The 243,793-nt window shown below is 39.0% G+C and overlaps 2 protein-coding genes and 5 long non-coding RNA genes across 11 annotated transcripts; 2 read left to right on the top strand and 5 right to left on the bottom strand.

The window, feature by feature from the left end:
- Window positions 1–523: 523 nt before the first annotated feature.
- Window positions 524–121,258, bottom strand: cfh (complement factor H). The gene is made up of 29 exons (XM_031282290.2): window positions 121,014–121,258; window positions 120,732–120,914; window positions 120,333–120,438; window positions 120,109–120,185; window positions 117,883–118,071; window positions 117,270–117,455; window positions 116,982–117,170; window positions 116,678–116,860; window positions 115,683–115,850; window positions 114,902–115,069; window positions 113,909–114,076; window positions 113,125–113,295; window positions 110,388–110,543; window positions 109,825–110,013; window positions 109,535–109,720; window positions 108,521–108,685; window positions 68,594–68,761; window positions 60,918–61,100; window positions 43,718–43,903; window positions 43,430–43,618; window positions 43,126–43,308; window positions 28,636–28,803; window positions 26,247–26,414; window positions 7,193–7,375; window positions 4,655–4,843; window positions 4,367–4,555; window positions 4,063–4,245; window positions 2,016–2,195; window positions 524–860 (listed from the first exon to the last, which is right to left on the bottom strand). The coding sequence occupies exons 1-29, from the start codon at window positions 121,081–121,083 to the stop codon at window positions 670–672; spliced, it is 4,914 nt and encodes a 1,637-aa protein (XP_031138150.1). The 5' UTR covers window positions 121,084–121,258; the 3' UTR covers window positions 524–669.
- LOC116038096 lies at window positions 20,537–70,725 on the top strand. Its single transcript, XR_004102016.1, has 4 exons — window positions 20,537–20,617; window positions 38,356–38,369; window positions 58,719–58,724; window positions 70,641–70,725. It is a non-coding gene; the product is annotated as an uncharacterized LOC116038096 (long non-coding RNA).
- LOC116038094 (complement factor H-like) lies at window positions 39,607–104,811 on the bottom strand. Of its 4 annotated transcripts, none has more exons than XM_031282294.2 (12): window positions 104,604–104,811; window positions 104,164–104,343; window positions 103,329–103,434; window positions 103,067–103,143; window positions 102,301–102,492; window positions 102,062–102,106; window positions 99,242–99,427; window positions 98,804–98,983; window positions 92,199–92,396; window positions 86,921–87,106; window positions 86,186–86,365; window positions 39,607–39,943 (listed from the first exon to the last, which is right to left on the bottom strand). In XM_031282294.2, the coding sequence occupies exons 1-12, from the start codon at window positions 104,671–104,673 to the stop codon at window positions 39,753–39,755; spliced, it is 1,791 nt and encodes a 596-aa protein (XP_031138154.1). In that variant the 5' UTR covers window positions 104,674–104,811; the 3' UTR covers window positions 39,607–39,752. The 4 variants fall into 4 exon arrangements, with proteins under 4 accessions (XP_031138154.1, XP_031138152.1, XP_031138155.1 ...); XM_031282292.2 differs by lacking the exon at window positions 39,607–39,943 and adding an exon at window positions 76,920–77,175; XM_031282293.2 differs by lacking the exon at window positions 39,607–39,943 and adding an exon at window positions 84,741–85,073.
- LOC116038097 lies at window positions 46,596–52,321 on the top strand. Its single transcript, XR_004102017.2, has 6 exons — window positions 46,596–46,729; window positions 46,827–47,064; window positions 47,224–47,320; window positions 49,548–49,729; window positions 50,819–50,852; window positions 51,593–52,321. It is a non-coding gene; the product is annotated as an uncharacterized LOC116038097 (long non-coding RNA).
- On the bottom strand, window positions 52,440–58,712 carry LOC116038098. Of its 2 annotated transcripts, XR_004102018.2 has the most exons (7): window positions 57,664–58,712; window positions 57,460–57,555; window positions 57,270–57,380; window positions 56,934–57,172; window positions 56,678–56,774; window positions 54,268–54,449; window positions 52,440–53,178 (listed from the first exon to the last, which is right to left on the bottom strand). It is a non-coding gene; the product is annotated as an uncharacterized LOC116038098 (long non-coding RNA). The 2 variants fall into 2 exon arrangements; XR_004898788.1 differs by having other exon boundaries at window positions 52,440–54,449.
- LOC116038099 lies at window positions 92,494–92,968 on the bottom strand. Its single transcript, XR_004102019.1, has 2 exons — window positions 92,883–92,968; window positions 92,494–92,840 (listed from the first exon to the last, which is right to left on the bottom strand). It is a non-coding gene; the product is annotated as an uncharacterized LOC116038099 (long non-coding RNA).
- A 33,039-nt stretch (window positions 121,259–154,297) lies between the features above and the next one.
- On the bottom strand, window positions 154,298–177,903 carry LOC118496353. Its single transcript, XR_004898904.1, has 3 exons — window positions 177,893–177,903; window positions 167,265–167,273; window positions 154,298–154,350 (listed from the first exon to the last, which is right to left on the bottom strand). It is a non-coding gene; the product is annotated as an uncharacterized LOC118496353 (long non-coding RNA).
- Between the last annotated feature and the right edge of the window lie 65,890 nt (window positions 177,904–243,793).

The raw sequence follows: 243,793 nt of genomic DNA, 5'->3' as shown, positions 1-243,793 counted from the left end.
CTGAAATGAGACAAGGAGTCCTCAGCTAGACTGCATTTTTTTATACGCTGCCACAAAAGAAAAAAAAGGTCAGGAACCAGTGGTTCAATCTTTAACAATATGTTGTTTTACATAAGGTTATCATTCCTTTTTTTTAAATGTAAAATTATCATCTGAAAAGTAACTAGCTCTCATCTGTCAACTGTCGTGGAGTAAAAAATATTTTTCTCTGAAATGTAGTAGGAGTAAAGGTGTAAAGTAGCATAAAATGGAAATACTCAAGTAAAGTACAAGTACCTTCAAACAGTAAATGTCCTTGGTTACTTTTCAACCCTGTTACAGTTGTGTGTATCGGGGAGAATACTATTTATTTAGTACCTGCTATACTGCATACCTCATCCCTTATTTATTCAAATGTTTTATTAAGAGTATGAAAAATAAATTTGCTAAATGCAAATGTGCTGAAGAGCATTGCAGGCCTGACTAATACATACAAAGTAGTGTCTGATCTACTTAACTAAATGCTTTAATAAAACAATACATATGAAGAAAAAAACATGAGAACATGTATGTTTTATTTAAACTGTTGCAGTAGGCCCAGAAGATCAGTTAACAACTGTACTTCTTGTTAATCATTTACATGTTTGTCCAGTCAGATCATGTTTATCACATCCAGTTAACTAAAAACCTTTACTGGCAAGTGGGCAGGTTCATCACACCATCAATACACTTCGGACGCATGGACAATGTGCCGGTATGTCTTCCTTTAGTACAAGTGAACTCGATAGTATCATCATGGGGTGAATACAGCTTATCGTCATGATGATATTTGAAGGCAATATTATATCTGTTCATGAGCTCTCTATCCACAGTACAGGGTTCTGCAAGAGATAACAGATAAACATAACTTTAATTACTTCACATCAAACTCCATGTATAATTAATACTATTCTTGAATGCAAAATATATTTAGAGCTTAAAAACTGAATAGGTCTTCCTAAATGTAATCAGTAACATGCTCTTCTACTGCTGTTAGCAAAGTCTGAGGCTGCTTGGCTTCTGTCAAGTCACCTCCTGATCTGTCTTTTTATTCCCTATGCTGCTTTTTAAGCTATTGCTGATTTAATTCACTCTCCTAACTTCCTTGTTATTTGACGTTGGTTTTATCACACACATTGTTCTGTATAACATTTTGTGTTGTTGTGTTTGTTATGTACTTTTTATTTATGTAACCTGATGTTGTTTATCTTTGTCAGGGTTTTTCCTGGCTCAGAATGTGCCTTTGGGGAGAGACTACACACAACAGTGTACATGATCGGTCGGCGTACAGTAAAGGCAATGAGTCTGTGCTATCTTATTTGACAGAAATGTATGCATTTACCTTTTATTTCTGATCTGTGACCTAAAAGAAATGCAGATACTGCACTCTGCCTCTAAACAATCTTCAGAGGAAGACACAGTATCTACAAAACAAATGTGTTCTTTCACCTCTCTTGTCCTATTTTAAAGGAAAATTATTATTTAGATCATTTACAGTCCATAGTTTTAGGGATCAGATGTATTTGTGTTTCATTTAAATTGTATTGAAATCAATAATCTACAATTTAAATATGTGATTTAAAGGTTGTTTACTCATATCACGTCACATGAATTTCACTAGAGTCAGAAGCTGAGATGTTAGTCTACTGTTCCTGCTACTTTGCTAAGATAATGGACTTTACCTGTTTTTGTCTGCATCGTGATTACACTTAAAATGTTCCTTCAAAAAGGCTATTTTTCGATATATATATATATATATATATATATATATATATATATATAAGCTTTGTAGGGCTGTGTTCAGTTCTACGGTCAGCATAATTTAAGACCCACTGTTGCCTGTTAATTATTATTTAGTTCTTGTCTATCTTTATTATGTAATGTTTAAATCAAGTGGCTACATGCAAACCCTAGAAACCAAATACATTGTTTTACATACTGTATGCAAAATGCTCAACAAATGCAACATGAAAAATGTGAAAGAAGTTGTAACTTACTGAGGCATTTGATCTGTCCAATCCATTCACCATTGATGCAGGTTCTGTGAGGCCCACCCTCCATGGTGTAGTAATTTTGACACATGAATTCAACCCTTTCTTGATGGCTGTAATTACTTTTCACGGTGTACTTGATGTCTCCATCTGTGAGAGGTGGTGGACTCCCACAGCCTACAAGCTCTAAAAAATATATATTGGTACAAATAAGGTAGAGGTTGAGGTATTAGATTGTAGCACAGTTTAAAAGGTTTCACATATATTGGCACACCTTTGTGGGTGAGGGCTGCGGAAAATGCTTACATCACACAATATTTAGCAATCAAAAATGTCAACCTAAAAAATAAATACAAATCAGTAAATCAGTCAGAAAATAAATATAAATATATATTTATGAATATAATATTATGTTCTGTAGGCCTATATTTGTATCCACTGAAGAAGGATGTGATTCTAGAACGGAAGACATGGTAAAGATACATTTACATGAGATATACCTTTTAAATTTGAAAACATACTTACTTATACGTCTTTGGACTTAATTTAGTACGTTTTTTTCGCTGTTCAATGATTTCTAATACTTTTTATTAGATATTAGATATTTATTGATCTCCTAGACAGTATATCACAATCTAATGAGCACATAGGAATGGGAACATACATGGGGTCTGACCAGGAAACCTGGCCATTTAAAATTGTGAATATGTAATTAAATGCAGGTCATTAAAACTAACAACAGTAAATCACACTAAAAAGCATCGATAAGGACCAATGGTAAAATATAATTTGAACGTCTGACAACAGCAATATCATATTATGCCAATTCACCTTAATAATTAATGGAAAATGGCCATCTGAAAAATGGTGAAAATATTAAAGAAAAATTAATTTTCAAGCAAAGTTGTTTTAACAGGGTCGTCCCCTTAGCCCCTCTTCTCTTTGAGCTTTTAAACTCTTTGCCATTGTTTGGAGAGTGGACAGTAGGAATTACCAGAAATGTTATGATCTACGGGTTTCCTTTTATTTTTTGCCACTTGATCACAGGAAAGGCTGTGGAGTCTTCAAATTCTATTTCCATTTTCTAAGCTTTTTCCCTACTTTTAAAATACAGACACAAAAGTAACTCCTTATGACAGTAACTTAAGACATAAAGTTAACTTCAAAACCTTGACAGAGTGGATTTGGTGTCCATCCATCTCTGTTGCATGAGGCCCAGGTAGCACCATCTGTGCTCTCGTAGCCTGTCTTACACCAATATATTGTAGTCTCACCCATTTCTAGTAATTATGTACAGCTTGAAATAGATTTTTTGGTTTACTTTATGCCCTGTTACAACTTAGTAACTTACAATAAAGAGAAATTACCAACGCATTGCTGAAGTCCAGACAACACGTCGTCATTACATTTGGCCTCTGCCCACCAGCCTTTGTTTGTGAAAAGCTTAAAACCTTTTATGAAACTTGGTGGAAGGGTGTAACACGGGGCAAAGAAGAATACTATATACTATATACTATATATACAATAGGGGGCGACATATTATTAAATTTGAAAGTTTACAAAATATATATGTGTATACATTAACATGAATACAACAAATCAGCCTATTCGTATAAAAAACATAGAACTTACACAACATTGAGAATTTATTTTACTAATCAAGGTAAGGTAGCCACTATGGGAGCCATTCACAGAAAGGATTCGCTGTACCTTCCACATTTATAAATTATATATGAATATCCATTCATTTTCATCCATCTGACCCAGTATAATAAGTATAACTCAATTTTGTACAATATAGTAGGGGGTCCCTGCTCTGTCTCTCTTTCAGCTAAGGGGCCCTTGGCCTAAAAAACATTAAAGACCCCCTAGTTGAAAAAGGGACTTTTATTTCCTGATTTAGTTAGAGTTTAGTTCCTAGGACTTTTTTGGTGAAAAATAGCCATTAGAGTAAGAAAGATCGATCCTAACTGGACCAACAGCTTCTTCCTCACTTTCAAATATATGGATATCAACATTGATAGCTATATATACGAGAATAACTTCATAATACCTTGACAGAGTGGATTTGGTGTCCATCCATTTCTGGTGCATGTGGCCTGGGTAGCACCATCTTTGCTCATGTAGCCTGTCTCACACCTATATCTTTTAGTCTCACCCATTTTTGGTTGATTTCTCCAGTAACTGACATCCCAGGAATACACATGTTGCGGTCTTTCATTGCTGCATACGACCTCTAGAATAAGAGACAGACTTGTGTATCTTCAGTATTAAAGATTGATAATCATCATCACAGGTTAATGAACCATACACACACAGTAGAGAACAACAATCTCACAGTCTGTCTATGGTTGTACCTGTGCATACTGGTCTGATAGTCCACTCTCCGTCCTCTTTGCACATAGTTACTACTTCCTGATTGTTAGAAATCCCGTACTTCTCTCCACAAATGACTCTCAGTGTCTCACCAGGTAAAAACCGATTTCTGGAAACAGATTCATACCTGGTTCCCTCGAGTGGCGGCAGTGGCAGTTTACATTTTATTGCTGCATTTGTTGGGAAATGAAGCACATTATCTGTTAGCACCAATTTCCACTAGTCAGTGTGATATAATCAATACATTGCATTAATCAGTTTATACTTACGTTCACACGCAGGTGTGGGGGTCCACTCGGCTCTTATTCCTACTTTTGTGCATTTTGAGGGTCTGTCTTCAGTTGGTTTATGTAGATGATTACACATAAAGTGCAGGACATCATGTTCTCTGTACTCGTACTCTCTGTAGCGATCAGGCACATGACCATTTTCAATCGGAGGTACTGTACATTTAATCTCTGTTGAATAATACACACAAGCATTAATATTATTACCAATTTTCACAAAAAGGCAAATGATCAGTAGTGATGAACTTCATTCGAGAATAAAAATACGTGCCTAATTTAAACATTCAGAAGTCATTTTTCAAGCTTTTGCCAAATCCTGATGGAAGAACGGGCAAAGACATATTTCTTTTCCAATAATAGCTTTAAATGCATTGGTTTGTTTTTCTTCAACTGAAAATATACCGTCCAGTTCGTCAACTACTGACGCTATAGTGGTGTCAACAGAAACTTCTGCATCAGCTGCAGCCATTAACTGAACACAGCCCTACAAAGCATATATATATATATATATATATATATATATATATATATATATATATATATATATATATATATATATATATATATATATATATATAAGCTTTGTAGGGCTGTGTTCAGTTCTACGGTCAGCATAATTTAAGACCCACTGTTGCCTGTTAATTATTATTTAGTTCTTGTCTATCTTTATTATGTAATGTTTAAATCAAGTGGCTACATGCAAACCCCAGAAACCAAATACATTGTTTTACATACTGCACACCTTTGTGGGTGAGGGCTGCGGAAAATGCTTACATCACACAATATTTAGCAATCAAAAATGTCAACCTAAAAAATAAATACAAATCAGTAAATCAGTCAGAAAATAAATATAAATATATATTTATGAATATAATATTATCTTGAAGAAGGATGTGATTCTAGAACGGAAGACATGGTAAAGATACATTTACATGAGATATACCTTTTAAATTTGAAAACATACTTACTTATTCGTCTTTGGACTTAATTTAGTACGTTTTTTTCGCTGTTCAATGATTTCTAATACTTTGTAGAAACAAATCCTAAAACTGTATGATGAATAAATATATTGATCTCCTAGACAGTATATCACAATCTAATGAGCACATAGGAATGGGAACATACATGGGGTCTGACCAGGAAACCTGGCCATTTAAAATTATGAATATGTAATTAAATGCAGGTCATTAAAACTAACAACAGTAAATCACACTAAAAAGCATCGATAAGGACCAATGGTAAAATATAATTTGAACGTCTGACAACAGCAATATCATATTATGCCAATTCACCTTAATAATTAATGGAAAATGGCCATCTGAAAAATGGTGAAAATATTAAAGAAAAATTAATTTTCAAGCAAAGTTGTTTTAACAGGGTCGTCCCCTTAGCCCCTCTTCTCTTTGAGCTTTTAAACTCTTTGCCATTGTTTGGAGAGTGGACAGTAGGAATTACCAGAAATGTTATGATCTACGGGTTTCCTTTTCCTTTTATTTTTTGCCACTTGATCACAGGAAAGGCTGTGGAGTCTTCAAATTCTATTTCCATTTTCTAAGCTTTTTCCCTACTTTTAAAATACAGACACAAAAGTAACTCCTTATGACAGTAACTTAAGACATAAAGTTAACTTCAAAACCTTGACAGAGTGGATTTGGTGTCCATCCATCTCTGTTGCATGAGGCCCAGGTAGCACCATCTGTGCTCTCGTAGCCTGTCTTACACCAATATATTGTAGTCTCACCCATTTCTAGTAATTATGTACAGCTTGAAATAGATTTTTTGGTTTACTTTATGCCCTGTTACAACTTAGTAACTTACAATAAAGAGAAATTAGCAACGCATTGCTGAAGTCCAGACAACACGTCGTCATTACATTTGGCCTCTGCCCACCAGCCTTTGTTTGTGAAAAGCTTAAAACCTTTTATGAAACTTGGTGGAAGGGTGTAACACAGGGCAAAGAAGAATACTATATACTATATACTATATATACAATAGGGGGCGACATATTATTAAATTTGAAAGTTTACAAAATATATATGTGTATACATTAACATGAATACAACAAATCAGCCTATTCGTATAAAAAACATAGAACTTACACAACATTGAGAATTTATTTTACTAATCAAGGTAAGGTAGCCACTATGGGAGCCATTCACAGAAAGGATTCGCTGTACCTTCCACATTTATAAATTATATATGAATATCCATTCATTTTCATCCATCTGACCCAGTATAATAAGTATAACTCAATTTTGTACAATATAGTAGGGGGTCCCTGCTCTGTCTCTCTTTCAGCTAAGGGGCCCTTGGCCTAAAAAACATTAAAGACCCCCTAGTTGAAAAAGGGACTTTTATTTCCTGATTTAGTTAGAGTTTAGTTCCTAGGACTTTTTTGGTGAAAAATAGCCATTAGAGTAAGAAAGATCGATCCTAACTGGACCAACAGCTTCTTCCTCACTTTCAAATATATGGATATCAACATTGATAGCTATATATACGAGAATAACTTCATAATACCTTGACAGAGTGGATTTGGTGTCCATCCATTTCTGGTGCATGTGGCCTGGGTAGCACCATCTTTGCTCATGTAGCCTCTCTCACACCTATATCTTTTAGTCTCACCCATTTTTGGTTGATTTCTCCAGTAACTGACATCCCAGGAATACACATGTTGCGGTCTTTCATTGCTGCATACGACCTCTAGAATAAGAGACAGACTTGTGTATCTTCAGTATTAAAGATTGATAATCATCATCACAGGTTAATGAACCATACACACACAGTAGAGAACAACAATCTCACAGTCTGTCTATGGTTGTACCTGTGCATACTGGTCTGATAGTCCACTCTCCGTCCTCTTTGCACATAGTTACTACTTCCTGATTGTTAGAAATCCCGTACTTCTCTCCACAAATGACTCTCAGTGTCTCACCAGGTAAAAACCGATTTCTGGAAACAGATTCATACCTGGTTCCCTCGAGTGGCGGCAGTGGCAGTTTACATTTTATTGCTGCATTTGTTGGGAAATGAAGCACATTATCTGTTAGCACCAATTTCCACTAGTCAGTGTGATATAATCAATACATTGCATTAATCAGTTTATACTTACGTTCACACGCAGGTGTGGGGGTCCACTCGGCTCTTATTCCTACTTTTGTGCATTTTGAGGGTCTGTCTTCAGTTGGTCTATGTAGATAATTACACATAAAGTGCAGGACATCATGTTCTTTGTACTCTTGGATATAGCGATGAGGCACATGACCATTTTCAATCGGAGGTACTGTACATTTAATCTCTGTTGAATAATACACACAAGCATTAATATTATTACCAATTTTCACGAAAAGGCAAATGATCAGTACTGATGAACTTCATTCGAGAATAAAAATACGTGCCTAATTTAAACATTCAGAAGTCATTTTTCAAGCTTTTGCCAAATCCTGATGGAAGAACGGGCAAAGACATATTTCTTTTCCAATAATAGCTTTAAATGCATTGGTTTGTTTTTCTTCAACTGAAAATATACCGTCCAGTTCGACAACTACTGACGCTATAGTGGTGTCAACAGAAACTTCTGCATCAGCTGCAGCCATTAACTCTGTTGGTTGGTATGATGTTAGACTACATGGTGGTCATGACGTGGTTAGTGCTTGTGTTTGGTGTTACTAATGAGTTGCCAGGTGATTGGTTGCTATGGTGTTTTATACATGTATGCATGCACCTATGCATTTTGGAGGTTGGCCACTCCACTCTCCATTTTCATCACAATACAACTCTGCTCTTCAGCCTCTCCAACCGCTCAGCCTCTCCAACCGCTTCAATGCCTTGTCGGAGTCGGAGCCGGTGGCGGCCAATGCGGCTCACCGGGCTCGCCCCGCTTCAAAGCAGACTGACCAGTCGTCGTCACGGAAGACGATTGCTACCGCGCGGCGAAAGCTTCTGAGGGATGCGGTAGTCAGACGGTCCGGTGGCCTACACTGCCTGGATCGGCCAAATGACAACGTTCCTCAAAAACAATCTCCACAACCGAACGGTAAGCAATCTTCCGACACTGACTGTTTTGCTCCCGTCACCGGCTATCCACACCCCCCCACTCCTCGTCCGCTCTTCCCCCTAACCACAGTAATTATTGGGGACTCCATCACTAGATAGGTTTCATAATGCTGTCACACACTGTTTTCCCGGAGCCAAAGTTGCAGACATCCTGGCTAAAGTTATGGACCTGATACCCTCATTTCCGACCTCTATCAAACGCATCGTGGTCCATTGTGGACATAACGACATGTCCACTCGGATTCAGGAGTGTGAGCGCACAAGGCGAGACTTTACCACTCTCATTGAGGCTTTAAAAAGCACTGGGAAGTCGGTTTTTATTTCGGGCCCACTTCCATCTCTAGGTCGCGGATCATGCCTCTTTAGTAGACTACTCTCCCTTAACACCTGGCTCCAGCTCACATGCAGCATTCACAAGATAGGTTTTATTGACAACTTCAATCTGTTTTGGGAACATGGCTCCCTGTTCAGCAGGGATGGGATTCATCCCAATACACACGGAAGCCAGATGCTACGTGGAAATTTGCACCACACCCTGCATACCCAGACCTCTGATTGACTGTTTACATCCCGTAAACACTCCCACAAGCACACTGACCAGACACACTCTCCCAAAGTCAATAATCAGAGATACAGCGCTACACGCCCCTCTGTGCTCCCTTCAGAGCAATCACCCATTCATAATCCCATAACCACCGTGTCTGTCCCCCGACTGAGACCGTTTAAACCAAACGCTAACAAAAGAGGTGCTATACTAAACAACCTAATTGGAATTAAAACAACCACTGCAACGATAGAACAGAATAGGAAAATCAAATGTGGACTATTAAATATTAGATCTCTGTCATCGAAAGCATTATTGGTAAACGAATTGATATCAGATAACCACATTGATTTATTCTGCCTCACCGAAACCTGGCTGGGCCATGACGAATATGTTAGTTTAAACGAAGCCACTCCTCCCAGTCATAATAATACCCAAATTCCACGAGGCTCAGGCCGAGGAGGGGGAGTTGCAGCCATATTTGACTCGAGCCTGTTAATTAATCCTAAACCTAAACTAAATTATAATTCGTTTGAAAGCCATGTTCTTAATCTTCAACACCCAACATGGAAAAAAGTACAGCCAATTATATTCGTTGTTGTTTACCGAGCACCAGGTCCATATTCTGAGTTTTTATCTGAATTCTCAGAGTTTTTATCAGGCGTAGTCCTTCAATCAGACAAAGTACTTATTGTAGGTGATTTTAATATCCATGTGGACGTTGACAGCAATAGCCTTAGTACTGCTTTCAATTCACTGCTAGATTCTATTGGTTTCAGTCAGAGGGTGCATAAGGCCACGCACTGTTTTAACCACACCCTCGACCTTGTGCTAGAATATGGCATCAAAATTGACGATTTAATAGTATTTCCGCAGAATCCTTTATTATCAGACCATTTTTTAATAACTTTCGAATTCCTACTACCAGACTATACGAAATTAAATAAAAGTTTCTACACTAGATGCTTATCTGACAGTGCTATAGCTAAATTTAAGGAAGATCAGGAACAGCACTTAACTCAATGTCATGCCTTAATATAACAGAGGACCGTTATGTTAACTTTAGTCCCTCCCAACTTGATAACTTTGTAGACGCTGCTACGGCCTGCCTACGGACTACTTTAGACTCTGTTGCTCCTCTCAAAAAGAAGATGATGAAGGAAAGGAAATTAGCACCTTGGTATAACTCCCAAACTCGTAAATTAAAGCAAATCTCATGAAAACTTGAAAGTAAATGGCGTTCCAGCAAACTGGAAGAATCTCGTGTGGATTGGCAAGATAGTCTAAAACATTATAGGAGGGCCCTCAGAAATGCCAGATCAGACTATTACTCAATACTAATAGAAGAAAATAAGAACAACCCAAGGTTTCTTTTCAGCACTGTAGCCAGGCTGACAAAGAGTCATAGCTCTGTTGAGCCATCTATTCCTATAGCTCTGAGCAGTGATGACTTCATGACCTTTTTTAATGATAAAATTATAACAATTAGAGAAAAAATTCATCACCTTCTGCCCACAGCTTCTAACGGCTCACCATTGGGCGCAGGAGGGCTAGAGAGAACGATAAGACCTGATACTTATTTAGACGGCTTTTATCCTTTAGACCTCCAACAATTAATGTTAAGGGTCTCTTCAGCTAAGCCAACTACCTGTCTCTTAGACCCCATTCCAACGAGGCTACTTAAAGAAGCACTACCCGTGGTCAATACCACATTACTAGATACGATCAATATGTCCTTATTAACGGGTCACGTACCGCAGTCTTTTAAAGTAGCTGTGATAAAACCTATTCTGAAAAAACCCACCCTCGACCCTGAGGTCTTAGCCAACTATAGACCTATATCTAACCTCCCGTTTCTCTCCAAAATCCTTGAGAAGGTAGTCGCTAATCAATTGTGTGACTTTCTGCATAGAAATAGTCTATTTGAAGACTTTCAGTCAGGATTTAGAAAGCATCATAGCACAGAGACGGCACTGGTGAAAATCACTAACGACCTTCTAACTGCTGCTGACAAAGGACTTGTCTCCATACTTGTCTTATTAGATCTTAGTGCTGCATTCGACACTATTGACCATACCATCCTCTTACAGAGACTGGAACATTTAGTTGGCATTAAAGGAATCGCACTAAACTGGTTTAAGTCCTACTTCTCTGAGCGATCCCAATTTGTTAATATTAACAATAAACCATCCAAATACGCTAAAGTTAGCCATGGCGTTCCTCAAGGCTCAGTGCTTGGACCAATTCTATTCTCTTTATATATGCTTCCTCTAGGCAATATTATTAGGAAACACTCAATTAACTTTCACTGTTACGCAGACGACACCCAATTATATCTGTCAATTAAGCCCGACGAAAGCGGTCAGTTAGCTAAACTTCAAGCGTGCATTAAAGATATAAAATCCTGGATGACCCACAATTTTCTGATGTTAAACTCAAACAAAACGGAAGTTATTGTGCTGGGACCCAAGCACCACCGAACTTCATTATCTAAAGATATAGCTACCCTAGATGGTATTGCCCTGGCCTCCAGCACTACTGTCAGAAATCTAGGAATCATTTTTGACCAGGATCTATCCTTTAACACCCACTTAAAACAAACCTCTAGAACAGCCTTTTTCCATCTTCGTAACATTGCCAAAATCAGGAACATCCTCTCGCAAAACGATGCTGAAAAACTAGTCCATGCATTCGTTACTTCCCGGCTGGACTACTGTAATTCTTTACTATCAGGCTGCTCAAATAAGTCCCTCAAGACCCTCCAGCTGATCCAGAATGCTGCAGCACGTGTTCTGACAAGAACTAACAAAAGAGATCACATTTCTCCTGTACTAGCTTCTCTACATTGGCTTCCTGTAAAATCCAGGATTGAATTTAAAATCCTTCTCCTGACCTACAAAGCACTAAATGGTCAAGCACCATCATACATAGAAGAGCTCTTAGTACCTTATTGTCCCACTAGAGCACTGCGCTCCCAGAACTCAGAGCTACTTGTGGTTCCTAGAGTCTCTAAAAGTAGAATGGGAGCCAGAGCCTTCAGCTATCAGGCTCCTCTCCTGTGGAACCAGCTCCCAACTTGGGTTCGGGGGGCTGACACCGTCGCCACATTTAAGAATAAACTGAAAACCATCATCTTTGATAAAGCTTATAGTTAGGGAGTGAGGAGTTGCAGCATAGTAGAGTAGAGGGAGGCAGGAAGTACAAGCCCGTTCCGGCAGGGGAGAGTACGAGCCCGGTCCAGGGCCCCTCTCTTTAGCCTGCCTCTCTTAGTTATGCTATTATAACTCTAGACTGCTGTGGGAAGCTCCTTCCAAGGACACAATGAGCTGCTCCCTCTTCTCTCTTTTCACTTGTCTCCTTTTGTGTGCATCTTAGTCCCAGAAATGCCTGTTACTAACCTAGCTCTGGGGAGTTTTCTCCCCGGAGTCCCTTTGCTTCTTCTTCACCCAGAACATCGCCTTGGAATTGGGTGGCACCTACACCGGGGTCCTGGGTGCAGCTGACGCTATGGACTTACTACACCCTGCTACGCTCTGCGATTCCCCGCAGTGTCCGACTGCGTCCTGCCGCGTCCAACCGCGTCCACCCTGGCTGCTGTGCCACACTACACCCCGTAACGCCCTGCTGTGCCCTACTATGACATGAACTACTACGACTACCATTGTGATCACTGCTTCACTATCTTTATTATGACTATTATTGCCACCATTCACCACTCCCCCAACTGGTGCCGTCAGACACCGCCTACCAAGAGCCTGGGTCTGTCCGAGGTTTCTTCCTAACAAAAAAGGGAGTTTTTCCTTGCCACTGTCGCAATAGCTACTGCTAATGCTTGCTCTTGAGGCAACCACTGTAATAGTTGGGGCTTCGTAAACTACAGAGTTTGGTCTAGACCTACTCTATCTGTAAAGTGTCTCGAGATAACTCTTGTTATGATTTGATACTATAAATAAAATTGAATTGAATTGAATTGCTGACTCAGGATCTGACAGGACGTCACTGTTGGACTTGCAGCTGAACCGAACTACATTGCCATAGGTCGCTTCCTCTGGGTCCCCATTCACCTGGACATTACTGTCCACATGAAGCACTGGGCACTGTTGGGCTGGAAGCAAAAATATGATAAAAAATAAATAAAGTGGATAACAAAAAAACTTTCAAATGTATCAACCTATAAAGCAGGACATCATGTTCTTTGTACTCTTGGATATCGCGATCAGGCACATTAACACCTGTCCTGGGAGATTAACCAATGCTCTATACTAGCCCAGTCTTGTGCCATTAGCCACTGTGTTTGGTGTGATGGGGCCATTGCCTGTTTAAATTAAAATGAGAAGTTGTCTGCTTTGGGAAATAAAGACTTGACATGGCTTTGATAATCATTTGGAATCAATTTTTGTCCTAACTTGCAGCCAGCAAATACTGCTCATTAAGTCCTCATCATTATTTCAATATTGTTATTATTTCTAGGTATATATATTCTTTTTTATGTATTTATTTTTTGCTGTGTTTGTATTCGATGACGGTGTTGCTGATAGAGTATTGTACATTGTCTCCTGTGGGCGTTAGCTTCATGTGACGTATAATGGTAATGTGTAAATTGACACCATATCATGTTTTATTCATCTTTTAAATTCAACACTGTAAACCCCATAAAAATATAAAAAATAAGTCCTCATTAATATGTTGTATTATACAATAACAATAACCTTATACAGTGATGTCACTTTGCTTAAAGCTCCCATTCATGCTATAGTGTATTATTGGTTTATAAGACATTCCATTTCAGAAAACTAAGTATTTATAATCAGTTATGATACATCAGAACAGTTCTCTATAACTGGCTAAAGTTATGGTAGTCATTATGATGTGTTCTGTAACCCAGGACTCAGACTCTTCTTTTAAACACTGTTGTCACTTTGGCATGGAGGTATAAAGCATTAACTTATAATACATAATGTCCACCACTTACAATACTTTATAAACCTTGTTAGAAGTTGTCATGATTCTACAAATTAAAAAACATTTTTTACAAAGCCTTATGAAATAATTATGTCTTATAAATGTGTTTATGATGCATTATAGACATGGCGTTCATAGAAATTGGTAACATAGATTTTCTTTTTAAGCTGGTGTCTTAGGCCCCTAGCATCAACTGACAAAAAAGTATGTATGTAATGTATGCATGAGTGTTGTTTTCTAACTGCAGTAAAACAACAGAGAAAATGGACCTAAAATCTGACATGCTTACCATTCTGTTGTAAAGATGAATCACTGTTCAGTAACAGGATAAAAAGCCAAAGAAGGTGAAAGAGTCTCATTGTGAAGATCCAGGAACCGCTGTATTTAGGAACTACACTCTTTGAGGCTGAGGTAATGTTTTTCCTCTTAGAGTTAGTCAGATTGAAGTCTGTCTGTGCAGTAGAAATGACGTTTACAGTGAAACAGTCTCACACCCCCACCAACACACACACACACTCACACACACACACACACACACACACACACACACACACACACACACACACGCAAGCATGAACACACGCACAGCTGCCAACCCACACGCACGCATGCACGCTCGCACGCATGCACACACACACACACACACACACACACACACACACACACACACACACACACACACACACACACACACAGATACATATAGAAAATAATAGAACATTTGACCACCAGGCTATCATTAAAAACCACAAACAATGCTGTAAATCTTGGTGTAGTCATGGACTCAGACCTTCATTTTAACATCCACATTAAGATGAGATACAAAATCAGCCTAGTATCACCTTACAGTAAGACTGTATCAAGCATTAAAGGACTTATGTCTTAGCTAGATTTAGAAAAACTTGTCCATGCCATCTTTAACAGGCTTGACTACTGTAGTCTTGTTTTTAAATGTCTCTTAGAAGTCCTCTAAAGACCAGGAGAGATCACATCACTCCAGTTCTCAGATATTTTAACTGGCTTCCCGTTTGTGAAATAAGTTATTTTAAAATACTACTGTTGATTTATAAAGCACTGAGTGCTTTAGGGCCAAAATACATTTCTTTTTTATTAGAATTGTTACAGATAACATCACTACAATACACAACAATACAATATATTTTCCCTCTGGTTAATCATTCACGTTTGTCCAACCAGCTCATGTCACTTCCAGTCAACTGAAGCTTTTACTGGCAAGAGGACAGGGTCATCACACCATCAGAACACCCACACAATCAATGGGTGGCTCAGTGGGTCTTCCTTTGGTACACCTGATCTCAGGTTCATTACTATGGACTTAATATGGGCTTTTGGTCATGGCTCAATTTGAATGCACTATTATGTTTCCTCATGATATCAGTATTTATCGTGCAGGATATAATGGACACATTTTGTTAATGGGAGGAATGACTTTAAAAGCACACTGCATACATACTAGTGGGGGATAATGTACACATATCCTTACCAATGCAACATGTCCATTACATTTAAATCCTGCATCTGAAATCATCGAGGTGGAGCAATTTTGATCTACTTTATGTTGGTAGTTTACTTCAGTGTTTCCAAACCTTGGGGTGGGGCCCCTCTACAGTATCACAAGATAAATCTGAGGGGCTTTAAACAGTGATTGAGAGGTAACCATCTAAGAAGTTTAGAAGAGAAATTTCTCTGAAATGAGGCAAGTAGTCCTCAGCTAGACTGCATTTTTTTATACGCTGCCACAAGAGAAAAAAAAAGGTCAGGAACCAGTGGTTCAATCTTTAACAATATGTTGTTTTACATAAGGTTATCATTCCTTTTTTTAAATGTAAAATTATCATCTGAAAAGTAACTAGCTCTCATCTGTCAACTGTAGTGGAGTAAAAAATATTTTGCTCTGAAATGTAGTAGGAGTAAAGGTGTAAAGTAGCATAAAATGGAAATACTCAAGTAAAGTACAAGTACCTTCAAACAGTAAATGTCCTTGGTTACTTTTCAACCCTGTTACAGTTGTGTGTATCGGGGAGAATACTATTTATTTAGTACCTGCTATACTGCATACCTCATCCCTTATTTATTCAAATGTTTTATTAAGAGTATGAAAAATAAATTCGCTAAATGCAAATGTGCTTAACAGCATTGCAGGCCTGACTAATACATACAAAGTAGTGTCTGATCTACTTAACTAAATGCTTTAATAAAACAATACATATGAAGAAAAAAACATGAGAACATGTATGTTTTATTTAAACTGTTGCAGTAGGCCCAGAAGATCAGTTAACAACTGTACTTCTTGTTAATCATTTACATGTTTGTCCAGTCAGAACATGTTTATCACATCCAGTTAACTAAAAACCTTTACTGGCAAGTGGGCAGGTTCACCACACCATCAATACACTTCGTACGCATGGACAATGTGCCGGTATGTCTTCCTTTAGTACAAGTGAACTCGATAGTATCATCATGGGCAATATACAGCTTATCAGAATGACCATATCTGAAGGCAATATTATATCTGTTCATGAGCTCTCTATCCACAGTACAGGGTTCTGCAAGAGATAACACATAAACAGAACTGTAATAATGGGAAATTACTTCACATCAAACTCCATGTATAATTAATACTATTCTTGAATGCAAAATATATTTAGAGCTTAAAAACTGAATAGGTCTTCCTAAATGTAATCAGTAACATGCTCTTCTACTGCTGTTAGCGAAGTCTGAGGCTGCTTGGCTTCTGTCAAGTCACCTCCTGATCTGTCTTTTTATTCCCTATGCTGCTTTTTAAGCTATTGCTGATTTAATTCACTCTCCTAACTTCCTTGTTATTTGACGTTGGTTTTATCACACACGTTGTTCTGTATTACATTTTGTGTTGTTGTGTTTGTTATGTACTTTTTATTTATGTAACCTGATGTTGTTTATCTTTGTCAGGGTTTTTCCTGGCTCAGAATGTGCCTTTGGGGGGGGGGGACTACACACAACAGTGTGCATGATTGACCTTATTTGACAGAAATGTATGCATTTACCTTTTATTTCTGATCTGTGACCTAAAAGAAATGCAGATACTGCACTCTGCCTCTAAACAATCTTCAGAGGAAGACACAGTATCTACAAAACAAATGTGTTCTTTCACCTCTCTTGTCCTATTTTAAAGGAAAATTATTATTTAGATCATTTACAGTCCATAGTTTTAGGGATCAGATGTATTTGTGTTTTATTTAAATTGTATTGAAATCAATAATCTACAATTTAAATATGTGATTTAAAGGTTGTTTACTCATATCACATCACATGAATTTCACTAGAGTCAGAAGCTGAGATGTTAGTCTACTGTTCCTGCTACTTTGCTAAGATAATGGACTTTACCTGTTTTTATCTGCATCGTGATTACACTTAAAATTTTCCTTCAAAAAGGCTATTTTTCGATATATATATATATATTATATAAGCTTTGTAGGGCTGTGTTCAGTTCTACGGTCAGCATAATTTAAGACCCACTGTTGCCTGTTAATTATTATTTAGTTCTTGTCTATCTTTATTATGTAATGTTTAAATCAAGTGGCTACATGCAAACACCAGAAACCAAATACATTGTTTTACATACTGTATGCAAAATGCTCAACAAATGCAACATGAAAAATGTGAAAGAAGTTGTAACTTACTGAGGCATTTAATCTGTCCAATCCATTCACCATTGATGCAGGTTCTGTGAGGCCCACCCTCCATGGTGTAGTAATTTTGACACATGAATTCAACCCTTTCTTGATGGCTGTAATTACTTTTCACGGTGTACTTGATGTCTCCATCTGTGAGAGGTGGTGGACTCCCACAGCCTACACTCTCTAAAACTATATATATTGGTACAAATAAGGTAGAGGTTGAGGTATTAGATTGTAGCACAGTTTAAAAGGTTTCACATATATTGGCACACCTTTGTGGGTGAGGGCTGCGGAAAATGCTTACATCACACAATATTTAGCAATCAAAAATGTCAACCTAAAAAATAAATACAAATCAGTAAATCAGTCAGAAAATAAATATAAATATATATTTATGAATATAATATTATCTTCTGTAGGCCTATATTTGTATCCACTGAAGAAGGATGTGATTCTAGAACGGAAGACATGGTAAAGATACATTTACATGAGATATACCTTTTAAATTTGAAAACATACTTACTTATACATCTTTGGTCTTAATTTAGTACGTTTTTTTTCGCTGTTCAATGATTTCTAATTCTTTGTAGAAACAAATCCTAAAACTGTATGATGAATAAATATATTGATCTCCTAGACAGTATATCACAATCTAATGAGCACATAGGAATGGGAACATACATGGGGTCTGACCAGGAAACCTGGCCATTTAAAATTGTGAATATGTAATTAAATGCAGGTCATTAAAACTAACAACAGTAAATCACACTAAAAAGCATCGATGAGGACCAATGGTAAAATATAATTTGAACGTCTGACAACAGCAATATCATATTATGCCAATTCACCTTAATAATTAATGGAAAATGGCCATCTGAAAAATGGTGAAAATATTAAAGAAAAATTCATTTTCAAGCAAAGTTGTTTTAACAGGGTCGTCCCCTTAGCCCCTCTTCTCTTTGAGCTTTTAAACTCTTTGCCATTGTTTGGAGAGTGGACAGTAGGAATTACCAGAAATGTTATGATCTACGGGTTTCCTTTTCCTTTTATTTTTTGCCACTTGATCACAGGAAAGGCTGTGGAGTCTTCAAATTCTATTTCCATTTTCTAAGCTTTTTCCCTACTTTTAAAATACAGACACAAAAGTAACTCCTTATGACAGTAACTTAAGACATAAAGTTAACTTCAAAACCTTGACAGAGTGGATTTGGTGTCCATCCATCTCTGTTGCATGAGGCCCAGGTAGCACCATCTGTGCTCTCGTAGCCTGTCTTACACCAATATATTGTAGTCTCACCCATTTCTAGTAATTATGTACAGCTTGAAATAGATTTTTTGGTTTACTTTATGCCCTGTTACAACTTAGTAACTTACAATAAAGAGAAATTACCAACGCATTGCTGAAGTCCAGACAACACGTCGTCATTACATTTGGCCTCTGCCCACCAGCCTTTGTTTGTGAAAAGCTTAAAACCTTTTATGAAACTTGGTGGAAGGGTGTAACACGGGGCAAAGAAGAATACTATATATATAAATAAATATATATGTGTATACATTAACATGAATACAACAAATCAGCCTATTCGTATAAAAAACATAGAACTTACACAACATTGAGAATTTATTTTACTAATCAAGGTAAGGTAGCCACTATGGGAGCCAGTCACAGAAAGGATTCACTGTACCTTCCACATTTATAAATTATATATGAATATCCATTCATTTTCATCCATCTGACCCAGTATAATAAGTATAACTCAATTTTGTACAATATAGTAGGGGGTCCCTGCTCTGTCTCTCTTTCAGCTAAGGGGCCCTTGGCCTAAAAAACATTAAAGACTCCCTAGTTGAAAAAGGGACTTTTATTTCCTGATTTAGTTAGTGTTTAGTTCCTAGGACTTTTTTGGTGAAAAATAGCCATTAGAGTAAGAAAGATCGATCCTAACTGGACCAACAGCTTCTTCCTCACTTTCAAATATATGGATATCAACATTGATAGCTATATATACGAGAATAACTTCATAATACCTTGACAGAGTGGATTTGGTGTCCATCCATTTCTGGTGCATGTGGCCTGGGTAGCACCATCTTTGCTCTTGTAGCCTGTCTCACAGCTATATCTTTTAGTCTCACCCATTTTTGGTTGATTTCTCCAGTAACTGACATCCCAGGAATACACATGTTGCGGTCTTTCATTGCTGCACACAACCTGTAGAATAAGAGACAGACTTGTGTATCTTCAGTATTAAAGATTGATAATCATCATCACAGGTTAATGAACCACACACACACACAGTAGAGAACAACAATCTCACAGTCTGTCTATGGTTGTACCTGTGCATACTGGTCTGATAGTCCACTCTCCGTCCTCTTTGCACATAGTTACTACTTCCTGATTGTTAGAAATCCCGTACTTCTCTCCACAAATGACTCTCAGTGTCTCACCAGGTAAAAAACGATTTCTGGAAACAGATTCATACCTGGTTCCCTCGAGTGGCGGCAGTGTCAGTTTACATGGTATTGCTGCATTTGTTGGGAAATGAAGCACATTATCTGTTAGCACCAATTTCCACTAGTCAGTGTGATATAACCAATACATTGCATTAATCAGTTTATAATTACGTTCACACGCAGGTGTGGGGGTCCACTCGGCTCTTATTCCTACTTTTGTGCATTTTGAGGGTCTGTCTTCAGTTGGTTTATGTAGATAATTACACATAAAGTGCAGGACATCATGTTCTCTACAGTATCACAAGATAAATCTGAGGGGTTGTGAAATGAAGAAAAAACTAAAGAATTTGTATATATAATTTCAACTCTATACGCTTTAAACAGTGATTGGAAACCATCTAAGAAGTTTAGAAGAGATATTTCTCTGAAATGAGGCAAGGAGTCCTCAGCTAGACTGCATTTTTTATACGGTGCCATAAGAAACCGTTCTGTGTGTTCTGTATTAAATGTTGTGTTGTTGTGTTTGTTATGTACGTGTTATGTTATGTTATGTTATGTGTCTTTTTATTTATGTAGCCTGATGTTGTTTATCTATGTCAGGGTTTTTCCTGGCTCAGAATGGGCATTTTTTTTTGGGGGGGGAGACGAACGAACGAACGAACAGTAAAGGCAATGAGTCTGTGCTACCTTATTTGACAGAAATCTATGCATTTACCTTTTATTTCTGACGCTTTTACAATTTTTAAATGCACTTGTTTGCTCCCAAGTTGCAGCTCTTTAGAAACACCTCTAAATGTAACAGAAGCATGACAACATACAGTACATTCTGCTTATTAAGCAGGTAAAAGTTACCATATTCCCCATCTTTATTAAATGTTAGTATTACAATTTCTATTTGGCACTAAACATAAACAATTTACTTCAGGTCATGACTTTTTAAAAAGAAAATGATAATAATGATATAGCTTTATACTTGAAAAAGAAATGTTGAGGGGTCGCTCACCTGGTTAAGCATGTGCCCCATGTACCTAGGCTCAGTCCTCACTGCAGCGGCCCAGGTTCGAGTCCGCCCCCGAGTTGGCCCCTTTGCTGCATGTCATCCCCCCCCTCTTTCTACCACCTTTCCTGTCTTCATCTGTCCTATCAAATAAAGGCCCAGAAGCCCCAAAAATAATCTTCAAACAAAGAAATGTGGAGTTTTACTCATAACATGGAAGGCTACATATGTGGAGACAGAACAGAGACAGAGATCAAGTATGTTTTATTATAATGTTCACAGTTAAAGTGGAGGATAACTCTGCATGCTCTGTAGATTACTTTCAGATGACTCTCACTGGCAGGTAGGCAGGAGAATCACACCACCATTACACCTCTGACGCATTGCCACTGCACCAACTGGTACTCCTCTGGCACACCTGAACTCAACTATTTCATCATGAGTGAAAAATGTACTGTCACTAGATTTTAAAGTAATGTTATGTTGTCTATAGACGTCTTCATTCACATTCATACAGGGTTCTGCAAGAGACAAAGGACAAATAGCATTTTGTTAATAGCAGGAATGACTGTAAAGCACTGCAAACGTGTTGGGTGATACAGTCTAGGGCGTAATTTCCACTCGGGACAGGGGGGACATGTCCCCTCCACTTTTCAAACTATAGTTTGGGACCCCCCCCCACTTTCAAATTTGTTTGACATTATTTTATTTAGAAGTCTCGGTGAACAGCACCTATAATGAACAAAGAAAGTAAGACGTTTTTTTCTTAGTTTAGTACTATTGTTTCTGGAAGAATTTATCATTATGAACTGAATTACTTCCTGAATTTTCTATCACCACAGTCCGTAAACTTATGTAGAAATGCAGGAAATGGGATTCAAATAGAAAACGTTTTTTTGGCGGAGGACCGCCACACCCCTTGTTTTGTGTCCCTCCCACTTCTCAAACTAAAGGTACACCCTTGGATACAGTTGAGACTTTATTTCAGCATTGAACTAAAACCTTAATCATGACACTGACTACTTAGAGGGCTGGTGGTTGAACTACAGTAACTGGCTAGCTAATTGTTAACAGGCCAGTCAGTCATAATAGCTCTCCAAGCTTCTTTATTTATTTATTTTTTCAACAAGTGTGTTTATTAATTTTCAGAAAATAATCACACTACAACAAATAATACAGGTGCAAATCAGAACTGTCACAGTAAGGCTCATCTTCAATAAAACAAACATAAACATGACAGGGCTGTAACATGCGATATTTGACACAGTAAGTCAGCATAATTCATCCTTCAAAAAATCACCGGTGGTCCAAATGTTAACTTATCCCGATGTTGTCCCGAAGAGAAAAGCACATCAAATAAAACTAAGCAAAGACAAACAGACGCATACTAGATACATAGCAATACTCATTTGTTGATGGTTGACACACACGGAGAGCATGCCTCCAATGCTTTCCTCCCCTCTAAGAACACCATAAAGGATCTCCACATATTGTCAAAGACGAGACGTTTACCCTTTAACGTAAAAGTGAGTTTTTCCAGTGCAAGACAGTCTGACAGTCCTGCAAGCCAGACATTAACACTTGGTTTGTTAGTGGATTTCCAATATTTGGCTATGGTTCTCATTATCCACTTATATTGAAGTAATTTAAAATGGGTATTTATTGTTTGTGTTTGAGATTTTAAGCAAATCTTCTGCCAATCCTCAGTTGAGATTGCAGAGTTTAAATCCTCACCCCATGCCAGTCTCTTACTCTCTGAGGAAACCTTTGATCCATCCATGATTATTGCATAAAAACTTGACGTCAATCCCCTCTTAGGGTGTTGATTTGTCGCTATTTCTTCTATACAGCTAAGAGTAGGTAGAGATAAAGATTTCTGTATCTTAAATATATAACTTCTTATCTGCAGGAATTTAAAAAAAAATTTGTGGTTGGATATCATACTTTTGCCTGACATGAGAATGTTATTGTTAAATAAATCAGCAATTTTACTTAGGCCTTTGTTTGCCCAAATTTTGAAGCTGATATCATGTTTGCCAGGTGTAAAAGCGCTGTTACCCCAGATTGGTGTAAATTGAGATAACACAGGTAACTCACCAGTATGTTTATGAACCTCATACCATACCATAATCGAGTTTTTAACAAAGGGATTCTGTGTTAATGTCTTTAATCCTTTTAAGTTAGCTGAATATAAATACGAATTGAGTGGTAGAGGGGATGTCATGCTTCTTTCCAAACTCATCCAGGAACGTGGCGTTTCTTGCAAGAACCAACAAGAGGCAGTAGTAAGTTGGGCAGCCCAATAATACCATTGGAGGTTTGGGAGTTTCAAGCCTCCTCTATCATAGGGGAGATAAAGCAAAGATAAGCGAAGTCTAGCCCGTCTGTTGTTCCAAATACAATTACAAAACATGCCTTTCTTCTTTGAGAAAAAATGAGTAGGAGGACCAAGAGGAATGGAATGAAAGAGGTAGAGAAATTTCGGAAGAACATTCATTTTAAGTATATTGATACGCCCTATCATGGAAATTGGTAGCATGGACCATCTATTAATAGATTCAGAAACCGACTCTATTACTGGAGTATAATTTGCCTCTACTAAATCGTCAATTTTTGGGGTAATTCTAATACCAAGAAAAGTGAAGCTATCTCTAACTATTTTGAATGGTGTTTGAACTGGGGGATTTACTCTTTCAGAATGCTTAAGGAAAAGAATAGCAGATTTGCCTTCATTAATTTTGTAACCGGAAAGCTTACTAAAAGAAGTAATGGTACTAAACAAGTGATGTAGTGACTGTTCTAAGTGGGATAAAAAAATCACAATATCATCCGCAAATAATTAATAAATAATTTAATGCCGGTAATATTCTGATTACTCCTAATGGCAATAGCCAAGGGCTCAATTGCCAACACAAACAAAAGAGGTGAAAGGGGACAACCTTGACGTGTACCTCTCGAAAGTTCGAAAGGTTCGGATATAATATTGTTAGTTAATACTGATGCGACCGAGTTATTATACAAAACTTTAATCCACTTAGAAAAATAATTACCAAAGCCAAAACGTGCAAGTACTTCGTGGAGATATCGATGCTCAAGCTTCTTTATTCACTCCCTTATCCACCACCCACCTACCTAGGATTTACATTGTTTAAGATTACTGATAATTTCATTTAATAAAGATTTCCAGAAATAAAGCTCTCTGTAAGTTTGTCCCATAACTGTCTGTCTCATTGTCTCCATTTTTATAATTTGAAGCACTTTGTGTTGCATGACTTTTTAAATAAAAGGTGCTATACACAAATATAGTTTGATTGATGAGAAGAACTGTAACTTACTGAGGCATCTCATCTGTCCGGTCCATTTGTCGTGTAGTATCTTTGACACATGAATTCAACCCTTTCTTGATGGCTGTAATTACTTTTCACGGTGTACTTGATGTCTCCATCTGTGAGAGGTGGTGGACTCCCACAGCCTACACTCTCTAAAAAATATATGGGTACAAGTTGAGGTATTAGATTGTGGCACAGTAAACAGTAAATTACACTGAAAGGCACAGAAACGTTGCCTGGCTCCGCCCTCCTACGTACTCCCGCTCAATTTTCATTTTCTTTCAGTACGTCGTCTGGGTTTGCGGTATATTCGCGGGTTTTCTCCATGGATGTATTAAGAGAACGGTTTTCTCCGGCCAATCTTTACCGGTCCAATCAGCGAACAGAGGGAATGGCTGAGAACGATGACGTTGAGGTCATGCGCTAGTTTGAGTTGTAGTTCCGTAATGGCAGAAAGACTGAGCGAAGCCATTCGGTCCGCTGTGGCAACGATGTCAAATATCCAGAAGTTAAAGCCCGAGAAGAACAATCTTTGCTGAGTTTTGTTGGTGGCCATGATGTTGTGGCCCTGCTCCCCACGGGGTTCGGGAAAAGTTTGATTTTTCAGCTCGCTCCGTTAGTGGTGAAGGAGTTGGCTAAGGCGAACACTAGCGATGCTAAGCCGACGTCACGACCAAACGTTAGCGATTGGTTATGGCAGATCCAGAGTGGCTCTGGGCAGATCCAATAGTTTTAAACTTCAACAGAGTACCTGCCTTCAAGGAAGTTAACACTTGTCAATGGAGAGTGGCCAGACTCTCTGTACAAATGAAATGTACGAGAGTCTGGTAGGAGCAGGCTAACAGAAAGGGCCAATTGTGAAATCAATTTTAAAGTCTGGCCACAGCAATATCAGATGCAAATTCAGCATGGAAAATGGCAATCTGATAAAATGGTTAAAAAGACACTAAAAAGATATTTCCTGTAAAATCTGGTTTCCTTTTCCTTTTATTTTTTTGCCACTTGATCACAAGGAAGGCTGTGGAGTCTTCAAATTCTATTTCCATTTTCTAAGCTTTTCCTTAAAATCAATACATTGCATGCATTTAAAAAACAGAAAAGCAATAACAAAATGTGCCAACACTGAATGTGTTGTCCTGAATGTCCTTACCTGTACACGTTGACCTCCCGATCCAACCATCTCCTCCTCTACAGGTTAGAGTGAATTCTTCTTGATAACAATCCTTGCAGCGATAACCGAAAAACAGAAGCTTGCAAACCACAAACCTTTTTTTTTTTTTTTTTTTTTACTGTTACTGCTGTTTAGAAAACTCAAAATTACAGATGATGTGTGACTATTACTCAGTGATTCATTTCCCAATAATCTGTTTAACAAAATACATTATATTGTGGTGTAAGCATGAAAAACGGCATTTGGGATTGACTGGGAGAATAAGTTTGACAGGTTTAGCTGAGATAGTAATTCCTCAAAATCAATAAATTGAATGCATTTAAAAAACATTAAAGCAATAACAAAATGTGCCAACACTGAATTTGTTGTCCTGAACGTCCTTACCTGTACACGTTGGCCTCCCGATCCAACCATCTCCTCCACAGGTTAGAGTGAATTCTTCTTGATTATCATCCTTGCAGCGATAACTGACCTGTTCATTGTCGCGGTATCTCGGCTTGTTATTGAGAACAATATCTGCCTCTTGAAAATCCTTTCTGTCACATGTTATTTCTAAAAAACCAAACAAACAAACATGTACAAATCAAATGTGTTCTTACTGGCAGCAGTATGAAAGCTGTTTTATATTACATTTATTTTTACACTTGTTAGTACACATAAAAACATAGTTATAGAAATAGCGATGTGGGGAGTATGGACTTGTAAGCAAAGACATCAAGAGATTGACAGCGTGTGACAGAGTGCAAGTAGTAGAAAGGCCAGAATAGTAATGATCTGCTGACTATTCTGGGCTATATTCCCAATAATGTTATGGGCATCTGATTCTTTTTGAATGTGAGTGAAAGTAACTGTATTAGTCTTGTTTGATTCTTACACTGTTTAAAACAAATATTCATATTGTTTTACAATTGTTTTTTCTATTCAAAAAAAGGTTTGTTCTGTGCGAACAGGTTTTAGATTGTGGGTTATTTATAATGTGATAGTTTGTGTTGTTAGAGTGTGACTGTTAGTTTGATCTCTTGTTTAAGGGAAATATACGTGTGTGTGTATGTTCGCGGGTGTACACCTGCATGTGCACATTGATGTGATTTTACATCTGTTCTTGTGATGGAATGTCTGTGATGTAATGTGTGTAGTGTGGACCCCAGGAAGAGTAGCTGACTGCTACGGCATAAACTAATGGGGGTCCTTTTAGTGAACAATAAACAAACGTGAAGTAACCTTGTAGTGAAGCTGTGTGGAGTACTACGCAACATTATACACTCTTTTCAGATTGTTTTCCTCTGCATTGAGCACCATGGTATCAGGATAGATTAATAGTATAATGAAGTGACTGTATATAGGCTAGTGCAGAGATCTTCAACAAGGGGTCCGCGACCCATAGTGGGTCCTTAGAGTTACTGCAGAGGGGGCGCCATATTATTGAATTTTAAATTAAAAAAAATACATATATATATACATTAATAACATGATTGTAACAAATCAGCCTATTCGTATAAAAAAACATTACACAAACTTACACAACATTGAGAATTTATTTTACTAATCAAGGTAAGGTAGCCACTATGGGAGCCATTTACAGAAAGGATTTGCTGTACCTTCCACATTTATAAATTATATATGAATATCCATTCATTTTCATCCATCTGACCCAGTATAATAAGTATAACTCAATTTTATACAATATATGTAGTAGGGGGTCCCTGCTCTGTCTCTCTTTCAGCTAAGGGGCCCTTGGCCTAAAAAACATTGAAGACCCCTGAACTATTGGATCTGCCCAGAGCCACTCTGGATCTTGCATAACCAATCGCTAACATTTGGTCGTGACGTCGGCTTAGCATCGCTAGTGTTAGCCTTAGCTAACTCCTTCACCACTAACGGAGCTAGCTGGAAAATCAAACTTTTCCCGAACCCCGTGGGGAGGAGGGCCACAACATCATGGCCACCAACAAAACTCAGCAAAGATTGTTCTTCTCGGGCTTTAACTTCTGGATATTCGGCAGCGTTGCCACAGCGGACCGAATGGCTTCGCTCGCATCTTTCTCCACCGCCATTACGGAACTACAACTCAAACTAGCACACGACCTCAACGTCATCGTTCTCAGCCACTCCCTCTGTTCGCTAATTGGACCTGAGAAAATCCGAGAATATACCGCAAACCCAGACGTAGTACTGAAGGAAAATGAAAATTGAGCGGAAGTACGTAGGAGGGCGGAGCCAGGCTAACAGAAAGGGCCAATTTTGAAATCTTTTTTAAAGTCTGGCCACAACAATATCAGATGCAAATTCAGCATGGATAATGGCAATCTGATAAAATGGTTAAAAAGATAAAAGAAAAAGTAACTCTGCTAACATTCAAGAAATGCAAGCAAACTTGTTTTAGGGACCTGAACAGGGTTATCCCCTTAGCCCCTCTTCTCTTTGAGCTTTTAAACCCTTTGCCATTGTTTGGAGAGTGGACAGTAGGAATTACCTGCAATGTTATGATATGCAGTTTTAACCAGACCACGGTAAATCTTAAAACTTTTAGTTATACTACAAACATTTTTAAGTTTTAGGATTATAAATTGCATATACATATTTCCTGTCAAATCTGGTTTCCTTTTCCTTTTATTTTTTTGCCACTTGATCACAAGGAAGGCTGTGGAGTCTTCAAATTCTATTTCCATTTTCTAAGCTTTTCCTTAAAATCAATACATTGCATGCATTTAAAAAACAGAAAAGCAATAACAAAATGTGCCAACACTGAATTTGTTGTCCTGAACGTCCTTACCTGTACACGTTGACCTCCCAATCCAACCATCTCCTCTACAGGTTAGAGTGAATTCTCCTTGATAACCATCCTTGCAGCGATAACTGACCTGTTCATTGTAGCGGTATCTCGGCTTGTTATTGAGAACAATATCTGCCTCTCGAAAATCCTTTCTGTCACATGTTATTTCTAAAAACAAAACAAAACAAACATGTACAAATCAAGTGTGTTCTTATTGGCAGCAGTATGAAAGCTGCTTTTATATTACATTTATTTTTACACTTGTTAGTACACATAAAAACATAGTTATAGAAATAGCGATGTGGGGAGTATGGACTTGTAAGCAAAGACATCAAGAGATTGACAGCGTGTGACAGAGTGCAAGTAGCAGAAAGGCCAGAATAGTAATGATCTGCTGACTATTCTGGGCTATATTCCCAATAATGTTATGGGCATCTGATTCTTTTTGAATGTGAGTGAAAGTAACTGTATTAGTCTTGTTTGATTCTTACACTGTTTAAAACAAATATTCATATTGTTTTACAAATTGTTTTTCTATTCAAAAAAAAGTTTGTAGTTAGTTTGCAAAACTAACTAAAATAAAATAAAATTATCGAGTAAATGTCCTTAGTTTTCCTCTTTGTTGATCTTTCATAGAGTAAATAACGTTATATCTCTCCGACCATGACATTTCCCGTAGACATGTATAGTTTCCGACTGGGAATCCAGAAATTCCGACATTCCATGTCAAATTGAACACAACATGTGCGTGGCTCCGTACCTCTCGCCTGGCATCATAGCGGTACCGAAAGTCGGAAGAAAGCGGCAGTCCTATTTGGTTATGACTGTGTCAGATAAAAGCGCCTTGCAATGGAAGGTGGTAAAATATGTGGTCAATTTATTACAGGGGAAAATCCCACAAATTTAAAAGTACATTTGAGAAGCGCACACAAGTTAGGAGGCTAACCTAGCTTACCTTAAGGAGAACGCAAAGCCCCCTTTCCCCGAAACAGAAGTTAAGCCCGGTAACGTTACGAGCTTGGATGTATGGATACAGGGCCAGGCAGCATGACAGAGACAGCAGCAGGACAGAGAACACTACAGGAAGGCTTTCACCGGCGACCAGATAGCTGCTGGTTAGTAAATATGCAGGAACACTAAAAGCGGGAGGAAGCGTGGGTTAATATGTGGATTGATACTGGGATGTCTACACAACTGTGTAACTCGATTGACTTCAGTGTGTATACATGTAGGATTACACCTAAAGTGCAGGACTATAGATATAGCATGACATTAAGAAATTTGCTGTTCGTAATTGTTGAAAAGCTAAGTACATATTTGCGACCATTCCTCACTGGTGGATAAAAACGTTAAACTAGGATTGCATTGATTTTGGTTTTATTTACCTAGTGTAGATTGGCTCAGCTCACTTACAGCAACTCTCTGTTGCACATTAACACCTGTCCTTGTATAGCACATTTCAGCAACAGGGCAATTCAAAGTGCTTTACATGAAAACAGATAAAAAAAATTTAAAACAGATAAAATACAAGAATAAAAGTTACAGTGCAGTATCCATTTTTACCAATAAGACAAACATCTCAAGCAGTCCGGTCCATATTTTTCCAACCATCTCGCCCACAATGGGCCCTGATACCTGGCACGGCTTTGAGCTTTCATTACTCATAATAACAGAAGCTAGTATACTATTTCCTTACAATGTGATCGTCACCACAAGGCTCGGTTCTTTTTTCGGCAAACCTTGTAAAAACCCGGTACAGCCCTGCAGACAAAAACCTTTCAGTAGTCAAGAACTTTTTCTTAAACTATCTTATTTCCTTCTGCAGTCTGTCTCTAAATAGACAGGGACTCCCTTGGAGTATGTTAGTCTATTTGTATTTAGGCCTTCTGCCTAATTTTAGTTATTTTTCTTCTTCTAACTCTTGATCAGCCCGACGTCTGACTCTTCTGTTATTCCCTTGCCATGCTGTATCAGAGAACTAATCAGATATATGCCCGTTTCTGCAAGAGAATGTCACTTGTAAGAAATGAAACATTGAAGAGCAATTAAAACAGTTAAATATATAAAAGCAGAAAAATAGGAATTTCTCTCTATATGCTTATATAGATTGTCATACAGTGTCAACAATGCAACTTCAGTATAAGAAATGAAGTTCAAATTCTTTAGACCAATATAACAGACATCTCATGCAGTCAGGTCCATATTTTCCAACCATCTCGCCCTCAATGGGCCCTGATACCTGGCACGGCTTTGAGCTTTCATTACCCATTATAACAGAAGTTAGTATACTATTTACTTACAATGTGATCGTCACCACAAGGCTCGGTTCTTTTTTCGGCAAACCTTGTAAAAACCCGGTACAGCCCTGCAGACAAAAATCTTTCAGTAGTCAAGAACTTTTTCTTAAACTATCTTATTTCCTTCTGCAGTCCGTCTCTAAATAGACAGGGACTCCCTTGGAGTATGTTAGTCTATTTGTATTTAGGCCTTCTGCCTAATTTTAGTTAGTTTACTTCTTCTAACTCTTGATCAGCCCGACGTCTGACTCTTCTGTTATTCCCTTGCCACGCTGTATCAGAGAACTAATCAGATTTAAAGAAAGGCAACATCAAATAGATAGGTCTTCAGCCTTGATTTAAAAGAACTGAGAGTTGCAGCAGACCTGCAGTTTTCTGGGAGTTTGTTCCAGATATGTGGAGCATAAAAACTAAATGCTGCTTCCCCCTGTTTAGTTCTGACTCTGGGGACAACAAGCAGACCTGTCCCAGACGACCTGAGAGGTCTGGGTGGGTCATAGTGTACTAGCAGATCAGAAATGTATTTTGGACCTAAACCGTTTAGTGATTTATAAACCAGCAAAAGTATTTTGAAATCAATTCTTTGATGCACTGGAAGCCAGTGTAGAGACTTCAGTACTGGAGTGATGTGATCCACTTTCTTGGTCTTAGTAAGGACTCGAGCAGCAGCGTTCTGAATCAGCTGCAGCTGTCTGATTGATTTTTTAGGGAGACCTGTAAAGACTCCGTTACAGTAGTCTAGTCTACTGAAGATGAAAGCATGGACAAGTTTTTCCAAGTCTTGCTGAGACATAAGTCCTTTAACCCTTGAGATATTTTTAAGGTGGTAATAGGCTGACTTTGTAATTGTCTTAATGTGGCTGTTAAAATTCAGGTCTGAGTCCATGACTACACCAAGATTTCTGGCTTTGTCTGTTGTTGTTAACATTATCGTTTGAAGCTGAGTGCTGACTTTTAATCGTTCCTCTTTTGCTCCAAAAACAACCACCTCAGTTTTTTCTTCATTTAATTTAAGAAAGTTCTGGCACATCCAGTCGTTAATTTGTTCAATGCACTTAGTCAGTTGTTGTATTGGACTGTAGTCCCCTGGCGATAAGGTTATATAAATTTGTGTGTCATCCGCATAACTATGGTAACTTATTTTGTTGTTTTCCATAATTTGAGCCAGTGGAAGCATGTAGATGTTAAACAGGAGAGGCCCCAGAACTGAGCCTTGGGGAACTCCGCACGTCTTATTTGTATGCTCAGATGTATAATTCCCTATAGACACAAAGTAGTCCCTATTCTTTAAATAAGACTCAAACCACTTTAGTACTGAGCCAGAAATGCCAACCCAGTTTTCCAATCGGTCTAGTAATATGTCATGGTCGACCGTATCAAATGCAGCACTGAGATCAAGTAATACCAAGACTGAAATTTTGCCACTATCTGTGTTTAAGTGGATGTCATTAAAGACTTTAATAAGAGCTGTCTCAGTGCTGTGGTGTGGTCGAAAACCCGACTGGAATGCATCAAAACTGTTGTTTAGTGACAAGAAAAGGTTCAGTTGTTGAGAAACCGTTTTTTCAATGATTTTACTTAAAAATGGAAGGTTTGATATCGGCCTATAGTTGCTCATTAGTGACGTGTCGAGATTGTTCTTTTTTAAGAGTGGCTTAATGACTGCAGTTTTCAGGGCCTGTGGGAAGATACCTGAGAGAAGAGACGTGTTTACAATCTGTAGAAGATCTGTAGCCAAACAATTTGCAACATTTTTGAAAAGGCCCGTTGGTAGAATATCAAGGCAGCAGGAGGAGGTTTTCAGATGTTGTATAATGTCCTCTAGGTTTTTACGGTTAATCATATGAAATTGGGTCATATTGGAATCTGTTTTGCCTGGACACTGTGACAACACATACCCTGTACTCGATATGGAAGCACTGACTGTTTGTTTAATTTTCTGAATTTTGTCATTGAAGAAGGTGGCAAAATCATTGCAGGCCTTTGTGGATAAAAGTTCAGATGCTACTGGTACTGGAGGGTTTGTTAACCTATCGACAGTAGCAAACAAAGCACGTGAATTATTATTGTTTTTGGCAATAATGTCCGAGAAGAAGGACCGCCTTGCATTCCTCAGTTCCAAATTATAAATGCGAAGTCTCTCTTTATAGGTGTTGTAGTGGACCTGGAGATTAGTTTTTCGCCACCTGCGTTCTGCTTTTCGACACTCTCTTTTTTCTGTTCTTACCAGTATGGCATTTCTCCATGGAGATCTTTTCTTATCAGAGACAGTTTTTACCTTAATGGGAGCAATGGCATCAATAACATTTGTAATTTTACAATTGAAATTGTCTACAAGCTCAGTGACTGAGACCCCTGAGAGGGTGGGTGTGGGTGTTTTCTTATTAACTTTGTTTGGACACTTTTGTGCACAGAGATAGTGCCATTAAAGAAAACACAGGAATGATCAGAGAGAGCAGCATCAGTCACCACAACCTTGGAAATGTTCAAACCCTTCGAGATAATCAAGTCCAGAGTGTGCCCCTTGTTGTGTGTGGGCTCCGTCACATGCTGAGTCAGTCCATAGTTCTCAAAAATACAACACAGTTCTTTTGTCCCTCTATCCTGGGGGTTGTCAACATGAATGTTGAAATCACCAGCAATAACTACACAGTCAAAGTTAATACAGATTAAAGACAGCAGTCCACTAAAGTCGTCAAAGAAGGATGCACAGTATTTAGGTGGCCTGTAGATAATTAGAAATATAGGTCGAGAGGGGGACCTTAGCTGAAGAGCCACATATTCAAAAGAAGCAAAGTTTCCATAAGCTATTTGAGTACATTGGAACGAGTCGTTAAACAAAGATTAACCAATGCTCTATACTAGCCCAGTCTTGTGCCATTAGCCACTGTGTTTGGTGTGATGGGGCCATTGTCTGTTTAAATTAAAATGAGAAGTTGTGTGCTTTGGGAAATAAAGACTTGACATGGCTTTGATAATCATTTGGAATCAATTTTTGTCCTAACTTGCAGCCAGCAAATACTGCTCAAAAGTCCTCATCATTATTTCAATATCGTTATTATTTCTAGGTATATATATTCTTTTTTATGTATTTATTTTTTGCTGTGTTTGTATTCGATGACGGCGTTGCTGATAGAGTATTGTTAATTGTCTCCTGTGGGCGTTAGCTTCATGTGACGTATAATGGTAATGTGTAAATTGACACCATATCATGTTTTATTCATCATTTAAATTCAACACTGTAAACCCCATAAAAATATAAAAAATAAGTCCTCATTAATATGTTGTATTATACAATAACAATAACCTTATACAGTGATGTCACTTTGCTTAAAGCTCCCATTCATGCTATAGTGTATTATTGGTTTATAAGACATTCCATTTCAGAAAACTAAGTATTTATAATCAGTTATGATACATCAGAACAGTTCTCTATAACTGGCTAAAGTTATGGTAGTCATTATGATGTGTTCTGTAACCCAGGACTCAGACTCTTCTTTTAAACACTGTTGTCACTTTGGCATGGAGGTATAAAGCATTAACTTATAATACATAATGTCCACCACTTACAATACTTTATAAACCTTGTTATAAGTTGTCATGATTCTACAAATTAAAAAACAATTTTTACAAGGCCTTATGAAAGAATTATGTCTTATAAATATGCTTATGATGCATTATAGACATGGCGTTCATAGAAATTGGTAACATTCTTTCTTTTTAAGCTGGTGTCTTAGGCCCCTAGCATCAACTGACAAAAATATATGTATGTAATGTATGCATGCATGTTGTTTTCTAAGTGCAGTAAAACAACAGAGAAAATGGACCTAAAATCTGACATGCTTACCATTCTGTTGTAAAGATGAATCACTGTTCAGTAACAGGATAAAAAGCCAAAGAAGGTGAAAGAGTCTCATTGTGAAGATCCAGGAACCGCTGTATTTAGGAACTACACTCTTTGAGGCTCCTCTCCTGGAACCATCACCTTATCGTGGTGGAGAGGTTTGTGTGTCCCTATGAACCTGAGGGCTGTGTTGTCTGGAGCTTTGTGCTCCTGGTAGGGTCTCCCAAGGCAAAGTGGTCTCAGGGGAGGGGCCAGACAAAGAATGGTTCAAAAACCCTATGAAAAAACGAGGTAGAGATGGAGTGACCATGCCCGGAGGAAGCCCGGGGCCCCCATCTGGAGCCAGGCCCAGATGGAGGGCCCGTCAGCGAGCGCCTGGTGGCCGGGTTTGCCACGGAGCCCGGCCGGGCACAGCCCGAAAAAGCTACGTGGCACCTCTCTCTCCAACCCATGGGCCCACCACCTGTGGGAGGAACCGCTGGGGTCGGGTGCGCTGCCACATGGGTGGCAGTGAAGGTCAGGGGCCTCGACGGACCAGACCCTTGACGCAGCAGACGCTGGCTCTGGGGACGTGGAACGTCACCTCTCTGTGGGGGAAGGAGCCTGAACTTGTGCGGGAGGTGGAGCGCTACCAGTTGGATCTGGTGGGGCTTACCTCTACGCACAGTCTCGGTTCTGGAACCATACTCCTGGATAGGGGTTGGACTCTTTTCTTCTCCGGAGTTGCCCAGGGTGTGAGGCGCCGGGCGGGTGTGGGGATACTCACAAGCCCCCGGCTGAGCGCCGCTACGTTGGAGTTTACCCCGGTGGACGAGAGGGTCGCCTCCCTACGCCTGTTGTTTGTGCGTATGCACCAAACAAGAGCTCGGAGTATTCGGCCTTCTTGGAGACCTTGAATGGAGTCCTGTATGGGGCTCCAGTGGGGGACTCCATAGTTCTGCTGGGGGACTTCAACGCGCACGTGGGAAATGATGGAGACACATGGAGAGGCGTGATTGGGAGGAACGGCCTCCCTGATCTAAACCAGAGTGGTTGTTTGTTGTTGGACTTCTGTGCTAGTCATGGATTGTCTATAACGAACACCATGTTCGAACATAGGGATGCTCATAAGTGTACTTGGTACCAGAGCACCCTAGGCCAAAGGTCAATGATCGATTTTATAATCGTTTCATCTGATCTGAGGCCGTATGTTTTGGACACTCGGGTGAAGAGAGGGGCAGAGCTGTCAACTGATCACCATCTGGTGGTGAGTTGGGTCAGAGGGTGTGGGAAGACTCTGGACAGACCTGGTAAGCCCAAACGGGTAGTGCGGGTAAATTGGGAACATCTGGAGGAGGCCCCTGTCCGACAGACTTTCAACTCACACCTCCGGCGGAGCTTTTCGTGCATCCCTGTGGAGGCTGGGGGCATTGAACCCGAGTGGACAATGTTCAAAGTTTCCATTGCTGAAGCTGCGGCGGGGAGCTGTGGTCTTAGGGTCTTAGGTGCTTCAAGGGGCGGTAACCCACGAACACCGTGGTGGACACCGGTGGTCAGGGAAGCCGTCCGACTGAAGAAGGAGTCTTTCCGGGATATGTTATCCCAGAGGACTCCGGAGGCAGTTGCAAGGTACCGAAGGGCCCGAAGGGCTGCAGCCTCTGCCGTGAAAGAGGCAAAGCAGCGGGTGTGGGAGTAGTTCGGAGAAGACATGGAGAAGGACTTTCGGTCGGCACCAAGGTGCTTCTGGAAAACCGTTCGCCACCTCAGGAGGGGGAAGCGGGGAACCATCCAAGCTGTGTACAGTAAGGATGGGACGCTGTTGACCTCAACTGAGGAGGTAATAGGGCGGTGGAAGGAGCACTTTGAGGAACTCCTAAATCCGACTAATACGCCCTCTATGGTAGAGGCAGAGCTGGAGGATGATGGGGGATTGTCGTCAATTTCCCTGGTGGAAGTTGCTGAGGTAGTTAAACAACTCCACAGTGGCAAAGCCCCAGGGATTGATGAGCTCCGTCCAGAAATGCTTAAAGCTCTGGGTGTGGAGGGGTTGTCTTGGTTGACACGCCTCTTCAACATTGTGTGGAAGTCGGGGACGGTGCCTAAGGAGTGGCAGACTGGGGTGGTGGTTCCCCTTTTCAAAAAGGGGGACCAGAGGGTGTGTGCCAATTACAGGGGTATCACACTTCTCAGCCTCCCCGGTAAAGTCTACTCCAAGGTGCTGGAAAGGAGGGTTCGGTCGATAGTCGAACCTCAGGTTGAAGAGGAACAATGCGGATTCCGTCCTGGTCGTGGAACAACGGACCAGATCTTTACTCTCGCAAGGATCCTGGAGGGAGCCTGGGAGTATGCCCAACCGGTCTACATGTGCTTTGTGGATCTGGAGAAGGCGTATGACCGGGTCCCCCGGGAGATACTGTGGGAGGTGCTGCGGGAGTATGGGGTGAGGGGGTCCCTTCTCAGGGCCATCCAATCTCTGTACGACCAAAGCGAGAGCTGTGTCCGGGTTCTCGGCAGTAAGTCGGACTCGTTTCAGGTGAGAGTTGGCCTCCGCCAGGGCTGCACTTTGTCACCAATCCTGTTTGTAGTATTTATGGACAGGATATCGAGGCGTAGTCGGGGTGGAGAGGGGTTGCAGTTTGGTGAGCTGGGGATCTCATCGCTGCTTTTTGCGGATGATGTGGTCCTGATGGCATCGTCGGCCTGTGACCTACAGCACTCACTGGATCGGTTCGCAGCCGAGTGTGAAGCGGCTGGGATGAGGATCAGCACCTCTAAAACTGAGGCCATGGTTCTCAGCAGGAAACCGATGGAGTGCCTTCTCCAGGTAGGGAATGAGTCTTTACCCCAAGTGAAGGAGTTCAAGTACCTTGGGGTATTGTTCGCGAGTGAGGGGACAATGGAGCGGGAGATTGGTCGGAGAATCGGCGCAGCGGGTGCGGTATTACACTCAATTTATCGCACCGTTGTGACGAAACGAGAGCTGAGCCAGAAGGCAAAGCTCTCAATCTACCGGTCAGTTTTCGTTCCTACCCTCACCTATGGTCATGAAGGCTGGGTCATGACCGAAAGAACGAGATCTAGGGTACAAGCGGCCGAAATGGGTTTCCTCAGGAGGGTGGCTGGCGTCTCCCTTAGAGATAGGGTGAGAAGCTCAGTCATCCGTGAGGAGCTCGGAGTAGAGCCGCTGCTCCTTCGCGTCGAAAGGAGCCAGTTGAGGTGGTTCGGGCATCTGGTAAGGATGCCCCCTGGGCGCCTCCCTAGGGAGGTGTTCCAGGCACGTCCAGCTGGGAGGAGATACATACACACACACAGATACATATAGAAAATAATAGAACATTTGACCACCAGGCTATCATTAAAGACCACAAACAACGCTGTAAATCTTGGTGTAGTCATGGACTCAGACCTTCATTTTAACATCCACATTAAGATGAGATACAAAATCAGCCTAGTATCACCTTACAGTAAGACTGTATCAAGCATTAAAGGACTTATGTCTCAGCTAGATTTAGAAAAACTTGTCCATGCCATCTTTAACAGGCTTGACTACTGTAGTCTTGTTTTAAATGTCTCTTAGAAGTCCTCTAAAGACCAGGAGAGATCACATCACTCCAGTTCTCAGATTTTTTAACTGGCTTCCCGTTTGTGAAATAAGTTATTTTAAAATACTACTGTTGATTTATAAAGCACTGAGTGCTTTAGGGCCAAAATACATTTCTTTTTTATTAGAATTGTTACAGATAACATCACTAGAATATACAACAATACAATATATTTTCTCTCTGGTTAATCATTCACACGTTTGTCCAGCCAGCTCATGTAACTTCCAGTCAACTGAAGCTTTTACTGGCAAGAGGACAGGGTCATCACACCATCAGAACACCCACACAATCAATGGGTGGCTCAGTGGGTCTTCCTTTGGTACACCTGATCTCAGGTTCATTACTATGGGCTTAATATGGGCTTCTGGTCATGGCTCAATTTGAATGCACTATTATGTTTCTTCATGATATCAGTATTTATTGTGCAGGATATAATGGACACATTTTGTTAATGGGAGGAATGACTTTAAAAGCACACTGCATACATACTAGTGGGGGAAAACATACACATATCCTTACCAATGCAACATGTCCATTACATTTAAATCCTGCATCTGAAATCATCGAGGTGGAGCAATTTTGATCTACTTTATGTTGGTAGTTTACTTCAGTGTTTTCAAACCTTGGGGTGGGGCCCCTCTACAGTCCCACAAGATAAATCTGAGAGGCTTTAAACAGTGATTGGAAGGAAACCATCTAAGAAGTTTAGAAGAGGAATTTCTCTGAAATGAGACAAGGAGTCCTCAGCTAGACTGCATTTTTTTATACGCTGCCACAAGAGAAAAAAAAAAGGTCAGGAACCAGTGGTTCAATCTTTAACAATATGTTGTTTTACATAAGGTTATCATTCCTTTTTTTTTTAAATGTAAAATTATCATCTGAAAAGTAACTAGCTCTCATCTGTCTACTGTAGTGGAGTAAAAAATATTTTGCTCTGAAATGTAGTAGGAGTAAAGGTGTAAAGTAGCATAAAATGGAAATACTCAAGTAAAGTACAAGTACCTTCAAACAGTAAATGTCCTTGGTTACTTTTCAACCCTGTTACAGTTGTGTGTATCGGGGAGAATACTATTTATTTAGTACCTGCTATACTGCATACCTCATCCCTTATTTATTCAAATGTTTTATTAAGAGTATGAAAAATAAATTTGCTAAATGCAAATGTGCTTAACAGCATTGCAGGCCTGACTAATACATACAAAGTAGTGTCTGATCTACTTAACTAAATGCTTTAATAAAACAATACATATGAAGAAAAAAACATGAGAACATGTATGTTTTATTTAAACTGTTGCAGTAGGCCCAGAAGATCAGTTAACAACTGTACTTCTTGTTAATCATTTACATGTTTGTCCAGTCAGAACATGTTTATCACATCCAGTTAACTAAAAACCTTTACTGGCAAGTGGGCAGGTTCATCACACCATCAATACACTTCGGACGCATGGACAATGTGCCTGTACGTCTTCCTTTAGTACAAGTGAACTCGATAGTATCATCATGGGGTGAATACAGCTTATCGTCATGATGATATTTGAAGGCAATATTATATCTGTTCATGAGCTCTCTATCCACAGTACAGGGTTCTGCAAGAGATAACAGATAAACATAACTTTAATAATGGGAAATTACTTCACATCAAACTCCATGTATAATTAATACTATTCTTGAATGCAAAATATATTTAGAGCTTAAAAACTGAATAGGTCTTCCTAAATGTAATCAGTAACATGCTCTTCTACTTCTGTTAGCGAAGTCTGAGGCTGCTTGGCTTCTGTCAAGTCACCTCCTGATCTGTCTTTTTATTCCCTATGCTGCTTTTTAAGCTATTGCTGATTTAATTCACTCTCCTAACTTCCTTGTTTTTTGACGTTGGTTTTATCACACACATTGTTCTGTATAACATTTTGTGTTGTTGTGTTTGTTATGTACTTTTTATTTATGTAACCTGATGTTGTTTATCTTTGTCAGGGTTTTTCCTGGCTCAGAATGTGCCTTTGGGGGGGGGGGACTACACACAACAGTGTGCATGATTGACCTTATTTGACAGAAATGTATGCATTTACCTTTTATTTCTGATCTGTGACCTAAAAGAAATGCAGATACTGCACTCTGCCTCTAAACAATCTTCAGAGGAAGACACAGTATCTACAAAACAAATGTGTTCTTTCACCTCTCTTGTCCTATTTTAAAGGAAAATTATTATTTAGATCATTTACAGTCCATAGTTTTAGGGATCAGATGTATTTGTGTTTTATTTAAATTGTATTGAAATCAATAATCTACAATTTAAATATGTGATTTAAAGGTTGTTTACTCATATCACGTCACATGAATTTCACTAGAGTCAGAAGCTGAGATGTTAGTCTACTGTTCCTGCTACTTTGCTAAGATAATGGACTTTACCTGTTTTTATCTGCATCGTGATTACACTTAAAATTTTCCTTCAAAAAGGCTATTTTTCGATATATATATATATATATATTATATAAGCTTTGTAGGGCTGTGTTCAGTTCTACGGTCAGCATAATTTAAGACCCACTGTTGCCTGTTAATTATTATTTAGTTCTTGTCTATCTTTATTATGTAATGTTTAAATCAAGTGGCTACATGCAAACACCAGAAACCAAATACATTGTTTTACATACTGTATGCAAAATGCTCAACAAATGCAACATGAAAAATGTGAAAGAAGTTGTAACTTACTGAGGCATTTGATCTGTCCAATCCATTCACCATTGATGCAGGTTCTGTGAGGCCCACCCTCCATGGTGTAGTAATTTTGACACATGAATTCAACCCTTTCTTGATGGCTGTAATTACTTTTCACGGTGTACTTGATGTCTCCATCTGTGAGAGGTGGTGGACTCCCACAGCCTACAATCTCTAAAAAATATATATTGGTACAAATAAGGTAGAGGTTGAGGTATTAGATTGTGGCACAGTTTAAAAGGTTTCACATATATTGGCACACCTTTGTGGGTGAGGGCTGCGGAAAATGCTTACATCACACAATATTTAGCAATCAAAAATGTCAACCTAAAAAATAAATACAAATCAGTAAATCAGTCAGAAAATAAATATAAATATATATTTATGAATATAATATTATCTTCTGTAGGCCTATATTTGTATCCACTGAAGAAGGATGTGATTCTAGAACTGAAGACATGGTAAAGATACATTTACATGAGATATACCTTTTAAATTTGAAAACATACTTACTTATACGTCTTTGGTCTTAATTTAGTACGTTTTTTTTTTCGCTGTTCAATGATTTCTAATACTTTGTAGAAACAAATCCTAAAACTGTATGATGAATAAATATATTGATCTCCTAGACAGTATATCACAATCTAATGAGCACATAGGAATGGGAACATACATGGGGTCTGACCAGGAAATCTGGCCATTTAAAATTGTGAATATGTAATTAAATGCAGGTCATTAAAACTAACAACAGTAAATCACACTAAAAAGCATCGATAAGGACCAATGGTAAAATATAATTTGAACGTCTGACAACAGCAATATCATATTATGCCAATTCACCTTAATAATTAATGGAAAATGGCCATCTGAAAAATGGTGAAAATATTAAAGAAAAATTCATTTTCAAGCAAAGTTGTTTTAACAGGGTCGTCCCCTTAGCCCCTCTTCTCTTTGAGCTTTTAAACTCTTTGCCATTGTTTGGAGAGTGGACAGTAGGAATTACCAGAAATGTTATGATCTACGGGTTTCCTTTTATTTTTTGCCACTTGATCACAGGAAAGGCTGTGGAGTCTTCAAATTCTATTTCCATTTTCTAAGCTTTTTCCCTACTTTTAAAATACAGACACAAAAGTAACTCCTTATGACGGTAACTTAAGACATAAAGTTAACTTCAAAACCTTGACAGAGTGGATTTGGTGTCCATCCATCTCTGTTGCATGAGGCCCAGGTAGCACCATCTGTGCTCTCGTAGCCTGTCTTACACCAATATATTGTAGTCTCACCCATTTCTAGTAATTATATACAGCTTGAAATAGATTTTTTTGGTTTACTTCATGCCCTGTTACAACTTAGTAACTTACAATAAAGAGAAATTACCAACGCATTGCTGAAGTCCAGACAACACGTCATCATTACATTTGGCCTCTGCCCACCAGCCTTTGTTTGTGAAAAGCTTAAAACCTTTTATGAAACTTGGTGGAAGGGTGTAACACGGGGCAAAGAAGAATACTATATACTATATATACAATAGGGGGCGACATATTATTAAATTTGAAAGTTTACAAAATATATATGTGTATACATTAACATGAATACAACAAATCAGCCTATTCGTATAAAAAACATTGAACTTACACAACATTGAGAATTTATTTTACTAATCAAGGTAAGGTAGCCACTATGGGAGCCATTCACAGAAAGGATTCGCTGTACCTTCCACATTTATAAATTATATATGAATATCCATTCATTTTCATCCATCTGACCCAGTATAATAAGTATAACTCAATTTTGTACAATATAGTAGGGGGTCCCTGCTCTGTCTCTCTTTCAGCTAAGGGGCCCTTGGCCTAAAAAACATTAAAGACCCCCTAGTTGAAAAAGGGACTTTTATTTCCTGATTTAGTTAGTGTTTAGTTCCTAGGACTTTTTTGGTGAAAAATAGCCATTAGAGTAAGAAAGATCGATCCTAACTGGACCAACAGCTTCTTCCTCACTTTCAAATATATGGATATCAACATTGATAGCTATATATACGAGAATAACTTCATAATACCTTGACAGAGTGGATTTGGTGTCCATCCATTTCTGGTGCATGTGGCCTGGGTAGCACCATCTTTGCTCATGTAGCCTGTCTCACAGCTATATCTTTTAGTCTCACCCATTTTTGGTTGATTTCTCCAGTAACTGACATCCCAGGAATACACATGTTGCGGTCTTTCATTGCTGCACACGACCTCTAGAATAAGAGACAGACTTGTGTATCTTCAGTATTAAAGATTGATAATCATCATCACAGGTTAATGAACCATACACACACAGTAGAGAACAACAATCTCACAGTCTGTCTATGGATGTACCTGTGCATACTGGTCTGATAGTCCACTCTCCATCCTCTTTGCACATAGTTACTACTTCCTGATTGTTAGAAATCCCGTACTTCTCTCCACAAATGACTCTCAGTGTCTCACCAGGTAAAAACCGATTTCTGGAAACAGATTCATACCTGGTTCCCTCGAGTGGCGGCAGTGGCAGTTTACATGGTATTGCTGCATTTGTTGGGAAATGAAGCACATTATCTGTTAGCACCAATTTCCACTAGTCAGTGTGATATAACCAATACATTGCATTAATCAGTTTATACTTACGTTCACACGCAGGTGTGGGGGTCCACTCGGCTCTTATTCCTACTTTTGTGCATTTTGAGGGTCTGTCTTCAGTTGGTCTATGTAGATAATTACACATAAAGTGCAGGACATCATGTTCTTTGTACTCTTGGATATAGCGATCAGGCACATGACCATTTTCAATCGGAGGTACTGTACATTTAATCTCTGTTGAATAATACACACAAGCATTAATATTATTACCAATTTTCACAAAAAGGCAAATGATCAGTACTGATGAACTTCATTCGAGAATAAAAATATGTGCCTAGTTTAAACATTCAGAAGTAATTTTTCAAGCTTTTGCCAAATCCTGATGGAAGAACGGGCAAAGACATATTTCTTTTCCAATAATAGCTTTAAATACATTGGTTTGTTTTTCTTCAACTGAAAATATACCGTCCAGTTCGTCAACTACTGACGCTATAGTGGTGTCAACAGAAACTTCTGCATCAGCTGCAGCCATTAACTGAACACAGCCCTACAAAGCTTATATATATATATATATATATATATATATATATGTATATATATATATATATATATATATATATATATATATATATATATGTATATATATATATATATATATATATATATATATATATATATATATATATATGTATATATATATATATATATATATATATAAGCTTTGTAGGGCTGTGTTCAGTTCTACGGTCAGCATAATTTAAGACCCACTGTTGCCTGTTAATTATTATTTAGTTCTTGTCTATCTTTATTATGTAATGTTTAAATCAAGTGGCTACATGCAAACCCCAGAAACCAAATACATTGTTTTACATACTGCACACCTTTGTGGGTGAGGGCTGCGGAAAATGCTTACATCACACAATATTTAGCAATCAAAAATGTCAACCTAAAAAATAAATACAAATCAGTAAATCAGTCAGAAAATAAATATAAATATATATTTATGAATATAATATTATCTTCTGTAGGCCTATATTTGTATCCACTGAAGAAGAGTAGTATATAGTGTACAAGAATGCGCGTGCACGTGAATACCTGGCAGCAATGCGCGTGCACGTGTGTTTTAGTGGCACGCGCGTGTCTTTCTAGCGTTCTGATTGGTCGAACCTCCGTGCACGTCTTCCGTGCATGTCTCTAGCGGCCAATTCTGGGTATTGCATCTTGTGGGCGTAATAACGTCATCGCATCATTACGTTCGCGGAGCGTGTGTGTCTCTAGCGGTCGATTCTGGGTAGCGCATCCTTACGTTACCGGCTCGGCCGTGTCTCTAGTGGCCGATGCAGGGAGGGCAGCTCGCAGCCGTAATAACGTCATCGTATCATTACGTTCGTGGAGCGTGTGTGTCTCTAGCGGTCGATTCTGGGTAGCGCATCCTTACGTTACCGGCTCGTCCATGGCTCTAGCGTCCGATTCAGGGAGCACATCTCGCGGTCGTAATGACGTTGCTTCAGTCTTAAGTTCGCGCTGTGGGGGGTGTCTCTAGGTGCCGTTTCTGTGGGCGAGTCTCGAGAGTCTCGCGGTCAAACCTTGGACGGCCGTTGACCAATTTCTTTTCGGTCGAGACTGGGCACACAGCTCGTGGTCTGCTAGCTAGCTTGTTACCTCGTTTTTTTCCCTCCTAACAAAGGTTTCTGGAGATTTTGCTTTTTAATTCTTTCTGTTTGAAAGAAAAAGAGACGGCATTTTTCAAGCAATGCGCATTACAACGTTTTAATAGCAGCCTTTTACCTGCTATCTTATTCACTTTTCTATCCTCCGTTTTTTAGCTAGGCTGCTATCTAGCTTTGTTACCACGTTTTTTTTCCCTAACAAAGCCCTTTGGAGATTTTGCTTTTTAATTCTTTCTGTTTGAAAGAAAAAGAGACGGCATTTTTCCAGCAATGCGCATTACAACGTTTTAATAGCAGCCTTTTACCTGCTATCTTATTCACTTTTCTATCCTGCATTTTGTAGTTAGTCTGTTGGCTAGCTGTGCTACCACGTTTTTTCCCTAACAAAGCCCTTTGGAGATTTTGCTTTTTAATTCTTTCTGTTTGAAAGAAAAAAGAGACGGCATTTTTTCAGCAACATCTACATCTACAAGGGGTAAGTCTTTTTTTTTTTTTTTTAAAACCATAGCTTCTGTTTAAGCATATTGTAAGGTATTTAATGCGTTTGTAAGATATTTAATGCATTCAGTCATTTATGAATTTAAAAAAGGCTGTTGGAGGTTGTCCCTTATGACGCTAGTAAAAAGGTGTTAAAATAAAAAACGGTCGTTAGATCTTTTAAAAAATGGGGTTTTGCTATTGGTGACTTGTAAAAACGCCCTGCAGGGGTGTGTCTTGTAGGGGTTAAACCTCGTGTTTCAAGGTGCACGGCTCACTTTTTAACAAAGCATTTTAGCTAGTCTACTAGCTAGCTTTGTTACCACGTTTTTTCCGTGTTCCACGGTACCTGGCTAGCTTTTTAACAAGCATTTTAGCTAGTCTACTGACTAACTTTTTACCTCGTTTTTCACAGCCTTCCTCAACAAAGCCCTTTGGAGATTTTGCTTTTTAATTATTTTTGTTTGAAAGAAAGAAAGAGAGAGAGACTTCGTTTTTTTGCAGCTATGCATACATGTGGTAAGTACCTTTTAAAAAGCATATCTTCTGTTTAAGCATATTGTAAGATATTTAAAGCATTCAGCCATTCATGAATTAAAACGATTTTGGGACATATATTTTATCTAGCTTGCGTCATTAGGTACTGTGTCTAGACAATCCCCCGGAGAACAAAGGATCCGGTCGAAGGATAGCCGTCTTAAGCATAAGAAGAGAGCTGTTGAGGTGAGTTGAAAAGAAAAACAGTAAAATAGTGTGTTGTATTTTTAAAAAGGCTTTTCTGATAATGTAATGTAATGTTTAGGTTGAAAAGACAACCCAAGAAGGCTTCCCGCCCAAAAGGCCCCGCCATACCTCTGTTCAACCCTCGCCTTCCCTGAACGCGGTATCTAATGGTTCTGCCGCTGACGCCGAGGTAAGAAAACCCTTGTATCCAACCGACTATATTTACTATTTTAAAATATTTTGATATAATGTATACATTGTTAAAACGGATTGTCCTTTTGTTTCAGCAACTAAAGGCGGTCTCAGACCTAGTGACTTTGCATTTGGCATCTGAGGAGGGGGATTTCACGCAGTTTCCACCGTGGATCCTCAACATCACTTATTTTATCCTCCGTTTTTTAGCTAGTCTGCTAGCTAGCTTGTTACCACGTTTTTTCCCTAACAAAGTCAGCCTGTGTTGTTTTTTTTTTAATTCTTTTTTTTGTGAAAGCAAAGAGGATTCTTTTCCAGCAACATCTACAAGGGGTAAGTAAATTTTAAAAGCATATCTTCTGTTTAAGCATATTGTAAGATATTTAATGCATTTGTAAGATATTTAATGCATTCAGTCATTTATGAATTAAAAAAGGCTGTTGGAGCATTTTAGCTAGTCTGCTAGCTAACTTTTTACCTCGTTTTTCACAGCCTTCCTCAACAAAGACCTCTGGAGTTTTTTGCTTTTTAATTATTTTTGTTTGAAAGAAAGAAAGAGACTGCGTTTTTGCAACTATGCATACATGTGGTAAGTAAATTTAAAAAGCTATCTTCTGTTTAAGCATATTGTAAGATATTTAATGCATTCAGTCATTCATGAATTAAATCGATTTTGGGACATATATTTTATCTAGTTTGCATCATTAGGTCCTTATCCATGTGTTTTTAGCTAACTTAATATATAGACTGATGTGTGTGTGTGTGTGTGTGTGTGTGTAACAATAAGTTACGGGAGTGAGAGATGCAAGGCATTGTGGCTGTTTAACTAATTTATATCAGTTTTAAGACTAAAAGATCATGTTGTAGGGGCATTTATTGGTTTCAATAGGTAATGTCCAGTAGATTTAAGACGAAGCTACAGCTATAACATTATCTAAATGGTTGGTTTGTGACTAAACCTTTATCACAAGCTGCTTTAACACATAAGCTCTCGCCATATGACCCATTTCTATCATGATCAGGTTTAACAAAATCTTAATGTAAAATGTTCACTTTCTTTAGTGTTAACCTTATAAACTAATATAGGAGATAGTTTTACTGTTAGCTGACATAGTCTGTCCATGTTATAGCATCGACTGCCTATATTACCTTTCAACAGATGTATTCTCAGTAATCTGGCAATCTACTAGAAACAGGGTGCTTTTAAATCACCAAAATACTGGGGACAACCCCGTTTGGTGTGCTCCTCAATGCTTTTAGCATTGGGGGGCTAACACTAATGTTACTTTTACTTTATGACAAGTGTGTTCTGACTGACCTGTCACCTAACGTTCTCTGTCAGTCATTTTTAACTAGCATGTTAGAGCGCTAACTAACTAGCTTGTTAGCTGTCCATTGTCCTTCTATTTACTTCACTAAAACAATAAGATTGACATCCACTGAACCAGAGTGCTTATGTTATCAGTAGTTAGCTTGTACTGGTTTCCTATCTGCGTCGCAAGTTATAGCAGCATAGCTGGGAGCTTCACCCACCTACATGTTAGTGCCCATAAGGTGGTCCTTTTTATAGTGTCAACTTCCTATATTACCATCTAACAGAGGTATTCACAGTAACGGGCCAATATGCTAGAAACAGTGTGCTTTTAAATCACTAAATTAGTCGTGACAGCCCCGTTTGGCCTACTTCTCAATTCTGTTAGCATCATTGCCGTTAACTGTAAACATCTTAGGTTAGCTAATGTTGTATTTTGGTTTCTCCCTTGTAACTAGGGCTGAACGATTTTTGAAAATAATCTAATTGCGATTTTTTCAAAAATATTGCGATTCAATATGCGATTATTTTTTAAGCTCTTTGTCTTCTGTATTATTCAACAAAGACGAGCAATAAATCATTGTATAGTATGAACAATACAATATTCTTGTTCTTTCCTGGAGGCCTGTATGTGATGATGAAATTAGGTGATGCAGGAATTTATATGAATGACATCTTTTATTTAACTACTTCAGTCACAGTAGTATACTGAGCACTGACCAAGCCTGGTGGAAACATTCATTTGAAAGTCAGAAACAAATCACACAAACTAAAGGGCAGATTGCAGAAATATAAAAACAAATATGCGGCTTTACCACACTTAGTAGTATTCACATTCAATTATCATTTACTGTAATAAACATATGTAAATATGTGGATTGCACTTTTTAAACACTGTCTTTGAACTCTACTAGACAGTTAAATAAGTAAAAATATAGTATATACAGTATATACAATGGTGTATTTTTTACAGAGCACACAGAGGAGCTGCCTCCAGCCCCTCCCTCCCCTCATGAAGTTGCGTGCCGCGTGCATGACAGTGGCAACATTGCACTCACACTCAGAGACAGAGAGGCTATCGTTACGTTAGCAGTAGCATGCTTCTGCTGGTCTTGCCGTGGGATTAACTGTACTAATAAAACCGTTGAAACAACGCAGCCACGCTGCTGTGAAAGCTCACCGAACGCATTTATCAGAGTCTGGTTGTTACCCCTCCCCGTGGTAGTCTCAACCACTCCATATCTTTATAACGGAGCTAGCTAACTGGATCTAACCGCTAATCGGAGCTAATCATTGCTAACCGAGCTAACATATGTTTTCTGATAATTGGGTGTGTGTTTGTGCTAATGATATGTAGCATTTTGAAAGAACTGGTCCTTGTTTTTAAAATAGTACTTAAGCAATCGAAAAAAAGAAGAAGAAAAAAAAAAAACTGCAATTGTAACATACTGCTGTTTATACTGTTTAAACCTCTTGATTAAACAGATTCTCTTCTTAAAAACAGAAAATGTAAAGTCCCAAGGCTATCAGACGGCTTACAACTTGCCAGACCTGAACCAGGTGATCAACTTACAAGAGGAGAAAAGTTGACATTTAATTGCCCCCCGGCCTGCAGACTAAGCGTGAAAGCAGTGGATGACTGTTTAGCAGGCGGTCAATGGAGTGACTCCTTTCCAACATGTGGAGGTAAATCAAGGCTCTTCTTTTCCCCTTGCTCTTTATCTAGATGTTTCTCACAGAGCACCGTAATCTCACAATGCATGATTTGCACTATTTATCCTGTGTTCTACATTTTACAAATCATGTTTGTGATGTGCTATTTTTTCTTCTTCTAGTACACATTAATAATACTTACTGTTTCTGGTATCAACATTAATCCAACTTAAAGTTAAATAAAGTTTGAATTAACACATCTTTTAAAGGGGTTTGAACAAGACCTGAACATTGAAACCTTCATGTATAGTGTGTATTGCAGAGCGACTGTATACGACTATTGGTTTTAGCTTTTTCTATGAAATAACTTATTTTTTTATTTTTTTTGTGGGGGTGACTGAGTATGGGTGATCACAAGCACAAGGGTGTGTGAACAGTAAAGTAGCATTCAATCCTGTGTGACCTAATCTAAGTCTGGTATAGACCAGTTCTTCCCTTATGTTTAAACTCAGAGCAGTCCCCCTTTTCCAGGGCACATTCTTCAGTATTTTATGATAGCACATGATTACTTTCTTTTGTACTAACCTTATAAACCAATAGGGGGATAGTTTTTATTGTTAGCTGCCATCGTCTGTCATTGCTACAGTGTTGACTTCCTATATTACCTTCTAACAGCTGTATTCTCAGTAATGGACATGTTTTGATGTGATTCTCCATGTTGACATGTTGACTGATTTGGGTATATGGAGAGAAATTAATTATATTTTCTTTTTATTCTAGCCTTATAAACCAATATGGTAGATAGTTACGTGTAAACATCCTAGGTTAACCAATATTGTATTAGTTCTCTACCCGTGTAACATATGCCAAAAACAGTAACAGATGAAGTCAAGTACATGTACATTTTAGTGCTTGTAAGGAATTGATACCTGTATGGTATATTAGCACTTCACAGAGGAAAATCCCAACCATTACATGTGTAAAGGGTTGTAGGACTGTTTATAAAATAAGAAGACATTTGGGTTTTCGGTTTTGTTGTGTGAGGATGTTGTATTTTAGACGGTGACGTTCATGGGTTTTTTTTTGTTTGTTTTTTTAAACTGTACCCATTTATGTTTTTAGGTCACCTGCAAAGTTTGTCATTCCTTCACCTCAGGTATGTTTATACAAGCACTGTCGCTGTTTAAACAAGGCATTAGCTGATGAGTTGCTAATGGCATGAATAGTTTGAAAGTTACCAACGCATAAAAATAAAAGTGGTTGTACGCTGAGGTAACCAATACCTTGAGGGGGGGGGTTCAATTTTAATTTATTATTGTTGTTATTATTATTATTATTATTATTATTATTATTATTATTATTATTATTATTATTGATTGTGTTAAGATAGTTTAACTAGTTTGTTTTTGACAAATAGATTACTTCTGATCGTAAGCAAATGCTATTTCGCAAAATCACTACTTGGTTTGTTTACTTCTTGCTAGTTAAAAGTAATATTGGAACTGAATCCTTACTAAAACAGATCACTGTTCTAACATGTGTTTAACTATCTAGAGGTGACTGCTATGTTTATAGTAGTTCTTGAAATTACACCTACCAGGGACTTTTATTGTAAGATATTGATAACTCGTGTGAAAACATCAACACGGTCTATTTAGTAATGTATCACGACTGCAGATAATCAGCTCTTTACCTTGATTACTGATTTGCTAGGTGTATGGGGCAATAGTAAAACCTAAAACTGTAATATAACTGAAAGAACACAAGAAACTGGATTGTTTGTGTCAGTTTAGGCGTCACGTTATGTGTTGTTCATCAGAATTTAGTCTTCATTCCTCCATATAACATAAGTCTAAAAATGATGGAATCACAAAAACGTATTTTCTTTTCTTTCAGTTGCGGCTGAAGGGCTCAACCAATCATACAACATAGTAGCACAGTGTCTTATCACCAACCCATGAAAGCTAGAAGTCACTCATGGCTATTGATTATACATCACTTTAGCTTTGCTACTACCTCATTTAATTCAATTATTCTTAACTTGTGTTGCAATACCTGAATTATCCCTATTGTGAAACCTAAACTTATCTTTTATTTTAGTTCATATCATAACCCTGCTCACAAACTCACATGTACATGGGTCAGCTGGTTGCCAATATCAATGTTCCTGCTACAGTAAATCCTACAGGCAAAGTGTACTGCTTCACAGGAGTATGAACCATACGCTTTTTAGGTTTTGTCTCAAATATTGTGCAGTTTGTTATGAATTACTCATTGGTTTTGACAAGGTAAATTAAATCTGTTAAACAACATGTTTGTTGTGTCCACTCTGGTAAATTTAATTGGACTGTTTTTTAGAAAGATTACAGAACATGAAAAACCTAACTGCCTTGATAAGGGTTTTTAATTTGTTGCAAATATGACCAAATATGACTCTAATAATCTCTTATTGCTCTGAAAAACTACAATGATTTAAGAAATATCAGTGATGCTTATAAACATTTATTGAATTGATTGTATATGTGGGCAGACATTACAGGCACCTATTCATGCAAGCAGAGAACACAATAGTTTGTTCTCTCTTTTATCAAACGATCAAAATAACGAAAACTAGGTGGGAAAAAACATTGTCGTTATATCATGGACAAGTCAAGGGGAAATAGTAGTTGAAAATAAGAGTGTGTCAGGCAGCCACCTTTATGATCTACTGAAAAGTGTCACAACCTCTATTTTTTATTATTTTTTCTATTGAGGGTTTTTTTCTTTTGAGGGGTATTTTCTTTATTCAAGGATGTGAAAAGTCAGTGTTGAATGTAACCTGTAACATTAAAGGAATGTGTTTACATTTTAATTTTATATTTTCCTTTTTTAACCTATTTTTTTTATTATTTTTTCTATTGAGGGGTATTTTCTTTATTCAAGGATGTGAAAAGACAGTGTTGAATGTAACCTGTAGCATTAAATGAATGTGTTTTAATTTTATCTGATGAATGCATTTTCTTTTTATGTCATATTCAGAAAAAAATTCCTTATACAAAAGTATTGAACATGTATGGCACTAATCTTGTATGCAACGACACGATGGTTAGTCATTTTGTTAGCAGAATACATCCCAATGTGTGTCACGATCAGAAATTTAAATGTGTACAATGTTCATGCGCTACCTATAGGTAAAAAGTATTGTGTAATGATGTTTTCCAATAAAGAATGCAGAATATATTAATCTTACAATGTCATTTGTTTTATTTTTTATTTTTTTAAAGAGCCATACAGAAAAATGCATGCAACAATAATAAATTAAAATTGAACCCCCCCCTCAAGGTATTGGTTACCTCAGCGTACAACCACTTTTATTTTTATGCGTTGGTAACTTTCAAACTATTCATGCCATTAGCAACTCATCAGCTAATGCCTTGTTTAAACAGCGACAGTGCTTGTATAAACATACCTGAGGTGAAGGAATGACAAACTTTGCAGGTGACCTAAAAACATAAATGGGTACAGTTTAAAAAAACAAACAAAAAAAAACCCATGAACGTCACCGTCTAAAATACAACATCCTCACACAACAAAACCGAAAACCCAAATGTCTTCTTATTTTATAAACAGTCCTACAACCCTTTACACATGTAATGGTTGGGATTTTCCTCTGTGAAGTGCTAATATACCATACAGGTATCAATTCCTTACAAGCACTAAAATGTACATGTACTTGACTTCATCTGTTACTGTTTTTGGCATATGTTACACGGGTAGAGAACTAATACAATATTGGTTAACCTAGGATGTTTACACGTAACTATCTACCATATTGGTTTATAAGGCTAGAATAAAAAGAAAATATAATTAATTTCTCTCCATATACCCAAATCAGTCAACATGTCAACATGGAGAATCACATCAAAACATGTCCATTACTGAGAATACAGCTGTTAGAAGGTAATATAGGAAGTCAACACTGTAGCAATGACAGACGATGGCAGCTAACAATAAAAACTATCCCCCTATTGGTTTATAAGGTTAGTACAAAAGAAAGTAATCATGTGCTATCATAAAATACTGAAGAATGTGCCCTGGAAAAGGGGGACTGCTCTGAGTTTAAACATAAGGGAAGAACTGGTCTATACCAGACTTAGATTAGGTCACACAGGATTGAATGCTACTTTACTGTTCACACACCCTTGTGCTTGTGATCACCCATACTCAGTCACCCCCACAAAAAAAATAAAAAAATAAGTTATTTCATAGAAAAAGCTAAAACCAATAGTCGTATACAGTCGCTCTGCAATACACACTATACATGAAGGTTTCAATGTTCAGGTCTTGTTCAAACCCCTTTAAAAGATGTGTTAATTCAAACTTTATTTAACTTTAAGTTGGATTAATGTTGATACCAGAAACAGTAAGTATTATTAATGTGTACTAGAAGAAGAAAAAATAGCACATCACAAACATGATTTGTAAAATGTAGAACACAGGATAAATAGTGCAAATCATGCATTGTGAGATTACGGTGCTCTGTGAGAAACATCTAGATAAAGAGCAAGGGGAAAAGAAGAGCCTTGATTTACCTCCACATGTTGGAAAGGAGTCACTCCATTGACCGCCTGCTAAACAGTCATCCACTGCTTTCACGCTTAGTCTGCAGGCCGGGGGGCAATTAAATGTCAACTTTTCTCCTCTTGTAAGTTGATCACCTGGTTCAGGTCTGGCAAGTTGTAAGCCGTCTGATAGCCTTGGGACTTTACATTTTCTGTTTTTAAGAAGAGAATCTGTTTAATCAAGAGGTTTAAACAGTATAAACAGCAGTATGTTACAATTGCAGTTTTTTTTTCTTCTTCTTTTTTTCGATTGCTTAAGTACTATTTTAAAAACAAGGACCAGTTCTTTCAAAATGCTACATATCATTAGCACAAACACACACCCAATTATCAGAAAACATATGTTAGCTCGGTTAGCAATGATTAGCTCCGATTAGCGGTTAGATCCAGTTAGCTAGCTCCGTTATAAAGATATGGAGTGGTTGAGACTACCACGGGGAGGGGTAACAACCAGACTCTGATAAATGCGTTCGGTGAGCTTTCACAGCAGCGTGGCTGCGTTGTTTCAACGGTTTTATTAGTACAGTTAATCCCACGGCAAGACCAGCAGAAGCATGCTACTGCTAACGTAACGATAGCCTCTCTGTCTCTGAGTGTGAGTGCAATGTTGCCACTGTCATGCACGCGGCACGCAACTTCATGAGGGGAGGGAGGGGCTGGAGGCAGCTCCTCTGTGTGCTCTGTAAAAAATACACCATTGTATATACTGTATATACTATATTTTTACTTATTTAACTGTCTAGTAGAGTTCAAAGACAGTGTTTAAAAAGTGCAATCCACATATTTACATATGTGTATTACAGTAAATGATAATTGAATGTGAATACTACTAAGTGTGGTAAAGCTGCATATTTGTTTTTATATTTCTGCAATCTGCCCTTTAGTTTGTGTGATTTGTTTCTGACTTTCAAATGAATGTTTCCACCAGGTTTGGTCAGTGCTCAGTATACTACTGTGACTGAAGTAGTTAAATAAAAGATGTCATTCATATAAATTCCTGCATCACCTAATTTCATCATCACATACAGGCCTCCAGGAAAGAACAAGAATATTGTATTGTTCATACTATACAATGATTTATTGCTCGTCTTTGTTGAATAATACAGAAGACAAAGAGCTTAAAAAATAATCGCATATTGAATCGCAATATTTTTGAAAAAATCGCAATTAGATTATTTTCAAAAATCGTTCAGCCCTAGTTACAAGGGAGAAACCAAAATACAACATTAGCTAACCTAAGATGTTTACAGTTAACGGCAATGATGCTAACAGAATTGAGAAGTAGGCCAAACGGGGCTGTCACGACTAATTTAGTGATTTAAAAGCACACTGTTTCTAGCATATTGGCCCGTTACTGTGAATACCTCTGTTAGATGGTAATATAGGAAGTTGACACTATAAAAAGGACCACCTTATGGGCACTAACATGTAGGTGGGTGAAGCTCCCAGCTATGCTGCTATAACTTGCGACGCAGATAGGAAACCAGTACAAGCTAACTACTGATAACATAAGCACTCTGGTTCAGTGGATGTCAATCTTATTGTTTTAGTGAAGTAAATAGAAGGACAATGGACAGCTAACAAGCTAGTTAGTTAGCGCTCTAACATGCTAGTTAAAAATGACTGACAGAGAACGTTAGGTGACAGGTCAGTCAGAACACACTTGTCATAAAGTAAAAGTAACATTAGTGTTAGCCCCCCAATGCTAAAAGCATTGAGGAGCACACCAAACGGGGTTGTCCCCAGTATTTTGGTGATTTAAAAGCACCCTGTTTCTAGTAGATTGCCAGATTACTGAGAATACATCTGTTGAAAGGTAATATAGGCAGTCGATGCTATAACATGGACAGACTATGTCAGCTAACAGTAAAACTATCTCCTATATTAGTTTATAAGGTTAACACTAAAGAAAGTGAACATTTTACATTAAGATTTTGTTAAACCTGATCATGATAGAAATGGGTCATATGGCGAGAGCTTATGTGTTAAAGCAGCTTGTGATAAAGGTTTAGTCACAAACCAACCATTTAGATAATGTTATAGCTGTAGCTTCGTCTTAAATCTACTGGACATTACCTATTGAAACCAATAAATTCCCCTACAACATGATCTTTTAGTCTTAAAACTGATATAAATTAGTTAAACAGCCACAATGCCTTGCATCTCTCACTCCCGTAACTTATTGTTACACACACACACACACACACACACACACACATCAGTCTATATATTAAGTTAGCTAAAAACACATGGATAAGGACCTAATGATGCAAACTAGATAAAATATATGTCCCAAAATCGATTTAATTCATGAATGACTGAATGCATTAAATATCTTACAATATGCTTAAACAGAAGATAGCTTTTTAAATTTACTTACCACATGTATGCATAGTTGCAAAAACGCAGTCTCTTTCTTTCTTTCAAACAAAAATAATTAAAAAGCAAAAAACTCCAGAGGTCTTTGTTGAGGAAGGCTGTGAAAAACGAGGTAAAAAGTTAGCTAGCAGACTAGCTAAAATGCTCCAACAGCCTTTTTTAATTCATAAATGACTGAATGCATTAAATATCTTACAAATGCATTAAATATCTTACAATATGCTTAAACAGAAGATATGCTTTTAAAATTTACTTACCCCTTGTAGATGTTGCTGGAAAAGAATCCTCTTTGCTTTCACAAAAAAAAGAATTAAAAAAAAAAACAACACAGGCTGACTTTGTTAGGGAAAAAACGTGGTAACAAGCTAGCTAGCAGACTAGCTAAAAAACGGAGGATAAAATAAGTGATGTTGAGGATCCACGGTGGAAACTGCGTGAAATCCCCCTCCTCAGATGCCAAATGCAAAGTCACTAGGTCTGAGACCGCCTTTAGTTGCTGAAACAAAAGGACAATCCGTTTTAACAATGTATACATTATATCAAAATATTTTAAAATAGTAAATATAGTCGGTTGGATACAAGGGTTTTCTTACCTCGGCGTCAGCGGCAGAACCATTAGATACCGCGTTCAGGGAAGGCGAGGGTTGAACAGAGGTATGGCGGGGCCTTTTGGGCGGGAAGCCTTCTTGGGTTGTCTTTTCAACCTAAACATTACATTACATTATCAGAAAAGCCTTTTTAAAAATACAACACACTATTTTACTGTTTTTCTTTTCAACTCACCTCAACAGCTCTCTTCTTATGCTTAAGACGTCTATCCTTCGACCGGATCCTTTGTTCTCCGGGGGATTGTCTAGACACAGTACCTAATGACGCAAGCTAGATAAAATATATGTCCCAAAATCGTTTTAATTCATGAATGGCTGAATGCTTTAAATATCTTACAATATGCTTAAACAGAAGATATGCTTTTTAAAAGGTACTTACCACATGTATGCATAGCTGCAAAAAAACGAAGTCTCTCTCTTTCTTTCTTTCAAACAAAAATAATTAAAAAGCAAAATCTCCAAAGGGCTTTGTTGAGGAAGGCTGTGAAAAACGAGGTAAAAAGTTAGTCAGTAGACTAGCTAAAATGCTTGTTAAAAAGCTAGCCAGGTACCGTGGAACACGGAAAAAACGTGGTAACAAAGCTAGCTAGTAGACTAGCTAAAATGCTTTGTTAAAAAGTGAGCCGTGCACCTTGAAACACGAGGTTTAACCCCTACAAGACACACCCCTGCAGGGCGTTTTTACAAGTCACCAATAGCAAAACCCCATTTTTTAAAAGATCTAACGACCGTTTTTTATTTTAACACCTTTTTACTAGCGTCATAAGGGACAACCTCCAACAGCCTTTTTTAAATTCATAAATGACTGAATGCATTAAATATCTTACAAACGCATTAAATACCTTACAATATGCTTAAACAGAAGCTATGGTTTTTAAAAAAAAAAAAAAAGACTTACCCCTTGTAGATGTAGATGTTGCTGAAAAAATGCCGTCTCTTTTTTCTTTCAAACAGAAAGAATTAAAAAGCAAAATCTCCAAAGGGCTTTGTTAGGGAAAAAACGTGGTAGCACAGCTAGCCAACAGACTAACTACAAAATGCAGGATAGAAAAGTGAATAAGATAGCAGGTAAAAGGCTGCTATTAAAACGTTGTAATGCGCATTGCTGGAAAAATGCCGTCTCTTTTTCTTTCAAACAGAAAGAATTAAAAAGCAAAATCTCCAAAGGGCTTTGTTAGGGAAAAAAAACGTGGTAACAAAGCTAGATAGCAGCCTAGCTAAAAAACGGAGGATAGAAAAGTGAATAAGATAGCAGGTAAAAGGCTGCTATTAAAACGTTGTAATGCGCATTGCTTGAAAAATGCCGTCTCTTTTTCTTTCAAACAGAAAGAATTAAAAAGCAAAATCTCCAGAAACCTTTGTTAGGAGGGAAAAAAACGAGGTAACAAGCTAGCTAGCAGACCACGAGCTGTGTGCCCAGTCTCGACCGAAAAGAAATTGGTCAACGGCCGTCCAAGGTTTGACCGCGAGACTCTCGAGACTCGCCCACAGAAACGGCACCTAGAGACACCCCCCACAGCGCGAACTTAAGACTGAAGCAACGTCATTACGACCGCGAGATGTGCTCCCTGAATCGGACGCTAGAGCCATGGACGAGCCGGTAACGTAAGGATGCGCTACCCAGAATCGACCGCTAGAGACACACACGCTCCACGAACGTAATGATACGATGACGTTATTACGGCTGCGAGCTGCCCTCCCTGCATCGGCCACTAGAGACACGGCCGAGCCGGTAACGTAAGGATGCGCTACCCAGCATCGACCGCTAGAGACACACATGCTCCACGAACGTAATGATGCGATGACGTTATTACGCCCACAAGATGCAATACCCAGAATTGGCCGCTAGAGACATGCACGGAAGACGTGCACGGAGGTTCGACCAATCAGAACGCTAGAAAGACACGCGCGTGCCACTAAAACACACGTGCACGCGCATTGCTGCCAGGTATTCACGTGCACGCGCATTCTTGTACACTATATACTACTAAGAAGGATGTGATTCTAGAACGGAAGACATGGTAAAGATACATTTACATGAGATATACCTTTTAAATTTGAAAACATACTTACTTATACGTCTTTGGTCTTAATTTAGTACGTTTTTTTTTTTCGCTGTTCAATGATTTCTAATACTTTGTAGAAATATATCCTAAAACTGTATGATGAATAAATATATTGATCTCCTAGACAGTATATCACAATCTAATGAGCACATAGGAATGGGAACATACATGGGGTCTGACCAGGAAACCTGGCCATTTAAAATTGTGAATATGTAATTAAATGCAGGTCATTAAAACTAACAACAGTAAATCACACTAAAAAGCATCGATAAGGACCAATGGTAAAATATAATTTGAACGTCTGACAACAGCAATATCATATTATGCCAATTCACCTTAATAATTAATGGAAAATGGCCATCTGAAAAATGGTGAAAATATTAAAGAAAAATTCATTTTCAAGCAAAGTTGTTTTAACAGGGTCGTCCCCTTAGCCCCTCTTCTCTTTGAGCTTTTAAACTCTTTGCCATTGTTTGGAGAGTGGACAGTAGGAATTACCAGAAATGTTATGATCTACGGGTTTCCTTTTCCTTTTATTTTTTGCCACTTGATCACAGGAAAGGCTGTGGAGTCTTCAAATTCTATTTCCATTTTCTAAGCTTTTTCCCTACTTTTAAAATACAGACACAAAAGTAACTCCTTATGACAGTAACTTAAGACATAAAGTTAACTTCAAAACCTTGACAGAGTGGATTTGGTGTCCATCCATCTCTGTTGCATGAGGCCCAGGTAGCACCATCTGTGCTCTCGTAGCCTGTCTTACACCAATATATTGTAGTCTCACCCATTTCTAGTAATTATATACAGCTTGAAATAGATTTTTTGGTTTACTTCATGCCCTGTTACAACTTAGTAACTTACAATAAAGAGAAATTACCAACGCATTGCTGAAGTCCAGACAACACGTCATCATTACATTTGGCCTCTGCCCACCAGCCTTTGTTTGTGAAAAGCTTAAAACCTTTTATGAAACTTGGTGGAAGGGTGTAACACGGGGCAAAGAAGAATACTATATACTATATACTATATATACAATAGGGGGCGACATATTATTAAATTTGAAAGTTTACAAAATATATATGTGTATACATTAACATGAATACAACAAATCAGCCTATTCGTATAAAAAACATTGAACTTACACAACATTGAGAATTTATTTTACTAATCAAGGTAAGGTAGCCACTATGGGAGCCATTCACAGAAAGGATTCGCTGTACCTTCCACATTTATAAATTATATATGAATATCCATTCATTTTCATCCATCTGACCCAGTATAATAAGTATAACTCAATTTTGTACAATATATGTAGTAGGGGGTCCCTGCTCTGTCTCTCTTTCAGCTAAGGGGCCCTTGGCCTAAAAAACATTAAAGACCCCCTAGTTGAAAAAGGGACTTTTATTTCCTGATTTAGTTAGTGTTTAGTTCCTAGGACTTTTTTGGTGAAAAATAGCCATTAGAGTAAGAAAGATCGATCCTAACTGGACCAACAGCTTCTTCCTCACTTTCAAATATATGGATATCAACATTGATAGCTATATATACGAGAATAACTTCATAATACCTTGACAGAGTGGATTTGGTGTCCATCCATTTCTGGTGCATGTGGCCTGGGTAGCACCATCTTTTCTCATGTAGCCTGTCTCACACCTATATCTTTTAGTCTCACCCATTTTTGGTTGATTTCTCCAGTAACTGACATCCCAGGAATACACATGTTGCGGTCTTTCATTGCTGCACACGACCTCTAGAATAAGAGACAGACTTGTGTATCTTCAGTATTAAAGATTGATAATCATCATCACAGGTTAATGAACCATACACACACAGTAGAGAACAACAATCTCACAGTCTGTCTGTGGTTGTACCTGTGCATACTGGTCTGATAGTCCACTCTCCGTCCTCTTTGCACATAGTTACTACTTCCTGATTGTTAGAAATCCCGTACTTCTCTCCACAAATGACTCTCAGTGTCTCACCAGGTAAAAACCGATTTCTGGAAACAGATTCATACCTGGTTCCCTCGAGTGGCGGCAGTATCAGTCTACATGGTATTGCTGCATTTGTTGGGAAATGAAGCACATTATCTGTTAGCACCAATTTCCACTAGTCAGTGTGATATAACCAATACATTGCATTAATCAGTTTATACTTACGTTCACACGCAGGTGTGGGGGTCCACTCGGCTCTTATTCCTACTTTTGTGCATTTTGAGGGTCTGTCTTCAGTTGGTCTATGTAGATAATTACACATAAAGTGCAGGACATCATGTTCTTTGTACTCTTGGATATAGCGATCAGGCACATGACCATTTTCAATCGGAGGTACTGTACATTTAATCCCTGTTGAATAATACACACAAGCATTAATATTATTACCAATTTTCACGAAAAGGCAAATGATCAGTACTGATGAACTTCATTCGAGAATAAAAATATGTGCCTAGTTTAAACATTCAGAAGTAATTTTTCAAGCTTTTGCCAAATCCTGATGGAAGAACGGGCAAAGACATATTTCTTTTCCAATAATAGCTTTAAATACATTGGTTTGTTTTTCTTCAACTGAAAATATACCGTCCAGTTCGTCAACTACTGACGCTATAGTGGTGTCAACAGAAACTTCTGCATCAGCTGCAGCCATTAACTCTGTTGGTTGGTATGATGTTAGACTACATGGTGGTCATGACGTGGTTAGTGCTTGTGTTTGGTGTTACTAATGAGTTGCCAGGTGATTGGTTGCTATGGTGTTTTATACATGTATGCATGCACCTATGCATTTTGGAGGTTGGCCACTCCACTCTCCATTTTCATCACAATACAACTCTGCTGACTCAGGATCTGACAGGACTTCACTGTTGGACTTGCAGCTGAACCGAACTACATTGCCATAGGTCGCTTCCTCTGGGTCCCCATTCACCTGGACATTACTGTCCACATGAAGCACTGGGCACTGTTGGGCTGGAAGCAAAAATATGATAAAAAATAAATAAAGTGGATAACAAAAAAACTTTCAAATGTATCAACCTATAAAGCAGGACATCGTGTTCTTTGTACTCTTGGATATCGCGATCAGGCACATAACCATTTTCTATCGGAGGTACTGTACATTTAATCTCTGTTGAAGAATACATACAAGCATTAATATTACTACAAGTTTACATTAAAAATGTAAATGAACAGAACTGATGAACCTGATTCAAGAAGAGTAAAATAATGTACCTTTTTTAAACATTCAGAGGTAATAATCATCGATAACAGCTTGAATTCTATGAATTCCTAGTTTTGTCTATTTTGAAGGTCTGGCTTCAGTGTGTATACATGTAGGATTACACTTAAAGTGCAGGACTATAGGTATAGCATGACATTAAGAAATTTGCTTTTCGTAATTGTTGAAAAGCTAAGTACATATTTGCGACCTTTCCTCACTGGTGGATAAAAACGTTAAACTGGGATTGCATTGATTTTGGTTTTATTTACCCAGTGTGGATTGGCTCAGCTCACTTACAGCAACTCTCTGTTGCACATTAACACCTGTCCTGGGAGATTAACCAATGCTCTATACTAGCCCAGTCTTGTGCCATTAGCCACTGTGTTTGGTGTGATGCGGCCATTGTCTGTTTAAATTAAAATGAGAAGTTGTGTGCTTTGGGAAATAAAGACTTGACATGGCTTTGATAATCATTTGGAATCAATTTTTGTCCTAACTTGCAGCCAGCAAATACTGCTCAAAAGTCCTCATCATTATTTCAATATCGTTATTATTTCTAGGTGTATATATTCTTTTTTATGTATTTATTTTTTGCTGTGTTTGTATTCGATGACGGTGTTGCTGATAGAGTATTGTACATTGTCTCCTGTGGGCGTTAGCTTCATGTGACGTATAATGGTAATATGTAAATTGACACCATATCATGTTTTATTCATCATTTAAGTTCAACACTGTAAACCCCATAAAAATATAAAAAATAAGTCCTCATTAATATGTTGTATTATACAATAACAATAACCTTATACAGTGATGTCACTTTGCTTAAAGCTCCCATTCATGCTATAGTGTATTATTGGTTTATAAGACATTCCATTTCAGAAAACTAAGTATTTATAATCAGTTATGATACATCAGAACAGTTCTCTATAACTGGCTAAAGTTATGGTAGTCATTATGATGTGTTCTGTAACCCAGGACTCAGACTCTTCTTTTAAACACTGTTGTCACTTTGGCATGGAGGTATAAAGCATTAACTTATAATACATAATGTCCACCACTTACAATACTTTATAAACCTTGTTAGAAGTTGTCATGATTCTACAAATTAAAAAACATTTTTTACACAGCCTTATGAAATAATTATGTCTTCTAAATGTGTTTATGATGCATTATAGACATGGCATTCATAGAAATTGGTAACATAGATTTTCTTTTTAAGCTGGTGTCTTAGGCCCCTAGCATCAACTGACAAAAAAGTATGTATGTAATGTATGCATGAGTGTTGTTTTCTAACGGCAGTAAAACAACAGAGAAAATGGACCTAAAATCTGACATGCTTACCATTCTGTTGTAAAGATGAATCACTGTTCAGTAACAGGATAAAAAGCCAAAGAAGGTGAAAGAGTCTCATTGTGAAGATCCAGGAACCGCTGTATTTAGGAACTACACTCTTTGAGGCTGAGGTAATGTTTTTCCTCTTAGAGTTAGTCAGATTGCAGTCTGTCTGTGCAGTAGAAATGACGTTTGCAGTGAAACAGTCTCACACCCCCACCAACACACACACACACTCACACACACACACACACACACACACACGCAAGCATGAACACACGCACGGCTGTCAACCCACACGCACGCACGCACGCACGCACGCACACGCACGCACGCACACACACACACACACACACACACACACACACACGTATTTACACAGTTTCCCAAAACAAGGAATGAGATTATAAATGTAAATAAATCCAAAAAGCATTTTCCAATATTGGTTTAATTTAGTATTTATTAATTTCAGCTTTCAGACATGGATTTACTTGGGTCAAGGAATCAGGGTCAGGAATGCTTATAAAATAGAAAATAATAGAACATTTGACCACCAGGCTATCATTAAAGACCACAAACAACGCTGTAAATCTTGGTGTAGTCATGGACTCAGACCTTCATTTTAACATCCACATTAAGATGAGATACAAAATCAGCCTAGTATCACCTTACAGTAAGACTGTATCAAGCATTAAAGGACTTATGTCTCAGCTAGATTTAGAAAAACTTGTCCATGCCATCTTTAACAGGCTTGACTACTGTAGTCTTGTTTTTAAATGTCTCTTAGAAGAGATCACATCACTCCAGTTCTCAGATATTTTAACTGGCTTCCCGTTTGTGAAATAAGTTATTTTAAAATACTACTGTTGATTTATAAAGCACTGAGTGCTTTAGGGCCAAAATACATTTCTTTTTTATTAGAATTGTTACAGATAACATCACTAGAATATACAACAATACAATATATTTTCTCTCTGGTTAATCATTCACACGTTTGTCCAACCAGCTCATGTAACTTCCAGTCCACTGAAGCTTTTACTGGCAAGAGGACAGGGTCATCACACCATCAGAACACCCACACAATCAATGGGTGGCTCAGTGGGTCTTCCTTTGGTACACCTGATCTCAGGTTCATTACTATGGGCTTAATATGGGCTTCTGGTCATGGCTCAATTTGAATGCACTATTATGTTTCCTCATGATATCAGTATTTATCGTGCAGGATATAATGGACACATTTTGTTAATGGGAGGAATGACTTTAAAAGCACACTGCATACATACTAGTGGGGGAAAACATACACATATCCTTACCAATGCAACATGTCCATTACATTTAAATCCTGCATCTGAAATCAACGAGGTGGAGCTATTTTGATCTACTTTATGTTGGTAGTTTACTTCAGTGTTTCCAAACCTAGGGGTGGGGCCCCTCTACAGTATCACAAGATAAATCTGAGGGGTCGTGAAATGAAGAAAAAACTAAAGAATTTATATAGCTAATTTCAACTCTATACGCTTTAAACAGTGATTGGAAACCATCTAAGAATTTAGAAGAGAAATTTCTCTGAAATGAGGCAAGGAGTCCTCAGCTAGACTGCATTTTTTATACGGTGCCATAAGAAACCGTTCTGTGTGTTCTGTATTAAATGTTGTGTTGTTGTGTTTGTTATGTACGTGTTATGTTATGTTATGTGTCTTTTTATTTATGTAGCCTGATGTTGTTTACCTATGTCAGGGTTTTTCCTGGCTCAGAATGGGCCTTTTTTTGGGGGGGGGAACGACGACGACGAACGAACGAACAAACAGTAAAGGCAATGAGTCTGTGCTACCTTATTTGACAGAAATCTATGCATTTACCTTTTATTTCTGACGCTTTTACAATTTTTAAATGCACTTGTTTGCTCCCAAGTTGCAGCTCTTTAGAAACACCTCTAAATGTAACAGAAGCATGACAACATACAGTACATTCTGCTTATTAAGCAGGTAAAAGTTACCATATTCCCCATCTTTATTAAATGTTAGTATTACAATTTCTATTTGGCACTAAACATAAACAATTTACTTCAGGTCATGACTTTTTAAAAAGAAAATGATAATAATGATATAGCTTTATACTTGAAAAAGAAATGTTGAGGGGTCGCTCACCTGGTTAAGCATGTGCCCCATGTACCTAGGCTCAGTCCTCACTGCAGCGGCCCAGGTTCGAGTCCGCCCCCGAGTTGGCCCCTTTGCTGCATGTCGTCCCCCCCCTCTTTCTACCACCTTTCCTGTCTTCATCTGTCCTATCAAATAAAGGCCCAGAAGCCCCAAAAATAATCTTCAAACAAAGAAATGTGGAGTTTTACTCATAACATGGAAGGCTACATATGTGGAGGCAGAACAGAGACAGAGATCAAGTATGTTTTATTATAATGTTCACAGTTAAAGTGGAGGATAACTCTGCATGCTCTGTAGATTACTTTCAGATGACTCTCACTGGCAGGTAGGCAGGAGAATCACACCACCATTACACCTCTGACGCATTGCCACTGCACCAACTAGTACTCCTCTGGCACAACTGAACTCAACTATTTCATCATGAGTGAAAAATGTACTGTCACTAGATTTTAAAGTAATGTTATGTTGTCTATAGACGTCTTCATTCACAATACAGGGTTCTGCAAGAGACAAAGGACAAATAGCATTTTGTTAATAGCAGGAATGACTGTAAAGCATGCAAACGTGTTGGGTGATACAGTCTAGGGCGTAATTTCCACTCGGGACAGGGGGGACATGTCCCCTCCACTTTTCAAACTATAGTTTGGGACCCCTCTATGGGATTCAAATAGAAAACGTTTTTTTGGTGGTGGACCGCCACACCCCTTGTTTTGTGTCCCTCCCACTTCTCAAACTAAAGGTACACCCTTGGATACAGTTGAGACTTTATTTCAGCATTGAACTAAAACCTTAATCATGACACTGACTACTTAGAGGGCTGGTGGTTGAACTACAGTAACTGGCTAGCTAATCGCTAACAGGCCAGTCAGTCATAATAGCTCTCCAAGCTTCTTTATTTACTCCCTTATCCACCCCCCACCTACCTAGAATTTACAGTGTTTAAGATTACTGATAATTTAATTTAATAAAGATCTCCAGAAATAAAGCTTTCTGTAAGTTTGTCCCATAACTGTCTGTCTCATTGTCTCCATTTTTATAATTTGAAGCACTTTGTGTTGCATGACTTTTTTAATAAAAGGTGCTATACACAAATATAGTTTGATTGATTGATGAGAAGAACTGTAACTTACTGAGGCATCTCATCTGTCCGGTCCATTCACCGTTGATGCAGGTTCTGTGAGGCCCACCCTCCATGGTGTAGTATCTTTGACACATGAATTCAACCCTTTCTTGATGGCTGTAATTACTTTTCACGGTGTACTTGATGTCTCCATCTGTGAGAGGTGGTGGACTCCCACAGCCTACACTCTCTAAAAAAGATATGGGTACAAGTTAGAGGTATTAGATTGTGGCACAGTAAACAGTAAATTACACTGAAAGGCACAGAAACGTTGCCTGGCTCCGCCCTCCTACGTACTCCCGCTCAATTTTCATTTTCTTTCAGTACGTCGTCTGGGTTTGCGGTATATTCGCGGGTTTTCTCCATGGATGTATTAAGAGAACGGTTTTCTCCGGCCAATCTTTACCGGTCCAATCAGCGAACAGAGGGAATGGCTGAGAACGATGACGTTGAGGTCGTACGCTAGTTTGAGTTGTAGTTCCGTAATGGCGGAAAGACTGAGCGAAGCCATTCGGTCCGCTGTGGCAACGATGTCAAATATCCAGAAGTTAAAGCCCGAGAAGAACAATCTTTGCTGAGTTTTGTTGGTGGCCATGATGTTGTGGCCCTGCTCCCCATGGGGTTCGGGAAAAGTTTGATTTTCCAGCTCGCTCCGTTAGTGGTGAAGGAGTTGGCTAAGGCGAACACTAGAGATGCTAAGCCGACGTCACGACCAAACGTTAGCGATTGGTTATGGCAGATCCAGAGTGGCTCTGGGCAGATCCAATAGTTTTAAACTTCAACAGAGTACCTGCCTTCAAGGAAGTTAACACTTGTTAATGGAGAGTGGCCAGACTCTCTGTACAAATGAAATGTACGAGAGTCTGGTAGGAGCAGGCTAACAGAAAGGGCCAATTGTGAAATCAATTTTAAAGTCTGGCCACAACAATATCAGATGCAAATTCAGCATGGATAATGGCAATCTGATAAAATGGTTAAAAAGATAAAAGTAACTCTGCTAGCATTCAAGAAATGCAAGCAAACTTGTTTTAGGGACCTGAACAGGGTCATCACCTTAGCCCATCTTCTCTTTGAGCTTTTAAACCCTTTGCCATTGTTTGGAGAGTGGACAGTAGGAATTACCTGCAATGTTATGATATGCAGTTTTAACCAGACCACGGTAAATCTTAAAACTTTTAGTTATACTACAAACATTTTTAAGTTTTAGGATTATAAATTGCATATACATATTTCCTGTAAAATCTGGTTTCCTTTTCCTTTTATTTTTTTGCCACTTGATCACAAGGAAGGCTGTGGAGTCTTCAAATTCTATTTCCATTTTCTAAGCTTTTCCTTAAAATCAATACATTGCATGCATTTAAAAAACAGAAAAGCAATAACAAAATGTGCCAACACTGAATTTGTTGTCCTGTAGGTCCTTACCTGTACACGTTGACCTCCCAATCCAACCATCTCCTCCACAGGTTAGAGTGAATTCTCCTTGATAACCATCCTTGCAGCGATAACCGACCTGTTCATTGTAGCTGTATGTCTGCTTGTTATTGAGAACAATGTCTGCCTCTTGCAAATTCTTTCTGTCGCATGTTATTTCTAAAAACAAAACAAAGCAGACATGTACACATCAAGTGTGTTCTTACATCAGCAGTATGAAAGACTGCTTTCAAATAGTTGGAAACAAAAGATTTGTCATATAAAAAGGCTGGTCTCCAAGAGAAAGAGAAGCCTTTATTGATCCCCAGAGGAGACATTCAGTTGTTGCAGCAGCACAAAGACAGAAATAAATACAGATAACTAGGGATAGTAAGATAAATAAGGAGTTATGGTACCTCCCCTTGTCTCATCTCAGATCTTGTAGTGCTCCAGAATGAGCACATTAATATGGAACATTAAAATGAATGAGAGCTAACAAGCTGTGCAAAACCTCAAAACTTTTATATATTTTTTTATTTTTATTTTACCGTTACTGCTGTTGTTTAGAAAACTCAAAATTACAGATGATGTGTGACTATTACTCAGTGATTCATTTCCAAATAATCCGTTTAACAAAATACATTATATTGTGGTGTAAGCATGACTACTGGATTTGAGATTGACTGGGAGAATTTGTTGTCCTGAACCGCCTTACCTGTACACCTTGGATACCCAATCCAACCATTTTCTCTACAGGTTAGAGTGAATTGTCCTCGATAACCATCCCTGCAGACATAACCGACCTGTTCATTGTAGCGGTATGTCTGCTTCTATCCTCTGATAATATCTGTGTTCGGGATATCCTTTCTGTCGCACGTTATTTCTTAACCCTTGTCTTCCCTTCAACCTTGAAAAAAACTTTTGACACTTTGACGCCTTTTTTTTCACAATTGTTCTTGCTTTTTCCAACGTTTTAAATTTTTCAATTTTTCTTCTACACATTTTCAGCGCTTATTTCTACGTCCCATATTTTCTGATATAAAACAAAAATTTGAAACGGGTCAATGTCAGTTTACATTTTATTGCTGCATTTGTTGGGAAATGATCACATTATCTGTTAGCACCAATTTCCACTAATCAGTGTGATATAATCAATACATTGCATTAATCAGTTTATACTTACGTTCACACGCAGGTGTGGGGGTCCACTCGGCTCTTATTCCTACTTTTGTGCATTTTGAGGGTCTGTCTTCAGTTGGTTTATGTAGATAATTACACATAAAGTGCAGGACATCATGTTCTTCGTACTCATGGATATAGCGATCAGGCACATGACCATTTTCAATCGGAGGTACTGTACATTTAATCTCTGTTGAATAATACACACAAGCATTAATATTATTACCAGTTTTCACAAAAAGGCAAATGATCAGTAGTGATGAACTTCATTCAAGAGTAAAATGATGTGCCTATTTTGAACATTCAGAAGTCATTCTTTCAAGCTTTTGCCAAATCCTGATGGAAGAATGGGCAAAGACATATTTCTTTTCCAATAATAGCTTTAAATACATTGGTTTGTTTTTCTTCAACTGAAAATATACCGTCCAGTTCGTCAACTACTGACGCTATAGTGGTGTCAACAGAAACTTCTGCATCAGCTGCAGCCATTAACTCTGTTGGTTGGTATGATGTTAGACTACATGGTGGTCATGACGTGGTTAGTGCTTGTGTTTGGTGTTACTAATGAGTTGCCAGGTGATTGGTTGCTATGGTGTTTTATACATGTATGCACGCACCTCTGCATTTTGGAGGTGGGCCACTCCACTCTCCATTTTCATCACAATACAACTCTGCTGACTCAGGATCTGACAGGACGTCACTGTTGGACTTGCAGCTGAACCGAACTACATTGCCATAGGTCGCTTCCTCTGGGTCCCCATTCACCTGGACATTACTGTCCACATGAAGCACTGGGCACTGTTGGGCTGGAAGCAAAAATATGATAAAAAATAAATAAAGTGGATAACAAAAAAACTTTCAAATGTATAAACCTATAAAGCAGGACATCATGTTCTTTGTACTCTTGGATATCGCGATCAGGCACATAACCATTTTCTATCGGAGGTACTGTACATTTAATCTCTGTTGAAGAATACATACAAGCATTAATATTACTACAAGTTTACATTAAAAATGTAAATGAACAGAACTGATGAACCTGATTCAAGAAGAGTAAAATAATGTACCTTTTTTAAACATTCAGAGGTAATAATCATCGATAACAGCTTGAATTCTATGAATTCCTAGTTTTGTCTATTTTGAAGGTCTGGCTTCAGTGTGTATACATGTAGGATTACACTTAAAGTGCAGGACTATAGGTATAGCATGACATTAAGAAATTTGCTGTTCGTAATTGTTGAAAAGCTAAGTACATATTTGCGACCTTTCCTCACTGGTGGATAAAAACGTTAAACTGGGATTGCATTGATTTTGGTTTTATTTACCCAGTGTGGATTGGCTCAGCTCACTTACAGCAACTCTCTGTTGCACATTAACACCTGTCCTGGGAGATTAACCAATGCTCTATACTAGCCCAGTCTTGTGCCATTAGCCACTGTGTTTGGTGTGATGGGGCCATTGTCTGTTTAAATTAAAATGAGAAGTTGTCTGCTTTGGGAAATAAAGACTTGACATGGCTTTGATAATCATTTGGAATCAATTTTTGTCCTAACTTGCAGCCAGCAAATACTGCTCAAAAGTCCTCATCATTATTTCAATATTGTTATTATTTCTAGGTATATATATTCTTTTACATGAATTAATTTTTTGCTGTGTTTGTATTTGATGATGGCGTAGCTGATAGAGTATTGTACATTGTCTCCTGTGGGCGTTAGCTTCATGTGACGTATAATGGTAATATGTAAATTGACACCATATCATGTTTTATTCATCATTTAAGTTCAACACTGTAAACCCCATAAAAATATAAAAAATAAGTCCTCATTAATATGTTGTATTATACAATAACAATAACCTTATACAGTGATGTCACTTTGCTTAAAGCTCCCATTCATGCTATAGTGTATTATTGGTTTATAAGACATTCCATTTCAGAAAACTAAGTATTTATAATCAGTTATGATACATCAGAACAGTTCTCTATAACTGGCTAAAGTTATGGTAGTCATTATGATGTGTTCTGTAACCCAGGACTCAGACTCTTCTTTTAAACACTGTTGTCACTTTGGCATGGAGGTATAAAGCATTAACTTATAATACATAATGTCCACCACATAAACCTTGTTAGAAGTTGTCATTTGTTGGGAAATGAAGCACATTATCTGTTAGCACCAATTTCCACTAGTCAGTGTGATATAATCAATACATTGCATTAATCAGTTTATACTTACGTTCACACGCAGGTGTGGGGGTCCACTCTGCTTTTATTCCTACTTTTGTGCATTTTGAGGGTCTGTCTTCAGTTGGTCTATGTAGATAATTACACATAAAGTGCAGGACATCATGTTCTTTGTACTCATGGATATAGCGATCAGGCACATGACCATTTTCAATCGGAGGTACTGTACATTTAATCCCTGTTGAATAATACACACAAGCATTAATATTATTACCAGTTTTCACAAAAAGGCAAATGATCAGTAGTGATGAACTTCATTCAAGAGTAAAATGATGTGCCTATTTTGAACATTCAGAAGTCATTCTTTCAAGCTTTTGCCAAATCCTGATGGAAGAACGGGCAAAGACATATTTCTTTTCCAATAATAACTTTAAATGCATTGGTTTGTTTTTCTTCAACTGAAAATATACCGTCCAGTTCGTCAACTACTGACGCTATAGTGGTGTCAACAGAAACTTCTGCATCAGCTGCAGCCATTAACTCTGTTGGTTGGTATGATGTTAGACTACATGGTGGTCATGACGTGGTTAGTGCTTATGTTTGGTGTTACTAATGAGTTGCCAGATGATTGGTTGCTATGGTGTTTTATACATGTATGCACGCACCTATGCATTTTGGAGGTGGGCCACTCCACTCTCCATTTTCATCACAATACAACTCTGCTGACTCAGGATCTGACAGGACGTCACTGTTGGACTTGCAGCTGAACCGAACTACATTGCCATTGGTCGCTTCCTCTGGGTCCCCATTCACCTGGACATTACTGTCCACATGAAGCACTGGGCACTGTTGGGCTGGAAGCAAAAATATGATAAACAATAAATAAAGTGGATAACAAAAAAACTTTCAAATGTATCAACCTATAAAGCAGGACATCATGTTCTTTGTACTCTTGGATATCGCGATCAGGCACATAACCATTTTCTATCGGAGGTACTGTACATTTAATCTCTTTTGAAGAATACATACAAGCATTAATATTACTACAAGTTTACATTAAAAATGTAAATGAACAGAACTGATGAACCTGATTCAAGAAGAGTAAAATAATGTACCTTTTTTAAACATTCAGAGGTAATAATCATTGATAACAGCTTGAATTCTATGAATTCCTAGTTTTGTCTATTTTGAAGGTCTGGCTTCAGTGTGTATACATGTAGGATTACACTTAAAGTGCAGGACTATAGATATAGCATGACATTAAGAAATTTGCTGTTCGTAATTGTTGAAAAGCTAAGTACATATTTGCGACCATTCCTCACTGGTGGATAAAAACGTTAAACTGGGATTGCCTTGATTTTGGTTTTATTTACCCAGTGTGGATTGGCTCAACTCACTTACAGCAACTCTCTGTTGCACATTAACACCTGTCCTGGGAGATTAACCAATGCTCTATACTAGCCCAGTCTTGTGCCATTAGCCACTGTGTTTGGTGTGATGGGGCCATTGTCTGTTTAAATTAAAATGAGAAGTTGTCTGCTTTGGGAAATAAAGACTTGACATGGCTTTGATAATCATTTGGAATCAATTTTTGTCCTAACTTGCAGCCAGCAAATACTGCTCATTAAGTCCTCATCATTATTTCAATATTGTTATTATTTCTAGGTGTATATATTCTTTTTTATGTATTTATTTTTTGCTGTGTTTGTATTCGATGACGGTGTTGCTGATAGAGTATTGTTCATTGTCTCCTGTGGGTGTGAGCTTCATGTGACGTATAATGGTAATATGTAAATTGACACCATATCATGTTTTATTCATCATTTAAGTTCAACACTGTAAACCCCATAAAAATATAAAAAATAAGTCCTCATTAATGTGTTGTATTATACAATAACAATAACCTTATACAGTGATGTCACTTTGCTTAAAGCTCCCATTCATGCTATAGTGTATTATTGGTTTATAAGACATTCCATTTCAGAAAACTAAGTATTTATAATCAGTTATGATACATCAGAACAGTTCTCTATAACTGGCTAAAGTTATGGTAGTCATTATGATGTGTTCTGTAACCCAGGACTCAGACTCTTCTTTTAAACACTGTTGTCACTTTGGCATGGAGGTATAAAGCATTAACTTATAATACATAATGTCCACCACTTACAATACTTTATAAACCTTGTTAGAAGTTGTCATGATTCTACAAATTAAAAAACATTTTTTACAAAGCCTTATGAAATAATTATGTCTTCTAAATGTGTTTATGATGCATTATAGACATGGCATTCATAGAAATTGGTAACATAGATTTTCTTTTTAAGCTGGTGTCTTAGGCCCCTAGCATCAACTGACAAAAAAGTATGTATGTATGTGTGTTGTTTTTTAACTGCAGTAAAACAACAGAGAAAATGGACCTAAAATCTGACATGCTTACCATTCTGTTGTAAAGATGAATCACTGTTCAGTAACAAGATAAAAAGCCAAAGAAGGTGAAAGAGTCTCATTGTGAAGATCCAGGAACCGCTGTATTTAGGAACTACACTCTTTGAGGCTGAGGTAATGTTGTAATGCAAGCATGAACACACACACGGCTGTCAACCCACACGCACGCACACACACACACACACACACACACACACACACACACACACACACACACACGTATTTACACAGTTTCCCAAAACAAGGAATGAGATTAGAAATGTAAATAAATCCAAACAGCATTTTCCAATATTGGTTTAATTTAGTATTTATTAATTTCAGCTTTCAGACATGGATTTACTTGGGTCAAGGAATCAGGGTCAGGAATGTTTATAAAATAGAAAATAATAGAACATTTGACCACCAGGCTATCATTAAAGACCACAAACAATGCTGTAAATCTTGGTGTAGTCATGGACTCAGACCTTCATTTTAACATCCACATTAAGATGAGATACAAAATTGTGGTGTCTTAAATAGTAATGCTGTGATGCTGTATGAAGAGGAATCCGCCGACACTGTTCTTGATTATAAAAAGGTTTATTACAAGCAAAGATTCAGCATCAATTTTACAAACTCCTGCAGAGAGCTTGGAGAACGACCAACCCAAATTCTTCCAAAAAGTCGTTCTCTCTTTTCTTTGTATGAACAACGTATATATCCTATGCATTGTATCAACATAGGATGTAATTTTGTAAGTATATCATTGGATCAGGTAACTAGCTAATCAATGCCTTTTATCTGGCACAACTCCAAAAAAGGTCTCTTCTGTCTTGGGGGGACCTCTACTCATGTTAACAATTTCCAGATGTTCTCAGTAAATGTAGAGTAAAGTTCATGCATCCTCCTTATACCAACTCTTAAGTCAAAGTGTATAGAATGTTATCGAATGTCAATATACCACAAAATCAGCCTAGTATCACCTTACAGTAAGACTGTATCAAGCATTAAAGGACTTATGTCTCAGCTAGATTTAGAAAAACTTGTCCATGCCATCTTTAACAGGCTTGACTACTGTAGTCTTGTTTTTAAATGTCTCTTAGAAGTCCTCTAAAGACCAGGAGAGATCACATCACTCCAGTTCTCAGATATTTTAACTGGCTTCCCGTTTGTGAAATAAGTTATTTTAAAATACTACTGTTGATTTATAAAGCACTGAGTGCTTTAGGGCCAAAAATATATTTCTGTTTAATTACAATTGTTACAGATAACATCACTACAATACACAACAATACAATATATTTTCCCTCTGGTTAATCATTCACATGTTTGTCCAACCAGCTCATGTCACTTCCAGTCAACTGAAGCTTTTACTGGCAAGAGGACAGGGTCATCACACCATCAGAACACCCACACAATCAATGGGTGGCTCAGTGGGTCTTCCATTGGTACACCTGATCTCAGGTTCATTACTATGGGCTTAATATGGGCTTCTGGTCATGGCTCAATTTGAATGCACTATTATGTTTCCTCATGATATCAGTATATCATGTATCGTATCAGTGTATCAGTATCGTGCAGGATATAATGGACACATTTTGTTAATGGGAGGAATGACTTTAAAAGCACACTGCATACATACTAGTGGGGGAAAATGTACACACATCCTTACCAATGCAACATGTCCATTACATTTAAATCCTGCATCTGAAATCATCGAGATGGAGCTATTTTGATCTACTTTATGTTGGTAGTTTACTTCAGTGTTTCCAAACCTTGGGGTGGGGCCCCTCTACAGTCCCACAAGATAAATCTAAGGGGTCGTGAAATGAAGAAAAAACTAAATAATTTGTATAGATAATTTGACCTCTATACGCTTTAAACAGTGATTGGAAGGAAACCATCTAAGAAGTTTAGAAGAGAAATTTCTCTGAAATGAGACAAGGAGTCCTCAGCTAGACTGCATTTTTTTATACGCTGCCACAAGAGAAAAAAAAGGTCAGGAACCAGTGGTTCAATCTTTAACAATATGTTGTATTGTATGAGGTTATGTAATTTCCTAAGTAAAATTTTCATCTGAAGAGTAACTTATAGACTTATGGAAATAAGGTATGGAGCTGATGATATTACAGCAATATTTCCCTCTGAAATGTGGTAGTAGTAGTAGTGAAACTGTAAAGTAGCATCAAATGGAAATAGTTAAGTAAAGTAAAAGTACCTTCAAACAGAAAATGTCCTTAGTTACTTTTCAACCAGTTACAGTTGACAACGTGTGTCCAGCATCGGGGAGAATACTATTTATTTAGTACCTGCTATACTGCATACCTCAACTCTTATTTATTCAAATGTTTTATTAAAAGTATGAAAAATAAATCCTTAAAATGCAAATGGGCTTAAGAGCATTGCAGGCCTGACTAATACATACAAAGTAGTGTCTGATCTACTTAACTAAATGCTTTAATAAAACAATACATATGAAAAAAAAAACATGAGAACATGTATGTTTTATTTAAACTGTTGCAGTAGGCCCAGAAGATCAGTTAACAACTGTACTTCTTGTTAATCATTTACATGTTTGTCCAGTCAGAACATGTTTATCACATCCAGTTAACTAAAAACGTTTACTGGCAAGTGGGCAGGTTCACCACACCATCAATACACTTCGGACGCATGGACAATGTGCCGGTATGTCTTCCTTTAGTACAAGTGAACTCGATAAAATCATTATGGACCATATACAGCTTATCGAAATGACCATATCTGGAGGCAATATTATATCTGTTCATGAGCTCTCTATCCACAGTACAGGGTTCTGCAAGAGATAACAGATAAACAGAACTTTATTAATAGGGAATTACTTCACATCATACCCCATGTATAAGTATTACTTATCTTGGATAAAAAAATATATTTAGAGTTGACATCTGAATATCAGTAATAATAATAGTAAAAATAGTAATAATCAGTTTGCTTTGTTACAATACTCAACATACAGCGCATTACTGGCCAGCAAACTGTGAAACAGATAAGAATTTTGTATACCTTTTTTAGATAGGTTAGGAACCTCATATTACGTAAAAGAAATGCAGATACTGCACTTTTCCTCTAAACAATCTTCAAAGGAAGACACAATATCTACAAAACAAATGTGTTCTTTCACCTCTCTTGTCCTGTTTTAAAGGAAAATTATTATTTTGATCATATACAGTCCGTAGTTATAGGGATCAGATGTATTTCTGTATTATTTAAAGTATATTGAAATCAATATTCTACAATTTAAATAGGTGATTTAAAGGTTGTTTACTCATATCACGTCACATGAATTTCACTAGAGTCAGAAGCTGAGATGTTAGTCTACTGTTCCTGCTACTTTGCTAAGATAATGGACTTTTCCTGTTTTTGTCTGCATCATGATTACCTTCATCAGCTGCCATATTTATTTATTGACGTGGAATAACAAACTTAAAATGTTTCTTCAAAATTGCTATTTTTCAACTAGGCTTAACATCCAAGGGGAAATTTGTGAGTACATTTAGCTTTAGCTTAGGCTAGTCATGGATATCTCATCAACTAGTTTTGACTTGATATATATATATATATATATATATATATATATACATAGCTGACTAGTTATATATATATATATATATATATATATATATATATATATATATATATATATATATATATATATATATATATATATACATAGCTGACTAGTTCTTCTTTCATAAGGTAAACAGATAATAATATTTTTTTACCAAACATGTAATAACTGCATATTGGCTTTGTAGGGCTGTGTTCAGCTCTACTGTCAGTATAATTTATGACCCATTGTTGCCTGTTAATTATTTTTATTTTTTTTCTATCTGTATTATGTAATGTTTAAATCAAGTGGCTACATGCAAACACCAGAAACCAAATACATTGTTTTACATACTGTATGCAAAATGCTCAACAAATGCAACATGAAAAATGTGAAAGAAGTTGTAACTTACTGAGGCATTTGATCTGTCCAATCCATTCACCATTGATGCAGGTTCTGTGAGGCCCACCCTCCATGGTGTAGTAATTTTGACACATGAATTCAACCCTTTCTTGATGGCTGTAATTACTTTTCACGGTGTACTTGATGTCTCCATCTGTGAGAGGTGGTGGACTCCCACAGCCTACAAGCTCTAAAAAATATATATTGGTACAAATAAGGTAGAGGTTGAGGTAATAGATTGTGGCACAGTTTAAAAGGTTTCACATATATTGGCACACCTTTGTGGGTGAGGGCTGCGGAAAATGCTTACATCACACAATATTTTGCATTCAAAAATGTCAACCTAAAAAATAAATACAAATCAGTAAATCAGTCAGAAAAACAGTTTTTACCCGTAAATATAATATTATCTTCTGTAGGCCTATATTTGCATCCACTGAAGAAGGATGTGATTATAGAACTGAAGACATGGTAAAGATACATTTACATGAGATATACCTTTTAAATTTGAAAATATATTTACTTATAAGTTTTTGGTCTTAATTTAGTACGTTTTTTTCACTGTTCAATGATTTCTAATACTTTGTAGAAATATATCCTAAAACTGTATGATGAATAAATATATTGATCTCCTAGACGGTATATCACAATCTAATGAGCACATAGGAATGGGAACATACATGGGGTCTGACCAGGAAACCTGGCCATTTAAAATTGTGAATATGTAATTAAATGCAGGTCATTAAAATTAACAACAATAAATCACACTAAAAAGCATCGATAAGGACCAATTGTAAAATATAATTTGAAAGTCTGGCCACAGCAATATCATATTATGCAAATTCACCTTCATATTTGAAGGACAAATCCGGCGCAAAATGAACCTAGGGTTAATAACACGTGTACCGAGTTTGACGTTCTCTGGGATATGTTTTCATGCTAATCGAATGTGACCAGTTTGATCACAAACCGCTAATTAGCTTATAACGCTAGTCGTTGGGACACGGCTAAAGTAAAAAGAAATCACTATTTCTATACCACTAACAAGGCTCAAAATTGCACCACACTTCCACGGTAGCATAATGAGGGTCCCTACATGTAAACCGAAGCATTAAGAACTTTGTAAGTGTACAGACAGTTTATTAAAAAGATAGTTTAGAAAAACAGTACCTTTCACATATACAGGCAGGCGCAATCTTGGCAAAACAGTCCGACCAGTCGAATGACAAACGGCGTACATATATTTTAATAAACAGATATAATTAATGCATTTCCATGTAATTACATTTCACAAACGTAATTCCATTGACCCATTGGGAAACCACAGACCATGGGAGATTCCAAGTGACAGTTCAGCTCACGTTGCACGGCGTTCGTCTGTATACGTGAATGGTACTGTCTTTCTAAACTATCTTTTTAATAAACTGTCTGTACACTTACAAAGTTCTTAATGCTTCGGTTTACATGTAGGGACCCTCATTATGCTACCATGGAAGTGTGGTGCAATTTTGAGTCTTGTTAGTGGTATAGAAATAGCAATTTATTTTTACATTAGCCGTGCCCTGACGACTAGCGTTATAAGCTAATTAACGGTTTGCGATAAAACTGGTCACATTCGATTAGCATGAAAACAAATCCCAGAGAACATCGAACTCGGTACACATGTTATTAACCCCTATGTTCATTTTGCGCCGGATTTGTCCTTTAATGGAAAATGGCCATCTGAAAAACAGTGAAAATATTAAAGAAAAATTAATTTTCTTAGGAAATGCAAGCAAAGTTGTTTTAACAGTGTCGTCCCCTTAGCCCCTCTTCTCTGTGAGCTTTTAATCCCTTTGCCATTGTTTGGAGAGTGGACAGTAGAAATGACCTATAATATTATGATATGCAGTTTTAATGCAGTATGGTGAATGTTTAAACTTTTAGTTATACTACAAACATTATAATATAAATATTTCCTATTAAATCAATTTTCCACTTTGTGCCACTTGATCACAGCGAATCAAATCTTACCATTTTCAAAGCTCTTTCCCCACTTTTAAAATACGGACACAAAAGTAACTCCATAAAACAGTAATGGAAGAAATATAAAGTTCACAATACCTCGACAGAGTGGATTTGGTATCCATCCATCTCTGGTGCATGTGGCCTGGGTAGCACCATCTGTGCTTATGTAGCCTATCTTACACCAATATCTTGTAGTCTCACCCATTTTTTTTTGTTGCCACCAATTGTATTCCAAGGAATACACATGTTGCGGTCTTTGATTGCTGCATACAACCTCTAGAATAAGAGAAAACTTGTGTATCTTCAGTAAAGATTGATAATCATCATCACAGGTTAATGAACCATACACACACAGTTAGAGAACAACAATCTCACAGTCGATGGTTGTACCTGTGCATACTGGTCTGATAGTCCACTCTCCGTCCTCATTGCATGTAGTTACTGCTGATTCCTGATTGTTAGAAATCCCGTACTTCTCTCCACAAATGACTCTCAGTGTCTCACCAGGTAAAAACACATTTCTGGAAACAGATTCATACCTGGTTCCTTGGACTGGCGGCAGTGTCAGTTTACATGTTATTGCTGCATTTGTTGGGAAATGAAGCATATTATATGTTAGCACCAATTTCCAATTTTGATAATCATTGCGAATCAATGTATGTATTATTGGTTTATAAGACATTATTCCATTTCAGAAAACTAAGTATTTATAATCAGTTATGATACATCAGAACAGTACAATACTTTATAAACCTTGTTAGAAGTTCTCATGCATGATTCTAAACATTTTTAAAGATTTTTACAAAGCCTTATGAAAGAATTATGTCTTATAAATGTGCTTATGATGCATTATAGACATGGCGTTCATAGAAATTGGTAACACAGATTTTCTTTTGTAACTGGTGTCTTAGGCCCCTAGCATCAACTGACAAAAATGTATATATGTAATGTATGCATGTGTGTTGTTTTTTAACTACAGTAAAACAACAGAGAAAATGGACCTAAAATCTGACATGCTTACCATTCTGTTGTAAAGATGAATCACTGTTCAGTAACAGGATAAAAAGCCAAAGAAGGTGAAAGAGTCTCATTGTGAAGATCCAGGAACCGCTGTATTTAGGAACTACACTCTTTGAGGCTGAGGTAATGTTTTTCCTCTTAGAGTTAGTCAGATTGAAGTCTGTCTGTGCAGTAGAAATGACGTTTGCAGTGAAACAGTCTCTCACATACACACACACACACACACACACACACACACACACACACACACACACACACACACGTATTTACACAGGTTCCCAAAACAAGGAATGAGATTAGAAATGTAAATAAATCCAAACAGCATTTTCCAATATTGGTTTAATTTAGTATTTATTAATTTCAGCTTTCAGACATGGATTTACTTGGGTCAAGGAATCAGGGTCAGGAATGCTTATAAAATAGAAAATAATAGAACATTTGACCACCAGGCTATCATTAAAGACCACAAACAATGCTGTAAATCTTGGTGTAGTCATGGACTCAGACCTTCATTTTAACATCCACATTAAGATGAGATACAAAATCAGCCTAGTATCACCTTACAGTAAGACTGTATCAAGCATTAAAGGACTTATGTCTCAGCTAGATTTAGAAAAACTTGTCCATGCCATCTTTAACAGGCTTGACTACTGTAGTCTTGTTTTTAAATGTCTCTTAGAAGTCCTCTAAAGACCAGGAGAGATCACATCACTCCAGTTCTCAGATATTTTAACTGGCTTCCTGTTTGTGAAATAAGTTATTTTAAAATGCTACTGTTGATTTATAAAGCACTGAGTGCTTTAGGGTCAAAATACATTTCTTTTTTATTAGAATTGTTACAGATAACATCACTAGAATATACAACAATACAATATATTTTCCCTCTGGTCAATCATTCACATGTTTGTCCAACCAGCTCATGTCACTTCCAGTCAACTGAAGCTTTTACTGGCAAGAGGACAGGGTCATCACACCATCAGAACACCCACACAATCAATGGGTGGCTCAGTGGGTCTTCCATTGGTACACCTGATCTCAGGTTCATTACTATGGACTTACAGTTTTTTCCGATCGCTATGACAATTTTTTCAATACTTTTAACAACTTTCCTAAACTCTTAACACAGTTAGCACAACATCCATCTGTGTAGGCTATACATTTAACATATTTCTTGTTGCTTTGACACAAAATGCATACAGTTAACACAAATTTAATATGCTTCAACTTCTTTTACACACAAGCTCCACCAAGACCAAAACAACGGATTTTTACTGACCAATTTACAAATGCTTTCACACTGTATGTCAGAACAGATAACATCATGTTCTAAACCTAACGTATAGGCTAAAGTCAAAGTGAACAGCTGTTCACACATAAACTCAAATATACCCCCTCCATTTTATTCCATTGCTACTGAGAAACAGCTGATTGAAGTTATGCAAATAGATCAATCACAGCTGACTGATATCTAGGAAACACACTCAGGTGTTGCGGTTCTTTCAATCGCATGACCATATGTTACTGTACTGTAGTAGTACATACAGTAAAAGAGGACATATTTGGGCTGATTTTGTGTGGAAAAGGAACAATACAGATGAACACAAAGAAAGTAAGAAAAATTGCTGCACGAGTGAGAGGAAGACGAGTACCAGGACAATTCTGTCTCTGTCTTCTTTTTTTCATACAGTAAACCGTACATTCTATAAAGCTACTCTGAGATAGGTTTTCAATAATATCATAATCCTACAATGAATCATTGTGAAAACAAAACTTTCTAGATGTGTTGTTACTTTGGCCAGGTCATCATCAAAAAAGCCAATTAGTACATTCAAGATTTTGTCCATGTTGATATTAGTTGCTTCATGTACATTTATTAAAAACGTCGCATTGTATAGCTTTTCATATAGCTAGACGTCTAAACTCTGGGACAAGGCTGTTATGTTTACAGTTTTTCTCAATTGCTTAAACACATTTGCCCCACTCTGACATCACATTTTCAAAACAGTTAACACACAGGATAAAACTGAAGCTCAATGGCCAAAAGGACTCATTTTGTTAGCAAAATGCTCTAACACTCACAAAACATTAAAAGCATGCAACATAAGCAAATATTTCCATCAAACACCACAACTTGTGGTCAAATTAATTTATTCTTTCAATCAATCATTACACAATGGACAACAAAATACAAAATACAGCCATCAATATGAAATATGACGCTTTACAAACTCAAATGGATACTGAAAAAAAAGAAAAAAGCTACCAAAGGAAACTTATTAAAAAAAAAAAAAAGATATATTTTATCTTTCACATTTAGTCCATTCGTTGTTGACGATTATGCCACAGGTTCTCATCAACATCGCATTGAATGTTTTCCCTTGCAATGCACCGAGGGAAATACCTCCTTGCATGGCGCATCCATCCCTGGCAGTCCTCTGCACCTATTGCCAGGCAACCAGCATTCATTGCCTCCAGGAGGGGCATCTGCTCATATGGCCGGTGATCATACACCTTCCACCTCCAAGCAGAGAAGAACTCCTCGATTGGGTTCAGAAAAGGGGAGTATGCAGGAAGGAAGTGCATCATAATACGAGGCTGTGCTGCAAACCATTCGTTCACAAGGCGAGAGTGATGGAAAGCCACATTGTCCCAAATTATGACATACAGAGTCATGCCAGGCCTCAACAGCCCTCTCTCTTCGGGTGGAATCAGTATTTCTTTCAATGAATCAAGAAATGTGATGAGCGTTCTGTATTGTATGGGCCAATGGTTGGTATCTGGTAAAGGACCCCATCATTGGAGATGGCAGCACACATGGTGATATTGGCACCCCTCTGACCTGGCACTGTGACAGTGGCCCTCTGCCCAATGACGTTCCTCCCGCGTCTCCTCACTTTACAGAGGTTGAAGCCGTCTTCATCCACAAAAATGAATTTGTGATGTGCCCCCTCAGTTTCAAGCTCCATTATTCTCTAAGAAAAAGAACAAATTCATAAAGCAAATTACAGTATTCCAGTCGCATGTAACTATGGTAAACAAGGTATTACAATAACAAAATCTGTACCTGCACATACTGGAATCGTGCCTCCTGAATCGTGCCTCCAGAAAATGTCCTTATTTACTTTTCAACCCGTTACAGTCGTGTGTCCAGCATTGAGGAGAATACTATTTATTTAGTACCTGCTATACTGCATACCTCAACCCTTATTTATTCAAATGTTTTATTAAGAGTATGAAAAATAAATCCTTAAAATGCAAATGGGCTTAACAGCATTGCAGGCCTGACTAATACATACAAACATTAACCAAATGCTTTAATAAAACAATACATATGAGCTAAAAAAACAGAATGCATGAACATGTACTGTATGTTTTATTAACACTGTCTCAGTTGACAGAGCTGAAGAAAGCCCAGAAGATCAGTAAACAACTGTACTTCTTGTTAATCATTTACATGTTTGTCCAGTCAGAACATGTTTATCACATCCAGTTAACTAAAAACCTTTACTGGCAAGTGGGCAGGTTCAACACACCATCAATACACTTCTGACGCATGGACAATGTGCCGGTACGTCTTCCTTTAGTACAAGTGAACTCGATAGTATCATCATGGGGTGAATACAGCTTATCAGAATAACCATATCTGAAGGCAATATTATATCTGTTCATGAGCTCTCTATCCATAGTACAGGGTTCTGCAAGAGATAACAGATAAATAGCATTTTATTAATGGGAAATTACCTCACATCAAACTCCATGTATAATTAATACTATTCTTGAATGCAAAATATATTTAGAGCTTAAAAACTGAATAGGTCTTCCTAAATGTAATCAGTAACATGCTCTTCTACTGCTGTTAGCGAAGTCTGAGGCTGCTTGGCTTCTGTCAAGTCACCTCCTGATCTGTCTTTTTATTCCCTATGCTGCTTTTTAAGCTATTGCTGATTTAATTCACTCTCCTAACTTCCTTGTTATTTGACGTTGGTTTTATCACACACGTTGTTCTGTATAACATTTTGTGTTGTTGTGTTTGTTATGTACTTTTTATTTATGTAGCCTGATGTTATTTATCTGTGTCAGGGTTTTTACTGGCTCAGAATGGCTCAGAATGGCCCTTTAATGGGGACTACTACACACAACAGTGTACATGATCGGTCGGCGTACAGTAAAGGCAATGAGTCTGTGCTATCTTATTTGACAGAAATGTATGCATTTACCTTTTATTTCTGATCTGTGACCTAAAAGAAATGCAGATACTGCACTCTGCCTCTAAACAATCTTCAGAGGAAGACACAGTATCTACAAAACAAATGTGTTCTTTCACCTCTCTTGTCCTGCATCATGATTACATTCATCAGCTGCCTTATTTATTTATTGACGTGGACTAACAAACTTAAAAGGTTGTTTCTTCAAAAAGGCTATTTTTCAAATAGGCTTAACAGCCAAGGGAAAAGCTGTGAGTAAATGTAGCTTTAGCTTAGGATAGTCAGGGATATCTCACCAACTAGCTTTGACTTGATATATATGTATAGCTGACTAGTTGTTCTTTCATAATGTAAAACAGAGTCCTGTCTTAACTTAATTTTTTTCACCAAACATGTTGTAACTGCATATTGGCTTTGTAGCGCTGTGTTCAGCTCTACTGTCGGTATAATTTAAGACTCATTGTTGCCTGTTAATTATTCTTTTGTTTTTTTCTATCTTCATCATGTAATCAAGCAGCTACATGCAAACCCCAGAAACCAAAATCAGTTTTACATAGGCTACAAATGTCAACATGAAAACTGTGAAAGGAGTTGTAACTTACTGAGGCATCTCATCTGTCCAGTCCATTCACCATTGATGCAGGTTTTGTAAGTCTCACCCTCCTTACGGTAGTAATTCTGACAGATGTATTCAACCGTTTCTCCATGTCTGTACTGGAATTTAAGAGCTCCCCTGGTGTCTGCATCTGCAAGGTATGGTGGTGTCCCACAACCTGAAGGAACTAAAAGAACATAAAACACACACACACACACACACACACACACACACACACACACACACACACACACACACACACACACACACGGAAAAAGTTATTTCCCAGAAAAGCTCTTCAAGTCTTTTTCTTATTGAAGTCTGTAAATGTACACACTGCCAGTTTATTAGGTACACCTAGATAAAACTAATATAGTCTTATAACTAATAATATAGCTAATACATCCCATACCTTCATGAAGGTTTTAACACTCAGGTCTTGTTCAAACCCTTTTAAAGATGTGTTAATTCAACTTTATTTAACTTTAAGTTGAAATGTTAATACCAGTTGAAAATTCAAATTAATTTGATGAAACTTGAAACACTAAGTGTTATTACTATATACTAGAAGAAGAAGAAAATAGCACAGCACAAATATAATTTGTAAAATGTCAAACAGGGTAAATAGAGCAAATGTTGTGAGATTGCAGTGCACTGTGAGAAACATCTGACTGTTGGGTCATTGATCATCTTTTTCCATCATTTTCCAAGATAAGGAGCAAGGGGAAAAGAATTGATTTACCTCCACATGTTGGGAAGGGATCACTCCACCGTCCGCCTGCTAAACATTCAACCTCAGCTTTCCCTCTTAGAAAGTCTCCACGCCAGCGGCAAGTAAACGTCAACTTTTCTCCTGTTCTTAGTTGATCGCGCTGTTCATATGTGGGGAGTTGTAAGCCGTCTGATAGATGTGGGACTTTGCATTTTTCTGTTTTTAAGAAGAGAATATGTTTAATCAAGAGCTTTAAACAGTATAAACAGCAGCATATTACACTTACAGTTTACTTTGATTGCTTAAGCACTATTTTGAATACTGGGACCGGTTTTCCAAAACACTACACACAATTAGCACAACCACACACCCAATTAACACCTCAGACCCTTTGCTAAATTAAACACTCTTGCAAAAACTATACACTAATTTATAAAAAAACATATTTTGTTACCATATGAAACACACACGTTCCATATGACTTAATTCAGTTTGAACCAGTTACACACTGCTGTTGCTAACCTAAAACACTTTTAGCAATTCCATTCTTAGTGATTGGAGTACTGTAAATGTAGTACACAGAGAAAATATACAATAAGGGACTGTTGGTTGTTCATTTCAGGGGCCACCGGAGGAGTTTTGGGATCTTCAGTCAAAATTGACCTGACCCTCCCTTCACTAGCAATACATTTTGGATGACCCTCCAAAATAATATGGAAAAAAGGGTTGACCCTACCCAACAATTCATTGATGCCTTCTGTACTGGTTTGTGCTTGGTAAAGACATACAGATAGCCATTGTTTTTTTTACAGCCATGACATATGTGACTAAACCTCTGCATTCTCATCTTACACATCCCACTCCTCTGTTATGGTGTGGTGGCCATTTTAGTAGATTTACTCACTAACATTGTTGTGGAAACACAATAAGCACTGGAAACTATATGCACACTTCCTGCATTACTGCATTACTTCAAATACTAAGTTCCTCCTCTAGTAAACTAGTTTTCATATGAAATAAAACAATAAAACATTGAGACCATTCAGCAAAGCACACTGGGTAATTCAACACTGGTTGCTATGGACTGGTCACTAGGCTTCCTCAGTCATTGTATATTTTAGCATATAGGTAAAGCTGCCAAAGCTTAACATTATCCAAAACTCCATTTCTCAGACGAGCGTCAATTTGGGAGCTTGTATGCTAATACTCCTTCCTCCATTAGGGATGTCAAACGATATTTTTTTTTAATCGCGATTAATCGCTGAAGTTCTATAGTTAATCGCGATTAATCGCATATTTTATCACATGATTAAAATTCTATTATTTTGCATTTCAGAACAGTTTTTAAGTACATATATATATTTAGATATATATTAGATATAACAATCAGAAGCAATTTTTACCAGTGTATCTTGATTGGGAATCAAATGAATGCAAAGAAAGTTACTTTATGAACTTGATTTTAAGATTTGTAATTATTTATTTACTGTAAACAAAAGAAAAATGTGTGAATCTGTCATTATTGCACAATTCCTCCAAGTACCTAACTAAAAAACTAAAAATCCCTATGCTTACTAGAGTCAATATAGTGTTTAGTAACTCCAAAATAATGTTGATTACTCACTGACGTCCAGTGATCACCGGTTAATGAGCAGCTCATTTCTGCACAAGTCCGTGTTAACACAGCCCATCTCCACTCTTACCCGGCGACAGAGAAACAGGCTGGATAGTCCGGTACACTGTTGTTTCCACAACAACAAAAACACAGCAGTCTCTGAACTCGCGTTGGGAGTTTCATTGAAGTTGGATGTAGTCCAGTTTTTGTCTAATGAGCGGACACTTGCAAGCAGGATTGATGGAACAGGTGGCCGGCTAGCGTTAGCTTTCCACCTAGCTAGGCTATACTCCAGCCCCCATTCGCGTTTCACTGCTGAGGATGTCCCCCCGTAATCGCCCGCTCCGGCCGCTGCAGCTGCTGCTGCTCGCTCCGGCCACCGCAGCTGCTGCTGCTCGCTCCGGCCACCGCTGCTACCCGCTGGTCAAACTAACCTGTACAGCGGGCCACAGCAACCTCTTGTTTCCGAACATTCATCTCTCCCCCGCCCCCCGAGGGCCGGTGGTCTAGCATCACTTTAACTGTACTACTATGCTTAGCTCCGTAGGTGGTAGCTCAAGCTTGACGTGCTTCGGTGATATTTTAATTCGGCTTTACACAACGTGCATATGGCTTTCGACTTGTCTACGAGCCGTCCGGGAGTTTTGGAAAATAAAAGGCGCCATTCAGGATTTCATTGCTGCTGTCTTTCTCCATCATGCCTGCAGCCTGCAGCAGCAGGATGTGTTACGAGGAAGTGGCAGCTTGATGATAAGTAATGGTGCTGCAAAGGGTCAAAATAGTAGCCTGTTAGGCACGACACAAAGCCAAGTGAAGTGTAAAATAAATTAATAAATGCCGGCATGCAATTAAAAAAAATTAATCGCATCGCGTCGGCCCTTAATCGCATTGACGCTGACAGTCCTAATATATATATATATATATATATATATATATATATATATATATATATATATATATATATATATATATATATATGCGTGCTCATTTAAATATTAATTTATTTTACACTTCACTTGGCTTTGCGTCGTGCCTAACAGGCTACTATTTTGACCCTTTGCAGCACCGTTACTTATCATCAAGCTGCCACTTCCTCGTAACACATCCTGCTGTGATTTTATATGTGATTTTATATATATAAATCACTGGGACCGAAAGGATATTTGAGTCGGGTATGGCAAAATGAATGATCTCTTTGTTTTTACTTGTTTTTGGCAGTAAAAGTTAAATATCTCCATTGACAAAAAAAGTAAACATCTGTCGGTACACGATCCGTTCTGCCTGCACGATCCATTCTGCACATGCGCAAAATGTTTGCGCATGCGCGGTTGTACGAGGATTTACGACACTGCACGATCTGTTCCACGCTTCCGGTCGACAGCCAAGCTAACGTTAGTTTAGCTAACAGCTAATTCGGCTAACCGCTAGCTGAGACAGCATGTAATAACTTTAAAAGACACTCAAAATAAAACTTGAAAATAAACGTTGACATATATAACAAACACCTAACATATATAACAGCTGTTACGTCAGTTCTACTTTACTTGTGCTCATTTAAAATACAATCACTCAATACTTGTCTTTATTGTTATTACTGTGAAGTCTTAATTTAGCTGTAGCCTGCTTTTCCCATTACGTTTGAGTTAACGTTATTTTAGACTGAATCTAGCTGTCAGCTAGCGGTTAGCCGAATTAGCTGTTAGCTAAACTAACGTTAGCTTCCCGGTGGAGGCTAGCCATAGGCTAGCGTGGAACAGATCATGCAGGTCGTATGGATACGTAAAACAGTATTATCTTGCGCATGTGCAGAACGGATCGTGCAGGCAGAACGGATCGTGTACCGACAACATCCATATAGACCGACCACCCCCCTGTATCTGCATGAAATGGTTTGGTCCTGCCGTAGCGCACTCAGACTCAGTGACGGTGTGGCAGAACTACAGTGACTACAGTGTTGTCAAGTAACGTTAAGTCAAAATTTCGTTTTCAAAAAAGGAAAGAGAGGAAAGACAAAAGAAAGGGTGTCAAACTGTAACCCAGTTTTTCACCAAGAAAGGTGTGTAGCCTATGGTCTGTGAGTGGTATTAACCTGTTGGCTTAATGTCCATAGTGAAATAAGCTAGCTAGCTACAGACTAGTGTTAGCCTACATTTAATCACCATTTAATCAGTGCAGGGAAACGTTTAGCAGGATATTCATATTAAATCATTGTCCCTGCCCCTTTTAGCAGACTTAACAACAGATGAGTCAGCAGCACCCCAGTCTCCCCCTAACTGTGCCCCTCCCTGTCCCAGTGAAGAAGGTGAGCAACATTGTGTTCAATGCATAGACTGTATAATATTAATAATAATAATAATTAATAATAATATATACAGTCTATGGTTCAATGACATGCCAGTTAGCATCATAGCAGGGAGTCTGTGGGGATTTCTCTGCAGGGCTTGAGCGTGACAGTCACTCATTTCGGTCTTTTGTCACGCACTCCCACCACACATTGTATTTCTCACGCAGAAAAACTATTTATAATATATTTAATATGCCGCAGTGCACAAAATTTCTCTGGCGCGCCGCTCTCACTATGAAACCGGCAGGAATCAAGCACGTCTCCCCTGGAGTTCTTAGTTCAGCCTGCCACTTATCAGCCAATCAAAAAAAGGAAAGGGGCTACAAAAAACACTATTGTATCTGGGTAAGATTTAACGCAACAACCAATGAAAAAAAAAGCATAGAGCAGCGTACAGCCTCTTCCCTAAACGTTCGCTCATTCAGAGACCAGAGACCCAAACGGGGCTCTGTGTCTGTGAGACGGTCTGAGATCTACCGTATCAGCAGAGCAATCACGTAACACACAGCAGACTATAGTGCAGGTAGATTATTTTCTGAAATATAGTGAATATTATAACTTTATTTTTCTCAAAATATCACAACTCCTCCAAATCTCAGAGAACACAGATGAGATATACTTTGAATGTGCACAAAGTTTTGAACATGAGCAGAAATCTTGCTCAAACTTAACAATAATACAGTCCAGGGGTTTATTAATAAATTAAAATGAATTCATATGAAAATATATTCCATTATGTTTTTATATTTGGATTGTAATCTATGTTTCCCTTTACATAAAGTTATTTCCAGCATAAATTGATTCAGAAAAAGGTAGATATAGGGGCATACAAATTCACCAGAATGCAGGAAAGTGTTTAACGCTCAAAATTTTCTGGGGGAGGACCCCCCCCCCCCCATCATTAGTCACCATGTGGAAATGGAATAAATACTTTGTATTTGGTTGAATTGACAGTGCCGTGTGTCAAATCTTTTCTTCTGCAAGTCTGAACAATTATTAATAACAACAACAAAAACACTAATAATAACAAACACCCCCATTCCCGCGATCCATCCAAACCAGTTAGGTTCCTAGAGATGTGGTGACAACAGCTGCGCAGAGGGGGCCCAATTTGATTTTTTGTCATGGGGCCCAAAATTCCTGGCGGCGCCCCTGAGTGTGCATAACACTGTTAGCTCAGCAAACAACAGACAAACATAAAGTACTGTATCCAGTACAGGTTACAATTACAGTTAAAAAAGGGGGACAGGCAGCTGGCAGATAGTGAGGAGATGTTTGCTGTATGTGACAAAAAATGTTGTAGCCTAAAAAACGCGTGACATCGCTTAAAGCACCTTTAAAGGGTTTACCTTCACAAATGGGGAATGGATGATCCCACTGTCCATCTTGACCACATCTCAGCACTGAACTGCCATTCAGATATTTCCCAGGTCCTTCACAAATGAATGCGAGGAGGCGATCAGGAAGTATGGGGGCGTCATTTTCTGGTAAACCTATTACTGTAACCCCTCCATCTGCAGGCGGGTGGTTGCAGCTCGATGGTGAAACTAAATATAAACAGTCCGTAAGGTCAGTGAAGATAAAAAAACAAGCTGAACAAGGCAAGTTTTTGATATGTAAATACACTCACATTTTATTAGCCAACATCACAGAGTAGAGTTGCAGCACAAAAAAGAGCTAAACACCACTGAAATCCTTTAGACTTACCATATTTAGTTTATTTTGCTTTGAACAAACAGATTGATGCTTATTTGCTCAAAACTGAAGTCAGTGAAATAGCTTAATGTAGGTTTTTTTTTATAAACCTCTCAGTACCATCATCTGTGTTTTAATTACTCTAAAAGTTATTCACAAATTTCCAAATGTTTGCATACATATTGTTATCACCATCTTCAACAATTAATTGTTTACAAATAGGCGTACAATTGAGTCAAAACCGCCATACATATGTGCCACATACTTTACAAAATGAAGCCTGTGTCTGAAAGGGACTTAGCGTATGTTTTCTTTTCCCCAAACTCTAAGATGGTAACGTTTAAAAAATATAATTAAACACATCTTACAACAGTGTAAGCAGAGTACTGCAGTGAGCGTGGAACAGACAGTCAATTCACTTACGTTCCCTGTTGCACGGCCAGCCCTCGCTGGAGCATACATAGGCCTACTTATGAGCAGCACTGTATATATATATATATATATATATATATATATATATATATATATATATATATATATATATATATATATATCATAGTGGTGGATCTGGGTGTCTTCCCCAGGGAAGTTTTGAGCATCAACGACTTCATTTCCTTTATTCAGATACACTTTTATGCACCAATTTACGGTGGAAATACCTTTATTCAGCCCATGTGAAGAAGAAAAACACAGATGGCATTTCAAAATATATCAAAAATATAATGGAAAGTATGTTGTTGCGTGTCACTGGGCATTTTTAAGTGGTTATATGGAAATCCTGGAGCTTTCTTAGTGGGTATACTGCGTACACGTAGACACCACCACTGAAATGGAGGGATGCATGTGTACATCAATCCATAAAAATCCTCATGAACAAAGCTAAAATAAAGCATGACAAAGACATTTCATCAAAGTGTAAGCTCATAAGATCACTTAAAACAACAGTAAAACGCACTGTAAGAATTGACGTAATAGAACAAATTGATAAATTATCTTTAAATTACCAAAACAATAATTAAGAGGATAAGGCTGTATGTTATCACAGACCGCATGAACTGGCCTCTGTGCAAAATGCAGTACTTTTACAATAATGGTAATGACATATCGGTACACAAACTTGGGCCTTTTAAATATACAACGAAGATACCAATGTAATATACAGGTTATTCCTCTCTTATCTATGAGTCACGTACAATACCCTAGTTTAATCTAAACACTTTCTGTTTCTTGTATCCATGCACCTTGTACTGGTATTTATTTGTCCTCGTACTGTTACGTTTGTGTTCCAGTTGGACTGTGTGTAGAACTTGTATGTATTTATGTGTCTTGTATGTTTTTATACTTGCTGCACACCGAATCGCCCTTCAGGGACAAGTTGAAGTTGAAGTCCACAGAGCTAAATCATAACACTTCAGTAAAAAAAAGACCCCTACTTACCATTCTGTGATGAGGAAACTTCCACAATCCCCCACAGTTGGAGAAAGAAGATTACAGACAAGCTCATGGTCCTTCGACAAACGTTTCCTGAGCAGAACTACTGTGTGTTTGAGTCCTCGGGGAGTCCTGAGGTTCACAACACGGTCTGCCCTGTGGGACTGTACAACGCACAACACATTGCAACACACCAACACAAATAATTCTCAATACTGGATGTTCCAGATGTGCTCACAAACAACGTATTTTGAGCATCAGTCTAATTCATAAAAAGATGTAAAGGAATATGTTTTAAGCCAATGGTTGAAATTAATTAACAGTTATAAATTACCTTTGTTAGAAGATATTTGGCTTGCTATCAGTGATTACTGCAGATTATGCTCACTATGTTTGGCCAATTCAGGATGTTAGATGTTCTCCATAGAAGTCCTATGGAGAAGGGCAGGAAAGGTTGTTGGGCATACAAAGCACAGGACTTTAATAATAATAATAAAAAGGTTTCCGTCCTGTTTCACATATTTAAAATTAGTCCATTAAAACATGGTTGTAGTTTTGATTGAGTGTTGAAAAATTCAAGGCATGTTGGGCTTCAAATAATTGTTAACTTTTTTCAATATTTATAAATAAATTAAATATAAATTTATAAATATTTCCTTTTTTATTTTTTTTACAAATGGGAAAAAAATGGAATTACAAATCCCATGAAAAGACCAAATCAACAATTAATAAAAGTGACTCAGATTTTGAACTATTATTAGGCTTCCCTGATGGTATACTTTTTAGGTTCCAGATCTTCTCTTTTCTTTTTAATTATGGTGCATATACTGTATGATGTACGCAACACACTAACGTCTATAATACAGAAATGTTGACAGAATGACATTCACAACAGATGACGTGCATATTAAAGAAACTGCCCAATTTTAGGTTTCATATAAACTTAGAATGAATGTAACATCTGCCTTCAGCAGCAGGTAAAGTTTATTTTCTAAAACTGACATTTATCCAGAAACATTAATTATGGTATTAAATGCTGAATGCTGCAGACTGTTTACTGAAAATTAAGCTTTATTTTCATAATGAACAATTCCAGCCATCCGCAAGTCCGCATCATACTGCCAGGGGGACCATGAAACATTTTATGATTTATTCATTCAAATTATCATGACCTTCTTTTCTTTTCTTTTTTTTTTTTTTTTTTTTTTTTTACAAAAAACTTCATAGTTCAACAAATATTTAAATTTTTAAGTCTAACATACCAAAAATAATGTGCTATTCTAACAAATCTATTAACTCTTAGAATCTGCAAATATGTTTAATGCATGTCTTATACAGTATCTTTGTAATACATTTCTCTTGTGTTGTTCTTCGACATAAGAAAAAATTAGGCTATGTCAAATTATTTCACGGGACATACATCAGGGTGTCCCTGAAAAGTTTTCTGCAAGGGGACCTCTAATTTACTGCTTAAATTTGACTTTAAAGTGTATTCAGCCTTTTTTTAACATCGAGGGCAGGGGACTACAGATGAAAAATAGACTTTTGGCTAATTCTGGCTTTTTTAACCCATGTAAAATCATGCGTTTTATTAATTTGTACTGTCCCCTTTCATAAATAAACTGAATTGAATTGAATCTTCAGCACCTTGGACAGCCAACGTATTCGTCTTATCGGCATCGGCATACTTAGACAAGTGCTGCTTAAAGAAACCTGTTAGGAAATTTAAGTTAATGGAAACGTTTGTAGAAAATGCTCTTAACTTCTAAGACCAATCATTATCAGGAAACTGGGCCCAGTTTTGTAATTTATTGTGCTGCATTATTATTTTGAATATTATGTGTTTTTCTCTTCCAGGAGAGAAGAACAGCTTTCTCCAGTAAAGCTGACTTGAATCTTTCTCTGAGCACGTAAAAAAAACATACTTTACACCAATCAGACATTTAGAGCCAGAAAACAGACGTGAAAATATAGGTTTTATTAAAATTATGACACAAAGATCTGAAGTATAGACACTGGATCATAACTAGTCTTACTTTTTACTTTGGTTAATCGTTTACATGTTTGTCCAGCCAGATCATGTTTATCACATCCAGTTAACTAAAAACCTTTACTGGCAAGTGGGCAGGTTCATCACACCATCAATACACTTCTGACGCATGGACAATGTGCCGGTATGTCTTCCTTTAGTACAAGTGAACTCGATAGTATCATCATGGGGTGAATACAGCTTATCAGAATAACCATATCTGAAGGCAATATTATATCTGTTCATGAGCTCTCTATCCACAGTACAGGGTTCTGCAAGAGATAACAGATAAACAGAACTTTAATAATGGGAAATTACTTCACATCTTACTCCATGTATAATAAATGCTATTCTTAGATACAAAATATATTTAGAGCTTAAAAACTGCATAGGTTGTCTCAAATGTAATCAGTTACATGATCTGTGACAATACTTAAGGGTGTGGCCGGGCAAGCCGGTGTGTCTTAAAGAAGTATCCATGTACCTGACATCAGGGGGATCATCCCCGTACATATGGAATATGTAACGGTGGAGAGATATTCTCAATATGATAGAGAACAGAAGGTTAATTATACCTTTTAGAGAGAATGAACATCATTTTGATCATTTACATACTATAGTTATAGGGACTAGATATTTCTGTGTTTTTATTTAAAGTATATTGAAATCAATAAAAAGGGTGTTTAGTCAAATTGAATCACATGAATTTTTCAAGAGTCAGAAGCTGAGATGTTAGCCTACTGCTCCTGCTATTTTGCTGAGATTATTGAGTTTACCTGTTTTTGGTCTGCATCATGATTACCATTATTATCATCATTTGCTGCCTTATTTATTTATTTATTTATGTAAGAAACCAAACTGAATTATTAAAATGTTGGTGCATCTAAATGGCTATTTTTCAGTTACAGTAGGCCTAGGCCAGATAACATCTTAGTGAGTGAGTAAATTAAGCTTTATAGGTTAGGATAGCTGTGGATATCTCCCCAACTACAGCTTTGACTTGACATATCTATAGCTGACTAGTTTTCGTTTGATAATGTAAAAACTAAAATTCCTGTCAATTGTCACCAAATGTTATGTTACTGCGCTGGCATGCTGGACTGAATTGTGGTTAGTTCCAAAATTAACTTTTTGGGTCTATCTGCCATTGGCTGTTCAAGTGAAAATATTAACTGGCAAAAAAAAAAGTTTAACCGGCCATAAACTGCATTGGATGGTAGTAAACGCTGCAGCTCAATGTATTGATGTCACAAAACATACTCTTGGCGGTCAGTGCGAAATTCTCCTCTGTGATACCCGACCAGTACCACTGCTAATCGAGCTGGGTAGTGAGCTAGATAAGTAAGCCAACAGTGGACATTGAGGCGCAGTCAAAGAATTTCATTAGAATTATTGATGGTCATACGTTGCATGCCATGTAGGGGTGGGTGAGAGGGCCAAAATCTTCTACCATGGTATGTAATTTCGTATCACGCTTATGGTAAATATAACGCTACAGTAATTGTTCTGTAAATAGATAAAGAAATGGTTCAAAATAACTATATCATACTTTATCACATGTGATTATTATCTTCTTTATTTCTTTATTTTATAAAACAATTGCCTCAGATGAGACAACACTTAAAAAAGTTTTAAGGTTCCTGAGAACAATAATTTCAAGTATTACAAGGTTAAGGTTTAAAGGTAAACAGGTTACCGAAAAATTTAAAAAACACAGAAATGATAAATATTTAGTATTTTATAGTATTCCAAAAGAAAAAAAAAAATCCTGCAGGATTTGCTCATCTTTTATAAAAAAAACAACAATGAAACAATGTAAAAAAAAAAAAAAAGCTACAGTGTGTGAATATCTGGTAATCAACTCAATCTTGTATCATGTTTTATACAAGCTATTGTAAAAGGTTGGGATGCATGTCGAAACATGGATATTTGGTGGAAACGGTATGTCAAATTTGATTTCCTAGGATAGAAAAGGCATGGGGATGGCATGACCCGCCCTACTTTCCCTCTAATTGGCCAGTAATTATCGCCTGCTCTAGTTGGGTGGTTTAGTTTAAGCAAGAGGAGTGGGATTGGTTAGGGTAAGAATGTCAGGGTAAGCCAATCGGTGGCAGAGTAGGGCGGGACATGCCTTCGCCATCATGGGAAAAAAATACTCATAAACGGTGGGGCGCCTGGATAGCCATGTACAAAGGCTCAGTCTTTGTCGTAGCGGCTGCAGGTTCGAATTTGACCTGCGGCTCATTGATGCATGTCATTCCCCCTTTCTCTCTCCTTTCACATTTTCAGCTGTCCTAAAAGCCTAAAATGCCCAAAAATGTATCTTAAAAATAAGTAAATAATAATACTCATAAATGGTACTGTATTGCCAAGTCTCTAACCGTGGACACATTTCTACGGTTGCACGGTATATACCGTCAAATCAGCCAACCCCGATGCCGTTGCAGAGTTGATGCAAAACAAAATGTGGTCAATCAACTCGTGTTGCAGTGATGAAAGTTTGTAGTGAAGTAGGCTTCATTTAGCAACCCATCAATGGTGAGTGACCTCTTTTAATTTTATTCGCCAACATAGATTTTCAATCGCATTTGGTGAGTGGCGGGTGCAAATTTTGGACCCTGGTTCTACTGTCAGCATAATTTAAGACAGTGTTGCGTGTTAATTATTCTTTAGTTCTTGTCTATCTTTATTATGTGATGTTTAAATCAAGCGGCTACATGCAAACACTGGAAACAATATCAGCTTTAACATAATGTATGCAAAATCCTCAAAGGATGAAAACAAGGAGTTGTAACTTACTGAGGCATCTCATCTGTCCAATCCATTCACCATTGATGCAGGTTTTGTAAGTCTCACCCTCCTTACGGTAGTAATTCTGACAGATGTATTCAACCGTTTCTCCATGTCTGTACTGGAATTTAAGAGCTCCCCTGGTGTCTGCATCTGCAAGGTATGGTGGTGTCCCACAACCTAAAGGAGCTAAAAGAACGTAAAACACACACACACACACACACACACACACACACACACACACACACACACACACACACACACACACACACACACACACACACACACACACACAAATAAGTAATTTCCTGGAAAAGTCTGTATATGTCCACACTGCCAGTTAATTAGGTACACCTAGATAAAATGAGTACAACAGCTCTGCAATACATCCTATACCCATCATTTTCCTAGATTAGGAGCAAGGAGAAAAGAAAAGAATTGATTTACCTCCACATGTTGGGAAGGGATCACTCCACCGTCCGCCTGCTAAACATTCAACCTCAGCTTTCCCTCTTAGAAAGTCTCCACGCCGGCGGCAAGTAAACGTCAACTTTTCTCCTGTTCTTAGTTGATCGCGCTGTTCATATGTGGGGAGTTGTAAGCCGTCTGATAGACGTGGGACTTTGCATTTTTCTGTTTTTAAGGAGAGAATCTGTTTAATCAAGAGCTTTAAACAGTATAAACAGCAACATATTATACCTGAGATTCTGACTTTTTGGATTTAATGAACACAAATGTTACGTAAATTTGTGTCGAAATCTTTGTAACTTTACAAGCAAATGTATGTGATATACTACTTATCAGTTACTTAAGTTTCAATCTACGCAGATGTTTCCTTTTACTAAAGAGCCTCAATATTTTGTATTAAAAATTAATTACATTACATTGATTTTCCATGCTGTAAATTTACTGTTTTGGTTCGCTCATAGCATCATTTCAGCATCAGCAGACAGCTTCATCGAAAAATCCCTAAAAACCGACACTTAGAGACAAGCTGTTGAACAAAGTGGAGCATTTCAAGAGCCTAATATTTGTATGAGTTGGTGGAGACCAAAAATGCAGCTAAAATAGAAAGTGATGACTTTCTGTAGCTAGGTGGCCAGAAATGACTTTAAATTAATGATAATTTCCTATATTTTGCTCTATATCTGCCAGATGTGTAAATAGGCAAGTTAAAAGATGTCAATTAGTTTGAGTGTTGAGCCACAGCTTGTTTCTGCTATCGCCAAGTGGCCAAAAAATCCATAATGATTAAAATGTCTTTAATATACAACTTTAGCTCTGAGCTTTAAGCTGGAGTAAGCCATTTTATTGGGCGAGAATTTCATAATAACCTTTCAGCATATTGTAATTATAGCGGTCTTAGAGTGAACTAGACTCAACTCCACTTGGCTCCATTTTCTGACTTTAGGAAATCTAGCCCATGACGGGAGACTTTGGACAATCACAGGTAATTTTAGAGAGCATTCCTATTGGCTGTTCTACAAATGCACATGCATGTCCTGGATCAACAGAATGTATCTGTGGTGTAGCCAGACATTACTTCACAGTGCTGTGGAGATAGGTCTGGCCATGCAAGACTAGCGAAGGCCTGATTCAATGGTCGAAAAATTCTGCAGAAAAAGTTTCAATTCCAGCATTGGCAAAAACTGCCTACACTTCAAAGCAACCTAAAAAAAAGGAAGATGGGAGGGGCTGAGGACAGAGAAGGCAGAGCTGCAGGAGGAGGGCTGTCTTTTTTTCTTCTTTTTACTTTTCCAAAAAACTGCCTACCCCAGTTTTAGTGTGACCATCTCCTGTGTCTCTTATCTTTAATTAACCATGAAGTATTCAGATTTTGTCTTCATCTAACAACCATCAAGTTGTACTATCTTCTATGAGTTGTATTGTGTATCTCTGTTCTGTGAATTAATATGCAGGTTTGCCTAAAAAAGATGGTTAAACTCAAATATGCAAATAAAAAGGTGGTTAACATCAACATAAATGGGATTAACCTCCAATCAAAGTGAACATACCACAAGTTGGAAAGGCGGCTTTCCACTTCAAAGTTAAACATTACATTTAAACATTCAATTTCTTCATACTCAACCACTGTACTGTATATGGATTGCCGCAGTGAAACTGTAATTTATGTCCAACTTTCATTGTTCCATGTGCTGGTAGTAGTCCAGCGACATTGATATAAAGGGCCATCTCGTCAAGTTCACAAGTGATATCTGTGTAACCGGCAGGTTAGTCTCGCATTGCCAGACTTTCCACCACAGTGCTGCAGAGGAGGGTCTGGCGAGTCCACACAGCATGGGCGTGCTCTGGTTTATTGGCATTTCTTTAAACCAATCACAATCATCTTGGGTGGCGCTAAGCACCGGACAGAGCCCCAGCGCCACTGCAAAATAGCCTCAGGAAGGAACTTGTTTTGGTGGAACATGTGTACGTACAAAAATTGTTTTAGTCGTGCAACAGAAAACTCAGGTTGGACAGATAGTCTAGCTAGCTGTCTGGATTTACCCTGCAGAGATCTGAGGAGCAGTTAACCATAGTCCTCAGAAATCCACCAGAGTTTAAAATTCCAACACAAAGAAACCGGAAGTGAAAATGTCGTGGATATAGACTGCACAAGCTTTCTCGATTTGTATTATTTTAGTTCTTTGTTTTATTGACTTTTGCCTGGTTTTTATTAGACAGCCTTTTGATTGTTTTAGTGGACAGTTACTGTAATTTTGGCTTCATTGTTTGTTTTTAGTTTTTAACATTGAGTTTGTGGAGGAAAATACTAAATTGAAATAACCTGTTAATGTTTCTGTAAGAGAGCTACACGAGTATAGTGGATTGTGGGAAGCAAAGAGTGCCTTTGCCGTGTTTTATTTATTGTTTTCTTTTCATTTGCTGTGTTTTATGAAGTTGTATGCCACTTGTTTTAAGGTGCCCTTCCAGCTGAGTGTGGCCGTAGTTACTCTCTAAGTCGCTTTTAGTATTTGCTCCATTTCCCTTTTGTTTAAAGGTTGTTTTATATTTCTGACTATTTTAAATTCAGGCATTAGTGTTTTACAACTTTTTATTTTCCTTCTTATCTTTCTTGTTGTATATATTTTGTTCTGATTGTTTTTTAATTCGGTATATCTATATTTTTAGAATCTACGTTTTTTTAATTGTGAACCCCTGGTATAAACACAAATGAGTAGTTAAAAGTAAGGAATTGGGTTTGAATCCCAAGCTTTGGTTATTCTTTGGATGAAAGTCCCAAGCTGGTGTTGTCGACATTTTTACCTGCATTACAATTTAGCCGACACCCCTCCTCGTGTCTGGTTACGTCTGGAAAGAATAAAACAGAAGTTATCAAATGAAAAATACGCCGGTCAGTGGACAGGGGTTTATGTCCCACAGTGTTATGGTTATGTGTGTAGGCAGAGATTTAACTGCATTGTAACATGCTCTACAAAATAAAATAAAAAAGTATCACATAAATATTGTCTACATTGTTCATCCTTTCATCTTTAAAGGCTTACTTTCACAAGTGGGGAATGGATGATCCCACTGTCCATCTTGACCACATCTCAGCACTCTACTGCCATTCAGATATTTCCCAGGTCCTTCACAGCTGAATATGAGGAGGCGGTCAGGAAGAATGGGATCGTCATTATCTGGTAAACCTTTTACTGTAAGCCCTCCATCTGCAGACGGGGGGTCGCAGCTCAAACCTGAGTAAACACAGTCAAAAAAAAAAAAAAGAAGTGGAACGGGGCAAGAATTTGATATATAAATAAACAGCCAAAGTCCCACAGAGAGCAGAGCTTCTCTGTAGAGTTACTAAGTGGGAGGACGGTGTTTTCTTCCACATTCATTTTTAGTGATATCCTCAATGTTACAGGACTCATGGATAATGAGGCAACCTTAGAGATTTATGTTATTGAATTATTTCAGCTTTGTTTCTGAGAAATCATGTTTCGTCTGTCATTTTGGTACGGTCGCCGACACGTTCAAATGCTACAGCTCCTATGGGCCCCCGCCATAGTTGCCATGGAGAAAAAGCCAGTGAGAGGTGCAAACCACATTCAAAAAGCTTTTGGTGTTGCAAATGTGAACAAAACACAGCGCCATAGTTTGTTTCCCAGAAGCACAGGTGCCTGTAATAGTTCCTCCGACTTTGTAACTCTTGCTAACTGAAACGCTGAAGAGCAATAACAAAAAAAACATTCCAGTGCACCTTTAAAGTTAATAGTAATCAACAGAACCTTGAACAAAATTTCTGCTGCTGTTTTTTTGGAGACTTACGATCACATATTGGCACACGATTGCTCCATTTGTCCAGCATACAAGTCCTGGTGTCTTCCATACTTACCATTTGATACCTGAAATCAACAGTACGACAAAACCATTATGACATGAAAACTCCATCAGAGAAATCACCAAGGGGAGAAAAATAATGTGCAAAGTTAATATCTTTCATGATCTCACTCATATACCATGTATAGTGTGTCTAAAGGCTGTGTTAGCATCATTTCTAGTTTTATTGAGTCATTCCAGATGCACCTACCCTTCATTACAAAAGTATTTGACTGTTGTTCCAAAAACAAACTCTTCCCCGTGGATTATTTGATAATAGCCATTGGGCGTGTCATCGGGAAATACACATGGCTTTACTGAAAAAAAAGAAAAAAAGAGATTATTCATCAATGTTTCAAAGTTTCTAAAAAGTGAAATTATAGTTTGAACTTTATTCTTTAAGGCTTCATTGTTAGATTTGAGTTGAAAGCCTTTATTGGTGTTTTAAGCCCCCAACGTCTCCTTCCAGGCAGCGCTGCCTGGAAGGCACTAGGATTAGGCAATGGTTATGGTTAGGGTTAAGGTTAGGGTTAGGTGCCCTGAAGTCAACGGTCGCAGCGCTGCCTGGAAGGAGATGTTGGGGGGCTTAAAACACCATCAAGTGTGAAAGCACTAACAAAATGGCAATGACCTGATTTAGTTCTTTTGATAAGAATAACTTTGTGCAGCAACCATAGTATTAAGTTGTTGCTTTGAAGAAGCAGATTGATTTCTAGTTACTAGAAAGTGCATAATGCATTTTTTTCTGATTAATTACAGTTACTCTTGGAAAGTACAATGAAAAGTTTTAATGATATTTCCAAATGTTAGAATGCACACATGTAATCATCATCTCTAAGTATGGACGTGAATTCATTTTATGCAATTATAATCGTGTCAATAAGCCATCAAACTACTCTGGACCTTTGAAAAGTTGTAATAGCTCTTCTGAAAAGATAATGACATCCAGCGTTAAAAGGATTCTCGTTTCTTGTAACTGGATTACTGCAGGGAGTCACCCAAGTTGCAACAAAATAAAGAGACGAGCAGAAAGCCGTTTAACTCACAGATGCATCTTCCCCGACTGAGTGGTAACCAGCCATTCTCTGTACATGCATATTTGATGGGTGGGAATGATGTATAACCAATTTCACAAACGAACTGGATCACGCTTCCTTGGTGGTACACAGCTTTTTTGGTCACTTCTGACACACTGGCGTGAGGAACCTCTGGAAGGTTTGGACATGCTAACAAACAGCAACAGGGAAAAGAAAAAGAAAAAGGAAATTGGCTAAGTCTTCTCAACATTTGTGTGCTACAAATGCCAGTCAGAGTCATATCACAAACTGTACATCAGAAGATCTTTAGGCACTGGGTAATATAACTTTGAGAATTTACTGTACACTGTCCTGTAAGTAAGCCACCCATCACAGATCCCTCTTCCTTTAACCTAACAAATGTATGCACTTTTGGAAAGCACATTTAAAAAAAACAACTATTGCCTTACCATTCTGTGATAAAGAAACCTCCACGTTCCCCCACAGCTGGAGAAACAAAAGGATTAAAGACAATTGCATTTGGACGAGCAGCTGTGCAGAGACCGAGTCTAACTGAGGCTAACTTCTTTGACGACTGTTCTGTGTGTTTGTGTGTTTGTCCCAAGCCTCAGTCCTCGGGGAGCACCAAGGGTCAACACATGGCCTGCCCAGTGGGATTGCACAACACGACACAGATGAACGCACACAGCACGCACTGTTCAATCACTAAATAAGTTCACGTACAGTATATTTTTATAATAATCACAATTACTTTTTTTGGTATTCTATCAAATTAATTCCTAAAATGTCTGCAAGGGAGCCTGCTTTTCAATCAGAAAACATACTGATAACATAACATAATTGAACTTTTGGGACGGATGTCAGAAGAAATGATTATGATAACTCACATCAATAACAACGACAAATAATAAATCTAATACACAACGGCATTAAGGCAAACATACATTGTCTAGCTTGAACAAGGCACATGACTGGTTTATGACTATCTTCAGCTAACTTTGCATAGAAATGTAGAATATAAAGCTCAATGTTTTATGTTTTAAAGCATCCACTGATGATGAAACAGTTTGGTTACCACATTCAATGTGTCATCAGTAGTGTTGACACTAGATTACAAAGTCCAATATAAAAATCATTAAGGGGAACAATCAGTCACTGAGAGAATATTTATGTTTTCTTTATGCTTTTGTTTCTTCTGTTAAAGCACTTTGTAAGCTGTTGTTTTTCAAGGTGCTATACAAATAAAGTTATTGTTATAATAATTATATTAAGGGGAGACACTACAGGCAAAACCATAATCTTTCAATTTTGAGTTTATTTATCAGGGACAATGTATCATTTGCATATTTAAACATAACCTTTTAGAAAACTTGTAATACAAAAGATATTTGTCTTAATGTAAGTAATCAACTGGGGAAGTTTCATGCTGATATCTATTAAGTTTGTTTCATATTCACCTGCAGGTGTCTCCCCTTAAATGGTACTACGTAAGAGAGCAATACTGTTCATATTGCATGATTTATACTTAAAATAACATCAAATGAGCAATGCTGCTGAAGAAATTTGAGAATTGAATTCTTTCCAAACTGTCACTGTCACGTTAATTGCAGGACATTGCATTGACCTACATTCAACATGCCAAACATTTACCATAACCTAACCTTGATTCTCAGCTCAACAACCCTATAATAAATGGTTAACTTTGTTCCCTGATTGGATGTCACTGTGTCAACAATTTACAGAAGGCCGGGTCAATATTTAGCCCTACAAATGTAAACTGCACTTTTATTTAATTTGTTGCAGTTTGCTGAGTCACTGTCTTCTTCTAAATATTTGCTCTAAACACAGTGGGGTGGGGGTGGGGGTGGTGGGGGTAACTGAAATTTACGAGATTTAAATTCACAGAAATCTACGAGTTGAAATTTAAACTTCACATCAGAAGTGTGTCAAACTTTTTTGAGATGAAAGATAAAACAGACTTAAAAGGATATAGAAGACAAAACCTGGTTTAAAAAAACCCTGAAGCCACTTTGTTTGGAAACTGTACATTTATTCCTTAATGAAAGGGGTTAAATGCCCATCCCAATAACTTTGTTAAACCCATGTGTTTAGTCATTATAAGCATTATTATTCAGAATAACACAAATAAAACAAATCAATCCTTTGTAATTTTCATCGTTTATTTCAGATCACTTTATTACACAAATGATTGATTCAGCCAATACATGTATCAGGATCGTGTTTTATATAAGATGAAACAGTATGAATAATGCACACGGCAAATGCAGTTTTGTTTCTCTAAACAACTGATTAAAAAAAAGAACGATAAAAAAGTTGTCTTTCTTGGCATTTTTATTGAGACTTCTTTGGATCGTGAGCATCACCAGCATGAGCTGTGGGAGAGAAATGTCTTTGTTCAGCATCAAATCTCAACATGCAGTGGGTGGAAATCATGCATCCAGTTTGTAATAATCTAAAGTTTGATTGAAAAATGTGATAAAAGGACATGTGCCCTTGTCTTCTATGATTCTGTAAAGGATAACATTACCCTATGCATGTTTAACTTGTTCATGTGTAGTTTGGTACATATACTATAACTTAAGAATGCATTTTTACACAGAGCAAGGAATATTTCTACAGTGTATTTGCGATACAAAGTGATCTCTTTACGGTCTTTAGAGGCTGGGGGAGTGATTACAGTGACCCAAAACTCTTTCAACCCAATTAGTATTGTATTGAACGCACAGGAGTTGTAGGGAGGTGATTTAGGTGGATGGAGGGTGCAAAAAGCACTGGACTCAGGGTTCACATCCTGAGTCTGGTGTGTGGTTAGGTTGAGGCTACAAAAGCACTTTTGTTAAGGCCACGGAAAGATCATGGCATCACGTCTCAAATCCCTGAAGATTATTTCTGTATTGAACAAAGACCACAGTCTTTATCCAACCTTAACCAGGGGGCATGAGTGCCTGCACATAAAAGGTGTATTAATGCTGTAGTTGTTATACAAGCAGCTATTGTTTTGCAAGATTGGAAGTTTTGGCTGACGACAAAGGAAGTATGCTGTAAGTGAAAAATTCACATTTCCTTGCTGTATTGACAACAAATGTATTTGTTGCATCACGTCACCACAACATATTTGCTGTTGCAAACTAGTTGTGTATACACATAACTTCTAGGAGACAGGGTTGTATTGTCTGACTTGTCGCCAGAGATATTTCAGTAATAGAAATGTAAACTTTGCTGAATTAAAGGGATACATATGTTGTCTACCAATTTCTATTACATCTGTTAACAGGCTTTTAAATTGGAACATTGCACCTGCCAAATCCTTCTCCAAATCCATAAAACATTGGTTATTGACTAATCACATATGCTGCCATAATCCAGAATAATGTGTTTGTCTTTGTCGCTATAGTGTCTCTGTGTGTGCTTATGTGTTGTTGATGCGTTCTAATGTGTGTCAATGCACTTTTACCTGTGTCTACTGTGTACGATACTTGTGTTATGTTTTTCTCATGCCATCAACCTGCCAGTTGTCATGATCTGGAATAGTGGTTGTGTCATTTTACTTCTCTATGCCTATGTATTTCTTGTTTTATGTGCATGTGTTGTATTGTTGTAACTAATGTAACTAGTGCTTTTAAAACAGATTAATATCAGTTTTAAATTTGGATTAGTTTGGCATTCTGTGGAGTAGTAAAATAAGATTGGCTAGAAGAAAAACTGAAGCTTGCAAACCTCAAAACCTTTTTATTTATTTTTATTTTACTGTTACCGCTGTTGTTTAGAAAACTCAAAATTACAGATTATGTGTGACTATTACTCAGTGATTCATTTCCCAATAATCTGTTTGACAAAATGCATTAAATTGTGGTGTAAGCAAGATACTTAACATGGTAAACATTATACCTGCAAAACAGCAGCCTGTTAGCATTGTCATTCTGAGTATGTCAGCATGCATTAACATTTAGCTCAAAGTACTGCTGACATCTTTACTCAAAAACACTAATGCAATTTAAATTTCACATTACTATAGAATTTTTTTTTTTAGCCACTCATCTCCACCAAAAAGGTTCTGTTTTCAGCTCAGTTTGTTTGTCTATTTGTCAGCAGGTAAAAGGAAAAACTACTTGCTCTATTTTCATGAAACCCAGAGGAAGGGTGTAGCACGGGGCAAAGAAGAACACGTTACATTTTGGAGCAGATCCGAATCACTTGTCGGATACACAAATTATTTTTCACTTAGACAGGGCATGGCCTTGGCAGAGGCCTGCACTCTCTGTATGCCCTTCTTGTCTCTGCTAGTAAAACACAAACTCACATTGTAATTATCCTTAAAACTATATTTGTTGTAGTTGTATGTTACCTGTACAGCTCTTAATCCCAGTCCAACCACTTTGCTCACAGGTAACAGTAAACCGTTCATCATGGTTGTTGCATTTATATTGGACTTCTTCATTTTGGCTGTAACTTTCCTTTTCCTCCCCGGTTATAACTGCATCCTCAATATGAAGTCTTTCACATGGTCTCTCTGAAATTTAATTTAACAAAAAATAAGTAAATCACACATCCTTATCCTTATATGATATTCAAATAGTTAGAAACAAAAACTGCTGAAAAAAAAGGCTGGTCTCCAAGAGAAAGAGAAGCCTTTATTGATCCCCAGAGGAGACATTCAGTTGTTGCAGCAGCACAAAGACAGAAATAAATACAGATAACTAGGGATACTAAGATAAATAAGGAGTTATATACAAGTAGAATAAGAATAGAAGTAAAAATAGAAACTATACAAGAGCAATTAAAGACAAAGTCACAAAGTAAGGTACCTCCCCTTGTCTCATCTCAGATCTGGTAGTGCTCCAGAATGAGCACATTAATATGCAACATTAAAATTAATGAGAGCTAACAAGCTGTGCTTTTAAAACAGATTAATATCAGTTTTAAATTTGGATTAGTTTGGCATTCTGTGGAGTAGTAAAATAAGATTGGTTAGAAGAAAAACTGAAGCTTGCAAACCTCAAAACCTTTTTATTTATTTTTATTTTACTGTTACTGCTGTTGTTTAGAAAACTCAAAATTACAGATTATGTGTGACTATTACTCAGTGATTCATTTCCCAATAATCTGTTTGACAAAATGCATTAAATTGTGGTGTAAGCATGACTACTGGATTTGGGAATGACTGGGAGAATAAGTTTGACACATTTGGCTGAGATGGTAAACACACAAAAGTGGCAAACTTAAATACTATTTTTCACCATATACATTCATAATGACATTCAGAATCTTGAAAAGTCAGCAGGCTACACAACACATCTTTAAAACTGGAATATTCTCAAAAACCTTCTGTGTGACTTTCTCAAATGCATTTTATACGTACGTGTGCATGTTACGTTCTTCTCCTCCCATTTCCCATTATCACACAGAATCGTGTCTTCTCCCTCCATATCATAGCCATCACGGCACTGATAAGTCACTGGAGAGTTAGACAAGTATTCCTTCTGATAAGCTGTCTGAACAACTGCATTCTCAACTTTAGGTGGAGGTTTGCAGTGCTTGGCAGTTGCTGCAAGAGTTGAAAGCATGTACAGTGTTGGGTTACACCCTGTCATCTTTTTATAAATACTTACATCTGATAAAGTAAGACGATGAAAGAAGAAAATTACTCACGTGTACAAATATCTTTGAGTGATAGTCCATCTGGAATCCATTTCCCCCCGCGACAAGGTAAGTAGTCAACCTGAGTACTGTATCCTTTGTTACAAATAATCCTAGCTTGGATTTGCCTTAGGTTTTGCCTTTGTGGAGGTTCCAGTTTCCCATTTGGAATCACAGGAGTTTCTCCACACTTTGTGTTCTCTAGAGTGGATATGATTACAAACAATTAGGTCTGTCTGTATATTATTGCTAACAAATGTGATATCGGCAATAAATAAACAATAACAAAAATTAACCTATACAAACTAAAATATGCCGTGGCTGCGATCATATCGGATTTTGCTTTCTATGAGGTATAGGGCTGGATGCGTTCAGTGCCAATGTGTAGCGTAGGAGTGGGTGGGTTTGACCTCTCTTTCAGGTAATACTCATTGTTTATATTCCTAGGAAATCTTTATTGATTCCAAACCCTTAATTCATTTTCTACCTTAAAATGATGCACAGCTTCAGGTTGATTTTTTGGTTTACTTCATGCTCGTTAGAACTCGACCCGTAGGGTGATAAAGATAAATTACCGATGCATTGTTGAAGTTGATCGTCATTACATTTGGCCTCAGCCCACCAGCCTTTGTTGGAGAAAAGTTTAAAACCTTTCTTGCAGGTGTAGTATATTGTGTTGTTGTATGGGCCAACTGCAAATCCATTTGGAACTTCAGGCTTTGGACATGCATCTATAAAAAACAAGGAAAGAGGTTATATTTACACAGCATCAATGGATGAATAGCAAACGTTAGCATGCTAACAGGCCTAACTAAGATACTTAACATGGTAAACATTATACCTGCAAAACAGCAGCCTGTTAGCATTGTCATTCTGAGTATGTCAGCATGCATTAACATTTAGCTCAAAGTACTGCTGACATCATTATTCAAAAACACTAATGCAATTTAAATTTCACATTACTTTAGAATTTTTTTTTTTTAGCCATTTATCTCCACCAAAAAGGTTCTGTTTTCAGCTCAGTTTGTTTGTCTATTTGTCAGCAGGTAAAAGGAAAAACTACTTGCTCTATTTTCATGAAACCCAGAGGAAGGGTGTAGCACGGGGCAAAGAAGAACACGTTACATTTTGGAGCAGATCCGAATCACTTGTCGGATACACAAATTATTTTTCACTTAGACAGGGCATGGCCTTGGCAGAGGCCTGCACTCTCTGTATGCCCTTCTTGTCTCTGCTAGTAAAACACAAACTCACATTGTAATTATCCTTAAAACTGTATTTGTTGTAGTTGTATGTTACCTGTACAGCTCTTAATCCCAGTCCAACCACTTTGCTCACAGGTAACAGTAAACCATTGTTCACGGTCGTTGCATTCATATTGGACTTCTTCATTTTGGCTGTAACTTTCCTTTTCCTCCCCGTTTTTTTTTTTTTTTTAAAGTAAATCACACATCCTTCAGATATTCAAATAGTTAGAAACAAAAACATAAAAAGGCTGGTCTCCAAGAGAAAGAGAAGCCTTTATTGATCCCCAGAGGAGACATTCAGTTGTTGCAGCAGCACGAAGACAGAAATAAATACAGATAACTAGGGATACTAAGATAAATAAGGAGTTATATACAAGTAGAATAAGAATAGAAGTAAAAATAGAAACTATACAAGAGCAATTAAAGATAAAGTCACAAAGTAAGGTACCTCCCCTCAGTAGCGGAGTGGCAATCGGGAGAGTGGCCGGTGGGCCCGTAGTGTTTCGAAGCCACGAGGGCCGGTCTGATAATAGTTATACATTGCAAGTTCTTCGCAACACCATCTGGCGGCCTGGTGTGCGGCCGCTGCCCGCTGGTCAAACTGTGCAGCCTCTGCTCAACCCGTACGGCAGGCCGCAGCAGCCTCTTACTTCAATACAAACACATGGTAATCAGAAAGCACTAACGAAGTGCAGGTCACAACCATGTCTAGGATTTTCAGAAATATAGGGGGGATCAGTGAGTGGCCCCTCCCCAAATAGCATAGCCCTGGTCGGCCTATGACGTAAAGCCATCGAACACCTCTTTTTTTCCTCGTCACGTTTGGAAGTCTATTGGTAACGTTAACAGACAGCGTGTGAGACTAATGATGGAAAGCCAAAAAAGAAAAGGGAAAGGTGGCACTGACAAGGTCAGACTTAGAAAAAAATGATGGAGGAGGAGGCAGTGAAATGCTCCAAAATAACGGACATGTTCCGGGCATCAACGAGTAAAGATACTACAGGTGAAATAAGCTAACTTTGCTAATCACCTAATGTCACAGCTAGGCACAGATGGGAATACGCACCAGCTACCAGCCAGCCAAAAGGGTTCTATGACGTTAGTATATTTTTTATATATGTGGCTAAGCTGCTGCCTAGCAGGTAAAACACGTTATTAAAACACAATGTACTAGGTAGCTAGAAATGATGCCACATGTCTACCACTTTGAAAGTTTGTTTAGATCCTCTGAAACTGCCGTTTCAGTACTCTATTCAAAATTCCAAAATAAAAAGACGACTTAACAGGAAGTGGAAGGCAGGACTTAGGTTGTTTGTTTTGGTCGAATCCGTAGCTGTGTGTAGCCTACTGTCTTGAGCAGCCAAAGCTAGAAGTACACATGGGTTATGAAAACATTACACCTAATCAGTTGTTGCAGCAGCACAAAGACAGAAATAAATACAGATAATAGGGATAGTAAAAATAAACAGGAGTTATATACAAGTAGAATAAGAATAGAAGTAAAAATAGAAACTATACAAGAGCAATTAAAGACAAAGTCACAAAGTAAGGTACCTCCCCTTGTCTCATCTCAGATCTTGTAGTGCTCCAGAATGAGCACATTAATATGGAACATTAAACATATTGATGATTGTTCATTCATCAAGAGCTAACTAGTGCTTTTAAAACTGATTAATATCAGTTTTAAATTTGGATTAGTTTGGCATTCTGTGAAATAGTAACATAATAAATAAGATCCTCAAGAAAATTTGTTAGAAGAAAAACAGAAGCTTGCAAACCACAAACATTTTTTTTACGGTTACTGCTGTTGTTTAGAAAACTCAAAATTACAGATGATGTGTGACTATTACTCAGTGATTCATTTCCCAATAATCTGTTTATCAAAATACATTATATTGTGGTGTAAGCATGAAAAACGGTATTTGGGATTGACTGGGAGAATAAGTTTGACAGGTTTAGCTGAGATGGTAATCCCTCAAAATCAAAATCAGTTGCATGCATGTAAAAACAGTAAAGCAATAACAAAATGTGCCAACACTGAATTTGTTGTCCTGAAGGTCCTTACCTGTACACGTTGACCTCCCGATCCAACCATCTCCTCCTCTACAGGTTAGAGTGAATTCTTCTTGATTACCATCCTTGCAGCGATAACCGACCTGTTCATTGTAGCGGTATGTCTGCTTGTTATTGAGAACAATATCTGCCTCTCGAAAATCCTTTCTGTCGCATGTTATTTCTAAAAACAAAACAAAACAAAGCAAACATGTACACATCAAGTGTGTTCTTACATCAGCAGTATGAAAGACTGCTTTCAAATAGTTAGAAACAAAAGATTTGTCATATAAAAAGGCTGGTCTCCAAGAGAAAGAGAAGCCTTTATTGATCCCCAGAGGAGACATTCAGTTGTTGCAGCAGCACAAAGACAGAAATAAATACAGATAACTAGGGATAGTAAGATAAATAAGGAGTTATATACAAGTAGAATAAGAATAGAAGTAAAAATAGAAACTATACAAGAGCAATTAAAGACAAAGTCACAAAGTAAGGTACCTCCCCTTGTCTCATCTCAGATCTTGTAGTGCTCCAGAATGAGCACATTAATATGGAACATTAAAATGAATGAGAGCTAACAAGCTGTGCAAAACCTCAAAACTTTTATATATTTTTTTATTTTTATTTTACTGTTACTGCTGTTGTTTAGAAAACTCAAAATTACAGATGATGTGTGACTATTACTCAGTGATTGATTTCCAAATAATCCGTTTAACAAAATACATTATATTGTGGTGTAAGCATGATTACTGGATTTGAGATTGACTGGGAGAATTTGTTGTCCTGAACCTCCTTACCTGTACACCTTGGATACCCATTCCAACCATTTTCTTTACAGGTTAGAGTGAATTGTCCTTGATTACCATCCTTGCAGCGATAACCGACCTGTTCATTGTAGCTGTATGTCTGCTTGTTATTGAGAACAATATCTGCCTCTCGAATATCCTTTCTGTCACATGTTATTTCTAAAAACAAAACAAAACAAAGCAAACATGTACACATCAAGTGTGTTCTTACATCAGCAGTATGAAAGACTGCTTTCAAATAGTTAGAAACAAAAGATTTGTCATATAAAAAGGCTGGTCTCCAAGAGAAAGAGAAGCCTTTATTGATCCCCAGAGGAGACATTCAGTTGTTGCAGCAGCACAAAGACAGAAATAAATACAGATAACTAGGGATAGTAAGATAAATAAGGAGTTAAATACAAGTAGAATAAGAATAGAAGTAAAAATAGAAACTATACAAGAGCAATTAAAGACAAAGTCACAAAGTAAGGTACCTCCCCTTGTCTCATCTCAGATCTTGTAGTGCTCCAGAATGAGCACATTAATATGGAACATTAAACATATTGATGATTGTTCATTCATCAAGAGCTAACTAGTGCTTTTAAAACTGATTAATATCAGTTTTAAATTTGGATTAGTTTGGCATTCTGTGAAATAGTAACATAATAAATAAGATCCTCAAGAAAATTTGTTAGAAGAAAAACAGAAGCTTGCAAACCACAAACATTTTTTTTACGGTTACTGCTGTTGTTTAGAAAACTCAAAATTACAGATGATGTGTGACTATTACTCAGTGATTCATTTCCCAATAATCTGTTTATCAAAATACATTATATTGTGGTGTAAGCATGAAAAACGGTATTTGGGATTGACTGGGAGAATAAGTTTGACAGGTTTAGCTGAGATGGTAATCCCTCAAAATCAAAATCAGTTGCATGCATGTAAAAACAGTAAAGCAATAACAAAATGTGCCAACGCTGAATTTGTTGTCCTGAAGGTCCTTACCTGTACATGTTGGCCTCCCGATCCAACCATCTCCTCTACAGGTTAGAGTGAATTGTCCTTGATAACCATCCTTGCAGCGATAACCGACCTGTTCATTGTAGCGGTATGTCTGCTTGTTATTGAGAACAATATCTGCCTCTCGAAAATTCTTTCTGTCGCATGTTATTTCTAAAAACAAAACAAAACAAAGCAAACATGTACACATCAAGTGTGTTCTTACATCAGCAGTATGAAAGACTGCTTTCAAATAGTTAGAAACAAAAGATTTGTCATATAAAAAGGCTGGTCTCCAAGAGAAAGAGAAGCCTTTATTGATCCCCAGAGGAGACATTCAGTTGTTGCAGCAGCACAAAGACAGAAATAAATACAGATAACTAGGGATAGTAAGATAAATAAGGAGTTATATACAAGTAGAATAAGAATAGAAGTAAAAATAGAAACTATACAAGAGCAATTAAAGACAAAGTCACAAAGTAAGGTACCTCCCCTTGTCTCATCTCAGATCTGGTAGTGCTCCAGAATGAGCACATTAATATGGAACATTAAAATGAATGAGAGCTAACAAGCTGTGCAAAACCTCAAAACTTTTATATATTTTTTTATTTTTATTTTACTGTTACTGCTGTTGTTTAGAAAACTCAAAATTACAGATGATGTGTGACTATTACTCAGTGATTGATTTCCAAATAATCCGTTTAACAAAATACATTATATTGTGGTGTAAGCATGATTACTGGATTTGAGATTGACTGGGAGAATTTGTTGTCCTGAACCTCCTTACCTGTACACCTTGGATACCCATTCCAACCATTTTCTTTACAGGTTAGAGTGAATTGTCCTCGATAACCATCCCTGCAGACATAACCGACCTGTTCATTGTAGCGGTATGTCTGCTTGTATCCTCTGATAACATCTGTGTTCGGGATATCCTTTCTGTCGCACGTTATTTCTTAACCCTTGTCTTCCCTTCAACCTTGAAAAAAACTTTTGACGCCTTTTTTTCACAATTGTTTTTGCTTTTTCCAACGTTTTAAATTTTAAAATTTTTCTTCTACACATTTTCAGCGCTTATTTCTACGTCCCATATTTTCTGATATAAAACAAAAATTTGAAACGGGTCAATGTGACCCGAAGTCAACACAAGGGTTAAAAACAAAACAAACATGTACAGATCAAGTGTGTTCTGACTGTCAGAAAAATGAAAGATATTATTACATTTATTTCACACTCGTTAGTACACATAAAAACATAGTTATAGAAATAGCGATGTGGGGAGTATGGACTTGTAAGCAAAGACATTAAGAGATTGACAGCGTGTGAGTAGCAGAAAGGCCATAATAGTAATGATCTGCTGACTATTCTGGGGCTATATTCCGAAAATAATATGGGCACCTGCTTCTTTTTGAATGTGATCACCAACAGTTATTTCTGTATTTATGTTGTGGGGTGTGGGGTGTGTATGGGAGTGAATGTGAAGTAGCCTTGTAGTGAAGCGGTGTGGAGTACTATGCAACATAATACACTATTTGCAGATTTATTTCCTCTGCAATGAGAAGCATGTTACCAGGACAGATTAATAATGAAGTGACTGAAGTGGAAAAAGGGACTTTTACTTCCTGATTTACTTACAGAGTTTAGTTCCTGGGACCTTTCTAGTGAAAAATAGCCATTAGAGTAGAAATATTAATCCTAACTGGACTAAAAGCTTCTTCTCCACTTTCACAAATATGGATACCAACATTAACAGTCATATATACAAGATTAACTTTACAATACCTTCACAGAGTGGATTTGGTGTCCATCCATTTCTGGTGCATGTGGCCTGGGTAGCACCATCTTTTCTCTTGTAGCCTGTCTCACAGCTATATCTTTTAGTCTCACCCATTTTTGGTTGATTTCTCCAGTAACTGACATCCCAGGAATACACATGTTGCGGTCTTTCATTGCTGCACACGACCTCTAGAATAAGAGACAGACTTGTGTATCTTCAGTATTAAAGATTGATAATCATCATCACAGGTTAATGAACCATACACACACAGTAGAGAACAACAATCTCACAGTCTGTCTATGGTTGTACCTGTGCATACTGGTCTGATAGTCCACTCTCCGTCCTCTTTGCACATAGTTACTACTTCCTGATTGTTAGAAATCCCGTACTTCTCTCCACAAATGACTCTCAGTGTCTCACCAGGTAAAAACCGATTTCTGGAAACAGATTCATACCTGGATCCCTCGAGTGGCGGCAGTGGCAGTTTACATTTTATTGCTGCATTTGTTGGGAAATGAAGCACATTATCTGTTAGCACCAATTTCCACTAGTCAGTGTGATATAATCAATACATTGCATTAATCAGTTTATACTTACGTTCACACGCAGGTGTGGGGGTCCACTCTGCTTTTATTCCTACTTTTGTGCATTTTGAGGGTCTGTCTTCAGTTGGTTTATGTAGATAATTACACATAAAGTGCAGGACATCATGTTCTTTGTACTCTTGGATATAGCGATCAGGCACATGACCATTTTCAATCGGAGGTACTGTACATTTAATCTCTGTTGAATAATACACACAAGCATTAATATTATTACCAATTTTCACGAAAAGGCAAATGATCAGTAGTGATGAACTTCATTCAAGAGTAAAAATATGTGCCTATTTTGAACATTCAGAAGTCATTCTTTCAAGCTTTTGCCAAATCCTGATGGAAGAACGGGCAAAGACATATTTCTTTTCCAATAATAGCTTTAAATACATTGGTTTGTTTTTCTTCAACTGAAAATATACCGTCCAGTTCGTCAACTACTGACGCTATAGTGGTGTCAACAGAAACTTCTGCATCAGCTGCAGCCATTAACTCTGTTGGTTGGTATGATGTTAGACTACATAGTGGTCATGACGTGGTTAGTGCTTGTGTTTGGTGTTACTAATGAGTTGCCAGGTGATTGGTTGCTATGGTGTTTTATGCATGTATGCACGCACCTATGCATTTTGGAGCTTGGCCACTCCATTCTCCATTTTCATCACAATACAACTCTGCTGACTCAGGATCTGACAGGACGTGACTGTTGGACTTGCAGCTGAACCGAACTACATTGCCATAGGTCGCTTCCTCTGGGTCCCCATTCACCTGGACATTACGGTCCACATGAAGCACTGTGCACTGTTGGGCTGGAAGGAAAAATATTAGAGATGCACTGATTGACCGGCTGGTGACCAGAATTGGCCGATTTTCACGTCATCGGCCATGACCGGCGACCGGCCGGTCAGTCTGACATATGCCGATTTTATGCCGGTCAAATTCACTCGGGCGCCACATGATTTACATCTAGTTCTGGGGAGTTTACTCCCCGGAGTCCTTATGTTTCTTCTTCGCCCAGAACATCGCCTCAGATTAGGGTGACACCAAGACCTGGGTCTTGGGTGCAGCTGTCGCTATGGACCTGCTACACCCTGCTACGCTCTGCGATTCCCTGCAATGTCCGGCTACGTCCTGCTGCGTCCACCGCGTCCACCCATGCTCTGCTGTGCCACGCTACATCCCATACCGTCATAACCCCAACCGTCAAGAGTCTGGGTCTGCCGAGTCTTTCCGAGTTTTTCCTCGCCACTGTCGCAATAGCCACTGCTAATGCTTGCTCTTGGGGGAACTATTGGAATTGTTGGGGCTTTGTAAATTATAGAGTGTGGTCTAGACCTACTCTATCTGTAAAGTGTCTCGAGATAACTCTTGTTATGATTTGATACTATAAATAAAATTGAATTGAATTGAATTAAAATTACATCGTGCAACATCAGCACTACACGTGCACATGCAGGGTTTCCGCTATATGCATGTAGCAGCGGCGCACTGCCGCTCAATCAGCTGTTTATGTAATGTCATAAAGTCGTAATTATACACAGCTAGGCAGAGCCTAGCTGTGTATAATTACTCTCTACTCTCTAATTACTCTCTCTCTCTCTCTCTCTCTCTCTCTCTCTCTCTCTCTCTCTCTCCCCTCTGAGGCTGAACAACTGGAACATGAAAACCACACTCACGCGGGTCCCGTGAAATATGACAGCTACAGTTTATCGGAAAATAGCGTTGGGCACACTGAATTTGCTGTTTATTAGACCCCAGATGAGACAAGAAGCTAACATTAGCAAATGCTGTAGTCCCTCTGCCTCTTACGCCCCGCTGTAGGAGACAAAAAAGAAAAAAGAAAAAAAGAGACGCTGTATTCCTCCGACACGCTGTATTAACGTTACTGTTTAAAATGCTTTCCAGGTTAGTGGGGATGCAACCAACATTAAAAACGTAGTAATCTTCCCTCGGTGTTTAGTTTTGTTGCTAAACTGTGTGTAAAATGAGCGGTGACGTTAAATCATCTGTTTCAGGTAACGGAACTCTAGGGTACCGTCTATTTGCTGGATTGTTCCGAGGTAACCGGCGGTAGCTAACGTTAGCAGATAAGCCTGTTGACAGCAACGGTAGTGTTCACATTTATGCACAATGACACATAAAGCAAACTTGCTAAAAAAGGAACTACACGCTGTTTTCAGGTAACGTTACTGTTGACGTTCAAACAGGCCTGTGTGTGTGTTTTGAGAAATATCTTTATACTGCAAGGCTATATTTATTTTATTTGTATTTGTTATTTATATATTATTTTATTGCCATTACCGGTTTTCATGCATAGAAGTTTAGTTTGCTAAATATATTACATTTGTTTAGTTGGATATTGGATGTGAAAAGAAGGAAATGGTTCTTCCATAACATTGCACTTTAGATGTGTGTGAATTTCCCACACCAGGAGTAATTTATATAGTTCTATTTTATAGTGATTGATTATCTATTCAAAAAATGTTCTATGTTCTATGCAAAATGTAAAATTTTCTATTAAAGAAAAGATAGAAAATAAATATTTGTGTGTGCTGTAAAGTGGTTAGAAAAAATGAAATCAGAATCGGCTAAAATCGGTATCGGCTGGTCAAACTCAATGAAAAATCGGAAATCGGAATCGGCCTAAAAATTGTAATCGGTGCATCTCTAAAAAATTTCATAACAAATAATTAAATTGGATAACAAAAAAACTTTCAAATGTATCGATCTATAAGCAGGTAAGCAATACAATCGTTTTTAATATTTAAAAAGGTATGACACAGAGTGAAACTTTCCCCCTTTATGTGTCTGGTACCGGATGAACGATACAATATTCAAGATCTTACCTTCACAGACAGGAACCACGCCATCCCAGCCTTCATTCATGCAATGCCGGTAGTTTGTGCGACTGACCATTTGATAACTGAAACGAGTATTAGGTAAAAACAAATTTAAATTACACTCCTTGTTATGCAGGGTTTACTACAGGGATATAGTATAATATGTACAAAGCACACCAGAAATGTACAAAGATACATAAGAAACAGTATACATTTGTGATTATACATACCCTTTGTGGCAGGTGTATACAACTTTTGACCCAAAGACAAAATCGTCTCCAATTTCCAGATTAAAATCTGCAAACTGGGCATCACCGGGATGACCGCATGATTTGGCTTAAAACATAAGAATGAGAGAGAATGTGAGTAAATATAGTGTAACGTACCCAATTGCAGTGATGAGGCAAGTGGTTCTTCCATTCAATAATACGCCGTGTATTATTTTATACTATATAATATAATATGAATTCCATAATATCAATCCAATAACGATGAGCCTGCTTTGCCATTGTGGACTCATTCAAACCACAACACTACATACTGATACAGCATAACATGTTGCATATAATACAGCTTACCACTCTTAATGGCAGAATAAATATTTCACACAGTAATAGATTGTAACTCACGTTGACATACAGTGCCTTTAGACACCCATTTGCCCTCGACACAGGTCAGTTTGAAAAAGCCACTGTAGCCAACACTGCAGCCCACTCTAATTTGTTTTCCAGCAGGGTAGCTGGTCTGAAGCCCAGTTGTGTCAAAATTTGAATCAAACATGGGTCCGTTTAAAAACTGTTGAAGTGTACAGTCTGTGGGACAGCAAAAAACAGAAATATAAATAATTTGCATTTTTACCCTCACAACAAAATATCAAAACAATAATTTAAATGGTAAGTGCTTGGGCTTACCTGGAATCTGCGCGAAGGTCAGCGTATGCAGCCACAAAAGTAGCACACAGATTTGGTTTATTACATGCATTTTGTCTTCATTACCCTGAACCGCCGAACTGAAGTAGAAACTGGAGACTGAAACACTATTACACACAAACGCACACACAGACAGAAGAGAGCTGTGGATTTCACAGGCAAAAAAAGATTGCTCAATGAATTACGCAAGTTTGTTCCAGCCTCCAAATACAATCCCAGGCTCACAGGGGACAGAAAAAAATGAGGTGAACACATTCACAACACCTTATATGACACACTGGATTCTTAATGCATCCTTGAAGGATGTCTTACTCAGTCTATATCTTTTGAAAGGGTATTTTATTGCAATGTAATTTGTGTTTCAATGGTTTAATGGCCCTCCGTAGTCAGGCTTTGCTATGTTTATCATTCAGTAACAACAAACAAGCATTTTCCTGTAACAGTTTATTTGTTTTTTTCCTTCTCTGCAATCATTTGCAGAAATCAATTGAGCTAACAAATGCAATGTATTTCTGAGAGTCGGCTCGACTCTTCTCATCTAGGGTAAATATATATTTAAAAAAGCAAAGCAGATATTAATTTCAAGACTGAATCAAACATATTATTTAAAAAAAATTTGAAACTGACCTAAGATTCTTTTAGTGTGCATAAATGGCCCTGTTAAGTCTATGCTTTATACAAATGTTTGCTTGTTGATGGCCTTGTAGAAAGGTAGAGAAAGTTGCCAAAAGGCTAGGAAACAAATAATGCAGGTCCTAAGCTCAGTTTGAGCAATGTTGGATTAGCCTGTATTTCTCAATATGGCTTCATGTTATTCATACAAAGTTGTTCTGAACAGAATTTAAGTGTATACCTCACTGAAAATACATATATTGCACAAACCATGCAGCGGAACATTTGTTACCAATTTGTGACAACAAACTGATAGGATTTTCCCACCCAAAATCAAGGTTTCTGCCTTACAAGAAAATTACAATTATTTGCCTCATCATTCCTGTATGTCAAAGCACTTTGAGATTAAGTCAATGTGTTGCTAATACTGTTGGAACTATTTCTGTTGACTGAGGATTGCGAGAGCTGTGTGCTTTGTAAACGAACTTCCCCCTCCATTGCTGACAAAGCAGAAAGGACGGAGACAGTTGTTGAGTAATGTTCAACTGGATGTGGATTTGGAGGGCCAGTAGTTTAGTCAGATGTGTGAAACAATACACTGTTATCATTATCATTTCATTGTTTGTTAACAGTAAAATAACCTAACTTAGATTTAATTCACTTTAAATTGATTATTTATTAGTGACGGTTATTATAAAGTGTTACCAAAATAACTTTTTTTAAATGACATTTTATTTTGTTAACTGGATGATGGGTAATCCACTCTGTTCGACTGTGGCAAATGCAATATTTCCATCTATCCCCCCAGAAACCCCTGTCAGACATCAATCAATAAACACAATACTGACAAGAAGGGGGGCACGGGGTAGCACTCGCCCCCCTGGTATATGATTGACAAATTTTCTATGGTGTATTCTGATAAAATGCCCCGCCCCCCGCCACATACTAATTTCTCCACATGATTCCTCTCACAAAAGGACCCAACTGCTCCAGAAATGGCTCAACAGTGACCTCCTGAGGTAGTAGATAGGTGTTCCACAGAGACAAAACACTGACAGAAATAAAAAGGACATTGTAAACTGGAAAGCATAGTCACTGCAACCCTTTTCAATAATGTAATAAACTAGTTTTCCACTAAGCAAGTTCAACTTTTCTCTCGTTAAAAGTGTTGTACTGTACTGTTTTGCCAAATGATATTACATATCAGCATCGATACTGCTGCATAAATAATACCTTGAATCAGGTTTATGAAGTCAATCAGTGGGGCAGAGAAAGATGACGGATACATAGAGTGGAGGTTAAAACAGATGGCACTGAATATTCAAATGATATGCAGTTACAGACAAGCAGAATGCAACAAACTAAGATGAGTTCTTCTGCTAGAAACAGTCCATCTGCTGTTTTATTTGAAAAATGTTGTAGAATTTAGACCACCACCACTCCAAATTTCTATTACTTTTCCCAGCTGTAAGCAGCTCCTCCATTTCCTTTGTGCCATGCATAATGGGAGAATAGGGACCACTGACAGCACACTCACAAATTGACCTTATTTATTATGCATACTGACTGTTATGAGTACACGTTTCCAATGTGACCACACTACATACTCAACTTATCCTCATACAACAGTTTGTATGATATCTTAGAAAACGTTATGCACCCCTTTATGTGCGTTACCTTACAACTTTCCAGCAACACGAGCCTTCAGTGCGACTGCGCAAGCCCCTGCAGTGCAGAACCTGTTAAGGCAAGAAAACGACTTGGTTAGTTTTAGGAAAATATTGTGGCTTGGGTTAAAATAAGTATGCTGCTTATGTAACCTAGTTATGTTCAGGCTGTCCTCATAAACTGTTCCGACATATATCTATGAAAATTACTACACTGTAATTCATATGTATTCCTTATGACTGTAAACCCCACATTGACCGCTATCTCTCCGTAGTCATTTTGACCATCTATCCAACCCGACCTTCTCCCTATGCAGACTTTGTCGCTCTTTCTACTGCGTTTTCTGACTTCCTCCGAGGCAGTACTCCTCACTCACTTTTACATGGGTTATATACGAATAAATAGTGCATTACTTTTTAGGTAAAAGTAAAAACAGTGAATAAGAGCATATATATATATATATATATATATATATATATATATATATATATATATATATATATATATATTTAATTCAATGTTTTATATTTTGTGTCATATTAAATGTTTTTAATTATTTATTTTTTTTGAGGGGAAATGCAGTCCATAGATAACACAGAACTGATTAGTCCATCCACAGAAAATTAAACCCTAAACATTTTGAAAAATAATTTAACAAAAATATCAATCCTTTGCCGTTTCAATGGCAGGATGTGGTGCTTTTCTTGGTTTTATATATCTGTAGCTAATATCTTGGGGTTTTGGACTGTTAGCTGGACAAGACAAGCAATATGAAGACATCTCCCTTAAGACTCTGGGAACTTCTGGCATTTATTTCATATTTACTATTAGGATTAACAGCAACTCTTTAGTACATACAGTATTTACTGAAGTACTTCTACTAAGTTTCATATTCTATTACACTTTTTAAAACATTGCAAAGCATTAGAACTGTATGTTTGACATTTAAAATGTTTCTTTAAAAGGTCCAATGTGTAGGAATTTCTCCAATCTAGCGTTGAGATCATATATCGCAATCAACTCTCTCCTACCACGCAGTTCAAAGTACGTATTACAGCTACGGTAGCCTTCACGCTTCAAAAAGCCGGTCTCTTGCTCTTTTCAATCTCCTTTTTCTTTTTCTGGGCGAAGAAGACTCCTGTTCCTGAAATTTAGATTTTGAATACGTGTGGTCCTCCATGTTTCCTTCTTCAAACTTGCCGCGGCCGGGAAGCTACGATACCCATTAGCAACATTAGCAGCACCTGTGTTTATCATGTGACAGCGAAAACTCGAAAGGCGGAGTATGTCCCTTATCGGCTAACGTATTTCAAGATGACGCATGAATATGGAGCGTCTACCCCAGTTCAAGCAAATGCAAACATAAAATGTCAAGCCAAAAGGAATACTTGGAATTGATGGTGGTGGTAAATATTCATGAAAAAGGACAAGTTTGTGAACGGGCAACACAGATTTTGATAATGAACAACTAAAAACGTTACACACTGGACCTTTAACATTTTCATGTCAATGACCACACAAAAATCATTTAAATGCAATAAAAGCTAACAATCATGTACCTTAGTTAATAGTTCTATAGATTTTTGTTGACCCTGTCAAAGAGCTACTGATTCAACTCCGCTGCTTTTAAAAGCTTTAGTTTGTTTGCTTAAGCAGTACATTGTTTCACCTTTATAGTAAGACAACAAAAGTAAAACAATCTATTTCTAATTTTATGTTTTGAGGGTCAGTCTTGTTAAGAGAACTGCTGCAAGGCAAATGTGGGAACAGAGGCGGATTTAAATCCCACTGGGCCACCCACACTATTCCCTACGGGGCTAACCATGTAAGGGTTAGGGATGTAGGGTCCGTGTACTTGGTGGCCAACGGATTTTCGTTTTGAAAGGAAAAAAACAAAAACGAAAAACGGCCAGTTTCCCAATTACCATTAGTAAATAGGAAAACAAAAAACGGAAAACAACCCATTATTCGTTTTTTGTTTTGATATTAAAAAACGGAAAACGAAAAACAATCTCGTTATCCGATTGTCTTTGATGTATTTGTAGATGGAACTCGGAAATTAAAATACGTGTGTATAAGTTGTATTCCTTAATTTTGCATTGGTATTTTTTTCGTGACCCGGAAGTTACTCCCGCCACGCCAAGACCCGCCCTTCAATAGCATTTATTGGCCAGTACCGCCTGTAAGATCCGTTCTGTGCATGCGCATAATTACATAGTAGAAAACTAACAATGTCCCTGTGCGATTTGTAACCATAGACTGTATATAAGTAACATGTGTCAACACTTTACGACCAAACATTACAACTTTTTTTATTAAATCTTTATTATACAATAGTTATAGCTACAAACATTCGAAACTTGTCACTGATCCAAAACCGTGTAGCGACGTCGTTGTTGTGTTGTTTACGTTAATGTTTTTACCTTTAATACTTCGTCTTGACTAATAACCATAGACTGTCTATTATTAATGCGATGAAGTGTAAACGTACATAAGTGTCCTTTTGAAGATGGGATGACAGCTCTCCCAGCCACCACTGCTGTATACCACTATAGTAGCTACATGCTAACGGTCATCTTAGCTGGCAATGTTGTTAAATTCTCCCCAATTCCGGGTCACATTCCTGCTGAAACATGTCCGATTGTGTAGTGTTTGGTCTGCGATTTTTGACGTTAGAAAGTGCTGCTTCGTTCCACTACAATCTAACGTTAGCATACTCATAGCTAACTATTGTAGCTGCATGCTAACGCGACATAGCGGAGCATATATAGCTAGCTATGTACGTATGTAGCAGGACTTTGTACCGTAAAAAATCACCAATAAAGGCTTCTAAACCAAATACTAAACAAATACAAATACAGTAAAGTGACCGGAATTAGGGGTGAAATGTCCAGCATTGAGCTACATAATAGTTTGTTAGGAGTTAGCTGGTCTCTCACAGAGATCTCATTTGTAGCCCTGTTTTTACCTGATACTTTCATAAAAGTACAAACACATGAAGTGAGAGGTATACACATGCTTAAACTTTATTTAAAACATGGTTAACCTGAAGCAGGACGGAGTCATGACTTATAACACCAAAGCAAGGCTTTTAGCTCAGGCTAGCTAGCGTTAGCAAATTACCTTCAAAGTTGCAAATAAATGACGAAACGTAAGATTTGAAGCCTTTATTTAATTTGCTACATGGTGTTGTACTGGATGGCCGGACGACCGAAACTCCAGCAAACACCTTGTAAACTTCATCTTTGCCATCATAACGGTCTACTGTCACTGTCTAATGTTTTCTTCCGGTAACCGGGAATGTCCAAACATCCTTACGCCAATGCGTGCATAGAGCTGTGAAGTTTGCCGGTGTTCGCGCAAGCGTAGAACTGATCAGGCAGTGCACAGAACGGATTTTACAGGCGGTACGGATCGGGTACTGACAAAGGAATAAGATGTATACACACATTTTAATTTCCGAGTTCCATCTACAAATACATCAAAGAAAATCGGATAACGAGATTGTTTTTCGTTTTCCGTTTTTTAATATCAAAACAAAAAACGAATAATGGGTTGTTTTCCGTTTTTTGTTTTCCTATTTACTAATGGTAATTGGGAAACTGGCCGTTTTTCGTTTTTGTTTTTTTCCTTTCAAAACGAAAATCCGTTGGCCACCAAGTACACGGACCGATGTAGGCCTATAGTGATGGTGCATTGGCTAGAACTATCCACCTACACTATGGATTACTAAAGGGTCATAGAAGACATGTGTGTCCCATAGATACAGAATAATGTGTAAAAAGTGAGGCAATGTCTGCAAAACAAATGTATATATGGAGAAAAGGAAGATTAATTGGCAAAAACTCCACAATGTCACTGTTTAATCACAGAGGTCATCCACGCTATTTTTTTTTTCCAAACATTGGGCCTTGATTACACAATATACTGTGGTTGTGTTTGCATCTTTTCTATATTCCTCCACTAGAGGACAGAAGTGATCCACAAGGGTGGAAATAGCAGCAAAATGAGGAGGAAATGTGAAAAAAAAAAAAAAAAAAACTAAATAAATAAATAAATAAATATAATACAAGAATCAATTGGAATATTTTTAAATTACAGATTCTCTATTATTAATGCATGGTCGCAGGAAGAAAAATGGACACCAGCTGGTTTTATTACTTCCAGTAACCCTATTATTGACCTAAACTTTCCTACTCAGCCGGTTGGTTTTGGTTGCATATTAAGAAAAAAAAAGATTCATAAAAGGACATAAAGGAAACGCAATGCTTGCTGTCTGACAATTACACTGTTTATGTATATGTTTTAGCATAGAACTCAACTCTGTGCTTCACACTCATTTAGTTGCACATATCCACACAAAGGGGACAGATGGAATACTGAAGAGCTAAATCCTGACTATTTAGACTATTTCTGACTGCTGTTGATTTTATTTTTTTAAACCACATATGGACTTTTAACTCATGCTGTTTGTTTGCCCTTCCAAATTTGAAGACATAAGAACGTCATGGTACTAATCATCTTTTTTATTTTTAAATTACTATTAGCAATAGTTTATTTAAAAAACAAGTATAGGCCATGCAACATTCTCATCAGCAAAGGAGGAGGAATTTCTAATAAATCTAGACTAATCTGGGAAAACTTCTACCAAGACCAATATTCAGTAAAAATATGACGATGAAAATGTTAAGGATTTAAATAATGTATCTGACTGACATAACTCACCTAAAATGTGTCCATCAATAATGCTGCTACCTTTTAATTGTAACCTTATTTTTAAATGGACAGATTTTCAGTTCTGGTCGCATTACATACGTCTTTTTTGCATCTGCCATCTAGCGCAAACATTGTAATGCTCCTGATGAACAGGGCTTCTTAGTGGATCCGTTTGAGGCTGTTGCTAGCATGTTGTCTTTGGCTGCTGAAATAATCCGAGCCTGTTTATTCAACAGGATGAGCATGAATGTTTAAGCCTCGCGCAAATAAACAGCCAAGCCCTCCCTAAGGATTTCAGCTTAATGCTAATGATATACAGTAGGCAGTAACAATTTTTTTTAGAGGTTAATGAACTGGTTGTTTCAGTCGAGTGGGAGATTTCCCTTTCCTAACATAGCAAAGGCTGATGTGTGAAAAGGAAAATTGTCACTATAAGCTTATGTCTTAGCGGTCATCGGCTTTCCACGGAGTCAATACTCATTTATGTGCCAGTGCTTCTCCTGCTTTGATCCTCATGTTTCTTACAGCTGACTGTCAAGAAGAGAGGTCCTGTTAAAACAAATGGCTGACCGACTGAAATCTGATACATCTCTTCACGGCTGAGCCTCAAAAGGAATGATGAACGATTCAGATACAAAAAACAAGGGGTCTCTGCAGACTGCAGACTCAAAAAGCCCAAATGTTAGTCCGTGCATCGACAACATTATTTATTGAAAACCTGTAGACAGGCAAAGCTGTGCATTCAACACCACTGCAACTAGTCAGAACTAACTTCAGGGTGGGCGATGGGCCAAATGTCAATAGAGATAGAAGATAGGTGAGATCACTGAATTTTGCCAAACAGCCAAAGCAGTGTTGACCCCATGCCGATAATTTGTGCTGGGGAAAGACTTGTATTGCTGATGAACAAGCAAAAGATATTGACTGCTCTATTGCATGTTATGTATTGACCAGTGAGTGTTGTCCATCTCTCTTGTCATACTAGATCCTCCTTCGAAAGCTAGGTCTTTAAAGCGGCTATAATCAATACATTTTATAATAAAAATGTTTAATCAAATGGCAATATGAAGGGGTTGCTCGTAGTGATGAACCTACAGAGAATTATCACCTGAATCTGCAGCTCCCCTGTGCTTTATAACAAGTTTAAGCTCATTGTTTAGAGAGAGAAAACCTGCACTTAGCTTTTTCACGGGCATTTTGTATTCATAGTTAGACCTATATCATGATGTATCCTTATAGGATTTTCTAGGAATATATTGATTATCGCAGAATTGCTGTATCGTGATATCGGTATCGTAAGCCAAATATTGTATCGTGAGGTACCCTGTGTTTCCCACTCCTAGCTATAAATCCACTGAGCACTCTCACCCAAGCAAAGAGGGAGCAGATACTCTGCAGCATGATGACCCGGCCTTATATCTACATTGTATCATCTCAGCCCAACTGGCTTGACAGGCAGCTTTATCTGAATGCCATGTCCCGCTCCCGCTGTTAATTAACCACTATCACTGTATCACGGGCTCACTAGTCTTACCAGTACCCAGGGCTGGACTGGCCATCTGGCATACCAGGCATTTTCCCGGTGGGCCGACTCACTTTTGGGCCGAATCGCCGACATAAATAGGCCTTTTTTTTCTTTTTGGCCGCGCCGGCCCATAAAGAACTCCTAGCGGCCCATTGGTTAATTTTCTTTATTGGCACTGGCCTGACCCAATCAAATCCAGGAACCCCCTTCCCCACTCCGGCCCGCAAATTTACGAATAGTTATGCTGGAAGTTTAGCATCCACGTTAAAATGGACAAATGACCACCAAAGCGCAAGGGAGATGCAGAGAAATTATGGGAGAAAAAGATTAAGAATCTACAGGCGGATGCCTCAAAATGTGCCAACATTTCTGACATGTTTGGGGCTGTAGTAGCTTCTTCAACATCAGCATTACCTGAAGTAGAGGTGACTGGCTATACAGAGAAGCAGAAACAACATTATGACAGGGAAAAAGCCGAGGAGGAGGAGAGTGACCATGACACGGCCATGGGAGCGAGTGAGGAAAAGATGGAAGAGAGAGTAGATGACGATGTGGTAAGGAGTCGGCAAATTAACAGGGAATCTCAGGAAGGGAGGAAGGCTGTGTGGCTCGATAGTGTTTTTTGCCTCCAACGGCGCCTTCCAGGCAGCTAACCCTAACCTTAACCCTAAACATAACCATTGCCGCGCTGCCTGGGAGGAGACAGTGTGTGTGTGTGTGTGTGTGTGTGTGTGTGTGCGCGCATGTGCGCGGGCGCTATGTGCGCCTCACGTCATAACGACAACAAGCAGTTTGGCTGTAACATTAAAGTTAGTGGCTGTCAGGTAACCTAACTGCTTAAGCTTACATTTATAGCGGTTGGCCTGTTGGGTAGCTCTGTGATCTATAAAATCAGTGTTGATACAAGCATTAGTGTTCCTTGAATTGCTTAATTAGCTCTTTTCCAGGGCATATACTACTCTCAGCTTTATTGTAGCTTTTGGGAAGGGTTATGGTTATGGTTATTGTTATTGTTATTCAGCAGACACTTTTTGTCCAAAGCGACAAAATATGAATATGAACTATCTTACAATAGTTAAAATTAACAGTAAACAGTTTTTTAAAGTTGCAAAGCCAATATTAAGCAAATGAGTAATAATAACAATAATGGCAATACAATATCAAATATCAATACTAATAAAAATCACATGAACGCAAAACACTAGGCAACTCATATCATAGAATGCACACATATTTTAAGAGGACTGTCTGCAGGGAATGTGTCTGACCAATCATGGTGGGTGTGGGCCGCCTGGGCCAAAAATGCCAGGGCCGATTTTTTGTCCCAGTCCAGCACTGTACAGTACCCCCTAATTAGCAATACCTCTGGTATGAGAAACTTTTCCTGAATTATGTCTCTTGACCCATCTTACCAAATGAAGGAACATGGTATTTGAATGAATTTGCATGCTTTCAATAACTGGTGTTTGGTTGAGTTGTCCAAACACCAGAGAAGGCTCATCTGTGGGTTCCAGGGTGCTCCAGAACCCCCCCCCCTCTTCATTTGCACCCCCACACTCACCACCACAACGGTGCAATGTCATTTCTCCGACGCTCCATTGTTCCGACCTCTCAATAACCCGAAAAATTCTTTTTGGTCCTACAGCGCACTAGTCCGACGTCCACCAGCGATATTACAAATCCCACTATGGCCACGCCAAGACCCGCCCTTCAATAGCATTTATTGGCCAGGCGTCCATGCTTACGCAAGGTAACGTAACCGCATTTTTACTGGTCCTATTCTCTGACCAATCGGCGATCCTAACCTCAACCACTCAAGGTCAAATGCCTAACCCCAACCAATCAAGCTGCTTTGTAGGGCGGGTCTTGGCGTGGCCATGGTGGTATTCATAATTTCGCCACCAGCTGGACGTCGGACTGGTGCGCTGTAGGACCAAAGGGAATTTTTCGGGTTATTGAGAGGTCGGAACAATGGAGCGTCGGAGAAATGGGCAGTCCCCCAACACAACTGGCAAAAAAGTCTGAGGGCATCTCGAGAATAGCAGGTCTGGGGAGTTAGAGGAGAGAACATAGCCTGGGAGAAATGAGCAGAGGCTGGAAACAGGAAGAGAGAGGAATTCAGGGTCTGGAGATGTGAAAGTGTGGCTGAAGGGAGGAACTGAGGACGACTTTGTGACACAGCTACCTAATCTATGCAAGCAACAAAGCATTAGCTCATATCCTCCACAACATGTCAGGCTAAGTAGCATGCCCACTGAGCCACCAAATGAACCAAACAACTTGTTGAACTAACTAGCCTGCTAAGTTGAATAGCATGCTTACGGCTTGCTAAGCTAACCAGCATACCTGAGCTACCAATCAGACCAAACAACATGTTTAAGTCAACATGCTAACAGGATGCCATGATAACTAGCAGACGATTATAGAATGCTTCCTGAGCCCCAATATAACCAGACAATATTCTACACCTCACCTTGGCTATCAACAAAGCCTACATACACTTCTGTCAAACACCAACAGCCAACATGTTGATCCAACAGCCTGTCAGGCAAGCTAGCGTGCAGCCATCAAGCCATCAGTAGCATGCTGCTCAATCCACCAAACAAACAAGCCAAGCCTCTTCAACTACCTCATCCTAGCAAGCAACACACCCCACAGTTTGGTTTATAGCATCTCAAGTTTACATTTCAAGTTCTGCACTTACCTATCTTTGCCCCTGTCACTCACCTGGAACTGGCTGCAGTGATGGCCATGTCTTTCATTGCCTGCTTAAGGCTCCGCCCTTGAATATCCACTGTTAACAGGGACAAAACTGGGGTGTGTTCAGCCTCGACAAAACATAGCAAAACGTCTATTTAAACCGAAACGGTGGTACGTTGAACACGCTGTGGTGTTATGCAAGCACAATGCTTTTTACGGCAGGATTTATATACACGTCACTGCTGATTGGGTAACAGCTATGACACCCACCAAACAAGAGAAAACTTACTTCAAAGCCCGTTTCACACCATTTCGAGAAAAGCTGTCGCTTAACACCAGAAACCGTAGCAAAACGTGCACACGTTATTCAAATTGAACCCTTGATCTGCCAACAGAACCTTATACAGTCAACCTCTACTGGATGGACTAAAACTTGATTTATGGTTCTGTCGAATCTATGGTCTGCAGGTGCCTTCCTCTACCTGTGATACTGTGGCTTCCACTGAAACGCTGTTCCTTCTCGTTGTCAATTCTGCTACAAGGTCAATAGACAAGGGTTTTGCCAGTGAGTCATCTTCCACTCCGTTCTTTGCCAACTCTCAGGGGTATGCTCTTTTTTTTACTTGTAGCTAGCCTTAAAGCTCATTTTCAGGTTCATAATTGTATTTTAAGGTTGTACCAGAATAGGTTTACATGATTTAATTTTCAAAAAACACCATATTTTTGTTGTACTGCAGTGCTCTCTCTCACTGCTGCAGATCCTCTTTTCACCTGGTCTCTGTTTTAGCTACAGAGTGAGACCTCTTTTCTTCTTCTTCTTCTGTACTATCTTTGATTGCACTTGCACATGCCCAGTAGCTCAGATGTAGATCATGTCAGCTAGCTAGCTCCATAGACATAAAAGAGGCTGTTTCTACAACTTCGGTCAGTTACAAGGCAGGATTAGCTGGGAGACTTCTAAATGAGGGCGCACATGTAAGTAGTTCTTTTGTAGATTATGGTGAACTTGTGTGGTGTTGAAGCAGTGCTTTGCTATTGAGAACGAGGTAGCATGCTAGCGTTAGCATGCTAGCGTTAGCATTAGCGTTAGCATGCTAACGCTACGAGCTAATGGTTGCGGTTAGCCTGCTCGTTTCGGCTTGTGACGTCACAAGCCGAAACGAGCAGGCTAACCGCAACCATTAGCGTAGTGCAGATTTTGAACAGCTCACCCAGAGACTGAAGGCAGGACACATTCAGAAACTGTATCTCACTCTAAACAGCATGGGTGGATTTTTTTCAAAGTTTGTATGTGTGTGGAAGCACCAGAGACACAAAATAACACCCCAAATCCCAGAAAAAGTGTTTTTTTCATAATATGGGCACTTTAAATACTGGGCCGCTACCATCATGGATTGCCAGTCCATGCCATCGAAAGCCACCCATTTTGAGCTTCATTTTGGCTCTTCTTCAGAAATCTATGGGTGACGCCACAGAGACTACGCCCCAACTGCAACTCGTGCATTGTGCTTGTGGATTATGTTGGTTAGTGTCAGCCATAAAAAAGAAAAATCACTTAAAATCTGCACTCTTTTAGTCATCCAGTTTCCCTGATAATCATGACAAATATAGGCTACATATGGTATGGAATGTTTAAATTCAGCAGCCTTTTATCAGTTGCAGAGCAGTTAGCAGCTTGACACTGGGGTATAAAACACCAAGCTAGATGTTTTGATTGTTACAATCAGACTGTAAGTGTAGAATTGCCATCCTTAGGGACATGTTTTGAATAAGAAAGTCAGGGATTTTGTCTAAGTTCACTTTGAGTGGTACTGCAGAAAAATAACATACCGTAGTTGCATCATTACCAGCGGAAGTTGTTAAAAGTGACAACAATATTGAGGACAGTGATGTTACATGGTTAGAAAGTAAAACTTCAATTTGAGAATGCGGGATGACTTTGCACCTCAAACTGCAGACTGACTTGGTTCTGGCCTACACCTAATCCCCGGTACAGTTAATTAACTTTAAGTCCTCAGCGAGAGAGACAGCGACAGGGTTTTCCTGTGGTCCACTAACCTCAGTAATAACTCTTCATTAGTTCAGATAGGGCTGAAAAGGAATGAAAGGATTGCTGTGTGTGATTCTCCTGCTGAGCTTAACAACCTTGTTCCTGATTCGTGTGATGAATGCCTCATATACATCAGTAAGAAATACTTGTCACTTACTTTAGGATTGCAGCTTTGTCTCTGCGTTGGGAAATGGCATTCAGTGGATTTATGTGCACTATTCATGGAGTTAAATTACTCTGGAGTAACATGTGAGCAATATGTGAATTGCAGGTTCTTTTTCCCCACAATTGCTTCGTAATTAGTCCGTGAAAAAGCGATTTAGCCATTGAATTGCCACTTTGACGGACCATTTGCTGATCAGATTGATCATTAAAAATATTCTCCACAGGCACAGCTGCTCCAGAAGCAGAAATAATTTTATAAGTTAAAGTGGCTATATGTAACTTTCAGTTTGTGTTGATTCTAGTTGTAGGTGAGCGGTCACGGAAGGCTTCGTGAGCCGACAGTTTTTTCGTCATTACTTAGAATTCCTCATGGGGGGGCGACAGAAACTACGCACTATACCTTTAAGAGATTGTTGTAGCAACCAACGTAGTAATAACTTAAATAGCAAATTTCATGAAACCCACAGACGCTTTACACATGTACAGGGGGACAAGGGAAAAGAAAATAGTAGGCCAACACAAACACAGACTAAATTTAATAAAATGTCTGCGCTAAATGGAAGGGGGATGTAATTTAATTTAGGCTAATGGTATACAACCACATCGCCAATCTAAAGTTATTTTATGAATGTAATAGACATATTACATACCTGAGGGTCAATTCGGGGACATTTTTGAATCATTTACAATAACAATAATAGTATTGTCCGTTGTCTTTCACTTTCCCTTTTAGCTTTGAGTTGTTCTTCGTTTAATTTCCTTCTTTTCTGTGATGGTCCTGTCCCAGTATCAGCCATAAATACAACACATAACTTCTAAAATAAAATTGTGCCCATATTATGAAAAAAATCACTTTCTGGGATTTGGGGTGTTATTTTGTGTCTCTGGTGCTTCCACACGCATACAAACTTTGAAAAAAAAAACCATTCATGCTGTTTTGAGTGAAATACGGGTTTCTGAATGTGTCCTGCCTTCAGTCTCCAGGTGAGCTGTTCAAAATCTGCACGGCTTTCTACGTAGCTAGCAGAGACGAGGGGCCTAGGGGGCTAACCGTTAGCATGCTAGCGCTAGCATCCTAGCTTGTTCTCAATGGCAAAACACTGCTACAACACACACAAATTCCCCCTAATCTACAAAATAAATTGTATAGAACTACTTACATGTCCCTGTTCTGCAGGTATCCCACACAAAGGTGGAAGTGCGCCCTCATTTAGAAGAAGTCTCCCGGCTAATCCTGTCTTGTACAGGAAGAAGTTGCTGAAACATCTAGCTAGCTCATGTAATCCTTACCTAGCTACTGCGCATGTGCGACTGATAACAAAGATGTTACAGAAGTTGCGAGGTCTCACTCTGTAGCTAAAACAGAGACCTGACACAGGGTGAAAAGAGGAGCTGCAGCAATGTGCAGTACAACAAAAATATGGTATAGTAATTAAACCATGTAAACCTATTCTGATACAATCTCAAATTACAATTATGAACCTGAAAATGAGCATAATATGTCCACTTTAAAATACAATTAGGCCTAGAAATCTCCTGCTACCCTTTACCTGGCTGGATACTCACTAACAGAGGCTTTTCCGCTGCCATGAATCATTTTGTGACTTTGCGGGGAAAATCGGACCCGGGCAGAGGCATTAATAAAACCTATATAAAGCTAGGGTTTTTTTCACTGTTAGTCTCGTTTGCTGTTACAGGTCATTTATGATCAACATAAAACATTAGAGATTGGCTTAAAATGAGTCACGTAAAACTACTGAAATGAGGATGTAACGGACGTTATTGCGTCACAGATTAAGGTCTGTAAAACTCAAAAATTTCAAAAAGTCACAGTTGACTTATGGTTTCAGGGGACACGGACCCCAGTCTTCTAAGTGAAAGTCCTGTATTTGTTTTACCCAACCTGCCTCCTTATGTGGAATTTGGCGCTCTTATGCTTTCACCTTGCTTCCTCATTTGCTTGCACAATCGACCTATATGGCCGTTTTCTGGGTGAGGACGGTCTTTACACCAGCCTGTATAATGCTTGCTTGAAGGAAGGATGACAGCCCAATTCTTAACCCCGAATAAAGAGCTTTGATTGGTCATTTGGTCAGATTTTTTAATTCAGAAATCTGGAACTAGGCTTTCAATCTATAACTGACTTACTGAACAGTGATGAACACACAGATAATTATTTCCTAACACTGCAGTCTATAAAGTTATATAGCATCTTTCAGCTTATTGTTTTGTTTCTGCTGCCCTTAAGTGAAAAAAAAATGGCTGAGAAAAAGCAGGTGTTTCACATGCCCATTCTAATTGAATGTTCCAAGGCCGATGCAACTCTGACAGGCTGACAGGTGTGCTTTGTCGCAACTGCTATCACACTGATGTCACAGTGTACTGACCATACCCTGAAGTACACTTCTACATCATTGCTGCAAGATGAGAAATTAGAAAAAACTGGAGGTCAGCAAAAGGTTTTCAGCTGGTGTTACTGTAAGTTACTTTTCAAAGATGTAGTTTCTGCAAAGCAGCAAGTTGGTGAATATGTTATTCGGCAACATTAGCAGACATAGCAGTTGCTTTTAATGACGTTTTGAAGTCAACACAGCAGTTTAACATAACAGCAATATCTGCCTGGGATTCATGTTGGCTTAAACGTTCAGTACACTGGCCGTTCCCAACCTGGCGTGCGCAAATGTGACGTCATGGGATCGCTGTAACTGTTTATACTCACGCGTGGTGGTCGCGACACTAGTTGCTGTCTTCTCCTGAACAGAGGTGGCGCTAATGAGGAAAGGCTACTGACTTTGCTATTTCTACGGACTAGAAGAAGAAGAAAAAGGTAAACAACGGCAGAACTGGTAGCAGCATTGCCGTCATTGCTTCGATTTGATTCAATGACCTACTTCGTCAGATCAAGACTTTCATTCACCATAAAAGAACTCCTCTTAACCCGGTGAGTTTACAAGAGAGACTTGCAGTCACTCTGAGAGTCCTGGCATCCGGTTGTCGGCGAACTCGTTCATGCTTCCTGTTTCCGCTTTGTCGCATGCCGCTGAAAAAAATAGAGTGGTGTGCGCCCTCTGCTCGCGCACTCAAAATCCTGGCAGGCCAGCGAGATCTACGTCATTTTGACGTCACATTGGCATGCGCAAGCTTGGATGCGACTACTGTAAAACGGCCATTACTGTTGCTGGTCCAATACTACACAGTGTTGTTGAAATCCCAACACCGGCCAGGAAACTGCTTGTGTGCATGAGTGTGTGCCTATTTTTGCCTTCGCATGAGTGAGAGGTATTGCTCTCTCTTCCATCATCAACGATTTTGTAAACACCCTTAAGCAAGGCACTTTACCTGCCAGCTGCTCCAAAAGCAGGAGAATTCATTTGAACCTCATTGTGAATGTACAGTATCCGGTGAAACAGTGTGGATCTCAGTGCATGCTGCCACAGTGTGTTTATGTGTTTTGTTTGGTATGTAATGGCTCAAGTGGAGGCAGGTCAATGGGGGTGAGAGTGTAGAGTATTTTTCTGTTCTCCTTTACCTTGTAAACCTGATTATGTCCTGTAGCCGTAACACTTTTGGCTGCTTATTTAGAGGACTACAAAGGTGTTATTAGACAGAAATTACTTTAGACTGCAAACAAAACTCCACCCATGAGACACCTGGAAACCTACTGTAGCTTTCCACGTTAAACCTCTTGAACAGCGCATACTGTAGACTCTCCCTGATGTCAGTTTCAGTGGCTCCCCTGGAGACTCGGTCAAAAACCAGTCACTCTGCGGGGTCAGAACAAAATGTAGTCAACTCACTGCTGCACTATTATTTATAGATGGCCCTGTGATGGTGCTCAGCTGCAGCAACGGCAGCGTCACACAAAACCGGGTCACTGCATATGTATATGTTCGTGCATCCTTACTGACGTTGTTTTTAATGAGCTCAGGCAGGGAGACATGCACTCAAGTCATCAACAGTGCTGCTGTGTGACGCTCTGGGATACCCTAAGAACAAGTAAACAATTTGACGGAGCATAGGTGCATTTGAGTTGACGACACATAGACCTGATGGCTCTCGTTGAATGTTCTTTTGTCGAACCAAATGACTCCATCTCTTCTATGGATAATATAATGACATGACAGGTTCATGTACATGAAAGCAGTTTCTCAACCTTGGTGTTGGGATCTCATGTAGGGTTGCTTGAGATGCAGACAGTAGTTGTTTCCAGCCTTAAGGCCAATTTATGCGTATGCGTTAAATCGGTACGTGGAGATACGAACCCTACGCCATAGCCTGACGTGCACCTTTAAAAAAATTTAACAACACGTCGCGGCGACACACGTCCCTTGGCTGTGGCTTGGTAGCGTTGCATTTCCATAAACAACATGAAATCAAGGCGAGGGTTAACTTGTCCTGTTACAGATTTCTGACCATGGTCAAAAAGCACAGGGGAGACACTTTGTTTCTCTCACTATGCCTCTAGAGTCGGTACTCGCTCCGAAGCTAATCGCGTCACTCTCACACTCGCTCTACCACACACTACCCACGCGCACACCCATGCCTGCCCTGCTATTCTCTTAAAGAGATCGAAGCATACACCAACGCACAAGTATAAACTTCAGGCCACTTACGTAGGCTGCGGCGAAAGCTCTGCGTGGAGCCCCGGCAGAAGCTTATATCCTAAGTGTGCGGTACACACATTCTTGTCCTACCTGCTCAGGGCAGCTGTAGCGTTGGCTGATCATTTTCCGTGGTTCGTCACTTGACGCGACATCTTTCACATTACACATATAATCATTTGATCCATTTGAAAAAATCTTGATAAGTGCAGCTTTCCAGACAATCTTCCCATTATGACAAGATATGTTGTGAAATAGTTTCATGTCTTTGTGACAGCACTGCATTGCTGCAGTATTGCTATTAAAGTGCTGCCAGATAATCACCAAAACAACCAAGACTAAGTGGTGCTAAGTGTAGAAGTGTAGAAGTGAAGAACCATAAATCCCCCTAATTTCTTCATGTATGTCATAATGCAGAATAGTGGCCTTTTAGTAGTTAAGTGTCCAATATTTCTCACTGGTGGGTTAGCAATTATGGTGCGTGCAGTACCAAGAACTCTGTATTTAAGCTCAGAGCTAAAATAGATTGTCCCATTGATGTTGAAAGTCAGAGCAGGAACTCAGTCTCTCATGTGGAGAATTTCTGAGAAGAGATATCTTTCCCAGAAAGGCAGAGGTGAAAAGATTTATGAAATGTTTTACTCAAGCATATCTACTGTCAAGTCAGCAGATTTTTTTCTTCAAGCTGGTGTGAGAGCAAGCATCTAGAAAAGAGTTTTTCTACTTTGCCAAGGCAATTGTACGATTTATTACTAAGTTCAAAAGCAAGCGTCTCTCTATGATGTTCAGATTTCATAAAAAGAGCGGCAAACTAAAACATATCACATACATTGTGGATCATTGTAGATCTTGACATATTTGCAAATATTTGACATTGTAGTTTTATTCTCCTTGTCTTAACCTATATTCAGTTTCTCAGTTTTTTTGTGTCTGAATTTAACTCCCATAGTTTGAGACTGTGGCTTATATTTCACTCTAAGTAAGTCTCCATATTATTCTTCTGTCTATGAATAATTGATCTGATGTTTTTGGGAGACACTATCTGTTGCTTTTGCATTTGGTGCCTGGGTTTGACGCAGCCCCCCCACAGCTAACACTGGCATTTTATCTTCTGACCTTTGATGTTGTTTTTAATGTTATTTCTGTTGAAATTGAAAAAGAAAACCGCTCCAAGTCTTTGTTACTGTCACCTAAATCCAACCCGTGTTATCTTAGAGACTGTGTTGTCACTTCTTATCTGCTTTTTCGCGGCTGGTTTGGATGAGCAAGCCTCTGCCAGGATCTATCTCCTGGATGCCTCGACCTTTTTGTCTGCTGAGGCACGAAAGACCTTGTCATGAGAGGGTGCATCAACAGCTGCTCAAATGCACCATGTAATTTAAACAGCAACACAGTCCTGCTGCGTAGGTGTAAGTTTTTGTTCAAAATGGAATATAAATGCAAAATAGAAAATGTGTACAAAACGATGAAACATTTACAACATCTGGTAACACTTTACTTGAAGGTATCTACATAAGAGTGACATGACAGTGTCATGTCACATGAACCCTAACCCTAACCCTAACTTGTCATGACAAAAACCGAATGACACTTAATGACAGAAGCGTTATGTCATAAACGTTTATGACTTGTTTATAATGTTTATGACACGCTCATGACAGTGTCATATCACTCTTATGTAGATACCTTCAAGTGAAGTGTAACCCAACATCTTTGCATTTCAACTAAGCGACTTGGCTTTAGGCATGGCAATGTCCGTCTTCAGTTGGTCCATCATTTATATTTTGAAAACTGTTAAATGGATTGCCATTTTCCTCTTAGCATCTACAGCAGATACAACTTTGTACTTCGCCATGAAGTTTTATATAGACTTAATGGTCCCCTGATGACCATTTCCAATGACTTTGATGATCTTCTGACTTTTCCTCTAGCTCCATCAGCAGGTCAAAATTTGTATTTGTCCCATATTTAGTCTCCCCCTTTACTTTAAGACCATACCTGCAAAAGTATTGACAATCCAACGGGTCTCAGCTGTACTTTGTGTTAAGCGCTAATTGGCAAATGTTAGTATGCTAACACACTACACTCATAAATCTGGCATTTTTAACCCATGTAAAATCTATGTTTAATGAATTTGCAAGGTCCCCTTCTTTAAAAAAACTGTATTGAATTGAGCTGGTGACCATAGTAAACATTATTCCTGGTAAAAATATCGGCATGTTAGCATTGCCATTGGGAGTAGAAATGATCTCAATTTAATGAACATTTAGTTTAGTAAAGTTTTAGGAATGGTGTCCTTTAAACGTGCATGCATACAATGTGTACATTTACTGTAAGGCATGCAAAATGGATGCAATTATGAGATAGGGTTAGTACTAGACTCTTGTAATTTGTCAGGATTTAAGGTATACAGTGAACAAAATTCCTTTCACCCCCGATGTGTTGGGTTGGCAGCAGATATATCAGACTTATCTTAAGCCAAACAATCTACATGGCTAGACAACAAATATATTAGTAATTAAAAAATAAAATTGTAATTTGGGTGAACTGATCCTTCAACAAAGAAAGGTTGTGAAAATAAAGTAACAGACTGTGTTGCATTAACTTCCCAAGTGCACACTGCCTTTGTCAAACTTGTGCAATTCTCCTTACAGCAGCCCCGGCTGTGGGATCCCATGGAACCTGTCTACAATATCATGTGATTAGTTGTGTTGCCTTGTGGGAAAACATGTCCACCTCTCTTTCTGGTTCAGTGCTTCTGTTTACATCTACCTACTTACATCTTGTGGTCAGCACATCACACCTCGGCCAGGGAACGTCAACACAGAACAAATACAAAGCCGCAGAGAGCTCGAATACATTTGTATGCAACAACACGTCTGCCTGGACATGTATACAGTAACAATCATCCACTATAAGAAGAGAGAGAGAGAGAGAGAGAGAGAGAGAGAGAGAGAGAGAGAGAGATAGAGAGAGAGAGAGATGAAAAGTTGGTGAATCTCATCCCTTCTCTCCAGTCTGAACATGTACAGAGCTTTCTATTCCCTGAGCTCTATGCCTCTGCTTTTGATCCTGTCAGCTCTTTGCAGCGCTCTCGGACGGGTCACCGGATGAGAGCTTTGGGCAAGGCTCCTCCACAGGGAAGAAACCTGGACCTCAAAGAGAGGTCAGAGAGAGAAACTCAAACCCAGTGTCCTCTGGGAGAGGAGACAGACTGCTTATCAGAGGCTTATCAAGCCACCGCGGGTTATATGCACAGTCAGGCCTCTGAGAATTGGTATTACAACTGAAGAGGTAAGAAAGGAAAGGGAGGTTGAAGGATGGGAGGAAGAGGGTGTGGTGGTCAGTAAGGAGAGGTTGGGTCTCTGAGGGAGAGAATTAAAGAGATTAGTTTTCTGGATGAGCTGAGCTTCATAGTCATCAAGCCAAAAATGTCTTTGTCTCTTTAATCAGCTTTTCGCCCTCAAAACACAGAGACGGAACAAGAGAAAATTGTTGGGATAAGATTGACTTCTATTCCAGGACTATGAACACTTGAGGGGGTATTTAATTGTCATTAGAAGCCCTGATGCTCATCAAGAAATCCAAATATGTTTGTAGAGCATCACAAGCTCACACTGGCACCTTTAAAAGTGAATGATCGTATCAATTCAAAGTCTGCTCTGTGCATGTTTTTCCTGTCTTCAGTCGGATTACCATGTTCCAGATATACGTGGATTGAAAGGTAATCTTTGATGTGACCTCATGGACTGGATGGGGAGGGCATAGAGGGTTAACAACATGCAGCCATGTTTCCAAGGGACCAAGTCAGAGAACAATGTTCATAGCAAATCAAACTGAAAAAAATAAAGTGAGGGAAAACTACGATTTTGTAAAAGTGAGGGGGACATAAAATAAAGTATCGTTAGACAAAATCATCTCCCTCTGCTGATGACTATGTTCAGAGCCCCCCCCCCCAAAGTATGAATTCACAAATTCACAATTTAAAAGTCATTAAAATACAGAAACCACAGTCATGGGGATGAAAACAGCTCATTCCAGATCACCATTTGATTCCCTTTTCTTATTTGATGTTGAGGTAGCAAACGGTTAAATTACCTTCCTCAGCTGTCAGCTGTCTGCATGACTGTGTGTTTGCCCTCCAGTGGACTGGAAACATGTCGGGATGTTTGCTTTGCTTCCATCCTGTAGACTTCAGCCTGCATTGATAAGATTAAATACACTACGTTATAGGAAATGAATATGTTGTTCATAAAATACATGGATCCAATATTGAGAGTCTAATATGCCTAATGAAGTGAGAAAATGCCAAATATTAATACACATCAGCTTCTGATTTTTGGTCAGTATCAACAGTGATCCAGTTGATCTTTGTTTGTGCACTGCAAACAGGACCTGCTCGTAACCAAAGCAGCATGACGTTCCATGATGCAGATTTGCCAAAATGTAAACAATTTGCTATAGGCCTATAACACTGAGCCTTAGGTAGTTTTCAGTCCAATATTCAGGAAATACATCAAGGTTCCTCGTCAATATCTTCAATCTTTTCAATTCTTTCTTTCTTTGTTGTGCAGTGTAAAATGAAGCTTAAGTGATGTCCCACAGGTGTTATTTTTTATCTTATGATCCAATATTAAAGCCTGTCACCTTGCACAGTAGACAAGCCAAAGTTATGTCTCGAAAGTGCTATCATTTTCATCAGTACCGCCTGCCAAGATAGACATTTCAGACCAACATTACATTCATCTTGGTCCTCGCCTATTATATGTACAACTTTCTACTATTAATTTGTACTTGGACCACTCAAAGATTCACAACTTACATTTAGACAAAGTTTAGGGATTAAAATACAAGTCATGCTTTATTATTTTGCTCATTTAGATTCATAGTTAAAGCTTTAATGCGTAACTTTTTGAGATTAATGAACGTCTGTTACATTCAAGCCATTGCCAAATGAGTTGATACAAAGTTAATTAAGACCATAGGCTCCATAAACTCTCTCTGTATTTCTCAGTATGGCTATGTTCAGAAGATTGTGTCGTCCATCAGAGTCCATCATATTTTTTTAATCCTCCGTGTCCCCCTTGGTGACTAGCAACTGTGTGGAGGAGGGTTGAGGACGCATGTGTGATCATGCAAGGCAAAAGTTTTGTTGTCATTACTTAGCATTCCTCATGGGGGTGACAGAAACTACGCACTATAGCTTTAAAATAACTAAATGTATACACACACACACACATGGTTGGTCAGTTTGTGTCCAGATTAAAATATCATAATCATTTTAGTGGATTGTTATCGTTCATGGTCCCCACATAATGAGCCCTAATGACATAAGTGATCCCCTGACTTTTTTATAGCGCCACCAGCAGGTCAAAGTTTTCACTTATTTAGTAAAACATCTCAACATATACTGGATGGATGGCACAACACATTTGTTTGGTAATACTAAACATCAGCATGTAGCTTTGTACAGCCTCATGTGATTAGCATGACTGTAGACTGGTGTGAAACATATATACAAACACAGACAGAAGCTTTGAGCTATGTCCTTACTGGCCACCATACACTCTGAACGTGAACCAATCAAACTCAATGTGGCATCTAAACCTCCTGTTTCTCTATGTGCCAGTGGGTTATTACCAATTCTGACTTAGTCATGTGTATGTGTGTGGGTAAGCTGAAATGATGAGATAGACTCTTGATCCTCTGAATAAGCATGACAGGATAGAGAGCAGCGCATACTGAGAAAACAGACACACAGTAAGCTCTCTCTTTTAGCCTGCACTAATGATGCCTGATTGGCAATGGCTAAAAGATGCAAACATAGCTGTATTCAGGCCAATTATATCACCCTCCCAGCAGGGAAACTGAAGTATATATATTGTGCTTGAAGAAACCAGCCAGAGAAAAAAATGCCTTACAGATACACAGATGTGAACATCAAATTGCATCAATATCAAGGCTGGAAAAGTGGAGGCCTCGGAGTCCTGCGGGGATTGAAAGAGACTGTTTTAGTAGCAAAGGGAAAACAAACATTCTCCTTGCGAGGAAAGCATTGCACCAAAAGCTCAAAATAAAGCCATCATTCCATATCCCCCCCCCCTCCATTTCACACAGGAAAAAAAGATGCGGCTCTGCAGCGTTTCTGCAAAATGATTTGGGTTTAAAATGTTTCGGTGTGGCAGGAATTTAAAGTTGACCAAAGAGTGCCAATGCTCAGTTACAATAGCTTATCCCAGTGTGTTTGTGTTTGTGTTTGTAGGCTGCAGGGTTTGGGGTCTTACAGATCTCACTGTGCTTAATCCAACATGCTAACTGAGGCAGTCACACCAGAAAATCCTATAACTACACAACGCCTACACTGCAGTCTTATTCCAGTCAAACCCTTTCTATATTCTACTTGATGACTCTATTTTGTGTATTTGTCTAGTTTATCCTTCAGGACATATTTATTGTCGTTGTTTCATGGTTTGTTATAAGTAGTTTGTCAGACATTATGTGAATGTAAGCCTCTTGTGATTGAGCTTATCAGGGTGTCACAGGCATTTGGACATGGACTTAAACATCAACCATGGTTATTAATATTTACCATGTTAAGTTTCTATATACAGCAATACTGCAATCCTGTAAATACATTTTACCATTCTCTTTACTTATATGTATTTGTTGTTTCACCTATCCCTTGCTGCTGCAACTGTGTGAATTTCACCATTGTGGGATTAGTAGAGTATTTTGAATCTTGAATCTACAGTATAAAGAAGATCCGAGGACATTACTGTAGAACTATAGAGAAGTTACACAATACAAGTTTTAAATCTATAGTTTGAGCGGAGTCAACTGGTATAGTTGGCTGTAAATTACCCCGCATCATGTTTTTCTGTAACCTGACTCCGCCAGATGGATTGCTTTGCATTTGCTCGGCATATCCATCTGGGAACTTTCCGTTGGAGAACTTTTGGGAAGGGGCGAAAATACTGGTTAGCTGATTGGATAAACCATCTGTCTATCACCACCTATGTTGGTGATAGACGGGCCAAATCAACCAATCAGATCAACGATATATTAAACTCTTGCCGAAACCAGTCGGGAGAAGAGTAAAAACATCTTTTCCTCTGAGAAAAGCCTCCAGTGCCGTTTTTTGCTCTTCTTTCAATGAAGGAATACTTTCTAATTTGGATAAAACTTGTGCGATAGCTACGCTCATCTCATCCGTGGAAGCCGCCATGTTGTTTAGACTGAACAGTCGCTTCTCGTTGCGTCACACCTAAACCCACCTCAAAACCAACACTGATTGGTCGGTCGTTTGGCGAACGGCTCCAAATTTTCTCTGTCTCAAGATGCCAGACTGATCTGCGAGTGGAAAACTGGAGCTCGCGAGATCAGGACGGTCTCACGAGGCTAGTTTTTCTGTGCTCAGTAGGCAATATGAGGGGGGATTTTTAGCAATGTTACCAAATTGCATGCCCCTTGTTAACCTGCCATCCCCCCTCTCCTTAGAAGAAGAGAGGTTGTTTAGTTGAATATGTTAGTCTAGTCTGCCTGACTCATAGATCCTTTATCTGACTGAGGTTTGTGCAAGTTAGAATCTATGGCCCCGACCATGGCTCTGAAATACCAGTAGCCTAACTGTACTTAGTATTGATGAATCCATGCCACTGTCCATGGTACTAAAATATCTCATGGAAATACTTACACATATTGAACTGTCGCTGTGGTGTTTCTGATGGCGTGGTTGCAATAAAAGTTACTTATTTACACATCCAGCTGTTAAGGAGCACATTATTCTTCATTTGGGGTTTCTGGTTGTATTGTTTAATTCACTCTCTTTTAGCTCTGTTTTGGTCTCAACCAACTTCTGAAAGGGAAAAATCTGGCTCTAATATCTGCTCCGCTCTGCTTTATTCACCAGCTAGTTTCTAACTGTGTCTGCTGTGTAGTGCTGAGCGGTGGCTTTTTACAGCTTTTTCTCTGACAAATGATGCTATGAGAGCAGTGAGACTGAACCAGAACACTAAAGTTGTGGGCCAGACAGATAAACAATGAGCTGAAACTTGCTATAAAGCTAATTAAAACCGAGGGCAGCTGCTGATTTGTGTGATAATTATCTGTAGGTTCATCACTACGAGCGACCCCTTTTCACATAGTTACAGTTGCTAAGCTATGATTGGACAGCCACTGTTTGGGGTCGTTAGACACTCCTGTCCTCATAGAGACCCTTTATTTTGTTTTGAAAGCGTATAAATCCAAACAGATGATCATCTGTTAAATGTGACCAAAAAATGGCATCTGACAGAAAAGCACTTAAACACAGCATTTGACAGAACTAGTGTTTAAGCAAATGGTTTAAATGTGTAATTACAATGCACCATTTGGGTAAAACAGACGCTCACCTGGACTTAATTTCATAATAACCGTGTCACATTTATCCTTTATCAGGGCAAATTGATACCTGCTGCAAATGTAATCAGAAGTAGCAGTAGCAGAATGGAGCTCTAATTGTCAGATCTCAGATTCGATGAGTACAAAGAAAAAAAGAAACACAAAGAAAGCACAGACTTTAATTCTTATTTCACATATGTTTACCTCTCTAATTACTGTGCATTTTACAGTATTGAAATTAGGGCTGGACCCGAATATTCGAATATTCGTTCGGTGGGTTGGTATTCGATTTGAAAATTTGACATTCGAACATTCTTCTTTTTTTTTTGCACAACCTGGCATCCCCCTCCAAACGGTTCTCATTCGCGCTTGAATATGTTCGAAATATAATACTCTCTTTTACAATTTTCTTATATAGCCTAGCCATTTTAATAGGATGGACAACCCAACCTCGTTATACTTAATAAAAATATTTGCTTCTTCTTGGACTACTAAAGTGTTCCTGCAATGGGAGTGTTCTCTGGCTAGAGTGCAGAACAGCGCAGTTTGCATAGACAGAAGTGCATGCCTGAGCTTGTATTTTGGGTTAAGCTGCGTTGCTTTGACATTGTGGAAATTAAAATAATAGAAACAAAATGTATTATCCTTTTTACCCGTTATTATCAATCTAAATTAATCTACTGTGAAATATAGGAGACTTTGAGATTTTACTGGGACGTCACGTCACATGCCCCAGTTAAAACGCCCATGAGTTGAACGTCATTACCGTCACGATTCAGCGAAAAGAAGACAAAAATGCCGAAGACTTCATCTGTGTGGGAGAACTTTAAATTAAGTGAGGACAAGACAAAGGCAGAGTGGCAAATATGCAATTTGAAACTGGCCTACCACAACAGCACATCAAGCTTGAGAAATCACCTGAGTTCTGTAAGTAGAACGAGCTGCTTTTATCCACCATTTACACGTGATAAAAATGTGCACTTAATTTTCATGGAAAATAACGTGACTTGCGAATAGGCTACGGCAGTTAATGACGAACAGTAAAAACGTAGCCTACTGTAGCCCAGCCTAATAATAATTTGTAAAAAAGTTAACAGATCTGTGTGTGTGTGTGTGTGTGTGTGTGTGTGTGTGTGTGTGTGTGTGTGTGTGTGTGTGTGTGTGTGTGTGTGTGTGTTTTATATCATTAGTGAAGTCTCCGTTCTCGGGGCATATAAGCCCTGCTCGCGTGAGGCGCGCCGCTTCCTGCTCGCGCTGTTCTGTACTTTATTTAAAGTTTATTCATTCTGAACGCGTCTGGCCTGTCTATCTATATTGCACCAAATACGACACTGCACTCCCTTGTGAAGTCGTTTGGATGAAAGGTTCTCAAAATAATCAAAATGCAAACAAACAGACAGACACATAGAGATTCCTGCCTTTATTAGAGATAATAATATGTTCAACCCCCTCTCTCCAAAGCTTCGAATATTCGATGTTCATTACTACCGAAGCTTCGAAGCTCAAAAAATGGTATTCGGACCAGCCCTAATTGAAATATATATATATAAGTTCATTTTTAAGGCCATGGAGCTGGTATTGCATTTGAAAAAACAGTTTGTGGTAGATATTCACAGATATTTTAGAGGTTGAATCTTTCTGACAGGAATGCTATGCGATAAGTTAACATTTACCTCTATCTGCTTATGTTACACTGGCAGTGCAAGTAGATAGGGCTGGAATCCAATCATCAAATCAATTTTAATTATTTACACAAAGTGAAACATCAAAACACTTTGCCAATGAGAGAGCCAACAGGTGCAAAAGGGTGGCAAAGGTCATTTTTTCAGTGTGATTATGTTTTAACATTCATGTTCCCATCATCAAAAAGCCTCAGTCCCTCAATCAGTATTCCATCCGGCAGTGGAGCAGCAAATCAACCAATCACAATTAGCGTCCACATCTTTCGAAAGTGTTTCATCTTGTTCCTTTGTTGCTGCTAATTTGAAACCTCCTTTTGTAAAGCTCTAACTTTTACAAAAGATATGACTGAGCAGGATGTTAATAAGCACAAGATGGTTGGCCGTCCTGTGGCTGTTGTAAAAAGCATCAGGCAACTGCACTCAGCCTGTCTTCCAACACCTCGGCTCTTCCTCTATGAGAGATGGCAGATCTAATAGGAGCCAATATGGGCCAATGGTTAATGCATGAGCGACGGTACTTTAGACTAATGGCAGCTGCAAAGTGCAAAATCAGGCCAGATGAGGAGAAAGAGCAGCAAAAGGCAAGAAAAGTGAGGGAGAGGGAAATAAATGACGTGAAAGCAATTGAAAAAGAGAGTTAGATGGAAGGAAAAAAGGAGCAGAGATGATGTGACATAAACTCTTAAATGAGGGTGGGCACATCCTTATTCACTACAAAACAAAGCATTTCGCATCATCCGGCAGATCTCGGCAGACCGAGAGCTCTGTTCATCTGGAACACACTGGAACACATGCATTTTATTGGAATTCAGCATAGAATATCTGCTTAGAAATATAGGAAATATTGGATAGGATAGAACATAATATATTTCTGCTGAATAAACAAACATTAATTGGTCATGTGACAAGGGCTGGGAAAATTGGCAGAATAGGCTGCCAAGTGACAGTACTCTGATACAATGGAAATCACAATTGTCAGATTGACAGCACTCTAGCCCAATGGATTGGGGGGTGGGGTGGGGGCAATCATATTTCAGGGGGGGGCGGCCACTCTTCTAGCCCCACCCCTTGGTCTGTGCTGTTCACTAATACATGACCAACACTAACCAGCCAACTGCCTATCCCCTTATGACTCTGGTAGGGGGGGCACCAGGGGAGGCCAGTCAGATTCTGAAGGGGAGGCGTGCCAGCCCTCTGCTGCGTGTGGGGTGAACGAGAGTTGGGAAGAGAGAGACATTATGGTGATGTGATGTCAGTCCACTCCAATCTCCGGGGTCTGCCCCTGTTCAAAGGTTTCAGGTTGCTCGGGGGTGAAAGGAGGTGCTGGTGCCCAGGTCCGTGTCACATCTACTGAGTTAACAGGTAATAAGGAGTGGGTGTCTGACAGATGACCTGCATTAGAAACCGCGTTGCAGCCGTGTAGCCAGAAAAAGAACGTGTGATGGGTGTGGTGGGTGTTGAGCGGGGGGTGGGGGGGGGGGGATCGGGGGGGGGGGGGGGCAGGGAAATATTCATGACTCACAAACTAAATGACTTTAAGGAAACCTTTTTACACAGCAGCATTCATCAAGTGTTAATGAACAGCTGAAAGGGTACACATGCAAATGCAGGGACTGGGAATGGGAAAAGAGAGACAGATGGAGAGACGGAGAGCATGTGAGAGAGAGGGAGAGAGAAAGAGAGAGAGAGAGAGGGAGGGAGAGAGAGAAAACTATCATTGCTGTGATGAATGAAGGTGGTGGCAGAAGCCCTCAGGCGATCACTCAGTCACTGAGACAGGCTTCTGTGGCCCTAACTTCATTATCATGACACAGTCACATCAACACACTCCTTCAGATAAGAGCACAGCAGAAGTCAGCTCTAGAAAGGATCAGTTACACTGTTCGGGGTTCAGTAGCTTGTCACAGATAGAGAGGATGGCTCGGTTCTATTCAGGCTTGAGAAACCTGTCAAGGCTTCCGGTTCGTTCTTTGGAAAGCTTGACATTCTGCACGTCGGGGTCAAACTGATATTACCCTTAAAAAAAAAAAGGCTTAGAAATAATTAACAATTTTTCATGATCAGAAATGAATATATAACATAATGGAAAACCTGCAGTGTCCCATGATGGTGTAAACATGCATGTTAACATGCAAGAAAGAAATTTTGTTTGAATTGTTTAGTTTGTCTAAAAATAATGCCTTCGAACATGCATCAGCAACACATTCTCACTCCCATCGCTTGGTCAGGTGCCTTTGGCGTTTGTTAATGGCGTTTTATATTAGTCTCCTTTAGCAACATATTTAGACACGCTTTGTTAGGGACTCTTGGAGTCACTTTTTGATGCTCTGGGTCGGGACTATTGGTGTCGCTATTTGACATTCTCGGGACGTACGTCTAGCCCTTTTGCGTCATATTTAGATGCGCTTGGTCGGGACTCTTGGTCGGGACTCTTTTTGGCGCTCTGAGTCGGGACGTATGCTTAACTGACATGCGGTACGAGAACGGAACAGTTAGGTTCAAGAAAATATCGTCGGTGGGGTTACAAAATGTACGTTTCAGTGAAACGCGGGAGAGAAACGCTACACAAACTCTGGTCTCTTGGGTGAAAGTCCTGTGTTAACCCATTCACCACCCCAACCAACCTCCTTACGCGGATTTTCGGTCTTTCATACTACTCGCTACCGTTGTCGCTCTTAATACTACATCATCTTACAGCGCAGCGGTCGAGCTGCTGCTCTGCCCGGTGCATCCCATACAGAAGCTAAAGGGTGATTTTTGCATCGGTATCTGACGCTGAGAGCCACTGTCCAAGCGTCAGTATTTTATGAGTTGTGAGTGAGAACGGGTTGGTATCAACAAAACACCTGGTGAATGTAAACCCAATCTTCACACCATCTTCACACGCTTTGTTTTGGTCTTCACCAGCCCTTGACGGAAATATCTGGGCCTTTACAATAGCTGCTAAATGATCCACTATGTTCAGTAGCTGTCTTATTTTTTTGCTTTGCTTTCCTCTGTGTACTTTCTTCATATTACAGCATGCAGTATGTCCTGCAGTATCATGCTGCCTTCTGGGTCTTACGTGGAGCTCTGAGAATCAAAGCAGATCCAGTTCACAAGGTGAAAACGGATACTTTTTTATTTCTTATTGGCCAGGAGACCACTTCATATTCCATATCTACTCATGCAGAACAGTTCCACTTGGCGTCCTTCAAATAATCCAGAGCCAACAAACAAAGGCTTGCGCCTTGAGCCATGGTATTTATCATAACTGGAATTCATATCCAATTTTGTACCAGTTGTTTCATCTTTGTCAATTTTGTACCTGGGTTAATTTTGCTTTACATCGATTCCCATCCTCCTGGGCAATTTGCAACAATCTGTGTCTGATTACTCCCTGTTTGATTGATGAGGTGCAGTGGCCTTGTGCGCCTTTGGTCTCACAGTAAGACCAACACAGGTGGTACTATAGATGCGAAGGCACCTCACAACATATAACGCTGTGTGGCCATTTGACTCAGAGTCATCAGGAAATCAAAGTCTACTCATGGTCTGTGAAGTGTGCTTAAAGTGGTCAACAGGGATGACTTAAAGAGGCTTTCTTAGGTTAATCAATTAGAAATGCAATCTTACTAATAGTTTATGTTGCCTGATTTTATGGTAGCATAACAAACATAAAGGTAATGAGGGGAAGAGTTTGCATGGTATCTACCAAGCTGTAAATTCTAAGCCCAAAGATACATTATGCAGTTAATTGAAATGTGTGAGGTGGGGATATAAAAAGGTCCATATCAAATATTTATGCTGTGAATTAGCCTCTTTTCAAATGTGAATGAGAACATTGCATAAAATATGCATGAGAGGATAGGTCATAAAGAAGCAACTTTCACCATTTTTAGCTCACTGGGAAAATACAGTGGAAGAGAGAAACACAGAGCAAACAAGATACTAGAGGAAACAAATAGTGTTGCTTAAAAAGGAGATCAATTCAAATTAAATATGCAATATATGTATTTATGTACCGTACACTCACAGACAGAGTGTAGAGGGCCTACAGAGTTTTACACGTTTTTATACATTATATATTGCTGTCATCTAACCTTCAAACACAGATGGTGATTGGATGAGATTTTATTTACACACACCCATCATTGATTGCTGACGATGCTGTATACCAAAGGGCCCTGACTAATGCCAGAGATGGGCGGTTGTGACAAAACTGCCCCCCAAATTACTGACATCTGTGCAAAGCAAGAAAAGGTTATCTCAGAAAATGTGATCATCATAAAACAAATGAGCCGTTAAGACCAATCAGGCAGGGGGGAGCCAGATCCAAATGTATTGTCGGTGTTTAGAGCAGGTGTTGTTTGTAAATGCTTAGAAAATGTAAGCACTCTATACAGGGACTGCAATGTGTGCTGTGTGCGCAGTGAAAAGGACTGCAAGTGTGCTCTTTATGGGCTAATAATGAAAGAGCTACAGCTTAATATAAGATTAAAACAAATAGAATAAAGAATAAAACAAGAATAATTAATTATCTAATTAGGCTTAGTTGCTACAAAAGGACCATCAATCCTGATCTTAAAAAAGAAAACAAAACTAAGGGCCCTATTTTTGTGGCGATGCAATGACCAGCACAAGCAGCATTCAGACTGTTTGGTATTTTTCTGACCTTGAAATTTTCTTTGCCCGTCTGTTTGTTATTATGGAGCCAAGTACACGTTGCACAGGTGGAAGGTTCATTCAAATGAGGCAGCACAAAGGGAGTTGTTGGTATTTTGGTGCAAATTGGGTCCTAGGGTTTGCACTGAGAATAAACATCTACCGTAAGAACAGTTGTAACTGAGAAGGGTCTGGGGGAAGGTTCATTCACAGCCCATTTCCAAAGGGGCGTCACCAACAGACGCCACTCAAATGCCTCTGGGCGCAATTAAATAGACCTTAAACCAATCAGAGCAATGAAGGAGATGACGCTTTAACGTCGCTGCGCTATCGTCATCATGTAAAGCCCGCCTCAACGGTTGTGATTGGTGCCTCAATTTGGAAAAATTGGAAATGGGCTTGAATGGGCTTTTGGCCAGACGGACTTGCAGAGCAAATCTCAAATTTGCCAGAAATTTGTCAGGGTTTTCCCAGGCTACCTTGCACACTGAGTCTAAAAATGTTGTATGCTTTTTTTCCTACCCGTCTTCCTAAAAATTTGTCACTCGCAGAAACCTTGCACACTGAGTCAGATGTGCTCTGCCTCTCTCTCCCTCTCCCTTACTTCGTTCCTCACTTCTCTCCGTTGACAGTAATGTTATACCTCGCTTGCTGTCCTCCGTCGCCACCGGATCTTTTGCAAGATGTCCCTCACCTTGCAAAACTCCTTTGGTTTCAGGAAACATCGACAAACTTCCAGCTAGCAAGCTATTCTCTGAAAATGGCAAGTTTTGAAAAAAAATTGGATCGTGCAATGAGACAGGCCTGCTTGGTTCTTTCAGGGAATTATCGTAAAGATTTACAAAGAATATGTTTATGGTATTTACTGTCTACTCTCTAACTGGGATGTTTTGGGACAAATTGGCAGGGATTTGCCGTGGACAAAATACACACGGCGAAACACTGGTAAAAGCAAATTACGTTTAACCATGTATCCAGCTAATTTAAATAGTTCATGTTACTGTATTGTGTGAACAGTTAAGTTCATTTGATATTTTATGTGGCATTTTTCTTTTGCGGGGTGCAAATGTTCCACCAAAACATGTTTCTTCCCAAGACCAATTTCCAGATCGACCGGTGCTGTGTCCCGAGCTTAGTGCCGCCCAAGACCATTGTGATTGTTTAAAAAGAAATGCAAACAACCCAGGCCCTGTTTTTCTCCTATCCAGGAGGAGGATGTGTGGAGGGGCCAGACCAGCAAATACGTATGACGGAATAATGCTTAAAATGTACATAAACCATTTTAATTAATCACACTTCAACCAATAGTTGCGTTTAAATCTGCATCATTTTATTATTATTATTATTATTATTATTATTATTATTATTTATGTGGTTGAAGCAGAAATGCCTGTTCCACCATGTGCAAGATCTTAGTGTGTTAGCATGCTAACATTTGCTAAATAGCACTAAACACAAAGCACAGGCTGATGAGAATGTCATTCGTTTTGCAGGTATCTGGTCATAAACTAAAGTATTGGTTTTGATTCTTGAGTTTTACCTCATGATGGATTCAGAGGAGAAAAGTTGAAGGAATAGTTCAGCATTTTGGGAAATTTCCTGATCCAAGATTTAGATGAGAAGATTGACACCACCCGCATGTCTTTGTGGTAAATACTTAACTAGATTAAAAAGCAGATTGTGTGCCAGACTATTTCCAGGTTCCAAGGAAATCTCCACACAATCTGCTGATGCTCTTTAAATTGTGGAAAGTAAGACACAAACTGATGATTGCTCATCTCACGTTAAGGTCACAACCACACACCTTGTGGACAGCAATCCCAAGAGGTCTGGGGCACTTTGATGTGAGTTAAAAGTCCTTTATGAAAGCATCAGGGACCAATGTCTTTCAGTTCCCCCCGACAATGAGTCTCCTGAGGCCAAGCACTGTGGTTCCTCACGCTTTAATAAATGACTTTTAAGGTGCATCAGAGTGCTTTTCATCTCTTGGGATGCTGACAACAGAAATCATCGGTTATCTCTACAATCCTGGTCAATCTGGTGTACCCAGCAGATCTACTAATACTCTCAAAGGATTTAACATTGTAGTTAATCTCACATCCATATCAGAGGCCAGCAGAAGTGATGGTTTTCATGGAGGACTTTTTAATTGTGACTTGGATGTGATTTGACCCATTTTGGTTGGTTCATGTTATGTATATTTGCAGATAAATATCTCAACACTTTTTTTTTTTTTTTTACAACTGGCTTACAGTATGAACATGTTGAAATAATATTCAGCACAGCTCAAATCCATATAGCAATGCATCGTATTCTATAAGACCATCATAAGTTTGTTGCATCGCTGTCCTGTGAAAACTTCGTACTTCTAAGAAGTCAACTTTTCATGGTGTCACAAAAACAGCTCTGTTTTCAGCTTTGTGACAATGCATTTTCCAGCTGATCAAAGAGGCTTTTTGAAATAGTTTATTTAACTTAGGAAGTAGGAAAATTTTATACTGAATTTTAGGATAACATGGTTTTTACTCGACAGGAAGGGGATGAAAAAAATGTAACAAAAGTAGCTTAAGCTGTCAGAACAATGTAGTAGTAGAGTACAACTTTCAATATTTACCTCTGAGATGTAGTGGAGTAGAAGTAAGTTACATGAAATTGAAAACTATAAGTAAAGTACCTCAGATTTGTACACTACTTGATTAAATGTACTTAGTTACATTCTCCCAATTTTGAAATCCACCTTCAACCTTTACAATTGCTTCAACCAACTCAGGACTTGCATCACCTCAGACTGAGGACTCTTCCTCATTTTTTCTCTGCTTGTGACAGAAAGAAGAACCTATTCACAAACACATACAGTCTCAGTGGACACATTGTGTCCTGTTATGCACTTGTGTCTCCCCCAGTAAGTGACTGTGCGTCAACTGATGGCTTTCTGACAGCTCAGATGAAATACGTTTTCTGTATCAGGAGAAAAACCTTCCAATGTGGTGAGACGAGCTGAGCCTCTAATCAGCGATTACTGCCAGACTGAGGGGCAGAGGGAAGGAAGGCTCCCCAGTGTGTCTCAAAGCTTATCAAAGCATTCACGTAGACAAAGGTGCACAGACACACACACCAACCCTCAATCATAGCGTTCGCCAAAACACACACAGACACGGGTTACCAGACCCTCATGGGCGCTGAAAACCCTGTGACAATACGGCAACAGTAAACACTGTGCCCCAATCAATGTTTACAGTCCCAACGGAGCCAATCAGGGACAAACGTTTTCATCTGTAATTGGCTAGATTTGTTACTCTGAAAATCACACACAGCACTCACAACTCTAACAATATTCTTTTGTAATTAACTGTCCTCAACAAATCTTTTTTTGATTGTGAACTTGCACTGTGCTCAAACAAGCAGCTGATGCAATGTGTCACACTTATTTTCAGTGGTATGTCACACATTTTGGCCATCCATGTGTTTCTGTTACTTTATGGATCATTTGTTAACTAGCTGATGCTGGCTAAACAGATGTGTTGTAACTTAGTCTCGCTTTGCCAGACCATCCTCCACACGCTGCGGAGCTGCGGAGGAGGGTCTGGCTACTCCACATAGCGTTCCGGGAATGGGAGAAAGACGTGCTCACGTTTATTGGCATTCCTTTAAACCAATCACCATCGTGCCAACGTGGCACTAAGCTCTTAACGGAGTCGCTGCAAAATAGCCTCAGGAAGGAACTTGTTTTGGTGGAACGCACATTCAAAAGTTGTTTTAGTCGTGCAACAGAAAACTCAGATTGGACAGATAGTCTAGCTAGCTGGATTTTCCCTACAGAGATCTGAGGAGCAGTTAACCATAGTCCTCATAAATCCACCGGAGTTTAAAATTCCAACACAAAGAAAGCAGGAGGAAACTGACATTGGCGAAAAGACATGCATCGGGTGTAATTTCCTGCGGCACCGGGGCAATCCCGGAAGTGGAACGTCAAGGATATAGACTAGTTGTAACTAAACTGCCAAAGTGCAAAATGTATTCTTCTTTTGGCAGTTACCACATAGCTTCGGGTGCTACGCCCTCTGGACTGGAGCAGGGCTGACCTTCATGCACCTCAGATTTGTGATTTAGGGTTGTGTTGATCAGATAGATTTTCTATAGAAAGACTGAGGTCGATGTCAAAGCAGTTTGTTTCCTGACCAAAATAGCAGCACAGTGGCCCTATGATTAGCACCAGCAACCTTCACCAGCAAGAAGGTTCAGGCATCAAACCCTGGTCGTCCCAGGCCTTTCTGTGTGGAGTTTGCATGTTCTCCCTGTGTCAGCGTGGGTTTTTGTCCGGGTGCTCCCGTTTCCCCAACCATTAAAAACATGTTTCCCTCTCTACAGAGCTGATGTGTGGTGAGCGTTTGGCGTCGTAAGGCTGCTGTGCATCACCCAGTGGGGTGCTACACATTGGTGGTGGTAGAAAGTAGTCCCCTCCCCCCATTTGAAGCACTTTGAGTGTCTATGATAAAGCGCTATAAAAATGTAATGAATTATTATTATTATTATTATTAAAATGACTGGAAGTTTGGGCAAATCCAAAATGAACGAAAATAGTTATCTGCTGCAGTGAGACAATGTGTATATTGGTGTCAGAGTGACCTATTCAGTAGAGCTACCAGCTGAATTTCAAAGCTGAAGCTTGTCCACAGACCTTAGAACTTTATCGTCGTATGTGAGACAACAAAAGCAACAGACAGGGGGAATAATGACATTAGCATTTGAGGGATTAATTCAAAGTCATTCAGCTGTAGTAAAATAAACACATTCTAATGCACACGAAAAAGTCACTGCTCCTGATTGATATAAATCTCACACACACATTGGCTGCTGAGGCAGAACAGTCAAAGATCATCATCGCCAGCTCAATGCTCCAGCCACCTCTGTAATGTGTCTTCAACTGATCCTCATTCTGCTGAAATGCAATGCCCCTGCTGAGGTTAGCGACCATGAAAGGACCCTTGAGTCAGACCCTGACCTGTTGGGTCCACAGCTGAACGATTACGCATCCCTGAGACGTGGGACATGAATCCTGATCAGGCCGAGCTGCTGTGTATCCTTCGCTGACACCCAGAAGGGAAAATGGCTATAATCACCTAACAGGACTCTGACAAATAAAGCCTAACTGCAGGAACCGTTTTAGAAATCCAGGAACCCAGTTTTACCTGCATTTCAAGCATAGGAATCAGGGTCTAAATTTAAAACCTGGGTCCAAAAAGCATCTTGCTGTGTACAGTGCTGAATGGCTTCCAGTAGTATCAATATTTGGACTAGGAATGAGAACATTACTGACATTTTTAACAGTGTTACTTTATTTGAGTATTTTCATTGTATGGTACTTAATACTAGCCTGGCTTCGCCCTCCTACGTACTTCCGCTCAATTTTCATTTTCCTTCAGTACACCGTCTGGGTTTGCGATATAGTCTAGGGTTTTCTCCGGACAAATATTTGGCGGTCCAATCAGTGAACAGAGGGAGAGGCTGAGAACAATGATGTTGAGTTTGTGCGTTTGTTTGAGCTGAAAGTTGCAAGGGTAGCTGTTGTTCTTCCGGTCGCCGTCTATCGAGCCAGTCAAAAATAGTCGAGGGAGGAGAGTTAAGATGGAAAGTTCCAAAAGCTTAGTTCCTTATAAATGCACGGATAATTCGTTGTTTTGTAGTTAGTGAAACACAATATTGACCTTGTAGTTGAAAAAGGAGCCTCATATAATAATGACATTTCCTCCGATGGAGTCCGTTCATTCGCGTTCTGAGATCGCCTATTTTGGACTGGGAAAATGGCGGATAGCGTAAACAACAACTGCATTGTTCAAAACCTTTTTAGTAAACTCTGTGTACACAAACAATGTTCTCAATGCTTGCGTTCATGTGTAGAGCCCCTGGTGATACTTCGAGCAAAGTTTCATGTTGTGTCGAGCCTTCTTAGTGTTTTAAAAATAGCTATTTTGAGACTAGCATAAAAGTGCCCCTAGCACTCCCATTCAAAAGACCATTTGACCGAAAAACGAGAATACGGTAAATCTTAAAAGTGACGCTTCTGTCCTAAATATGCTTTTAAACAAAAGTTTGACTCGGGTACATTCACAAAAAGACCCTAGGTTACATTTTGGCGAGAGTTGCGCTTTAACGTGCACATGGGCCTGTATTTGTGCCTGTTTTGATTCCTCGGTTTGCAAATTGTAGGCCTCAGTTTCCGAGACCTTTTGCTTGGATAGTGCCAATGCATTGCAAGACTGCTGTGTGGTCAAGTCCATCTGCTAAATGCTAACTTGTTAAACCCCTAGCCTGGTGTTCAGCTTAACAGGCAGCCAGGCTGCTGCAGAGTAAAGCAGCAAGACAGGCTGGCAGCTAGATCGTCAGCTTGTGTCCTCTCAGGTAAGAAGGAGTGTAATATAAAAACTCACAGAGACTGCATTCTCTTGTGTTTTCACAGTGAATTGAAGAGTGGGCTTGAAGAACTGGCCCTGGAGAAAGTGTAAGCGATATAGCACTGGCATGGATGGAGCAGCCTGAGACTGCAGCACAAAAAAAGTGGAGAGCGGGGAGGGTCAACGCATTCACTGGCATTCACTGGCATTCACTTGCATTCACTGGCGGAGTACCCACCTTTGCCTGATTTCAAAACCATATTGTAGTAAGCTACAACAGTTTTAAATAGGGGATTTATTTTGAATGTGTGGCCATGTCAGAGACGAGCTGCTGCACGTCATCCACAAGCGAACGTCATCCACAAGCGACAGCAGTCGGCGGGGACGAGGCAGCCGGCAGCTGCCTTCAACCTCCTACCTAACAGTCGGCTCTATCGCCTAGTTTTTATTATACTAATAAAGTGTTTTTAAAACCAAAGATACATTTTTACGTGTAAGTAAGTATTAGCCTCACGCTAATTTATCAAGACTAGGCCTACCGGCTAAACTAACGCTAGCTTCATGGCAACCTCTACACCTGGCGAGTCCCCACTCCCCCTCAGGATTTCCTCGTTGTTCAATAATACAAACAAAGAAATTGCTGACCTCAGGGAAGATGTTCGTCGGCTTTCCGAGGACTTAAAAACCAAAGATGCTTTGTTAACCGCCTGCTTGGACGTGGCTCATAATCAGTCGCTCCGGATCTCATCTCTCTCGGCGGCCTTCCAGGATACCGCGCCATGGGACCCAGCTGCCTGCCCACGCCCATCGTCCTGCTCGACACCGGTTATCAAGCCACCCTGGACTGAGGTGGTTTGCGGCCGAAAGAGAGCCTCGGGTAGGGCTCCATCGCCTCCTGCCCTCAGCCTCTCCAACCGCTTCAATGCTTTGTCGGAGTCGGAGCCGGTGGTGGCCAGTGCGGCTCACCAGGCTCGCCCCGCTTCAAAGCAGACTGACCAGCCGTCGTCACGGAAGACGATTGCTACCGCGCGGCGAAAGCTTCTGAGGGATGCGGTAGTCAGACGGTCCGGTGGCCTACACTGCCTGGATCGGCCAAATGACAACGTTCCTCAAAAACAATCTCCACAACCGAACGGTAAGCATTCTTCCTCTTCTTTTCCCTGCCCATCTGAAACCGACACTGACTGTTTTGCTCCCGTCACCGGCTATCCACACCCCCCCACTCCTCGTCCGCTCTTCCCCCTAACCACAGTAATTATTGGGGACTCCATCACTAGAGACCTACGGTTTCATAATGCTGTCACACACTGTTTTCCCGGAGCCAAAGTTGCAGACATCCTGGCTAAAGTTATGGACCTGATACCCTCATTTCCGACCTCTATCAAACGCATCGTGGTCCATTGTGGACATAACGACATGTCCACTCGGATTCAGGAGTGTGAGCGCACAAGGCGAGACTTTACCACTCTCATTGAGGCTTTAAAAAGCACTGGGAAGTCGGTTTTTATTTCGGGCCCACTTCCATCTCTAGGTCGCGGATCAGGCCTCTTTAGCAGACTACTCTCCCTTAACACCTGGCTCCAGCTCACATGCAGCATTCACAGGATAGGTTTTATTGACAACTTCAATCTGTTTTGGGAACGTGGCTCCCTGTTCAGCAGGGATGGGATTCATCCCAATACACGCGGAAGCCAGATGCTACGTGGAAATTTGCACCACGCCCTGCATACCCAGACCTCTGATTGACTGTTTACATCCCGTAAACACTCCCACAAGCACACTGACCAGACACACTCTCCCAAAGTCAATAATCAGAGATACAGCGCTACACGCCCCTCTGTGCTCCCTTCAGAGCAATCACCCATTCATAATCCCATAACCACCGTGTCTGTCCCCCGACTGAGACCGTTTAAACCAAACGCTAACAAAAGAGGTGCTATACTAAACAACCTAATTGGAATTAAAACAACCACTGCAACGATAGAACAGAATAGGAAAATCAAATGTGGACTATTAAATATTAGATCTCTGTCATCGAAAGCATTATTGGTAAACGAATTGATATCAGATAACCACATTGACTTATTCTGCCTCACCGAAACCTGGTTGGGCCATGACGAATATGTTAGTTTAAACGAAGCCACTCCTCCCAGTCATAATAATACCCAAATTCCACGAGGCTCAGGCCGAGGAGGGGGAGTTGCAGCCATATTTGACTCGAGCCTGTTAATTAATCCTAAACCTAAACTAAATTATAACTCGTTTGAAAGCCTTGTTCTTAATCTTCAACACCCAACATGGAAAACAGTACAGCCAATTATATTCGTTGTTGTTTACCGAGCACCAGGTCCATATTCTGAGTTTTTATCTGAATTCTCAGAGTTTTTATCATGCGTAGTCCTTCAATCAGACAAAGTACTTATTGTAGGTGATTTTAATATCCATGTGGACATTGAGAGCAATAGCCTTAGTACTGCTTTCAATTCACTGCTAGATTCTATTGGTTTCAGTCAGAGGGTGCATAAGGCCACGCACTGTTTTAACCACACCCTCGACCTTGTGCTAGAATATGGCATCAAAATTGACGATTTAATAGTATTTCCGCAGAATCCTTTATTATCAGACCATTTTTTAATAACTTTCGAATTCCTACTACCAGACTATACGAAATTAAATAAAAGTTTCTACACTAGATGCTTATCTGACAGTGCTATAGCTAAATTTAAGGAAGCTATTCCAACAGCACTTAACTCAATGTCATGCCTTAATATAACAGAGGACTGTTATGTTAACTCTAGTCCCTCCCAACTTGATAACTTTGTAGACGCTGCTACGGCCTGCCTACGGACTACTTTAGACTCGGTTGCTCCTCTCAAAAAGAAGATGATGAAGGAAAGGAAACTAGCACCTTGGTATAACTCCCAAACTCGCAAATTAAAACAAATCTCACGAAAACTTGAAAGTAAATGGCGTTCCACCAAACTGGAAGAATCTCGTGTGGATTGGCAAGATAGTCTAAAAAATTATAGGAGGGCCCTCAGAAATGCCAGATCAGACTATTACTCAACACTAATAGAAGAAAATAAGAACAACCCAAGGTTTCTTTTCAGCACTGTAGCCAGGCTGACAGATAGTCACAGCTCTATTGAGCCATCTATTCCTATAGCTCTGAGCAGTGATGACTTCATGACCTTTTTTAATGATAAAATTATAACAATTAGAGAAAAAATTCATCACCTTCTGCCCACAGCTTCCAACGACTCACCATTGGGCGCAGGAGGGCTAGAGAGAACGATAAGACCTTATACTTATTTAGACGGCTTTTATCCTTTAGACCTCCAACAATTAATATTAAGGGTCTCTTCAGCTAAGCCAACTACCTGTCTCTTAGACCCCATTCCAACGAAGCTACTTAAAGAAGCACTACCCGTGGTCAACACCACATTACTAGATACGATCAATATGTCCTTATTAACGGGTCACGTACCGCAGTCTTTTAAAGTAGCTGTGATAAAACCTATTCTGAAAAAACCCACCCTCGACCCTGAGGTCTTAGCCAACTATAGACCTATATCTAACCTCCCGTTTCTCTCCAAAATCCTTGAGAAGGTAGTCGCTAATCAATTGTGTGACTTTCTGCATAGAAATAGTCTATTTGAAGACTTTCAGTCAGGATTTAGAATGCATCATAGCACAGAGACGGCACTGGTGAAAATCACTAACGACCTTCTAACTGCTGCTGACAAAGGACTTGTCTCCATACTTGTCTTATTAGATCTTAGTGCTGCATTCGACACTATTGACCATACCATCCTCTTACAGAGACTGGAACATTTAGTTGGCATTAAAGGAATCGCACTAAGCTGGTTTAAGTCCTATTTTTCTGAGCGATCCCAATTTGTTAATATTAACGATAAACCATCCAAATACGCTAAAGTTAGCCATGGCGTTCCTCAAGGCTCAGTGCTTGGACCAATTCTATTCTCTTTATATATGCTTCCTCTAGGCAATATTATTAGGAAACACTCAATTAACTTTCACTGTTACGCAGACGACACCCAATTATATCTGTCAATCAAGCCAGACGAAAGCGGTCAGTTAGCTAAACTTCAAGCGTGCATTAAAGATATAAAATCCTGGATGACCCACAATTTTCTGATGTTAAGCACCACCGAACTTCATTATCTAAATATATAGCTACCCTAGATGGTATTGCCCTGGCCTCCAGCACTACTGTCAGAAATCTAGGAGTCATTTTTGACCAGGATCTATCCTTTAACGCCCACTTAAAACAAACCTCAAGAACAGCCTTTTTCCATCTTCGTAACATTGCCAAAATCAGGAACATCCTGTCTCAAAACGATGCTGAAAAACTAGTCCATGCATTCGTAACTTCCCGGCTGGACTACTGTAATTCTTTACTATCAGGCTGCTCAAATAAGTCCCTCAAGACCCTCCAGCTGATCCAGAATGCTGCAGCACGTGTTCTGACAAGAACTAACAAAAGAGATCACATTTCTCCTGTATTAGCTTCTCTGCATTGGCTTCCTGTAAAATCCAGGATTGAATTTAAAATCCTTCTCCTGACCTACAAAGCACTAAATGGTCAAGCACCATCATACATAGAAGAGCTTTTAGTACCTTATTGTCCCACTAGAGCACTGCGCTCCCAGAACTCAGAGCTACTTGTGGTTCCTAGAGTCTCTAAAAGTAGAATCGGAGCCAGAGCCTTCAGCTACCAGGCTCCTCTCCTGTGGAACCAGCTCCCAACTTGGGTTCGGGGGGCTGACACCGTCGCCACATTTAAGAATAAACTGAAAACCATCATCTTTGATAAAGCTTATAGTTAGGGAGTGAGGAGTTGCAGCATAGTAGAGTAGAGTAGAGGGAGGCAGGAAGTACAAGCCCGTTCCGGCAGGGGAGAGTACGAGCCCGGTCCAGGGCCCCTCTCTTTAGCCTGCCTCTCTTAGTTATGCTATTATAACTCTAGACTGCTGTGGGAAGCTCCTTCCAAGGACACAATGAGCCGCTCCCTCTTTTCTCTTTTCACTTGTCTCCTTTTGTGTGCATCTTAGTCCCAGAAATGCCTGTTACTAACCTAGCTCTGGGGAGTTTTCTCCCCGGAGTCCCTTTGCTTCTTCTTCACCCAGAACATCGCCTTGGAATTGGGTGGCACCTACACCGGGGTCCTGGGTGCAGCTGACGCTATGGACTTACTACACCCTGCTACGCTCTGCGTTTCCCCGCAGTGTCCGACTGCGTCCTGCCGCGTCCAACCGCGTCCACCCAGGCTGCTGTGCCACACTACACCCCGTAACGCCCTGCTGTGCCCTACTATGACATGAACTACTATGACTACCATTGTGATCACTGCTTCACTATCTTTATTATGACTATTATTGCCACCATTCACCACTCCCCCAACTGGTGCCGTCAGACACCGCCTACCAAGAGTCTGGGTCTGTCCGAGGTTTCTTCCTAACAAAAAAAGGGAGTTTTTCCTTGCCACTGTCGCATTAGCTACTGCTAATGCTTGCTCTTGAGGCAACCACTGTAATAGTTGGGGCTTCGTAAAGTACAGAGTTTGGTCTAGACCTACTCTATCTGTAAAGTGTCTCGAGATATCTCTTGTTATGATTTGATACTATAAATAAAAATTGAATTGAATTGAATTGAATTCACAGGTGTTATTCTCTGTCATTTCTAAAAGCTGAGGCAGACTTGAATAAAAAAAAAACTGTCTGCCTTTTAAACGTCTCATCCATTTGCTAGTCCTGTAGAGCCCCAGGTCTAAGCTAATTTTCTTTCAAGCTCCCGTAATCATCTGGTGCAGCATGTGGACAAAGCTTAGAAACCCAGAGAAACTAGATGTGTGGAGGGAATGTCTAAACATTAATTTGAATGAAACAGTTCCCATTTGAAAATGTTTTTTTATATTATAGCCACGCCCACCTGTAGCTTCAGATCCTGCAGTTACGGTAACGTGACACAAATCTAAGTAATTCCAGAAATTATTAATTACAGAGCTAATTCACTAATTTCTATTTTTGTGTTCATGATTTTTTTTCACTTTTTAAAAAACGATTTTGTGGTCGTTGTCTCCTACAGTTTGAATCCCACCAAGACAAATCATAGGTCGAATTGTGTTTAATTCTTTGTCGATGGCCATAATTTTTTTTTTTATTGGTAACTGGTATACTTTTGACACCTATTGTATTTATGTCTCAGCCAATGTACACAGTAAAAAACTCCAATTACATTTCAAAATGTTCAGTATTACACACCGATCAAATGATAAGATCATTATGACAGCATGCACAGTTTTCAGAATATTATTATATGTATTCCATCCGTTCTTTATTTGTCCCTAAAGGGCCAATTGACAAAAGTGAGTTTGCAAAAACTGATGCACATAAACAATTTAAACACATTGAAAACATATCAAAAAAGCAATATAAGATACAAATGTGACAATGTTACACAAGCACAAAGATTACTAGCAGTGGTCAATTTGTAGTTTGCCAACAATATCCAACACCACAAAGGCATTCATGTCTATGGAGGCCACTTTTTTTTAGCCTTTTTGTATTTATAACTATGTTTTTGTATAGAGCACAAACTCCAATGATATTCCAAAATGCTAATTATTACACATTAATCAACTGTACATAAGCTCATTATGATGACATGTACAGTTCTGGAGTTATTATTATTTATATATTGCATTCAAGTCAATGGAGGATCATCCAGTCCCACAGTATTTAAACACAACACCTCTAAACTCCATTCAAAATTGAACAATGAGCAAATTACAATAAGGTACAGTTGAGTTATGTCTATATATTTTATATTTTAAATCACCAATACATTCTCATTCATCTGTCAATCAGTGAATCAAAAGCATGCTAATCAGCATGAACAAATCAATCAGACCTATTTTCTTTATGAAATGCTTTTGGTGGGTCATACTTTTTATGGGTGTTTTTTGGGTGTTTTTTGTACATTAAAATGTTTCTACTAAAAGGCTGTCAACTAGAAAGCTTATGCGTACATGTATGCTCTTTAAAAAAACTTTTGCCAAAACCCACCTCCTCATGACTGTTAATTACTGGCATTCAAAAGGTCCCAGAAGCTGCTTAATTGGCACTCCAGGGCATAGAGTTAACAATAAATAAACCCTCCAGTTGATTTCCCATGAAGTGATAGCTCATTAATAAACAGTAGCGTGATCTAATTCCCCTTGATGTGTTCCACTTTGGCATGTGTGATTGGGTCATGAAAAGTGAATTGATGAGAAGTCCTGAAGGACTGCAGGAGTTTTGCAGGTTCTCTCTCATAACAGGGCTGGCAAACTTTGAAGTGAGACTTTTAACAAAATGCCCTGAGGCTTGTACTTGTTCATTAAAGGTAAGGGACATATATTTTTAATGTTACCAGGACTCTGTCAACAAGAATCCTTTTGATGCACATTAAAGGACTAGGGTTTTGAGTCACAAAATATAAAGGGGTGAGGAAAGGCTGCCTTTGGTACGTTACATCATTACACCTACAAAAAAGATTTATTGCGCTTTGCGGTCAGTTTCAGAAATTCACCCAGGCCTGTTTTTACTTTGAATGAAAGTGATGGTGATGTGAAGCCTGTTGGCCAGACTATCCTTACTGCAACAGGTGGGAATAAAATGCCTTGCTGAAGGGCATTCTAATAACTTGACATGGGACTTCATTAAAGAGCATTTCTCTATTCCTATCCTAAACCATTGCTTAACTTTTTAGCCACGCAACCGACTCTAGGAATGGCAATGTTGGTTGGTTCGTGCATTGCTTTGGTCCACACTGAAATATATCAACACATAGTTTATGGATTGCCATGAAAATTGGTACTACCGTTCATGTTCCTCTGAGGATGAATCCTACTGACTTTGGTGATCCTTTGACTTTTCCTCTAGCGCCACCTTGAGGTTTGCATTTGTGGTTTTAAATGAAATGTCTCAAATACTATTGAATGCCATGAAATTTGGCACAAACATTCACGTTTCTCTCAGGATGAACTGTAATCACTTGCCTTCACCTTTCCTCTAGTGCCATGATCAGGTTAAATTTGTGATGTGTTCAATACTTTGGTTTATGACTAACTACTTGCGGAATTAATCACATTCCCATCAGCCTCAGCTAAACTTTGTGTTTAGTGCTAATTTAGCAAATGTTAAAAAGCTAACATGCAAGATAGTGAACATGGTAAACATAATACCATCAACATATTAGCTTTATGTACAAACTTGTTATACATTTCTCATCAATCTTTAACTTGATGACTGCCACCTGTTCATGACGAGGTGGCCATTTGCTAAATTACTATGTGAGGTTAGCTGGTCTGCTCCATTTGTTGGCATGTTCACAAAAATGTCACTCTAAGAATACAAAATATAACTTCACATTGTGGAGCTTAAAACGAATATGTAATAGATTCAGTGTTAGTGTTAGTAGTTTTATTAGGGGAGCCCAAAAATGAGAAAATTACGGTCTTTCATGGCAGAGCATTGTACGAGTTTTATGTAAAAGAAAATTTTAAATATGAGACAGTTGTGACAAATTCTCTTAGACACTCGTATGAATAGCCTACTCTTGGTTCTTGCAAGAGACCCATTTTGTCCTATTCATTACAGATGCATAACATTTCTGGGGATTGAAACCTGTGTACTTGGCTACAACTTGAAGAACTTTAATACACTTCATATCATGTCTGCAGTGAGTTATCATACATTTCCTCTGTAACATTTTCTGTCACGTATTTGTAGATTTTTTTCTTCTGTTTTTAACATTTACCAGTTGTCCTTTTCAGTTTTGCTTGATTTATTCATTCCATTTCAGATACCTGGCTAACAATCTATTCCTCTCTGTGGTCTATGCACGGCATTTTCTGTCCTTTTCAAAGTTTCCACAGTACTAAATTAGATATTTTGCTGAAATGTGCCTTCTGAACAGCACAGCCAAAAGACTCTGTGATGGACAAAGAAAAGAAGCGCAGCATTCACAGCATACAGGGCAGGACCAAGGATATTCTTTTGTGTCTGCTTTTATTACAGAGAAGATGAGCCTAAGTCTGGCAGAAAGTGTGGAAGTGGCAAGGTTATATAGAGGTTCCCTCCGAAAATGTTCACTCAGATACAATTTTGAAAGCCCCTCCTGTAACTAATCCATTAAATAGGCAAGATCCAGACAATATCCTAACTGAGAGGCATGGGAAGGTTGGAGCTGCTGTGTTTGTGCTTGTGTTGTGAGTGTTTGTGAATGTGTGACTGTGAACACAACCCTGTGGTGGAAGAAAGAGAGCAGGCAGATTTTCACACATTCAACACATTTACTGGATGTTCTCCAGGCTAAAGTTGCACCAGCAAACAAGTGAATTTGGTTTACTCATACAACATTTTCCTCTCACAGACAATACAAGGCGGGTTTACAATCTTTCACAGTTACATAACACCTCAAATTTTCTCCAGTCCATTATCGCTTTTGAGCCTGTTTATTAAGGAAAAACAACAGAATTATGTTTTCAACAATATAGCATGAAGGTAATGTGTGCACACACACATTGGTATACATCTTGGGAAAGTCATTTTCTCAGGCTTAACTGAATTTTAAAACAGGATCAGTCCCTAACACACATTTGTGGAAGTCCTAGATCTGCCACATGTTGATGAATTAGAAGGTTTAAGCCTTCAAAGACAGTTTAAAATTACATTACATGTCATTTAGCTGACACTTTTATCCAAAGCGACTTACAATTGCTATATATCAGAGGTCGCACACCTCTGGAGCAACTAGGGGTTAAGTGTCTTGCTCAGGGACACATTGGTTGATATATCACCATGGGAATTGAACCCAGAGCTCCCACACCAAAGGCATGGGTCATACCCACTTCACTATCACTATATATCTACTACGGTTTTATTCTCTCATAACTTGTATTTGGCTGGTTCAACACTTTGGTCCAAAATAAGGAGAGGATAAATTGCTATAATGTTGGCAATCCTCTGAATTATCCCTCTCGCTCGGGTCAAAATTTCAATTTGCAGGTTTCAAATTAAATCAAATGTGCTACTCAGAATCAACATCTGAGTCTGAGTAGCCATTAGACGATTTCTGTTCATTGCTTTAGTTAGATGAATGAAGGGCTTTTCAAACGGGGAGCGACACACTTCGCCTGCGTAGTCGCGTGGATCCGCGGGATCCACTACGCTCCTCATGTGAAGGACAACGCTCCGCGATTAAGTGCCAGGCGATCAATGTGTGGTAACCATGGGGATTCTGTGCACTACTGTATCCCTGCCGTACAACTGAATGACATTAGCTGACTGTGGAATCAGATATCCCTAATCACAGGTCGATTTATAACAAATGGTTGTAATCCTAGTATTTCCTAACCACAGACTGTTATTGTTGTTAGCTAAAGTTAGCTAAATTAGCATAGTCATAATTACTGACGTTACCCGATAAATCCAGTCTTGTGCCGATGCTCTGACAAGCAAAAGCCCCGCTGTCTATGTTCTGATAACTGTTAAAAAAACAAACAAGCAAGAATCCGTCTCTCGTTCATTGATTTGCACTGTGTGTCGCTCACGCAGGGAAAAGTTCAAGACAATTCAACTCTTGCAGCGGGCGGGCGTGTGACGAGCACGAACGCGACAGTTTCGCGGGATTGCACCCGCTTGTCGTGTTTCCTATCAAACTGCCAGCGCCCCCCTATCTGCCCGCTCGCCTCTCATTGAGAATGAATTACGAGGCGCGACAATCGCTCCTTGTGTGAAAAGCCCTCGATGTATCAGCATTCAATCAGCCTGGCCACAGGTGGGGGCACTCCTGATTTTAGCAGTTAAGATGTTCCTGGTGTTACAGCTGTTGAAGGGGCAGGTGCACATAAGGACACTGCAAGGAAGCAAACATTTCCTCCAATTTACTGACTTGTTTTCTTCGTCTTCACTTTTTCATCTAATTTCATGCAGTGACTACAAACGTGCTCGAGTAGGTCAGTCCAGGTCAGATCAAGGTCTCACTTTGACATAAGGCATCACACATTTGAAAGGGCTTTCATGTAAGACTGGGAGTTGAAAAAGTGGAAGAGGAGGGAAGAGAGGGAGGGACCACAGAGTTGGAGATCAAAGGAATAATTTATCCACAGAAAACACATTGGGTGGTGGGACGGAGAAAAGCGCTGCAGAGTGAATGGGCTGAGTGTTCAGCTGCAGAGGAGCGTTAAGAGGGCTTTCCACATTCAACATCAATGAATACTAGATAGATACATGGTACGCATCATATTTCTTACTTAAAAATTCTCTTAAATTTAAGAGATTTCCAGAGACATCTTAAGTTGGTAGTAGTGGGTAGTTTTAGCCTACTGTTTGCATTTGATTTGAACATTTTAAGATTAATTCCAATAAAATATTTTAGTCATCAAAGCAATTACAGTGTTTTTAGTGTCTTATTATTATTGTGAAATGAACCAGATATTAAAGTATGAAAGAGCACAATATACAAACAGCAGTTTGACTTGTTGCCAACAGGCCGCCGTCGTGTTTACAGATGAAAGAGCCATAATTAATTGTCTGAATGCTATCCATATGCATTGTAGAAAAAAGAGAACATGGAGAACATAGAGAACCTGTGCCACACTAGAGATCATCTTGGGATCTTGGCATCACACCAGCCGCAACGTCAAACTGGGCCAGGGGTGTAAAGTTTGTGTGTGAACTTGGCTTTCATTTTGATTTTTAACTACACACCTGTAAAGTTTCCTGACTGCATCTTGCATGGTTGTGACCAAGGGCGTAAATCCCAGGGGGTCGGAGGGGTGAGGACCCCCCCCCCCCCCATCCCCCCATCTAAGGGTTGTCCCCCCCTAGAAATATCATTAAAACAATGCTGTGTATTGTAAATAACATAATGATGTATACTTACAATATCTGTGTAAGTAGTAAAACAATACAAACCCCAAAAAATGCTTTTTAAGTTTAGAAACATTTTGACTTCCCCCTCCCTTGCCTCACAGTGGTTTGGTCCACTGCATGCTGTACGTTAGGATCTGCACTCGACTCACAGTCACAGTCACATCAGGTAGTGACAGGAATGTACTAAGTAGGCGGATCAAGGCTGTTTTATTCACATTAAACATCGGATGAAGTTGTTCTTTTCTCAAATAGAAATGATGCTGAGTAATTAATGAATTAGTCATGACAAAACAGTTTGCTATGTTAGTGTAATATAATGTAACGTTACCTAGCTTGTTTAATAGCTTGTTGGATAGAAATGCACCCACTACAACTAACATTACCACGGCGATAAGCCTAACGTTATGTGAGTGAACTGATATTAGGGTTAATATTGAAGATCTACAGTTGTGTTTTGCTCAATATGAAGTTAAGTGGCAGATCAGTTAAATATATAGCCTCCGTCCCAGAAGAAACCTAATATATATGTGGAGGATGCAAGATCATTTTAGAATTATAATATGACTACGTGGTGAACCTATGAACCTAACTCATATTTAGACATCTGACATTAACGATTTGTGTTGTTGTTGCTCAGATAAAATGACAGAGAAAAGAAAAACAGACATAAGATCCTTTTTCAGTAGGCCTACACCAAAACGCCAAGTAAGTACAATAAGTCCTCATATCAAGACAATTTGGTAACATCTTTATAAGAATGGGTGTTTATGGAAATACTAACGTCACTATGTCACAGGAAAAGGAGACAGAAAGAACTGAGGAACAGGGAGACCAGGGACAGTCAGGTGGAGAGTCTCAGGGAGACCAGGGACAGTCAGGTGGAGAGTCTCAGGTAAGTGTGTTGAGCTTAGTTCATATTTTTGGAGGTGTGTGGCTGTCAGGGTGAGCAGATGAGCTTTACCAGTGGCTCACTAATTTACATTATGATCAGCTAATTTAACAAGTGTACAAAAGTATTGTATTTCTTTTATATGGGGACACTTTTTCAAAATAAGTCATTATGTTTTAAGGTATTTTTGTGGCTTGATTGTAAACAACTTAAAAATAAATACATGGTTTTAAAGAAGAATATTTTGGTCAATTTAGTCAGCTTTTTCATTGAATCAAGAGAAACACTGAAAAGAAGGATAATGGTACAGTCTCCATGCTACACTAATGATAGTATTAAGGTTTTCCTCTGTGTACACATGTCCTCTATGAGTATAATTGTGGCTGTATTATTTGTGTCCCCTTCAAAAATTGCTCTTCAGAAATTTTATGTTTATTGTCCCCCCCCCCTACTGTTAGATCAGATTTACGCCCATGGTTGTGACGCTATCGTGGTGATAAAATCTGTCCACGGACAGAACACCTGGTAAAGTACTGAATACCGCCTCTGTGGTACATGCCGCTACAGTCAGTGTCTCCAGGAACACATTTTTGCCACAATGACACACACAGACACACAAGGTGAAAACAACACCAGGGACGCTGTCACGGCTGGTAAAAAGTACTTGAACCAGATTGGCAGAGCAGGGAGCAAGCCAGGAGTCCAGCTGTATAAAGGATGATGGACAGGCAGCACAGTTGACCTGAGAGTCCCGGACATCATCAGGGTCTGAGCAACAACGGTGAGAGCAGAGGCTGTGTAGTGTCTCGCCTCGGACTGCCTCCTCTGCTCTGTTTGCTCACAGTTAACCGACTGTGTCCGGGTCTGTAGGCTTCTATCCCTGTCGTCTTCTCCTAGGGCAGGTGTGTCAAACATACGGCCCGCATGCCAGAACCGGCCCACCAAAGGGTCCAATCAGAACCCACTGGGATGACTTTGCAAAGTGTGACAATTGTAAAAGTAATTAATTCCAAATTCACCAGAGAATATTCAAGTTCTTCAGTGTCTTTCTTTTCTATGCCCATACGTACAAGGGCGAAAAGCATATAATATGTAAAGAAGGAAACTTGGCCTCTGTAAAAAAAAAAGCACGTGAGAAAAAGGCAGATAATAGTGGACCGACTGAATGATAGTCTAAAAATATACATTTATAATATACTGCTCTTAACTGAAAGCATTCAATGAGTCACTTGTCATTTGCAAAAGCAAATAAAAGCAAGCAGTGGAAGTTAATATGACTTAGGAAATTTATATTTTAGCCCATGAGAGAGAGAGAGAAACAATGTATTTACGCATCATATTCTAGCGTTGTAGAAAATCAATCTTCATGGTAAATTTCTGGAGTAACATTATCTTCTGCTCACTTTTAAGGCAAAAAGTACAACGGTTAATTTGTGCAAATGATTAGTAGCCTAATCCTTGAATGGTATGATTATGACGGTTTCAATTCAGAGCAGTGGTCAGTAAATGTATATTTTTAGGCTACTTACGCATTCAGTCGGTCCGCGATTGTCTGCCACGTTTTCTCTCGCTGTTTTATTACAGCGCCCGTGTTTCTTTTTTACAAATAATGTGTTTCACGTTATCATACTTCCACAACAAGCTGCTGCTCACTCTGTATAAAGTATGAACAATGCGTATTCTCCATTTTAGCATCAATAAATCTGTTATCGACATTGTGGTCTGTTAAGGAAAGCCGTGAATGCACATCTATCTGAATTACTTCAGCCTGGCTCAACCTAGTCGCTCCTCCTCAGCCTGGCTTGGCCTTCATGAAACGCACCAAGCCAGGATGCACAGATTAGACTAGGTCAGGGATTCCCAAAGTGTGGTACGCGCACCCCCAGGGGTACGCGAGCTGCCACCAGGGGGTGCGCGAGAGGAAAAATGTAATGGTGGTCTGTTTTTTTAAGTGGGATTTTTCCATACAATAAAAAAACATGAACAGTAAACATTTCCTTTGTAATCGCTTTTATTTTAAATAAAAAAACTATAATTTATTAGTTTTTGATAGAAACGTAGAAGAAGACAGCTGCTGTCTTCTGCTACGCACTGCTCTTCTGTTATGCACTGCAGCCGCTAGGCTATATGCGTGCCAACTCGTTTCATTCATTCCATATATATTATAAATATGCTTAACTGGCTGAAATCAAGGAAACTGTCAAGTGGGACGTCTTATGATAAAGTTGTTAGTCACAAAGGAGGAGAGGGACCAAGAGAGAGTGAGGTTTTGGAGGCAACAGAGACGGAGAGAATAGAGAAAGAAAATGAGCGGGAGTCAGAAGATGCGCCGGAGGAAACCGAAGAGGAGGGAAGGAGATGGCAAAAAAGAGGTGATGAGGGTGAACACCAGACAGGGAAAAAAAGAAGGAAATATGATGACAATTATCTGGGTCTGGGCTTCACTTGGATCGGCGATACAGATTGCCCTCAGTGCGTGTTGTGCAGTGAAGTTCTAGCAAACAGCTGTCTGAAGCCGTCTTATCTCCGTCATCACCTGCACACGAAACATGGCAATTTAAGTTAAAAACCCCTTACATTTTTTAAAGCAAAGTTGGAGGAGTTGCAGAAAAGCCAAAAAAAAATGCAGTTTCATTCATGCGTTGGGTCTACGAAAGACGCATTACGGGCTTCATATCTGCTCAGTTACAGAGTAGGGAGAAAGAGGCTGCCGCACACAATTGCCGAAGACATGTGTTTGCCAGCGGCCAAAGAGATGGTGGAGTGTATGATTGAAGAGAAAGAGGCAAAAAAGTTGGACGTGATTCCTGTGCAATTTAATTCAATGTACTGTCGTTCTAATTTCCATAACCGTTGTGTTATGATGATGATGATGCTAGCTCCACGGTCATTTAATAGGCTTAGCCTATTGCTGCAATGTTTCTTTTACGCGGCTGAAAATAACCGTGCTTTCTGTTACTGAGCCTGTGTCTGTCACTCGTCCTCTTAAAAGTGGAAGCTTGTGCGTAGCTTTGTTGCATTATATTGAAACTTTGTTGATGTTGTTATGCGTGTTCTGGTTATTTGCGCATGATTGAAAACGTGAGTCTTTATATGGCGATTAAACAAAGCTTTGTTGCGTTTTTTTTTGAAGTGGGGATTGGGGGTGCGCAAACCCGGTTGGGACATAGAAGGGGGTGCGCAGGAAAAAAAGTTTGGGAACCGCTGGACTAGGTCAAGCCTCGCTTTATCGGTTATCCTGGATTTATAAATTCTGCTTTTGTGAAACAGCCCCCAGGAGAGCAAGAGCTCATCAACTCTCTGTTGTAATGTCTATTACAGGTACTGGTATTGTCTTTTAGCTCATCCTGCGGAATGTCCATGTCCAGGTAATGTCAGTACCTTTTGAATGGGCCATACAACTATAATGTTGTGAGTTATTGAGACTGTATTCATTCATCTTTACAGTACACTACTGCATTTTAATATTTTCACTCCCATTTCCCCACACACTCCCATCATTTAATTTGAGGGAAAAGGACAATAATGTTTAACTTAAGCCAAAGCTATACCAAACCCTAACACCGGCCAAAATTCTTAACTAGCCCAGTGAGATTAGTAAAATGATCCGTCTGTATTTGTGCAGATATTCGATCCTCATAACTTCATAAATACCACAACAAACAGAGTCACCCTTGCGAGTGTATGCCAGACAAAGAACAGCTTCTTGCTCACAATCACCATTAGAGAAGACTGATGTTCATTTTAATTAAATAACAGATGATTGGAATTTATTAACAGACTGTATTCAAACACAAGCCAGAGCTAAAGGCTAATATTCACAACAATGCGAGCTGCCTTGAGAATATTCTTCCAGTACTTTGAGAAAAATTCTAAATAATTGACAGCAAACCCCAGTGGAGGGAAAGTCAGGAGTCTCTCTGGTAGACCTCATTTTGAGTGGCATCTGCTGGCTTTCCAGAGAAAGTTTAACCACATTCTGCAGGCGGTAATTTCGGGAAATAAATTCAACTCCATTTTACACCGGGGATTCTGAAGTTCAAGAGGTCCTGATTATTCCCTCCTCCTTTGTAGAGAATGGTAGACCATCAGCTCTCGCAGCACAGCAGAGACAGGAGAGAGCAAGGATGCCGACAAAGGCAACAGACATCATCTATACATTATATATACGTCTCTGGAGAAGAGCCCACAGCTGCTAATTACTAATGAAGGACACACGGGATTTCAAGGGCGACTAAATGAGAGAAAGAAACACAAACAGGAGAAAGAAAAAAATCCCAGTGGATATTTTAGCTTGCAATTAAATCAGACATATGAAGGTAATATTATTGATTTAATTAAGATAAAGTTAAATTATGTACGGCCTGAGCAGGAGAGTTCCATGTAAGGATATGGTTTAAGAAAATAACTTTTGCTGCCCTTGCTCATACTCTTTGCTGTAATAAAGCAGAATAATTGATTAAAAGTACAATTCAACACAAGAATAAGATTATGACAAAAAAATTAGTTTAGTGCAAGTAGGTTATAATGCTCTAACATCATTTAGTGGAGCCTTTCATGAGTATGTTGACGTAATTAAATGTTGTATATTAAACTGTCTGTTAGCTTGCTTACTAATGTGAGAGCTTTAACATGATCACAAGTAAGTGTTTTGGGTGGTGCATACACCACAGCAAAGACATACTAACACTCAAACAATCACACACACGTACACTAATTATTATGGGTGGTGATATTGAAGATTCTTATTTTTCTGATAAGGATGAGAACTTTGGTTGTATCCGTAGTGGTGGTTTACAGTAATCACAAAGACAGACAATGTCAATTTTCTATTAGCTTTAATTGAAAGTAGGTAAAGTACTATAAAGCACATCCCTTCTTCTTTCGATACTTTACAATGTGTTGAAGCTAATACGTCTGTACCTTAACTGATTTTAAATGTAGTACTTGTAGAGGAGTATTTTTGACTCAAGCTATTGCTACTTTTACCAGAATACTTCTTACACCACTGATCCTAAAACGCAATGTTGTCATAGAACTGCAATATGGTATTTATGTGCTATTTAACACATGCTTTATGATACATTTATAACACCAACCCATCAAGATCCCAAGCAGCAATAATTTATTTTCCCTGAAAAAGACCACTATTTGCAGTTTTCATCTTTTTGCAGAATGTTTTTGGTGTGGGGTGCAGCATATTTAAAGGCTGCTTTAATTATTAATATGCAGGCCTTTGGGACTGTTAACAAAAGTAAGTCTTGGGCATGGAGGCCATAGTTATTAACACATTTTTGGTGAATGTATTTTCATAAATAAGATTGTAGAAACCACCATAAAATGAAAGATTTATAAACTAAAAAATGGCTTTATAAATGCAGTGCCTCAATCTATGGGAGGTGAAAGAGATGGTGTCTGGCAGCTGGGGGTAAATTGTAAATAACATAATCTTTGGTATATATGTGTAATAATTATGGGAATAAATGACAGTATCATCAGCATAAGTGAACATTTGCTTCAGGTATATCTTTACAATGAATACTAACAGAATACAGAATACATAACATTGCTGGCTCCATCAAGCTGTTGAAGTAATGGCATTTTGTCATTTATACAAAGGTGTCTTTCACTGGATGTTCTTTACAGCTTTATTCAGACATGACAGCACCTTTATGGAAAAAGACAATGCTCGTTCGATATTTGGCACTTGGTGTGTGCAAGAGAGACCAGCAGATAGTTAAAAAGGCTATGGTAGTAAGGAAGAAGACTGCATAACTGATGGATTATATTTTGCATTTTATAAAAGAAGAAAGAAATGTCCCCCTACTCCGTAATTAAGATCATATTCGCACTCCAGTGAAACTATATTTTACAATAATTATTATTTTCACAGTACTATGGAGGCAATTTATTTTTATTTTTTCACTAGATTATGAGACATTCAGGTCTTTGTGGTCACATGTTGTGTAAGCTGAAGTAATGGACATCTGCTTTTTGAAAGAAATGCTTATATTAATGCAAGTATTGGATGTATTTGATTTGGATATATGGTGGACAGCAGTAGTGGGAATACTAATGATGATAGTGATGAATTCAGATAACTGACCTTTTGACTGCTTCACTAGGTGTCTAAATCATCATCAAGAGAGTTACAATGTCTTTTATCTTCTTTACTGAATACAGCATATTTTTGACAGAGCCTTTCGAAGTGGTGGTGCTCGAGGAGATCAGTGAGATTATAACAAGGACAGCTCTAACACCTGTCTGATCTCTTGCCGGTGGAGGGCGAATATCTGATCTATGCATATTACTAAACACTTTCACGACAGGCCTATGCAGAATGTACGCTGAGCACGAATTATTAATCAAATGGTAGACTAAGGATTTAAAAAAGACTGAAGCGGGAATGTAAATTGGGAAACAGTGGGATATGAAGTCCAGGTGCATCCCAGAAGTCTTCACATGACCACTGATCCACTGAAGCACATATTATATTAGTATTCAAAGTGATCCTTTTATAGCAGTCCTGGGGGAAACGTACGGCCTGTGCAGAAACTGTTTCAAGATTTTCTAAAGGGCTCAGTCATGTTTTTTTCTCACTGAATGAAGGTACTCCCATTCCGCCTCTGAGTTTCCTGGTGCAGACTTTGCTTTCAAATCACTTTAAATTAATTTCCCACTGCCTTGTTTTCATTAGCTTTCCATGTGTAGAATTGCACATTTTGATAGATTTAAATTCTTTCATACAACCCGAGGGAGGTGAAAAAAACAAAAAACACAGCCTCATTAAAGTGACAGATAAACCGCAAATACTAGAGCAGTTGATAAAGGGCTTGCAGAAAGGAATTTAATTACCTAAAAAAAATGGGTTAAACAACAACCTCACTCCCAGGAAACAGATCACAATGCCTTGACTTCTTAAATAGCAACATAATGCCGTCACATTGGCAAGAGAGAAAGACTGAGTGGTTGCAAAGAATTCATAAAACTGCCCAATTAGAATTTCCTCTGACTATTTTGTGCACCGTCTTGGTAAAGTTATAAGTGTGCATAAAGGTGTGCTAGTTCTAGATGCTAATGAGAGATAATGAAAAACACAATGTAAGGGGTGTTACTATATGTGCCGTCTATTTGATTTGCACTCATTATTCTGCGACAGTCATTCTCATCACAAGGATGATCTCACTATTCAGATGCCGTCTCTGAGGTGTGTCGGCGGTATTCTTTCAGCCCTCTAAAGGAGTTCTCAGGTCTTTCTTTCGTCTACATGTAAGCTCACTTTATTTCTGTAACTGCTGTCACATTGACTATGTTTACATGCACATAATATTCCGGTTTTTGCCCTAATTCCGAAAAAGACGATATTCCGACTAAGCTGGCTAATGAAAGTGAGTATTCCACTATATTCCCATTCACATGTAGCCGTGCAAAATAGGATTTTTTCAAAGTTTACAAGCGGCGGCGGACTTGTTGGACCATGCGGACACAGCGTGCTTTTTCATTCCTTTAACCAGCTTCTTGAAAAGGTCGGCATAGTACGGTGGCCCTGAAGTGCAAATCACCACAGCAATTAGAGAAACGCAACAACAAATCATAAAACACAACGGCAAATAGGAAAACACAACAGAAAAAATGAAAACACGACAGCAAATATGAAAACAAAACGGCAATTAAGAAAACACGACAGCAAATAGGAAAACACGACGGCAAATATGAAAACACGACGGCAAATATGAAAACACGACGGCAAATATGAAAACACGACGGCAAATATGAAAACACGACGGCAAATAGGAAAACACGACGGCAAATATGAAAACACGACGGCAAATATGAAAACACGACGGCAAATAGGAAAACACGACGGCAAATAGGAAAACACGACGGCAAATAGGAAAACAGGACGGCAAATATGAAAACACGACGGCAAATATGAAAACACGACGGCAAATAGAAAAACACGACGGCAAATAGAAAAACACGACGGCAAACAGAAAAACACGACGGCAAATAGAAAAACACGACGGCAAATAGAAAAACACGACGGCAAATAGGAAAACACGACGGCAAATAGGAAAACACGACGGCAAATATGAAAACATGACAGCAAATAGGAAAACACGACAGCAAATATGAAAACACGACGGCAAATAGGAAAACATGACGGCAAATAGGAAAACACTTCAACAAATCACAAAACACAACGGCATTAACTTCTACCGGAAAAGGTAGGGCCTATCTAGTAGAGGACGGACCCTCCTGATTGGACAGACGCACTGTCTGTCTTTTGACAGGAAGGAGAGGTGAAAAAATAAAAGTGCCTCACAGTTTTTTCTGATTGCTTAAGCACATTTTTTGTAAAACTCTAGACACAAATAAGAAAACCTTTCACCCAATTATGAAAACATTGTAGTTCTCTTGCAAAAGCGAACACAGCTAGATTAACTCTTCACACCTTCGTAAAAATGGTGTTTTCGTGTCAAAGAGTAAACACAAGCCATCATCTACTAAGCACACAATGTGGCAACTACACACTGATGGTATGAATACAAAACACATCTGGCTTTTGCTTTCTCTGTGTACAGATGTCAATTTGAGGTCATACTTTTGTCATAGTGTCATGTAAACATACAAGGATCCAAACTTCAAGTATTGGTGTTTATTCACACTCATCAAAACCAAGACAAAGTCAGAACACAAAATAGTAATTTCACAAAAAAAAAAAAAGTATAAAAGACAATCAGTCTACATCATGTCGTCTTTCTGGGTCCGGCCACAAAATTTCATCCACATCGCATGCGATATCCTCCAGTCCAAGGCACCGTGGAAAATATCTCCTTGAATGCCGTATCCAGGCTTGACATGATGCCTGATCAATATCTCCACATGCCTCCTCCATTGCCTGTAAAAGGGCTACCTGTTGATGAGGATGACGGTCGTACACTTTCCAACGCCAGGCAGAGAAGAACTCCTCGATGGGATTTAAGAATGGAGAGTATGGAGGGAGGTTGAGTGCCATGAAGAATGGGTGGTCCGTAAACCAGTTGCGGACCAAAGCAGCCCTATGGAAACTTACATTGTCCCATATGATGACATATCGGGTATGCTCTGGTCTCTGAACAGTGAGCATGTCATGTAAGGTGTCCAGGAATGCAATAATATGTGCAGTGTTGTATGGGCCTATGGTTGCATGATGGTGAACACCATTTAGGCTTATAGCTGCACACATGGTTATGTTACCACCACGTTGTCCTGGGACATTGATGATGGCACGGTGTCCAATAATGTTCCTGCCACGTCTCCTGGTTTTACTGAGGTTAAAACCGGCCTCATCTACAAAAAGTAGCTCATGTCCCATGGCATCTGCTTCTAGTTCCATCACTCTCTGGACAAGACAAAACAAATGCAACACATCAGGCCCATGCACAGCACTACAGTATGCACTTCCAAATTCAGAACCAATGACACTATAGCTTACCTGCACATAGTCATATCGCAGTTGCTTTACACGTTCTGTGTTTCTCTCGAAAGGAACTCTGTAAATTTGCTTCATTCTTATTCTGTGGCGCGCAAGTACACGACTTAGTGCAGAAATGCTTACACTGTGTATATTTTGAAAGATGGTGTCATTATCAATTATGCGCTGCTGTATTTCGTGCAGTCTTATTGCATTATTGGCAATCACCATGTTCACTATATGGGTCTCTTGCTCTGGAATGAACATTCTTCCTCTGCCCCCAACATCTGGACGTCTAGCAATTCTGTAAAGTAACAATTTCAGTATTTTTGCATGTATGGTACTGTTGTGTTTCTCATTAGAGTATGGCAGTGCTACAAAGTACTTACCGATTCTCATTTCGAAATGTCCTAATGATGCTTGCCACAGTGTAGCGGCTCAAATTAGGCTGAACGCGTTGGCCAGCTTCCCTCAGGGTCATCCCATGGTTGATGACATGGTCCACTACTGTAGCTCTGATGTCATCAGTTATTCTATTTCTTACTCTTCTTACCCTTCCTCTTTCCCCTCCTCGTCCTCTTCTTGCTCCTCCTTGTCCTCTTCCTCTAACTTCCTCTAACCCTCTCGCTTCTTCAAGTCCATGTCCTCTCCCTCCAACTTCTTCAACTCCACGTCCACGTCCTCGTCCTCTTCCTCAGCCTCCTCTGATTCTCACTCTTCTCACTCTTACTGCTCCTTCCATTGTACTCCACACAGACAGCTTACCTGTGGTATTTATAGTGCTTAGGCTGATTGCAAAGTGAACTAATTATCTAAAACAGTTTTCACATGTGAATGTGTGCCAGACAGTTGGCAAAATAGTGTTAATGATAGCCATACATGTGTATAATTTTGCTAGTAGTGTGTTGGAAATGTGGTAATTGAGTGTAAGCACAGAGTTGTGTTTAAAGTTCTGCAAAAAGAGTGTTGTGCTGTGAATTGTGCCTACAGTTTTGCAAAGTGTGTGTTACAAAATTGCAAAATGAGTGCAAAGCAGTGTTTGTGCTTTTAGTTTTGCAAACTCAGTGAGTGGTTTTGCTATACGTATTAATAGTTTTAGAAATTGTGCTACAAGATTCACGATTAGCGCTTAAGCAATCAGAAAAAACTGTAACAGACAGACTAGCCGTTTCTCATTTCAAAACACTGGACGAAATGGATGTGGAACTATGAACTGTGCTGTTGGTGAATCGGCGTCAGTCTGCTTGCAGGAGGAGAATATTCTGTCAGGAACTTTGCTCGCAACGTGCAAAGGTAGGTAACGTTACCGACACCGATAGGCTTTAATGTAAGCAATAGTCGTTTTGTCTTATTTATCCCATGTCAATAAATTAAAAACTCGTGGGAGTTCATGTTTGTAGTAGTCATAACACTTACCGGTAAGGAGAATTGCAGTAGCAAACCGTTTACATTAGCTTGTAGTTTACTGCATGTATGCAACATTAGCTCATTGTCCAGTAGCTTCTAGCTTTCAGACAAATGCAGTGCAAAATATGATCAGCAACTACAAGGTAAACGCTACCAGCTAATGAGCTACCACAGGCAGTATGATATGCATTAAACTGCAAGTGAGAAAGGGTAAATAGTACTGTAAACACACAAGCTACAAGGCTACAACCAACATATGAAAAGTCATAATACCTCCATTGATAAACACCCACTAATACAGTAAAGGTAGGTGTAAGTGTGTTAAATGGTCAACAGTTGTCAGTTAAGACCATGATGAAGAAACTACACCACTACACAGTTACATGAAGTACCTTCATGTTTCAGTATGCTTAAATATACTTATGATACAATTCTAATCTTACCAGGACAGGTTGGATAACTACTGGACTAACCTAATCTTTCTCCTTCTGTCTGCAGTCCGGAAGCAACACCATCATCGGGAGCTGAGTCTGATCGCCGCTTCATGTTGAATATACTTGTGTACAGTATATAGTAATGTTTGAATAAATGTTATAATAAAGATACACGTTTCATTAATGTCTTTTTAGAGCTTGTATACCTAACTAGTTATTAAAACAGGTAGCATCTGAATATAATTACTCAGTTAGAAGTTTCCTGTGTCCAGGTCATAATTTGATGGAAAAATAAACATTGAAAAACAGTTTATATTATATACACACCCAAAAACTTAAAAGACACAGACAAACTAGTTAATTTAATGCATTTATTTTTTGAATGGCAATCTCTAATATAGCAAATAATCTATTCAACATCTCTTTTTGGCCTCTGTCTCCCTGCTTGTCTTTTGCTTTCCCTCTCCTCCTCATCTCTCCCTTCTGGTGACGCTAGTGCAGCCACGACGCTGAAGTTGGCATCCGATTCGCAGCTTCTGATTTGGCAGTTAAGGGGAAGTTAAAACTGTTTTTTTAACCTCTTACTGTATTGAATGAGTGTTAGTCATTAAGGTAAATTTATAATTATGTCTAAAACACACTTTTAGATTTGTGAAAGCTTTATTGTCTTTATGAGAACACAATAAGTTTTTTTTCACATATAAACCACATTAGACTAGGTCTAGATCCACCTAGACTTGTCAAATCTGGACTACATTATCCCAGAGAGGCTAAGGAGTCTTAAAAACACAGTTTGGGATTTGTGAAAGCTTTATTCTATTTGTGAAAATGCCATAAAGGGAGATTTTACTGTTTTTTGCATATGTAGACCACATTGGACCAAGTCCACATCCAAAACCACAATACCTAAACTTGTCAAAACTGGACAAGAATTAACTCACTCTCTCCATGTCATTTATTATATCCATGAGCAGGTCTTCCCCTGTACTTGTGTAAACACGGTAACGCAAACTTGGTAATCTACAGTGGGCAATACAGCACCGTAAAGAAAAGACCTTTACGACAGCAGGTGTGGTGAAAATACTACCACTTTTGTCCAAAGTGGCCGCTAGAATTAACACAAACTGAAAGTTACATATAGCCACTTTAAGTCATAGAAAAAAATGTCTTCATGAATATAATGTGGAACTGCTGTGGACCTATCTCTGACAGCAACACATTTAGGATGTATTTGATCCTGTCAGAAGACACCATGGTGCACACTTTATCAGAGAGTGTGTCACAGCTGTCGAGGAAGTTTGACAGGTATTTCACAATCCTGTCCAGCTGGGTATCATCATCAAAGAAGATCGGGACCCAGCGTTCCCCAGAAGTGGGGTTGCTCCTCACCTGAGACAATGGCCTATGAAGTATGAATTAAAAAAAATCTTAATAAATACTCAGTCCTGCCTCTTTTTCTGAGGAAAGGTGAGAAAACAACACTTATGTTGAAGGAGAAGGATTTGAAGAGTAAATTAAACCACTGGCAAGTCTATGACGATATTTGGATTGATTTCCAAAAGGTAAAAATAACTTTTTCTACTTTTCTTTTGAAGTGAGAAGGAAGACCTGCTCATGGATATAAGAAATGACATGGAGAGACGTGGACTTCTACGTTGAATGTCAATTAGCAAAGGCCATGCTGTGGCAATAAAATAAAACAGTTTATTTAGCCTCTCTGGGATAATTTAGTCCTGATTTGACAAGTCTTAAGTATTGTGGTTTTGGATCTGGACCTGGTCCAATGTAGTCTATATGTGAAAAATACAGTAAAATCTCCCTTTATTGCATTTTCACAAATAGAATAAAGCTTTCACAAATCTCAAACTGTGTTTTTAAGACTCCTTAGACTCTCTGGGATAATTTAGTCCTGATTTGACAAGTTTAGAAAAACGGTGAAATCTCCCTTTATTGTGTTCTCATAAAGACAATAAAGCTTTCACAAATCTAAAAGTGTGTTTTAGACATAATTAATAATTTACCTTAATGACTAACACTCATTCAATACAGTAAGAGTTTCAAAAAATGGAGGATCAGTCACTTAGCAATGTAAATTATGTTTCCCTGCTGAATCGGACAGTTTTAAGTTCCCCTTAAATTTCCCCTTAACTGCCGAATTGGAAGCTGCGAATCGGATGCCAACTTCAGCGTTGTAGTGCAGCCTCCATTTGTTCCTTAGTCCCTGCAAACACAAGAAAAAGATCTTTACCATTATAAATGCTATAACGGAATGTTATACTTGTTACATGGGAAACTACTCATACATTTTGCTAGTGAAGTTAACAAGGTGCAGCTTTACCTCCAATCCTGCAGCTACAACTGATAAACACACCAATTTCTAAATCTCTGCTAACATTACGCATATACAGTAACGGCTTAGAAAAAGAGATGAAAATGCCACCGGACATTAAACTTTACGAACACAAATGGCATAAAAGACAGCAACACAGCTAGCTAGCTAACAGCCTAATGTTAAATGATAGGTTCAGTTAGCTTAACGTTAGCTCGGGGTGTATCTACCTAATTATAATAGCAATTTGTACCAGCATTAATGCGTAACACTTGACATTGATGTAACACATTAACGGTGATAACAAATGTACGGCAAACACTAAATATACTTACATTTAAATGTTAATTGTGCCATCAGCGATGCCGCTCCAACTCCCACTTAGGTCCGCCATTGTTGTTGTTTTTTTAACGAGCCGGTAAAGCCGCACGCATAGGATTGTGGGTGATTTGGGAGCGCGAAAGTGCGTCTGTCCAATCAGGAGGGTCCGTCCACTGCTAGATAGGCCCTACCTTTTCCGGTAGAAGTTAATGCCGTTGTGTTTTGTGATTTATTGAAGTGTTTTCATATTTGCTGTCGTGTTTTCATATTTGCTGTCGTGTTTTCATATTTGCTGTCGTGTTTTCATATTTGCTGTCGTGTTTTTCTATTTGCTGTCGTGTTTTCATATTTGCTGTCGTGTTTTCATATTTGCCGTTTTGTTTTCCTATTTGCTGTCGTGTTTTTCTATTTGCCGTCGTGTTTTTCTATTTGCTGTCGTGTTTTCCTATTTGCTGTTGTGTTTTCATATTTGCTGTCGTGTTTTTCTATTTGCTGTCGTGTTTTCCTATTTGCTGTCGTGTTTTCCTATTTGCCGTCGTGTTTTCCTATTTGCCGTCGTGTTTTCCTATTTGCCGTCGTGTTTTTCTATTTGCCGTCGTGTTTTCATATTTGCCGTCGTGTTTTCATATTTGCCGTCGTGTTTTCATATTTGCTGTTGTGTTTTCCTATTTGCCGTCGTGTTTTCCTATTTGCCGTCGTGTTTTCCTATTTGCCGTCGTGTTTTCCTATTTGCCGTCGTGTTTTTTTATTTGCCGTCGTGTTTTCCTATTTGCTGTCGTGTTTTCATATTTGCCGTCGTGTTTTTCTATTTGCCGTCGTGTTTTCCTATTTGCTGTCGTGTTTTCATATTTGCCGTCGTGTTTTCCTATTTGCTGTCGTGTTTTCATATTTGCCGTCGTGTTTTTTTATTTGCCGTCGTGTTTTCATATTTGCCGTCGTGTTTTCATATTTGCCGTCGTGTTTTCCTATTTGCCGTCGTGTTTTTTTATTTGCCGTCGTGTTTTCATATTTGCCGTCGTGTTTTCCTATTTGCCGTCGTGTTTTTCTATTTGCCGTCGTGTTTTCCTATTTGCTGTCGTCTTTTCATATTTGCCGTCGTGTTTTCCTATTTGCCGTTGTGTTTTCCTATTTGCTGTCGTGTTTTCATATTTGCCGTCGTGTTTTCCTATTTGCCGTCGTGTTTTCATATTCGCCGTCGTGTTTTCCTATTTGCCGTCGTGTTTTCATATTCGCCGTCGTGTTTTCATATTTGCCGTCGCGTTTTTCTTATTGCTGTTGTGATTTGCACTTCAGGGCCACCGTAGCATAGCGATGTTTGCGCATATCCCAAAACCTGTTGATATCCAAGTCTTTGATAATGTATAAAAGTAGCTGTGTTTCTCCTTCTTATCGGGTCTCCAGCCCTGCAAACTTTTGGCTGGTTGGTTTGTGTACAGAAACCATAGCAACGCACAGAGCTGACAATAAGCCTACGGTGAAAACCCCAATTGAGACGAATATTCCGAAAGCGCTGTATACATGTCCAAACAATGCCCGAGTAATACCGGAATATCCCACATGGCTTAATCGGAAAAAGGCCTTATTCGGAATATCCAACCGGAATATGCTGTTTCCATGACCTGTATCAAATTCAGAATATTGTCATTTCGGAATAATAGTGGAATATTGGTGTGCATGTAAACGTACTGAGTGATGAGTGACCGACAGCACTGACATGATGTGGCTGAGGTTTGCATCACCCACCTAGAATACGGTCATTAAACTAAATTTTCTTCAGTTTGCTCTTCATTTGAAGTCTCCGCCTATGAATCAGCTCACTCAAGCTGAGTCAGACTTTAGAAAACATTTAGACCATTAAAATAACAGTCCTATTGTCTCCTTCGAGTGAAAGTCCATTTTAAATTCAAAGAATTTCAAATGTAAAACATCCCATTAAAAGATGCTCGTTTTCCTGTGGGCTTGAAAAGTTGCACTTTCTCAACCCTTTGTAGTTTCCTCCTTCATGCAGCATTTGTCAGCTTGGATTTATAGCAGTAATATTGCATGCCAATGGTGACCCAGAGCCATGGCAAAAACATCTGAGTCTGGCGAAGTGAATAATGCTGCATGTTTAGGGGCATGTTTGATTTTTTTTTTGCAAAACCACATTGTAAGCCAATGAGGGGGAGGACTTGATACTTAAAAAAAATAAAAATAAAAATCAGGTAAGTATTCCTATAAAAGAAGACATTTTAATTAAAGGCATACTATGCAGTTTCCATTTTTGTCAAACAGTCACCCCTAGAGTCGCTGTGGAGTACTTGTATTTAACGTTACCTTTGCTGCTTTTTAGCTCTCGCCAACAAGTGAAAGCCTGACCAAGTGGGACTCTTGTCAATGTGGGAATAATGATTACTCGTAATATTTTCAAGTATTGATGCCTCGCGCACATTTTTTCACTCCATATCATACACGTTGTCATGAACATTAAATCCAGCAGTGTTATTTGCGCTTGTACTGAGTGTTAATTTCAATTTCATTCTTAATATTTAATTGGTGCTGTCTCACCGTCACATTGTCTGCTACGGAGCGCAGGAGGAGGAGATGGCCCGACTGCACGGAATACAGGATAGCATCAAATACCCTAGCATTGGATAACGGCAGAACACAGTGTAGCCTAAATAACTAAATATATGTCTTTAATACTGTGCATATATCATCAAATGCCAAAGTCTGGGAATACAGCCATTAAGCTCTCGCGCAATCGTTACACTTAATGTCCTCGTTATCGGTCCGAACTTTAATACTGTTCAAGACAAAACCTGCATGAAGAAAAGTGTGTTTGTCTATTACACTTTCTTTTGTCTTCAAATTGTATCTCGGGGTGGGAGATACCACTAGTTAATGCTGTGATTTTGGCAAGGTGTTAACAATCACAAATTGTTGTAAACATATAAATTCTGCGGTGACCCCCGTGCGTAATGCTGCATGATGGCACTGCTGGCACAGCAGGAGGACTACGACAATGGAATAAACAGGAGAGAAAGAGGCTTCAGGGACCACGACGATGACTGGCTAATATGCAGATTTAGATTCCCTAAAGCTGTGCCCTTGGATCTATGTACTGAATTTGGTCCAGTAGAAAGGGCATCCTGCCGTAACCGTGCCATCCCGGTCCAAGTACAGGTCCTCGCAACTGTCAGCAACCGTCTGTTTCCTGAGGGAAATGGCAGACAACTAATTTTTTTTTTATAAATATTATATATAATCTTCAACTTTATCACTAAGGCTTGTTTGGATATAATATATATACTCAGCAAAAAACTTCCTGTCACTTTCAACTGCTTTTATATTTTAAGCAAACTTAACATATGCAAATATTTGCATGAACATTAAAAGATTTAACAACTAAGACATAAACTGAACAATTTTCATAGACATGTGACTAACATAAATGGAATAATGTGTCCCTGAACAAAGGGGGGGGGGGGGGGGGGCTCAGTATCAAAAGTAGCCCTCAGTATCTGGTGTAACCACCAGCTGCATTAAGTACTGCAGTGCATCTCCTCCTCATGTACTGCACCAGACTGGCCAGTTCTTGTAGTTGTTGTTGCCATCCTGTACCTGTCCCGCAGGTGTGATATTCGGATGTACCGATCCTATGCAGGTGTTGTTACACGTGGTCTGCCACTGTGAGGACAATCAGCTGTGCTTCCTGTCATTATGTCGCGCTGTCTTAGGCGTCTCACAGTAGGGACATTGTAATGTATTGCCCTGGCCACATCTGCTGTCCTCGTGCCTCCTTGCACCATGCCTAAGGCACGTTCATGCAGATTAGCAGGGACCCTGGGCGTCTTTCTTTTGGTGTTTTTCAGAATCAGTAGAAAGGTCTCTTTACTTTCCTAATTTTCTCATAACTGTGACCTTAATTGCCTACCGCCTGCAAGCTGTTACTGTCTTTTCGACCGTTCAACAGGTACATGTTCATTAATTGTTTATGGTTCATTGAACAAGCATGGAAAACATTGTTTAAACCCTTTACAATGAAGATCTCTAAAGTTATTTTGATTTTCACAAAAGTATCTTTAAAATACAGTGTCCTGAAAAAGGGGCGTTTCTTTTTTTGCTGAGTTTAGTTCGGTTAAATCTAGGTCTGGTAAATCGAAGCTGTCCCAGAGTGGCGTAATGCCTGCTGTTTGGACGGTATTATTAATATAGTAGTTTATAGATCAGGTTTCCCTACACAGTGCAAGAACAGGCCGAAATTATAATTCAATTTGCAGCAATTCCTGAACGTCTGAGAAGTTTTTTGCTTTTTCTCCAGCAGTCATCATGATTCGGCGTAAGGAAAGAACAACTGCCAGGCCATTAACATACTGATCAGCATTCATGAGGTGCTTTGCATGGACTATTTATGGTTAAAAATGGGCGTGTACAGGGTGGGATAAGAGGCTGATTCACATACGCACACTTGTGGGTAATCTGTGATTTATAAAGGGAACACTGCTTACAGATGTGTGTACGCATGGTTTTATAAATCTGAATTGTTTTTGCCGTACGCCATTTTTGGCTTTTGGGTGTACATACACTTTTAGTAAGATTCCTACGCACAGTTTTATAAATGAGACCCCAGGCCTTAAACAGGCCATGCAATTTGTAAAGTCATACTGAGAGAAAATCCCCAAACTTCCTTCAACCCCAACATCCAAAAGGCACCAATATACTCACTAAATACCTTTAGTTTACTTTGGAAATTGGAACATTAATCATGCCATTCAAATACAAAGACAGCAGAAAATTGTATAGTCATTAATCATATCGGTTCCTCTCAGAAAACAAAGGCAGTTTATGTTCATAGTGTGACTTACTGAAGACTGCTTTTGATTCATTCACAGCCTCCACTTTCACAACATCCTCTTTTTTCTATTTGGGGATGATGTGGAGATTATGTGAAAGCTGTCAGATGGAATCAGATTAGTCACCAGCGAATTTGCCGTTCGGAGCTGTGACTGTATCACGGTGACACATACTGTACCACAGAAGCCAGTTTCACGCTGATCAGACTTGGCACTTTTCTCATGATCGCAACATATAGAAAATCAACAGAGGCAAATGCAAGACTGGGGTTGTGGAAGTAGGTACTGCATGTGATGAATTTCACACCTTAGTCTGTAATCATCAGCATAACTTGAATTTCAAATACAGTGGTGGGAGTCAACCAGTAATACTGTACACAGAGGCCCCCCAACATGTAGGGACAGTAAGTAAGTTTGTGTGGGCAGATGTTGGTGATGTTCTTCACAGATGTTTGTCTTGCTGTTGGTGATTCAATTTACTTAAAACTTCCACTGCAATGGCTGGTCAACAAGTTATTACATACCTTGGATATACTTATGTTTTTCTTTAAATCAAATAAAAAGCTCAAAACAACAAAAGTTAATGGAGAGCAAAACAGAGCTAAGAGAAGAGTGAATATTGGATGTAGCCTATATTCAAACACAACTCCAAATCAATGCTAATGTCCAGGAAATGTAGGAACAGGTAAATCAGGAACAGATCAGGCTAGAGTTCAGGTACAGATGGCTGGAAAGTAAAGGCATGAGCATTGTTGACAATCTGGCCAGGAATGAGAGGAGATGGGCTGGTATATATGCAGGACTGATGAGGGAAAGTGGAAACAGATGAGCTGGTAGGCAGGGAAGGTCAAGTAATGGGAAAAAGGGGTTAGTGCAGGGCAGAAGGGAGTGGCTGGATCTGAAATGACAAAGGACTGGGACAGGTGGGAAAGCCTGAGGGCATGTGGTGGATGGATGGAGAAGGGCAATGCAGGGGGCTGGGGCAATATCAACTTCATAAGGTGGTTATATATCACGGTTGTATTTACAGCTTTTTCTACTGCCTCCAAGTGACCAAAACTTGAATCAATCATTCCTGAAGAAGTGACAGCATCATTGTGTTGTATCACTTTGTTTACTCAATTTGTATTTATTTATTTATTTAATATAAAACTAATTCGTACTCGTCACTCATGTATTTACTATTGTATTTTCTGTTATTTATTTATAACTTTTATCCTATCTTAGACACTTACCACCCTGTGTGACTTCAGTTGGGGGGCCTTTTTTGCATGCGTCATTATTTATTTGTTTAATAGAGAGGAAGGGGAGAAACCCTGGAAGAAAATTCCACTGGCTGAATCTCAAATTACCCTAAGCATACAGCACCACAGCATGTTTTATGATTCAAATGAACACAAAATAATTTGAATTGTGCTGCACATGAAGCATTCTTGCTATTGATTTACATTTTTAAGTGAACTTCTGACACACTGTGTTTCAAAGTGTCCTCATGGTCACAAATCAGCAAACTCTTTACGGGGATGAGTTTCTCTTTTGAAAACATACTCAATAAATCTGATGTAACATTGATAATACATAGGGGAGACTTGCACAGTCAGGCTGCCACATGATGCCGACAATGCTTTGCAATTAAATTCTCAGGCCGTGGTGCTGAGTCAACAATTATAACAAGAGCCATTCATTCAGTAATAAGCCCTGGGTGCATAACAAATAAGTCCACATCAAACAGAGAATGTTGTGTTTGACACATGGAGGGGTGGCTCACTGTTTCTCAGGACTAATTGTCTCTCATTAGTATGAAAAGCATGACATGATGCAGTTTATGCAGCAAGGCAGCAAGGCGTGGTAGAGCTGTTTACCCATCTGCTGGCTGCTCTATCTTTTCTTGTATGCATTTCTTTTCTGTCCATAAGAGAGATCAGTCTTTGTTTAGATTTTTAGGATTAAATAATGCCAAATCACTCCAAGAATCTGAGAAATAAGAGCAAAGTTACAGTTGGTGGTCTGACAAAGTAGCATCCATAACATATTTAAAATACATAGTTGGTTTTGTATAAACTTGAATTAAGCAAGTCATAAAATATGGATACAGATGATGTATGTGTTACTTACACTTTAGACGTCAGAGGTTACAAGTTTGCACCGGCGCAGCATTATCAGTGCCAATCATCAGGGTATTGACATGAGGAAGGCATCAGAAACAGACAGAAAGGAACTGGTCCAGTCGTCTATGAGGCAGAGCAATCCTCCTGACTGAAGTGCCGTTTAGCAAGCGACTGAATCTCCAAAACATTCTCACTCCCATCGCGTCAAAAAGTGAATCTTAGTCAGGTGCCTTTGGTGTTTGTTATTGATGCAAAAAGTCTCCTTTAGCGTCATATTTAGACGTGCTTTGTTAGGGACTCTTGGAGTCACTTTTGACGCTCTGGCTTAGGACAATTGCTGTCACTATTTGACGCTCTCTGGACTCGCGTTCTAGCCCTCTGGTGTTATATTTAGACGCGCTTGTTCAGGACTCTTGGCGTCACTTTTTGACGCTCTGGGTCGGGATGTACGTTTAACTGACATGTGGCACAAAAACGAGACAGGTGTTGATAAGATCGTGGATGGGGTTATAAAATGTACGTTTCAGTGACACGCGGGACAAGAACGGGTGACATGAACCCATGTCTCCTGGTTGAAAGTTCTGTGTTGTTTGACCCATCCACCACCCCAACCAACCTCCTTATGTGTCTTTCATACTACTCTGTACCATTGTCGCTCTTAATACTACGTCACCTTACAGTGCCGTAGTCCAAAGGGGGATTTTTGCATCGGTATCCGACGCTGAGAGCCACTGACCAACTGACGAGTTGGGAGTGAGAACGGGTTGGAATCTCTACCCCCTGCAGCTGAGCCTGACCTTTGACCTCCCTGTGGAGATTCTTGTTCTTGTTCTTTCTCTTGTCATGAGGATCAACAGAATGCCAAGTCCATAATGCTTTCATACAACACATGGAGTGTAGCCGAGGTTGATACGTTTTTAAAATATATGTTACTAAATCAAATGTGACAAGCTAGGAGGAAAAGGACAGGACAGGACAGCACAGGAACACTGACCAATCAGAAGACACAGTCCAGTGTCCATAAGAAGTATATTCATACTGGACCAATCTGAAGCTCGCAATTTACAGCCACTGTCTTTATATAGTTAAGTGGTGAGCAACAGTGTGGTTGTCGGGGTGGTGGATGGGCGTGGGGCATCTGGCAACTAAATGTCCCACAATGCAAATCAGCCACTGACAGTTAGGTCAGGGATTTGGGTGTGTTATGCTAGTAGCGGCTAATTTAGCCTGGAGCTGCTAGCCTCAAGCGTAGATGCAGAGGTCTGGTAAACTCACTTCGTTCACCCCCAGATTTTTTTTTATCATTTTCAAACTTGTAGTCTTCAGCCCCAACCAATGCTGACACAGGTGACATCACTTGAGGCAATTTATCAGATTTAGCACAGCTCCCTGTGGAGCAACAAAAGGCTTTAGACAACTTTTTCACATGCAGTACTCCTCAGACTTTGATGTGTAAAATTGGTGTCTTTCCCCGTTAACTATACTGTAGTTGCCATGTGCAGATATTGTCGAAAAAATGTATTGTAAAATTGTTGGCATTAGATCTTTTAAAATGCTGACATAGAACATAATCTGGGGTTTAGTAACCTGGATAACAAAGTATTTTCTGGTGATAAGAGTGGGAGAGAAGTTGTGAGCATAACTAAAATAGCCACAGATTGAACATGTCTGTGCATGCATGGGAAATTAAGCTTTTATAACACTCTACAGTTCAATATGTTGTAATCAGACCGTGCAGAGTTGGTCAATAGTTTCTGATTAATACTAGTCATTAGAAAGTATTCTGTCTCTAAGCAAATCCCCTGCGGTCTGAAAAGTTTTGCCAACAGTTAAACACTGGCAGGCAGCTATACTTGAACTCTAAGATTTTGTATCCACAGTGGAACATTAAAATGCATAAATAGTGTGTGTCTTCTTCCACTTTGGAAGTCATGAGAATCTTTGTGGCTCATAAACATGAATGACTTTGAATAAATATGTATTATCCCCTGGAGCACAGTTGCTGGAGTATGTTCATTTGGCATAGTTGATTGCCTTTTTCATAACCTTCGCTACCCTCATGTGGGTGTTTTACTGCAAATAATTAAACTATGACAAATATATACCTCAAGCAATGCAAAAAAAAAAAAAAAAACTTATATGAGCTCATCCCCCATCAGCACTGGCTCTCGAGAATCTTCTTGAAGATTTTACATCAAAGGCAAGGAATTATATTTAATGTTGCTGTTTTTGCTTTACCAAAACTTTTAGATCCTGCTAGACTTTTGTAGTCGCTAATGAAAGTAACAGCTAATGTGTTATAAAAAAATCATGAGACACATCATTTGAAGCTATTTACAAGCTCATGTCATTCTGTAAATTGCCCTCTACAGTATCATGACCGCCTCATTTTCAGTTCTGGGTTGTTTAACATTATCTGATAGACCTGAAGGTATTCTTAATAATCTTGTGTGAATGAAAACATTACCACTTGTAATCTTGTACGGAGGATAATTCTGATAGTATCTCACAATTTATATCTCCTCCTTCCCACCACCAGCATCCAGTCTCACTTTTATGTTCAAACTTGCACACAGACACACTTCTATATAAAAAAAAAGAGCTGAGCAAACCCTAGCAAAATAAGAGGAAAACTTTTATGAAAGTGCACTACAGATGAGCCTGACATGAATAAATGAACAGGTTTGAACTGAGTTCGTTTTGGCACCACAGTTATTCCACAGCATCAATTTAACAGGCCTCAGTTGCAGCATCAAACAGGGTCATGGCTAATTACTATTCACTTTGACTAGAACTAAATAATAAATAAGCAATAGGCTTATATAACCGAGAGCATGGGGACGATACTGTACCAAGCAGCTCCATCAATAACAAAACTAAAAACAGGCTCCTGCTCTCTAATGAAACAAATTCTTAATATCCTTAAAAAAAAAGTAAGAGTGGAATAATTATCATCATCTCTCGGAGACATACAATAGACATACAATAGGATGTAGAATAATAAAGTGTACTCAATGTGCAATGCAATTTCCACTTCAAATAAAAGCTTTCGACCTGTGAGATGAACTGCTTGAGGTTTTCACTTCGTAACTTAATATACAAATTGTCTGTCTACTTCTGTCCTCCTCACCTTGAACACACACACACACACACACACACACACACACACACACACACACACACTGAAGCATATTTGGTGTTCGGTGCCACTCTGTCTCGGTGGGATAATCGCTGCGATGTGAACACCCACCACAGCAGGAAATACGGGCAGAATACCAATATGTACCAAGGCTTTGTGTGCCTTTTTTTGCAGGGCTGATTATGGGAAGTTTTGTACACAACATTTGCATTCTCCTCTGCATAATAAACTTTCTCTCTTCCAAATTGCGATGGCTCGAATCCATGAATCTTCTCTCTTTTCATTTAGGATGACACTACTTTCATTTTTTTACATGCCAAGCTGGATAATTGGATGGATATAACATCATATATTATTGTTTTATGCACTGAAACAAAAATGAGGGGTTTTGGAGATAAGGTTCAGGGTAAAACTGAGAGAGCACTGAGCCAATTAATAGTTAGTCTGGGAACCCATTTATTAATTTGTTTTCCTCACCTTCATATATGCATTTGAAGACAAGTATCCCACCATGCATTGGTTGGAAGACAGGCAAACACTCCCCTCCCCCTCTTATTATTTAAGAGGTGACATGTTTAACACAGTAACACATCATTATAAACACCAACAAGAACTAACAAACAACATACTACACCAGTTCTTACATGTAGGCTATGATTTGGACTAGGTTTGTGGTGCTGAAAATGAATTACAGTGCATGTGTTCACTTTCATTCCACAGCTACTACGAGAATATTGATTCCAATCTTGTGTCTGTTTTGCAGTAATTATGGAGCTAAAGCCATGAGGTGATTAGCTTAGCTTAGCATAGCATACAGACTGAAAACAGGGGGACACAGCTAGCCTGGCTCTCTCCAAATTTACTAAAAATCCATATCAGACCCTCATAAGCTTACCAATCAAATCAAAACGTTTGTTTGGCAATGTCACCCTTCTTCCAGTCATTATGCTAAGCTAAGTTAATTGCATCATGATCTTATAAAAGTGAATAAGCAGATTTACCAAATATTTCATCAACTCCGTAAAGGTCCAATGTGTAGGAATTTCTCCCATCTAGCGTTGAGATCATATATCACAATCAACTCTCTCGCACCACGCAGTTCAAAGTACGTATTACAGCTACGGTAGCCTTCACGCTTCAAAAAGCCGGTCTCTTGCTCTTTTCAATCTCCTTTTTCTTTTTCTGGACGAAGACTCCTGTTCCTGAAATTTGGATTTTGAATACGTGTGGTCCTCCATGTTTCCTTCTTCAAACTTGCTGGGGCCGGGAAGCGACAGCAGAACCTGTGAGTTTATCATGTGACAGCGAAAACACGAAAGGCGGAGCAGTATATCCTGTATGTCACTTACCGGCTAACGTATTTCAAGATGGCGCATGAATATGGAGCGTCTACCCCAGTTCATGTGAATGCAAATGTAAAATTTCAAGCCAAAAGGAATACTTGGAATTGATGGTGGTGGTAAATATTCATGAAAAAGGACAAGTTTGTGAATAGGCAACACAGATTTTGATAATAAAATAAACAACTAAAAACGTTACACACTGGACCTTTAAGAAGTTATGGAAAAATTGAAATTTTTGAATCACATCGTCTCCATTTTTCAATGACTGTTGCATGCCATCATGGTACTACTGTCCTTTACCAGGTTGCCCCAACCACTTCAGAATTTAAAGAATTTAAGTTAAAGTTGTAATGCAGGTTAGCACACAAGCCAACTGAAACAAACACATGGCGAGAAGCTGGAAAATTTCAGCAGCAATATTTATAATAAAACAGTGAAGTAACAGTGGCAACCTCTCACTGTGCCATACGATGTTTTTGTTTGGCTCTTTGTCATCTTTAGTGCAAAAAGCATTAAATGCATTTCCCAGAGCTCTACCGTCAGTCGTGGGTGGCACTCTCATATTTGTTTTGCCTTTGATTGTGCGCTAACTAACGACTCATGCTTCTGTTTATTCTAAAGATTTCACAGTTTCTGCTGAAGCATCCCTTCCTCTGCACAAGGATCTTTAAAACAACAAAATGTAAAAACTCTAATCAACTGTGGGTTTAATCACTCTTTTGTTATGAAAAGCAGCCATAGAATTGGATGTTTATTTATTAAAATGTTTGGGTAGATCACTTTAAAACATCAAGAGAGGGTGTTAGTCTTTGCTGTTTCGATAAAAAAAGGAGGAAACAAAGGGGGACTCTTCAATAATGTATGGATGCATACTATAGGTTATGATAATTGCTGGCATTGATTGTTGATCCAATTTCCATCCTTCTCGCTGTTCTTCGAATGCCTCCTGATCCTGCATATGTCCTTTATAATCAGTTCTTCATCTGCCCTCCTCCAGCTGGAGTGCAGGGATCACAGCTCTATGAGCCACAGACCTCGAAACCCGTCCAGTAATCTATTTTCCCCAGTTGTGGGCACGCATGCAAGGTTGTATTCAGCAGCAGCAGAGCAGAATAGTCTGAGATGGTATCTAGAGATGATATCTGACTACTCACACATACCTCTTGGAAGTCACCTTGCACAGATGGTCAGGTTGGCTCTCCTAACAGCTGTGCTGATCTGTGTCACTCTTTACCTGTGGCCATCCAGGCAACGAGAAGACACCTTTGAAAGTGTACACACAACATCCAGAGACCCACTCACAAACAATACACATAAATTCAAAATCATACACTACATGGCCAAAATAATGTGGACACAGGCATTCAACCAGATTGTGGAACCTGGCTACAGAGATTTGCTCCCATTCAGCCACAAAAGAATTAGTGAGGTCAGCCACTAATGTTGAACGCTAACGAAAAAAAATAAATAAATAAAAAATAAAAATATATATATATATATATATGATATTCTCCTTTTTTCTAATTCCATGAAAAGACCAAAAATAGCAATGCACTATTGTGTAGTCAAAGCCTTAAAGTAATCCTCTGTGCAAAAGAACTAAATGTTTTGTACATGGAATTATTGAAAATACATAATTGAGCCAGGAATACTGTACTCACTGGAGCAGCAAATGTGTTACTCCACCACTGAAAATAGTCCCCAACAAATTCACTATTTACTCCTGTTTCAGTAGCTTTTCCGAAAACCTTCAGTGCCCAGCTTTTTTTTTAAAGAAAGTATATATTTCTGACATGTTTTTAAAGATTTACGTCTTCAGGGCTTGTGGCAGAGAGCCAGACAGACTGGGAAAGTGAGAAAGTATTGATGTTTGGACACGCACATCATCAGTAATGATCTTTTCATGGGATTTGTTGACAATACCAAATATATGGAATATCGCCAGCCTTATTTAAGGCCTCAGTTGCAGTCGGCGTTCTGATTAATCCCAATGGTACTAAATGGGGTTTAGGTCAGGGCTCTGTGCAGGCCAGCCAAGTTATTCTACACTAGTGGTTCCCAACCCAAAATAATAAGCAATGTCATGTCTACCAGCCACTGTTTGCATATCTGACAGTTGTGATTATTTCAACCAAATACATTTTGTATTATTTGTATTATTTTAAAAGTATCTGGAACACCTTAAAGTATCTAGTGATTCATAAGAGGTGGATCATCTGACAAATGGACATCATTTTGGATAGCAGAAACATGTTTTTTCTGCTTTTCTATCCTGAAACAGGAAGCGGACTTACCAAAATTGTGACCACAATGTTGGCAGCCCACTATTGACTATGCTGTAGCAATAAAAACTAAGGAGCTTTGTCCAAACCATGAAAAACGGCCCCAACCATGAGTACACAAACAGATAAGGATGTCAACATGCTTTTGACAAAATAGTGAATGTTGAAACATGTATGCAAATCAGTTGGAAAAAACTGTTCACAGGCAATCTTTCACACACATACATAAACACACACATGGAATTAGACTCCCCCTGTATAAACTGTTGCTCGTTTGTCACTGTGTCTTAAAAAACCTCTTCTGGCTCTACACACACCTGTTACTCATCTCTTCTGGACAGTAAAAGGCTTCCAAAAATAATGTGACATGTACATGCATGCACATGCATTAGTACCGGTAGCACTATGTCACGTTCATTTTGAGCACACAAAGGACAAACTAATGAATGTTCTGGGAAAAAAAGGTCAACTGAACTTGGGATTCACTTTTCATTAGCAAATACTAGATTTAACTCCAATATCCCACAAATAATTAATTTGGCACAGGACTGAGGACTGAATCTGGCAAGAAACAAATTGAGGAAACCAGGAGGAAATGAAAAAAGAAGACCATGTCATCTTTTTGTGTGCTTTAGTAAAGACAGATGAGGTGTGGCATTTGCATTTCCTATTTATGGGTCCTATGTCAGGATAATTAGAGTTTGGAAAACTCTCAGAATATGGCTGTGAATATGGAAAAGGCTGACCTTCACTTCACTCCTGAGCACATTGAGACGTGCTGTTACACATTAAAATATGACCATTAGGCCTGCTGCTGTCAGAGGAAATGATGTCATCTCCCTAATTTCCTCAGAAACCTCCAACTCCTCACGTTGTCTTCGCAATGCTCTGAGTTTAAATGATGTCCTAAGCTTTTAACTTGAGCAGCATCTTCGGATGTGATTTGATGGGAAAACACAAAATAACATGGATCTATTTTGGTAATGGGGTGAAATGCCCCCAGCAATGTCACAACGACAGCTTGTTTGCCGCATATGTGTCCTCATTTATCACCGTACGCTGAGTATGTGATTTTGTCTTCTCTTCTCCTGCATCAATGCAAGTTCATTGTGCACACATGGAGGAGAGGGACGTTGTTTGAGAAGCCAGTACGCAAGTGGGGTGGGGGGGTGTGTATAATTATCTGCTTCAGTGCATTAGCCTTTGGAAACTTAGACACGGAGAGAGAGAAGCGGGGAGAGAGATAAAGTAGCGAGTGTAATGTGTAAGATTGAGCAGGGAAGAAGAAGGAGAGAGAAAGAAGAGGAGCAGCAGCAGCGAGAGAGCCAGAGAGACTGGAGGAGCAGTAAAGTGAAGCTGCAGATATTTCATTTCAAACTAAACTACATTAGCGTGCATGAAATACTTTTGGCCAGTCTGGAGAATGTGCGACCATAACTCTATTATGTCACTCAAGGACGGGAGCTTGTAGAAATGTCTCGCTCACAAACGCCAATGGAGGAAGGATGTGACTTGTACCCTTGCAGTAATTTTACCTTTGTGTTGTGCTAGCTTTACTTCTTCATTGTTTGTGGTGATAATAATAATAATAATAATAATAATAATAACAATAATAATAATAATAATAACAATAACAATAACAATAACAATAACAATAACAATAATAATAATATTATTATTATTATTATTATTATTATTATTATTATTATTAATTGTCACAAACTGATCATGCACATTTAATGAAGCTATCAAAACACAGCTACAAGGCATTGTTATTATGCCAAATAAGGAAATATATAAAATATATGGGTTATGCATTTACACATTTATATATTATTTTTTTTGCCAAAAACTCATTCCCAGACAAAGAAATGTACAGTAAGTTATCCTATTCAGTGATGTGTTTTAATTTGGGTCAGTTAGACTCTGGAGTGGTTTAACTCCCTGTTAGACCTTTTAGACCTCCAACAGAAGTAGTGAAGAGTGTATGTGTTCATTAATGTATATGTCAACAACTGTAACGCCTCATGTGGGCCCCCATAAGTGGAGGCTGCTGTATAAACAGACAACAAATGAAAAAGCAATATGGTAAGGAAGCATATGAGTTGTAATAATATTTCTATGTAAAATCAACTGTTAACTGACCGACAGTCTATCTATTTCTGTTTGTTGTGTTATCTGAGAAAGGGGCTGGGAAAATAAGATTTGCTCATGGATTTGAAAAGTCATATCGCAAATAATTTGTGGTTCAATTCTAAAATTTGTCTGTGTCCATGAGCGGAATAAAAGGAAGTTTTTCCACCACTCGAGGTTCCTGCCTAAAAGGAAGTTTATCCTTGCCTAAATGCTTGCTCTATATATATATATATATATATATATATATATATATATATATATATATATATATATATAAGGATCTCCTTATATCCTTTATTATTAGGAAACACGCAATTAACTTTCACTGTTACGCAGACGACACCCAATTATATCTGTCAATTAAGCCAGACGAAAGCAGTCAGTTAGCTAAACTTCAAGCGTGCATTAAAGATATAAAATCCTGGATGACCTACAATTTTCTGATGTTAAAATCAAACAAAACTGAAGTTATAGTGCTGGGACCCAAGCACCTCCGGACTTCATTATCTAAAGATATAGCTACCTTAGATGGTATTGCCGTGGCCTCTAGCACTACTGTCAGAAATCTAGGAGTTATTTTTGATCAGGATATATCCTTTAACGCCCATCTCAAACAAACCTCAAGAACAGCCTTTTTCCATCTTCGTAACATTGCCAAAATTAGGAACATCCTATCTCAAAACGATGCTGGAAAACTAGTCCATGCATTTGTTACTTCCAGGCTGGACTACTGTAATTCCTTACTATCATGATGCTCAAATAAGTCCCTTAAGACTCTCCAGCTGATCCAGAATGCTGCAGCACGTGTTCTGACAAGAACTAAGAAAAGAGATCATATTTCTCCTGTACTAGCTTCTCTACATTGGCTTCCTGTAAAATCCAGGATCGAATTTAAAATCCTTCTCCTGACCTACAAAGCTCTAAACGGTCAAGCACCATCATATCTAGAAGAGCTCTTAGTACCTTATTGTCCCATTAGAGCACTGCGCTCCCAGAACTCAGAGTTACGTGTGGTTCCTAGAGTCTCTAAAAGTAGAATGGGAGCCAGAGCCTTCAGCTACCAGGCTCCACTCCTGTGGAACCAGCTCCCAATCTGGGTTCGTGGGGGCAGACACCGTCGCCACATTTAAGAATAAACTGAAAACCCTCCTCTTTGATAAAGCTTATAGTTAGGGAGTGAGGAGTTGCAGCGTACGCCTAGACCGGCGGGGCAGGGTGTATAGCTGCAGACACAGCACCCCTGCTTCTCTCTGCTTCTCCTCATAGTCATCTGATCTACCTATCATATAATCAATAATATAGTGAGAGTAGAGGTAGGCAGGCCGATACAGCCCGATCCGGTTGGGGAGAGTTCTAGCCCAACCAGGCTACTCTCTTTAACCTGCCTCTCTTAGTTATGCTATTATAATTCTAGACTGCTGGGGAAGTTCCTTCCTTCCTGTGACACAATGAGCTGCTCTCTCATCTCTCTTTTCATTTGGTTCCTTTGTGTGCATCCTTCTCCCAGAAATGCTTGTTACTTTACTCCCCGGAGTCCTTATGTTTCTTCTTCATCCAGAATATCGCCTTGGATTAGGGTGGCACCAACACCTGGGTCTTGGGTGCAGCTGTCGCTGTGGACCTGCTACACCCTGCTACGCTCTGCGATTCCCTGCAGTGTCCTGCTGCGTCCTGCCGCGTCCACTCATGCTCTGTTGTGCCACATTACACCCCGTAACGCCCTGCTGTGCCCTACTATGACACAAACTACTATGACTACCATTGTAGTGACTGTTCCATTATCTTTGTGACTATTATTGGCACTGTTCATCACACCCCCAACCGGCACCGTCAGACACCGCCTACCAAGAGTCTGGGTCTGGCCGGGGTTTCTTCCTAAAAGGGAGTTTTTTCTCGCCACTGTCGCAATAGCTACTGCTAATGGTTGCTCTTGAGGGAATTACTGTAATTGTTGGGGCTTTGTAAATTATAGAGTGTGGTCTAGACCTACTCTATCTGTAAAGTGTCTCGAGATAACTCTTGTTATGATTTGATACTATAAATAAAATTGAATTGAATTTGACTGAATTATAGACAATGTATGGATATGTTTATATGGTGCTTATTAATGCTAAATAGGCAGGAAGTGTTATCTAAAAGCAATGGTATTTATGTTTTAGAGCTGGGGTCTCTGAGACCTTCATTTTCTGTAATGGACTTATTTTTAAGGGGCCCGGGGTCTCCAGGACCCCAAACAGAACATTAGGGTTAACTGCATGTTAACAACACAACGTCTTGCATGCTTAACTTTGCGGAGAGGATGACAGAACGGTGTATTCTTAAACCAGAAACCTTAATCCAACATAAACACAGCCAGAGCCCATGTAGCCAATCAGAGCGACTTTCTTGCTCGCTTCAGGCACATAAAAGAGACAAATCAATAGAAAAAAAATCAATACAAAATTGTTTTCTGATTCATATCACCCAGCAGATGGAGCAGGCGACGTAGATCCCCAAATAATAGTTTTTTCCATCTGCATCATGTTGATGGACAGTTGGCGACAGCTGTGACGTCAGGCGCTAATGAACTGTCCAATCAAAACAACACGTGATTGTTATTCAGCGTTCATGTAGCCACTGTGGAGCCACTCTGGAAGGCAGTTATAGCCCGTAGCCTGCAGCTAAAGATAACACCATTCAACACAGATGAAATGAGGTTTGGAAAAAAAATGAGTGAAAATCCAAATGGCCTGGAGATAAAACTGTGCGCCTGTTGTTCACAGAAATGGCTCTCACAGCAATGAGGGAAAAAATAAGAAAAGGACGGAAAGGAAAAGACCTAAAAATGCCGTATTATCAGTGTTGTTACCTGCAAATGTAGCAGTGCAACGGGTTATATTTATCCCTAATGAGATAAATAATGCAGCTATTTGTCCACAGCTTAGCCCTGGAGTACCACATTAGCTCAGAGAATACTTAGGTGTAACAACAAAACAATACTGGGAGAGGGGAGTATCGGCAAAATAGGCCATGCACGAGCAAATACAAATAAATGTCAGACAGGTAAATCTTTGAAAAAACAAACACATACACGTGCACACAGACACAATGCTACATAATTAAAATGAAGATGGAATCCTGTGAAAGCACAACAATGGAGAAAAAGGTAGAAAGTATAAAAAAAGACTTCAGAGTCCCCTAAGTGCGTAATTAAAGTTACATAACTGCTTTTGGGTAGTTTTCATTGTACTGGGATGCCGCATGTAAAAATGTTAACCAGATGAAATTCAATCATTCCAGCAACTGTCACTCATCCTGACTCTAGCATGTGATCGAACACAATAACAAACAGAGAGATAAATATTGAGGGGCATCCATCCTCTGGGACTTTGAGGCTTAAGTAAGAGTTACAGTCAACGCTCGATTCCCTCCAGTGTCGCCTCGTGAGCAATACTTCCAGACAATTTCAACAGATACACAGACAGCTGTCAGATACATGTGTGGGTGGGGATGCACTTTTATTGTTAAGTTGTAGTCCCCCAATGATGTACAGTATACACCCGATTCATTTATTTTGTTATATTTTTTACGTGATCTCATCTCTCTTTCTCCCAGGTTGATGAGCTACATTCATCTCTTTTATGAAATATTTCTGCAAAGTAAACAAGACGCCCATAGTAATATAGTGGCTAAAAATGTTTTATATCAGAAGCAATGCTCACACAATATTGTACTTATGTCACAAAATTGCAATATGCATTATGTCTGTTATGTTTTGTATTAGTTAACTTTATTGTGAAGGACTTAGCAATACAATACACACACACATATACATGTATATCCAAATACAATACACATTTTCTATAGATTTAGTCTGCCACTTTTATAAAAAACTTCCAGTGCAAGTTCCATAGTATCACAATTTTGGATACTTAGGAACTGTTCATTATTTATTTAAGGGGCCACCGGAGGAGTTTTGGGATCTTTAGGCTAAAAAGTCTTGACCCTCTCCTTGCCGGTAATAATTTTTCTATGACCCTCCAAAATGATTTGATAAAAGAGGCATAACCCTCCCCTTATGTGCTAGTTTGCACTTAGCAAAGATGTACAGATGAAATTTGATTTTTTTACAGCCACGACATACTGATTAAACCTCTGCATTCTCATCTTACACATCCCACTCCTCTGTTATGGTGTGGTGGCCATTTCAGTAGATTTACTCACTAACATAGTTGAGGAAACACAATAAGCATGGAAACTAAATGCACACTTCCTGCATTACTGCATTACTTCAAATACTAAGTTACTCCTCTAGTAAACTAGTATTCATATGAAATAAAACAATAAAATATTGAGACCATTCAGCAAAGGACGCTGGGAAATAACAATTCAACACTGGTTGCTATGGACTTGTCACTAGGCTTCCTCAGTCATTGTATATTTTAGCACATAAGTAAAGCTGCCAAAGCTGAACATTATATTCCAAAACATATATGTTAAAGCAGATTTTAAATTACATTGTAACAATTTAACAATTCGCCCTTTTGAAATCTAATCACGGCACGGCTGTCTTGGAATACAATAGACAGACGGTGGCGGAATGCCCCGACACTTAAATTCAATTAAAATGTAACAGTGAACAATCAGTGTTGGACCTACAGTCTGTTGAGATGCCTCTCCAAACGCAGAAACGAAGCGCAGTCACACCATAAAACATTAAGACACGTTGAGAAAAAAGATCCGTATTTTCCTGTAATCCAATGACACGAAAAAAAAGTAATCCACAGTGATCAGTAGATCCACAAAAAGAGTCACGTTGTATCCAGCAAGGCCTATACGAGCGTCACATTCACCAGCCAGCTCCAAACAGGTGAACGAGGCCTCTCCCCTTCGCCGTTTAAACAAAGTGGAATAAAAGTGCAACAGTAATTTCCGTTTTTTGCGTCCTGCTGCTCCCATCGTCAGCCAGGTAATATTTTTTTTACCAAATCAATATATGAAATCAGATGTATTACCTATCACCATTTAGTTGTTTTGTGTTATTTAAGATATTTATAAAATATCTGGTCATGCCAGATGTAATTATTCCACTCATTTTTTTAAACATGCAATTACCCATTTCAGCCACCAGGGGGACAGTGCTCCCCCTGCCCCCCAGCAAACTCATGGGTCAGACCCATCTGCCAGCGGGGGCCGAGACTGAGAGCTACATGAAAAAATGTGCACCAAACAAGCCACTTTGAAATTTTGCTGTTTTTATGAATACAAAAGTTGGGTGACCCACCCCTAGATTAAAAAAATGTGGGTGACCCTCCCCTCAACAAAGAATAAAAAGACATGACCCTCCCCTATTAGCCTCCGGTGGTCCATTCCATAAATACCGAACGGTCCCTTATCATGGAAACAATTGGTCATATGACAAGGGCTGGGAAAATTGGCATCAACTTTTCAATAGGATGAAAGCAGAACTTTCATCCTATTGAAATCACAATTGTCAGATTGACAGCAGACTAGCCTGATGGTTTGGGGGGGAAAATCATATTTTCAGGGAGGTCCGGTGCCCCCCTTCTAGCCCTGCCCCTGTGCGAGACTAAAGCCCATGTTGCTGCTGTGACCATGTTGAGATTAAAATAAAACGTGTAAACTGGCTGGAAATGACCAAAAGATGGAAATCAGACTTTTTAACACCTCATACGAAATGTAGTACTGTAGTTCAGTTCTCCCAGAACACTTGTGACCTTTCTGTGGCAGCCCAGCTGGGAGAAACCACAGTGCCAATTTATTGGCAGGCACAAGGCCGGGAAAACACAATTAGCTGTCAGAAGACCTCCCACCCTGAACAAATCCTCATTCTTACACAGACATACACACACTCTCACATGCATGACCGTGGCCTCCTCTCTCTTTATCTGTGCTCCACTCAGGAAACATCCTCACCTTCAGCACTGATCTGCCACGTGTGCATGCAGGCGGTAACCATGCATGTCATTACCCTGTGTGGAGTTTTTATCTGCCTATGGTTGTCCTTTCCTCACAGGAGGGAGAAAGCCTGGTTCCCTGTGGGCTGCAGTGTGTGTTCAGAGGAAGAACATGCATTTTTAAAACTCAACCCTGAGCACACTGCTGCCCTGTTCCTTTCCTGGTGATGAGCCAAGGATGTGGGGCATTATCAGGGCCAGGGGACAAAACTACAGAAAAGAAAAGCAAGAAAATAACGGAAGCATGGTGGTGTTTTAAAAGGAGGATTTCTTAAATTCTTAAATTTTTTAAAGAGCATGTGGAGCAGGGGACATGGATTTGGAGGCCTTGCGGCAAAACCTTCGGCCACCGACTCAGAACTGGGCAAAACATGGTGACTCACAAATAAGGGACACTGAATACACTGCAGCAGAGTTGGATTTACATTGTGTTTTTACTTTTACACAGGCAGCAAATAAAATTATTGAAATTTGATTGCATTACATTACTGCCATGTACTTAAAGCAGATCGTAGTTACCTACACATGTCTCATTTGCACTTGCACATGTACACTTGTGTACAAAATGTAATTGTATGTTTAACCTTCACTGTGCAAAATGATGTATGATTGTTAGAATAATTACATTATCAAAGGATAGACAGAACCACTGAAGTTATATCAAACACAAGGAACACAAGGAGGCAGTTACAGTACTCACAGCTTAAGTACAGAAGTGACCTAACGAAAAGCCACTTTTTATAATACCAAGTGGCATGTAATACAATCATGATACAGAGTTGATGTCGTTGATTTCATATACTGCTTTAGTAAAACAAATATTACCTGGCTGACGATGGGAGCAGCAGGACGCAAAAAACGAAAATTACTGTTGCACTAGTCTGGACATCTTGCCGTGCCAACCTTGCAATAAAGGTTTCCTAAATGCCATGTATATAAATGTGATGTCAGCTTACTAATTGATTGCGGGTTTTGTGTAGATTTGGACTTTTATACTTTTATTCCACTTTGTTTAAACGGCGACGTGGAGAGGCCTCGTTCACCTGTTTGGAGCTGGCTGGTGAATGTGACGCTCGTATTGGCCTTGCTGGATACACCGTGACACTTTTTGTGGATCTACTGATCGCTGTGGAATACTTTTTTTTCCGTGTCATTGGATTACGGCAAAATACGAATCTTTTTTCTCAACGTGTCTTAACGTTTTATGGTGTGAATGCGCTTCGTTTCTGCGTTTGGAGAGGCATCTCAACAGACTGTAGGTCCAACACTGATTGCTCACTGTTACATTTTAGTTGAATTTAAGTGTCGGGGCATTCCGCCACCGTCTGTCTATTGCGTTCCAAGACAGCCGTGCCGCAATTGGATTTCATAAGGGCGAATTGTTAAATTGTTACAATGTAATTTAAAATCTGCTTTAAAAATAAACATATGTGTTTTGGAATATAATGTTCAGCTTTGGAAGCTTTACCTATGTGCTAAAATATACAATGACTGAGGAAGCCTAGTGACCAGTCCATAGCAACCAGTGTTGAATTGTTATTTCCCAGTGTCCTTTGCTGAATGGTCTCAATGTTTTATTGTTTTATTTCATGTGAATACTAGTTTACTAGAGGAGTAACTTAGTATTTTAGGTAATGCAGTAATGCAGGAAGTGTGCATTTAGTTTCCATGCTTATTGTGTTTCCACAACTATTTAGTGAGTAAATCTACTGAAATGGCCACCACACCATAACAGAGGAGTGGGATGTGTAAGATGAGAATGCAAGAGGTTAACTCGTATATGTCATGGCTGTAAAAGGGCAAATGGCATTTGTACATCTTTGCTAAGTGCAAATACAGGAGGGTCATTCCTCTTATTCAAATCATTTTGGAGGTCATAGAAAAATTATTACTGGCAAGGTGAGGATCAAGTCTTTTTAGCCTGAAGGTCCGAAAACTCCTCCGGTGGCCCCTGAAATAAATAACGAACAATCCCTAAGAGACAATGTCGTCTCATCTATCTGGCCTGGGAGGGCATTTATGCCCTCAGGAACACACCGTGCTTAGACAAGGACAAAACAGTGGCTCCCATGTAATCTTGTGAGTTCAAGCAGTATTTTGGTTTCTTAACAATATCCTCAAACATCCACAACAGTTTAATTTAACAGAGAGAGAAAATAGTAATCAGTATAATATTATTCTATGCAAACAGTTTAATAATTAACAAGAGGAAAAGTGTGTAAATCAAACAGTTTCTAACAAACTTTAGATTGTGCATGTATACAAAATGATTGCGTGACATTACAACTAATTTCAATCAATCATGGTGCAGATATGCAACAAGTGTGAAATCCTCCAGTGCACTAAGAATGGAAATTCAGTAAAGTAAGAGGCATCTTGTGTGTTATGTTCTGTGTTTTTAAATAAGGGAGAAGGAGTCAATGTAAATTTTAATTATTTGAACTACTACTAAAAACAAAGCAGTATCTTTTAACAACGCATTCTCATTAAGGGGTCCGTATGATATTGTATGAAAATGTATGCACACCAAAACTTAAAGTGGTCATATTATGCTTTTGGCTTTTTCCTTTACCTTTATTGTGTTATATATCTTTTTTGTGCATGTTATAGGTTTACAAAGTGAAAAAGCCCAAAGTCCCCCCCAAAGGGACTTACCATCTCCAACAGAAAACACTGTTCACAAACTGCTCCAAACAGCTCTATTGTAGTCCAGCCTTTACTTCTGGGACGAACATGCGTCACTTTGTAACACCCGTTATAATGCTCGCCTAGCTGCTAGCGTGGCACGCCCTCATACTCTTGCTTCTGACTGGGTAGTAGTCCTTACCTAGCTACTGCTCATGTGCGACTCCCAACAAAGATGGAACAGAAGTGAGATGTCTCACTCTGTAGCTAAAACAGAGAGCTCAACACACAGGGTGAAAAGAGGAGCTGCAGTACAACAAAAATATATTGTTTTTGAAAATTAAACCATGTAATCCTATTCTGATATAACCTCTAAATACAATTATGAACCTGAAAATTAGCATAATATGAGCACTTTAAGATATCTTACAAAGCTAGGAGACTGCCGGCTGGTTACGTAATGCCAGGTGGTCACGTGAAGTTCCATGACACCGAGCGGCAGTTGCTAGTTGTTTAAGCTGCTACGGAGCTTTGTGTCGCTGGCCACAGACCTCTGTCACAGCTTGGTCATATCAGCGGCAGTTCGTAGATGTGTTTAGCCACTACAGAGCTCTGCGACGGCAGCTACGGTGCTTCGCGTGGTGCTTCGCGTGGTGCTTCGCGTGGTGCTTCGCGTGGTGCTCCGCGTTATCAGCGGTAGTTGGCGGTTCAGTTACCCGAGAGTAGGCAACTTTAAGCCGGGTACAGAGCACTGCGAGCTAAATTTATGCACCAAAATGACGAGTTAAGTTTAGGAAAAAGATCGTGGTTTGTATTAAAACACTCCCAAGGAACACACATTTCCTGGGTGAAAGTCTTTTGTTTTCCTTGGGAAATGAACTCCGCTCTGCGGCTTTAAAGTTCTGTGTTTTAATGCCCACCCATAGAATAAACAGTTTGGAAGCTCATGCAGTGTTTCTGACAGTCAGATACACTGGGACTTCCTGTGATGACTTCCAGTTATCTGAGTGAGACAAATCATTTGAAATGGTAAATGTAAATGTAGGCCATGTGGAAGGAACACTGTTGTCCTGTACATTTCCCCAGGGACATTTTAGAGGGAAGATCCATACATTGTAAATTCCCACTGGTTTTAAATAAAGTGTCTGTTGATCACAATATGACACATGCCTTGTGATGTATTGCTGTGCAGTGATTCTACAATAAGTCTCGAAAGCTTGAAAACACAGCGACAATTAATTACGTCTGCACTGAACCGCATCGCAATGAGAAATGTACCTGCCTCCGTATGGACCGATGACATAAATTGCCTTTGAGGTCAATCCGTATTGTTTCATCAAATGCACGTTTGAACAAACAGAGTTAATTTATCCTACGGTCGAGACAAGCCAAGCATTTTTGTTTTTACTTACAGAGATGCAGCCCTCTCAATACTCTCAGTCAATATGGATTTCATCAAATGTGTTATGCCTCTGCCGCTTCGATTAATCTTTGCCACCTTTTCCTGGTCCCTGACTGCCGCCCACTAGCAGCCTGGCATCCCTAAGAGGCGGACCGACTGACAGCAACATAAGTCACAGCGCTGCATTAAAAACACATTAGGCCAGCGGAAGGAATTAAGGTTGTGCTTATCTAACGGAGAGTACCTGCTCTGGAATGAGCTGAGCGCCGGCCCCCTCATGCATCACCATCGCCTTTCTGACAATGTTGTGACTTATGGACTCACTGAATGCACTCCCAAGCACTTTTAGGGAGTCTAGGCAATATGAATATATAGAATTTATGAGGTCTCAAAGGATCGCTGCACTTTCTTTTTTGTCCTGCATTTTCTCCTCTTCCACACAGTCATAGAAGAGACAGCATGAAAGAAAGAAAAGGGCAGATAATAGGATGGGTAGAATCCAATTCCGTAATCAGAAAGGGATAGATAGTTGGCTGGTTGGTATCAGCAGACATGTATAAAGTACTAGAGACCCAGACTTGAGTAAAAGTACAAGTGCTCTATCAAAAAAGTGACTTGAGTAGAAATTGAAGTACTAAAGTATTCAACATTTTTTGTACTTAAGTACTGCAAGTAGTTTATTTTAAAATGTACTACTCAAGTACTGAAAGTAAAAGTACAAGTATTGTGTTATGTAGTTATTAAAGAAAGCAGTCAAAAGTTTTAATATCATATTATTTCATTATTTCAAACTATATAATAATTTATTGAATGAATCAAATTTGAACATATGTGTCAGTGGCTTGTTGATCTTTACATTGTTGGTTAATTTCCTATCCTGGCCTGGGACACACATTCATACAATTTGATAAAGTACTTATTGGAATAACGAGCGTAGCTGTCCTCAATTTAGGTCATCCTGTACTACGTCTCATCTCCGGTTTTTCCTGTATCCACCGTGTGTGTTTGTGTGTGTGCGCGCGTCAGTCATGGGGGGGAACTGAGCAGCAGCCCCGCCCGCTGCAGAGAGCCAACAGGATTGAAACAGCAGCAGCTTTCAGCGACTTTAGAGTGAAAAAACATTTTCAGCGGACTTTGATGTTAAAATGTATACAGGTTGGCAGGACAGTCCGAAATGTTTTGCACAGTCTTTGGCAGTACGCTTTGTTGGTAAATGTGAAATGTTCGAGTCACACACGTCTCGTCTTCATAACAGAAACAAGGAAATGAATTTGGCGACGTACGTGTGACGTCAACCCGTTCTCACGCTCGCTTGGTCATTGGCTCTCAGAGCCACATACTGATGCAAAGTCTGGCACGTGGGACTGCTGGGATTGGTTGAAGTCACAGGAAACTCAGGTTATTGGTCACATTTGCGGAAAAGTTGCAGTGATTGGTCAAAATTGCGAGTCATACCAAATTCACGGTGATTGGTTGTAACCAGTAACGATGCAGCACATAAAAAATCGGAGTAAAAGTATTAAACTCATCGAAAATATGTACTGAAGTAAAAGATGGATTACTAAACGGGCCTACAGGGTACAGGCCCACGGGCCCCTACACTGAATCTCTGTATGACAATCAAACCACAAAGAGACGCAAAACATCCAAAAGAGACACAAAAAGATTTCGAAGCGGGGACACAAAACAATCTCAGGGGCACACAAAATTACAACAAAGGGACGCAAAATGCCCACAAAGAGACACAAAACAATGACGTGTCTGGGTGTCTTAGTCCTATGGGGGGCTTTTATATGTCTGTCCATAGTTGTAGACTATCTAGAGTTACAAATAGAAGCTATTATTATTAGAATATTAAATATTTATTTCTTTAAGTTGCCTATTTGGCATTCTTTCATTACACTGAATAAACAATGTGTAGTTTCTTACTGTCAAGAAGCAGGGGTTTAAAGGTTTCAAAAATTTCACTTTATGAGGTTTTTTAACATTAATATGAGTTCCCCCAGCCTGCCTATGGTCCCCCAGTGGTTAGAAATGGTGATAGGTGTAAACCGAGCCCTGGGTATCCTGCTCTGCCTTTGAGAAAATGAAAGCTCAGATGGGCCGATCTGGAATCTTGCTCCTTATGAGGTCACAAGGAGGAAGGTTACCTCCCCTTTCTCTGCTTTGCCCGCCCAGAGAATTTGGCCTGCCCATGAGAGAGAGGCATCATGGCTTTCAAACGAGCAAAGTGGCAGTTGGTCAAGGCTACACCCCCAACCTGCACCTTGCGCCCCCCCTCTCTCCTCCTCAATAGCTACAGACACAGAAATGGCACATCCTAAGGAAAGCTCATTGTGAGACTGGCTCTAGTGGCTGTAATTCTGCACCAAGGCTGAATTATGGGAAAGAGACTTCAGATACAGTATTAGGGGACCACTAAGGCCTATATAAAAGAGACTTCAGATACAGTATTAGGGGACCACTAAGGCCTATATAAAAGAGACTTCAGATACAGTATTAGGGGACCACTAAGGCCTATATAAAAGAGACTTCAGATACAGTATTAGGGGACCACTAAGGTCTATATAAAAGAGACTTCAGATACAGTATTAGAGGACCACTAAGGCCTATATAAAAGAGACTTCAGATACAGTATTAGAGGACCACTAAGGCCTATATAAAAGAGACTTCAGATACAGTATTAGAGGACCACTAAGGCCTATATAAAAGAGACTTCAGATACAGTATTAGAGGACCACTAAGGTCTATATAAAAGAGACTTCAGATACAGTATTAGGGGACTACTAAGGTCTATATAAAAGAGACTTCAGATACAGTAATAGGGGACCACTAAGGTCTATATAAAAGAGACTTCAGATACAGTATTAGGGGACCACTAAGGTCTATATAAAAGAGACTTCAGATACAGTATTAGGGGACTACTAAGGTCTATATAAAAGAGACTTCAGATACAGTATTAGGGGACCACTAAGGCCTATATAAAAACATCCAAAGAGCACCATGTCATGGGACCTTTAAATGTGAGTATTTTAAGTAATTTCACAAAAGTTTCTAAATGGATGCAGAGGCAGCAGAAGAGCTCAAGAAGAAGAGGAGAAGAGAGCGAGAGAAAGAGAGAGAGAGAGAGAGAGAGAGAGAGAGAGAGAGAGAGAGAGAGAGAGAGAGAGAGAGAGAGAGAGAGAGAGTGAAAGCGAAAGAGAGAGAGAGAGAGAGAGAGAGAGAGAGAGAGAGAGAGAGAAAGCGAAAGAGAGAGAGAAAGAGGGCACATGCCGGGTGAGAAGAGTGAACCTCCTCTTGAGCAGTAATTTAATTTCATGTGGCTCACAGTGCTCCGCCGTGCAGAGGGAAGGTTGTAATGGCAGCCATCTACCATCCATTATTACACTACGGGAGAGCAGCGTGATGTGTTCAGGGTGGATGATCACATCTCCACCACACTTGGATTCAGTAAATATCTACCTCTGTTATTCATTAGTCACAGACCACGAGATAAATGATACATTCAGGTTGGCTTTAGGTTGAAGGCTGATCACAACCGTTGTGCTTACATTTCAGAGGGATGTGCAAACAGATTGAGGTGTCGCTGAGGTTAAGCTGTTTACATGAACCTTTGATACCATGAGATGGAGTTTCCCTGTAGCCCAGAATAAACAAATTAAAAGAATACATTCCTTTGCCTTTTTGACTGCGCAAAGTTACTCCACACAAGTGACTAAAATAATGATGAAATGGTGAAGATGGAAAAAAAGACACTGTCCTGACTGGGTGAACAATAGCATTGATCAATTGTTCAAATCGCTTAAAAAAGGTGGTTTCCATGTTCCTGCCAGGTGGCCTCTTATAATTACATGAAGTTAGTTACTGTATATGACAGCAATAGCTCAACAAATGAAAATACACTTCTTCAGAAAATCAATTGTTTGTTGGAGCCTTGAATAAAATCACATCGATCCGACCATTTCCAGTGTTAATTCTGCTGTATCTCGTGGAAATGTGATACAGCAGTGTTTGCATTTTAATAACAGAACATAAAACAGTGAAAAGAAAAATTCAAAAATAAAACTGGAAAGGGGTCATAACGCACAGGATTAATGTGCTCCAGGCAGAATACTGAGTTATAAGACGGACCTGTCGGATGTGTGTAGAGGTGTGTGTGGTTATTCTGTGTCCTGGTGTCATTTGCACGTGATTCAGAGAAGGTAAACACTGTGGACTGTCGCATGAAACGCCACCGCGCTCTGACGTGGCACTTCTCAAATCAGGGGCTGCAGATGTATCAACATACTGTATGTGTCATGCTGCCTTAAGATTGCTTCAGGGATTTAATCAACTGCACGAGAAGCTTTTCATACAGTCTAAAGCAACTGCACGTTGACAACAGATGCTGTATAAATCACACTTATTTACAGATAAAAGCAGACTTATTGAAACACATAAAGCTATTTTTCATGCCGATTTATTTTCTTTCATCTATAATATGATGTAAAGGTTAAATGGTAGAATCCCACAAAAAACACTGGCCTTCAGCAGTAGCCATGGGGATACTTAAATATTAGATGTTTTTTTTTGTTTTTTTTTTACCAAAGTAATAGTCCCAGTAAACACAGTTCACATAGCGCTCTGTGGATCTAGACTAACCGAGGCATTGTTTTTTCATGGCCACTGCTGTGGAGTTTTTCACATTCTTTAAAGCCTTGAGAACCACAAACACATTCTCATTCAACTCCAATGTATTGGGAGGCTGCACAACTTTCGGAAACCTCAGCACATAAAACTAATGTTTCTGTTGTGATTTGGGTTAACTGACCCTTGAAGAGGGGATTCTCAATGCTAATTCACAAAGTCAATGTTGCACACACCATCATTTAGTGTAAGTAGTGACTGCAATTACACTGCTCGTCAAAACCTCTGCATCAATTTAAGGCTGAAGCTTGGTTAAGCAAACCTTCAGTCATAATGCAGTTGACGAGCTGCGCCGTCACAGTTGGACAAAATAAGCATTCTGGCCCAGGCAACGGGACAGGTTACAGATTTCCTGTGTCCATTAGGAGGTATTGACTTTGTCTCTCTGAGTGCTGTAAGCTGTGATTGCAAATGACACATTGTTACATGGGCTTTGTTCTAAGATGCCAAGCACAATTCTGCCGCTTGCTATTTATTCCTCACAACAAACAGACCATGTAATTAAGAGACTACTTAATCCAGCCAAAACCTTATACATCCACAAGAGGAGCAGAAAATAAGCCCCCATCCCCATCTCTCTCCTACTCCTTCTGTTTATCTCAAACACACCACACACACACACACACACACACACACACACACACACACACACACACACACACACACACACACACACACACATAATCCCACCTGCAAACACCCAGTTTGCCCATTAAGGAATTGCTTCATTATACTACATAAATATACAAGCCTTGTGGGAAATTCTCCATTTGCAAGTCAACTGCTATGGCAACATTTCTTGTCTGAATGTGTGAGAGTGTGTGTGCTGGGCTCAGACACAGGCTGAGACTGCATTTTATGCAAATCAAAAGGAATCCCTCACATACAGATATAGCTATTTTATGCAAGTCCTGCTTGTACAATGTGTGTGTGTGTGTGTGTGTGTGTGTGTGTGTGTGTGTGTGTGTGTGTGTGTGTGTGTGTGTGTGTGTGTGCGCGCACTGTGGGCAAAGATGCACCACAGCTGAACTTCCACGCCTCCAGAGAATTTTAGTATTAGGAAGCAGAAAAAAAAAATCTAATTTTATTCCTGTTTTCCAGGCAGATTTCCTGGGATACTCCGGAAATGTATATTGAACTTTACAATATTCATGCAAAATTTCTTCAACCGGGTAATAAGAATGATGTTTGATGGTGAATTAGTGCTACGTGTCTTTCTGATTTGACCTCTCTCCACTCTCAATCTCCCCCCCCCCCTCCACACCCTCCCTCCCCCTTTCCCCATTACTGAACATTTCCATCTTTTCTAATCAGAGCTTTGGCTTGTACTGTACATGTTCACATATTCCTGCCATGACCCGTCAGTGTATTAACTGATACGAACAGATTGATTTTCTGCCAGTAAATGTAGGCAGGCTGAAACCTTGCCTATGATGAATGGGTTTCAGAGTTATCAGAGTGGATGAGTCGATGTGCTGATCAATGCCGAAACTCAACAAGGTCATTCCTGCTGAAGATAAAGCATTTGTTATGCAGATTAATCCAAAAAGCCCACACAGTGTGGTCCATCTGATGGGTAAAACTCTACTCTGGGTAACATGTTTGGAACAGTGGAAAGTAAGCATTAACATGTTATGTTAGTTTATATTTCTGCTCAGCCATATTTCAGAGGGAAACATGTGAAAGGGGTTGCTAGTAGTGATGAACCTACAGAGATTATAACCTGAATCTGCAGCTCCCCTCGGCCTTCTCATTGTGCTCTCAGGCTGCAACTTCACTGTTTTAGTTCACTCTTAGCATTCTTATCACTGCAGCTATTTTCAACAAAAAACTGTAAAAACCCACTGTACTCGACCTGATCTGCAGCAAACAGCCGACAGACACAGTTAAGACTAGTGGGTGAACAGCATTTACCAGCTAAAGAGACAGATATTTCCCTCAGGAGTCGGTAGAGACCAAAACCAGCTAAAAGAGACTGAATATTGGACTTACACTCATCAGATGGACACAAACACACGTCTAAATGAATCATAATGTTGCTCCGTAACTGCTGGATGTGTAAATAAGCAACTGTTTGCCAACAGGTTTGGCATATTAATTTAAAAGTTGATGCCCCTAATAGGCCAAGCAATAGGACAGCTAGTAATAAAAAGATTGCATAATGAAAGACATGCCAATTCAGAATGAAAATTAAAAATAAAAAAACATTAAATTATTGATCATTTTATTTGTTGTTTTTTTACTTTATTTTATTCTTAGACTATTTTTCTACTGTTTTATTGTCTATGCACATTGTAAAGCACTTTGTGACCCTGTCTGTGAAAAGCGCTGTATAAATACATTTGACTTACTTAAAGGTCCCATATTATACTTATTTTCAGGTTCCTATTTGTATTTTTGTTTTCTAACATGTTTAAATATATATATATATATATACATACATACATATATAGCCGTCAGAACTTCCGGTTGCGATGTCACAACTATACACATATGTGTATAGTTGTGACATCGCAACCGGAAGTTCTGACGGCTCGTTCAAAGGCACCGTTTTTTGAATATGGTTATAAATCAGCTTTATAATAAAAAAAGACATGAAAATCTCTCTTTTTACAATATGGAGACCTTTAAAAGCATTTACTGCAGTATCAAGCAGGGTAGCAAAAACACAAGAACAACAATGAATTAATAAAGCACAAGTAACAGTAAGTTCTGAAATCACCTCATGTGTCCATGATAAAAAAACAACAACTGCTCAACTCATAAATGAAACATTCAGTCCAAGTGCTAAAATTATGAAAAATGTAAACAAGTGCATGGGCAGTGATATCTTGCAATCAGAAGTTAGCTGCTCTGAAGCCTGCAGTAACACATTATTTCGGGACATACATGATATTTACTGTATATCACCACCATTTGCATACAGTAATTCATTATGTATGAGAACTCCTGGTATTTTAAAGCCAGGATTAGGCTCATATCAATCATATCACCATATGAATCAGAAGGTGGTATTATCTCATCTCCAGCTCTGCTTTTGGCCACACTGATACTGATGAAATAACATTTCTGAAAGGTCAGAGATCGATTTGTACATGATGTTATTCTCAAAGATAAATGCATGTTTTACAAGAGTGTAGTTGGATTTTTCTACCAAAAGGGCCTGTAGCACCAACACAGATGCCTCATTTAAAAGAAACCATCTACTTTGCAAAGGCCAGCAGGCTTTGTCATTAAAATGCCTCTACAACACTGTATGTGCTGCATGGAGACACTACAGCCACTTGAATTTACCCCTTACCTGTAAGTGTAGTCCCACAACAAGGTCAGTTATAAATGATCAACCCCCCTCTCCAGACTTGTCTGCCTGAAAATTAATTTCCCAAATGAAACTGCTCTTGGTTGTTTCCTTTCACCTGGAGGTAAAACGGGAGGGGAAAATGCATCTAGATCATTAGTATGAAGAAAATTGAGAACCCCAAAAAAAAAGGAAGAAAGGAATTAGATGCAAGAGATCAATCACTGTTAATTTCTCCAGGGAGTATAGCATGGTGTGGAGCTATATTGATAGAAGTGAAATTAGCAATCGGAGGGTGTTAGTACATCCGGACAGTATCTGCAATATACATCAGTCTGTCTAAACATGTTCATGTTGGGGACATTACATATTGGAATGGTGCACACTGCAGTGCAGATATCGGAACAGCTTCTCCTCTTAAACAACTGATTACTTCATTACCTCTGGAAGCAAAAGTGAAGATGGTCAATAAAACATACTCATTCACATCAATCATAAGCAATAATGAGAAAATGTCCTAACACGTGCCAAAATAAGGTGTTGTACTGAGACACAATGATCAAACCAGTGGGTTTACTGTATGGCATGGTACGTTTTTTATGTAGTTGAGTGCAAGCCAATTTAGGAGATGTTACACATAGCACTAGCTCTAGGGATGGCAATGTTGTTCGGTCCACCACTTTGGTTCAGACTATAGACTGTATAAAGGAAGCTGACATAGCCACTGAGATTTATGCCAGGACAACATACACACTGACACATACAACTTAAGTGTTTGAAAAATTGACCAATGATGTAATTTCCTGAGGACAGTCTTCTGGGAGTATAAATCAATTTAAACCCTTCCTCCCTTCTTCTTCGAAAGGATATGTGTACTCTTTGGTGAAAGATGGTAACAACCAAAAGGATGAGCTGATGAGACACTACAGGTTAATAGGGTAAACGTGTTAACTAATAGATTGTTACATTGTTAATTACATTAAGACAATATTTCTTGTATTGTAAGTTTTCTGAAATTCTATGTTTAAATATGCAAAGAGGCATTATCTTATCATATTATCTTATCATAAGTGCTAATTTGCATTTCCATAACAGAAATCTAGGCATTGGATAAAGCCAGGTTCATAATTCTAGTTTCATTTTGTTGACATATTAGAGTCAAAGGTTTTTCAGAGGGAATTTTGGATATCTCTTCTTATCACTTCATAAATCAGAAAATAGTGTCAAAAGCCATAAAAAAATACCTTTTTCGAACCATTTCTTTTTATAAAATGTAAAATAAATGAGCTCTGAATGATAGATGAACAACTCCCTCTGTTAAAACCTTCAGAATATAGATAGGAATATAACTGCAAAATGTGGTGTGTAAGTGCTACTGAAGTGAAGATTTGTGACTCAGAGTATGAGAAAAAAACTAATTTTGAGAAAAGCAAAATACATTTGCAAGACACCACAGGTGAATAAGGTAAAACATTTTAACTAACAAATATCAACATGAAACTTCCCCAGTTGATTACTTACATCAGGACAATGCAAGTTGTCTGACATTTCCTTTTAAATACTGTATATACAAATGAGGCATTATCTAATGCTAACCGCTGGTGAATTTAGGAGAAATCTACAGATGAAAATAGACAAAGTGTATTTAAACGAACACCTAAATTGTGTATTTTAGATGTTGTTTTTCCACTTATCTGAAAGAAGACATGTTATGGAAGCTACAAAGCCCAAATCTCAAAATTGCAAAATTATGTTTTTGACTGTAGTGTCTCCCCTTAGTTGTAGAGCACAGGTACAGCACACAGTAGCCACTTAATGGTACAAGACTGGGCTGTCATTAAACTAAATTACACAGGAGAGGACACAGCATGACCGCTCCTCCCTGTGCTTCTTCTTCTGGCTCTGTTCCATTTTATACGATCTTGTGGCCACCGGATGTACTGTTGTACAAAGTACTACGGCTTCAATAGACCAGAAACCCTAATTGATAGAGAAACACAACACACTAAAAATACATTGTTGCTCAGTAGGCCTAATGTAAGAGAAAAAAATTTCCTTTTCATAGTGGCTTAAAGCCATGTCATTAAAGCTATGTCGTAGTGTGTATCTAGTGTTGCTGCTTTTGGGCATCCTAATAAGTTTTGCATTCTTAATTATTATAATCTTTTCCCCAGTCCACCTTTTGATGTGCAAAAAAGTCCTGTAGACTCGAGCCAAAGTGTGAAGCATCAGTGATCTAACCTTAGAGAGGTTTATGAAAGTAGAACGGTTTATCACAACATTTTCCTGCTGTTTAGTTTACCGTAAAACTATCTTTTATAACAAAAAGAAAAACACAATGTTCCGGCTGCCAACATGCTAAACCCCATGTGGGAGCTCAATAATTTATTTCCAAGTTGACTTTACATAAGCCAAATCTTTTTTGTAGAGAGAGACGCCAAGGCTGCATGTCTGTCCCGATGCCAGAGCAGGAGCTAGTCCCATCCCTTTAAAAATAAGAGAAGTCGGTGAGAGGCAGATGAAGAGTGCACAGACAGAGGGAAAACAAGAAAGTAAAGAAAGTGTAAAGTGGAATCACACACAGAGCAAGATAATGAGGGTGTCAAGATGGCTCACAGGAGGTGAGATCTCACCATTCTGTAACTCCTGACATGTGTCAACCAGGGATGCAGGATAAATGAAGTAATCAGATGTGCGTGCTTTTGTTTGATAGAAACAATGACGTCTCTATACTTCCTGTAGGTGTGATGGGAGCCTGAGTGCAAAACGGTTCACAACTAAAATGTCTAGATGTGTCCTAGATTTGAATGTAAAGTATATTCACCAGTAATACCAAAGGACATGAGTTCAAAGGGAATGCGATCAAAGTAGCTGATAAGTTTTATTTATATCTGCTGGGTCGCAGGGTTAAGAAGACAAGTACAGTGTTTCTTTACATGAAAGGATACGGAGAATTAGTATTCGGGGAGAAGGATACTAGTGGTTTATCCTTGGGTTGGGTATCTGAGTGAATTAGAATCTCACTATGTTGTGGAAGGTTACAATGTTTTCAATTAAGTTATAAATGCTATGTTTAAAAACAGTGGCACATATTTCACGGTTGTTATTTAAACCTGCAATGATTTTTGAGTCTTAACCCTGAAATAAAGTGGTAAGGAACAGCTTTATACTCACTCTTCAAAAATGTCCTCTCTCTCTCTCTCTCTCTCTCTCTCTCTCTCTCTCTCTCTCTCTCTCTCTCTCTCTCTCAAGGTCTAAAACTCAAATAGGTCCTAAAAATAGTACAACGAAGACCTGGAGAGAACAAGTGCATATGTGCCATTCAGAAGAACACTCAATTATCCTTTCACTTAAAAAAAACAAAAAAAAACATGCTGCGTAATTCTGTTTCTCTTCTTTAGTGTGACACTCGTCTTAGGGACACGTCGCTGCCCAGCCCCTCTGTGCTCTCCACAGGACCCCTAATCACCCATCAGCCACCTTCTTCACAGACAATGGCACAATTAAAACTTTATCGCTGAATAATCGCTTTACTGGGCACTGGGGTTTTAATGACAGTGGGTGTTAAGGAGCAAATGAGCCCTCTGGAGCAGAATTACTCCTCAGCAGCCTGGACACTAATCACAGTCCTTGTTTCGTAGAAGACAGTTTTAATAACACCCAGACGGACAGACTCTTTATGCACATCTTGAGGCAAAATGAGGCAAAACCTCAGCATAGTCATTTTATTGCATAATTAAAGGGACATGCCACCAATTTTGCACACGAAGATCAGTTTACTTGTCACTAGGGCTGCCATCCAGAGAAAATTGCTTTGCTTGTGCTCTGCCAGAAGAAACAACAATTTGCACAGAAAGGAGACTGTCCTCCCAAGAAGAACAATACCATCAGTCGTTTCAAGTCTATAGCCACGACGTTCCACTTCCGGGATTGCTCCGTTGCCGACTGAAATTCCGCCGGGTTTCACTCTTTTCGGCCAGATGTCCGTAACTGGTTGTAATTTTAAACTCCGGTGGATTTATGAGGACTATGGTTAACTGCTCCTCAGATATCTGCAGGGTAAATCCAGACAGCTAGCTAGACTATCTGTTGAATCTTAACTATAGCGTTGCAACATAATAAACTTGATACATTTTTTCATATTTGTAATGGGTTGGGAAGGCACAGAAAAATGATGCTATCCTGTCAGCTGTGGCGTCAGATGAGAAAATGCTTCTATATTTTGTTTTGGAGGGCATGGACAACGTTTAACTTGGAGGACTTACATTAATGCACAAATTAGTTTACATGTAAGATGTATTGTAGAATACAACTACAAGGGATTGTTTTATTGTAAATCTTTATTTGAGAAAGGCCATGTGTACCTTTTCTTGTTGAATTATCACTTATCTTTGTAACCATCAGTATTACCAAATGTGACAACCATCAACATCCATCATTCAACACTGAGGAAATACATGTATTTCAGTGATGCAATGTGCTTTTGCCTTGAGATTACACAGAATCTGGATCTGGTTCCCTTTAGAGGTCTGGCAAAAAGTTTCAGCAGCATTTCTATAATGGCGCTTACCTACTGCTAGTACCAGCTCTGCTCGGCTCGACTTTTTTGCTCGGCTCGACCATTTTCCATTGCAGATTTAGTACCACCTCATGCGTGAGGTTGGTCGTCATAGCGATGCCGCAGGAAACTGCCGTGACCTAACGCTTCACACACACAGAACGTCGAAGGTGTGTTGTTTTTGATTCTCTGCATGTGGCTGTTGCCACAGCCAGAAGACAAATTTTGTTCCAAAAGAAGCTGGAGGCAGCAAAAAAAACTATTTTAAAAATGGCAAGTTTGTTCAGGACACCACCGTCTGTCGCTAGCAATGATAACGCAGTGAGTAGTGACGATTCTCTGTGACCAATCAGTAGTCTGCAGGTTTTCACCTCACCTTTTGGTATCGCCTTATCTCGCTTGAAACCTCGACAGAGGTGATGCTAAAAAAGTAGCTAGTTAGCTAGTACCAGGTACTTTTTTTCATAATGGATAAAAAAAAAAAAATCGCGAGTAGAGTCAAGGCGAGTCGAGCAGGTACCAGGTAGGATGGAAAAACGCCATAAGTGTGTCAGGACATCAGGATCTTGCAAGTAGAGCTGAACTCAATTCACACACATACACACACACACACACACACACACACACACACAAACACTTCACCCCCTCCAGCCAGACTTTACAAAAGTTCAAATTAAGAATATATGTATGCTTTATGAATCTTAATAAACCAGCTGCGTGTGTCTATTTGTCAGATGTCATTATGTGAGTCACAACTGGAGTTCTCTGCAGTTAATATTTTTCCCTCCTCTCCATCTTTCAAAGAGAATACTAAGCAGACAGAAAATGCAGCTGTCTCTGGTCAAATATTGACACACGGCTCCTGTTGTGACACTTTGACTATGGTAAATTACATTTTCACGCTATAAAGTAAATATTGCCTCTGGCTGGGAAGGAATTGCCGTATTGACTCTTTAAATTCCCGTGCCAGGTTGCATAAAACCACTGAGGCTAAGGTTGCCCATACATTTTCATCTAAGGATGGCTTGGAAAAAAATTAGTTGCATCAAATCACCATAAGGATTTCCTTAGGGTGTTGTAAGGGAAAACCCCTAGCTACTTACTATTCTCTTATGCATTGCTAGATTGTCTATTGACACCATTTTCCTTAGAAAATTTGAAGGGATCCATATCAGTCCCTTAAAGGTAAAATAATTTGTGGAACTTAAGTAAACGGCTGAATTAATGATAATTGAAAAGGAGGAGGAGATACCAAGACGCATTTTTCGGGACAGGGAAAACACATTGAACACTAAAGCGATGCACAACTTGTTGCATAACTAGATTTGACCATCTAGAAATGAGAAAGAACCATGCCTTGCCAACTGTCCTGTAAGTGTTTATTGTGGTTTTAGTACGATGTTAAAATATGCAGGCGCTATGGAGCTATGTCCGCTGAGCAGTGGCTCTCACTTGTTCTTTAGAGGCAGACCATGCAACCGACCACAATGTCAAATGAGATCTTTCTTGTACATGACAAAATGGGACCAGAATCAATAAATAGTGTGATAAAGTGACTGTACTGTGTTGAGTTAATCTTTAATTATTTTATGTTCCACTTCTGGGATTGCTCTCGTTCTGCCGGAAATTCTGCTGGATGTCTCTCTTTTCGGATGTCCGTTTTTTGGATGTCCCGTTACCTTCCGCTTTCTTTGTGTTGTAATTCTAAACTCCGGTGGATTTATGAGGACTATGTGTCAGGGTACAATGGCGGACTCAAATGCACGACTCAGGAACCAGAGGTAAAAGGTAAGTGATTTATTGTTCGAAGAACCATGCAGGCAACGGTACAAGTCCAACAGGCAGGAAAACGTGCTCGATAATACAGGCAAAGGATCAGGATACACTGGGAAAACTAGACAAGAAAACGCTGGAAGGTGAGTCACACAAGGAGCTACAACAATCTGGCAACGGGTAAGTGAACACAGGTGAGTATATATCCACGGGGGATGGGAAAACAACTAGACACAGGTGAATCACATTAGGGCGGGGACAGGTAATCAAAAAAGGTAGGAAACAAACAAAGACAGGAAGACAAGTGAACGGGAATACAGACAAACAGTGAATTTCAAAATAAAACAGGAAGTCCATGAAAAACAAACAGAAAACACAATAAGAGCGGAGGCAGACCTGACATTATGGTTAACTGCTCCTCAAACCTCTACTGTTGAATCTGAGTTTTCTGTTGCACGACTAAAACAACCTTTGAACGTACACGTTCCACCAAAACAAGTTCCTTCCTGAGGCTATTTTGCAAAGGCACCGTGGCTCCGCTCGGCGCTTAGCACCGCCCAAGACGATTGTGATTGGTTTAAAGAAATACCAATAAACGAGAGCACATTTTTTCTCCCATCCTGGAATGCTGTGTGGACTAGCCAGACCGTCCTACGCGGCGCTGTAGAGGAAGTTCTGGCAACTGAATTTAACTACAGGGTGACTTCAGTTGAAACCAGTTAAGTTAAATAACCTGAAAGTGAGAAAACTGGTGTGAAGCTGGGATTCACACATCCACTATCAGCAGCATGTTAAGGGCAACTCTCCCTCCACTTCCCTTCCCCCTCCACCAGCCAGCAGTTGTCTTGTCTTCCTGACAGGCTTTGAAACATTGTGACTATGAGACAAGAATGAGAGAGGCGGCTTGGACACAGACAGAGGCAGGGAGGGAAAACATCTAGAGATATAAACACAAAGAGAGAGAGAGAGAGAGAGAGAGAGAGAGAGAGAGAGAGAGAGAGAGACACACACACTGGTGGCTTAGAGGTGTCATCACATCACACTCCAGCATGCCGTCTTCTATCAAACTGCCTCCAGTGGTCTTTAAGTACCGCCACGGTGTGTCCCTCTTGTCCTGGAGAACATAAAACCACACGACTGCTCCTTGTCCCGTTTGTTACGTCTCACAGACAAATAGCAGTGCATAAAGTTGTCACAACCACTGAAAGGAAATTCATTATTTTACCAGCAGGAAATGTTTACCACATTTAGAGTTTCACCCTTCAGGCATCGTTTTCAGGAGCATCTGTGGAAGAGAGGTCAGATAATAGCTCTCACTTTGAGCCACTCTGCCCCACTCCACATGGGATCTGAACCAGACACCTCCTGATTACTACTGGTAAGTCTCTAGAGGTCCATTCCTCACTCAGCTGTCCAGTTCAATTACCCAATGTGTGCAGTGAAGAAATGTGAGGAAATCTGTTTTTCTGTGCCCCGAGTCATATAGACAGAGAAGATTCTTAGGTCAGAAAGTCTGCCTACACCTACTCGTCTCTGCACCATGGATGGCTTCTTTATTATAGTCCAGACATCTGTTAATGTTTTTTAAATGTCTTGAAAGCCCATTCATATCTTACAAGACTAGACAAGACTTTTCTAGATTTTTCTTATTGTCAACAAATCCTATGAAGACTGAAAACGTTAACCTTTGAAAACGGTTCCCAAAATTTACAACAATAAAAAAACAGCTCAGTGGTTTTCTAAAACAGCTAGGCACAGTAGTTTTTTAGCAAATATTACTCAAACAGGAGTATATGGTGCATTTGTTTGGGGCCAATTTTCAGGTGCGGATTAATACACATTTGGTGCTCTGTTGCTGCAAAGTTGAAAGAACAAAGAGAACAATAAAATATCATTGTATATTGTAGTGGTTAAATATTGCATAATTGGAATTAAAAGACCAAACCTAACCATAAAAATTACCCCAAACCAAAAGTACACTCAAGTATGAAAACAGGTGTGTCCACGTAATGTTGACCATTTAGTGTAGATGCAGTTTTGGGGGCTTATAAATTTGTTTGGTTGCATTCGATTGCTTTTGGCATAATGATAATTGATATTTTTTATATTATCATATTTTGCATATAAAATAGGGCTGTCAAACGATTACATTTTCTTAATCGCGATTAATCATTGAATTAGTTAATCGCGGTTAATCGCATGTTTTATCACATGATTAAAATTCTATTATTTTGCATTTCAGAACTGTTTTTAAGTACATATTAACAATGGAAAGCAATTCTTACCAGTGTATATTGATTGGGAATCAAATGAATGCAAAGAAAATGACTTTATGAACTTGATTTTAAGATTTGTATTTGTTTATTATATATTTAATCTAGTCACACATTTGAATCTAGAGTCAATATTAGGGTTGGGTATTGTTTGGTTTGGATACCGGTGCTAAAGCGGTGCTTTTAAAATGGTACCAGTGTCTTAACAGTGCCTGAACCGATACTTTTTAAGAAAGTTAAAAAAAAGAAGGGTACTAAACAGTTGGCGACATTAAAGAATGGCTTGTTTATTGCTGAGGCCATATCGTCAAAATGAAATGTTTAATAATAATGTAATATATAACAATAACTTATTTCACTAGTAAATAGCTGTTGAATGACAAAAACAACCACTAGATGGGAAAAGGGCATTTAACAACAACTTTGAATGCACCACGAGGCTGTAAATTACCAGTTTCATTGAACGCACCGTCTGTGTTTTTAACGGCAGCTGCAGATTGTTACATCCCGGTGTTGAATCCTCTACAGTGAAATACAGACACACTTTACACCGTTTAGGGTTAGCTGTCAGCATTGTAACCGTGTTTAATCCAGCTACTAGCTAGTGGTAGGCTAACATTAGCTGCTGTGGAGTGTAGTGTTAACTAGCGTCACGTGCAGCAATGTTTCTGTTTCCTGTAACGTCTGTTTCAGAGCATCAGAGAGAAGTGCAGACATATCAGTGGCACCAGAATGAGGCACCGAAATCCGCGTTGCTATTCCTGCAGCAGCAGGATGTGTTACGAGGAAGTACGGCAAAATAGTAGCCTGTGAGGCACGAGTGAAGTGAAAATAAATTAATAAATGGCGGCATGCGATTAATACGATTAAAAAAAGGTATTAAGGTATCATGAACCCCAACACACCTTGGGGAGTGTGTTTGTGTATGACTTGTTCTTTTGACATCAAACTGAAATCTTCCTGGAGGGTTTTTTGCTATACCCATAAACAACTCACACCTCTTCTTACATGTTTTTATATTATGCAGTGCACACACTCATCCTCTTGTTCTTGACACACTCAATGACGTCTGAACAAGCAGTGAGGGACCTGCAGGCAGAATGGTCAGAGGGTTGTGATCTTCATCATTCAATGTGCAAACTGACACACTTACAGGAACATGAGAGACCCACTTCAGCGACTTCATTACGCAATGGATGCATTAATCTTGGCTGTTTCAAAGCATGCTATATTCCCTGGTTAAGTATTACCTCAAACAAGGCAGAAAAACATCAACATCTCAGCTGGTGTGCTGTATACTTGAGAGTCGTGCTGCATTGATCTGCCGCTGCAGCAAACACTAAAAGCCAGCGCAAACCTCCTGGGAGTCCAACTTCACCGACTATATGTGCTCAGCCTGTTGTCATTGTGTCAAAACGAATAGAGGGCCTCCTGAAGATGGGTGAGTCATAGACGAGGAGGAAAGCGCTGACAAGCTTTGACGGCATCCTGAATCTTTAGGTCAGAGTTCATCGCTATTTATATGCTGAGGACGAGTTGGGTTCTCCATCCGCAAAGGTCAGTCTCATTAAACTCTGCCTTGAGAGAGGAGAAGGCCAGGTTTTCTCAGACATGTTAACACGCTGTTCTCTGCTGTTAGTGTTTCAGTGGCAGGTAATAAGGAAGAATGAAAATGATTTTGCATGTAAATAGTTTCATTAAACCAGTTTTTATAAGCAGTCTGGTAGTCAAAATAACTAAAGAAGAAATTGTTCAGCATCAAATTGACCGTTAGCAAAACCCAGCCCCCCTTAGTTACTGTTGCCATGCCTGTTAAGCTTTCCATTCTTGCTCTCTCACGGCACATATGCAGTTTATAATGATGAACTGTGGCACTCGAAAAAAGCCAGCTGATGATCCATTTAGAAGACATGGAAACGAAGCAACAGCATTATCATGTATTGAAGTGTGGAGCTAGTTAGACTGAATATTATAGTACAGTACAGTGTAGTAAAATGTTCTTACATAAACCTTGGGTGTCTTGAAAGCTTACTGCAGGAAAACATATTTGCAACACAGCGGTTGGATTTATAAAATCTGGCCGGATTTACTGGGGTGTGAGGTGCAGGACAGAGCCACTACTACTTTGATATCTAATATACTAGCATGTTGGCTCCCACAGGGTGTATTGTCCAGTCCTGTACAAGCATTTCTTTTATGTAACCTGCAACCCCACATTATAATATAGTTAGCTAGTTGTCTTTGGAAGGAACGCTGGATAGGTCAAAGCCAATTAGCAGGGCATGCTTACGTCTGCAGCTTACGTTAGAGCAAATAAACACATTCATTTATAACACTATTCTGTTTTTTTTGTTTTGGAATGGTAGAATTGAGCCTCATGCACACCACTTCAGTATGTTGAGAAATGTCTAGTTATGATGTTTTAGGGAATTTAGGGAATAGTCAGTTACAAGAAACAATACTTTGGCTCACCCTGAATAATCCAACCAGTTAATGAAGCATCTATCCAGCATGTTGTAATTAATTAAAAGACATACAATAAAATCAAAGATAGTCTTCTTTATAGGCTTTCATGCTTTCAGGTTCATTTTTTAAAACCAGGTCTAAATGATGCCCCAGTAATCTAAAGACTGAGAATAAATTAAATCAGTTGATTAATAATAAATAAGAGTTTGTTATTTGCTTCAGGAAAGCAGGTCAGTCATCAGTTACCTGATGACACAGCAAGCATTGAGAGAACATTTGATTGATTAGAACTGTGGTGTACACAGTTAATTATTGACACAAACACTCCACTGTGGCAAGGAGTTTTATATTGTTGATTTTACATTCTCGACATAACTTGGCTACGGTTTAAAGCCCTTTCAATTAAGTTTTTTATAAAAATGTCCCTACTTTTACCGCAGAATGATCAGAATGTGTTTTCAAAATCAAGTTTTTCACATATTCATGATTTCTGAATATTATTCCTGTGTGGTGATGTTTTTTCGAGAAACATGCTTGCCAGATGGTACGTCAAATCTTTTCTGCTCATTATCAGAAATACCTACCCCACATGGAATGTGATAATTTAAACGTTTCGAAGTGCTACACAGAATAATACCAGTGCAATTTATCATATATTTAATAATCACGTGTTTATAACAGATTCATTATCATCATCATCATGTAACAAGGCAGCCTATCTTAGTGTGAGACTCCCTCAGAGCTCAGGTAGCTGGAGCTGCTTCACTGTTACAATCAGACTGATTAAGCGTCACTTGGTGGTGAAGTGGTCCTCAAGTGAAAATGAGCCTCTCAATAATTTTTAAAACATTTGTGAGTCATAAGACAGGATAGATAAGACATTATATTTCTTTTGAAATGCCAGAGGATGATAACATATTGTTGTGCCCTGGGCAAAAGACAAAGGAAGGATATGCTGCAGTTGTGAAATCTGAAATGAAAGTTTTTTTTGTGAGAAACTGAGTTCATGTATTATACCATTCTATAATTTACTATACTGTACCATATTACATTTCAGGGTTTTCTCTAGAGCACTTATAGGTGCTATGACGTCATTTGCATGCACTCATTTGCATATTGGTGACGTCATCGTGCAATTATTAGCATAAAGCTTAGTGGTGATTGCAGCGAGGGAGGGATGATTTAAGCAAAACTTGAAGGGAGCAGTTTGTCACTAAAATGGGAATACTGTAGCTCCACCTTAAAGGTCAGCCCACCTTAAGTTAGTGAGCCTGTGTTGAAGTTGTTGCTAGCTCCATAAATATACTTTATAATTATTATTTCTACACATACTCTATCTTTTATACCATAAGGTACTGTACTATTATCATACTATATTATGTTAAAGTGCCCATATTATGAAAAAATCATTTTTTTCTGGGATTTGGGGTGTTATGTTGTGTCTCTGGTGCTTCCATACACATACAAACTTTGAAAAAAATCCATCCATTCTGTTTAGAGTGAGATACGGTTTCTGAATGTGTCCTGCCTTCAGTCTCTGGGTGAGCTGTTCAAAATCAGCATGGCTTGTGACGTCACAAGCCATGCTGATTTGTCATACTGTCTATGGAGCTAGCTAGCTGACATGATCTACATCTGAGCTACTGGGCATGTGCAGTGCAATCAAAGATAGTACAGAAGAAGAAGAAAAAAAGAGGTCTCACTCTGTAGCTAAAACAGAGACCAGGTGAAAAGAGGATCTGCAGCAGTGAGAGAGAGCACTGCAGTACAACAAAAATATGGTGTTTTTTGAAAATTAAACCATGTAAACCTATTCTGGTACAACCTTAAAATACAATATGAACCTGAAAATGAGCATAATATGGCTGCTTTAAAGGGGACATATCATAAAAATCTTACATTTTCAGTGCTTGTGCATCATATATTTAGATATCTAGATTGCCTACCAACCTACACACAGTGAAATAAGACAACCCAGTCAGTTTTATGTGTGCCACCTAGATCAGAAAACAAGGGATTCAACAAGCCATTTAGAGCTGGCTGCCCTTCCCATGTCCTCATTAAAAAATACCACCCCCCCATCTGAGTTTCTCCACCCACGGATTCAGAACTACCTTTGCAAAGGTGCGCCATATTTTTCCAGCAAGACATTCAGAGCAGACTTGGCTTTAGGGAGGGGGGCTAAAGAGGCAGGTGCTAAAACAGACCGCCAAACAGAGGATGACTACAGGTATATTCCTTCAGACAGTATGAGAATTTTTTTGTTTTGCTAATGTTTTTTTGAACATTAAAGCATGTAAACATGTAGTAGAAACCCAAAATAAAAGCATGAATCTGAAAATGAGCATAATTTATCTCCCTTAATATATATTACTTATCTTATCGTATCTTAACTTAATTAACAGGTATTTTGTAATTTCGGTTCCTTTTCCTTTCCTTTGTGATTTGGGCTGTTTCAGCCTTCATAGCTCGTCTTGCTTTCTCTCTCTCTCTCTCTCTCTGGCCATCAAGTAGTGTAGGTGCCTGTAGGTGTGCATGTGTGTCTTTTTTGAGTGTGTATGTTTGTGTGGATTGAGGCAGTTTTTGTTCCAACAAAAACAAACAGAAAGCGTTGGATGTAAAAGTGAGTTAAGCCAGTTGGTACCTGAGCACCGAGTGAACATTGAGTCACAGATCAAACTAACATATTCATAGCAGCATGCTACAGTTTACACATGGCAAAATCTGTTTTGTGATTTAATTAGAAACCATTTTACAATTGAAATTATAATGAATATATTTAATTAGAGCACCATGTTTTCAAGTAAATAAAGGAAAATGCTCCTGCAGCTAAACTACTTCAGTTGTGGTGAACCGAAACATCAAAGTGTTTAATATATGAGAACCGTTTCTTTTTCATAATGAAGCTGCTATCAGGATAGAACAGACTGCCTTCTCATACAAAAGGCTGAGACAGCAACACGGACAAAATATCTTAATGACTAATTACATTTTAAGATGTGCAAATGGTTTATATTCAAAGCTGTGACTATACGCTTTAATCCTGTGACCAAAGAACAATATTATTTCAAAATCCCACACTGCCTGTATTGGCTATTTTACATGACACAAATTAGTGTGATTTTTAAGTTTTTAAATGGCTCTGTACACACAAACTTTGCCAACACAAAATGGTAATTATGTAGAGAATAACATTGGGATTTGGCTTGTCCATTTTAGAGGGGATCACATCATAAATTAGAAACACATAGTTTGTTTCCTGACAGTGGTGGATTAAAAGCAGGCGTTGAGATGTGTGATTGAATTCCACCGAAAGCTTGCTTGTGTTTAGAGGCACCGGAATGCAATGCAGTTTGTCATGACATATGAAATGAAATTCACCGCTGTAGAATATATTAGACTGCTTGTCGGAGCGGAAATAATAATGCAGTCATGGTTTATCAGGGCTTTCAAAGGCTTGTCATAAGTGATGAAATATGGTAATTGTATTTTTAATATCAGGACCAAAGTGGGGTGGTGAATGATGCAGCGTTTTTGGTAAATCTTGGGGCTTTCGAATAAATCATTAGAGTTCATATGAAGTGCTGGATTGTTTAACAGCACCTAATGGATAATAACAGACTGCACTGCCTATAGTTGGGAGCTGTGTAAACATGCCTCAACTTACTTCTCCAAGAATTCTCTGTGCATGCATGCTTGAAATAACCTTATAAATTCTATTTTTAAGCAGTGATGAAAGAAGTATTCAGATCCTTAAGTAAAACTAGCAATATCTCAAGTAAAACCCCTCCTTATCACAATATACTTCAAAAGTAAATACTCATTGTGCAGAATGGCTAAACTGAACATGTTCACCTGTGTAGGTTTACCATGGGTGGGCATGGCCTTTAAATAAAACACTGCTTCCATGTTAAAAGCCCTGCACACACATTTCAATTATTGTGGTTAATTAGACCTCTGCTCGGGTTGACGTTGGGTGAAGTTTACGTATTCCAATTCTAACAGGACAGTGAGACAGTTAGTTAATTAAACGTACAATATGTAATTTTCTGCGGCTAGGGGTAATAATAATAATAATAATAATAATAATAATAATAATAATAATAATAATAACAATAACAATAACAATAATAATAATAATAATAATAATAACAATAATAATAATAATAATTATTTACTTTATTAATCCTGCAAGGGGAAATTACAATGTTTTCACTCTGTTGTTATTATACACATTACACACAGGCCTGAATTACATGCACATGCTCAGTACCGTGCTCAGGCAGTGTGTGCACATCCACACAGTCCTGTAAAATAAAAAATAATATTTATCTTTGAAATGTTGTACAAGTACATGAATACAGTAGTATACGATTGAAATACCCAAGACAAATCGGTACCATACAACGCTTGAGTCAATTTACTTTCAACTCACTTTATCTATATGAGTAGAACAAGTTGAAAAACATGAAACGCAACGATCCCAAATGTGAAGCGATGCAATTGAAAGGGACGAGCCATTTCTGCTTTACAGATTGTTTCCTCTTATCTTTTATTTCTAGTCTTAAGAGAGGAAGTCATTATCTTACCTTTCTTTGTGCTCTAGACAAACCTCAGGGACGAGAAGATCAAAGTGATATTATTAGCCGTTGTGTCCTGTCTGCCTCTAATGCAACTTCTGGAGTCAGCTGTCAAATCTGACATAACTCCTCAGCCCTGCATCTTTTTATTGTCTTCTTCGACACTCTCCCTGGAATTGTGTGTGTGTGTGTGTGTGTGTGTGTGTGTGTGTGTGTGTGTGTGTGTGTGTGTGTTTCAAGGGCAGGTTTAGAATTAAGCCGCCTGGCTATAAAGGTTTGCTTGCAAATGTTAACCCATGGGGGCTCTTTTAATTAATCAAGAGGACGAGTGATCTCTGCCACCACTTCAGAGGAAGGGAGAGGGCAGATGTCACACGATATTATCTTGGAATGGAGGTGGTAATGAATCACCTTGACAGCCCTTGATTTGTAAACATGGCTAATTTAGAGCATTTTTTTTTCTTAAGGAATCACTGGTACGAGGTTCATCACACGGGCCATGACAGGTTTAATTTGCCCTTCAGCAAAAGTAGGCAAACAGCCAAAAACTGTTACTATTTGATTTAGATTGAGTTTGACAGACTGCTTAAGTGAATATGAGCTGGAGATCAAAATAAATGAATTGAGTACTTTATTCTCAGAGCTACTAAGTATTTAATAGCAGACTTTAGGTTTTAAACGGTGTGTATTTATTAGAAACACACAATGGGGTTTGCACACTTTAAATGTAATCTAGGAAACGTAATGTCTGTTCACTTTCATTACCTCTGGCTCAATGTGCCTGTTTAATTTAACATTTTTTGTCCTTTTTTAATGATTGATCACCTGCTCTCTAATCTGCTTTTTAAGTTTTTATTATAGTTGTAATATTGTGCTTTATCATGTAACTCAGGGTGTTTTCATTTACTGTTCGTACTTATACCTGTGAAACGTAATGCACAGAGGGAAGGCACACACCGTTCATCTAAACACGCTGCCCACACAGAGCTGGATTGAAATCAGCAAAATATCTCTTTAAGCCATGCAAATGAGCCAGCATGTAGACAACAGCTCTGAAACAACATTAAAATTATCATTTAACTATTGTCATAATTAGTATTATTAATTACACTTGTGATTTTCTTGCCCCGACAAGTCATAATGCCATAAAAAAGGTATTGTTTGTCTGTAGTAATGCAACTAAAAAAAAAGAAAAATGGCAACATTGATTGTGCTACTTCATGACCTTTTGCATATTCTAATAACAAACATTAGTGGCTCAAAGTATGAAAGCAACTAACAAACGATTTGGCTGCATCTAAATATGGTGACGTTCTCCACAGAGTCCTGGTACTTTGCCTGGAAATTCACCTACTGTGTCGAGCATTCGAGTCAACACAGCCATTTAGAAAAGAAGAAGATCTTTCAGTAAGTAAGACTGGATATTTACTTCAGCGATGGCCTTTGTGTGCTCCATGAGTCACACGCTGTGGGGGGCAGATTCCTGTGCTTTTTGCTCCAGGGGACCAGGAGAGGAGAATAAATGAAGACTAATGACTGCTGACAGAAATTCAGAAAACAAACGTGAAACCCTACTTGAATACACTAATGCAGCCTTATTGCCTGTGTTTTCTGAGCACAGACACAGTTAAAATACATTAGTAAAATATAAATTGCAGTGGAAACTGTTTTTGCCAGGAGTTGAACTCTTTCTCCTGGTACAGTCCATATACAGCCCTTTTAGTTTCACTGGGAACAGCTTTTAAGGTCAAACTTCAGAGAAAAGTGTGAAATGCAGCCGATTCATTAGAAACCGATTCATCCTCACTTCAGTTAGACCTGACAGTAGCAATTAAACTGATGATGCATAGCATGACTTCATACAGTGTTCATTTGAAGTACTAGTTGATTTTTGAGATACGAGGGGTGAAATTTTGGCGTTTGAAATAAACTTTGGATGTGTTCACCAAGAAGCATTACTCTGACCTTGGCTTCATTAGAGCAACTGCCCGGCCTCCATAACTTACCTCAACTGTCCAATCAACCATCGCTGCATGAAAAGGTGTCAAGATTTCGACAAGAATCGATTTGGACTCAGCTGTCAATCATTCAGGCTAGAGCTCTCTCCGCTGATTTGATTTAATGCGGCAGACAGCATGCAGTGTGTGTGTGTGTGTGTGTGTGTGTGTGTGTATGTGTGTGTGTGAAATCAAATGAAAATCATACTTATTTTATACACTGCAATTGATATATTTTATAATAAAAGTGCTTATTTCTGGAGGAATATCTGTTCAACTTATGATAAACGGTTGTGTTTCATATTCCTTAGTTTTTTTTTGGCAGTGTGTAATGTGTGCTTTAGCATTGCACACAAAATAGAAAAAATAGAAAACCCAACTAGCTTTTAGACACACAAATGGCCAATGTTCTTTAACTAAGCAAAGATGATGAGATGGTATCCTTAAAAAATAGGTTTGAAATATGAAATTTACATTACATGTCATTTAGCTGACGCTTTTATCCAAAGCGATTTACAATTGTTATATATGTCAGAGGCCACACGCCTCTGGAGCAACTATGGGTTAAGTGTCTTGCTCAGGGACACATTGGTTGAGGTATCACAGTGGGAATTGAACCCAGATCTCCCACACCAATGGGATGTGTCATATCCACTGCGCCACCACCACCCCACCCCAAATCTGCCCTCAACAGCTTTTTGCCTCCAATCTGCCTAATATTGAATGTCTCCTGAAACAGATCTATAATTTACTGGGTTTATATTCTAGTCTTTATTTTTTTGCTTTGTAAATAACACAGTTGCATAGTGAGCATTTAGCCTATCGTTAAAGGAATAGTTCCACATTTTGGTAATGGCACTTGTAACCGTTTTGTGACGAGAGCTAGATGAAAAAACACTCATGTCTGTACTTTAAATATAAGGCTATTATTCTAAGCTAAGCTTACAGCTTAAGACATCTCATTGGGTCAAGTTAATTCTATTTGGAAGGTCCATGCATACATTCAGGAGTTCTCAATTTTCCAGTGGGTTTGTAAGTTTTCTATGGTAAAAAAAATATGAATGAGTTTGACGGCCAGAATCTCAGCATTTGGCCGAGTAATCATTGAATAACCACCATTGATTTTTAATCCTGTCAACCCCCTGCCAAAATGGTCATTCTGTGTTACAAGACAGTAGATGTGTTACTTCTTGCACCTTTGAAAGTAACACAAGTGCTCAGCAAAATTCCTGGGAAAAAAATCAAGTTAAAAACAGAAAGTAACTGAGCTCAGCTGCCTGACCTGTAAGAACTTTACCTTGGCAGGCTGACAGCGAAAGCAGACATGGACAATCTTTACCTAACCCGCCCATTCTCTGGGGAGTTCCATCTTCAGGACATCCTGCTCGCTCAGATGACAGGCCTCAGAAATCATCTATATTTCCAGCTGTATGGACAGTGCTGAATCACCAAGATGAAGGAAAAGTGAGCAAAAAAACTTTCATACGCACAGCAGTGACCAACCTAATGTAAGGTACAGGTTGCTATCAAATTATCCTAATGTAGTAGGGATGTATTAAGGTCATCCACCAGTTTTAATATAAGCATACTTAAAGGAGAAGTTCCACATGTTGGGGAAGACACTTCATCGTTGAGAAGATCAAATCCACTGTTATGTCTGTACGATGAATATGATTAATATTTATTCATACCTTTAATAGTCAAAACAGTTTGCTGAAATGTGCTGTAAATGTAAGGTGTGGACACACGGAGCCGATAATCGGCCGTTGGAAAGTCTGGCGAGGTCAGTGACTCGTCCTTCATTTTGGCCGATTTGACATGTATAATCAGCGGGGTGGGCACTGCTGGCAGTTGGACTCAAATGACCCATATGACTGGGAGAGTGCTAACCCGGAAACGGGGAGCGAAATGAGCGTGACTAAGCCTCTCAAAATCTGACGAAAATCTTTTAAACTGACCTTTGTTAATCTGAAATGAAGACAGATTCAGCAACTGCATGGCCTATTTCTCACTTAAAATGTTTTCAGAAATATGAGATCGTATTCTGAACAAGCCGCCATGACAGCCTGTCTTTGAATTTTCGTCCAATCAGCTGCCAGTTTTCATTTTTGGGCGGCAATACAGATTAGCGCCGCCTGCTGTTATGGAGACGTATTATGTCTCGTCGCTTTGGTGTGTTCTCAGGCACTTTTTTGACCAATTTGGGGAGACTGATCAGCCCAACTGCCTTTTGGCAACACCAACAAACACTGTTTTGGAGTCTGTTTTCAGGTGTCAGATTTTAAAGTTTAGGCCAACACAAATAAAATCCAAATATTGACATTTTCAACAACTGGCCGGGAAAGAAAGTTGTTAAAAGCAGTGTCATACAACATTTATCAGCTATGGAAGCTTAATCTTATTTTCAAATAAAAAAAACATAACACAAAGAATTCCACTATTTTTATTGTAAAGGTATAACAATTGTTTTTGTCTATTAAAGGCCAAAGTCAGTGGGTGGAGAGAATGTCAGTGTTAAAGGTTTTAACTTATATTGATGTTGCTGCAGTTCCTGCTGGTGAGCGAGAGCGTTCAATAGATGGGATAGATGACTTATTGCCTCTTGAAGCGACTCTCGGTGCAGTTGGACAGTGACTCACAGAAGCTGGAAGGTTACAGCTGCTTTGTCCCACAGAGTATCGCAATGACGCCAAGCAGTTCTACTGGAACAGTTTGGATTATGAGCCTCAAGGGCAAAGCTGATATAATGTATTCTACTTAAAGGAATAGCTCAACATTTAGCTGAGAGTTAGAGGTGAAAATTGATACCAGTCTTTTATCTGAAACCGTTTTCACATATGAACTCCGGACAATGCCCGACAAATCAGCTCCTGACATTTGGTGCGTTTCAGATGTGTTCTCACTTACTGGAAATATTGAGTTTGGTTTAGACGAGGGGTGGCGCTGGGCAGAGCGTGCAGAAGGCAGGACATGACGTGGATTACACCTCGGTCTTGCATTTTCGGTTGCTCTATCGATCTAATAACAATAACACTGCCACTGTGCAGGCTGGAGCCCATGCTTAACTTTGCGGGACGCATCCATGGCTGTAACAGAGCTCTCTGTGGATACCACGCAGTTCACTGTAACACTGTAACAGCGCATCTAATGGTTTATGTTCTTTCCAATGTTTGCTCATGCATCCCTCCCCAGGGTCATTATAGGGTCTAATATCTGTGACAGCTGCACAATAGGATTTAGAGCATTGAGGAGGTCAGTTTTTTTTCTCTCCAAGAATCAACATTACAAAGCCGTGGAGTCCCATATAAAATTCTGTTAAGATTTTCACAGCGCATTAAGGAAGAAGCTTTCATTATTTCATTGAGTGTATGTACACATAAACTAATCAAGTTAGTCATTTTTTAATAATGTGGCAAAAACAAAAAAATAAGCTGCCTGCATCCATTTTCTCTTTTTTGACTGCTCGCTGGGCCTAAGTGGTGTGATTAGGGGTGGATTTAGAAGTGTATATAATTGATATCATTTTTTACAGTTTCTAATTCATTCTGAATACTTCTCAATTAGCCCTGCAATTATCTATGCAATTACTTTATATAGTGCCACACAAAAGTAAATTACGTGTACAGTCTGTGTTGCAGTTTGACGCATCATGTCAGCAGTTGCTGGTAACTGAGCTGCTGAAACGTACAGGTGGTTAATATTTAAAGAAATGTTTTGACATTCAACAGGAAAATGTTGCAGTGCATGTGGGAGGTAATAAGGAGAAAAAAAACTGTTGCTGTTGCTACCTACTTGTGAAAATGTCTGACTTGGCGCACCAGGTGCTCTGACTGTGTTTCAGCTCTTGCCAATAGCACTCTCAGCCCAAACATCACTTAAAAAAGAGAGAGAGAAATAAAACAGGGACACTGGACAGTGTCGCTCGCCTTGACTATGTTGGCCACTGTGGTGCAGGAAGCACTTTAACAGCCCACTATCATCCATCTGTGCTTGTGGTGGCAGCCACGGCTGCAGACGCCCTCTATTCATCACCACAGACAGGTTACAGATCTGCTGATTCGCCGGGGCTGCGGGGCGGGGTGGGATTGGGTGGGGGTGGGGTGTGAGGGTGAGCCTCTGATGGAGCGTGAGATGGAGCAGGCCAGATGGTGGGGGCCACAACCACAGCGCCTTTTCCCACCGCAGCAATTGACAGTTGCATGGAGATGCCTGATTTCCCTTTACCTTAGTTCACTTGGTGAGAGCCCTCTGGATAGACCTCAATGATAATTTAACCTCCGGGACAAGCCCACAAAGGTGGCATTGTAGTATGAAAATGTGACATTTTATATGTTGGTTTATTTGTTTTGTTTTTCAAATATTGTTTAGTATAACAGAGCTGTGAAATTATATGTATAAAACCCCATATGAAATATCTAAAAAACATAACTTTGTGCCCCTAAATTGGCCAATACTTCATGCTTCATATGTTGTTACTTTGCAGTTCTTTGTTGTATATTCTGTTTCTTTATATTGTAATTCTGCTACATGCTTCTTAAGTTAACTTTGTACACTTGCACTTTTCCTGAAGTTTTTAGTTTTTTTGTTTTCAGTGGAGTTTTCCCTCTTTCCAAATTGACGATCTCTAAGGTGTGTAAAGTAAGTAAGTAACGTTTTGCCTTGAATTAAACTACATATGGAAGGGAAATTAGTAAGTCACAGTGGCCAACATTAGAGGAAATGGAGAAAGAAAATCACCTTTGATGTGACAGGTGTACTACCTAGTAGGAGGGCCCTCACATTGTTTATCATGTGTTGAAATTCTTGCCATTTTTTAATTCACCAAACATTGCTGACATGCCATGTCGAGGGAGGCCCGAGACGCCAATGTGCCTCTAAGCCTGATCAAAGGGCTTGTTACAAATGTATTCACGCCCCATGGTCACTTTGTTACCAAGCCAATTATATCACAGCTAAATGTTTAGTCAATCGGAGGGGAGGGGAATGGTGCCCTCAACTCATTCGAGTGCCTAGCTTCATTTCACTTCACATCAGCCAGTATCACATCACATAATAGGAGCGGTGCAATTGCTAAATCATCTGCTCATAATCTCTCCCCAACTTGAATTAAGTGGTGTGAGCATATGGTGCTATTCACGATGACAAATGCAATACCAGTGACAATGAAACTAATTGAAATGTTCAATGGTGGTGCTAAGTCTCCACAGTTCATTTGCATATTTACTAAAGCAATGTTGATTGGTAGTTGTGGGTGGGATTTTATTAGATAGATCGGAGTCTGCAGTGTCGACTGACTTCTAGGTGTTCATTAAAAAAGGCTTATCTGTTTATGGATGGTCGAGTACATAGGCGTAATTTACAGGAGGGATAATCAAAACTGGCCAGTGAAAC

This window comes from Sander lucioperca, chromosome 11 (assembly GCF_008315115.2).
Source record: "Sander lucioperca isolate FBNREF2018 chromosome 11, SLUC_FBN_1.2, whole genome shotgun sequence".
Lineage (NCBI taxonomy): Eukaryota > Metazoa > Chordata > Actinopteri > Perciformes > Percidae > Sander > Sander lucioperca.
The sequence above is the reverse complement of the archived record's forward strand: the minus strand, read 5'-3'. Positions and strand labels throughout refer to the sequence as shown.

Excerpts from the sequence above, each read along its gene's own strand:
- LOC116038094 (XM_031282294.2), bottom strand. The coding sequence starts at position 104,673 with ATGCAATTGTCTTTAATCCTTTTGTTTCTCCAGCTGTGGGGGAACGTG. Across the intron at positions 102,493-103,066 it reads TCGTGTGCCAATATGTGATC|GTTTGAGCTGCGACCCCCCG; the intron begins GTAAGTCTCCAA and ends GTGTTTACTCAG. Across the intron at positions 99,428-102,061 it reads TCGGCTAAATTGTAATGCAG|AAAAATGCAAAGTCCCACGT; the intron begins GTAAAAATGTCG and ends CCTTAAAAACAG.
- cfh (XM_031282290.2), bottom strand. The coding sequence starts at position 121,083 with ATGCATGTAATAAACCAAATCTGTGTGCTACTTTTGTGGCTGCATACG. Across the intron at positions 115,070-115,682 it reads TGGGTATCCAAGGTGTACAG|AAATAACATGCGACAGAAAG; the intron begins GTAAGGAGGTTC and ends TTTTGTTTTTAG. Across the intron at positions 2,196-4,062 it reads ACCAAATCCACTCTGTCAAG|AGCTTGTAGGCTGTGGGAGT; the intron begins GTATTATGAAGT and ends TATATTTTTTAG.